At 37.2% G+C, this 255346-nt stretch overlaps 21 protein-coding genes across 35 annotated transcripts; 10 read left to right on the top strand and 11 right to left on the bottom strand.

Moving 5' to 3' along the window:
- Window positions 1-6414: 6414 nt before the first annotated feature.
- LOC106161041 (nitrilase and fragile histidine triad fusion protein NitFhit) lies at window positions 6415-12483 on the bottom strand. Of its 2 annotated transcripts, none has more exons than XM_087015358.1 (10): window positions 12130-12483; window positions 11277-11432; window positions 10835-11041; window positions 10369-10479; window positions 9760-9861; window positions 9121-9286; window positions 8591-8710; window positions 7910-8085; window positions 7518-7586; window positions 6415-7081 (listed from the first exon to the last, which is right to left on the bottom strand). In XM_087015358.1, exons 1-10 carry the CDS (start codon window positions 12133-12135, stop codon window positions 6968-6970), a joined length of 1227 nt encoding a protein of 408 aa, XP_086871484.1. In that variant the 5' UTR covers window positions 12136-12483; the 3' UTR covers window positions 6415-6967. The 2 variants fall into 2 exon arrangements, with proteins under 2 accessions (XP_086871484.1, XP_013393327.2); XM_013537873.2 differs by having other exon boundaries at window positions 12134-12483.
- A 2367-nt stretch (window positions 12484-14850) lies between these two features.
- On the top strand, window positions 14851-20393 carry LOC106161017 (transmembrane protein 26-like). The gene is made up of 3 exons (XM_013537844.2): window positions 14851-15504; window positions 17977-18118; window positions 19012-20393. Exons 1-3 carry the CDS (start codon window positions 15311-15313, stop codon window positions 19798-19800), a joined length of 1125 nt encoding a protein of 374 aa, XP_013393298.2. The 5' UTR covers window positions 14851-15310; the 3' UTR covers window positions 19801-20393.
- A 224-nt stretch (window positions 20394-20617) lies between these two features.
- On the bottom strand, window positions 20618-30062 carry LOC106161016 (uncharacterized). 3 transcript variants are annotated; one of them, XM_087014491.1, is made up of 9 exons: window positions 29657-30062; window positions 27286-27391; window positions 26856-26957; window positions 25730-25801; window positions 25236-25325; window positions 24297-24411; window positions 23044-24044; window positions 22548-22759; window positions 20618-22250 (listed from the first exon to the last, which is right to left on the bottom strand). In XM_087014491.1, the coding sequence occupies exons 3-9, from the start codon at window positions 26935-26937 to the stop codon at window positions 21141-21143; spliced, it is 2682 nt and encodes an 893-aa protein (XP_086870617.1). In that variant the 5' UTR covers window positions 26938-26957; window positions 27286-27391; window positions 29657-30062; the 3' UTR covers window positions 20618-21140. The 3 variants fall into 3 exon arrangements, with proteins under 3 accessions (XP_086870617.1, XP_086870619.1, XP_086870618.1); XM_087014493.1 differs by having other exon boundaries at window positions 27308-27391; window positions 29657-29675; XM_087014492.1 differs by lacking the exon at window positions 29657-30062 and having other exon boundaries at window positions 27286-27581.
- Window positions 30063-34805: 4743 nt separating this feature from the next.
- Window positions 34806-41511, top strand: LOC106161015 (uncharacterized). 2 transcript variants are annotated; one of them, XM_087014498.1, is made up of 8 exons: window positions 34806-34982; window positions 35770-35890; window positions 36114-36188; window positions 37130-37204; window positions 37367-37484; window positions 37760-38757; window positions 39180-39391; window positions 40054-41511. In XM_087014498.1, exons 2-8 carry the CDS (start codon window positions 35803-35805, stop codon window positions 41122-41124), a joined length of 2637 nt encoding a protein of 878 aa, XP_086870624.1. In that variant the 5' UTR covers window positions 34806-34982; window positions 35770-35802; the 3' UTR covers window positions 41125-41511. The 2 variants fall into 2 exon arrangements, with proteins under 2 accessions (XP_086870624.1, XP_086870623.1); XM_087014497.1 differs by having other exon boundaries at window positions 37127-37204.
- Window positions 41512-44079: 2568 nt separating this feature from the next.
- Window positions 44080-52792, top strand: LOC106169807 (uncharacterized). 3 transcript variants are annotated; one of them, XM_087014495.1, is made up of 8 exons: window positions 44080-44269; window positions 46070-46161; window positions 46464-46538; window positions 47493-47570; window positions 47822-47939; window positions 48128-49125; window positions 49850-50061; window positions 50184-52792. In XM_087014495.1, exons 2-8 carry the CDS (start codon window positions 46089-46091, stop codon window positions 51276-51278), a joined length of 2649 nt encoding a protein of 882 aa, XP_086870621.1. In that variant the 5' UTR covers window positions 44080-44269; window positions 46070-46088; the 3' UTR covers window positions 51279-52792. The 3 variants fall into 3 exon arrangements, with proteins under 3 accessions (XP_086870621.1, XP_086870620.1, XP_086870622.1); XM_087014494.1 differs by having other exon boundaries at window positions 47490-47570; XM_087014496.1 differs by lacking the exon at window positions 44080-44269 and having other exon boundaries at window positions 46070-46211; window positions 47490-47570.
- Window positions 52778-63054, bottom strand: LOC106169806 (cysteine-rich with EGF-like domain protein 2). Of its 4 annotated transcripts, XM_013549423.2 has the most exons (13): window positions 62890-63053; window positions 62182-62393; window positions 61625-61707; window positions 59515-59569; window positions 58955-59093; window positions 58405-58493; window positions 58090-58216; window positions 57563-57664; window positions 57235-57318; window positions 56737-56832; window positions 56289-56429; window positions 55895-55987; window positions 52778-53443 (listed from the first exon to the last, which is right to left on the bottom strand). In XM_013549423.2, exons 2-13 carry the CDS (start codon window positions 62311-62313, stop codon window positions 53337-53339), a joined length of 1248 nt encoding a protein of 415 aa, XP_013404877.2. In that variant the 5' UTR covers window positions 62314-62393; window positions 62890-63053; the 3' UTR covers window positions 52778-53336. The 4 variants fall into 4 exon arrangements, with proteins under 4 accessions (XP_013404877.2, XP_013404876.2, XP_086870625.1 ...); XM_013549422.2 differs by lacking the exon at window positions 52778-53443 and having other exon boundaries at window positions 53852-55987; window positions 62890-63054; XM_087014499.1 differs by lacking the exon at window positions 52778-53443 and having other exon boundaries at window positions 53852-55987; window positions 62936-62982.
- Window positions 63055-64493: 1439 nt separating this feature from the next.
- Window positions 64494-68542, top strand: LOC106169800 (uncharacterized). The gene is made up of 2 exons (XM_087015537.1): window positions 64494-65008; window positions 66998-68542. The coding sequence occupies exon 2, from the start codon at window positions 67016-67018 to the stop codon at window positions 67988-67990; it is 975 nt and encodes a 324-aa protein (XP_086871663.1). The 5' UTR covers window positions 64494-65008; window positions 66998-67015; the 3' UTR covers window positions 67991-68542.
- A 721-nt stretch (window positions 68543-69263) lies between these two features.
- Window positions 69264-80565, bottom strand: LOC106169816 (protein CFAP20DC). Its single transcript, XM_013549439.2, has 17 exons — window positions 80144-80565; window positions 79830-79916; window positions 79161-79599; window positions 78676-78767; window positions 78189-78282; window positions 77866-77981; window positions 77401-77596; window positions 76774-76983; window positions 76318-76480; window positions 74132-74289; window positions 73676-73841; window positions 73142-73274; window positions 72049-72774; window positions 71549-71800; window positions 71225-71316; window positions 70757-70902; window positions 69264-70547 (listed from the first exon to the last, which is right to left on the bottom strand). Exons 1-17 carry the CDS (start codon window positions 80162-80164, stop codon window positions 70411-70413), a joined length of 3228 nt encoding a protein of 1075 aa, XP_013404893.2. The 5' UTR covers window positions 80165-80565; the 3' UTR covers window positions 69264-70410.
- Window positions 80566-82998: 2433 nt separating this feature from the next.
- LOC106169794 (uncharacterized) lies at window positions 82999-85293 on the top strand. The gene is made up of 2 exons (XM_013549409.2): window positions 82999-83719; window positions 84119-85293. The coding sequence occupies exons 1-2, from the start codon at window positions 83252-83254 to the stop codon at window positions 85145-85147; spliced, it is 1497 nt and encodes a 498-aa protein (XP_013404863.2). The 5' UTR covers window positions 82999-83251; the 3' UTR covers window positions 85148-85293.
- Window positions 85294-85778: 485 nt separating this feature from the next.
- LOC106169781 (uncharacterized) lies at window positions 85779-93176 on the bottom strand. 2 transcript variants are annotated; one of them, XM_013549394.2, is made up of 11 exons: window positions 92813-93175; window positions 92094-92427; window positions 91707-91872; window positions 91253-91288; window positions 90552-90791; window positions 89996-90199; window positions 89475-89615; window positions 89161-89256; window positions 88830-88898; window positions 88303-88434; window positions 85779-87795 (listed from the first exon to the last, which is right to left on the bottom strand). In XM_013549394.2, exons 1-11 carry the CDS (start codon window positions 92818-92820, stop codon window positions 87185-87187), a joined length of 2037 nt encoding a protein of 678 aa, XP_013404848.2. In that variant the 5' UTR covers window positions 92821-93175; the 3' UTR covers window positions 85779-87184. The 2 variants fall into 2 exon arrangements, with proteins under 2 accessions (XP_013404848.2, XP_086871976.1); XM_087015850.1 differs by lacking the exon at window positions 88303-88434 and having other exon boundaries at window positions 92813-93176.
- Window positions 93177-93975: 799 nt separating this feature from the next.
- LOC106169799 (protein Star) lies at window positions 93976-96532 on the bottom strand. Its single transcript, XM_013549413.2, has 2 exons — window positions 95126-96532; window positions 93976-94826 (listed from the first exon to the last, which is right to left on the bottom strand). The coding sequence occupies exons 1-2, from the start codon at window positions 95632-95634 to the stop codon at window positions 94418-94420; spliced, it is 918 nt and encodes a 305-aa protein (XP_013404867.2). The 5' UTR covers window positions 95635-96532; the 3' UTR covers window positions 93976-94417.
- A 741-nt stretch (window positions 96533-97273) lies between these two features.
- On the bottom strand, window positions 97274-108348 carry LOC106169778 (centrosomal protein of 41 kDa-like). Of its 2 annotated transcripts, XM_013549389.2 has the most exons (11): window positions 108260-108348; window positions 108103-108166; window positions 107206-107253; window positions 103894-103955; window positions 101738-101789; window positions 101279-101435; window positions 100967-101115; window positions 100326-100393; window positions 99877-99991; window positions 99079-99258; window positions 97274-98828 (listed from the first exon to the last, which is right to left on the bottom strand). In XM_013549389.2, the coding sequence occupies exons 1-11, from the start codon at window positions 108290-108292 to the stop codon at window positions 98710-98712; spliced, it is 1047 nt and encodes a 348-aa protein (XP_013404843.2). In that variant the 5' UTR covers window positions 108293-108348; the 3' UTR covers window positions 97274-98709. The 2 variants fall into 2 exon arrangements, with proteins under 2 accessions (XP_013404843.2, XP_013404844.2); XM_013549390.2 differs by lacking the exons at window positions 107206-107253; window positions 108103-108166; window positions 108260-108348 and adding an exon at window positions 104245-105086.
- A 5317-nt stretch (window positions 108349-113665) lies between these two features.
- Window positions 113666-119733, bottom strand: LOC106169795 (uncharacterized). Its single transcript, XM_013549410.2, has 3 exons — window positions 119296-119733; window positions 114842-115696; window positions 113666-114588 (listed from the first exon to the last, which is right to left on the bottom strand). Exons 1-3 carry the CDS (start codon window positions 119603-119605, stop codon window positions 114401-114403), a joined length of 1353 nt encoding a protein of 450 aa, XP_013404864.2. The 5' UTR covers window positions 119606-119733; the 3' UTR covers window positions 113666-114400.
- A 4331-nt stretch (window positions 119734-124064) lies between these two features.
- LOC106169798 (uncharacterized) lies at window positions 124065-128131 on the bottom strand. Its single transcript, XM_013549412.2, has 3 exons — window positions 127394-128131; window positions 126236-126427; window positions 124065-124740 (listed from the first exon to the last, which is right to left on the bottom strand). The coding sequence occupies exons 1-3, from the start codon at window positions 127743-127745 to the stop codon at window positions 124526-124528; spliced, it is 759 nt and encodes a 252-aa protein (XP_013404866.2). The 5' UTR covers window positions 127746-128131; the 3' UTR covers window positions 124065-124525.
- Window positions 128132-128675: 544 nt separating this feature from the next.
- LOC106169793 (angiopoietin-2-like) lies at window positions 128676-135797 on the bottom strand. Of its 2 annotated transcripts, none has more exons than XM_013549408.2 (6): window positions 135774-135797; window positions 133683-133808; window positions 131602-131805; window positions 130814-131091; window positions 130452-130488; window positions 128676-130201 (listed from the first exon to the last, which is right to left on the bottom strand). In XM_013549408.2, exons 3-6 carry the CDS (start codon window positions 131633-131635, stop codon window positions 129603-129605), a joined length of 948 nt encoding a protein of 315 aa, XP_013404862.2. In that variant the 5' UTR covers window positions 131636-131805; window positions 133683-133808; window positions 135774-135797; the 3' UTR covers window positions 128676-129602. The 2 variants fall into 2 exon arrangements, with proteins under 2 accessions (XP_013404862.2, XP_086871475.1); XM_087015349.1 differs by having other exon boundaries at window positions 135714-135781.
- A 16-nt stretch (window positions 135798-135813) lies between these two features.
- On the top strand, window positions 135814-154566 carry LOC106169808 (creatine kinase, flagellar). The gene is made up of 13 exons (XM_087015108.1): window positions 135814-136021; window positions 136330-136377; window positions 137155-137170; window positions 139646-139672; window positions 141540-141560; window positions 146923-147110; window positions 147279-147413; window positions 147767-147925; window positions 151726-151991; window positions 152285-152427; window positions 152862-153262; window positions 153466-154304; window positions 154546-154566. Exons 1-13 carry the CDS (start codon window positions 135982-135984, stop codon window positions 154564-154566), a joined length of 2304 nt encoding a protein of 767 aa, XP_086871234.1. The 5' UTR covers window positions 135814-135981.
- Window positions 154567-154788: 222 nt separating this feature from the next.
- LOC147760992 (creatine kinase M-type-like) lies at window positions 154789-157910 on the top strand. The gene is made up of 3 exons (XM_087015347.1): window positions 154789-154979; window positions 155361-155746; window positions 156120-157910. Exons 1-3 carry the CDS (start codon window positions 154792-154794, stop codon window positions 156977-156979), a joined length of 1434 nt encoding a protein of 477 aa, XP_086871473.1. The 5' UTR covers window positions 154789-154791; the 3' UTR covers window positions 156980-157910.
- A 417-nt stretch (window positions 157911-158327) lies between these two features.
- On the bottom strand, window positions 158328-193553 carry LOC106169792 (actin nucleation-promoting factor WAS). The gene is made up of 12 exons (XM_087015346.1): window positions 193360-193553; window positions 187783-187923; window positions 172445-172531; window positions 171526-171625; window positions 167680-167748; window positions 167251-167380; window positions 166601-166643; window positions 166076-166250; window positions 165419-165939; window positions 165051-165165; window positions 164087-164652; window positions 158328-158487 (listed from the first exon to the last, which is right to left on the bottom strand). The coding sequence occupies exons 1-11, from the start codon at window positions 193462-193464 to the stop codon at window positions 164591-164593; spliced, it is 1548 nt and encodes a 515-aa protein (XP_086871472.1). The 5' UTR covers window positions 193465-193553; the 3' UTR covers window positions 158328-158487; window positions 164087-164590.
- Window positions 193554-193800: 247 nt separating this feature from the next.
- LOC106169791 (uncharacterized) lies at window positions 193801-236643 on the top strand. Its single transcript, XM_087015345.1, has 6 exons — window positions 193801-194329; window positions 201440-201560; window positions 230686-230903; window positions 231177-231296; window positions 232281-232413; window positions 232819-236643. The coding sequence occupies exons 1-6, from the start codon at window positions 194120-194122 to the stop codon at window positions 234093-234095; spliced, it is 2079 nt and encodes a 692-aa protein (XP_086871471.1). The 5' UTR covers window positions 193801-194119; the 3' UTR covers window positions 234096-236643.
- Window positions 236644-238123: 1480 nt separating this feature from the next.
- LOC106173395 (malignant fibrous histiocytoma-amplified sequence 1 homolog) lies at window positions 238124-244152 on the top strand. Of its 2 annotated transcripts, XM_087015344.1 has the most exons (4): window positions 238124-238226; window positions 238629-238708; window positions 238874-241989; window positions 242208-244152. In XM_087015344.1, the coding sequence occupies exons 3-4, from the start codon at window positions 239073-239075 to the stop codon at window positions 242453-242455; spliced, it is 3165 nt and encodes a 1054-aa protein (XP_086871470.1). In that variant the 5' UTR covers window positions 238124-238226; window positions 238629-238708; window positions 238874-239072; the 3' UTR covers window positions 242456-244152. The 2 variants fall into 2 exon arrangements, with proteins under 2 accessions (XP_086871470.1, XP_013409979.2); XM_013554525.2 differs by lacking the exon at window positions 238629-238708.
- Window positions 244153-244459: 307 nt separating this feature from the next.
- On the top strand, window positions 244460-253973 carry LOC106175127 (malignant fibrous histiocytoma-amplified sequence 1 homolog). Of its 2 annotated transcripts, none has more exons than XM_087014983.1 (5): window positions 244460-244698; window positions 245472-245598; window positions 246567-246698; window positions 247138-250112; window positions 250529-253973. In XM_087014983.1, the coding sequence occupies exons 4-5, from the start codon at window positions 247352-247354 to the stop codon at window positions 250774-250776; spliced, it is 3009 nt and encodes a 1002-aa protein (XP_086871109.1). In that variant the 5' UTR covers window positions 244460-244698; window positions 245472-245598; window positions 246567-246698; window positions 247138-247351; the 3' UTR covers window positions 250777-253973. The 2 variants fall into 2 exon arrangements, with proteins under 2 accessions (XP_086871109.1, XP_086871110.1); XM_087014984.1 differs by lacking the exon at window positions 244460-244698 and adding an exon at window positions 244701-244821.
- The last annotated feature ends 1373 nt before the right edge of the window (window positions 253974-255346 follow it).

The raw sequence follows: 255346 nt of genomic DNA, 5'->3' as shown, positions 1-255346 counted from the left end.
AATCACTTTCATATAGGCCTATAAAAGCCATTACCATCAGTGCCAAAATATGAATTCATCATTTAACACAATTCACTATTCACATTTCCCCTTTCATTGTAACCATTAAAAAGTCGACGTGACAGGAGTGGTAAGCTAGTAGGAAGCATTCAGTCCATTTCCTATTGCATTGTAATATGACATTCGCCTCTTGTTCTGATCCCCCAAAAAATGTACTTTCTGACACCCTACCCTGTATACATTATATGGGATCCAGGACACCCATTCCTAGGGCTACCCTTCCTGTCACACTAGTTCATAATCTTTTCACTTAAAATTTTTTCACATGTAGAAGTAGATGCTGTAATACTGTACTAACTCACACATTAAAGAATATACTATTACAATTTTCCCGCAAAACAAAAGTTGAAGAAAACTTGAAAAAAGGTCAAAGCACAATAAAACATTTAGCAAAATTCTGAAACACTGTCCTTCAACTGTTTACTTAAAAGAGATATATATGACTAATTGCCCTTCATTTGCTTGTAATGAAGCCCAGCCCTTAAATCATGTAACACACACACACAAAAAAAGCAAAATAAATAAGGTTTCTATTGGTATATCATGTACCCAAGGAATGAACAGTTTGAGCATCACAATGAATAAGTCTTTCGGTAAACTTAATTTAAATTATTTTCTTATTGTCATACAGATAGAATGTCTATTCTTTGGCTGTAGTCTGTGTGAAATTGCACTGGTATCAAAATAAATGAACGAAAAAAATAAAATAAACAGTTACAGGTTTACACAAACATTTAATGTAAGATACATTATCAAGTCTCTGGAGGAGGCAACAAAGAAAGTTTCTAAAAGAAAGGGTTGAAAAATGCACTCAGTATTTCTACTGAAAACAAAGCCTGCTTATCCAGGAGTGACATATTTACAGCTTAACTTCTATACAAAGAACAAAATAAATAAACAAATAAAATAAAAAATGCAACATCATTATGGGATAAAAATACAACACAGTAAAAACAAATAAAATGTGACCAACCTACTGTAGAAGTATATCCTATTAGGAAAACAGAAAAAAATATCAAAACTTGTCCAATGAAATCGATGTAGTGGGTTGTATTCACCCTATGTTACAAGACAGTGCACAAGTGCTTGATATTCAAAGAGATAAAATGCTGTTGAATAATTTTGTTGCCATGTTTCCAATGTTATATGGGGAGAAATTACATTTGCCAGATTGTGTCAGTATATGTTGGGCCTTTGTGGATGTACTCATGTTTTCCCCTAAAAGACGCTAATGGAAAACAGACTGGAATGTAATGCAGTGCACAAAATATTGAGATGCAAATTTTGGCATGTGTGAACATTCTCCAGATTCTGCTATCTTACATTTAACAAATTCCAAGTACCAAATACTAATCTCTTGATTAGGAAGCTAAACAATGGAGCAAATGCAACATCAACCAAGCTATCGCTGAGGAAACCCCCTAGCTTTAGCAGCAAAGTTCTCAGACAAGGGGAGAGGCTTGAGAGGCAAGGCAGAAGAGTTCACGATACAGGATGTGAGGTTGGTTGAAGATCTAATGGTGGACACCGAGTGGGACAGACCTTCCTTCCTCAGGGATCATTATGAAGATATGGGAGATGAGATATTGCAAGTGATAATGACCTTCACCCTTGAAGAGGGGTCCTGTCTAGGAACCCCTGACAGAACCAAGGTAAAGAGGGTAATGGGAGAGATTATAAAGTGAATATCTGGTGTAGGGAAATCTCTCAGAAAAAGCAAACACACCAAATAATCTAAACTGAAGAGCCTTGGAAGACTGATAGGTATTTTGAAACTCTGATGTGTCAGTCGGGGTTGGCCAGCTGTTCGTTGCGTCTAACTTCACGACAGGTAAGTTAAGTAAGAGAACTGGGCAAACTCCATTGTCCTCCAGTCCCATTTCTGGATCTAAAATGTCTAGGATTGGGTATTGGGGGGGGGTTAGGATGTTTAATCCCAGAGTGTGGAGAAATATTTCCCAACAAAAAAGCACACTACATGCAGGTTCATCTTCCCACTGATTTTTGACAAGTCTCTTGGTTCCAGACCTGAAGTCTTGGATTTGAGGATTAAGGGACTGGAAATGGTGGACATCTGGCAGTTTGGACAACCACATTCGTTGCAAACAATATGCGGGTATGTGGCTTATTAGAGGGGGAAAATTTACCTTAAATTCCATCAATTCCGTCAGTTGTTTGGTACACTGGAAGATTCTCATGCTTATCTGGAGTTCTCTCAAGAATTCACAGAAAAAGGTGTGGTTTGAAGTAAGAGAACTGGGCAAACTCCATTGTTCTCCATTCCCATTTCTGGATCTAAAATAAAATGTCTAGGATTTGGTATGGGGGGGGGTTAAGAAGTTTAACTCCAGAGTGTGGAGAAATTTTTACCAACAAAAAGGCACACTACATGCAGGTTCATCTTCCCACTGATTTTTGACAAGTCTCTTGGTTCCAGGCCAGAGGTCTTGGATTTGAGGGTTAAGGGACTGGAAATGGTGAACACCTGGCAGTTTGGACAACCACATTCGTTGCAAACATTATGCGAGTATGTGGCTTATCAGAGGGGGGAAATTTACCGTAAATTCCATCAATTCTGTCGGTTGTTTGGTACACTGGAAGATTCTCAAGCTCACCTCGTGTTCTCTCAAGGATTCTCAGAGAAGGCTGTGCCGGGAGTATCTAGGAAGGTGGTGAGGAGGAAGGTGGACGTGTTCTGGCCTTAGATAGTCATTATCATTTGGACAGGACACTGAAAGCTGCCAAATTTCCACTTACAGCAGGGTGCTTTGAGTCTCTGAAGCATGTTGTAACTGTGGCAAGTGGTAAGGAGGTGGAGTGGGGTGGTACAGCAGCTGTGTACTGTGACTGAGACATCCTACTAAGGGTACATTGTCTAAGATGGCCAGGGGCACATACATTGCTAGCGGTAAGCATCCAAAGAAGGTCAAACTGCCTCTTAAGCAGCAAATACATGGTCTACAGTTGCTCTGGGAATTGGTCTAGTTGCCTCTGGCACAAATCTTAGATTAGTTAAAACATGTAATGCCTACTGCAGATGAAATTTGTAACATTCCTCAAAAGCATATTTTACCATCAGATTTTGATTTGTGGGCCCTAAAAACTGAGCTTACAACTGTCGTTAGTCGCATAATGTCAGTGACACCAGCTTTTGACGACCTGAAAACTGTTTCCTCTATCCCACATGAATATTCAGCTCAGTCCCGGAAAAATAGTGAAATTGTAAGTTATCTGTCATCTACAAGAAATTTTCTCAGAAAAAAAATGTAAATCTAACTATATCAGTATCAACTGTTAATTAATAATAAGTTAATTTAGAACTAAACACATGATCACCAACAAGATCAATATGTTTACTTACCATTTACTTGATGCATTATAATTTATAAATAACATGACCTATTAGGCATACATTAAGAAAAACTCCCATAAATTATCATCACCATGGAAAGGGCCTGGGGTTATTCAGGAAGCTGTCAGCCCATCTGTACCAAGTCAAACTGAAGAAAGTGGTTTTGATTGTAATTCATGACAGGTTAATGCCTTGCAGAGAAGGGGAAAAATCCTGCATGGATTTCAGGATACTTAACGTCTTCTTCAATTAGTATTATGGGTGATATAAATGACACACGTAAGTATTGTGTACATAAACAGCCATATGGGGGTAGGTTTATGACCCAGTGTGACTATTGTGATGAGTGATATCATGGATCATGCGTCAACATTACACCTTCTGATGCTCTTGATATCACAAAATATAAATGTTCATCATGTATAGCTTCTGGTCAAAACTAAACTCCATTTTTTATATCCTTTCAGATATGGCAGCTGGCAGAACCATTGTAGATGAGCTGGAGTTTTTGCTCCCCTGGGAACAGGTTCCTTTCATTGAAGGGGGGGGGGGATGGTAGCCAAGTTGGTTACACCATACCCATCATCTGATCAGCAACAACAGCAACAAAAGAGACTGGGTAGTGAAGGCAGCGAAAGTCCAAATGTCTAAGCTGAAGAGAAAGGACAATGGGTACACTCTATACTGGCTGAAAGAAGTGGCTTGGGAAATGAAGGCCCTGAATTCAGCTTCCGTATCGTGGCTTAAACCGGCTGTGATTGGACCTCCACTAGAACCCGTGTCCAGACCTAAGGCAAGTTCTGGCAAGGACTCTATAGCTCTGGTAATGTACCTACTGGCCCATCAAAGGATATTATGTTGGGGGTCGATCCCACAGTGCAGATTCATTCTTACGAGGTGAAGGTTAGTAATGGCAACAGTGAGTGTGTAATAAAATATGCTCTTGCTGTTATCAAATCAGAGCCAATGGAGGTGGAGACTAGTGACGAGACCTTGGAAACTAGTAAATCTGTGATCGTTGATGATTTGCAGTATCTACTACCCATGAAGCAGTTCCCTTTTGTTAAGAGGGGGAGATGGGAGGCCGAGTTGGTTGCATCACTCCCAGATACTGCATCCACAGTTGAGAGACCTGCTGGCAAATACAGCGAAAGTCCAGAAGTAAAGCTGAAAGAGAAGGACCATGGATGTGGTCTTGGAAAATACATGGTCTAAAGTTGTTTCAGGAATTGGTCAAGTTGCCTACAGTCATTGCCCTAGGGACTTCATAGAGCTTTCCAAAAGATGACAGTATCAAGTGGAATGCTATACAACATTCTACCCTTTTTAGAAAGGAGAGAAGGTTTGATAATACGCTGCCAAGGAATGACAAATGGTGACTGTGTATGTGAGGAAGTCAATATTACACCATCTCCCTTTACATCATATACTGCAGAACTACCCCACTCATTTGCATTGTTTTTCCGGCAATAAAATGTTGATATAGATAAAGCCAAAACAAGAGCTAAACACCTTTTTCAGATTTACTAGGCTGGTTTCTACATTTTCACCAGCACAAAAAGAGGCACTTAAAGCTGTGGATGACTCTCTCCTTTTATTTGAATCAGACATAGTGGTGGATTCATATGCACCCCACTAAGTTATGGCAGCCTTGAAATACCAAGAAAGGCTTCGGAGACACCAAAAGAAAAGTTGGGTTCCATCGTAAGAATTATCATTTCAATTTGGCAGGAATACTGCCAGAGTAGGAATAGTATTTAAGGCAAGAGAGGAGGCAATCAGACTGTGCTCTCAAGGTAAAGAAGGACACTATTGGAGTTTTGAACCCTTTCAGCCCTTAGAATTAGTGTGCATGGATTAACTCCGGTTTGAGATGTAAAAGGTTGAGTAACAAAACATCTTATAACAGATCATTTCACTAAATGCCCCATTGCCATTCCTGAAAAGAATCAAACTGCGAAAACAATGGAAGAAGGTATACTGAATAGGTTTGTATACCACTATGGGTTCCCTCAAAAGAATTCACAGTGATCAGCTGGGAAACAACTTTGACAGCAGTCTCATAAAAGAAATGTGTAAATTGTGCAATAGTGAGAAGTCATGAACAGCAAGCTATCAACCTTTGGGAAATGGTGTAACAGAAAGACTTAATAGAATTCATTGCTATACTAGGCACAATGAAAAACAATGAAAAGAGTGATTGGAAATCTAGATTCAGGTGAAAATCTCATCTCATGAAACAAATATGTCTTTGTTTTAATACTCAAGAGTTCAAGGATTGTGGGACCAAGCGATGGACAATACAGACTAGACACATTAGACAGAAAATTTGGCCTGGTCAGGAAAACTCCAGGGAAGCAAGTAAAAAAAAAAAAATTCCCAATGCCGAACTGAAAAGAAAGAGAGGGGAAGATTCATATTATGTTGGAATACGACCGAAGGACCCTGAAAACCTGCAACCTTTAACCCATCATTCAACCCCTTTCCACTAGTCAATGACAGAAAGACTAAGACAGGAGACCAAAAGACTGGTTTTCAGTCAACAGCAAGAAAGTTTTTAAGTAGAATGCAGAATTAATGAGAAAGGATGTTGAATAAATAAGAGAGATTGAAGGGAGCTCCTTCTGATGAATTTAGAAATCTAACGTCATCTGTGGTCACCTAAAATTTAATGACAGGTCTGGAAAACATTAGGACATTTTATGTTTCTTAGTAAAAACATGATGATTGAAAGGAATTAGAGCAAGCAAATATTCTGTGTTTCACATAACCCATTTAGTTGAGGAACCCGCCATAGAATGTATTTCGTGAACAGTAACATGTAGGTTTGGGTTACATCCACAGCTGCACATGCTGGTCTACATGGAACTACGTAATAACGTAATAAAATAGAATTACCAAACACTTCATGCACAGTGTTAATAAATAGTACTGCAAGCAATACAAGAGGCTTTTGCACTTATTCTTTATAGAAATTCACCTCCCCATCCACCAATCCCCCCCCCCCCCCCCCCCCAAATAACTAAAAAATTCCAAAGTGAAATTTTGACATAATAATAATAATAATCATAAGAACAATAATATAAGCCTTTGGCACTCCACAAACTAAATTTCATACCTTCATCCCCACTAATGACTTCAGAAATGATTATTCTGGACAGCATTTTTTCATCACATTTTTCCAAAAGCATGTATGGTATGGAGCATTACTAACTCAAAACTAATTGTGAAACCTTATAGCTACATGGATAAACCACTATCACAGTGCTTAACAATATCATAATAACTTAAGTTTGATGCCAAACACTGATGCCTTCTAACACATTAGGTGCCTGGAGCATGTGGATAAATAATTGTCTGTTTAGCTGTAGACTAGAAGCCACATCTAAGGTTAACCTGTTTGTCTTTGGAAGTTGGTAATAGCACCATAGTAGTTCACAACAATAAGAGACAATTGGCTAATATATCTTCTAACTGACACTAATGCCAGCTCATAATGGCCTACATTTGTCTCCATCTATGATTTAATTTTCAGGATAGTAAATGTCACCTTCTTCATTTAAACAAGGTCCCGAGTCTGGAGGCTTCTGCGGCCATATCTTCTAATGTCCTCCATTTTCCTGGGTTTGTTTCTTCTGTGCCATCTAGATTTTTATCGTGTTTTTCAAGCTGTGGGAAAGTGTGAAAGTTTAAGCTTTTCATTTTCAAAATAATAAAATCAAATTAAACACCTGTACATGCTAACTCAAAGGATTTTATCAAAAACAAAAAATAAAGTGTGAAGGGACTTGGCTGTGGTCTTGGATGTTTTACAGTAGAATGCAAAGGAAGGCTTAGAGGAAGGCAGAAGATACAATCCTGTGCAGTTACTCTGTTTGCCTTTCTAAAAAATCAGCATACGCAAGATGGGTAAAATGTGGGGAAGAAGTCACCCTGTCAACCGTCATTGCTTTAATTTGGATGTGTCAAAGTATAATACAGTAACCTACATTTGTCTCCATCTATGATTTCTTCAAACCTTTTAATATAGAAGTCCTTAAAAATATAATTCACATTCATCTTTAAACTGTTTAAGAACACATTTATAATATATATTTGTTCCTACCTTTTGATATATGTCATCATTGTTGGCAAAATCACCTTTCTTTCTTGGCAGGATGTGAACATGCATATGCTGACAAAAATAAAACATTAAATTTAAAAAAAAACTCCCGACTTAACCTTTGACATACCTCTGAACCCAATTCATGAATATTTGATAATTTAAATGTGTAAAACAAAATTAAAGAGGTGCAATTTCACATTTTAATAATCAAATATATGTATCATAATCATGTATGTGTATAAAAATACTTGTCAAGCTACATGATAATTTTACCAATTCATGTCATAAGTCCAATATTAACTTTACGCCTTAACTTGTCTTGGCTGTGAATCTCTGTTATGTCACTAGTCATCATGTAATGTCACAGAATTTGCCCAGTTGACATGTCATACCTTCACCGTCTGTCCAGCATCTGGTCCGTCCTGGACAGCAATGGTCAGCGAGGTGCTGTTGTGTTCTCTGTCCACTACTTCAGACACCTGCTTGACCACCTGGAACATGTCGCACAGTTCTGCTGGGGTCATGTCATTAAATCTCTCCACTGGACGTAGTGGACAGACAAGGACATCTGGGGTAGGGTTAAGGATTATTGCATAAATTGTGACTGGAAAGTTAATTTCTAAACAAGAATTGCCTCAAATTGTGCTTAAAGCTAACACAAATATATGGCTCCATGGTTAATAATTCTAATTATGTTTAGTCAATTTAAGAAACAAGACATTAAAGACAACTGGTCCAATTATTATAAGCAAGTTAGTTATTGTCAGTCAGAAAAAGAACAAAATGCAAATGCTCAAGACCTGACAAGGAAGACTGGACAAAATGAAGAGCTTATTAATTATTAATCATTAATAAACATGAAAGTTTTTAGATTGCACAATAAAATTTTCATCTTTAAGTTGGTAATTTCCACTAAATATCCATCATCTTGTCTGGCCAAAACATATCTACTCTATTGATAAACCAGCAAACTCATGTCTCTGAAAACAAACACAGAATATGAAACTATGGTATTCCAATGCAGATGCTTCACACCTACAGGAATTCCAAACTGTTTATGCAGACAAGGATACGCCCTGGAAGGACTGGTTTCCTGTTCACAAATGCCAGGGTTAGTGCCGTCTTGTAAAACACTATGGAAGAGTCTATCGTGTGTTGTCCAAACTGGTAGCTTCGGGGCTCATCTAGAGAGGCTAAGATATATAAATGTGCAATAAGAAATAGTATGACATGTCTTTATATGATGCTTTGTAGTATTATTACACTAAATGTTCTGGTGACATACAAACCTAAAAGGGTATCATATTCCTAATGGTCAGTAATAAAACATATGGATCTAAAGATCTAATTTCCTTATATTATGATTCAGAAGACCCAGTGAAGTTATTAACCCATACATAGTATGAGGTACAAAAAATAGTATAAACAAATATACAATTAGCACATTGTGTTTTCTACCAATTCCTTTAAATGTCATGAATAATTTTACCGTTAATTATAATGATAAACATTACATTAGTGCATAGTATCTTAATGTTACAAGGCCTATGTAGCTCCTTGTGGCAATGCATGTAGCAACCTGCAATATTAAATTTATTCTTACCTAAAGACTTTACATTTGTCATGGTACCAAATATATCTCTCCTCCTGTGTTCCTGCACAGGCATCTGTTCTCTAACTTTCCTCATGTATTCCAGGTCTATCTCTGCCAGACACACATCTTCACCTTCATGACACTCAGCAACCACAGAGCCCCAGGGGTCAACAACCTACACGGTCAAGGTCAAGTCAAGGTCAGGTCAAAGTCAAATTAAGGTCATCCAACAAGACCATACATTTAAAACAATGCAGGGATGGTTCATTAATTAAAATTTTAAAAAAGTTGTTTTACTAATGGTTAATTTTTTTTTAATATCCTAGAGTGCTTATATTGGATAGCTGATTATGTAAAGACAGCTAAGAAATAACTGTATTGTACTAACAATGAAAAGCTCACTAGAAATGTAGCTGAATCAAATACCTACATCATGTATGGGCTACTGTCACTACCAATAGTAAAAATAACTGAAATGACACCAACAGTTTGATCCATGGACTAAACTCAAGCATTGATATGAGAATTTTCAGAATTTTTGTTATACAAAACTGGCTAAAATTCTTAACCTTATTTGCAAAGACTGATTTTAGACTAAAACCAGTTTGTGAAAAGGCCCCAGAATGGGTGAATGATTTCCACTCATACCATAGCATGTCCATAAGTGGTCCTCTTAGCATGGTGTCTGCCCGTCTGGGCTGCAGCTATCACATAGCACTGGTTCTCTATTGCACGACTACGAAGCAACACCTGGAAAACAAAGAAATAATAAGTACAAAATTTATATTTGTAATTTATTAATAGGAAATTAAACCATGTGCATTGGAGGATGGCTTGATTTCTCTTTCCCTATATTAACATTTTAAAAACCTGACACAGTTAATTAAATATCTTACAATGGACTTTTGCAGCTTCAAATAAAAAATTACAGTTCAAGAAATAAACAATGTCATGTGGAAAAAATCCTTGGATCTAAAGTAGTAAGTACTGTAATTTCTATGTGACACCAAACATCATGTGTCCTTAGTCACATGACAAAGTGTGGAAAATGTGGAAGCATTTGTATAAAGATAATATAGAAATCAATGTAAATCATTCCAAAAGAGACCAATGGAGCACTAATCAAGACCTTTAAGGAATGGTACATACTCCATGCTTCATAGATAAAAACAAGTAGTCTCCTCTGAAGCAATTCACTTTTTCACCATTATCAGTTTGTGACTCTAGGTCATAAAAGGACGGACCAGAGTACGTTACCTCCCAGTGGGCAAGTCCAGTGGTCTGGGTGAAGGCAGAAGGATACGTCAAGATTTCCGCACCCTGCTGGACTAAGTAAGAAGCCATCTCGGGAAATCTAAGATCATAGCACTACAGCAGTTAAGGAGAATTAGTATGAAAGGCTCAAACTGCACACACATGTATATGTATATCTGTATGACTGTGAGCATGAACGAATGACTTTAAATAATTCATCAATTTAATTTAATTTAAAAAGCAAATTACAAAGCTACACAAATTATATATTTGAGAGTAAGAACAAGATCAAAAAGCAAATTACAACTATTTTGTAATTCAATTCCCTCGAGGAAATATATTTTATCTAAGCAGTTCTTTATTTAACATCAAGGATATTAAAGATACATAACAAACAAGAGAACAGCTGTGTACATTCCCTGTAGCGCAAACAAAAAGCTACTACCAGTTCAATTTTTATTAAGGATACCACAGCCATGCCAACTTTGCCAATAGGGGTCTCCACTGGTGGCACAACATTATTTCCAGGGATAGTAAAATTAGACTCTTTTATTGTAACTTTCCCTTTTATGTCCAGATTAAAGAGATGCAATTTATCATACTGAGCCGCTATATGCCCTTGGCTGTCAATAATGATGTGTGTGTTCCAAAGTCTTTTTGGGTCGTCCGCTGGGCCCTGAGGAGAAAATTGAAGAATTCTAGTGAAAGGAGAAACAATACATTACAATACTGCCTACACTTATATACAGTTGCACATACACCAATAATTCAAGGAAAACAATTGTGGCACATGAAGTATATAAATGTGTGTGTGTGTGTGTGTGTGTGTGTGTGTGTGTAAAACAAGCATATGTGCATACATGTGTGCAACAAAAAAAAATAATAAAATAAATAAATAAATAAAAACTCACTTTCTGATGAAATCCACCAAGCGATAGCCAAAGCTGTAATGACTGTGCCAACTCTTTGTACTTTGCAATGACCTCTCCTTCCATGGTTTCTGCCACAGCCAAATATTGATCAGTACTTTCACACATGTAGGCGAAGCATTCTGGGAGAAATACCATCTGAAACATTTAAAAGTAAATGTACATACATGTAAAACCCTGTGTGGTTGTGTTAAGCTTTTACGGCAGTTTATTTCTTATTATTATAATAAGCACATATCAGAATAACATGGTTTAGGGTTGACCCCACATCGGCAGTGCCCTTGGCTGAAAACTGGATGCTTCAGCATAATTTCTTGCCTAGGTTGTGTAGTTCTCTGCATACCACTGGATGGCTGTAATATACAATTAACTGAAATGAAGTATACACATGTATGGCATCTCCTCTGTTACACCTACTGAAAAAAAGGCAGTGTAAAACACATTGGTTCAGTACCATGGGAAGGGATTTTAGGGAGAAAATAAGATGGATTGTCTTTAACTTTATGAAAGAGCTTACTTTCTCAGCAACACTCAAAATGCATGAATACATTGTTTAATCTATGTTAACAAGCAAAAAAGCACCTGAAAATATTGGAATCAACACAAGATAAATATGTATTTAAATATGCTTAATTGTTTAGAGTGGCAGTCCCCAATAAAGCAATAAAGGGAGAACCAGTTTTTTCAGCTTCATATCATAAATGGCTGACGCAATATTGAAAGGAAAATTTTGGTACCCCTCTTTCACTCCGCCATTTTCTACACTGCACGTGTCCAAAAGCATTCATTAGAAATTCTCTCTATTTTTAAACAAGAAGCGTACAACTAAACCTACTAACATTTGCCCCTCTCTTCTTCGCTCTTTCTATAAGAGCTCTGCATACATTGAAGTTCTTTTCCTTGTCCGAGGTCGAAGTTAACTGGCACACAGCAACTACGGGTCTGACATCGGAGAGGGAAAGAGCAGAGGGCGAGGCTGACGACAACGTGCTCGTCGAAGCTTTTTGTCCTGTGTCGGTCATCCTTCTCAAACACGTGACTCTCTTGAGTGCAAGGCGAAAGTTTTTTTGTAAGTTAATTAGGGCTTTCATATGCAGGTGGTTGTGAAACTCGCAACCGAGAAAAAGCACCCCTCAACTACAAATGCGACTTCTGCTAATGTAACAACTATTCACTTTTCAAATGTCCTTCACCCTTAAATGGGAAATTAATAGCTATCGCTAGTGCAGCACTAAACAAGAAAAGATGGTGTCATATTTGCCTAACTGATTGACAAATATAAATAAAAGATAAAATTATGTAAATCAAAAACAAGTCAATTTAAAAATGGGAATGTAGTATGGAAAATAAAACCAAGCACACGTGCACACGCAAAAACGACCAGGAACGCAGCAAGTCCGGCCCATAATAGGCTACAGATAGACCGAACATAAGCAATCAGTCAGATTTGTAAGATTTGTAAACTTGTTCCACTGTAAATTTTGATCAGAACCTGCTGCAGGGTCGGAAAGCACAATTCCACTATCCTCTTCGTTGTATTAATCATGAGAAACATATAATAATAATAATAATAATAATAATAATAATAATAATAATAAAGCATTGTTACACCTGTTTTTCCCCCGAGGTAGTAGGCCTAAATAGGAGAAAAGGTTTTTTTGTTTGTTGATTTTAATTTTGAAAAAAAAAAACATTTTATTTGTCTATATGCCAATGGTCTCGTGCCACCAAAATATATACATGTACATGTAGGCACCCAAAATAAGGTCCTCTGAATCTCGGATGTGTATTCTACTGTTGACTTTCAAATAAATGAAATTTAGTTCAACATTAATTTGAAAGGGGACACCAAAGTAATTATCTGAACTTCAAAGCAAAAAACGGAGAGATATGATGGCTTAGAAGTTAGAATGTACATAATTTCGATGTCATTGTGGTAGCGGCTTTTTGCACGGCTGCGTATTTGGCGAGCGTAACATTGAAATTATTCTCATGCCGGCACGGGTATTTTTAAATTCATTTACATTGTTTGGAAATAAAATTTTACTGAACAAACTCATAACTCTTTTCATTCTTGTTAATCACCAGACGTAGGCCCTATTCATTGTGAGAGACGCACATGTAGGCCTACCAGTACATGTACTTCTTTTGGCACGCTCCTGGCATGTCCAAAACTGCAGATCATATGACAAGAGACACCCTCATTAACTAGACTTCAATTTTCAAATATCGGGGCCTTACAATGCACATTTGTAGGCTGCCTTTATTGGTACACCTAAACTCAAAATCTGACACAGACTTGTTATGAACGTCGCCATTACGTGTACGTCTACTAGTACTTCAGACACTGCACAGTGACGTAGTTTAAAGTTATATTTGCATGGACGTGTTACATAACTCACCATACGTCAGATACACATTATATAACAACTTTTATTAAATATTCACGAAGAAGAATCCGTTATATGCAGTACATTTACCAGGACATGCATGTATGATACGATATGGTTCTAAATTCAAAACTATTTATTTTTTCGATATTAAAACCTTAATGAAAGGAATAAAAATAACTCATACGACATTCTCTATTCTTGATTTATGACTCTTTTCAAGGAACCTAATCAATACATCAATCTAAATGTAGGGTTAATTGTGCATAAAATTAATATTTGACGACGCAGGACTGGTCTTATACATCCGTTAAATCATCCAGTGAAGTCAAAGGTGAAGTAAAAGGCATACTGGTACTATGGAATATATAGGCTACGCGGTAGGAAAATCATATCTTTATCTAGCAAGCTTTTTATCTAAACCGATTTAATTCTAAAAAAAACTTCAAATAAAAGCACATGATGCTGATATTTCCTTCTGAAAAGTCAGGATGACATGGGGGCTGTTAAAGCGAATCTTGTTTTTTTTATAGCTACCCGGTAGGTAGCTGGATTGGAAATGGCACGAATAAACATAGAATCCCAATCAAGGACGAGTGGCTCAATGACTCGCAAGAAGGCGAAAAAAGTTATTTAAGGAACATTGAATACGGAGTGAATATCCGTTAAAATTTTATTCAAATTAATTCATTTTCAAAGTAATTTATCTTATTTTAATTAAAATGCATTGATATATGCAATTTTAAATTGTGTAACGTTAGGAAATGAAAGTTAACATAATAAATGGTGGGCTATTCGGAATTGAAGTGTTAAAGCTATCACTGAGGCTATTGTCAACAAACAGACATGCGTGCCCCGGTATTTACGCCATCCTTAGTTTAAAATGAATATGATCTAAATATGAAATAAAGATACGAGGTATTACTAAGAGAACAGTTTCGTTAGTGAAACAGGCTGACAAATGCACGATATTTGAGGCAATGCCGTACGATTTCTGACAGCTTTTGATAAGAATAAAACTTAACATCATCGAGTGCATATATAGACGTAAAATAAACCAAATTGAAAAAAATTACATAATGTGAGATACATTTTATTTAAAAAAAAACAAAGATAAATTATAAACAGTTTTATTTCATAAAAGGGTTTCCAGTAACTTTATTTCACAGTAAGTCCAAAATCAAGGCTAATAGATATAATTGCAAACAAATTACCTCACCACAAAGTAAACAAATAGACTGTTACCAAAACTTTCATCTATATAGAATAGCTCCATGTCAACATAGAGAGTCAAATTAGCGAACACTAGTTGCGACAGATAAGGTATGCTTTGCGTCATTCTAGGACATGGCATTCCAGTGCTACCCGCATGAAGAACCGATTGCGAGCAACATCCGAGCGCGTTACATATACTTAAGGCAGTTTCCGCCATCACACCCGCCTTGGAGACCGGCATTCTTCACAAGCGCTTTCACTGAGTATTAAATCATGAAACAGAGGCAGACAAAACACTGTATGTTTCCCAAAGAAAACATCAACTAAATCCAGAGATTGCAAAGACCGATATTACTTGCTGAGGGGAACCATTGGAGGCGTGGGCAACTCTCTGAAACAACCGGCTTTCAGATGGGGAACTTTGCAGCGTTCGTAGCCGTGGCTACAAGACTGATATTTGCTTGCCATTCCCTTGTTGCCATATGGAGAGTTACCCAAATCCGACCAGAAGGAGACTACTGGTGGCTTCTGGCAAGTTCTCTGGGTCTGCTTCTTTTAGAAACGCTCATCATTGTGGCCAAGAAGAAAGGGGAGGAATGGAAAGGGTAGGTAGCATGTCATACCGCGGTATATGTAGTTTGAGAATTTGTGAATTGAGTTGCAATACCAAGTGTCATATAATTCTATTTGTGGTAGGCCCGTTATGTTTAGAAACTTATTCGGAAGAGAGTCTGTAAATGCATGGTACGCTCGTTAAACTTATAATAATAATAATAACAATAATAATAATAATAATAATAATGAGAGAAAGAACAAAGAAGACCCAGGAGAACATCAAAGAACTGTAGAGATTCACATAATAATAATAATAATAATAATAATAATAATAATAATAATAGTTGTTGTTTAATTCAAATGGTTGGTAGGTCTTTCTATATCTAAATGTTGAAAAAACTCAGGTAAATTCTTTATTTTCTGCACGTATATTCAATCAAATAATCTTTATCTTCTACTCGTAATTCTGTTGACGCAAAAATGACAGGAATACCTGAACAATTCTAAAGATATGTACCGGTAATTCACATAGGTCAATTAAACCCTTATTATGTTTCCCCCTCAACCAGCATTATCGTCTTCCTTCATATTTAGGTATTTTCCTTTATGACACTAGTTGACAGAGTAATAGATATGTATGCTCTATGATAATAAAATACGGTCATTGTACTGTATATCATTATATTATTAATGGAAATTGCAGATTTCTCGACTGAATGCTCTCGCACAAAACGCAGTAATATCAACCTCGCGTGTAAAATAAAATAATCATATCTGCTTGAAAATTAGTTTGGTACATTTGCAGTAGAGACTTAATTTTCCCAAATGCAATTAAGTTAATAATAAATATTTAGGATAAGCAAATGAATAATTTAACAAAGTACGTGTGTCTGCGCGTCTATGTTTGCACCCGCACGCGAGTGTAAGAGAAAACCAAAGAAAGAGCATGTGTGTTCAGCACCCTCTTTATTAAAAGCAGTTTAGTTCGACGCCTCGGAATATTTCCTTTCTTTAGTTAGTACAGCGTAGAAGCAAACGTTATAAACCAAACTTATTAAAACACGGAACGAACCCTCAATACGACTCCTCAGATGATTGCGCGACTTTGAACTTCAGCGGGTCATATGCTTCTCTCGGTGCAGTGCTATCTAAGTGACAAAACAGATGTACAGTATCGTAAAGTGATAAGTAATCATTGATTTTTAAAATGCTGATTTCACACTGCGAAGCAGATGGAGCAAATGCCACGAACTCGGAGACAATTCACATAACCAATTATAGTGACACTTAATTTGTCAAAGCTGCATAGGGGATTGATTAAAGTCGTCTAACATGCAGGTTAGACGATGAAATAAATAGCACACCAGCCTGATACAGTAAAAATGACATCGGTATTCACAAATATAAAGTCGAATCTAGGGGAGGGTACATTAGTTTACGTGCCCCAGCCGCCAATTTTGGAAGAATCCCTTTCGCCTAACACTATGCATAATGAGACAAAGCCAAGCGTTTTTTTTCTTTCATCCTCGTGCAGTACATTTTATAGTAAAATTGCCCGCCGTCGAAGAAAAAAGAGATAGCATGATACGATTTACCGGCACTTCAAATATCTGTATAGAAACCCTGTAAATGGCATCAATTCTGTTTAGAGACAGATCTTATTTATACCATCCGCTGTAAATTGGTTACCTAACGGCAGAAGTGAACCCATTTAATAATAAATAAACAAAGGTGAGCATAACCTAAATACTGTTGGGCATAGATGGAAGTTTGTACTCGGTTTGGCGCAAACAATACTTGACAGGCGTTTATGATAAAATAGATATTCTCATATATCACACGAAACATTTGGATGAGAATCGTGTTTTGTCCGTTAATTTTCTTCCACCCAGTCACGTAAAAGCTTTTGTGCAGAATTTGACAGCAGTCATAAAAAAGATTACACGCATCCAGGAACTGATAGGTCGATATAAAAATGACTTGAAAATAATTCAAGAGAAAATCATGAGTGTTGCCATTTTCTAATAGCTGTTTCCGCTCCTAAATGCTTCAAAATTGATGTAATAACTGTAAGCTGTCATTGTGAAGTAAAGGACAAACACCATTGCTATATTACCTATATTACTGCCGGGCGCTCGTCATTGTAATTGTTTTCTGTGGATGGCGACGGCCGAGTGGAGTTTGCTTAATTATTTGCGCGCACTTCAGTTGACAAGGGAAGATTTGTAGCGTCAAGGTAGAGCCGCCTGAGAGTTCTGTGTTCATAGTTTAAAGGATTGGATTAGTTCTACAAATGGGTTTAATTGTCTCGCGGATATTATTGATTGTAACAATTTATCTCTGTTTTTGTTAAGGGTTCTATGGAGGTTTTAACCTAAAAAGATCACTACAGAATACCAGGATCACGTGGAATGACACTGGGCAGAAGAATCCTCATATCATTTGCCCGGCATGAATTTACCTTTATGATTATGTAAAAGGAAAAAATAACAACACAAACAAATTTTATTATGTTTTTTCAGGTATTGCCCTTCTTTTCTGTTCTATCTGATGAGCGTGGTACCCGCTATATGGTTTATAGAGCTGGACAAAATTGAGCGGATTCGGACTAATACAACTACCACCAATGAGTCCACGGAATGGTCCATGCAGTTTGGAATAGGGGTAAGAACACTTTGCACTGAAAGGCTTCAGAGGCAAATTATTGGGGCGAAATATTTGAAAAAATAATCCAAGAAGCGTCACCCCCTTAATCGCCACTGTCAACTTCACCCAATTTAATTTTTCAAAAGCAATTTTTGAATTACTGATGGGGCCACAGAAATCCAAAAATTGCTTTTGAAAAATTAAAACAGGTATAAAAAGGCTATATCGTCACTAGAAGATCTACATTAATAGCATATTATGTTGAAATGTTTAAACATTGCGTATTAAAAAGTTCATTTTGTCATTAATTACAAAACTCACTTTGCTTGGATAGAACAAAATCGCTGCGTATACCTTTAATCAAATATTGAGTTGTAGGCCTACTGGTACCACACATCTTCGTCGTGCTCTGTGACATGACAATTATGAATTTGTTATTAGCTGAAATGTAGCCTACATATACAAAGGATGTGGATGTATATAGCGCTTTCAATGGTGTCTTAAGAAAACAATGTGTAAATTGCACTTTGACGTTTTTGCCATGCCTGAATTCACTTCCGCTTCAAGAATGAAGGGGGGGGGGGGGGGGGGGGCGACGAAGCAAATTGGCGACTACATGGACGCCCACACGTTAGGACACGGTGCATAAGTATTTATGGATAATATAAATCAATAACTATTTTCTTCTTACAAAATACAAGTTTCTTTTTGGCAGCTTGTAATAAAAGGCACTTTTACACACCCTAAGGAAAGAAAAGTGCTCTCAAAAGTGTTTTGTTTGCAGTAGGCCTATATTTGCTGTAGGCCTATAAGAATTTTTTAAAAAATGCATCATCTGCCAATTTTTTTCTTAAATGTGGAATTGAGTATAATGCCGATTTAAAATATTTTTGTTCTTTTTTTTACTGAAGATTCCAGATGAAGTGACATTTTCCCTCAACTTCACCGCCGGAGAGTGGGCGCTGTACATTGAGCAGTCTCTGTTGGTCGTACTTATCCTTGGGCGGTGGCTGCTACCGAAGGGAGAGCTAACACGCGACGAACTTTCGCATCTCCTACTGGTCTACCTTGGTCTTGCGTCTGACATCATTGACTTTTTTGGCATAATTGGATTTTTCATCGACAAAAATAAGCTGCCAGACATGGAGTTTATTCTTAGCATATTGGCTGCCTGGTCTTGGAGCCTTCTTCAGTTCACGTTTGTGCTTACCGGCAGACGGAAACGAATGCCAAAAATGGCGACAGTGACGCCAGCGACATCTGCCAGTCACTGCAGCAGCAGCAAAACGGGACTGCCCAATGAAAACATACAAATGGATACGTTCATCGAGTCACTAGATGGCGATGGCATCTCCAATATATCAACAGGGACCGTTTCCAAGGAGGACGTCAGAACTGAGATTTCTGGGAGCCCATCTGCGGGGTCGTCTTCCAGGAATGGAACCGACGATATTACAGACGACAACAGCGGCGGCAATGAAGTGATTTGCCTCTACAGATGTTGCGAGTCCGAGATCACCGGCATCCTGGTGATAGTCTTCATGCAAGATCTTCCGTTTTTCGTGATTCGTGTTGTGGCTATTGCGTACTATGGACTCTCCAGCTACACCATGTTGTTTTTTGTTTGCAAAAACGCCATCGTGTTGTGCCTGCAGGTTTATCGCCTGATTGCCTTGAGAACGGAAAACGCTGCAGATTGAAGCCTTTAAAACTACAAAGCTTCGGTCAGACAGACTGAAACTGTTTTGAGTTCAAAAGCCACAATCAGAGGACAACCAGTTTAATTAAATGGGAAAAAATGAGAAAAAAGACTCATTGGGTAGATTTTAAAAAATTTTCCACCACTAAACAAAAACTTACCGCTTTTTACAATTTGGTGCATGGGCCTGGTTCCTTCGCGTGATTGCTTGCCCTGAATGCCGAATATGCATTTAAACACTGTGCACATGGCACGAAAATCTAGTTTAGTTGTTCCACCACAGATTCATGTGGCCTGTGGCCATTACCACTTTGTGTAATCAGTATGGCCTAAGCACCCAAAGTTTTTCAAGGCGTAGATTAGGCCTACGTAACTTCAAATCTGGCATCGAGACAAAATAAAAAGGTTGCAAATATTTCAGAAACCACCAGTTCATTATTTGCTTCCAAGCAGTAGCATGCTAGTAGGCCTATCGTACCAATGACTATAGTGCTCCCATACACGACTAGTAGCCTACCATTTTCATTACTAGGATAAACATCATGAAGAGAAAAATTATCTTACATGTAAACATAAATATATAGCTCAAGGCGGTAAATATGATTTATTTCGTTTTATAGAAGTTTTACAATATTTTCCTGTGCCTAAACTTCGGTTAAAAGCAGCACTATAATCAGATAATCAACTTTATTATAGGCCTACTGCAGCCACCCCCCCCCTTTTTTTTTTTTTTTTTTTTTTTTTTTTTGATCGGTCGCAAGATAGGGCCTACATGTGGAAGGCCTATATACGTGGCGTCAATAAATAAATATGAAGCATTGGGCATTCCATCCGTTTATTTCAGAATACAGAAATGTCTACTCAATTTATTCTGAATGTACTGATACGTATCCATTTTCTCGCACGAAAAAAAACAAACAAAAATGTTTAAGTTTTAAGACTAATATGTTTCATTTTATCAATTAAACAACCATACACTAACAAAAATAATGACGGGGTTAATATCCATCCGTACACACTGCCTTAGTTATGTACATCCGGTGAAAGTAAAAAAAGGTATACCAGTGTATAACCTAAAGTGTAAAACCTAAAGAATCAAATTATGGAACCCTTAATGCAAGTACATAAGTTTGAGAATGCATTGTAGCCTACGCTTGTCTGTCACAACATCACATATACGGATATGTTCAAGCTTAACATTGAAAAAATAATACTACTACTTAAAAACTCAAGCATAACAACAAAAGTGCCAATTATAGTCATGTGACTACATCAACAAAAATTTCATTCTTTCTTAGGTAATTATAAAGCATTTTTGTTGCGTTTATATTCTTTTAATAATTAGCGTCTTTTGCGACCCCATCGGTAGCGGAACCGCATTCTTTTCATGCTATTGCTAATGCTTTTGAAAATATTGGAGATCGCTGACTTTGATAACGACGGGATTTTGGTCGTAACTTTAGTTGTTGTTGTAGTTGGAGTTGGAGTAGTCGTTGAGTTCGGGCAGACGATCGTCCGCTGTCTGTAAGGAGCAAGGTCAACTCCGTCATACGTGGCCTGATTTGGAAGGGCATCATTGGCTATTACCGATATGACGTCATTTCGGGTGCAGGGCCCACCGCCACAGGCATTGGCCGGAAAGTCTCCGTTGTTGATTCGGGTGTTGATCAAAGAAAGGATGTTATTGATAGGACTTCCGAAGCTGGACCCAGTGTCAATGAATGAGGTCACTTTAGGATCAAGTGATTTCACCTGGTTACTGGCCATCCAGGCGTCTAATTCTTGTTGGCTTCCTATGCTCACCGAGCGGATGCATTTCAAAGGGTACCCGGTGTACTCCTCCGTTTCAGGGAAAGCTCTTGCGATGAGACGAAGCAGATCGTATATGCTTTCAAAGGGTCTTGCAAGGGCCGCTGCATTCTGCATCATTCTGGTGATGGACAGTTTGCTGGCCACCCAGGTCATAATTTGAGCCACCATCTCGGACTGGCGATACAGCTGGACAAGGGTGAATTTGGATTTGGTGAGAACGTTCAGGAAGGCCGCCTCGGCTTCCAAAATGGTTCTGTTGGTAATGGTGGCGTTTGGCCAAGCTGCTACGTAATTCTTGATAGCATTCAACCTGGCGGCTTCTCGTAGGAATACGCAGAGAGTATCCTTACAGTTGGGGTCGGCGGCAACACCGGTGGAGTCCTCGCTGGTATCGAACATGCTGACAACACCGTAGAAGTTGTTCTTGAGCCTGCCGAAGAATTCTCTTTCGTAGTTGGTAAGGTTTTTTAATTCTTCCAATTTCAAGTCGACGCCGGACTCCGCTTCCGTGAGACGATTGTTGATTTCTTTAATCTTGTCGTTGACGCTGATGGTACTGGACACGGCCATGTAAATGCACAGTCCAACATTTATCACAGATCCTATGGTACCAACGTTCAAGACAGAACCTACTTTAATCTGCAAATGAAAGCGCAAAATGGTTTATATTTAGAAACCAGTGCTACATGTGCAATACGTCAGATTCTTTTATGTCGCCTATACTACTTTTCAATAAAAGAGCGCCGTTAATATATACAGATGTTTAATTTTTTTCACACCAAATTCGCCAAGTTTAAGCAAACGCGATTAGACAGGCAATTTGTATGAAGTATAGTGGGCAAAAAAGGTAGATTCATACATTAGACGAAAGAGGTCATACAAAAGAATGAACGCAAAATACATTAATCCGTGCATTCGCCCTAACTGCAGACATACCTTTCTTCCCCTGAAATTGAACAAGTTCTTGTTGGAAAACGATCTCCATCCGCTCTTCATTTTCTGCCAACTTCCCCATTTCACCTTCTTGGCCGGTGCGTCGAAGTCGAAGTTCTTGAGGCCGTCAACGTTAGTGTTTGCGGATTTAACTTTTTTGACATAATCGTCAAAGTCAGCGTCAGGCAAGCCCTTTGATTTGTCGAGGAAGTTGCCTGAAGTGGAGAATTCAAATTAACCCCGGTTCGATACAGTACTATTCCATCTGCTTCATTGTACTAATTAACAATATGCAAATTCGATAACTACTTGCATATGTACATTTTGTACACATCCTGAATTAAAAAAGACAAATTAAGTGCAGATGGTGCACCTGTTTATATATGCGTTATTTATTTTCCTATGGGCACAAAAAGTTAAATAACAAGTCGGGATGATTTAAGAATAATATGTAGGGGTATAGATCAGACCATGCTGCAAGGTAAAAGGTTACACTCACCTATTTTCCCCGTTTTTTCAAGATCTGCAAGGAGCGCTGGGTTGGCGGCTTTAAGTTTGTTGTACGCGCTCACTGCTTTTACGTCACTTGGATCGAATGGAGAAACGACCTGTCGCATCCACTTCGGAAGGCTTGCGTCGGTGGCGGCGCTTGCTCCGTACAAAGCTTTTGGCTGCTTGGTTTTTGCGTTGTTGACGAATTCGGTGAATTTTGCAGAATCCAGTCCATCTGTAGATCTGAGAAATGCGGAAGTATAACCAGTTTTCTTCAAAGTCTTAAGATAGTCCGGATCAAGGGCCTGCAGCTTGACGACTCGCTGGGCTTGTTTGAAGTCTATAGAATTTAAGAAACTGTTGGTTGCTGCTCTTTGGCCCGATGGCATCATGAACTTCCAGAATTTTCCCACTTTTCCGTTACTGTCCAGTTTCGCATAGACTTTCAGCTTCCCAAGTTTTTGGGGGTTTTCCTGAACAATGAACATCTTCCCCTGCGGATTAGTCGCAAGCTGGTATGAGCCTTTTTTCCCGAAGAATTCAACAACCTGGTAGTTCTGCGATCGGGTCAACAGCGCCGTTCTTGCCGAGGTCGTGATCAATCCGGTGTGCATGGCCAACAATGGAATTGCAGTTGCCATGGCAAAATACATATAATCTTTCTTCTGCATCATATCGAGCTGTCCCCTCACGCCCTCCAACACCCCTTTCATTCCATTCAGGTACTGCGTCACATTCATGCGGAATCGGACTTGTTGCTCGATTAGATTGTTGTTGTCATCGGGCACATAGGCTTCAGACTGTTCCTGTACGACCTCTAGCGCTTTAAGATTCTCCATCAAACGAATATTTGAGCTGGCTACGAGTTCAAGTTCTTTCCCTATCATATACAGGCTTGTGATAGCTTTGTCATTGGTCCGGTTGAGGACGCTCCAGTGGGCCTCTTCGTCGAGGGTTTGGTTGACTTTTCTCTTAATCCGGTCTCTCTTTTTGTCGAGGTCTTTAATCCTGCATAGCAAAGAGGTTGTTTGAAGAGCATTAAAACAATCGCGCGCGCGCGCGCGCGTGTGTGTGTGTGTGTGTGAGAGAGAGAGAGTTACTTGCCCATGGATTTTAAAATGCAAATGAAACCACACGAACAAGGCTGACTACGTCGTAATTTACATAGACCTCTTTAATTTTCATGGCCCTACTTTCATAATATTTACTATAACAGCTAATTTGCTGATCTTACAATGCTCGGCTAAAATTTTTACTCACTTTTGGCATGTTCCTGGCGTCAAGCTTCCACAGTTGAACATGGTTGCCAAATTCAGCCCCAAACAGACCAAATCATCCCAGAAGTTGACAAGAATGAAAACCAACACTGGGAGAACTGAAATATTGGAAAGCACACAATTTATACTGAAATATTATACTTGTGACGGTGTATGGTATGAAGTCCCGTTTCATGTATTTTCACCTTATTCATTTATCTATTTCTTCTTTCTTTCTTTCTTCGTCTTTGACGTGCGTTGATTGGTTACTTCTCCCACGTGATGAGAATCGTCTTCACGTGATCATAGTCGCTTGCCGCGCCCTTTTTCACTCTCTCTTTTGTACCTGACCAGAGCGGTCATACATTTACTTCAATCTTTATTCTACAGGTGAGCTAAGTATTCTTTTAAATTCAATTACCATGATACATTTTTATTAAGTTATATTATTAAACGGGTCTAGTTATTTGTTTAGTTATTTTATATTATTAAACGGGTTTAGTTATTTGATTAGTTATTTTGTTTAAATTGTTTTATTCACTGTAACAAAGATTCACTCTCTCTTTTGTACCTGACCAGAGCGGTCATACATTTACTTCAATCTTTATTCTACAGGTCAAATAAATCCTTGAATCTATTACACAGAAGTTTGTTATTTAATCAATAAAAACAAACTGTGACTTACTCATTTGTCATGATTGGACTTTTTTTGAAAAATGTATTCCATCCATCACAGTTGAGCATTTTATCGCAAATTTTACATTATGTTCAATGAAATCATTTTACATGTAAGTATGTAAATGTGAAGATTAATGAAGTTTTTTTATGAATCAAATCTAGGTCCAATGTTGGATCCCAGTGTTAATTGAAGGTATTTAACTTTCCAAAAGCTCCTGAACTAAAGAAAGTAATAATTAAAAAATTCTGTTAAAAAAGGATTTACCTCTTTTTTGCCTGTGAAGAATTTTCGTATCAGAACGAAGGACAACTGCTGTGTCCGATTTTTCCAAGCGTTCGTCGGCAGATTCTGCCTCTGCAAATAATTAACCATTATTATTGTTACCAATAATTATTTAATGTTCCAGTTTATGCAATCAGAAAATAGCAATAACAACGAATTATCAGACATTACAAAGAAAATCACAAAGGTACGAAACAAGATGAGACAGATTTCAATGTGTTAAATCTATTGAGCACTCGGAGAGCGCAGACCTCCGCCAAGGAATTAGGCAAAAACTGTTTAACATATAAAGAGACCCAGATGCAGTTGAAATTATTATCGGAATAATGGGTTAACTCGAAAATTTTATCATCTCGAAGAGCATTTTGGGATATCGTGTCCACTAGCAAACAGACAAACCAACGCTGAAGAAACCATCCTTTTTGGTCGGGGAATGAAATAAAAACTGATTTAATGTTAAACGGCAATGACCTTACCCCTTTTGTCCTCAGAATGCACTGCCTTTTTCTCTATAGTTTTTCTCTCCAGCTGATTAGCATGGGAAATAACTGTAAATAACAACGCAATATTTATTTCAATAATATATTGTACAATTTTAATTAAAGAGGAACAGCGAACATTCTCTCTACCTCGGACATCTATTTGTAGGAAAAACCCGTAGTTCACATTCTGTATACAAAATGATACACATGATCATAATTTGTTGTTTGGTAAGAGCACACTTTATAGGAACTGCAAAAAATGCAACATAAGGAAAACGAGCGATTTAATCTGGGCCCCGTAACTCGAAAGCATCGCGCATTGCGACCGAACGCAAGCGTCTCGATTCCATAACTCGCCTATACTCGCCCCATGCAATATACTTTTAAGGTGGTTTTAATAATAAATAATAATACTGTAGTCTCTATGTGATATCGCTATTCGCGAAACGCGATGCTTTCGAGTTACGGAGCCCTGTCAAACTAATTACATTCAGCGAGAGATTTAGCGGAGTTGGATCGATCTACGTAGAATGATAGTTTCAGTGGGAATAAGCCAAAACAATAAAAAGGTAACTTTCTGCAAAATCGCTAAACCGTAATTGCCTGGACATGTACACTTACAGTTACGAAAAAAGGGGGCGTTTCTGCAAATGTAGGCTTGCGAAAATTCTTTGGTCAATATATTTAAGTCTGGAAGGTAGAATCATTTTGTCAGTCCCTACGGAAAATTACTGACTCGCGACCTGTTACTTTCTGTGCTCGTTGACATGGTAGGTAGTTTGCGTTTACGTACCGGAAAACTACTTCATAAAAAGACAACTTAAACATCAGTTACTGCATAAAATGCCTAGAGGACATGAAAACAAAAATGAAAATACTTCAACAGACGTGTAGAAGTGTAAGCTCAGTTGAAAGAGAAATGATGTGATCCTTTCTCCTGTAAAAGGCAGGGGTTTTGATTTATGAGAGCGCATGAACGCCATGTTTCGGTTTATCATCGCTGACCACTATGTTCACACCCAGTTCTACATATCAAGATTTACGATATAAATGTAATGTTTAAAACATGTAAATGTGTATCACTAGTCACGTGTGTAATGCTTAAACTCGTTTTTATTACCTGGGTAGAACTGCTGCGATGTTAAGCAGACGATCATCAACAGCCACCATCTTTTCTTGGCCTTATCGCCGAAGAGCGCCATTTTCGTGGAGTCCTGCGAATCTGAAATGATGTAAATAAAAAAGTTAATTAATTAATTAATTAATTAATAGACACATCGAAATTATTAAGCAAAATAGTAAAAAAATGCAGCAGAACTTACTTAGAATTACTTGAAAATTTAAACATTTCTTTTCGAACTCACTCCATGAAATTACTGAATTTCGTACAAAAGATATGAAAAGATTATCTTCCGATTATAAACTTGTAATCCTTTCTGTAAGATGGATATAAGCGATATAACATGTACGTTATTTTAATCAAATCGCAGCAAAATTTTAATCCATCCATATACAATAAATCTGTTAAATAGAAATAGTGATTGGCATACCCCACGTTTTCTAGATACCCACTCGTTTCTTCGTCCTCGCCCTCCCGTTACACTTTGCTGTCTGTTGTTTTTCCTGGTCGTAGGTCCGGCTAGTTGCCTCCCTGCGCTGTATTTAAAGAGAGACATTTAGAGAAGAAATAATGTCTTATTTTAAGAAACGGAAGTCACGCTGACGGGTATGTGGGCGAGGGAGGTCCCGCTCACACGATGCTCTAAACGGTCAGCCCCTGCACCGCATTTAGTACAATGTACGTGTGGCTCCTGAAACAGTCTTACTATTGTTGTAAATAAGATAAATAAAAATTGGTCAAATAACAGCCATTTCGGTTAGGTCAAAGATTGATTTAAACATGACCACCTGCTGCGGACACGTCATGGCGCATGTATTTTTCAACACACATGGTCGTAACTGCTACGGAGCAGGACCGATGCAAGTGAATGGTCTTTGGTGGAAGATAATGACCACTCCGACGTATTACACAGTGCCTGGTATTATAGGGGGTGGCAGTACCTTTATTACGAAAAGGAAGATTTTCTTTTAACCAACTGATCTATTATCCTTAAAAGCAAACCTGGGTGCCTCTATGTGTTATGTAATGTAAATTATGGACATACTTTCAGACTTTCAACTTCTTGCAAATAGTTTTTGAAAACTATCTGCTCATATTTTGTTACTTAAAAGACAATATATGTGATTAAACAGAAAACAGTATAAATAATTAGAACAGTATTTTTTTCTCATTCTTGATAATCGATATACATTGTACAAACTGAAATCTAGTGATTATACTCACATATTTGAACACTCCATCAGGGCCTTTATTTCTTAGCATATATGTCGCCTATTATTAACACTCCTTGCCCGGCACCCTGTTTGTTTCACAGCTATTAGTCTGACGTCACGAATGTTAGAACTGGTGTATAGGCAAAGTCTTTTTTTAAATAAGTTTTAGACGTTATGGCCATAAATAATACTGGATGTAAATATCAGAAAGTATTTGTTTTACTGGGTAAGTGTTAGGAATGTTTTCAATTGTGTCAATGCAGTATATAACAAACAAACAAATAAATAAATAAATAAATGCAATATTACAGGTATTTCTTGATCTTGGGGGATTCTACTGACCAATCATGATGACCAGTATCGTATACAGGAAGGGCCATAGTGAATCGCGCCATACTCAGGGTGCTACGGGATGTATAAGCTCCTGTTTACATCCAGAAAAATGCGGAGATGGCCCTCACAGGTATACAAATTATACAGTTGTATATGTGTCACACGCCTTGTTACTATTTATGTAATGTGGTGAAGGCTACGTTGACCATAAATACTACGATTTCTAAGGGTTCGTGTACCTTTTGTTGGCGTCACTCACCCGCGCTATAGAAAAAAAGAAAAATTGACTACGGATACACGCACTGCGTGTTGTTCAAATTTACAACCTGTAATTTATGCGAAACCTACACTCAATGACGTGAATGCTATAAATACCACTAACTATCCGCCAGGCGAGGAGTCACCAGGATTCCAGATTTTGTCCGTTAAATGGAAAGCCTCTGTTAGGCTGACATTGTTCAAGGAATTTAATTTACTTGAATATTTACGATTTATTTCATTTTGAATGTACATTCCACAGTTAATAATATCGTGTTTTAATATACATGTACATATTTATAAATGTGTGTTGAATTTAAAAAGTATCGAAAGTTCTCATGTGAGTAATTTTGCAGTTTGTGATAAGACTAATTTTTCTATCATCCACAAAAACTGATGAAACTTTTTAAACATGAAAAAAGTACCTAGTTATTCCAGACACCCAGTAAAGCAGTTTGATAGCGGCCACTGTATATTTAAAATTCTGTCATACACTGTAAGACAGTAGGTTTGCAAACAGCTTAGACAAGGCGACTAGCGACAACAAGACTTCTCAAGAAATAAATCGGATTTGACCATGTGCTTAGGAGAGGACAAGTGATATTACACTGCTGCTGTGCTGAGAACTTATTTCCAAGCTCGCAAAATGTGTTCACACACGAGGACCACGCCCTACATTTCCGCTACTAAAAGGGATAAGCAACCTCAATCTTGAATCTTTAATACAAAACGCTTTGTTTTAGAAATATTTAGTAAATGCAGTTGCCTCAAAATTCCACCTTCTTAATTCATCTTTTTTTTTTTTCATTTTATGATATTTTCCAGATATTGCTTTGTTTAAAATTTGTAACCTTTCAAAATTATTGAAATATGTTATCTCAATTTCTTTCCAAGCAGAAGCAATAGGGTCACTAAAAGTTGGTTTGCAGCAATCGAGACGAATAGCATTGCTTGCTATGAAAGGGAAAAGTAAAAAAAAAATATCTAAAAACCCACCGTGTGGTCTTCAGTGCACCTGACCCAAATGGACTCCTCGGGCGTGGTTCTGGTTATTTATACTATATTTCTGCCACCAGGGCGGCGTTGCAGTCGGTAGCAGTCGATACTCATGGCTGCTGTTATGTCATTACTGGTCAATTTCAAGATATGAACATAGTTCAGAATTTTGACATACTTATTCAAGCATCACAAAAACTTAATGCTCGTGCAGATCGATCTTCGAAGACGGGTATAATTTTATTAGTATACAATAAAATCACTATTTATATCCTTTTTTTAGTTTTGCTTTAAATTTGATTTTGGTCTGCCCTTCAGATTTAAATTGGTTTCCATTTTACTTTTAATCTTTAAATGTCCGCACCACGCACCTGGTAGTGTTAGACTGAATCCGGAAAAGTACCAGAAACTGGAAGTGAATCGGTAAATGTTTTCCCTATCTATATGAATATATATTCTTCAATGTTAACGGGGATAGGCAGATAAATATAAGATAAAACACTTCCCGAGAATACAGGTAGCACTCATCAACCCGCACCCCTCCATGATATGGCTGGTTTTAACGGAAACTTAATGTTAGCTTACGCCCATTTTAGTAATGGTTACTAATCTGGTTATGAAAACATAAATGAAATGCAGCATATAGTGCCTTAATCTCCTTTAGCTGCTTTAACCAAGAAGATACATTACATATTTTTCATAAATTGTCATATATTGCATGACTTAGATCATTATGGTCCAGCAAAGTGGAGTGCGTAGGTCAGTGACCTGACCGGAGTTTTTGACGTCACATGTATGAATAAAGAACTACCGGTGCGTTGACTTTTGGACGAGAATCCGTCCCAGGTTGACTACAGATAAATAGGGCCTACAATTACACTTTTGATTCCCTGTCTTTCCAAAGCACGGAATCATTTGGATCTACACAATAGCTCGATCCTTCTTTATTTATTTATTTTGTTTTGTTTTGTTTTGTTGCTTTTATAAACAGAAACAGAACGTTGCCTTGTTTCGAGGAAAATCAAAATTGGCGGGAACATCCCCAATAGGATAACTTAAAATTTACCGTGCTGTACAGTTTGAGGCCATAACTTGCTTGCACTGTAACTTTATCCAATTATCATATAACCAGCATATAGTCTTGACGTCAGTAATATGCTTGCCAAAATAAGCCGCAAAATATGACGTCGTCACTGGTCTTGCTGCTGTGCTTGCGACTCCTCATCTGTGGTCAAGATGGCGGCAGTCCGGACACGGATGACCCCTCTGGGATAAAGGGATTACAACATGACCATCAGAGATTAACTTTAAACACATACGCCATACTGTAAACAACCACAAATTGAAGCTGGAGGTTTGTATTTCAGGACGCTATTCAAGGCGTGCGAAGAAAAGCCATTTATGTCGACGCCATGATAGCAATGTAATTTCAGTACTGTAGGTATATATGCAAAGTTCTTGAAAACACGAAGGTACGGACATATTTGAAATCTAGATATGTTAATACAATCTTGAAAATATATAAATTTGGTAAGACTAATTTACTCAAAATTTACTTCTAAAAATAAATAAATAAATAAATAAATAAAAACATAAAGGCAACATTTAAGAGACAATTTAGCTGTGATTTCCCCACAAAAACTGGCATTTAATGATTCAAACATTATTATTTGACAGTGGCAGGAAAGGCCTGGTGATTCTCTTGACGTTGATTTATTCACAATCTCGTTTTGCTTTCTATCTTTTTTTTTTCTTTTTTGAAACCCTCTCTCATCACATTGACAAGGAGGTCTGGGCCCTTCAGCAATTATGTCAATTTTTTGAGTGACAAAACTACAAAAGCATCTAAATATTTTGAAAGAATTACTGTATCTTCTGAGGAATGCGATTAACTATAATTGACCACGGAGAAAGACTCGAAAATATGCAATCCTGGACATGTACAAATCTCAATGATTAAATAAATAAATAAATGAAAACTAAACTCACTATTTTGACTTTGATTTTTTCACAATATTCTTATTTATTTTTTTCTACCTATATCCCATCACTCATAACTTTGTCAAGGAGACATATATACCTTGAAGCAATAGTGTCTACTGTGACGCATTGGCATGATATCGTGTCTGGAAAAATACAAAAGAACGAACAAAAGGCGAAAAATGATAACTGTATCTTATCTGAAATAACTACTGTATAATTTTAGAGTTGTGAAACCACGAAACCATGACAAAATGAAAAAATAGAAAGATTAACAGACAATCTTGAACATCTACAACTATGGTGAAACTTCTTTGGAAACAAAAAGTTTATTTCTCAACACACACACAGACAAAAAAAGAAATAAAACATACAGGCGATAGTTAAGATTTCAACGACTAAAGATTGAAATTTTCACACATTTATAAGAAGGCGACGAGAATAGGACTATTAAACCTTTTTTAACGTTGACTTCTGCTCAAGACAATCTCTCTCTTTGTCTCTCTCTCTCTCTCTCTCTCTCTACAATTACAAAGCGGTGTGGGCCTCGCAGCAATGTCATTCATTTTTAAGCACCGTAATGCTTTTCGTGACTGAAATAAAAAAACACATACAAATGGTTAGAAAAAATATCTGAAATAACTATAATTGGAATCATGTGGGCAGTAGCCAAAAGCATGGAAGATTTTTACTGTCAAGTTAACAACATAATTGCCTCCTGTTGCAATTGCAAGGTGTTGAATAAATGCACCGAGCGGGAAGAGCCCTTTTAACACACAAAGCTCCCTAAAAAGATATGAAATGTTCGACCGTCTGTGCAAAAATGCAATTGTAACATGAATCAGCAAACTAAAATTATGATAATAGTTTTATCTTAATTCCTTTACAGTATATCATACGTAATAACCAAGACTATAATACGTGTAAATGTCGATTAAAAATTGAATTTGAATCGTTGCATAAACAGTAAAATTAAGATCCGGTTGACAAAAACTAGCGACCCTTTTGTTTAAACATGATCATTATAATTTCGTCCCTTTGTTTCATTCGATTTAACATCTATTTTATTGTTATAATTGCGACGCAAACTGAAAATGATATAGAGTCGGTGCAAAAACAATAAGATTGGGATTAGGGGATATAGAGACAAGCAAATGTTGACAATGAACGGACGACCGTCAAATTTGTTTAACAATCTTCGCCGCTTCTGTTGAAACCGACGCTTTTGGGTATTTTTTTTTAACTAAAATATTTTTAAAAAAGATACATTGTCATGAAGTCCATGAAAAGAGATGACGGTACCAGCTAGCCCCCGTCGACACATTCGACATTCTTCGTTTTAACGCCCGGTTATCGCGCCCTGCGATTGAATTGAATGAAAAAGCCGTCAATTTAAACATCTCGCGTTCCCCAAAACCAGTTTTTCTCTTTCACCACAAAGTTAATCTTGAGTACAACACTTGTGGTATCAGGTCACCGAGGTGAGAGACGAGGTTTCAAATTTAATCTGTGCACGAACGCGAATAGCGATTCGTGATGAAAAAATAAAGGGATGGATACGGACGGCTTATTTTAACCGCAAATGCTTACCTGATAATAAGGCAAGGGACTCGGTGTACGGGCCCCTGGTTCCCTTGGTTCATGTACATAAAACTTTAACAAAACAATCACCAAGCCTAAAGAGAAAATGTATCCAATAAACAGCTGCCATAGCTGATAAGACATTGAAGTGGATACAAAGACTAACGCAAAAACCTTCCTAGGACAAATAAATATGTTTTGCCGTTGGTGAAACCTTAAAAATAAAATAACAGCAAATTTCTGTATACTAGGGTGCGATCAGCCTTTTCGCTGACTGAAAACTCCCACGTGTCAGGAAAGGAGAGCTCGAGTAAATAGCAATTATCTTCAAATTATGGCCAAATTTCGACCTATTTTTTACAAGAACATTCTACGGCAAATCAGTCACCTAAATCAAAGTTGCGACATGCTTATTTTCGTACCTTATTAAAGAAAAATCGTGACGTGAAATATTGTAATGAGGCGACTGAGCCGTGATTCAGATATATCAAAGTATGGGGAATGTACCGAAAGTAATGCATTATTGATGACAGGTTAAATGGCTGTATAGTTCAACGTGGTGCACCGGTTTTAATGAGATATCAGTCAAATTAACTTTAAACGCATGCAAAGAAAAATATGATAAAACTGTACAAGTGAATTTGTACAAGTGAAATCGGGTCGGTTTCAAATCCTGACCTACAGGTACATGTAAATGTAGGATGAACACATGGTCAAGTATTTTACGAGGTGTGCCCTAAAAATAGCAGGATTGAATTTTCTTTCTGGCAAATCCCTTGTTTTAATCTTGGGACAATATCTAAACCAGTAATTTATTTCATGTGTGGTAATCTGTAGGACCTACAGACTAAAGCAGTAACTAGTGCACGTGTACACTCTACCCAGTAGGGACAGATACACGCACTTTGGGATTTTAATAACAACTTTCAGTTCTAAACATGTTCATTTAAAATTGTGCACAAATAAATAAATAAATAAATAAATAAATAAATACCACGATTAAATGAATTTAAATGTAGCAATATTTTGATATATTGAAGATGAAAGAAGTATTCTTTGGCATAAAAGAAAACGATTTTAATCAAAGATTTTATTGGAAAAGATAATTCGGAGGTATTAGCACTGGTTTAGTTTCTTCTTTCCTTATCTATTTTCCCAATAAAAATCCAAGCTGAAATCCGACATATATGTAATTTCATTCTAACATGTCTTGGACGAATTCGTAATGGCAGTGCTTAAAGCACCGAGTGCGAAGTGCTGACGTTTGTGTGTCTCAAAACAACTTTAAATAAAACGAAACGGGGCATTATAACACAGTGGGGACAATCTGAGTTTAAAAGTGGGCTCGGCTATGAAAAACAAGCCCCGTTACCAAAGACCACAACACACCTCGTGCGTAGACGAGTGCCTACAGTGACATCTACGTCATGCTAACCTAGATCCTGTTCAGGCGGTCATGTCACAATGGACTCCCAACGCAAATTTCCGGTTTTGAGCCAAAAATAGGAAATGTGGCGCGTCGAGTTAAAAACAACCTCATTATGATTTTTTATGTGTGTTTCTGTTTATTTTTCAGTATATGACAGTTAAAATTGATGGGTATGGCTCCCGTGTACGAGTACCCCGTTAGGTATAAATACAACCATCGCGGTCATGTAGCCATATGTAACGGCAGAACTCCGGCGGTGAGGAAGAAATAACTCTGCAGCAAGATAAAAAACTAAGAAGAGTTTAGATAGGATCAATATCGTAGAGTCAGAAAAAGGTATTATTACAGTACATTGTGTTGGCATTATTTTTATTGATTTTTATTTACATTTTTTTGTTTATTTGCCGCGTTTCTTTTCTATATCTTTATTTGTTAGTGTGTGTGTGTGTGTGAGTGTGTGTGTCTGAGAGGGAGAGGGGGAACGGGACGGCCGGAAAGAAGGAAAGAGAGAGAGAGCGAAAAAAAGAAAAGAATTAAAGGAAAAAACTCGTAAGGAGCTTTTTACAGCACAGCAATAATAAGTTTCTTACGTTTAATATAACCACATGTTGGCTTTCAAAAAATCGATGAAATTATGAACTCTTTAGTCCAAGTATCTCAATCAAAAATTAAAAATAAGTAAAACAGACCCCGAGATTTATATCGCTATTATTTACCCAACTATGACAAATAAGATGTAACTCTTTCAGATTCCTCCACAAAATGTGAGCATTTTATTTGGTGCGGTCCTTATGTATTCAAATGACATGCGAGGTTTTTCAAAAGACTTTTAAATCTTGAACGTTTAAAATTTTAGGTAACCCAAAAGAGAAAAACAAACATTTAAAAAATATCATAAAAGGCTTTCCACGTACACGTAACCTGTCAGAATTGACAGGTTTTGGAGCTGCTTTTTCCTTCACATAGACCCACTTTGTGTACTAGTAAACTTTCCAGTAGGTTAATGTACTTGTCCGTAATGGATAATCACACCAAGCTCATCAAAATATAATAAAGTGGGGTTTAAAAACCCCAATCTCCCTTAATATGGAGTCATGCATGAGTCAATATATTTGTATTTAAGATTTTTTGAAAAGAAGATCGCTGACGTTCTTTGATGAAAATGGCCGGGCGAGGCGACGCTTTGAAAAAGAAATGGTGGCTGTCTATGGTGATATGTTTGGTGACACAGCAATTTTATCCAGGTGAGGAACCCAAACTTTCTTTCCCTCTTGTCTTTTTTTATCATTTTTTATACAGTGCGTGAAAACTGACAGGAGAACCCGTCCTTAACAGAATATTTAAAGGAATGTTGAAATTAAATAAAGTCGAATAATTGTAACTAGCAACAACCTTGAAAAATGTTACAAATGGGGACAAGGAGTGACCTGGTAGATATAAAAGATCACATTAATGTTTTGGTTTCAGCCATTGCGCATTCCTTACCGGCAGAGAAGAAAGTTTTAACAGAGAAAGACGGCTATCATCGCATCATTAAAAGAGGTACAGTTTCTTTTCCATTTTCGCTGAAAAAGAATTTTTGGAATCCGTTTTGTTTGAGTCATTAATAAGGTCCTTTATTTATTTATTTATTTATTTATTTATATTTTTGAATACCTGTAAACGGCACAATAACGGGGGAAGGAAGGAAGGGGGGAGGAGAACAGTGGAATAAATGTACACGAAATTTTAACACATTATTGTCAATAATTTACCACTATCACACGTCACTGAGGACAATGCGCCAATAACGACCAAAAAGTGAACCATTCACGTACATACGGTGTTTTCTAATGGGGGTTCAACCCCGGCGTATATAAAGGCCAAGGGTTATTTTAGACCAACTGTTAAAAGTGAATAGACTGTCTGCACAATTAGACCCAGGCCAAATTATACGGCCGTCATAATGATGAATAGTGCTGGTCAATCTCTGCATGTTAGAAGGGGTACATGTAACTATCAATGTGTCAGAGTGCCATTCGAAGCAACCAACTGAAAAGTGACGATTTCTTTTTAAATTACTTTTTGGATAGTATTGTAATGTCACAGTAATTTTTATTTATGGTTATGTTCATCTTGTCGGCTATAACTGTCGCAAATTATATTTCTAAACCTGCCTGCCAAAAAAGTAATAGTAGTGGTCTACGCTAAAATAAGGCCCAAACTCATGATTCTTTATCGTTTCTGACTGTAATCTCATTATGAGGTGTGGAAATGTAAAATAATTCCCAATATTTCAATTACAACGTAATTATTTCTCAATGCAAGTCGTTGTGATCTACTAACAGGAACTGAGAGATAATAAACACAGACAAACAGAATACCAATCATGATACTAAAGAAAAAAAATTCCGTAACTTATATTTTGTCCAAAGAAAGGCATGTGTCTCTGCGTAAAGTTGTATATTCACGTGGGGTGATTTTTACTCTTCTTTTTTAAGCAGCTGCGCGTCATTTCCCAGAGATCAGCAGCTCAGAGAAGCATTCAGATACCCAAATTCACCACAGACAGAAAAGAGGTGAGTTAAAATACCACAATTTACTCTCTCTCTCTCTCTCTCTCTCTCATATAGAAATTAATTAATGTAAACTTTCGTGGATCTATTATAGATAGCACATAATATTCTTATGTCAAATTGCTATAGAGGTCATGTATAACTACATGTGTTACAACATTTCAGGAATTGGCGGAGTTTTTAAATTTGTGCTCTCCAATTTTTGGGACGATATCGCGTGTGCCGGTATGTTGTTGGCGCAGCAGCTGGACTGTGGAAGTCTCACCCCCGGGAACTGTAAAAAGTAAGTGAGTGTTTTCACGTTCTACCAGGACCCGCTGGCAGACCACGGGTTTATTAGCTTCTGAGCTACATGTAGCCAGCATTCATTTTTCATTCTCGTCCCTTTAATTAGACGGTACAGAAGTAGAGTGCAGGACCATGCATTGATTCGTGAAATGGTGAAAATATTTTTCTCTAGAAATAGCAATAGCGCGAACATCTCACGAACATTAACTTGCATTTAAAAATCTCCTGAATATTCGTTTTTTTTTCACAATTTACACTTATCTATCGTAGGCTAGATGAGCTAGATGCCAAGAGAGCTCAGATCACCGCCAAGGTCAACGCGACATTAGAGCGCGAGGTCTACTGGTCCGTGCTAAACTATACCAACGACGAAGCCATTGATTACATCAGCAAGATCAGCAAGGAGCTTGAAGTCATCGCAAGCTCGAACATTCGGCTCATGGAGATTCTGCGAACCATCAGCGTCGTCGAGGAGAATGAGACGGTATACGTTCCCGATAATAATGACGAAGTAGTTGAGCAGCAGATACGATTCAGGGCAAACCTCACAGAGTTCATAAACGGCATGAGGGCCACGACAGAGGAACTGGAATCGGAAATCGCCGATTATTATAAGAAAGATTTTGCTATGCTTGCAATGATGACCTTGATTCCCATCCTGGCTATGCACACAGGTTTGATCACGACTACGGCAAGAACATGGGCGCTTAGCCAGTCTCAGAATTACCAAGTCGTAGAATTAGTCGGGGCAAGAGGCTCGTATCAACTCGCGTATGATAAAAATGGGAAAATGTTCATCGTCCAACAGGAGCCAGGCAATCTAGGAAAACTGAAAGTCTACGCCAAGCTCAGCGAAACTGGTAAGGTTGGGTCATTTTGGAAGTTCATGATGCCAGCGGGCCAGAGTGCGGCTACGAAGTCCTTTTTGGAATCCGTTGACTACAATCGGGCTAAACAAGTAGCCAGTTTGATGAGGCTGGAACCTGACTACCTGCAGAAACTGAAGTCGACGGGCCATCTCCCGGCTTTTCTGCGATCAACCGACGGACTGACCACACAGCAGTTTGACGAGTTTGTCGAAACCGCTAAAACCAAAGACCCGAAGGTGATGTTTAGCGCCGAGTTTGCGGACACAACCATGCCAAAATGGATGAGTCAAACATTAAGCATTTTCGACCCAAGTGATATAGCGGCTGTGGACGCGTACAACAAGCTGAAAGCGGCTAGCCCAGACCTACTGGCAGATCTGGAGAAAAAAGGGAAACTTGGTGAGTTATGTTATCACATTCAAAAACAGATGGCATTTTTCTCTTTTTTCTTTGTTTATTTATTTGTATCCGTCTGAGACAGTTTTCATAATTTTTCTTTGAATTTGTTCTGAGAAGCAATCTCTGTCTATTGTAAATTTTTTGGTCTGAATCCCATTAATAAGGTTCTTTTGGTGCTTATTTTGCTCATAAATGGATCACATTTGGTCGTTCTGAAAAACTAATCCACAACGTCAAGATTTGAAGAAACGTGCCCTCTGCTTTAATTTTTAAAATCCCTTGGACGTTAACTGTTCACTTCTTTATGGGACAGCTCGCGAAAATATTTGACCGAAACATCATATTTTACATCGGGCCTAACAAAGTCAGTCTCTCTCTCTCTCTCTCTCTCATTGGCATTAACAGTTTGCTTTCTGATGCAGGCGCCTTTATCTCGCAGTCCAAAGGTCTGGTAGGTGACGATTTCAACGAATACATGAATAAAGTCAAGCAAGCAAACCTTGAAGTTGACGGCTTGAAGAATTTCGACTTCGATGCACCCGCCAAAAGTGTAAAATCGTTTAGCTGGGAGAAAATTAAGTCTGGCTGGGCGTCCATTGCGAACAAACAACTGTTTGATTTCCAAGGAAGGAAGGTAATTGCTCTCGCTAACCTTACTAGGAATGAGTGTATCGGCAGTTTAAAGATATACATCAGAGCTTCCTATTGCCCCAAAGGTTTTGAATAAGGAATCTTTCGTGTTCATGATCAATGACAGTGCAAGAAGTAGGCCCCTCCATTGCATAATAACAAAAAACTGCCTGACGTAGTCTACTTCCGTATCACACCTACGCGTATGAATACAATTTTAAATAATTACTTAATTCCCTGATCAGTGTGCCCCCCCCCCCCATCCACCCATCCACACCCACCCACGGAGTGAAAAGATAGAAAATGGCGACTCTCTTTGATACCATTTCGTGTTTAAATGCAGATGAGTGATACAAACTCAAGCTTTAAATCACGTGGTTAACAACCAATGGTTGCTCCCCCGTCGGTCTTTAGAATATAGTGGCATATATCATTATTGTAATTTCTTGGAAGGTCATATTATTATTATTAATTATCTAGAACCAGTAAATGTTATTATTGTTAATACGCACAGGTTTTTTAATCAAATATTTGACATACATTTTTTTCAGTTATGATATATATGCCAAAAATGTGGATACATTTTAATCAATTTTTCTATTTCAAAAGTTTAAAAAGTCAAAACTTTCTTTAAATCATACTAAAACGAGGATGTTTTTCTTTCAGATCAAAGTCAGTACCTTTGTTAATATGGCCAACATCGGTTCTTTGCTCAACGTCGGGCTGTGCATATACATTGCCGCAGAAAGCAGCATTACAGTGGACGAACAAGTCGAAGAAATCGAAAGGCGGGTCAACAAAGCCTCCGACGAGATCGATGAAAAGATGGCCGAATTGGAAGTCCTGATAACCGACGAAGAGAATTACTTTGATACAGTGAAAAATAACTTCTATGATATCGTCAGCATGTTTGATGTGAGCGAGGACTCCACCGGAATCGCCGCCGACCCGGACTGCCAAGATTCCCTCTGCATTTTCTTAAGAGACGCTGCCGAGTTGAACCCAATCAAGAACTACATCGCCGCTTGGCCGAACGCTTCCATCACCAACGAGACCATTTTGCACGCCCAGGCCTACTTCCTGAGTAACCTCACGGAATCCAAGTACCAAATGGTCCAGCTATACCGAGTGGCCGAGATGGTGGCACAAGTCATGATCTGGGTCCAAAGCGACGAATCCATTGACCAGATGATGGCAAACGCGGTCACGCTTTCCAAACCATTCGACTCCAAATACGACCTACTCCGCCTCATTGCCCTGGCGTTCCCCGATAGAGACGAGTACACTGGGTATCCACTGAAATGCATCCGCAGCGGAAGCATAACAAGCGAAGCGGAGCTAGATACGTGGATGACCAGTAACCAGGTTAAGACGATAGACCCCGACGTCACCGACTACATTTCATCTGGAGTTGATTTTGACCAATCTGTTAGCGCAATTGTTGGAAAGTTGGTCACTAAGTATCCAACGGGTTGTGGTGGCGGGGAATGCACCATTGAAGACGTCCTTAAGGAAATCGCCGTCAATGTCCTTCCCAATGCCGACACGTACGACGGCGTCGATCTTGCTCTTTACAGAGTCGTTACGATCACCTGCCCTGCGGAAACCACTACTACAACTACAACCACTACGCCACCAAGTCCAACAATATCCGAAGAGCTACTGCAGCGCATAAGAGATATGTTCAAAAATATAAGGCTTCCAACGTTCCCAAGTTTTTCTTGGGGTCGAAAATAATTTGATAGATGTCAAACATCTTTTAGAACTAGACCTACGTATTTGTTTACAAAGAGCTTACATATTACAAACACGTCAAGTTCATTATGCGGTGAGGTTTAGGCATTTGATACAGATTGTTCAAATTTGCTCGTTTTTGCTGCAAAGTACGTGTTGTACTAGGGCGCTACACTTAACGACACACAAAACTCATTCTGAATGATTTTGCAACTATTTAAAATACGTTGTTATTTATCAATGAAAATGTAAATTACATTCAAAAGATTATTGAACCATATTGCAGTTGGTTCTTTTTAAAATTTAAATCAGGTAAAAGTTGTTGTCACGATTAAAATATGTAGCTATAATGAGACCAAAGAATTTTCAAATAAACAGCCAAGAACCATCTTTTTTTTTTTTAATCCCAGTGTTTTAAATCTTAAAAAGATAATAACTCTTCGTTTTGGCCAAAAATGAATTTTCCCATACTTACCAATGGTTAATGAATCCATTTTTACATTCAAAGTTAGTCCCTTGTTTTTCTAAAAAGTTTGTTTATTTCTTAATACCTCTTAAGAGATTATAACAGAGTATAGCCATCAATGGTGGTCACGTGATCTAAAGACAAGCCCAGATATCAGAATAATAGCTATAACTGCTGTTTTGTGGTAAAACAGAACATATTATATTTCTATGAGTTGTTCGCAATGTTTTATTGTGAAATATAGACCCATACGAAGAGTAATTATCCCTTTTAACTGCCATGGCCTCCGAGTTGCTTTTATTTATTTATTTTATTTATGCATTCATTAAAAAATAGCATAATGGTTATCTGCCTTTTGTCTAGGAAGTTGAAAAAGACACGAATTTTTCCCAAACAATACCCCTGTGAACGCTTCAAGGTTTAGTTGAATCAAGAATTGCACGTGTGTCGCTCGCCGTCTACCTAAATGTATCAAAAGACCCTGATATATTCTTAATATAACCAGACGCTGATGCAGACGACGAGATACACAACCCATGCTCTGCAACGGGTAAGGGCTCTTTTTGGTGATAATTGAATGAATTTCGTTGATTGTGCCATGTTGTGTTGACGGAATTTGAGCATAGAATTGACGCCATCGCGGTCTCTGGAAAGTTAATGGGGTTGCGTGTTTTTTTTTTTTTTTTTTTTTTTTTTTTTGACACCTGTCGCCCTCTATCGAGCTGCTACCCATAAGTTATAACGAGGTCACTTTTTTGCTTAATGTTCCTAACACACAGACTTACTTGAATAATTGACTGATTTTATTAATCACTCGATCACCGCCTAAAATCTAATCGTTTGTTACTTAGTCCGCAACCAGACAATTTCTGAGCAACCCATCTAAATGTATCCGCACCTTTTTTTGGTAATGTTGTGAACAGACAGACAGACAGACAGACAAAAGATTTTAATTTGAAACGAATAAAAAGCAGGTTGAGATGGGGTATTACGGTATGCAAATTGCAGTGAGCTGGATAAATGAAATACGTCAAACAAAAAAGAGGAAGAAAATATACCTGATATATTATAGTCCTATAGGCCTACATGTACCGGTGTCACAATAATGTTTCGCCCCCTTCCATTTATTATATGTGCAATTCATTACTTTATACTCAATCCCCTTGGCTTTGACTTTTACCTTGTTTAATAAATCCTGTCACGAATGCTATGAGTAGCGCCCTAAAAATACCTTCCGGTGACGTCAACAGTAGGCCTAACGTCACTACTGCACCAGCCAGAAACTCATTTCACAACATAATAGGCCTATATCATCTTTGCACGCTGCACGAAAAAGGACAACATTTCGTCGGTGCATCTGGTCAGACTTTTTCGGAAATAGAAAAGCCTGTCCCGTAACGGTTGAGTCGACTTCTGTTTACTGTCCACATGTTAGAAGAAAAGACTCGGCCGTGCTACATTCGACCATAGATGTTTTCTCTACTTCTATGATTCGACATACAAGCACGTCATGTACGAGTGCGTTCCACGGTCTGTTGCACTACTAGTGTAGTAGCCAATCAGAGGCCGTGGTTTAAGCCAGATACAACACTCGTCGCCGAGCTGTACGTGAAAATTACTCGTGTATTGTCTCGCCGGCGGCTCGCCAATACACTCGTAATATTTCACGTAGGCCTACAGCTCGGCGACTCGTATTGTATCTATCACGTCAAAGTTATTCTTTTATTTTAAAACCATTGTTTGACCCATCAGACAATATCATCAGACCAACTTTGGGCAAATAATAAGTTATTAATATAGATTATTTCAAATAAACTTTCCGTTCTGACTTAATAAATAGGCCTAATACTTCGTTTAAACCAACATTTGACTTATTAATATTATTATTGATCGAGTTGTTTCGTGAATTTTGATCTGCATGAGCTTTTGACCTGGATTCAAACATCACATAAATAGCGTGACAACAGAAAGGACGGTCGCCTAACTTTTTTAATGTGCATAATGAGTAACTTCTAAGGATCAAGAGCACCGGTAGAAGCTTAATGGGCAGTGGTCGAATTTCGCAATTAAATTCATCATCGGTCAAGCTAAACGGAATTTAGAGCTCGGACGCAATGTTCAATGCGTCCAAGCTTAGAGCAAGAAACATATACATGGCTTTTACAGTATCTCATGATCAGACCATGGAAGTACATGTGTAGATATACTTCCATGCTCAGACCAATAATAACTGTACATGCATTTTATCTAAATGGACTGCTATGGGCGTACATGTATCTTGAGCCGGAAGAGAGCAAATCTCTGGTCGAATAGTTAAGACCAGTTTCTGGGCTAGAGTTCTGTAGCAAAAACAAGTTCTTCTTGTTCCGCTTCCTCTATTTCCGTATATATATTTAGCACTTGTTATTCTGCCGTTATCGAAGGCGTGCCACTAATGGTCAGAAAACCACACCATGCGCTTCGCACATCCGTTTATATTATTTACTGTTATTTGACGCTCATGCTAATAATTACCGCAACCAGGATATGAGTAAAATTCCAAATCCCATCGTATATAAATTTGTAATGCAATCAATCCAGATATTTGACTAGGAGCAGCATTCAACGTACAGTGGATCCGGCTCGACAGAATTCCAAAATTGAGCAGCGAGGAATCGGCGGGTCCTTGGGTAGAAATACAAGGTTTGTTACGAACAACCAATGGTTGTGTATGTTTCTGATTGTAAGTGTATTGGTTTGTTTGCTACATGCATATGAAAGTTCCCGTGAGTGTTCGCGTGTTTGCATATATTCGCATGCGTAATGTTCATTTGCCTGTTCGTTTGAGAGAGAGAGAGAGAGAGAGAGAGAGAGAACGCGTGAACAGAAAATTCTACTATGAAAACCAGACCCGTAGCCAGGGGGGGTTCGGGGGGGTTCGAAAGAACCGCCCCTTTTGCTGGGAAAAGGTCCACTCTGGGTAAAATTTGATCTAGGTACATGAAGTGTTTATGTTAAAAGGTCCACTTTTTCAGAAAAAGAACCCCCCTTTTGAAATTGCTGGCTACGGGCCTGAAAACCGATTTCTCATTTCACCGGACAGGCACGACCGAAATAATTTGATCTACATTATATTACTGTCTTAGATTAAATACCTTCAAATGACTTCAAATAGCATGAAAGGTATTTCAGATATTGTTACATGTAAATAGCTCAGAAGACCTGGGCCCAGTTTAATATCTTGACCTAGATAGTGAACAGTGGACAGCCCTCCCCTTCTGGATAACACTATCCATTGTATGGAATTTTTATCCTCTGGACAGTTATCCTGTGTGTAAAGTGATGTTTCCTAAACTCTAGATAATTATTATCGCCTCTGATATTACTCTCCAGTGGTTAAGAACGGCTGCTATCCCCAGGTGTACATGTATATTTTTGAAGACGGAAATCCGTGTTGAAGAGAAGTAGTGGGCGGACAGCGACTCTCCTGTATATCCCTCGATACAAGTACAGGCGCTGACTTAAAATATGAAAAGAAGTGTCACGCCATTTAGATGCGTTTACTGGTAAATTTAAATTGAGTCAAAGGGACCGTTCACAGGGAGTTAATTACGTCGATCTAACAAATGCTCACTAGCTCTACGGAAAGTCTCATTGGACGCAATCAGATTATTGCCAGATCCCCCAACTTTGACAGAAAATTTCTTCTTTTAAATCTAAAATGGTTATTGAGAATTAATATAGCAAGAAACAGTGACCAAAAAAAAAAAAAAAAAAAAAAAAAATATATATATATATATATATATATATAATACAATAAAATCCAGAGTCTCATTAAAACTTCTCCTTCATTTCTCTAAAATAAAAAATTAGATTTGTAACACTCGTCAAGATATCTGACCCCATTAATGTATGTTTTAAATGCACTTACCCATGAACTAAGCACATAATTTCATGTGTTTGAGTAAGTCGAGTACGTAAATTGGTTTTTAATCTTGATTTATTATCGTGACGATGTCGACTTAATGACTCGCCATGCAGACTTTGGATGCATTCACGACCAAAGTTGATCCGCGGACTAACAGATCCGAGGATCAAATATGGCCGATCCACTTGACTGCCTGCCGCGTAAACCCCCGCGGGGAACCTTTCCAGTGTCTGTTAGGGGATTATACGGCAAGCTTTCATGTGGTCGGCCATACCTGATACGCAGATCTGTTAGTCCGCTAATCATCTTGTTCGGAATGTACCCCGTAAAAAGCCACATGGCACTGATACCAATGCAACATCTATCTCTGACCTGATGGAAGCTAAGGAGAAACCTCGCTGTATATCTGTGAAAGTCAGTGACGAGCAGACGATGTCTCGCCCCAACCGCTGAATATTAATAAAAATATAACCATTTCCGCCTAAGATCGTCCTAAATCAAGCAATGAAATATAAAAAAAATGGCGATGTCTTTTTTTCTGTCTATGACACTCATAAGTCAAATTTTTGTTTCAGATTTCAAAAGAAGGTAAAAATGGCTGGCGCGGTGAAGACGAAGTGGTGGCTGTCCATGATTCTGTGTCTCCTGTCACAACAATTTCATCCAGGTGAGGAAAACAAGTCAATCCAAGAGACTAAACCGTAGTTCAACAAAACAGTAAGAAACAGTGGTTATTACCAAAAATAACAAACCAATCGGAAGGGGTATAAGAAAAATATATACAAAAAAAAAAAAAAAAAATTAAATTTAAAAATAAGTTATACCAACATTAATTTAAAAAGACACTGGTAGATGTGGTGAGTTAAATAGTTAATATTATGATACGATATCATTCTCCGATGAACAAATACGCTGCAAAGCAAAACGAACTTCTTACATATTTATAACATCATCTTTTACGTATTTCAGTTTTTCCACATGTTCATCGACCTGAGAGGAAAGTTCTTAATGAAGCAAACGACAATCGCCATAACAATAAAAGAGGTAAGTATCAAAATATAAAATGCTGTACATATTGAAATTTGTCAATCAGGTATTGTGACCATTGAAAAGAACACTTTTTTCTCCTCCTTCTTCTGCTTATTAATACTAAGGAACATATACTTGTCATGATGTATCCAAGGCAGGGTGGGGTGGGGGTGGGGGCAAGTGGACAAGCGGCAAATGCCTCCCTTTAATTCTAAGATATAACTTCTTCCTCTCCAAACATAGTACAATGAGCAAAACAACGCGCACAGATAAAGCAGAAATTCTATTATTGTGCCTGAAATATAATGGCAAGCAAACCTTATCACATTTATCCTTGTGAAGCCTTCCCCCGCCACCACCAACACTCGCCTGGGCAAAATACTGGATACTGGTTGACGCGCTGTTGTTGAAGGACCACATATCATATATAAGTGAATTTATATGCAACTTCATGCGCAGAGTTTAAATAGCTCATCCAACATATTGTCTGCGATTTTAATGGGCGCGCTAACTAAAATTTACGACACCCACAAACTGTAGTGGCACTCGGCATAGTTCATGTTCACTGTTATTACACAGGAAATGTAAGGTCCAATTTAAGGATGGAAGAGAAAATAAAATCATATATCCGGGAAATTACAATACATTGATGCCAAATTAAAATATATCAAGGACACTTTGGCTGTATTCACAACCCAAACTGATCCTCCGACAAACGAACCCGCGGATCAAATATGGTCGACCCACTTGAAAGCTGTCGCATTATCCCCGCGAAGAATCTACTCAGTGTCTATTAGCGGATTATGCAGCAAACTTTCAACTTTCCTTTTCGGCCAACATTTTGCACCTTCATCCATAAAATCACCTGAATGTTTATTCTGTATTAATCACAAAATTTATCTCTGCTCGCGATCATAAAAATTGATTTTAATCTGATGTGTTCTTTTTTGCTGTGTTCTTTTAAAGCAGTGGCAGTGGCCAAGCCAACGAAAACAGACAGCTTTGAACTGCAGGGTGAACCCAAAGTACATCACAGAGAGAGGAGAGGTAGGTAACAAGACATAGATACAATGTAGACAACATGGCTCCTTTCAAAAACCTTCATGTTGCAATAAATAAATAAATAAATAAATAAATAAATAAATATGTATATAACTTTCAAGAAATTTCATAGAGAAAATTACATCACCTTTATAATATGTGGCCTCATAGCTTGCGACAATGGCATTACCGGTGTTCGTCTATTGCAGCTGCAGTTAATTTAAGTCTTCTATTTAACCATATTTTTCTGATTTCAGCGCTTGGCGCGGTTTTCAAGTTTGTGCTTAGCAATTTTTGGGACGACATTGTTTGCCTCGGACTAAACTTAGCACAGACGTTTCAATGTGGAAGTTTGACACCTGGGACCTGCCAAAGGTATTATTATTATTATTATTGTTGTTGTTGCTGTTGTTGTTGTTATTAATTTTGTTAAAGTCTCGTTTTTCGTCTACTGTAAAAACCTTCATTTTCTCGAGTTAAGTTAGATTCCCCTACAAGGCGTTTCATCCCTCTAGATCTTTTCTTACAATCTATTATTATCTACAATCATCTGTTTATTTTAGGCTAGATAACATGGACAACAAAAGAAACGAGATCGCTTTGAAGGTCAACCAAACTCTCGATGAGGAGATCACTTGGAGCGTGCTTAATAGCACTAACGACAGGGCCTTGACCAACCTCTACTTGATCGGCAAGGAACTCGAAATAATTGCCAGCTCGAACATTAGGCTGATGGAAATTCTGAGAACCTTAGACGCCGTTGAGGAAAACAGTACAGTGTATGTTCCAGATGACCTTGACACCGTCACCGAGCAGAAGATCCGGTTCCGGGTCAACCTGGAAAAGTACTTGAATGGCATACAGGGCACCCTGGACGGCATACAAAATGAAATTGCCGTTCTAAAACGGAAAGATTTTGTGTATCTAGCAATGATGACCGCCATTCCTCTTGTGGCCATGCACACCGGATTGATCACGACCTCGGCAAGAACAGCGCTGCTGTCCCGATCGCAGAACTACCAGGTTGTTGAATTCTACGGGAAGCAAGGCTCATACCAGCTTGCAAGTAATCCGCAAGGGAAGATGTTCATCGTCCAGGAAAACCCGAAAAACCTTGGGAAGCTGAAAGTCTATGCGAAAATGGACAGTAACGGAAAGGTGGGGAAATTCTGGAAGTTCATGATGCCAGCGGGACAAAGAGCAGCAACTAATTCCTTTTTGGAATCCGTTGACTTCAAGCGCGCCAAACAAGTAGCCACCCTTCAGAGACTGGAACCAGATTACCTACAGAAGTTGAAGAAGACTGGCCACCTTCCAGCTTTTCTCAGATCCACGGACGGTTTGAGCCCCCAGAAATTCGATGAGTTTGTCAACACTGCCAAAACCAAAGACCCAAAAGTGATGTTCAAAGCCGACAATGTAGACGCCAGCATACCGAAATGGATGCGCCAAACCTTAAGCTCCTTCGATCCAAGCGACGTAGCATCTGTTCGGGCGTACAACAGACTGAAACAAACAAACCCAGACCTGTTGTCAGACCTGCAAAAGAAAGGGAAACTTGGTGAGTAGTTCAATTTGTACAGTGATGTAGAGGCCACTGATATTCGTACACATTCCCATCGCTTCTCCCGTCATCTCTGAAATATTATGTCGAAATGGACAGAATTCGTTTTTATGTAAAAGTTTCGAAAAATCGTCTCGAGTTTGGGGAAGTATCTCTTTTTTACCTATCCCTCTGCTTCTATAATTTATAAATTTCTTTGTTGATTTTGTTATTTTTGTTTATTGATTTATTTTGTCCGATCAGACATAGACATGCCCTTGCCATGTGGCTCGTAGTCCAGTGCACGCATGCCCAATGCTTTTATTCGTTCATAAACATTCAGTTTTGGATAAAAACTTTGAGCATCCTGTTGTTAATTATCAAAATAACAAGTCAACGTTTTGTAGTCTTGTGTGTTCGTATTGATGGCGTAATCCTTACTTAAGAGTTTTGGATAAAAACCTTGAGCATCCTGTTGTTACTTATCAAAATAGCAAGCTAGCGTAAAAATGCAACTGATTAAAAAGATCGTTTTGTTTTGTATCCAACTTTTAAGTGACTTGGACGTTAAACTTATCATCAAACGTATATGAATAATGTACCAGACTCATGCAGTAAACTCTTATAAGGCTTTATTACAAAGAATACCATAGAAAACGAGTGTGTTTATATGTCTCTGAATACACGAAAAAATATGGTCGCTCTGCCAGTCACTTATGCCATTTTATCCTTTCTAACGCAGGTGATTTTATCAAGCAGTCGAAGGGATTAAATAACGCAGACTTCGATGCTTATGTCAAAAAAGTTAGTAGTGCAAATGCCGATGTTGACGGCCTGAAGAATTTTGACTTCAAAGCTCCCGCCAAAAAGGTGAAGTGGTACAGCTGGCAGAAAATGAAAAGCGGCTGGAGAAGCTTTTCAAACAAAAACCTATTCACATTTAGAGGGAGAAAGGTAAACATTATCATTGTTTTTAAAGATATGAATAAACTGTAAATAAAACATTCCGAGTGTATTTGCTAGCGTAAAATGAAACTTCAAATGTATTTTTGAAATGTATTTTTTCCTTTTTTCAGGTCAAAGTCGGCAAGGTTTTAAACATGGGTAATGTTGGATCCGCACTTAATGTTGGTTTATGCATCTTTATGTCGGTGATGAGCACAATAAACGTCAATAAGCAAATCGACGAAATCGAAGAGCGCATCAATAACGCTTCAGCCGCGGTGGACTTGAAACTGGAAGAAATGAAAAATCTAACTGCCTTTGAAGTGGAATTCTTTGGTCTAGTGAAAAACAATTTCTACGGTATTGTCAGCATGTTCGATACCAGCGAAGACTCTACCGGGATTGCCGCCGACCCCAACTGTCAAGATACACTGTGCATATTCTTACGAGAAGCCGCCTCGCTTAACCCAATCAAGAACTACGTCTCGGCATGGCCGAACGCCTCCATCACCAACACGACCATTTTGGATGCGCAGATGTTCTTCTTGAATAACCTCACATCATCCAAGTACGTGATGGTCCAGCTGTATCGCCAGTCCGAGATGGTGGCTCAGGTCATGACCTGGGTGGGGAGCCAGCTGTCCATCACCAGGATGATGGAGATTGCCACCACGCTTTCCAGACCATTCGCCAACAAATACGACCTGCTTCGCCTCATCGCCAAGGCTTTCCCCGACATAGATGATTACACCGGTTATCCACTGAAGTGCATCCGTAGCGGGAGTATAGCAAGCGACCAAGCACTGGACGCGTGGATGACTAGCAACCAGGTGAAGTCCCTCGACCCAAGGGTCTCCAACTTTATAGATATCGCTGTAGAGTTTGGCAAAGGCGTCAATGACCTGCTTGAACTGATCAACCGCAAAATAGATGACGGTTCGTTCCCGGCAAACGGCTGCGGAGGCGGACATTGCACCCGAGAGGACATCCTGACGGAGATAGCCACTAAGGTGATTCCAGCCGAGGCCACGTACGATGGCGTCAACCTCGCTCCTTACAGGCAGAAAACAATCGTCTGCCCGAATACGGTCCCTGCAACAACTACACAGATTATTCCCACCAGAACGGTCCCCAGGCTGCCAGAAAAATTTTTGGACCGTCTTAGAGAAAGGTTGGCTCGGCTTGGGAGGATGAAGACGCGTTTCAACCCCTTTGGACGCAAATAAGTCCTCTTTTTTCCAGCTATCGAACCGATTCTAGACTGCCCTCATTATTACGTGTTGGATGGTGCGTGCTAGTGAGGCGGATATGCATTAGGGCAAAGTGCATCCAGATATTTACTACTGACGGATAATATGTATTACAAATCAAAAATTTGCCTTGCACTTGTAGTTGCTTTAAACATGCGCATTTCATGTGTAAAACAATTTTACCTTTTGGTTAATCATGCGAAATTTATAGCTTTCGTACTTGATAATCAAAATGTTTTTTATATTCGAAATTTTACAAGGAAAAACTGAATATCAATTTTCACCTTAATAATGTGTTATTGACACAAGTTTATATATAGAAAAGGAATCATAATTTCTATGAATCAAAAAGCTTTAAAGACAGTCTCAGCGCGTTAAACTCTTAAAATAGCACGAAAATGAATTTTCCTGGAAATCTCACCAATTTCCCCATAATGACCAAGGTATATCCTATCCAAAACCGTTGAGAAAATGAACCTACCTAATACCGTTTTTAAGTTCCATTAAATAATAAAAGACGACTCGTCTTAAATACTCAGCTACCACCTCACAGTACGGCTTCAGAACGCGCAATTTCTCGCTAAGTCTCGCGGTTTACTATGAATGAAGTACTACGGCTGAGACCCGGATGTTACTATTTGGCGCCAAAACAGCAAACATGGCTCAGACGCGCGTCAAGTCTGAAGAGGAGAGCGACAAAAGGGGACGAAAGAAAATAGCCACTCCAGTTCGAAAGATACGAAAGAAAATTAGAGACAGACGAAGAAGCACTCAGACTGTGTATGTTGGGAGGGAGGTGGGGCGGTGGAGGACACTTAAAGCTGAGTTAGGACTCACATACGAGGCAATGGTGAAACTACTCCTCGACACGTGAGTATGCGCTTCACAGGTCTCAAGTGTGTCTGATTATCATATTATCCTGTTCACAATAAATGACAATATTTGTGCTCATACAAAGTTGGTTACGTGTATAAGAGCGTTTTGGGCTTTACGTTGTCTATTTTTGATCGGTACATGTACCGAAAAGATGGACAGGCGGCACTTACATGTCTGACAAGTTTCGCTGTGTAGTCGTGACGTCTATCTCATTCTGACTGAAGCCTGCTGTGATTGGTCGTAAGCGTGGGAAAATCGAGGTCGTGACCTTGAGCCGGAAGTACTTCTGGCTGTGCTCCGAAATCATGATAAATAGTTTTCGTTTTCTAATTCTTTATTCTAGTTGTCTTAACAGGACTTTTGTGACCCAGACTTATTAATATAATAATAAACAATCTCACAAAACACAAATCTGATCAAAGCTTTACATAGAACCTGCTTCTATACATTAATCTAACCCACTGAGACTGTCTTTAATAAATTACTTTTAAATTAATATTTTCCCAATTATTTTAAGCTGTTTCGCCTATTCTGCCATATAATATAATCCGAGCTGCTAAACATTTATCTTTATTCAAAAGTCCAAATAAAGAACAATGTCAATTTTTTCATAATTTATTTTGTTTGTATCTTTTTCTGGTTGCACCGAAACTGTGCATTTCTATCAGCATACTCCAGTTGTTATCTGTCAGAGCACTGGTCAACTTAAATCTAATTCCCTATGTTCAAAGCATAATTAATTTAAATTAATTTATGTCAGTTACAGTTCAAAAGCGGATCGAATAAATAACTCACTCAAAAATAAATAGTTTTTTCGCACTCGACATGCCAACATTTGGCTATGGGCAGGAACTGTGCCATTTTGGTTTGCATTTCGACTTCCCACCGTCATGGTGATGTGGTCTCACTTCTTTATTTTCCAATCTACTTCCATTTTCTGAAACTCTTAACGACCAGAGCAAAAACAAATGACGACTGGGGTATGGTGATAGAAAGCCCAGCAGTTTGGATATTTGATTATTCTTGGCTATGAAAAATGACTGGAAAAAACACCAAAAATGAAACATCATATACATGACTGTCAGCGAACAGTGACACAAAGAGGTGTAGAAAGAATGATAATGAGCAACATGACCACAGCAAATAGCTCAAATGACGTCAAAGTTCATCTTTCAAGCCATCGCTCTCTTTGGAATCATCGTCACTTTCTTCATCTACGCTGGCGTTTTGGCTGTCGTCTGCGTCACTTCCGTCGTCTGCTAAATCTGAAAGAAATCATGAACTAGGTCATTGGAAGGAAATATAAATGCACGTTGTCAGCGTAGGATAAATTTTAGACGAGGAAGCCTACCATTACTTTCAAAATAATAATATTTTGTGAAAATATATAAAAAGAAAGATTTTTGGCTGAAAGTGGACAAAGATTGAGGTGTGACATATTTTCACATAGGCCTAATTTTCAGTAGTTTTGTAGCAAAGTTAACGTTTGACCTCAGAATCAAATGGCAACAATCTTGATGGTCCCGTGAAATTTTACAGGACAATCGTGAATAGAACGCGGATCTCCTGTTTAGTTCCAGTTAATTAAATATTGTATTACTACGTTATTTCCTTAAATTGGATATGCTATATCCTCTTTGTTGCCACAACGGAACAATTGTCCATATGATAACTGAACTTTTAACGTCTCTCCTGGCTTTAATTTTCTTCATTCATTCCAATCATTCCAATGCAAAAACCTTTCTTAGGCAATGGGTTATCTTATCTTTAGTCTCTGACAACAAATAAATGAACAAAATAAATAAATAAATAAACTTATAATAAAGCCATGGCTTTTTCTCATTTTTAAATAGGTCATGCAATAGTATTGACTGCCGCCCTGTCCTGTGGGCAAGTTAGAAAAGTTGCATGTCTGAATGAACCAGTATCAGTACCATGAGCTAGGACACCACTAACACCCAAAATGAAACACCCAAAATGTTTTTTCGTTCAACGACATCCAAACTGATGCAAAACCACTGTTAGTGCTAAAAAACATAACCCCTCGCTCGTGCATTTTGTTCCTTCACCCAATTCATCATTTCTTTCTCACTGAAAAACAACAGAGCCTACCTTATAACAATATATAACAATATTTTCTTCTACCATCTAATGTGGTTCTAGATTTAAATCTTAAATGTGATACAACATTATTGCTAACATCTTAATAATACCATTCTATGTTTAAATCTCTAACGTGAGACCACATTATTGCAAGTACTCAATCCATACACATAACCACAATAAAATGGAAAAGTGAACCTGTAGATCAAATATGTACATAGTAAAAGATCTGCATACAAAATTCTGGTGTGAAAATGTACCATCCAAAATTTTTATCTGGTTTTCAAAATTTCTTAGCACATATTGACCCATTTATCACTTTATCAAGCTCTATATACAAAAACAAACAACAAATGTGCAAATATACATTTTGATAATGTCTACCTTACAAAATTTTATTATTTGTAAAGGCTGTACTTAGCTTGCACAGCTTGAAAACAAAAAAAAAAAAATTCAGAAAACAAAAAAAATCTATAATATCATCTCATTAAATCCGTTTTACACTCAAGGATTTTAAAAAATTGCACTTGTTCTGTTCCCATGAACAGGTGAGACAAAATAATTAACTTAATATAATGCCTGTTTACATCTTGGCTAGGTGAATGAGTATCCCTGTACCTGTACAATTCAATACATTTCACCAGTGAAAAAAAAAAAAGAAAGATTAATATAATAATATATTATACAACCAGTGATCTCATAAGTTAAAACATAATACAGTAGAATCTACATTAGTGCTCTCTTAAAGAACTGATTTTTTTCTTTGGTTTAAGTTGAAATTTATTTGAACACTGCCTAATTCAAATTCTCCAGTCCCAAAACTTATTTCCAGACATGCAGCTTTAATGACCAGATAATTATATGATGTGATTTAAAAGATGTTACAATATGAAGGCTGTCTAAGTGCATTCTCCCCAACTTAAATCTGAAAATGTATGAATACTATGAAAATTACTAAATGTTATAGAGTTCAGAAATATGAAACATGACACTAGCATACAATTGTTATAGTGACACACATGAAAGGGACTTAGTTTGACATAGAATGGAATTTTGTACAGCGACCACAGATACCTTAAACTTGTGATGATAGAGAAGAGAGAAAAATACCCTCCCTCTTTTGCTTGTTGACAGCGTGATATGTAAAAAAGACTCTACCAAGGAAATTAATTGAAATATAACTCTAAACAACTTAGTGTTGTTCAATATCGTTCATCTCTGAAGGGACACCAGATGGCGCAAGGGGCTATCTATCCTTTATTCTGGATCAGCAGCTTCATTAACTTATTAAGGAAGAACCACAACCACACCCCACCAGCTCACACCTGTCAGTATCTCAGCAAGGACTTCAGCCAATAGAAATTTCCTATTATTTAAGTGCGGAATGACCGGTTTCTATGACTACCATCATGACCTAGCTTCATGAAGATTTGTTGCAAACCAGATAAGGTATCCAAGCAAAGCACCTCCCAACCCCAAAGTCACCAGTACATTCCCCTCTAGAATGTATCCAGCTATGGCAAACGAAATGATTGCCACTGTGTACATTAGCATGTCCTGAGCATCATGAGTTCGACTCTGTTTCTTAACTTGATTCTGTTGTTTTTGTTTACCTTTCTTCTGTTTTTTTGAAGTTGTTTTCTTCTTGGCCTTTTTTGCAGATTTTTCTTTCTCTGATTTGTCTTTCCTTGATTCAGGCGGGCCTTCTATAAAATGGATATAATATAACATAATATAATAAATCTGACAAAAAATACACCATTTTCATTTCCAAGTCCAATTAGCTGCACTGGATTTTATTTAATTATTTATTTAGTTACACAAAAAGAGAGTTAACCTAACACGGAAAAAAGGAATTGTATGATAAGATATGGTATTCCACACAATGCTAGTATGAAATTATGCAAAATGCACCTTTTAAAATTAAATATATTTTAGCATCTGTCTTACAAAAACCCCATAAACCAAAGTGAGCCCAACATGTGAATCAGCAGCTAGGTAACATACCCTGAGGTTTAGGTGTACATCTCCCATCCCCACTCTGTTCATACCCCTCCTCACAGTTACATGTATAACTGCCTGCCGTATTCGTACAGGAAACCTCGCGCTCTCCCTTGCACTTATCTTCAGCTGCACATTCATCTATATCTGGAAAACATGATAAGAAATGCATACAATTTCTGAAGAGACTTAACTTGCTTTGTTCTCCCTATGAGAATATGAAAAGCGTAATGCACTGAATATGGAAGCACATTCATGATATTATCAACATTATGTAGTATCATAAAATGCAACTTTCTCAATAGTAAAAGAAAATCTGATTTTTTTTTTATTTCAACCTCATTCAATGTTCAATGTAATTCAACTATCAATTTAATTAAAAGCTGCAATAATTATATCAAACTATACTTTAGTATATATACATTCTTTATTTCAGTGTGTATGTGTTTTGTACCTGTACATGTGTTATTCTCCATTGTATAGCCCTCACTGCACTTAACACACTGGTCTGATCCTGTTCCCAGGCATGTAGCACAGGCTGCATCACAAGCTGGAGAGAGAGGAGAGAAGATATCATAGAACTATGGGTACATGACATACTACACTGTACTATATCTATCTATCTATCTATTGGAAAGTGTGCATGTTTGTCTACACACACACACACACACACACACACACACACACCATTCAAGTTGGGTCATGTTTACGACATATTATTCAAAACAGTGCGAAAATTGGAAATAAATAAACAAATAAAATCAAAGGAAGAAGAGGAAATAATGGTACATTTTAAGACCACTTGCTCCAAAAACTATGATCATGTTTTTCTTTAGATCATCTTTTAACATTTTGTGTCAGATTTATAACTTACTTCAAGCAAAGATGAGTTTTTTTATAGACTTTTTATAGTCTTTAGAGCTTTTTCATCTACCAGTATAGACTTACTTACCAGTGCAACTATAGGATCCCTGGTTGTTAGCACAAAACTCATTGTCTTTGCACAATGTCTGGTCTTCCTGACACTCATCTATGTCTGTGAAATGGGGAAAAATTCCATTAAATGTAGAATAATGGTTAAAATATGTGATAAAAAAATTAATATTTTCATATAAATCAGCAAACCAATCTTAGAAATTCTTTTGCAATGATATTTCAAGTTGAATGATTTAAAGGAAATTTTATCATATATCCAAGCAGATAAATTTTTTCAACTTTGACATTCAGGTGCCATTCACACTGCATACCTTTAATAAATAGAAGTCAAATTTCTCTCTTACCTGTACAGCCTTCACTGTCATCCCACTTCCAGCCTTCCTTACAGTCATCACAGCCCTTGGGTCCACCCTCCCAGCAGGTGGACTGACAGGAGTCATGACATTCTGATAGGAAAGATCAATGACATGGTGAAATCCTCTCTCTCTCTCTCTCTCTCTCTCACACACACACACACACACACACACACACACACACACAAACACATTGCACAATTCATTATTCTTCACACAGCAAGTAGCCTAACAAGATGCAATCTGATAAGGAAGATATGGCAAATAAAATATAGCAAAATTCTCTATCACTCTCTTTTACACAGGAATTGTTAAAACATGCATTGCTTGAAGTTTATGGACACTATTTCCTGAGAGATATAAAATTTGTATTAATATATGTGCCAGAAACAAAGCACACCTTTATGTAAATCCAATCATTTATATCAAACAGAAATAAGAACATCTCATAATCTTCATTCACAACGACTAATTTTCTAGGCAGAATGACAAATATTTATATCTCCATGTGGTCTTACCCAAACACGTTATGTGTGTCTCATTTTTTTCAGCTTCGTAGTGGCCATCTTTGCACGCGTCACACAGGTCGCCTTGGTAACCGCCATGACACTTACACTTCCCTGTTCCGCTTCTTGTCCCCTCTCCCTGCAGTATATAACATCAAAATGGAGACAGCAAATGATAGGAGTCACTCACAGATGAAAAGTGGGGACATCTTAAGTAATCATCTTAGATTACTCCTTCAGTGTGGATTTAATTTTATTGTGGAGACATGAAACCTTTTAAAAAATTAAAAATTGGGTCTGACAACAATTTTTCATGTAAATACTCACATCACAGTCCCCATTCCCTGTACAAGGGGTTTCCGTTCCCCCAGTACACGCCTCACATTTTGGACCATAAGTATTCTTTGGACAACAAACTAAAAGAAATCAAAATATTCAAATCAATTGAATATACAGTTCCTGTCTTATAGTCTTTTTACTAGCATACACCTTGGTTTTATCTAAAAGTACTGATTGTTGTGCAATAAAATGTCCTCAAATACATTACAAAGCTCAAGCAGAAAATATCCCATATAGCAATTTCTGTTTTGGATGATAAAAAAAATTCCTTTAGGACAAATGAAAAAATAAACACAACTTTCTTTCAAAATTTGAGCTATATACGTAGCACCATTTTATTACCATGAAAACTTTCACCACTCTGACGATCACTGGACTTTTCTTCCATTTATTTGCTTTCACAATCTCAAAAATCAAAACTAATTATAATATAAATTATTTCAAACATTCTGAATTTTAAAACTTTTTATAAGGGTACTGTACATTTTCAACTCAAAACTAATGTGAAAAACTTAAAAAGTACAAAACATAATCTCACCTTTGATATTCTTTATACAGAACCATTCTAACAGATCAATCTCTTCAGGAGGTCTGCTTTTAAAATTTTTTGAAAAATCTTCAAACCACCAACTTTCCAATAACTCTTCGCCATGTTCTACCATGGAATGACATCGAGACTAAAATAATATACAAACAGATTAATAATTGATGCCATGCAACTTAAAACATACATAGTTAATAAAATAATTTTTAAATTATTAAACAAGAAAGTACAGGACTTTTCTATGGTATCAGAAGTAACTTTTCTTATTTTAAGAATGTAATAATAGGGATAAATTTTATAGGTAGTTTATTTCCAAAAATGCCAGTGATAAGTGTGAGTATATCACAATGCAACTGAGTCTTTCATGTGTTTCTCTAGTTTACAAATTAATCATTAATTTTTTACTCTCTCCAATAACTAATAGTTTCTCAGGTTTATGCTGGTAAATGCAGGGTGGGATAAAATGACACTTTAGACAAAAAAAAATGAAAAGCAGATAGATTTTACAGAATCCAGTCTTAAAGACTTTTTTCTGATCAAAGATAATATTTTACCTCTTTTGAAGAAGTCCTGCATAGCCCTTCTATGATCTCCAAAAACCTGGTTTCACTTGAAAAAAATAATACAATATCATCACCATACTAGTAAGCATCTCACTCAAATTCATTTGCCATGTAAATCTTTTTGTCATTCTTCTGATCAGTGATGTATACACAATACTAAGTGGTATGTAATATATGTATAAAAAGAGACCTTTTTTTGAGAACCTAGAAAATGCAAGCATCGAAGCCACTATGCTCCATATGGTGGTGGTGATGGTGGAAGCTGGTGGGCATAAATAAAACAGCCAAATATCCATGTCAATAAATCAAGAAGACTTTCATCTCTTTTAATATTAATACAGCTGCAGACAGAACTACAAGTGATGTTCCTTCAGACACTAGTATACCTGGTGACATAACTCCCCAGACTTTTCTCTATTAATATAAATACACCTGTAGACAGAACTTCAGGTGTGATATCTTCAGACACTAGTATACCTGGTGACATAACTCCCCAAACTTTTCTCTATTAATATAAATACACCTGTAGACAGAACTTCAGGTGTGATATCTTCAGACACTAGTATACCTGGTGGCATAACTCCCCAAACTTTTCTCTATTAATATAAATACACCTGTAGACAGAACTTCAGGTGTGATATCTTCAGACACTAGTATACCTGGTGACATAACTCCCCAAACTTTTCTCTATTAATATAAATACACCTGTAGACAGAACTTCAGGTGTGATATCTTCAGACACTAGTATACCTGGTGACATAACTCCCCAGACTTTTCTCTATTAATATAATACAACTGTAGACAGAACTTCAGGTGTGATATCTTCAGACACTAGTATACCTGGTGACATAACTCCCCAGACTTTTCTCTATTAATATAATACAACTGTAGACAGAACTTCAGGTGTGATATCTTCAGACACTAGTATACCTGGTGGCATAACTCCCCAGACTTTTCTCTATTAATATAATACAACTGTAGACAGAACTTCAGGTGTGATATCTTCAGACACTAGTATACCTGGTGACATAACTCCCCAGACTTTTCTCTATTAATATAATACAACTGTAGACAGAACTTCAGGTGTGATATCTTCAGACACTAGTATACCTGGTGGCATAACTCCCCAGACTTTTCTCTATTAATATAATACAACTGTAGACAGAACTTCAGGTGTGATATCTTCAGACACTAGTATACCTGGTGACATAACTCCCCAGACTTTTCTCTATTAATATAATACAACTGTAGACAGAACTTCAGGTGTGATATCTTCAGACACTAGTATACCTGGTGGCATAACTCCCCAGACTTTTCTCTATTAATATAATACAACTGTAGACAGAACTTCAGGTGTGATATCTTCAGACACTAGTATACCTGGTGACATAACTCCCCAGACTTTTCTCTATTAATATAATACAACTGTAGACAGAACTTCAGGTGTGATATCTTCAGACACTAGTATACCTGGTGACATAACTCCCCAGACTTTTCTCTATTAATATAATACAACTGTAGACAGAACTTCAGGTGTGATATCTTCAGACACTAGTATACCTGGTGACATAACTCCCCAGACTTTTCTCTATTAATATAATACAACTGTAGACAGAACTTCAGGTGTGATATCTTCAGACACTAGTATACCTGGTGACATAACTCCCCAGACTTTTCTCTATTAATATAATACAACTGTAGACAGAACTTCAGGTGTGATATCTTCAGACACTAGTATACCTGGTGACATAACTCCCCAGACTTTTCTCTATTAATATAATACAGCTGTAGACAGAACTACAGGTGTGATATCTTCAGACACTAGTATACCTGGTGACATAACTCCCCAGACTTTTCTCTATTAATATAATACAACTGTAGACAGAACTTCAGGTGTGATATCTTCAGACACTAGTATACCTGGTGACATAACTCCCCAGACTTTTCTCTATTAATATAATACAACTGTAGACAGAACTTCAGTTGTGATATCTTCAGACACTAGTATACCTGGTGGCATAACTCCCCAAACTTTTCTCTATTAATATAAATACACCTGTAGACAGAACTTCAGGTGTGATATCTTCAGACACTAGTATACCTGGTGACATAACTCCCCAGACTTTTCTCCTCCCAGTGTGTGTTTCCACCTCCAAAGCCTGACTTGGCAGTGTTTTTTAAACCCTGCAAAAGGAAAAAAATCTTACAAAAAATTCAAATGATTATTATATTAAAATACATTTATTGTCCTGTTCCACATAAAAAAATTCTTTTAAACTAAGATAATAGTATATGTTAAGAATAGATGACTGATCATTGCATATACCCAGTAAATTGTGATGCTGTCTGAAACTATATCGAGAATTTGTCACAAACTTGTATACTAAGCAGGCTCGTAGCCAGCAATTTCAAAAAGGGGGTTCTTTTTCTGAAAAAGTGAACCTTTTCCCATGAAAAACTTCATGTACCTAGATCAAATTTTACCCAGAGTGGACCTTTTCCCAGCAAAAGGGGCGGTTCTTTCGAACCCCCCGAACCCCCCTGGCTATGGGCCTGCTAAGTGTCTATAAGGATGAAACCTGCATAAAGTGTGGAGATAATAGAACCCCCTTCTTGATTTCTCTTCAAAGTAAATAAATACATATATCCATCCTGTACCTCTTTAAATGCATCAACAATTTCTTTACATGTTGTACACTTGGCCTCTATGTCATCACTGTCTGTGGGGGGTATGAGCAGGACGGTTGCTATGACAATGATTGAAATCCACAGCTCTTGCTTGCTCCTCATTTCACCTGTAGCAGTCTTGATGTAGTGTTACAATGCTCTCTCACATGAAGAAATTTTCTTAACTGTGAAGGGATTTTTGGCTAGAGCAAAAATGATTTAACATACAGTAATGCATTTAATAATTTTCATTTATAATGGATGTAGTTATGCGTGATGCATGGCATTCATTCTGTTTATTTCATTGATGTTTGCAGAGTAACAATCTGGGGTGTAAAACCAAAGAGAAAAAAAAAAAAAACAAAATGAAAGGCGCAGCTGAGATTCAGATCTCTCTCTTTCTCTCTCTCTCTCTCTCTCCACTTACACTATAATGCACTTCCTTTTAGTCAAAACTACAATAGTAAAAGTAAGTTAAGCTGAACTTGATCAAAGTCGAAGTAAAAAGTCAACCTAATCACTGCCTAGTGTCAGTGGCACTGTAAGTGTTGACATCACTGTGTGACTGTGCTAAGCTTTGTTTTACTTAAACTCAGTAAAATCCATGCATTTCTCTTCGTGTTCATATCTATTTTTTTAATTCCTGTCAAGCGAATTTGAACATTTCTATATAAGAACACGCTAAAGTTTTTCACTTACCTTTAAAACAAGAAAAAAATATTTGATAAATACGCCGGCTACCTACACGGGGGATTCCATGTTGTTCAATTTTAACCAATCAGTTTTCGCCACGATAGATATGCGGCACTATGTTGGTGGCGCAGTAAACTGTGTGCAAGACAGGCTACAAGGATAAATTAAAAATCGCAAATAAATGCAAAATCGACGGGTAAGTTTTTATAACTGTAATTTATGTTTTAACGTTGTATGTGTAAAAACTCACGACAAGATTTTAATGGCTTGTAAGCTGTAAGAGAGGATGCGGTGCATTCATTTCTATAAATAAATAATTATATATCGTAAGATAGAAAAAAAAACTAAGATATCATCTATTAACGTTTAAAATGGATCAGCTAACTATATCCTGCCAGCTTCTCCACATTTTAATAAGTAACATCTCTTAAATAAGGCAAAAGAAATCAATATAAAAAATAAATAAAAAAAACAAGGGCTCTTATAATTAACAAATAGTCACTACTGCCATTATGTACAATACCGGGGTACATATTTAAATACTAAAAAGGATTGGAAAAATTATTTAAAAATCGAAAAAAGATAAAAAAAAAAAAAGACATCACCAAAAATTCGCTTCCAACAAGGGATGTGACGACGAGAAAGACAAAATAAACTAAAATACGTTTCTATGTGATTTTTAATGAATGGCAATTTAGTTGTTTACCAGTAGGTATAGTTAGTTTTATTCTCACAAATAATACATTAACTAATATTTAACATGACAAATTTATGCATTCCCAAAAGTTGGTATTTGGGGGACTAGCGAAAGTGTTCTTCAAAGTTGTAAAGTCCTTATTCAGCGAAAGTGATTTCGGTATTCAGTCTTATACATGTACATGTACATGCAGTCACAGACAACATGTTCTTACGTTAATTTGAATTGCACCGCACGCACAGAATCTGTTTTCGCGTGGCTTAAGACTTCCACGTAGTTGATATGAAGCATAAAGGGAAAAGACAATAAAATAATGCCACTTTTTCATAAGTAGGTTTTTTTTTTTTTTTTTTTTTTTTTGGTATATTCGTCAATCCATTTTCGTTTTTCATCCATATATTTTTCTAATTAGCTTACGAAGGGGTGATAATATATAAACACTTAAGTACCTACTTTAATCAAATATGCGATCTTTTTTGGATAAAATCTGTCGGAAGGAATTAACACTGATTGTCAACAACACGATGACATTCAAACATACATTTTATACGTAGACCTGGAATCTAATTTAAAAAGGCGCTTGTCAAAACAATTAAGGATCTTTTACTCAATTAAATGTCACTTTCAGATGAAAAATCTAGCCCGCTGACATGAGTACTTTTTGATTAACCCACAGAAACAATAACTGATTTGTGTCAGGTATTTTCTCATTTTACTGACAGCAGCGTTTCAACATATGACTGTGTTGAAATCGGACTTTTTATCATGCTGCAGGGGTACCTTTTTCTAATTTAGAAAACTAATCATGTGCAGAAAAGGCCAGCGTGTTTTAGCATAAGTAACAAAAACTAGTTGTTAGGTGATTTAATAGATTTCTAGTCCAGAGCGGCCACGCAGTTCAATTTTATTTTCGCAGTTCATAATGCATTGTGTTGTTTAATTTTGTTAAGGGCGACGACTGAAAGGGTTTTATTTGGCATAAGCAGGAGCGTGAAAGGCAGCGAAGTCGGGCAAATGAACGCCTTTAGAACCTTTTATTTTGGAGCGTGCATGCTGTTTACAATTTCAGTATCCGCGCTACCCAGTGGCCAACTAAGAAGAGGGATTCTGCACAACATTACACACACTTGTAGCGAGACACTAGAAATATGTAGGACTACAGATGTCCGAGTACTGGAGCAACAATGTGACTTCGTTATGGAATAGAAAGGCATTTTTCGACTACTGGATACCATTGTGTATTATTTCAATAGTGAAGTTCATCATGGCTTTAACGGATGGGTAAAATATCAGTGTACCACGGTTCACAAAATTAAGGAGAAACAATGATGCATCATACTGGCATACACGGAAAAGTCTGCCGTTTCCAACCTTTGAAACGCATTGGATACCAGTGAACCGAATTTTAATCTAAACTATTTTTTAAAGGTGAGTATGGTCAAAGAATATACACCATTGGGACGGTGTTTTTCCGTGCTCCATCAGCCAGTAATACTTCATACCCTGACACATCGTCTACGGTCGCCATTGTGATGATCTTTGTTCTTTGTTTGTTTGCTTTACGAGCAGGAGACAATCGATTTACGGTTATGACCGCGCTTGTTTGCTTGTTTTTTTCATCGCAATTCTATAACTAGTGACATTGCTACCTGCAAGTGTCGATGAAGTCACCAAGGTAGGTCGCACCTGTGTGAAGCAGTCGGACAATTTAAATACTACAAACCTTGTATCATTATAGGCCCATAATTGTTTATAGAATTTATTAAAAACGCATCACCTCCCGCAAGGGTCTACCTTAATTAATAGTAACTTAGTTTAAATATATGGAACAATTGGTCATACATGTAAGCTGTACCTATCAAAGAAAACATCTGATACGTGGAAAGTTTTAAGAAGAATCATAACAGGTCTGTAGACCAATTGTAAGGTGTTTCGAAGATATGCTTCTAAAGAGAAAATACAGTAAATATGTTCATTTAGTTTTAATCTTTGCAGCAAGTTGAATACGCAATGATTTTAAAACTGGGATACCAAGCCAAGTGAAAAACTGTTGATAACAACGTAAGTGTAAAGGGTACTTTCTGAGTTAAAACTCGACATAGTAATGGTCTATAGATCATATAAGTACCCAGAAAACTGTCGACGAAACTATTGGAAAATTCGAAAATCATATATTTTGCGCAAAAACACGTCAAAGTCCACCATTTAATATCTCAGATATACTCGCGTGCAGTTTTCACCGAATAAAACAATACGTATTAATATTTGATAAACAATACAAAGTCTCATAAACTCCCTAGGACCTTCGAGATACTGGCGACAGTGCTAATATTTCTGTGACACTCATTCCGAAGCAGGTCGAACTCAGTAGGTCGATAATTCAACACGACAAAGGCACACGGAGCTAATTTCATTGTTATCTTATTTGTCTCAGAGCCCGTATGTCTATTTTTCTCCTCATTTCTTCAATTACTGTATGAAACTTCGTATCTGACATTTAAATGTGTGCGCGTAATGGAATGAGATTCTGTAAGACCGTTGTCGTTGGAGACACTCACATGAATTATTAAGCACATGGAAAATGTGTCCGGTAAATTGATAAAAAGCCTTTTATAGGGTATCTGTACTTCAGCTGTAAAGGGGAAGACACCAGCAGAGGAGGCGACATTGCTTATCTATTTTTTTTTTCATTTTGACATTAACGCGTTGATTCGAAAATCAGTATCATCCGCTGAATTTCAGCTATGATAATAAAACGTGTCAGCGATTTAGGATACAAAATGCAATTATAAATTAATTTTTATGATGTGAAATTTACATTTAACTCAAGAGAATCGGTGACACAGGTGCGAAAATAAACTTACAAGACGAATGAAAACAAGCGAGAAACCTCTGTAACAGTGAGATGGTTACATCCTATTACTACAGTATCGCCTGCTCACCGTTTTCACATCTTGGGGTTATTTACTATGGGACTGGAATGTGCAAACAGTATAAACTTCTTTGGTTGCTTGGATTGCTGTTTATTCAACTGATTTAACTTGATTTATTAATCTGCAGTAATCAGGTAAATTAAACGTGTTTTTACTCTTTTCACCATGTGTTTGCAGTGCACTCGTGTAAGTACATGTATGAAATAAAATAGGTTGTTCGAATAAAATTCAAGATATACCATTTACCTTAGTACTAATATAATAAAAAATGAATTATAATGCTTAGTTCAACACGAGTGGAGAGTAGGAGATGGAATACCCTACCCGAAGAAGTATTCCAGTATTTTCCGACCGATTTTAAGTAAGAAATCAGTTACCTTCTACTTAACTTCTCTGGGACATCTGAACAATACATTACATGTGTTAAATTTCGTTATCTGACAAATGATCGTTCCGCCTCAAAATATCCGTTATTTCATTTCAGACAACTGCACCTTGAAAGATGCCACACAAGGAACGTCCGACCGTCAGTTCCCGTAGAGTAATGCGTGCTTACCGCCTCAACACTTTCGAAGACCAGCGCCTTCAAAAGAGTCTGTCGCAGATAGACCGTCAGCAGACGTATCATGACCGCCTTAAAGTCTCGTCTGGCAAGGCAAACCACGCTGAGGAGTGTGGGATACGGGCGATGTCCGCCACTCCCAGGGACGGCTGGCTGGGCGTGAAAAGTAAGTTCAATCTGCACGACATGAATTTCCCTAAGCCGTGCACGCGCGAACTGAGACGCGCTCTTACTCACGGAAGGACAAGGTCTTTAGTCAACGAAATGAACAGTCTGGAACCCAAGGAGCAAATTGCTACCGACAAAACCGAAGACATGCGTGAACGAACGGCCGCGCCTCTTATCAAGGGGCAAATTAGTATGGGTATAACAAAAAACGAGGGTAATAAACTGGTTGAAAAGTCAGGAACCTTGATGAAAATAGCCTACGAAGAAAAAGTGCGGAGTACTATAGGGGAGGCGATTGAAAAGGGAGAGGCGCTTCCAGATTACATAATGGCTGAAAAACTGATGGCGGCTAAAGCGCAGCGAATTCAAATGACCAGCAGAAACGTGAAGTTTGATGACGTCACACATTATCACCTCGTGAACCCCGAAGTTGGGAAGCACCCTACTATAAATTCGCTGCGAAAAAATCGCAGTGCTCCGGATCTGCTCCAGTCGCCGCGCTCTCTAACGAGAGCTGCAAGTGCCATGAGCGTGCTTCGGCGAGAAACTAAGTCAAGCCGTGGGTCAAGACCCCAATCGTCTGCCGGGAACTTGAACTTAGATACCCACAAACTCCAACATATTAAGACGATAGTGGACTTGGATAAAAAGGTTGAAGCATTCGCGGAAAAACACCCTTTGAAGAGGAATAGCAATGTGTTGCCGAGGATTTCCAAATTATTGCCTTCTTTTGAATCTTCGGTGTGACGTATCTTTATTTATAAAAACGATGCGTTTTCAAACAGCATAATATAAAACGAAATGGTGGGATGAAAAACGTTTTCGTTTGTTCAGGCAAAACTTAGATTAATATCTGTAATGAAAAGAAATTACGCAATTCATAATGGCATATTATCTTCTTTGCTTATTAACATGAAACCTATTTTTCGTGTACATTTTCTCATTATTCATAAATTACAGCACTGTTTTAACATTGCTTTAAGCTTTAAAGCTTCATTCTAGTTAAGACACATTATATTTTACATATTGACTCATGTCCTCTCACATTAGAGTCGCCGCTATCCATTTATATATTGCGGGCATAATACTATGTACAGGAGATATGGTATGTTGACCTAGTATTCCTTTTTGCTGAAAATGCTCAAGAATAAAGGCATTTATCTTTTATAATATATAATAATATATTTTTAAAAGTCTAAAATCGTAAAATATGTTCTGTAGAATTTACAGATAAAATATAAAGATAAAAGGATTATTAAATATTAAAAAGTAATTGTAATAAAAGTGCAGAGAAAAATGTCTAATTTTGATGTTATTTATTAAAGTAAAGAGAAAAATGTCCAATTATAATGGTCTGTTAAAGGGATAATAACTCTTAGTTTCGGCCAAAAAATTAATTTTCCTGGAGTAAACAACAATTTTCCCATTTTTACATTCAAAGTTAGTCCCTGTTTTTTTTCTAAAAAGTTTGGTTTTTTGTTAAAATCTCTTAAGAGATTTTAACAGAGTATAGCCATCAATGGAGGTCACGTGGTCTAAAGACTAGCTCAGATATCAGAAAAAATAGCTATATCTGCCGTTTTTGTGGTAAAACAAAACATATTATATTTCTATGAGTTATTCACAATGTTTTTATTGTGAAATATAGATATCACACGAAGTGTTATTATCCCTTTGAGTATAAAAATGGTCAATCATAAAACGTTTTACAAAGATGAAGTTTTCAGAGCTTTTTCAAAATCAGCCGCCGAGTTTATATTCCTAAGTTTTGATGGCAACTGATTCCATTTATATGGGGCCGCATGTTCAAAAATTTTCTCCAATTGTTATTAGTCTCGGATATTATGAGGTTTTAATAATAATTGATCCTTAAATCTTAACGTGCAATTTGGTGTGTAATGAGTTCACAGAGATAAGCTGGTGAAAGTATATATGCCAGAACGTCGTTTATTTATAACTCTTGGTGGAGAAAGAAAATGTGACTGTGTAATTGAAAAATTTAGCAAAAAATTCAGTAAACTTTAATTTATTTCATTTTATTTATTTACTGCGACTGGAACTTACAAGCCGTTTATTGCTGCCGTTTGATAGGAATAACAAACTTGTTAGCGGTCGCTGACCAGACAAGGACTAATATTGGATTTTTACTAATAATACTGCATTAGTCACAACAAATTTTGCAAAATTTTCTTGCAAAGACTGATAATTTATCCAAAACACAACACAAATGCTGCAGCAATATGCTTGAGCGTTTTTTAAAACTATCTCATTATCTCATCACTAGAAAGGTCTTCAGAGTCACTGCTGTTAAGTCTCCATAACACTAACCTCGACAAGTGAGAATTTTCTCACATTTCTCTGGAATTGTTGTACAACTAATTTTTCCAATAACAATACTAATGATAAATAAATTAATAAAAAATGAATAATGATGACATCATCCAGCTGGCCAGTGGTATAGAGTACAATAACACTGAGGCTGAAAGAGACTTATAGCAAGTTTCTAACAGCAGATTGGGGTAGGTCCTATGAAGTAAGCAAGGCACTGCTTTAATAATAATAATAATAATAATAATAATAATAATAAATCATTGTTATTATAATTCACAGTATGAAAGTATAAGGTAGCAAGATATGGCTGAATAGAGTCCATCGCAAACTTTTATCACCAATCAATTCATATAACAATACATTACAGCTGCACAGTATCACAAACTGATCTTATCACACTCTGGGCTCCCGTTTCTGTCTAGTACATGTCCTTCCATAAACAGGAACTTTAGTAAGCAATTTATAAAAAATCCTTTTAAATATCTAAAATTTACTGATGTATGTAAACAACAGGCAACTGACCTTAACAAATTTGACCTTAACAAAAGCTCAATTTACCTAGAATTTTCATCACTTTTTTCTTCACGGCCACGGTATACCGTATCAATCACAATCAACTAAAAGGTAACAAATTTTGAGTATAAATATATAGCTATCAGCATTCTTCTACAGTTTCCAGTAAATTGCATGTTATCACAGAGGAGGAACTCAGAAACTCAGGATAAGCAAAGAACTATCTTGCACAAAAATCATGACTCTCACAGAGGGAGTCAAGGGACCATATCACAAACATTGCCAATTTCAACAGATAATAAATGATTTTAAGTTATTCAGCATCATACTAGCTCATAGTATTTGCAAGTTTTGGGGTCAAAATAACAGTTAAGGCAGGGGTCATAGAGCAGGTCCAGCTCATCTTCTTCATGGCCAATGTCTTCATCTGTCTTACTGGGTAGCCTGCCCCGCCTCCCATCTGAAAAATAAATAAATAAATAGAGAACATCAATTAAACATGTATGTTGCATGCTTTTGAAAAATTCGGAGCAAAGGAATTTTTTGCATTTAAGAAACTTTTATTTTCTAACGAGATCAGCTTCCTAAAAAAAAATTAGAGATGATTTTTCAAATGAAAAAGCTAATATACATTGGAGCTATAATCCAGAGGGATCATCTTTTTTCTACCTGGAGATCTTGAAGTGCTTTTCTTGTCCCCTTTCCTGGGGGATCCTCTGGGTTCTAGTTTCCCTGGGGACAGCTCACTGGGATCTGGGTCATGCTTCATCTCTGAGGGTAAAACTATAGGAGGGCTGAAAGCACCAGTCCAATCCCTGAAATTTTCAAATTAAATATGTAATTTTTTCATACAAAGGGGAGAAGTTTCCACATTCCCCACACTAAATATACAAGTACAAACATATATGACTGCCAGAATTACTTTCATAACCTTCCACCTCTTGACAAAATTGGATAAACATTTACTGCTCAGAAAGTTCCTTCTAAACTTCTCAGTTTTCAGGAAATCTTGTACATATTCTACAAGTTGGCAAATCTTGCCACAAGTAATTCAAAATACAAAACCAATCTCAATCAAGAACAGTATCTCAATACAACTTGACAGCAGCAACATACTTGATCAAACAAATATTTTACCTAGGATTAGACATGGCGAGGGGATCTTCACTCATCCGTGACGTTGGGAGATGCATCTCATCTTGGTAGTGATGAGATTGGAGAGCTGGAGCCTGGGAAAAACAAAACACTGTTTTAGGAATTCCAAATGGAAATTCATCTGAAAATGTGTAGTAGCCTAGGAATAGTATTGTTACAAACTTCAAGCTAAAACTGTCTCATTAACAATTTTTGAAGCCTATCTCAGAGTTTCCTAAGGTAAATCTTCCTCGTCCAAGACCTTTGTCAGTGTTCTACAAGGACTCATGGACTTTTATTGAACAGTTACAACAATTATTTACTTACCTGTCCTCTAAATGTACTAAAAGATGTATCATCACTTGAGCTGCTCAAGTCATCATCCCCATACAAATGTTTATCTATCCCCTGATTGGATGAATTTTTCTGCTGTTGGCTGTTCTGGCTACCTCCTTCATATTGTCCTCCCCCCTCCTCCATTTCCTCTTCTGCCTCTCGTTTGAGACTAGCCAGCATTCGGGCCTCAAATGACTCGGAGAGATCTGCCATCTGGTACTTGGTGAAGTCATACTGTTTGTTCTGAATAGAAAAGAAACACATTTTACATAAGTCTGAAGTACTTCAAGCAGGTATAGGCAATTACCCTGTGGAAGAAATAAACACCTTCAGCTGTGTTTTCACATTACTTGACAAAATCTATACTTTTTTCATCAAAAACCTGAACACTTTTACTTGAAACTTTCTCTTGTATTCTAATAAATAAATTACAAATACAACATCAATTATGTTAACTTCTTGAAATAATTTTTAAAAGCAATTTTACTGACCTGTGACAATCTTGCATCATCTTTGGAAATCTCCCGAAGCGACTTCTTACTAATACTGCATCTTGAATAACTCCCCCGTGGGCTAACAGATCCCCCGCTGGCACTGCTCCCGTTCGTCTTTAATAAATCCATATTATGTGATGCCTGGAGGGTTTGTCCACTGTCATTGGACGAATTTGACCCCTGTGACCTTTTGGAACTAGATGGGCGTGGCTCCTCATTGGAGATCCGCGGGCTGTGAATTCTCGGAGCTGTCATTCTTGGTGTCTTGCCAGCTCCAATGGGAGGCGGAACTGGTTTAGACTTTTGAGCAATTTTTTCGTTGATATTATTAGTGGTTGAAGTTCTGGTTTTGATTTGTGGTTTGTCATGTGAAAGTCTGTCCAAGTTCACAACCTCATTCTCTGAGCCCACAGTCCTCTGACCACCATCATCATATCCAGTTTCTTCTATTACATCCTCTTTAGCCTTGTATTTTGATGTTTTAAAATCCCTACTTTTACTACTCCTTAATTTAGTCCTATTCTCGTGACTAGTCTCTATTACCTCACTGTCTCTCAGTGAATCTAGCCTCGTTATGTCATGATCCTCATCCTTAATATCATTATCATCATCACTACTGCTGTCTAATATAAAGGCATCATCGGGGCCAGCTCCTTTCTTTGTGGGGTAATGTCCTTCAAGGCTCCTCTTGGCTGAGGATTTCCTGGTGTTATTTTTGTGAACCTTGAAAGAATGAATATTTAAATGAATGAAAAAACAATGTAAAGCAGATGAGACTGACAGACAGACAATGTATCTGACCCACATTATCTGGCAGACAGACACAAAAACAGCAGCTAAAGAATGAATGGATTAACAAAGAAAAAATGGATAAACAAGCAATTTGGTTAACAGGTCTTGAAACAGTTATTCCAACACACTGAAGTCAGAACTCAAACATATGATAATTTTAAAACATGAAAAGTTTATACTGGAGTGAAACAGACAAAACCTTGACTCTCTGTTAAAGCTTCCTATGTAAAACATTTTTATTTTTGCTGAAGTACATGAACACAGTTCCAGTTATATCTATACAATGCACACTGCTTACCCTGCTTTCATCTTCTAACGTTGGGGACCTGCTAGGAGCAGACTTTGGTGGGGAGGCAAACAGGTACACACCGTCTTCCTTCAAGGCACGAGAATGATGCGTCTTCACCTTCTGAGGGGGACCAACCGGTTCCCTGGAGATAAAGAAGGATTGTTGTATAAAGCATAGCACAAGGAAGAGCTCAGCCTTTATCACTGGCTCACTGCTGATTGGTTGCAAGAAAATGTGCGTGCAACATTACTCAGAAACATGTGATTTTTGTCTTTTTATGAGAGAGAAGCTGCAAAATACATAGACTGATGTGCTTAATGAGCTAAAAGCTGATTCATTTAAAACTGGCACATTTCCGAAACAATTCTGGCTCCATTTTATAATAAATTACATATTTTTCTGCTATAGTTGGAGTAATCCCTTAATGAAGACTAATTTCACAAGTATTACATTGTGCTTGTACTCTATTTCTTTGATCTTAGACAATACAATCATACCTCCCCCCATAATGTATTACTTCAGACTCTTATCAAGATTACTTACTCATCGGAGTCTTCATACTCTGCCACAATACCATCATCCTCATCGTTATCATTGTCAACATCATTGAAACGTGTACTCCTCAGTTCTGTTCCTCTCAATGCTGCAATAACATCAGTGAGGGACTCGTCTTGATCTTGTAACTCCCCCTGGTGTCTGGGTGACATATCTGGATTTAGGAAATTGGCATATTTTAAAACCACACTAGTCTAGCATACTTTTTGTTTAATGAAGTGGAGTTAGAATGATCTATTTTTACTTAAAGATGCAGAAAAATAATAAAATGAACATTATTGTGATTATATAATTCACTTGACACAATCAAGAGGTATACAATAATCACTCCATTAAGATATGATGTCAAAAAATTTGTAACCACATTTTGTGTAAGAGCATTTGATGATAGACTATCCCATGCAAATTACAGCACTCAACATTTATTAATAATTAAACAGATACCTTCATAATCATCCGACAGCCGGGGACCCACTCCTGTTTCCTTCTTGTTCTTATTTTTTTCTAGCTGGCGACTTTTCCTCATGTCACTCTGAGACTCGTGTAGCTTGATGTCCTCCTCTATCCACTCTCTGGGGGACTGCACTGCTGTCGACTTCAAGCTAAACATATAACATAAAAAGATGTCTTAAAATCCTTAAAATATATTAATACTTCTTATTTTCATAGTAATAATTGCAATGTAAATTTATTCAAATCTGCTTAATAAAAATAAATTATATAAATAAATTACATAAAATAAAAAGGTGCTATGAGATCAAATCTTTATCCAAAAAGACTCAATAACATATCTTTAGTTTTGATCCCAAACTCAATGAAGCATCCAGACTGCTCTTTGCAGAAGTATAAATATAAATGTAAAACAGTTAACATTTGTCAAATGTGAAAAATATCAGACAACTTCAAAGTCATTCATTATAAAGGAAAGGAAATTTATATCATCAACATTAATGTAGCATTCCAAATCAAGTTAATTTTTGCATTTTACTTAAGGTAGATCGGTCGTTACATGTTCCAACGTTCGAATTTTTTTAAAATTTTTTTTGTTTGAAGAGACACCCAAGTACATTAAAAATTTGCAAAAAAAATTGGGGGTCACCGACCAAATAAGAGAACTAGCCCCAAATATGATACACCCTGCATATCGCACTAGTCCCCATTCAAATCAATGGGAAAATGGGGGTTTTCTCACTAAAGCATTATTTTTTATGACTTTCTGACGTTCGAATTTTTTTAAAAATTTTTTTGTGTAAAGAGGCCTCCAAGTACATTTAAATTTTACCAAAAAAATTGGGGGTCACCGACCAAATAAGAGAACTACGCCAAGTTGAAGTGCGCTACACCCTGCGTGACGCACTAGTCCCCAATCAAATCAATGGGGAAATGGGTGTTTTTCACCAAAACGTTATTTTTTATGATTTTTCTAACGTTTGAATTTTTTAAAAAAACTTTTTTTTTTTTGTGTAAAGAGGCATCCAAGTAGATTTTAATTTTGCCAAAAAAGTTGGGGGTCACCGACCAAATAAGAGAACTACGCCAAGTTGAAGTGCGCTACACCCTGCGTGACGCACTAGTCCCCAATCAAATCAATGGGGAAATGGGTGTTTTTCACTAAATCGTTATTTTTTATGATTTTTGTGTGTGTGTGTGTGTGTGTGTGTGAAGAGACATCTAAGTACATTTAAAACTTTCATTATGTTTAACAGTTGAAGTGAGTAGGCCTATTCTCAGCTATTTTCAGATTTGTCAAACTGATGAGAAGGTGTAAGCCATTAACTTTACAACAAAATTATTGAAGAGAATAATAAGGGAAATTCTCATGCATATGAAAATAGTTTATTGCCGTTGTTATTTATTAATGAATATAACATGAACGTGACATCGTAAACACTGTGTTGTCAAGTAAAATGAAGCGTCTGATACAAAGTATCAAATGCGGCATTCGCGTGCTTGCTTGCGGTGCGTTCAGTACACTTTGTTTACACTGACAAGTCAAGGTCAGAAGTGCACAATTTTTCTGTATAATATAACGCAGTTTCAATTTTGATTAGTGAATTTTCTTCAAGCTGTAGACCCTATGGCCATTTTCTGAACATTTGTATAAGCTACGAAATATTTCTCAGTCTAAATTTCTCTAAGTCCAAATGAGTGGGGTTACGACGCACTTCCGGTTTTCGTCGAAATCTAAACTACAGCAGCACATTCAGGGCGTTCTACCTCAAAATATACGCAGCCGCTTTGATTGGAATTTAAAACACTTATTCTTTACATGACATAGCACCTACGTGCATAATTTGTGAGCTTTAGCTGTCATACATTTTCTAGTGCCAATTCAAATTGGAAAAGGAGCTATTCCAACGATTTCTTGAAGGGCAAGTCTATGAACGTGCTACAGTTGTCGTATTAACCTATATGGAATCATAGTCGACAAACGTTGTCGAAAATCTGTATCGATCATACAGAGTTACAGACAAGTTGATAATGTGTGTTTATCTTATAGATAATTGTTTTATTTCCTCAAATTGATAAAACAGACTGAAGTGTCGTTAGAGACGATTGACGATGCGCTGAAATTGCGCAAATCGTCAAATTACGTAACGACCGATCTACCTTAACCACAGATTTTTTACCTGGGACTTTTCTCTTTTTCAACCCCTCTGACTTCACGTGGTGAGAGGGAGGTGTAAATCTTTGGCGACTTTGGTTTGGCCTTGGGACCTTCTTGGGAGTTGATAGGAGACAGATTGCCCCCTGGTGGCACAGGTGATAATGTGTTTGACTGGTTGGTGTCACCTAGAAAATCATTAATTAAGGCAAAGTTACTGACAAGTAAACTCAAAATATATTTGGATGCATATCAAGTTAAAGAATAAACTTGTCTATGATGTCAACTGACACTTAATCGGGTAACACAAGCATATTTCTTGCAATAGTAATAATCATACTGTTTAACATCAACAAATAGAGTTTTTTCCTGTGAAAATAAATGTTTCAATGGACCATGCACATAACTAGACTGTAATTAGGCAAATTGCCTTTCTATCTTCATAAAAGTATACACATCTAAACATAATCTTTCTAATTACCTGAATGAGCAGTGGAGGTTCTTTCTTTGCCTCCACTCTTGATGCGGACCTTCCTCCTGACTCTCTCCGTTGATGGCTCTCTGGGAGGGTGGGGCTGAAACTTCATCTCCCCTGCTTGCTCCCTCCCTGGGGGATTGGCAGGCACTTTGAATGGTTGCTCGTCATTTTGATCTATTTTTCCTGCCCATGTGCTACTGCCGCCTAAATTACCTAAAATGGAACAAAAGGTGCACTGTGTTTGTCATAGGCAGATCTGCTAATTACAATTTCATAGCTTATTTGAAATTCAGAAATTAGTCACAGATTGGCCATGGTTGTTTATATTGCAAATTCCCTGCAGTCTACAATGACAGAACTTATTATTAAGTATAGGGGTTACAAAGAAACTTAAATTCTATGGGTTCATTCTCTGTAGATAGTTCACACTCCACAGGCCTTTTGCCAAATGCAATCAGATGGACAGTTTAACATGGCACGTCTCGTTTCCAACATCTTTGTATGATCACCAGCTTTTATACTTTTTACTCAACATCAAGAGTGGCTTGTTAATCTGATTGCATTCAGCAAGAGTCCCCCTGGCAATGGGTTGATCTACCTAGAACAATAGAACAATATCCACTAGCCTACCTTTATCCACAGAAGTATCCGGGTCCTGTATATGGGTGCCTGGGTCGGACGGATTACGGCTGTGATTAGACCCGCCAGCCTGTTGATGAATGACCAGTTTGTCCACCCTCTTTGTGGTCCCCTGGTCACCGGCCTCTCCGGTCTGCTGCTTGGACCGCGAGTGGGAGGACCGACTGGTTCTGCTGGTGGCACCACCCTGGAGGCAAATAACAACAAGCTTTAAAACCTGACCAAGTTGACACAGCATCAACGACTATAATCTACCAGTAGTATAGTTGTTGATAGGGGTATAACATATTAAGAGTCCTGGATTTTCTTGAAGTAACTCAATCCTTTTAAAAGGTATTTTTATTGAAAATATAAAAAGGGGTGACTTGACTTGATTTCTGAATTAACTTGATACACAAACACACTCATCCACATTCACACACATAAACACGTGCACACGAAAGCATGTACACACACCTCTTTTCCAGCTGTTCCTTTCCTCCCAGCAGAGCCTGGGGCAGGAGCTGTCACCTTGGAGCCAAAGGCAATGTGGAACGAGTCCCCAGCTGACTTCCTTCCACTGGCATTCAGATCTGTGGAAATAGTTATTGTTATCTTTAGATTTCATCTTGTCGTTTGTTATACAAAGAAAATCTAGTAGAAATGAATACTTCTACACTTTTGACACCTAACTCTCATTCATGACACAAAATTTAATTTGGCATCTCCGATAAAAAACATCTGACATGTGCATTCTGAGCCAGAACACAGTAAATAGAAAATACAAACAATACATTTACCAATGTCAGAGGTGGCGGATGTTGTCCGTGATCTAGGACCCTCGCCTCCTCTCATCACAAATTCTGCTTGGCGTATCTTTGTCAGGGAAAGCACCTTGAGACAAAAAGAAAAAAAAGATGAAATTTTCAATTAGTTCAATGTCTTTACTGTTAAATTTATTATACTCCATCTATATTTAAAGTAGTTATAAAATCTGGTATGTTTCATTCCGTATGTTACTTCAAGTAATCAAGTTTCAATCTGTACGCTTCATAATATATATATATATATATATATATATATATATATATATATATATATATATATAATTTTATTTATTTTATTTTATTTTTTTGGGGGGGGAGGGGATACTGTGTTTAACTAAAGTTATAGGCATTACCGTCAAGTTTTTCTGGTTACCAAGATACAGGATGAGAAAAATAGCAGCTGTCTATACCCTCTTTCACAAATAAAAAGGGCAAAATCTGCCAAAGGCGGCTTCCTAACCTGTGTGACATGACTGACATCAGATGCTAGCTGACACTGTTTTGGTATCACATCAATCTCACAGCTGTTAGTGCCAGAGAGACCATACAATTCTGAAGGTGACAAGAAGTTTTTCAAATTAAAGGAATGAGCCAAAGTTTACAAGCTATTTTACAAATTAAAGAAATGAACCAAATTTACCAAAAAACATAATAATACAATATTATTATTATTATTATTTAGATACAAATTCTAAATGAATGTTACAAAGGGGAATTATAAACAATTACACTCTTGTTTGTCTGAAAAAGTTGGAACAAATTTTTGAAGCACAATGAACTCATATAAATGAAAAACATTAATGGGGAAAAACCCATACAGAGTGTAGCAACACAACTCAAATAACTTAATTCCTTTATATGACTGAATGAAAAATTCATATGTTCATGTAAAAAAATAATGTAATGCTTCATATAACTTGACAGCTTTACAGGAAACCCCCCTACCTTCGTCATCAGTGTTGTCCGCAGGCTGCACTTTCATCGTGAATATCCTCCTCACACGACAGTTGGCACTCAGGGTAATACTCTCAATAGCCTTATAGGTCTGACCCCTCCACGTCTCCCCAACCAGAGACACCATATCCAGGCACAGATTGGTCCAAATCCCTCGTTTTATCACAGAAAGTGGTATCTTAGAGTGCAGAGGGTTAGGATTGGCTTCCTTGCTGCTGGTGGACAGATGGAGTCGCCTTTTACTGTTGCTTAAGTCAGTGATCCCCACCTCGATTGAGAAGTCGCCCCCCTTTGGTACCCAGACTTGGAAAACGAGAAATCTCTGGACTAAAGTGAGTGACTGTTTGGAGTCCTTGGGTATGTGCATCTTGGTGGTTGCCCCCGACCCCTCCAGTGAGTATATGTAGCTTTTGACTTCTTTATCATATACCTGACAAAATAAATATGAATATGTTCAGAAAGTTAAAATTAAAAACTAAACCAGTTTAATTAGAGCCTGTTTAATAAGGGACTTGCTGTAGAAATATTCTGAACAGAAGTTGGATGAATAACCATAAGCCAAGGAAAGAAATTTGTTCGCTTTTTTTAACCTTTATATCTATTCATCTTCACACACACACGCACACGCACACACACAAACACACACACGTTATTACAAACCTTACGTATCCCTGATCCACCTGACAACTTCCAGTTTGCCACTGGGTCCTTCCCTTGAGCTGAAAACACTTCAAAGAAAGGCCCACCCTAAAGAATAAACAACACATACTGAATAAAGATATCACACTAAAGCTGAATACACTTTATAGCCTTTTTTATGAGAAAATGTCTCATCAGTTCATTTTTAAATTTTCATTTTCCCTTTAAAATGTTTGTAATCTAATGCAGCAACAAAGATAACATATGCTTTACTTAAACGAACAACCTTTATCTTTGGAAATAACATCACTCCACAATAAAATAAAATAACTTGCCTGAAATTCGTTTTTGAACATCTTCAGCTGGTTCAACTTCGACACGTTTCAGTGGAAACTACATGGTTGTGCACGAAGCTTTCTCACAGCTCGGACCATCATTTACTGATGTTAACGTTTGTCCATCCAGCTCCAATTAATAACTATATCAGTTTTGGGACAAAATTAATTACACATTCCTGACAACTTGGACAGGAGACGAAATCACTGATCAACTGTAAAGTACATAAATAAGTCCAGGCGTTGATATGGTTCATGCAGAATTAGATACTTCACAGCGTCTTCGGCTGCACTTTTTCAGCTTCACCACATACATGAATACGTTAAACTTCTCTTGCAGAGTTGCTGTTTCCAAAAATGTATCATCGAAATTGTGTTTTTACTTTGCATGGACCGCCATATTTGTTGCCATAACTGAGCAAGTGCAAAAAGTTTTTGACCAATCAAAGCGCCGAAGAGGATTTTTTATTCCTTCCTCCACAATGGAAGAGTGACGGCTGGAGACGGGAGTAACTGGTTAAATAAATGACTTGCAAATATATAGTTTGCTGATGACGACTTAAACCTATCCATCAGTTATACAATTAAATCTGTAGGCCTGCAATCACTCCAGCCTGCCAATGGTCTGTACGTCTGCTTAATCAGCCTGACCAATAAACTCAAATACACAGTAGGCCACTTAAAATTCGTACAATTATTATTAGTCCATCTATCATAATGCAAAATCATCGGCCAAAGTCTATTTTAAGTATTTTTGAACAAATTTAATAAAATCGATGAAATTGGCTTTGATACCACTGTAAATTCTGCATTTTACTCCAGATCGATTTTATTGCGAAATGTTGTCCAATGTACAAACGAAGAACTGGCACGATTACCCTTGGGTGTTCCAAGGCAGATGAACTTGGCTCGAGGGTGATTTGATGTCCCCTTCTATTTAATTCTAATTTTTGTTTCCGAAGTTGTTATTACTATTTAATATAGAACTAGCTACTCTAAACGGAGATTTTATTAAATATGTTTAAAAAGGCTTTATCGATTTGGATCGCATTTTCTGTACAGTGGTAGACTACTGTAGTGTGAAATTGTTAAGTAGTTTACGCGGTTTCTGGTTCACTGACCAATCCAGCAGATCAAGGTGATATATAGCCGGGCGTGACCCCGAGCATTTCCTTATGAAAGTATGACATTTTGAATTTGTCCAAAGATAATTGATGTCGATGATAATTTCCCAGGGGTGCAGATAGTTACCTTCAATTAGTTGATTTATAATATACAGGGAAGGCACCACAATAGGCTTTTACAAATTGCAATATTATGTGGACACAGGCCTATATGATAAATCCTACAATGTACTAGAAGCAGTCCAAGTTATATCGATCACTTATTGTCCAACACCTATAATGTTGAACCAAAGCGTTATCTATGTTGTAGATGAAAAAAATCAACAGACTAGGAATAGGCCCATGCACGCAGTTCACTGGTAGGGCCTATTTGTTGGCAAGAAAAAGTGGATCAAAACATGTCTATCCATTTCTCACCATTCTACTACATAAGAAAAAAAAACGTTAAAGGAGCAGAACATCTGGAACGAATGCAAATATTAGGAATTCTGACACATGTCTGACAAGGTTGTCTACACTTACGGTTTTTATCGTTGTGGCAATCAGTGACAAAAATGGAAGTTTTGAACAGAACAAACTTATCAGACGACGCCAAAGATAAAGAAACACTTAACGGGGAATCGTTTACACCCTTATTCTGTTATTTCATTAAAAGTGAAGGATTCCGCATATTTGCCATAGTCGCTCCTGTCTGTGGAGTGATTGGAAACATGGTGTCGCTTCTGGCACTGTCTCGTATGCCGAAGCCGTGGAGAGCATTCCACATGATGCTTATAAATATTGCAGCTTCGGATTTTGTAACAATGGTGATCTATTTTCTATCGGGGATCGTGATGTTCGTCGAACGTCCGACCTGTTCTACAACAAACCCCATCTCCACCTGGTTTATTGTGAATAGCATTGCCTATGCGTCGTTGTTTTGCACGCTTCTGGCAACGTTGGGACTCGTCGTTTCCCAACATGTGTCCACAAAAGCACCGTTTTACTGCCTGAAATCAACCTCAAAGACACATGCTAAAATATATATTTTAACTGCCTGGATTGCTCTAATTATTTTCTGTAGCTTAGCGTCTGTAGGACCTCAAATATCTGGAAGTCGAGAATCGTTTGATTTGATGATTTATTTTGTGTTCCTGATGTTGTTTCTAATTACCGCGCTGGCTGTTGTGTGCATTCACTGGCAAATGTTAAAGCACGTGCGCCGTGCAAACGCATCTTATACCTCTGATGCCAACAATGAAAACTCTGGCCAACACCTAAATCGAAATGCCAAGAAAACTGTTATCATTTTAGCCGTAGTGATGCTGCTCTTTTGGGCACCAGGTATTACGCACATTTGCTTAGACATTTCAAACGTCAGCCGCCACTTGGTCACGGGTGACCATGGTACGTTCTGGGAGGAGGTATCTCTTTTAAATTTGGTTGGGAACGTTCTATTTGTACTCAACAGCGTCGTCAATCCGCTGATTTACGGCGTGAGACTGGACATTGTCAGACAAGGCTATGCCAGGTTGTTCGCGTGTGCACGTGGCAGATGCCAGAAACCTATTACAGTAGTTGTTTAACAAGAAGATAACGTATATACTAAAACATACTTGATAGTTATCTTATCACCTGATAAATCATCGTCATCAAGTTTTTTCGAATAAGTTTCCAGGTAAGTATATTTAGAGGAATTGATGGCTATAGACGGAGAGGGGGAGGGGGCAGCCGGATTGCGATGCGAATGTATTGAGTGATGATGAAGTTGGATGGAGGTTGCACGTGTGCTGCTCATGGGTAGCCAGGAGTCGGCGTCAAATTGGCGAGAGAAAATGTGCACAACAATTTAACGCACACGTCACAAATGATGTCGTGACGTTTATCTACAATAATACGTAACATGGCGGCATTATGACGTCACAGCCTTACCATGGCATTGGCGGGGCACGATCTTGACGGGATGCTGTAAAGGAAAGGACAGTGCGAAAGGTCTAAAATTGACATGCTTTCTCTACGTCACTGGAATAATCAAATCCAACAAGTAAGACCAGCAATCCCTCCACATTTCCCTGCTGCAAGAGGACGACGACGAGGAAACATCGGTTTCCAAACTCCATCCTGGTGGCAAACTCTCGTGTCCAGGGGAAGGACACGAGGACCAGAAACAATTTTGGATCCTCTAGAGGCTCATCCTGAAGACTTTTTTCACTTCAGACCTGTAGTAACTACACATCAGCGTCCAAGAGGAAGACATATACCCGCAACAGTAAAAATGCATGATGCTATTATAAGAAACGATCTCGATCTTCTCAAAGAGTTGATTGAAGAGAAAGATTTTGATCCCAACAAACTTACAAATTTCTCGCTGGATGAGTCGTCATTTCCATCATCACAGTCTCTTCCACTGCATGTCGCCTGCATTTACCGTCGACCTGACGTCATAAAAACCCTGCTAGAATGTGGAGCGAAGGTAAGGTGTCCACATATTTTTCTCAGAAGCATCATGGTTAGGCCCTATAGGTAATGTCAGTGACAACATTTTAAAATCCCAGTATACACGTATCTGAGTTATATTCATACTATACTAACAATAATTAAGGATAGTCGTGCAGTCTTAAAATAAATTACAATAGATGTCTCTAAAAAGTTTCATTCTGCTGTAAGTCACTATTCCACAACGTATAATTGACGGTGTATTTCATGTATCAAGGAAAGGCTGCAAATTTTGGTATATATATAATTCACCAACTCATTTTAAATTGACTAATTATTTTCATTGTGGAATATTAGAAGTGGGCGACTCGAACGTATTTCTAACAATCTGAAAGTAAGAAAAAATAATTAAACAAAGCCGTTTTTATCAATGAAGGTGGACGCGCCAGACTGGGCCGGTCGAACACCCCTGGAGATAGTTCTCTTCTACTGGCCACGCATCCCATGTACTGACGGGATTGACCCCAAGTCCAGCTACGGCAAGTACCAGTCGTATCTCCGTGATCAACACGCGCGAAGTTTAAGGTGCATGAGGCAACTGATAGAAAAAGGTGCCAATATCCAAGCCAAGGTGTCTCGGTCCATTCTGAACAGGCGTGGGCAGAGCTTTCTTCACTGTACGGCCCTGAACACCTTGCCGCTGGCTGCGGAATGGCTTCTCCGTTATGGAGCGGACATTGAGGCCAGGGACGACGAAGGTCGCACCCCCTTAATCACTGCCGCTATGCTCCCTTGTCTAAAAGTGGCAGAACTCCTGATGAGCCTGGGGGCGGATACCAACGCGCAAGACGTTCGTGGCAACGCCCCTTTGCATTATCTGGTCTATAGAGGTCGTGATTATCTGGTCCGGCTTGCTCTTGAGCTGGGCGCCAACTCGAATGCAGCTAATGACGAGCACTTGACTCCACTTCACGTGGCTGCAGAAATCGGGAATTCAAATGCGATAAGGCTCCTGTTATTGTACGGAGCGAATCCGAATTCGTTGGACAACAGAGGGCGCTCAGCGCTGTTCTGCGTTTTGGATGACACGGCGAACGCAGGGAACAGCTCGAGGTTAGGGATCAGTCTTTTACTGAGAGAAACGCTTTACACGAAAGTTACAGACAAAACTGGAAATTTGTGCAAACTTTTGAACCACGAACGCTTTGTTCATCTCCGTGATACTTTAATCCTGTATACGAGCGAGCCGCCAACGTTGCTGAAAATGTGCAAGGTGGCCATACGTAAGAGCATTGGTCTACGGAAGATGAGCGGGACCAATGTTGATAAACTGCCTTTGCCGACGGCTTTGAAAAGATATATTTTCTCTCCTTGGTGTTTCTACTGCCGAAGATGCGAGTGTTATCGTCAAAACCATCCCAAAACGATACCAAGCACAATACATTTAAAAATCCCATCTCCTTAAACAGAAATCAACCAATGAAATTTGCTTTTTTTAAAGTTCTTCAATACACTTTATTCGAAAATGGGCTCAACGTACCATAAAATGTATATTTACGGTTCATTGGGCATTCTTTGCGGAGAGGCGAATAAATTAAAACAATACATTGATATCTATCTCATTTGTCCTTTCTTTACCAATGACTTGCATTTCGCGTTATTGTCATACGAAAAGATACTGATAAAAGGGAAAGTATAAATTAAAAACATAAATAAACACCAAACAAAAAAAAAAATAAATAAATAAATAAATAAAAAGTAAACTTAAATTTAAGGCAAACAACAACACAAAACAGACATATTTCAGCGATACATCTTAATAAAGCAAAGATCCGAGTGAACACTGGAAACAGCAGAGGCATGTAGATAGCAAAGAGGCGATTTCCCAGTCTCCCCACCCCCACCCCTGAATCTCAGGTAGCTGTTGTCATGGCGACTCTCTAATGCTTGGCAGGTGTAAGCAAGCTCCCCTCGGATATTAGAAAACGTTAATGACATAGTCCGCGTTCTCGCTGCGACTTGCGAGAACTTTATGACATTTTGGGGCTTAAAAAATCTCATAGTGAAAACAACAACACATTTTGATAAGATAGAAATAGTACATTGTATATTTATTTTCGATGTTACACTACTGGTATACCATAAAAATGTTAAGTTTACTTGAACACTGAAGAATAATTTGAGCACCCCGACACAGAAAAAGACATCTTCTTTTACACCGGTCCCAATAGGACTCGTAACGCTTTCAAACTGTTCATACAAAATAAGGACCCTAAACACCAGAATCCGACGTGGCCTAACACCTACGTATGGTACCTAGCGGAGATATTATGCCAAAACTCTTAAACAACATAGCGGGCTTTTTTGTTTTTCTTTACTTATACATTTTTTAATTTGTTTTACTTATTAATTTTTCATCCCGACATAATCCGTCTCAAAATACTTTTGAGGAACAAGATCAAGGTGATGAAGATACATACCACTGGAGAATTTTAGCGGTAATAAAACACCGCAGGTAGTAATAAATACTTTCAAACCTCAATATTGCACTCTTTTGAATATGCACCCTTTAACATGTCTTTAAAAACATAGAAAATATATTAATAGTTATCAAACTTATCAACAGAGGTAGGAACAATTTCCCTTTTTAAAAATAAGAAAACACATTGAACTGAAACCCAATATTATACTATCACGATCTTTATAAAACTTATCCATACTTATACCTTTTATGCTTAAAAATAAAATAATAACGATATTACACTAATAATATTTTTGTAATAATTACAACAATAAGGACAGGTAAAAGTTAATTAAAAGATCCTTCATGATAATACCACAGACATGTAATAGAAAAAGTACCATAACATAATATCAAGATACAGAGGTAACATTCCTCTTTGGGTATGCACTCGGGTATACTGTACACTACGTATTTGTATATGGTATACTGTGCACCTGACAGAAATTTTTCCAAAACCATGACATCACTCAAACAGAATGAAGACTGCATAGAAATCTATGTCTTAGGCTGCATTCACAACCAAAGTTGGTCCGAGGACTTACATGTCCGTGGATCAAATATGGCCAACCCACTTAAAAGCCTGCCTTGCTATCCCCACATATTCATTGTCTTTTAGGAAATTATGCAGTATGTTTTCAAGTAGGTTGGCCATTTTTGATCAACAAATCTATTAGTCCACGGATTAACTTTTCTGAATGCACCCTTAAACAAAAATACCAACACGACAGTAATCAAAATACTTATATCCCTTGTATAACATCTTTTTAATTATAGAATAATGCATGTTAACAATGGAAGTGTCCTATACATAGAACACCTACATGCATAGTAGATTAAGCAATTCTTTAAATGAACAGTCAAAATAAAACAACATTTATGCATTTAATTCATAGCATATTAGCTATGTATATTGCGTTACATAACACTTGGCCACATTTTTGTAGTACAAGTCTACGACCACAATCATCAAAGTTACCACTACACAGTAGTCTCACAAACACTTTCACAATTCACTGAGGCATTTGGTCCAGCACGTGAGACATCATCATAAGATGGAGGTGGGGGGAGATGCTCCACTCCTGGGACAGCTGCAGAAGGTGGCTGCAAACCATCACCAGGTGGCAGTGTTGACAAAGACAAGCTAGAGTTGTAATCTGGTGGGGATGGGGACCTTCTTGTTTCTAGATTACTGGGTACTGGGGTATTTTCAGGAGGTTGAAGACTATTGTAAGAGGGAGGAGAGTAAGGATCTTCAGGCTCTGTGTTACTGAATTCATGAGGCCTTGGACTATGCCTAGGACTATGTCTTGGACTATGCCTGGGACTATGTCTTGGACTATGCCTTGGACTATGCCTTGGAGTATGTCTTGGACTATGCCTTGGGCTGTGTCTTGAAATGAAGTCAGGACTACCCCTAGGCGTAATGAAAGGACTCTGGCTAGGGCTGACTCTGTAGCCAGGACCATCAGTGGGGAAGTGATGCACAGTTTCCACCAGTCCAGGTGTGCCAGCAGTATACTGTGTGGCTGTGTGTGTGCTGGTATCTCTCACTGGTGACACTGTGTGAACATCTGCAGTACTTGTGCGTGCTGAAATGAAAATCAGATATTCAAGATCAATTCACAGATCTCAAAGTCGTTGAAGATTTTTCCAACTGCCGTGTGTGTGTGTGTGTGTGTGTGTGTGTGTGTGTATGTGTGTGTGTGCAAATTATTCTGAAATGTGTGCTTGCCATCTGAACATGTGACGTGTGTGTGTGTGTGTGTGTGTGTGTGTGCGTGCGTGCGTGCATGCACACGGCAGGATTTCACAGAGTTAAACATTTTGCAGAGTAGAAGAGGATGAATTTACTGTGATATGTAGGACATGTTAATGGAAAAATTGATTGCTTATATCATGTTCCTTTTTAGACAGAAGAGAGTACATTCAAATATCATTTAATAGCAAAGGTTAAAATGTAGACCACCGCCATACAAGCATATACAGAAAGGTATTGTGTATGCTATAATAATATTTTAGTAAAAACAACATATTTTAATATTACAACAATATTTCATAACATATAACATCACAACACCAAAGCTTGGCCAACTTACTGGCAGTGTTTGTGCCACACATTTTACGTTTGCAACCAAATATGATTGCTATCACTAAGATGAACACCCCAATACAAAATATTGCTGTTATCCATTTAATGGGCTCCTTAAATATCAATGTTTCTGGTGAGCCTGGCAACAGAAAAAAACACATATATAATATAACTGACAAACAACACAAGTCGGGTCTTTTACAAGTAAAATTGGAACAATTAAAAATCTATTGTAGCTAGTCTGCAGTTTAAATATAGTATAAACTTTTTATATTTTTTCATTGGTCATTTTTTTTAAAAATTGAATGAATGGGGGGGGGGGGGGGGGACTGTATGAAGTACATGTAACCCAGTAAGCTAGAGCACTGTCAATTACAAACAGAGCTAAAAAAGGAATCATGATGATTTCAAATTTTACAATAAATGTTGACTTTTTTGGTACCTAGTGTAATGAAAATGTAAAAAAAGTAATTTAATTTTGCATGGTTGGTGATAACTGGCACTTTATTTTTTTTTCAATGTTAAAATACTTACTCTTTATTGTGCAGTCACTAGAATAATATTCACATCTCCCGTCATCGCACTTCACTTGATTGGCTAGACCTGAAACAGATTTTTTGGGAAAATTTTATAGTATGTATTCAGTAAATCTCCAGTAGATATATCAATTTTACTCAACAAAAAGGCTTCAAAATATTTAAAATAAAAAGATAAATAAATGAATAGATAAAAAATATACAAAATCATCAACAGAGACACCAGTTAGGGACACACACACACAACAAGGGGTAGAGATCTGAAAATGAAAATGATAAAGCTGGCAAACATACATCAGAAGCACAGGGTAACAGGTCAGAATACTTACAGTCATCTACAGGACATGGATCAGAGTTCCACACACATTTCCCATCTGGACAGCGTTTTTTGTAAGAGGGACAGTAACTCTGAGTGGTAGTATGATCTAACAAAAAAAAAATCAAATTATAAGAGCAAACTATCTGTAATTATAACATTATTGACATTAAACATAATTATACTGTTAGGATGCAATTCAATTTTCTAAAGAGAATACGTATGTAGAGTAATAAATACCCAATGTGAACAATTGTGATTATTTTGATTTCAAAGCTAAAAAAAAAAGATTTGACTTGATATAAAACTTTTAACAAATCAGTTCACCTGAGCACCGATCAGAAGCCTCATCCTCTCCATCTCCACAATGATCATAGCCATCACATTGAAACTGCTCAGGAATGCAGCGCATCTGTCCCCGACAAACATAATATTTTCCCAGAAAATATATCTGGCAGAGTTTAGCACCTGAAATAGTATACATATATACATAACTCAACAGCATTTTTAATAAGTGTCATGATAAATTCAAAAAGTGATAAATATTCAAATGAAATATAGTAACTCAGTATGAGGATGGCTTTAGCTAAAACTTGAACTGATTTTCAATATGACTTGTACACTTTGAGTATGTTTTCAAAAGGGAAAATTGATCATAAAGTATCCCTTTATCTAAAATTCTAAATGAGTACTGTTCATACACTGATTAATAAATGGCAAAAAAATGGAGTTAACCTGGTTTTACATCAGATTTCAACTTTCCTATGTTTATCCAAATTGAAATTTACTCCGATTCTTTTGTCAACTTCCCCATATAATATTTATAAACAAAGAAGAAGAAAACTTACTCTCAAGGCTACTAACAAAATAGGTGTAGGCAAATTTGAGGCGTTGGTTTTGGCCACACCTCCATGTTTGTGATCCAGTAAGTCTGATAAACATGCTGCCACGTGATACCAGTCCAGTGCCTGGCTGATTTTTTATTACATCCATTATTGGCCCTGATATGAGCACCTCACCATCAGAATGCCATGACTTCCTCACCTCTACATCTGTTAAATATGGATTAACATCCAAAAGTCATGATCGTTTCTTTTTTAGTATTGTGAAACATTCGAAAATTATCGCCTTTTTAAGATTGGTTCCAAATATTGCATGGAAGTGCCACTACAGTTTATTCTAAAACTGTACAATAGGCTCTTATTGAATTAACTTTAATTATACATTGAGTTAACCTAATTATTTATTCGATTAGCCTTAAATTATAAGCAACTTACAGTTAACTTTTAGGTCAAAGATTAACACTGTTGACTAAAAATTCAATAAATCTGTCTGTGAATTGTAAAACTACAGTTCTAAAAATAAATAAATAAATAAATAAATAAATAAATAAACAAGACTCACTCAGATTCAGACATGAAGTCCCCTCAAAATCCAAGAACTTTGCATATATAAATCTTCGTTCAACTCGGGATGTGGAATACAGATGAGCTTGTTTGAAACTCCATATGCAGTCAAATCTTATGCTCTCTCCCCTCCACGCTGTATCAGGAGGAAACTCCATGTGTCCATAAGACCTAAAGGCCGTGGATGATCTGTCAGTGGCAGGGAGGTGGTTGACCACGTTTCCCAGGTATCCACATGCTGCCATAAAAAACAATGTGAGCTTTTGTTCATTTATTATTATATATATAAAGCATTTAGAATTAATCTGCATTGTTAGCACTGACATATTATTATTTTACAAAAGTTAAATATAAAGTCTTATGGTAGTGATGATTAAAAAGTACATTTATGCACAATTTATGACATAGTCCTGATTCACTGTACCCAGTATACTAGAACTGGTATATACACATATGAATACGTTAATACATAAATTCACTAAAAATCTTAATCTTCTATACTTTGAGAAAGCAATCAGGTTATTGCATTAAACAACTTCAGAATGCACACACACACACACACACACACACATGTGCATGCATGCATGCACACACACACACTCACACATACACATGCATGCACACACACGCATGCACACATGCTAATTATTAAGTGGTGTATCATAGCACAGAATGACATGAAAATACTAGAATATTTACCAGTTTTATTCATCCATATAGTTTCTGGCACAGATCCTTAAATGAAAATACGTATAAAAAATCGATTTGATTACAAGAAATTTTTTATATATACTAGTAATCACATTACTAGTATGTCAATTTATTTACATATGACAGTGAATTTACCATATTGTAATGTAATATTGATCATCCTCCACCTTCATCTGAATTATATCAGTATCTTTCATTGACTTCCAATTCTGTAATACCTGTATGTTATTTAAAAAATTTTGGTGAAGTAATTTTTCTAAATTGACTGAATGTTCTACTTATTAAGACATGACATTTTGCTCCTTTGATATTTAGTCTGATTTTTCTATCAACCTTACACAAGAGATACCTATTCCATTAAGTTTTGGAGTATTTTTTCCCAATGCTTAATGCTACAAGAATAAATAATAAGAAAAATTAACATGAAGCCTTGAATACTTACTGTAAATGAACTTGTACTGTAATTTGAAAACTCCATGGTTTTTCCAACCATCCACTACATAATGAGGGTTAAATATCACTACTAGATACCTGCCGGATGATACAAAATGCATTCTCTCCGTGATTCTGATCTCTTTATCTTTTCTTTCACAATCACAATCATAAATCTGAAATAAGAAATTTTCAATTTTCAACTGTACAGTTCCTTTTCCAATTGCTTCTCACTCATATTAAGGCTACCAAATTCATTAAAGCAGAGACAAGAAATATACTTCTAATGATATACATGTATAATCATCCACCAAAATCTAGAATGAAAACCTCTAATGCTTTGTGCAATAACAAAATAAAAGCTGCAGATAACTTTTTTTAATATACTAGTACTTACTGTCAGCATATATTTCCATGCAAAATTGTCATTGGGAAAAAATACCAAATCAATGGTCGTGATATCAATTATTCCATTTATATTTTTAGCAATTAGTCTGTATTTCTGAACAGATAACCCTGAGATGAGTGGATTGTTTGGAAAACCAGGAGATGTGATGTAGCCAGAGTCTCCTGGATTCCCTGTGATTCTAGTTTTGTTCAATTTTCTTCTACTTGTGCTTGTTATGCCTCCCTTCTCGCCAACTGTTTCTGTGCATTTGCACTGCCAGAATAACAGTGACTGCACAATAATCACAAAAATCCCAAGATTCAAGCATGACTCCAGTTTTAAGCTGAAATAAGAGCAATAACTTTTAACAGCATATCTCTTAGCAACAACTCTTGAACCTTTCACATGCTCTAAACAAGAAAACAAAACTGGCAAATATTCAGACAACATCATTAAATAAAGTACTACATTAAATTTCAAATATAGATAAAAGCTCTTGATTTATTTGCACACATCAGATTTTTTTTTATTTAGGTGAAGTATTGGTATCCAATAATAATAATAATAATAATAATAAAGTAGTTCCAGGAGAACCCCCCCCCCCCCCCCCAAAGCGCCCATTGTGGCTGTGCAATTTATCTGGCGCTAATAAATAAAAGAAACGAGATATCAATATCCCAGGGCTTAAATGATTGCTAACATCGGTGAAAAACAAAAACAACACTCACCTATACATGTTGTGATTCTGTTATGGATTATATATTATCCTGTGTGAAGACATTTCACTTGGGTTGGAGGTGGAAGCAATCAAAGCACCTTCTGAGGTTGAGGCAGCTCCAATAGTGTGTTTTTGGCATTTGCTAGCTGTGCAAACCTCTTGCACAACAGGAGAGCCAGGGTCTGGCATTATTGCACAACCTCATTTTTCATTTTGAAAACACCAGTGACACATATTGGCAGGTTAACTTACGCGCGGTGTATTGCAACATAATCTTGTTTGTCTGAAACGGCGAAAAAAATGAAGCAACAGCGTCTGACTCAGAACTTGGATTATGTTTTCATACCCGACGTTCAGGAGTGATGGACTAGTTGCCTACTTCCTTTTAACAAGAGGCGCTTTCATGTTGACTACCTTGGATTATCACCAGATTAAATAGATCCACATACATATGTATTTCTATATAAAGATTGCTATTGTTGATTTTTCATTAAGCACCGATCCATGCCATAAACATGCAGTTTTATAAATCGCTGAAGTGAAACTTTATAGCCTTTCTTGGTTAAAGTGCACAGGCCTGAAAAAGAGAGATGCCGTGTAAGGTCATTTCAACTCATGGCAAGAATAAGATGTCATCCCAGGCCAGGGATTACTTGTGCGTATGCCAGACCTTGATTAATATTTCCAACATATTTTTCTATTATTATTATTATTATTATTATTATTATTATTATTATTGCTTTTTTGAAAAATAAATTGAAATTTCTCGAAGTTTGCATCAGATCGATATGCTGAGGTTAGATCTACATTCAACTAAAAAAGTAAGACCAAACAGCACCCAATAATTAATATATTTTTTAATTATCTAAAAATGTTCGCCTCTTGGAGTTTCGGGTTCAGGCGTCACACCAGGTCCTAATAACCGTAATAACCGTTTTAAATGACATTTAGGTCGGTGATTTTCAGTAATCGTAGGGTGACAAAGTGGCATGTTTGTGTAATTCCCCTCAAAATTTCCAAACTGCTGGCTTAACGGGCTAAAATTATGGCTCGTATGTACGATAAAAGCATTTGTCCCTTAAATTTTTATTTATTTATTTATTTTTGATAAATTGTTCTCATCTCTTTTCTCAACTATCATCCATCAGAAATAATACTTAGAAAATGTGTATAGTGATAAAAACAACAATGCATATGGCACTGTTCCGATGGTAGACCTATTGACTTTTTTATGGATTGATACAAGAGACGGGAGTGGTTGTATAATGTGCGAAGCGAATGACTGATGTGTTTTCACAATGGGTGGTAAAAAATAGCAACACGCCATATACACACTCCCGGCGCTTTACTGTCTTAAATGCAAATTATAAGGCAACATTGCGTAGAGTTTGATATATTGGTTTAAATGGCACATCTTGCAAATTTATACAGTCTTCTATGAAAGCAGCAAAAGGCGCTGCTACATCTGGATGACACCTACCGTACGTATGGGTATCGTATGTGAATTCGATTAGACGCACAACTTTGGGCGTATTTGATTCATGCCCTTCTGTAACGGCAAGCCAAAATTCCGCCTACTCAAACGTCCATACATTAAAAATCATATAATGTACTGTTATAATAAAACATTTCTAACATACACAACATCGTGAGCCACCATTTTAACATTACTGTACAGTCCAACTTTATCAAATATTCCTGCAATCTCCGCCAGTTTTTCGTCCCGATTTTTTAAACCCTGGTTGACTTCGACCGACCATACATCCACCGTAATTTCCTCCCAAGGAAATGACCTCAGCACCGCCGGCTCTTCCCCTTCCACATCCAGGGAAAAATAGTCCACGTGCCTCACGCCAATGCTCGCCAGGAGGGTGTGGATGGGAAGACAGAGTATCTTCGTTTTCCCGACTGTTGGGATGTCGGGGAATAGTGGCTTCACCGCACCGCTGTCAGGGGCGGCGGAGAACGTGAAATCGATTCTTTGGGGGCTTGCAGTGAGACAGGTTTGGGCCGTGTACGCTTTTCTGAAAAAAAAAAGAGTAAACTTTTTTAATTGATGTTGATTTACAACCCGAAGAAAACATAATATTACTGACAATATAACCCAGTTGATTATTTTTATTACATGTAGATAACATGGTGAATGCAAACTAATTTACATTTTCAAGGACATAGTACTTGTAAATAAATTACTGGCAATATAACACAGTTGATAATATTCTTTATTGTATGTATAAAACATAGTAAATTTAAACTGATATACGTTTTTAAGGTCATCGTACTCGTAAACAAATCGGATCACGCACGGACAACGCACCCTCACCTATTTTTCCTTGAAAGTTTCTCAAAGTTCCACGGGTCTGGCTCTATCAGAATCCCCGTCCAGTTTCGAAAAATTTCAAAGAAGAGGGAGTTGCTGTCTGTCTCCCCGTCCCACGCGCCCGACTCCACGAAAAATCCACCAGTGCGATGCCCCAAAATCTCGTCAACAAGTGTCGATTGTCCGGCCTGGGAGTAGTCCACAGTGTTCCTCGACAAATTTCTAGGCCGCTCTGTGGGGGCGAATAGAAACTTTCTTCGGACATATTCCATTAACCCTGGATCATCCGCCTTTAGATGTCTAGCTTCAATATCTCGATAAACGTCGATGTCTAAAATATTCAAGCGATTCCCCGTACTGATCTGAACGATGCTTCTCCGCCCTTTGGAACTGGTGAGGATGGCACCGTATAGAAATATAATGGTAATGGTCAATGTGGTTGAAACAGCGGTCAGATAATTAGTCAAGATCCTATTCCTGCGGGAGTACATTGTGCCCGATTTCAGTGTCATTTATACATTTCTATATCCCTATTTCTTAGTTAATGTGAATCAAAGAAAATATCCAAGCAAATGTGAATAATTCTTGGGAAAAGCTGTGAAGCTCGTCGAATTACTTCTCCGGCTCCGCGGTAGTTATCAAAACTGATACGTGCTCTACAGAGGTATTTGTATGAAAGCGATTTTTGTAAACACAATTTTACGACCGTGTGTTCATTGAGTCGACAAGTATCATAAAACAATAACTGTAAAAAATATTTATGCGACTGTCTACCCTGTCTCCAAGCTTGTGAATTCTGGCTCGTGATTACAACTTAAATGTTATTTTTTTCTTCACCCTGACTTTCAACGTCTACTAGAACCTCCTCTCCATAATGAACGGGTGACAAAATAGTACAGAATTTTCACCATGACTGCCTCAGGGTCCTTAGCTCGTCCTGTTTACTCATCCCTTTGTATGGAAAATATCATGACTCCAAATTGATTTGACTTTAACGATTTGAAAATATCTGTTTATTGACAACGTGGGAGGAAAAACGGTGCTACTCTCTCATGCTCTTTTAACACCCTGAGTGTTAGCGTGTGAGAAGTGACGATATTATACACGTAAAATCCTCCTCGTCGTCCAGTGAACTGTCACTGGGTCATGATAGAAAGCTATAAGGGGTTGCGAGTGCTTTAGATTTGCCGAACTCTGCAGCAGACGATGCGCAGTCCATGCATTAAACAGGGATAGTGAAAAACTCGAGTGTAATTTACTGACTAATTCCAGCCTTTTTATGCCAAAAAATTTTACTTGTTAGGTATGTTCAGGTATATACGCGTAAACTATTCTTTTAGTGATAATCAAATGAGTTTTCGTTTGGTGTGCCAAAAAATATTGGCAGGATTCCAAACACCATTTCCCATAGGGTTGTATGGCCCAACGCCTTTTGGCTGTTTTTTTCCCAGCATGCTACCCCAGCATGCTACACCAGAAGTTTGCATTTCTTCCGTATCAGCTGAGACCCGTTTTGTGGGTCCAAGGCATCAGCAGCCTGTAGTGGTCACCCTGAGATTCAAATCACTGCCAGCCAGTAAACTGGTGGGATGCCCAGCCGTGCTGGAATTGCAAAGCCGAATCAACACCCAGACGCACAGGGTGTTGACATGACAATAACAGAATATTATAGTAAGTGCATCTTCTCCAATAGTCGATGTTGTTTTCATAATATTATTGGGAAAACCTGATAAGCTTTCAACGCCACGCAAAATAACTCAGTAAAATCACGATACCAGCATACAACCTTGCATATATACAGTAGTATGCTAGTAAACTAGAAACTGCCTTGGAATTTACGCAAAGCGAACATGTGCGTGCGTTCGATATTCTATTTTACAAATCCCCTACATGACTGTTATCTTTTACCCTCCACCGGGGTCACGGATTGATTTTTCATTAGGTGTTCACAGATATATCTTTAACTAATTCATGACAATTGTTTCTACTGTCAGAGAACATTTGTGTGTGGGATTAATCTCGTCACTCTAGCCCCTACTATAGAGTAGTTTATCCCTGAAGTAAGAGTTCATTACCCCATGATGGACAAACGCCTTTAATCGTACGTATTAACATGTTATTTCATAAAAGTACAGAGACGCAGTTGCAATATAAATTTACATTGGCCATACTTTATTCAAACGTACAAAAGAACGCATCACAGACATCAATAATTAGTCGTTTGAAATGTGGATACTTAGGTAATACTGCGTGCAAAATAATACTTTATTCGAAATGCTCGCACACATAGTAAAAGTTACATGTATCATGAAACGGTGATATTTCATAAAACTGTCAAAATATAAAGATATTTTAAGGACCTGACATAAATGGAATGCACAAAAATTGAACAAATTCTTGGGAAATTAAGGGCACTTCCTCCTTGGTCGACTTGAGGGCAAGATTTAAGGTACAAAAGGTAATGCGGACGGTATTTTCTTTAAGCAGGCACGCTATATAAATATGTAGTTTTTACAAATAAACCACCTGCAGCCTCTCATATACAGGTATTAAAAACACATCAAATCCTTAGAAATGACAGATATGAGCAATCTTCATGATGATAATGAGTATCGCATACTATCCAAAATTACTGCACACTATACATTACTGTACAATACAATACAAACAGTAGGGCATCATTCCATGCAGAAGTACTACTATGACTGTACACATTCAAATCATGATACACGATTCCTTGTGAGCAACAATGACAAGAGAGCAGGGATGCTTTTTCTCTCCAATGAAGAAAGGAAAATAATTATGATACTGGTCAACTTAACAATATGTTTTGAGTACTTCAAGGCATTCAATCATTACAAAAAACTTAACAAGTATGAATCTGTTAAGGTAACTTCATGCTACATTTGTCAAATAAAATGTACAGACTGATGCAGCTTGTGAAAAAAAAAATCAAGTCCTGTAGCTGTATCTCCACAATGAACTTAAGTCGGGCAGTTTGTAGTGTTTACATTGTAACATCTAATACTGTAACAGCCAATCCTGATAGAACTGTATCTTGACAGCGATGGTCCTGTGTTAAGAAGTTTAGATACATAGCTACACAGCACTGGGACGGACCCAAAATTGTAAAAAAAAAACTTTTCTTTCCTCCACAGCTTGCACCCATTGCACTTGCTGCAAGGCAAATCTTCAATCATGCAAATGGTTATTTTTTTCAGTGCCGAGCAACAAGTCCAAACTTTGGACAAAAGGTAGAGGGTAAAGGTGAAGGCTTAATCTGTCATTTTTGATTTGGCAAATGGGGAATTCCACCCCCAACCCCCCAAATCTGCCACTGCACATAGCCTACAGGTTCAATGGCATCTTCCCTAAATGTTTGAATCTTTACAAAGTCATGGTCACAGACCACTTCCCAGTCTTCAACTTCCAAATGTGTCAGCTGTTGTACCTGTTTCTACAGGGTTTTAAAACTTCCCATGTTAGTTAATTATGATTACTGCCGCAGGCTACGAGCAATAGTGCTGTTCATTTTGCTGTAGTTTTTGTACAGTCATTTTATACCTGTCAGCTGTCCCTAATTTAGCCTAAGGTTTAAACGGTTTACTGTGCCTAGCTGTGTCGATGCTGGATTTCAGAGAACGGTTTGTCATTTGTGACACGCTGCCCATCCTGCTAGATGCTGTACTTGCTTTTGTAAGACGACCTACATAAACATAAATTATTATTTTAAAAAAATATAATGAAAAAATATTTAAATATTTGAGAAAATATTTAATGGACACATGGTCTCTTTATGCCATTAAATGTTTTCTCGAATCACACTCAATGTTTGCAAACAAAACTGGGGTCACTCTTAATCAGATATTTTTTACAACAGGGTAGTCAAACCTTCAAAACTATATCACAAGTAAGTTTAAAAATATATTTTTTAGAAAAAAATAAAAGGAACTTACTTCCTGTACTCTTGTCCATGAGTGCGTTGTCCAGAGACTCCATGAGCATGTCTACATCAGCACGATGGAAGTACCTCTGTGAGGCCTTCTCTGTCTGTTTGGGCCTCTGTGGCTGCACCACTGGCGGGGGTGTCCCTGTGATTAGACCACGGGGGAAGTTAGCATACGCAAACTTCAGACCTGTAAAAAAAGAATTATAACAAATAAATAAATGAAATGTGAAATATTTTCACGAATAATTGAAAATTCATAAAAAATCCAAAATATGCTTTATGACATATTTTATTGTCAAGAAACTTCTACAAAAAATCCCCCCAAAATGTACTGTTATCAAAAGGATGATAATTATGGGATTGATAACGCTGAAGGTAAACCATCCCCATTTCTGAAATAAAATTATAGTGACAAATGATTCTGCACAAGATAGATAGACAAACATCAGTGTCTAAGCATAAAACTGAATTCATTATCTTGAGTATCATTTTAAATTGCAGCTGTTAACCTCTTGTTCAATCTTAGCATTCTGTTTTGAGAGATAGCTTGATAGTCTGGCTATTGTCTGTTAGCCAAGCTGTTATGCTCAAAATGGCCAATAAATTAAAAATAGTTTTCACTAACTGATGCTCAATGTACACCATATTTCTACAGTGTTCAAGAATGCATGCCCATGCAGGATGCAAATCTGTGAAAGCATCCTGAGTCCTCTGTGTCACAATTACATGAAAGGACCTTCAAAACAGAATAATAAGGATAAAACTCTAGAAAAAGAACTCTCAGTGTGAATAAGTGTTTACTGACCTCCAGACAACATGAAGAGATTTTCGTATCCCCTCTCTACCATCACCGTGGCAACATGGGGAGCTATCCTCTCGTCATCGTCATATATAACAATAATTTTACCGGGCTGGTTTCTCTGGGGTCTCAGTTAAGGAAGGGGCAGATAATCAAACAATACAAAACTATTTGTAAAAAATAGGAATCAAGACTGGGTCAACAGGACACATAAAAAGAAGGATCCCCCATTTCCCCAGCAGCATTTTTGAACATTTTAAATAAAAATCAGCAAACTTTCTGAACAGTCTTTTATGCAGCTGAATTCCAACTTGTAGCAATGGTCAAATTTAAGTCACAGATCTGAAATTTGAATTTTATCACCAACCAGTCTGCAATTTATTTATTTATTTGAGTTGGAGTGTTGAAGTTCTTAACAAAGCTATGCCAGCTCTGTTCAACTGAATAAAGGATACATAAGCTAAGAGCTCTTTGGACTCATAGTTACAAGATCTGGACAGCATGGCACTGGGGAAACTGAGTGCTGAAAAATGAAATAAATAGCTTATAAAATCACACGACAAATAGCAGTGTTCTCAGCAATTTATTTCACACAACAAAGCTGAATGAGAACACACCATTAAAAAAACATGGTAGTACACCTTTGACTTAAAACAATGACAAATTTGCAAAAAAACTAATGAAACATATGTATTCTATTGTGCCCTTAAGTCATTTGAAAGTAATTTCCCTGTGGCCAATGAGAGTTCTGACCCTCCTGACTCAAGGCTATAAAGCTTCCAACCAAAGTTCACTGACTTAACATAGTCATTGTGTACCTTCATAGTGTACCTTTATGGACCTTTATATTCAGCACTCTGTGTACACTGCTGAATACTGTTTATTATAAGCAATCTGACCAGTGTTCTCAGACATTATCCCCCTTCCCCTTGCTGCCACAATTTTATTACTGCTTATTCCTATTGTTTCAAGTTTTTTGCCTTTTAAATCTCCCCCTTATTTGTCAATTACTATAATCAATTTTTTTTTTTTGGATTTATAAAATTTTTTTCCTATGTTCTTTTTCAGAGCATTGAGAAGACGGACAGCGCCATACCTGAAATAATGTGACAGTCATTGTAAGCGTCCACATCTCGGACGTCCAGGACCAGGTAGGGGTTGAAGTCATCAGCATTGAGGTTACTGGCTGGCGCCGGGGCAGTGGCAGGGGCATTCAGGTCCACCTCTCCAACTCCCTTGATTACACTGGAGTTCACCAAAAATGTTTTATAAAATGAAACAAGACGCCTGTCCCACATGAAAACTTTTGTCAAATAAATAAATGATCATAAAATCAATAATAATAATTTAATAATTATGATTTTGAATGCACAAACAAGAGTAAATAAATAAATAAATAACCTCTTACCTCTGCAGTGTTGACCTTGCAGTATCAGGAGGGTCACCAGGACCAAAGTCCCCCTCCGTGATGGCCAGTGAGGGGGCGGGACTGGTCACCCCGCGCTGTATACGGGCTATTTCATTGTCCACTGTATCTCCTGAACCTGGCCGAGGTGACGCTAAATCTGGACAAGAGGATATGTGATTTACATGTGATATCACTGAGAAAAATCAAATAAGTTTTCCATGAGTAGAGATCCTAGTTATTTACTTACCTTATTAATAACACATTCAGAATCAATTTTAAAATTGTAGTCACAAAAAACAATGCCATACAACTACAGTTCATCATATTTTTTCAACTTATTTTATAATGCACTAAGCAGCACTTCAAATTAAAACCTTTTCATGAAAATTATTTTCTGACATATTTGCATTTTCTCAACATCAAAAGTCATCCATTATTTCAACCTCTGTAATAACTTACCTGGGAAATTTTCAGCTAATTCTTTCTGATGAACCTCTGCAACTTGTATGACCTAAAACAAAAATCAATGACTGTCATAATAATCACTTTGTGTGCTTTTTTTTCTACAACAAATTTAGTAACTGGACAAATGTCCACTTAGCAAAAGCTTCTGGGTATATGAATGGAAATCCAAACAAATACAAATTAAGTCAGCCCACGCTTCTATCACTAATACTGATACACTATTTTAAACCTCGTGACTTGTTGGAGAAAACTGTTCAATCACCAATGATTTTTCTGTAACAGTTCCATCTTACAAAGTGCCACTTAAAACTTTGACTTCCTTCCTCATGCATTACAACATCCTTTGACACACTTGACACGTATGGTAATTGCTCAATAATTTTAAACACCTTGCTCATTCCAGTAATTCACATTTTTTCAGATTTTTCTTGTTACTCACAAAAAATTTACATACTGACATGAAACCGACGTACTTTTCAGAACATTTGAAACAGCATTTTTATATTTGATTAACAATTCAATAAAAGTTTTTTTTTTTTTTTTGTCAACTAAAATAAGAGGATATTGTATAACATCCTCCTTACAATCAATTAAGTGCAGTGATGACAATCAATGTATCACAGTGTGGTGTTGTAATACTCAAATATTTGCTGTAACTTACACCAATGAGTTCAGGGGGAAATGTACACAGTCATGGGTAACTTACTAGTAAACTGATGCCAACTTTTTCCATTCTGACATTTGGATAGTAATACTAGTGCATAAATATATTAGAGAGAACTTGCCGTAGTCTGTAAAATGAGGACACCTGGTGCCAAGAAGACTGAATGATCTCATTATTTCTTACTTATTAACATGCATGAAGCTTAATATCAAAATATGAACTAAAGATTGAGGGTACGTATTCTGACATTTGCCAAGGCCTCTCTCTCTATTGATTTGAAATAATTAACAGGTAATGTTTTCTTACTCATCCAAAAAAAGGCCACAGGATTTGAATGTCAACACTCCTATTTAATTCAAAGGGTAACTGTGTGTGTTTTGTCTGAAACACCAATCTCTCTTTATGCTGTTACGTACACAACCTGGCTACATATTAGAGACAGAACAAACCTCTTCATTTTAAAACATTTATTATACAATGGCATAATTACTTGCTTGAAAATAACCTGTTTAGGAACGGTCATTGTTTATTAAAGATGTTTATAATAAAAAAATTCAAATAATCAGAAAACATTATTTCCAGTTAGCTAGAGCAAAGTAAAACATTAATAATTCTGATTCAATTTTAACATGTGATGAAAGGGATTGAAGACCGACAGTGACAGAAAATTGAGGACACCAGACAAAATTGCAAAAATATATAACACTGCAATTACAAATAGGTGAAAATCACAAGAAAAGAATCACTGATACTGTGCCACGCCCAAATGCAAGAGGGAGGAGGGTGAAAGAACGACTCTTTTGTCCTGAAAAAAGGCCCACTTGGCATCAAAATTTGACCCAAGTTCCATGCCATTATCATGCTAGAAAAGCAGGCCTGTGTGCCATTGATTTTCAGAACTTCCACGTCTCAACATTTGTGGTCCCATTAAAAAAAGTCAAAATGCCTTTGACAAAGGTAAAATCAATACCAATGGCATAACTAATTAATGCTTTTCTGAACAGCACAGCACTGTATCACATTTCAAAATCGTTTGAGAAGACTGGGTTGATCTGAAGGAAAATAGTCTCTGTTCATAGGTACATTGTGCCATTTAAACATCGCAATCCATGATATAATGGTCTATTTTTTCTGTATCATCTACAGAACTGATGCGCTCTAGCACACTATTTAAAAGGGAATTTAATTAAATTTAATCCAGTACCTTAGAATTTTTTTTTTTTTTGACACTGGATAAGGCATTGGAAAAGTCAGTAGACAAAGTATACTTCATAAAAAATAAATGATAAATAAATCAACTGATAAATAATATTTAAAAAATGGCTGTTTTAGACCGACAAACAGTCACTTTACTTAAATTCATAAACTTCCTTTTATCTTTTCCAGGATCAAAAAGTCTATTTTTAAAACATCATTTTGAGAAAGCAGTGGAGAATATTTAATAGTATGTCCATAAGGAGAGAGTGCAAATGTGTACTGAACTTACCAGTTGAACAAATGTTGTCACTTTCATACGCTTGAAAAGTTCATCTTTCTTGTATCTGTAGTCTGCAAGAAAAAAATTGATAAATAAATCAAAAATTTTTTTCAATACATTTTTTTATGTCTATCAATATTGACAGGCCAAAAACCGTTAAAAAGAATGTATACTATGAGGTCATTTTTGAAGCATCTTTCACTGCAGTAAAACTACAACAGCAAAACAATCATTGCATAAAAGTCACAGGTCTACCTGTGTCACTCCTGTACAAATAACAATGACACAACAATAAACAGCAACAGTGCAACAGCCAGGGCCTATACACATGGCAGTGTAACACCTGTTGACAACTGTTACCTTCTCTCGGGGACTTCACCAACTCATCAAGTTCCTCCTTTGTTTTCCGCGGCTCATCCTTTGGGTAATGGACTTTAATTTTTTTCCAAGAACTCTTCAACATGTTAAATTCAAATATGAAAATCCAAACTCCCTACTTCATTGGCCCGTAAATCCTGCATGCACATGTATGATGTAGCGCACACTCATATTACATCATAACATTATACCCAGAGAGCTTTGTTTTTTTAATAAATGATTCTGAATTGTCACAATAAAATCAGAGCTCTGTTACTCTTGAATGGTCTAGAACACTAATCTACATAAACATGTGAGGCACAGCACACACATACACACACAGGCAAGGGCCAGAAGGGGACCCGACTGTATCCAAGGAACCAGTTTGCTATCAGCAAATCACTGTTAACGGGGGAGGAGTCCCTATCAACCTACTCCCAGTGACAACTCTCACGCGTTTATTCAAAGTAATTCACAAATGATCGAGCCTCAGTTTTCGTAAGTTTCTCCTTTCCATCAGATATTGTTCCAAGTCCATTTGATTTGGTTATATCCGTCTGATTTTTCATAGGGTCTAACAAGGCCTCCGTCATCTCCCCATGGAAATAACGCACACCACAGCCAGGATATTGGCAAACGCCTCTACCAACACACTGTGGTAATCTTTTACATTGTTTACAATGTAATGAATGGTCGCTATATGTTCATTTCTCCCAGCCGACTACACACACATACACATAAAGGCAAACAGAAGGAGGCCTGACTGTTATCAATACCCTGTATTTACTGAGGACATTCAATTAAAAACCTGCAGTGAATAAGTTGCTAGAATAGATGGCTATTTAACACAGTGTGGATAAGGCCACACGGGGCGCATTCACACTGGGCTCAGATAGACCGATGCTGGCCCAGTCTAAAAACACAAAGATAAGGCTAACTGCAATCATTTCAGTGTGTCAAATGCCAAATGATAACGGACAAAGCTTTGTTTTTTTTCACACATAGCTGTAGGAGTAGGAGGGTACTAGTACCTGGCTTCATTCATATATAGGATAACTACAATTAAAAGGACAAAGTCCAAGTTCATGTCATTTGAACCAGCTGATATTCAACCTATTATGAGTCTGATGTGAACACCGTGTTTTGACAACAGTCGTGGGTGACATGCCCCCCTGTCAACTCCCCTGTTCCAGGTCTCTTAGTCAACACCATACAAATGTCATGGTAAACAGAGCCGGATTAAAAAGTTTATGGTTTGAATGCAGTAGGGCTTAAAGACATGTCATTCCAGAAGTTTTGTAAATATGCTTTTTGGGGGAGGTTGTCACTCTTCCAGTCAGTAAATGTTCTGTGTGTGCGTGTAGAAATAGAGTACGAGTAATTTAAAGACACAGATCACATGGAGCCATTTAAATCTGAGACCACAGAGTTTAAAATACATTTTTAATGCAACAGTGAATATGTTTTTTACTTGTTTGCTTATTGTTATCAAATTTTATGAAAAAACTGCTCAGTGAGTGTCAGGTTCTATCTGAGTTCACGGTCCTCAGGCTTTTACACTTTCTAAACATTTTGGTCTTCTATTTCATTTACAATCCAAAATGAATTTATAATAGTTAAATGCAAAATAAATTTAAAAATCCAAACACAACAGTGCCATCACTGCCATAGGGTTTTAATTCATGTTCCAACTAGTCAATTTAAATTCCAGAGTAGTTAATCCGTCTAAAATTTACTTAAGCTCTTGCTATTAAATTTTAATCCTGCATGAATTAACTGGATTTACTAAGCACACATTGGATTGATAAAGAATTGCTTCATTCCTTATCGCACGGGCAGATTAGGTTTAATTATTCTTCAAATATTGTTACACTTTTTCACTTACTAGTACTAAATTCAAAACAAAATTGTTTTTTAAAACACATTTTGCCAAATCAATTCTTTGTTTGTAACAGCTAAGTACATGATTTCAAGAACAGGATATCTATTTATTATATAGAATGATAAATCTTATTCGTAAATAATTGACTGAAACATTGTATGGCCTATTACCCTAACACAATCTGGCAGGTTGCAATATTCTAAGTACAAGCTAAATACATCTTTTAACTTTTCACCTAAAATAATTTTTTAAAAAATGCAAACCAACAATTAAAAACATACAGTTTGTTAAACAGCAAAAAGAAGTAATATACATTTATATAGCTTGCCAACTATAAATGCCATCTTATACCTATTACTGTTGTAGCCTAACGTTCTGAACTCATTGTGTTAGTTGAGAAAACAAAACAAGGTTTACTCCTCTTTATAGGAAATCTTTTCATTATGTGTCATTGTGATACCATGAATTAACAAAATGGGAACAAATATATACAGCAATGTTTAAAAAAACCTGTATATTTTTTAATAAGACAAATATAAGTTTTTTTTTTATCATAAATTCATAATCATTATAAAAGAAAAAAATATAAAAAGACAAATAAATATATTGAGGATCCGATTGTTCTGTACTAAAAACATTGGTGATGATTTTTCATTTTTCTTTTTAGAAATAAAAAACTAGTTTCAAGACTTATTTGCAATATTTGACTTACAGGTTACAACTCAAAGCACATTACTATTTGGATGACAGTCTCCAAAAGGACGGTATAAAATACACACAAGTTATATATAAGAAATGATGAATCATGCTCAGGCACATGCGCAAGTTTTTGTGAAAGTAAGAAGTCTGCTGAACTGAACTGAACTGAAAGTCAACAGCAAAGTCCATACAGCTGAATCCTTATCAGAAGTAATTTCTGCCTTTATTTATTTTGAAATGGGGGGGCGGAGTGTGACTCTGGCGCATTTTATTTCTTAATTAAAAGATGTAAAGTTGATGTGGATAATGCGGGCAGTGGTACCAAATGGGTACCGCAGGCGTTTTTATTTTGCGGAGGTTTATGTGGAGGATCGAATACTTACTTCTTCTAATTTCTTCAATCTTGGACATGTACTTGTTAAGACTAGCACCTGAAATGAAGAATATAAAGATAACCACAATTGGCACCAGTGATAGTATGTTTGAGGACACTTGGTTGGCTGAATATGATCAACAAAACATGTGGATTTCATTAGAGAAGCAGCAGTCTCCACAGGCCAACTATTTCTTATCACAAAAGGAGGGGGATGTGTGCAGCATGTCCTTCCAAAAGATATACAGTGAATGCTGTCAAATAAGGTATGTATCATGTGTGTTCTTAATATTCTGTACAATAAAATGAAAGTTTATTCAAAAGGGCAAATAAATAATTATTTCAAGTAATTTTTTCAGTTTGGGTCCCACTGTCCGACCTACCATGTAGTTGTTGGGCAAATCATTTCAATTATTCAGTTTTCTTATGTCATCCTTTCATCTTTAACTACTCCATAACAGTTTGAGTTATTCCTAAATTAATGTAATATTGTCTCACTGTGTTGAAAAATGAAACTTTGTTGAACAATTAAAAATTACTGCTTTATATTCTTGCCGTTGTTTTAAAATAAGCTGACATATCTTTTTTGACATGACACGTGTTCAAATCACATGTTTTAAGCTTTAAATCAGAGCTTGAACAGACTGACTACTGACAATGAAACTGTGTCTGTATATACACACACACACACACTGTCTGTAGTAACGTACAGTACATGTAATTCAAGTCATCGTCCACACGGTGGCAAGAGTTTATAAATTGAAACATACTGACCATTGTATCAAATTTAAATATTTTGAAAATAGCTACGTTTTCTCTGTCGATCGCCACAAAAATTTTCAATGACATCGTAAGAGATATGTGTAATGGCAACAAAAAACATTGCCATAGATTCATTCAAACTCACCGGTATCGACCGTCGCTTTAACATGTTGATATTTGGGGTTCTCTGGCACTTTCCGACTCAGCGGCTACAAAGATAAAACACAAATCAGTATGGATAATGTCATTCAATTTTTAGGGAGAATCATCAAGTCACAGTTATTTAAATAAATGCGTCTTACGTCTAATTTCTTCTGTCTCGAAACAGCTGACATGTTGTTGTCGTTACAGGTAAAAATTCCAAAGCGCGCATGCGTACTATACCTTGAGGTTCACTATAACGCGCGTAAAATAGCATAAGCAGCGCGACGTAAAGACGCTACTGCAGTGGTTTGTCGTTACTGCACTAGATTTAACATTAAAGTAAGATAAAGATGTAGTGTTGTAATCTTGTTTTAAAAATATATGTCTTTCATGTTTATTTTGTAACTCGTCTAGTCCTGACATTATATAGAAAATTGTTTTCTTCAACACTAACCGGGTTGATGAGCGAAAACTACAAACAAACAAACAAACAAACAAACAATAAATAAATAAATAAATAAATAAATAAATAAATAAATAAATAACAGTAAAATACATTTATATTCACATACCAGTAGATGTAAGGTTATTTTGGGTTATTTTGCCTCGTGATTTTAAGTAAACTCATTGCTACAGGTACACTGTTAATTAATGTGATTCGATCACTTTATCTTATTTTCAAATAGGTAGGCCTACGTCCATGCGAACATATAGGCTATAGGCCTAGCCTTTTTAATTAATCATCACTAAAGCTACAAATAAGCGACAACCAAAGAAAGAATAGGGCCTAGACACAAAAAAGTTAAAAAATAAATAAGATTAGGGTGATTAATTAAAGCACATTAAGTAGGCCTAATGAATTAGTCAATGAAACAAGTGAGAGAAAATATAAATAGCCTACTTAAAACAATCTATCTGCCGTTTTCACAAACGATTCTAACAGAAATGAAACAACGGGTACACTGTTCTGTGCCGTAATACAACAATATACAAGTTGAGATCAATATTTCTACAGCTTCATAAAGTCAGGCGTTACATGACTCCTGGGTTTACCATGATATGTCTACACACTCCTGATTACTGTTGTTCTGTGTCTTAATTTATTCATGATCTTAGTCTTTAGGGACCGTGCAAATGCGTGTTGAATTTACTTGACAACCGTCGCGTGATCCGGCTTGCTTGACCTATCCAAGAAGGTCTGATCCATCGTGTATAAAATTCAAGACACAATGGAAAAGGAGATTTGGTCCTAGAATAGGCCGAGCAAAACTAATATGTGTGCTTCGGGTCAACTTAGGATGCAATAAACAACACCTCGGACAACTAACCGACTTGAAAATAATCAGATAATAGAACAATTAATTGTCTGATAGGCCTATTTTTCTTTGCAAAAATATCTTTTCCCTTTCAGCCTGCACCCCCTCCCCCATCTCCTTCCTTCTAAATAACCTGTCAGTGTCAGTGTTTGGATCCCGACAAAACACAGATGTAGGCCCTACTGATACTGCAGTATCTGATCTTTTCTTAAGAGATGTAATCGACATGTTTTTAAATCTTTTAATTTTTTCTATTTGATTTTATCAATTTATTATTATTTTTTTCATTTTCTAAATTTTTTGGCATCTTCGTTACCCACCAGGACAAGTTGCACCATCCATTCTTAGGCTAGTAACCCATAGAATTTCCACACATAGGCACATATAGTTTACTTACTAGTATATACCTTAAGAAGCACTATAGTGACAAGCGCGTTATAAATTAAAACTTAGATCCAGTCTGAGTTAAAAATTTTGGGGTAGTCGGAAAATGTGAAAATGTACTTCAAATATTGCCAGCCTCGTTCAGAGCACCCCACTTACCCACATACCACTTTTTTCCATTTATTTATTTATTCATTCATTTATTTATTTATTTTTTATTTTATTTATTTATTATTTATTTATTTTTTTATTTTATTATTATTATTTTATTTTTTTTTTTTTTGCAACCAGAGGTTTGAATGTCTTGTGGGCGCGGTTTTTAATTTGTCCTTACTCAAAATTTGTATTAGTATGATCATGACATATTCCGGGTTGGCACCAACAAACATTCCCATTGAATAACAACCACTTACACCCCCACATGCACTGTGCTTGACGTGATTACTAGGTAACTCTGCTGGTTTAATCACTGGTTACGCGTTTAATCAATACCCTGATATGACCTGATATTGACTGCTACAATATAAAGCATAGACACCAAGAGTTTCTGAGTAACTGTGCGAAACATTAACTCATACTGCCCATGGTCTATCTATGTTTACTGGGTACCAGAAGCCAGCTAGTTAAACTCAAAAAGAAGAAAAATCATATCGCTTTAGGTATATTCTTCTGCATCATTATTTGCGAAGGATTGGACGCCTTGGAAAAGTTTGCAAAGCATCGTTTCACAGCTGCATGCTCTCTGAGAAAAGTACTACGTCACTTACGCACCTTTTTGAGATTTTACTTATTTTATTTTCACTATGCAAGCTTTTAACTTGTACAATGAAGCTTTCCATGAAAGATGAAATCGCTCTTAACTGAGCATGATGTTTTTTCTTCAGATAATTATTACATTTGGAGACATTGAAAAACTGAAGTCTTTTATAGCTATGTCTCTGCTTCAAAATCATCGTCTTCTGAAAATTATGTTGTGTAAAATGTATTGTTAAATCACTGATATCTGGTTCCAAATTTTCACGATTTCTTTTCGCCAGTTTCCTCCTCCTCCACCTCCTCGTCCTCGGAGGTTGGACACCGGAGACATTCACAGGAATTATTATAGACATCCAGTCTGTCCTTGTCCGGCGCCTTGACGCACTTCTCTGTGATCTTCCTGCAGAAGTGGCACTCGGTGTTTGGGTCCATGTTCCAGTAGCTGGTCATCATGTTCACCGTTCTCACGGGGAGGTTCATCCAAGTCTCCCCGTCCTCCCCCAGAGTGGGGTCGTACGTGTCCTCTTTGACCACCTTTTTGGCCCCACGGGAGGCTCTGATCCACTCCTCGATGTCCGTTTCGTTGGTCTGGATCCCTTTGGACATAGACTCCACGGACCTCATGGAGTGTCTGTACTTGCGATTGCGCAGGCTCCCGCGCATTTTGGAGTAGACCCCCATGATGCTCCCTCGTGGACTGGTGGGGTCAACCTTCACCCCAAAGCACGTGCAGGTCAAGGTGCCCTTGACGTCCTTCCGAAACTTTTCGCTGATGAGGCAATAAACGATGAGTTTCAAGGCGTTGCCGCTGTATCCACAAAGGAGGACGATGGAAGCGTTAGAGTCCAGAAATACAGTATCTTCAGGGTACGTCTCCGTGAGGATGAAGTATGTCACCCAAGGACCCTGCAGGAGGAAGGACAAGATGGCGATGATGATGGTCATTCTTGTGATCCGCTTCATGTAATTCTGGTGCTGCACAAGCTGCTGATAGTCCGTTGATGAAATGCTGCCACTGAAACTCCCGGGAAAACTGCTGCTTTGCAGGCTTCCCTTACGGGTGAGACTAAGGCGGGGTCGGACCTTCATTTGGTAGATCAAGGAACGAAGGATAAAATGAGTTAGAACTACTACTATGGAGAAAGGCATGATGAATTGTGTGAAGAGAAGACATATTGGTAGGGTAGACTTCCAAAAGTGTTCCGCCTCCACACTTGTGTATCCACAAAATGTCTCTTGGGCGGTTTCGGTGATAATTGGATCCGTTCCGTTTATGGGCAGTAAGTCATTTTGTTTATAAGGTGTACCCCTTGTCCAGAACGTGTGCATGCTTAGCAACCCGCTCACGACAAAAATTAAGAATATCAACCGTCCGGAACGACCAAAGTTACAGCACTCAGCAGCACGTGCTGGGAAGCAGACAACAGCAAAGCGATCAAAAATGGCAGCAACCAAAAGCCATGTTACTGCATTTTGACTGGTGAATAAAGAGAAGATTTGAAACTGGCAGAAAACGGCATCAAATGCTCTGATGTCTAAGAAGTGAAACACATACAAAACTATCCGGAAGACACTATACCACAGAACCATCACATCGAACAGTGCTATGGCGCCAAGGTAGGCTCCGATGGCGGTGCGATGAGCTGACCTGGTCGCTATGGTGACGAAAACTAGGATGTTGAACAGTGTTCCTAACGACAAAAGAATTGGACCACCAATCTTCCAAAAGAGGTTGATATCGAAATCAAGTCGATGGATATCCTTCAGTATTGTTTTACTTGCAGACATACTTAGAAACCTTAACAGTAGCAAAATGTAGTCGCAGTATGCGTTTAACTTTTCCTCTAGATGTTCAGGAACAACATCTGCTGCGCATGCTTTGCCTGGCAATAATTTTCAGTTGTTTGAGGGAAAAGTTTTCTTATATTCTCATCATATACGTCTTTAGTTCAAAATGAATCATTTAGAATAAGCAATATAGCCATGTGCATCGTAAAGGTAATTCATCATTCTCCGAGTCTCCTTTCTTGTTTTACAGTATTATTTCATATCGCCGATGTCCACAAAAACCAATCCTACTGTAATGAAATGTGCCACATTTGTCATATCATATAAGTCGTTTTCTCTGTTGCCATAACAAAGGTCTTCCCTCGCTCGTATCCCTGTCCTATGTAGTATACAATGTACCTGTAACCGGGGCGAAGTATAGGTTTTTACCTGTATAATCTAGACTTAATATTGGCGGCGAGAATTCCCTTGTCGATTCATTATTGGGATATTTCATGTCATCACGCAGTAGCTGGTGTAATTGCCAGCAAAATGCCTCGCTGAAGGTCAACGACATGTGGCACACGTGGGCATCTCTGACCTCCCTTCGGGAAAATTCTGTTTTGGTCGGTGGTCCCCGTCCGGTGCAGCCATTTACGCCCTTGTTTCGTTCATTAAATTCACATGATAAGTGTAAGGCCTTTATATAGCAAAATTGTATTTTTTGATGGAGTTTTCAACACATTTTCCTTAGTCGCCAAGGTAAACCATCCCCAAAACGCTTCTCAGAATAACTATCCATATACTTGTTTTAGTACCTTCGTTGGTTAATTTTACCAATGTCTACGACGTGAGTAACACAAAAAGGATTGAAAGATCATATTCTCAACGATTTTGGATAGGTTATACCTTAAATTATTTATTTTTATATATTTATTATTTTGTATAAAGGTCTATCGCATGATATAGCGACCCCTGTGAGAACTGAGCAGCATCACTAAAGACATGCAATGTCCATCAGTGCTTTCTTTAAATATCTCTCCAAGGGCTGTCGTAGAATACGTAATTTAACCTTTCATGCAGTGATTTGTTCATACAAGGAGAAAAGGGGCCTCTCTGCATCAATTCACGCCATTCGCAAATATTCAGATGGCGTGATTACAGAAATACATGCCTCCCATCACGTGGCACTGCCATGGAAACCCCAGTTTCAAACGAACTTATTTTTAACAAATTGCAAAGATTGATTACTTTGCAGGTTAGGGTTCACGTTCATTCGCTCCTGTTTACCCCGGAGGAAAGAAGTATACATGTGCAGTATAAGATCATTTAACTTCACACTCTGAATTTCGGTATTTATTTTTGCTGCTGCCTTACCAATAATATATGGTGTAAAAAAGCAGAGAAGGTTTAAAAAAATTATATGGTGTGTACAGAACAGAATATGTCCTAATAACAAAAAATCGTAAAAATCATAAGATGATAATGAAGTAACCAAACCTAACGATTTCTCTAATCGTAAAAAATAAGCTAATATAAAGATTAATCAAACCTAACGACTCCTCTCATCGTAGAAATCATCATAAGCAATGAACATATACATAACCAAAACTACCGACTTCTGTAATCGTAAAAATTATAAGCTATAGTATTAAGGTAAACCAAACCTATAACGATTTCTCTAACCGTATAAATCAAACTTAACGACTTCTTTAAAACGAAGCGTTATTTGACCTGGTCAAGGCAATCAGTTTGGTCATTCTGTGCCCTCGATCCAAAGTGCCGAAACCACTGTGACTATATACATCACGCTACTTCAACACTGACGTGATTTTACAATATAATTTCATAACTCCACGTTATGGACGGTTTCCATTAAAAAATTAGTAGGCCTACTGGGCTTCTACCGGGTACGTTATCGTTGCTTCTTTACTGTCAAAACCCCTTCCTTTGGGATTACCGTAGCTCAAACTAATCAGGCAATCAGGCACGGTTGATACAGCCTTATAGCAAAATCCCTGCAAACAAAAATTTTGACTTGGTCACAAACTACTCGCAGAAATACAGTCTGGACCTCTAATGATTTATAAAAGAATTGGAAAATAACAATCTGTTCATAAATAATCCCACCGCTGCCACCAGTCCTGTTCCATAAATGTAAAATATTGAACTTGTTAGCATGGTAGCGGACGAGACGGAGTATCTAAGACAGCTGTTTCGTCTTGGTTCTGGACATCGATATGTAGGATTGCGTTGGTTGACGTCTGAAACAGAAAATGGAAATGGGTACTTTGAAACAGCTAATATATTCCATTAAAGTAAACTGTGTAAATCGATAGCGGGACACTCAAAAAATAATTTGCTGAATCAATTTCTTATACAGTTCGAGTATTTAAAAAATTCATGTCGGAAGACGCATCTATTTTGGATTGGAGCAAATAAGTTATCTGAATTCAAATTTGCACCGGAGTAATAAAATCCACCAAAATCCGGGTCTTATTTCATCTTCACACTTACCACTGGGATAACTAAAGTCGAGGTCACAGAGTCGAGCAATTTCATTAAGTACTCCCGAACTATTCCTTGGATCAACTTCAAAGTGGTACAATGGCAGGTACACGGTTTCCAGTTCCTGCATTGTATTGGAGTATCGACCACCGTTATTATTCCTTCCTCGATCGCTGTAACGATCCCTGTACTGGTCCCTGCCTTGGTTGTCGTATGGGTCTTGATTTCTGTCTTGATTCCTGCCTGGATTCCAGCTCTGACTTCGGTCTTGGTTCCTGCTCTGATCCTGGTTCCTGTCTTGACCTTGACCTTGACCTTGACCGTGGTCTCTGCTTTGGTCCCGATCTGTGCTTGAGCCCATGCTCCACCTCTGATCACCTCCGTGGCCTCGATCCCTATCCCGGTCTTGATCCCTACCCTGACCTTGACCTCGATCTAGGTCATAGTCACGGGAACGATCCCTATCTTGGTCTCGGTCCGGTTCCCCTCCTTGGTCCCTGTACGGATACCTGTCTTGATCTCGACCGCCGCTATATCTGTAAGGTTGATCACGACTGCCATCACGTCCTCCACCCTGCCCGTAACCTTGACTTTGGTCTTGACCCTGACCTTGCCCTTGATTGTATCTTTGACCTTGATCTTGACCGTACCCCTGGCCTCGATTATATGTCTGATCGCGTTCGGATCCTCGTCCTTGATCCCTATGCGATGTCGATGCCGTTGTTCTCTCTGAATTCACTTGGGTCGCAGGAGGTCGTCTGGGGTCATGTGATGATCTGCTTTGGTTCTTGGTAATGAAGACGACGTACTCGTGACCTATGTCTAGCACGTGGTTCTCGCAATGTCTGCTAGTCTTAGGGAATCCTAGAATGAAAGTAAACATGTTTTAGGGCGTGGTAGTTACGGCAACGCATCTCTGTGTGTTTTACAAGTCGTATCTCATGGAAATATTCCATCAAATACTACAAGTAAATTAAAACTTCTGGTTGTGGTGAAATAAGAACAACCATTGCGTTTTATTCTTTTCGTTATTCCTTTTTCATCCAAAAAAGAAAATTGAAAGTTATATAAATTTTTCCTCTCTGGAGAAATTAAAATCCAGAGTATTGTATTTATTTATTTATTTTTTTTTTTTAGCTTTTCAACAAGTTTCAAGGCCAGTGGTTTGAAACATTTGCCCTAAGAAAACTATCAAATATACCGGTGCTTTAATTTAAACGGACTTCACAACACCAGTCATGGCCGTAAACAAAACTTTTCTTTCTGTGTTTGCTCTCTTAATATTGCTTAAATGACCCATCTGTGTTTAAGCGGACGCGCAGTCGAGCGATGCGAGCGAAAGCTTTTTTTGGGGGAAAAAAACGAGAACAAAATACCTTAACGCAAGGCCTTTGGGATTGATAGTTACTGATGCGAATGTTTTGCAAGCAATTTGTCAGCTCTATGGTTTGTCTCAAAACGATAGAGTATAAGTCAATGAAAGTGAACTAGCAATTATTTTCCATCATTAAATTTTTTTGTGAAATAGTAAGTATTTCTATGTCATTGGCACACCCATCGGCGATATGACAGCCCTATAATTTCGGAAATTAGGCCTCCGAAGCATCAAAATCACACTAAACATAAGGTAAAACTTAAGGAAGGCAAGAAAGAAAAGAAGCAAATGAAATTGGGTTACTGTTATATTAAAAGTCATTGGGGTTACGAAATATAAGACCCCATTACTTGACATCCTTGAATTTGCGAATGCTCGCTTATGGATTAAAAGTGCCAATGTTATTCAGCGTGACTGCTCTTGTCAGCCATTAAACTATTTTCCATTCTTTTGTCGCTATATAAAACCACGGACATTAAAATTTGTAATGCTGTCAGAAATTAGAAACCACGATATGTGAAATCTCCGATCTGCCCCGAGGTAACGGTAATATTAATCAGCCCTTTTGAAAAAAAAAAAAAAAAAAAAAAAAACCTGAACGTTAATTCCGTACATGTGGAGTTCGGAGGAGGTAAGCGTCGGATCAAAATACCAATCTCGTATCTTTGATACCCATGGCAGCTGAAGAACCCATCTCAGTGGCTTTAACGATGAGCGTCGCTTTCATTTGGGATAAGGGTCGGGGTGAAAAGTTCGTTTGGGTCATGAAAAAAGAAAAGCAAATTACGCTACTTGTAACTGGCAGTTTTTTTTACTGCAGTTTACTACCCAAAGGTGAATTAAGTAAAAGCGAATTGCAAATCGCCTTAATGGTAACTTTTTGTTTTCAATTTGCACTGCTTAACAATCTCAAAGAGTTTTCAGAGTTCTTCATATATATGCCCTGGAAATCCCCCGGAGCTTGAGCGTTTCAACTATTCCTTTCCACCTCCTCATCTCTTTCTCTCTCTCACTGTTGTCACTAAAGTCGTGCGTAATATTTCGCGCACTATAATCAAATCATTGTTTGCATACAGTTAGAACATTGTTAAAAACAGAGGGGTGTAAAATAGTTATTTTATCCTTTTAAATTAAATTTCTATTGTGACTAAATACCTATACGGTTAGAAGAAACACCTTACTAGCAAATGATTAACACGCCTAGTTTCGGGTGGAACCTTATTGCAGTGAACTTTTTTAAACTACTCAACTGCTACTCCACAACCGAAGAAACTTAACGTCAATTTTCTTTCTGTAACGCGCCACGGGTGATGCAAAAGACGACGTTATGACACATTTCGTCGGCAAATATCTACAGGCATTTCGAACACATTACAACACCGCACGTAACAACCCAGCACGAGAGCATTGCCCAAGCTTGCAAGGCTGAAAACGAGTTTTAATTAATGCCTCTCCCGCTGAATTATGTGTTTCTTCTTCGTTTTATGTTGGAACGCAGGAGCGTAATTGTCTGTCTGCATGCGGATTTGCTGGTCTCGTTGATGTTTTCCTTCTGTGTTGGAGCTCAATCCTGTTTGTGTGTGTGTGTGTGTGTGTGTGTGTGTGAGAGAGAGAGAGAGAGAGAGAGAGAGAGAGAGATAAAAATAAAGAAGAAGGGCGTTGAAACAGACATAATTAAGAAATCCCCTTTCCAGACAACGTGGCTATTCAGAAAAGAATGTTCCAGCGCGTTCAAAGTTATTCCATAATGAAAGAAACTTATACACTTGTTAACGATCATAACAGACTCAGCAAACTGCTGGCAACGTTAACCTCTTGACATAAAGAAGGAACTTCGATATAAAAATGAACGGCTCAGACGGGTCTCGACATAAAAACGGGCGCAATTTTTTATTGATTTCGTAAAGTTGGATTGTCAAGTCCCACTAAACGACATTTCACCAGGCTCTTCTGAAATAAAGACATTTGATTTAAAAGTATACCCAAGAGCCCAGACCGTTGTTTTCAGAGTATTGGTGCTTGCGATATCAGGCTTGAAGCAACATTCATTTCTTATTACAGTATCAAATATGCTTCAGCTGAAGGGGGTTGATGATATTTTAAACATATTAATCAAGCCTTTCGTTCGTTGAAAAAACTCATTTACATACCCTTCATACTAGTGTTAGTGTTGAGCTTTTTTTTTTATAAGTGTCCGCATGCATGTTTGCGTTGATGCATTGGAGCCGTTGGTAATATTAGCTATCGAAGGCACTTAATGAAACAGGTCGACCAGAAACTTATGAGGCCTTGTTTCTATAAGCTACCTTCTATTATAAGCCAGAACGGTATTCAGCTTCATGTGGCCACTGAACTTAATTCAATTATAAAACATTTGTACTGAGCAGTTCGGATTCATTTCCAGTTGACTAATGAAAATGCATTTCTAAAACTTTGCATGGGCATGTTAGTATAACTGCGCTGTTCATACGCGGAGAAAAAGATTACCCCCGTTTTTAGCTTTTTAGTGCAAGATTAGAAGACCCGCGTAAGAGTAGCTTAAAAGAACGGTTATTTACTGTCATATCAACAGCCTCTGTTGTTAACTGACATCTTAAGCAATCTCAAAACAATTGTTACCGCTGTTCAGACGCAGAAGCGTCAAGTCGAATTATACTATTTTTAAAAGTTTTTTTCCATAAACGTATCATTGTATCATTGCACAATTGCAGATTTGAAAGTTATGGAGATTTGAAATAAAGCATACGGTTTCTTTTTGTCTCATATTCCTGAAATTAATTATTTTTTTATTCATCATCATGAAAATTGTTGAAATTTATTTATTTTATGATTTCAGTAAAATACATATAATTTATTTTTATCATTAATGGAGAGAGAGAGAGAGAGAAAGAGACCCAGCAAACACAGAACGTTACTATAACGTTACCGTAACGTTTTTGGTTATATTAACGCTATGGTAACGTTATGACAACGTTCTGTGTTTGCTGGGGGAAAAAAGAGAGAGAAAAGAGATAGAGAGAGGTAAAGAGAGGGGGGGAGAAACATAACAGGAAGCTTAAGAAATTAAAGATAATCGGGTCCTACTCACTTGTATCAGATATGTTAATATAGCGTTTCACGGGCTCCCCGTAATAGATACACCTGACTTCCATATTAGCGACGTACGGGTTCTCAGGCACGTGGTCATGGTGGACAGGATAGTGCACCCGAACTCGACCGTAAACAACTGCGTACGGTTTGTGCAGCATCATGTACCGGTAAAACGTCTCTGACTGATACTGCTCCATTGGCGGGCAAGATTCCGTAGTGGTGAAACTCGGCGTTGGCGCTCTTTGGCCATAGTCGGCAATTGCTGAGGATGAAAGTAACAGGAGAGAAAAAGCGAACAACATCGTCATCGCAACTTTTTTCCCCGCGAAAAATGTTCTTCAGTGCAACAGGTAGGTGTGTTTGCGTACGTCGGACGTTTCTGTTGGTGTGTTTCCACCCTTTGCCGGAGAGGTAAAAGCATTCCAAATGTCAAAGTATCTGCTCCGTGAAACAAGATTTTTTTTATCACAAATTCAGATGGATCGTGTAATGACGTCAAAATGGCCACTCGTTGAAAAAAGTGGCTCGAAAGTCGTTTGGTAAAGTAGACGCGAAAAATAAAGCCAAGCATGATTAGGGGTAAAATTTGAAGATCGGTTTCGTGGCTGTATATGTGACCTTCTAAAGTCTCCTCCACCAACTCGAATGGTTATGCGTTCAATACATTAGACCTACATGTTAAAACAACAAACATTTTTGTCAGCCATAAGCTAAAATCGAACGCTCAGAAAGCTTAAATCATGCATGGAGAGCCCAACAAGTAACTTAGTATCAAAACTGATTTCCTAATTGTTTCCTTTTAAATATTGAATTTCCAAAACTTTGAAAACCATTTGAGTGCATGCCAAAACAATGGTTAACTTTTTGAGTTTAGTCACAGAAAATGAGAAAATATGTGGGCTGTGGCTGTGGTAAAATGCAAGGTGCTATGAATGCCATGGGGATTTGAAAGTATTTAGCAAAATTGAACGAGGAGGGGGGGGGGGGGGGCACATATGCTTATGCAACAGACAAACAGTTTCACAAAATGAGAATAATGGGAACAAAAGATTTTACCAGAAAAAAAAATGATACCGTTTTTGCTTTGCTTTCGTGGTTTTGGTCATTATAAGTCGATTTCATCATACTTTTAACTATAGCCATGATGCACTTTGACATAATACAACTGTAATCACAGAAATAATTTGATTAAGTGCACTCCCCGGCTGATCACATGTTGAAAAAACATAACAGCTATAGCCTGTGTGTCAGGGCACTGTAAAGCTAGCTTCCTCACTATACCTTTTCATGCGTTAGCTTTACGGTATATTGCTGATGTGGGTTTCATATGAAATCAACATCGAACTGGCAATACCGAAATCTAGAACCTAGGGTAAACAGCTAGGACTTTTGCCAAAAATTCAGTGGTTAAAATATGTTGATCGAGCTAAAGACATTATCCAATTAGGATTTGAAAAACAGCAAATACAAGCCAGAGGGACAATCGTACATGATTTGTCGGTCTTACGACCCTTGGACTTGAGCCTAAAATGACCGTTGTCTGACACGACTTCAGGTCAATTTCTTCCAAACTAATGCCTTTTTAATTTGAAACCATGAATGTTGTTGTGTTCCATTAAAAAGCATCAAAGAAAGAGGATTTGATACATAAATATCCCTTTCGGTACAAAAAAGTCCGATTAAGTCGAATTTAGTCCGAACGAAAAAATGATACATGTAGAAGCAGATTGCACACCAAGTGAGTTTGGTAGTTAATGTTTCAACCAAAAAGTTATCACTTTTCTGTCATAAACCAATTTCATCTTGACGAACATTTCCCGCCTTGAGAAAATGTTGCCATTTTGACTGACATAGTATGATTCCAAATAAAAAAAATTAAAAAGATTTTTTTATTATCTATTCACATTGCATTTTAAAGTCTACTGGACAAAATTTGATTTTAGACTCAAAATAATAATAATAATAATAATTATTATTATTGCAACTATCCCTCCCTCTCTCCCTAGTTACATGTGCGTGCACGCATGCACAGGTCGTCATCAGCTTTTTATTTTATTTTCATTATTTTGTTTAAAGATTTTTCTTTCTCTTTGCACCAATGAAAAAATCATGACTTTTTTTCTCCTTCTGCAAACCTTGCCAAGATTTGAGCTCAGTAATTTATTTCTAGTAGCGTGAGTTATATGATGTGTAACATCCATTGCCTAAACTCAAATCGGTAACCACAGTAAACCGCCTTTTGATCTCTCTTCGTTTGACCCGATGTCGCGATGGATAATTGAACTAAACAAAAAGAATTTCAAGCAAGACTCGCGTTTTCGCTTTACTAGTAAAACAAAAATTATTGGCACTGAAACTGTCTCATTCAATAAGACTGAAATAGAAACATGCCTCCGTTAATTTTTTCGCCGAGCTGTAAAACAGAACAAGACATTTTGCAAGTAGGCCTACCGGTATTAGTCTATCATAGTAATGACATGACTTATGTAGCTACAATACGAACTTTGACGTGTAACACAAAACTCCCCAGTTAAGAACAAGTCTTTAATGATTTGCTAAACCAAATTTCTTCAAGTTTCAGTCTTCAAGTTGTAAAGTTTAAAAATATACTTATTTCACTCTATGTCTACGTCCGTGATTAATAGCTAATAATTTTCCATCCAGTTTATGCCCCATATCTTTTGATTATTATACACCTGATTAAAGCTGGATTCACTATTCAGTCAAAACACACAAAAGTCCCCCCCCCCCCCCAAAAAAAAAAAAAAAAAAAAAAAAAACAAAAAAACTGCTTAATCTAATTACGTGTAGTAACTTAATAAAACCATAGGGGCAGAGTTTGTATTCAAGATAGAGTGAGTAGAAATTCTAGATAGAGACAGCTAAAAGTGAGAGAGGGAGAAAAATATCTACGCAGAGAAGAGGAGGGAAACGTATTAGATAGACAGGCCTACATAAATTCAGAAACCTGTCGTTATATTCCCTCTCCAGTACTAGTGCCGCAGTGAGAGGAAATTTCACCCAGAGCGTGGATACATACGTAACATCGATCGCTACACTACCCCGAGAACATGTGTGATCAAACCAGCAGGCGGGACGTCACACCGACGTAACCTTGGCAACGCGTCACATAACAAACACTGACTAAGGCCCTCTTTTTCATAAGTCTACTTTCAGATCGCCCCCCCCCCTTTCAGAAAGTGCAAGTTGAAAAGCTAATAATGATGACCTTTGAGTAATCGCCGCTCTGGTAGTAAAATGAATTTTTTTTATAATTCTATATGTTGTTTACTACCATGCATTTATTGTGGAATTTTTAATCTCACATGAAGAGTCGTTATCCCTTTAATTAATTTACTTCAGGGTATTATTATAATCATCCAGACACCGAAAATGAGATTTTCCTGCATCGAATTATTCAATAATGCGTCTATCTTTGTGCTGTTTTAAAACAATAAAAAATCCCCTCGAAAATATAAAATATCGGCGTTTATATTTCTCGTGGAAATGTATAATCATAGGCAACTCAAAGCTTAATTAGGCTATCGTCAATTTAACACCTTTCTATTTTGAGGTGAGATAGCAATCGGTATGGGGCGTATCGTCATCCCTGAATTTTTTTCAGAGGCCTATGTAGAAAACCCTACACTTTGAACGTGTGGAGCGGAGTGAAGCTGTACGCAGACCTGAAATTGCAGCAGATGCGCCGAAAGGCTCGACCTCTTCCTGTCCTTCAATTCTTCGTCATTCATTCGCTTTTTTTTCCTTTGGTCAGCGTGAAGTGTGAAGATTCTAGACTTATACAGTACGCTGTCAGTACTTGGAGATCATGTCCTGTTTTTATTTTAACCTGAGCCCTATAGAATAGGATCGGAAGATGTGTGCTCTCCGCAGTGGGATCTACCTTAGGCCTACCGTTGTGAACACAGGTCCAGTGATGTTCACGTTCAGGAGATTCAGAGGAACTATTCAGTCAAGGCAGCTCTTACGACGTTCTATCACACACAAAGGTAATATTGAGGTTAAATAATCTACGTCTATCTCTCACATTATTCTAATTTTATGATTTATCTTTCTGGAACAGCGGTATCACAGGCCTGTCAGGCTAACAAGTAGTGAATGTGTTAGGTGCGATGACTGCGGTAACCATTGTGTTTACTTAATGACCGGAAGTGTAGGTTATTTACCGTGTCTAGGTCTGATTCATCTAAAGTATCAGGGAAAAGATGAATGAAAATATATCATGCACATAAGTGACATAAGATATAAAGCATCTGAAACAATTTTGAAATGCCATGGTTTTTAAGTGTACTCGTTACCTCATCTTATGTTTTTGATGCTTAAAATCGACCTGAACTTTCGTAAGCATCGGTGGTTCAGTGGTAGAATGCTCGCCTGCCACGCGGGCGGCCCGGGTTCGATTCCCGGCCGATGCAATGTTTTTATTTTCCCCTACCGCAAGGCATTATCGTTCTTTGTACTTCAAAATTGGAAGTAAAGGAGTTTTAACTCTAACTCGTTTAATTCATCAAAACATTGATTAATCAATAAGGCATCTCGTTTAAAAATCCATCCGCGAAATTAGTACCACACGTGCCAGGAGACACGCCTGCTACAAGATCTACTCCACATGGTTTTTCTATTAACCTACATAACTGGCCTCTACAACTTTCCAAAATTATTCTGTCTGTTTGCACCATGCAGCTCAGTTAAGTCTCATTGACCTTTATCCTCATTGTCGTCACAGTACCGCGTGACCCAGATCTGTTGTTTCATTTATGCATTTATTGAGGTGAGGTTTACTAAAACGCTTTTTTACTACTAATAGATTGTTTTTATAATTTTTAAATGGCGGGGATCGATTAAAACATACCTCTGGTGTATAGATTGAGTGCTGAATCTTCAAAATTCGAGAAATGGATTTCTATATGACCATTGTCCTTTAATTTGTGCGTTCTTTCCTGTGAGCGCTGTCTGAGTAACATAACCTCAGCTTTTTTACGCCGTTTGTTGATTTCAAGGCTATTGCATTTGCGGGGTTAATTGAGCGTTATTCAACAGGCAATTCAAAGACACTTCGATCCAATGTTAAAAAGACTCCATCTGTAAAATTTATATGCAGGCGTACACAGAAAAAGAAGGACTCGGCTGCTGTCTGTACTCTCCTGCTTATTCAGATTGATAAATCTCGCTTAAAATAGTTCAAGTTAATTGTTACATCTCCATTGCTACAAGCATGCAATTAAAAAAGACAACATCGTAGCCGTTAGTTGGACGAGAACGGACGATCCCTGAAAGGGACGTCCGGCAGAATTGTCGCCCTGGTCACCGTGGTCGTGGGAGTGAGTGACCCAGTCCGGAGTGGGCGGGGCTGTGGGGGTGATGCACAGACCGCTGGCCGCCGCTGTTGGACACTGGTAGCTGGACGTGGATGAAGACAAACCTATAGGGATGGGAAAAAAGGAAAGAAATGCAATTAGTTTTGAAAAAAATCCAAATGTTATAGGAACAAAATAAATTACTGGATGGATCCTCCTGATTTTGCTGTAAGGTACCCAACTCGGACTGATTAAAAAAAGAAAAAATAATAAAGTAAATGAGCAAAAAGGACGTGAAATGCTACTTTAATTAACGTTATTTTTTGCCTCCATTGCCACCAAGACCACTGGATAATCCCAGTGTCACCACACCCGCCGTCACTTAACACACACCCGACTATGTACAGTAGGTGTCTTTCAAGTTTACACTGCGCTCTCCGCCTTTTCCATGTTTTACGCGCGGTATGTGAGTTTCTCGTTTAATGGCTCATTTCAAAACGCGGGATACCATTTCAATTAAAGAATATAGGTGGTTATTCTTGCCTGTAGTCATTTATATATATATACATACGTTCAAGGCCAGTCAGATTTAGTGAAGCGTAAAAATGAATTTAACAGTCCCCATATGTCTTCGAAACCACACGTTAGTTGGTCCGAATCAGGTGAGGGTGAGACTCTCTCCGCGCCTTGAATTCTCTTCCAATAACAAACAATTTCTAGCAGATGTGACATTTTAACCCGGTACTTCAGAAAATGTGGAGGGGGGGAGTCCACGGGTTGAGAAAGGGAGGGGGGTAGATTCTGAGGAAGGCATAATTCATAAGGTCACTTAAAGATTTCAATTGCATACTAGTACGTAATCAAAACTGACGTTAAAGCTAACGAAGACTGACGGTACTCTTAAGGGGATAATGAGAAAAAAAGTACACAGCAAACATATGTGTATATATTCAACGCTGTATATCACGACATCACAACAATTTCCTGTGTTTTGTCTCAAAGTATTCATTGGGATCATTTGATGTCGCTTAAACCGAGACTGTCGGCACTGCTTGACGTCATAGGCGACTATCTAGAAAACGTGCGAGAATCCTCGTTAACTTTCTAGCGATAAGGGTGGATCTCTGTGCACCGGTGTGAACGAAATGCAATGAACTGCACGTAAGAAGAAATAACCTGAACAATATCCGTGTATAAATTCTGTTTCCACACTCGCTAGTACGCCATTAATTATGCCCCCTCTTCTCCAAACCCCACGAAATCTCGCCTGAATTTACTCTTAAGTTATGAGACCTGGGGCTAACTGATGATTCGTGTTATTCCAGACGTTAATAGTTCAACAAGTGCTGTTTAAGGTTATGATCATGATATAGACAAGAAATCAACATTGCATTGCTAATGAATTCATGTATTCTTACAGGCAGAAGCCCAAGCATGAAAAAAAAAAGACTAGAAAAGCTATATCTACCAGTATTTCTTTGATAACCTAATTCTTTAATATTAATGAAATATATAAGAATGCATCGTTATTTGAAAACTTTTAATGCAACATTGCAATACCTTTTGAATAATTGTACAACTGTGACACAAAGTGTTGAGAATGAGTAAAAAAATACACACCTGTAGGATAATGAACATCCATTCCGCAGAACTTCAGCAGCTCAGTAATCTGGGACTTGTCTGACGTCACCTCCACGTGATATAGAGGCAGGATCACGTGGGTCGGGTGGTGCTGATGCTGAAGGAACAACATGTACTCTTTTTCTTTCTGCAAGTAGTGCATTTCACACGCTACACTGGTGTGGACAAAACCTGGTAAAAAGAATCCATCAGTTAATTAACAATTACAGTACAGTTTAACGAGTAAAGTGATCACTTGCGGACCACGAGAGAAGGACTGCGTTTGGTTATAAAGTATAACTTTTTATAACTTCTTGGTTTGGTTAAACAGGGCAATGTGCAGGAATGAATATGGGAAATGGGAGTAATAAAAGGACAACCTCTTTCTTCCTTTCTATGCATTTTGCTACCAACTGCAATGATCACTGCTGATGTCAGGAGATATGTATTTAATAAATCAACATTCCCTTTTATTTCGACGACAAAAAAAATTGTTTATATTAAAATAATGCAACGTAGAAAAATGGTTGTATAGAACCCGAAGAAAGGGGAATTCATTGTCTACTTTGGATATAAATCTTTGACGTGACTTTCAAAATAACGATATTTTTTTTACTTTTCTATTCAAAATTTTTATTTATTTATTCATTTTCGCATCAGTTGTACATAGTGCTATTATAATCTTCTTCCCAGTTACATTTTGCAATTTAATGTAAACGACATTTATCAAAATAGATTGTTTACATATCAAGGGCAATGCGTTTATAGTTTGACAGACACCCGTTAAGTAGGTAACCTCTTAATTTGTGCACTTTTTAACCACTGAGAAGTTGCCTTAAAGGGCATTCCTAAGACAAAATTAACTGTCTGGACCAGTGCGAGGACCCAGGAGGTCTTCAGTACATTTTGTAGACAACTCTGTCATTTTCGAACATTATATTATTTTTACTATGAAGTTCTAGGTTCGTAGTTGTCATGATTGGAATAAGTCTGTGAGCTTAAGATATAAAGACTCTAAAAAAGCGTGAACAGATATAGATAGCTAGGGCCCAACCCAAACTAAAAGGAATGCAAGGGTATGAAAATATAGATATGATCGAAAGGAAAGGGCTGTGTGAATATAGAATAATAATAAGAAGAAGAAGAAGAAGAACTGACCTGCTTTGGTAATATTAATCTCAGCTGCGCTAGCCTCCGTTTCTTCATCACCCCCGTGGTCCTTAAAATGGCAGAACACCGAAATGCTGGCCGTGTACGTCTCCTCGTGGTCACCTGCACCGTCTCCGGTGTGCACGTGTCCAGCGTCATCGTGCACTTGGTCAACGTGGTGGTAGTGGTTGTCCACGCGGCCATAAATGACCATGTTGACCAGGGGGTTCGCCAGCGCTTCTTCCATGGAATGGATGCCGTGTTCACGGGCCAGAGAGGGAGAGCAGTCGGTGTCCGCCAACGTGAGGTCCGCGCACGCGTGCGCGAATACGAGCAGCAGGAACATTGCACGTGTTCTCATTTTCGCCTCCTGCAACACAGTCCCAAGGAAATGTACTATCCCACTGACAAGCGCCCGCTTCAGATCTGTCTCGGCAAGGAAAACTATTAAAATGACAACCTCTTCTTGCGCTATTAATGTAAGAAAAGCGAGTGGCGCACTGGGAACGTTAAAACCCGCGCCTTTTGCGTGGTTGTAATCTAATTAAAGCGCGCACCGGGGACGAGAAAAGCTCAGCTAAAGAGTTAAAACACAACATGCATGTGTTTTATGAATAAAACGGCTAAGCGTAAACTGGGGGGTATGAACCTCGTGATCTAACTGCTGGCTACGTGACAGTGCCACCATATCGAGGTACACCAAAGGTGGAAACCGACAACTTACAAACATCTTTTTGGTCCTTTTAAACCTTTGCTCTTTTTTTCGATTCTTATGCCTGAATTATTTTGAGGTCTTTAATTTGTTGATTTTGACATGTGCTGAAGCATCGATGGTGGTACTGGAAAGAACATGTAATGTTGTTGTTTTTTTTTTTCAACAAAACTATGCGCTGTGATCTTTGGCTTTGGAAGGGGGGAAAAAACAAAAAGAGGGGTTCTATATTGTACGAGTACGTTAGATGTTCCCAGTTTTGCTTGGTACAATACGGAAAAACACTTATTAGTTCAGCGCGTGGAGTTATCGGTTGGGCCTGTGACAAAAATTAAATAAAAGGATAAAATGAAAAAATAAGAAAAAGGGTAGAAATTGGGGGTATTATACAAAACATAGATGATGTTTATAAAAAAACTCGTTGATTTAAAAAATAGAAAGCACTTTATAATATAACTCTTCATTTTGCTGGCGCAGATGTTAAGGTGATAGAGCTATCGTTAACTTGCCCTGATTTATACGTCACCAATCATTGAAGAAATATAGAAAGGCACCCGCACACAGCTTGAATTATTAATGTTCACTCTTCCTGTTTTCTTGGCCTTTCAGTCACAATAATGACAAATGGGCGAAAATTATCCCCATAATAACCCGTTTTTTTTGGCAGCGTGTATACACGTAATATAATGTATTGTTTAATTCTAGTGAATTTTAACAGTCCACTTTTCCAGAATTCATACCAGACCAAGTATGACGTCATGGTACCGACTGGCCAATACGCTGACAAGTCACGTGACGTGCGGATTGTCTATATATCCGATATATACGCCCATTTGATATTAAAATCGGTCACATTAGTGAAACAAGGCTAATTGTTTTCAATGGAGGGTTGAAGCCAAGCGTAGTAGCGTTTGGAGAAATAAACCGTGCAGAGAATGTTAAAACAGATGTTTTGGACGGAGGTTTTACATCACGCGTAAATCTGACAGAGTCCAACAATTTCTATGCTTATACAAACGACAACTTATGAGATAATCACAAACTGTTTAATGCCAGTTAATACTGATTTATGCTTTATTTAGTCTAAATTAACTCTCGGTGGCTTCCCACCAAGTACATGTGTATGCCCTCCAGTTCCAAAATTCCACATTTGGAGACCGCTACAGTAGGCCTACCTTATTTTTGTCATTTTCAAAAGTAACATAACATTTCTTTTAAATATACATTTCCCACAACAAATTTGATTGTTTTGTTATGATAATCTGCGTTATTAAATTATATTTAACTTAATATACAAGTGGTAAATCTTGGGAACAGTTTCCAAAGTTTCCCTAGTCAGCCGGTATTACATAAATGCAAGTCCTAGGAATGGAAGTCCGGGCTCCCATAAAATATGATTAGTACAGTTAGGGTTAGTTGGAGTATTGGGATTAGTATATGGGACGAATGTCACCTGCACAAAGTAATGGGAAGCGGACTGCGGTTCCTAGCGGACTTCCATTCCTGTTACACTGGTTTTATCATCATGACAGAGCCTCGTAACAAGCACCCGGTATCACAGTTATTATTAGTGATCCCAGAATACTTGAAACATTTCAGTGGGATGGATGCACAGTACGGGTCGTCCGGATATCGGGCTGTTAGCATGACATAACCACACCCAATGTACCACCACCCCCCTAGAGCTGTCCCCACACAACTATTCCCTGCGTTGTTCCTGTCCCACGTCGTGAACGGTTGCCTTACATTGGGTGCGAAACTATCGCCGATGCTCCCGACGAAAGTATTTGGATCCAAGTTCAGCGCGTAGTTTTGGTCTTCGCTTTCGAGATAAAAGTCGTCGTAGGTGATATAGTAGGTGTTGTTGTTGTATGAATCAAGGCGGACTTTCAGTCGGTAGGATTTGCCGTATGTGATCGCATGGACGAGTTCGTTGCCGGCCCAGTGGTCCCCTTGGTTAAAACCGAAGCCTGCGCGGTACTCGTCCCACGTGCGTTCAAAGTTCAGCTCGGGTCCTGTCCGCTTCTGGATGTAGGTCCATCCGAAAGAACACCATACAGTTACAGGGGCGCCGTTAAAACCAGGAGGTGAAATTTTCATTAAGCCTAAAATTGAAGGATTTAATTCTCAATAGTGAAATGTTTCATGGGTAATTCATTGGGTAAAAAATGAGGATGAAACTTTGAAACTTTGAAAAATGAGATTTTGTTCACTTCAGTTGTCCAAATTTTTTTTTTAATCTACGTACATGTTTTAATTGGTGAAAGAAACTGAAATGCATATTGAAAACCGTTCTTTATTCAGACAGTTGCGCCATTGCCCAGTAAGCAAAGCAATTCAATACTGAGGTCTTACCATTGTACCCCGGTTCATCGTTACAATCGGAAGCAACCTGCAAATTAAAAATGTATGTTTACTGAAATATAAATATACTGTATATATTTTTTCGTTACCTAGCGTAACCTTACCCTCAACGATTGTTGCCTGACTTTTTGTATTAATGTTTTTTTTTGCATTTTTATTTTCATTAAGTTTCTATTATACGCCTTATAAGATATATATTCAATTTGCAGTCAGACGCGTACAACAATGTCGCGTTTAAAAAAAGCGCCATGTACGGTTTGTAGTTCAGTTTAAATGTAGGTCCAATTCACGTTTAAACACTGTGCCGTTTTATTTATTTATTGTTTTTTATTTTTATTTTTTGGTTGACTTACCTTAGCAAAATACGTATTGTCCGTGTAAACAATCTGTCCTTCTATCTCTCTATACTTGCTATATAGGCTACATGAAACACCAAACTTTGTCACAGGCCCAACTTCAATAACCTTGCAGCTGGCGTCTTGGTGACACTGCAGTGCACATGCACCTTTGGTCTCCACCTCCAGGGTCACCAGTGGGCTCAAACGGGGCGTCTCGTCAGAATTTAATTTTGTAAATCGACTAAATTTGGAGTCTCCGAGCACGTTTCTAGTCATGATTAGTGTAAGCAAACCTGAAGTGATGAAATAGATTGTATTTCACTTTGGAAAAATGTGGAGTTCAGAAATTTAAAAAATCTAAAAATGCCTGACCCGATTGTTAGGCCCACAGAATTTTAACAAAATGTTGGGTGCTGTGCAAAATTCTTGACATCAAGTCTAGCGGATATTAAAATAATCCAGCGTATTATCCCGCCCAAAAGTTTCAAAAGTTACGACACGAGCGATACTTACTTTAATTTTAGTGTTTCTGCATTTCTGACAGCCCTCGTGTAGTATTTTTTTTATTAATGATATAAAGTCAATAATATATATATAGTATTGATACATATCCTGTTGGACACACTTGTTTCATTGTGGAGTTGAACCGCTGTACCGGATCCTTTTTTGACTGGCTTTGGTGGCCTAAATGGTGTTAGGAGTCAAACTTCACCCTCATTTACGAAATATATTTAATCATAAACTTTACCGACTTAAACGCCAAGACTTGATTCATATAAAAGTATGTACAACTATAAACTTACCGCATGTTATTGCAGCAAATCTACTATGCGCCATCGTATAATCGATCCAAGGTACTGCCTCCGTGGTCTGGCTGTGTTCCACTCAGAATGTTTGTTGTCCTCCAGTAGTATTCAGTAATCATTCAAGTATCCGTCCTAATAACTCCATTCAAGTGTCTGTCATAATGATGTCATTCAGGTGTCCGTCATAACGATGTCATAAGCCTGCGAAACAAGAGAAAATCGGAAAATGATCTTTGTGTCAACAAGAGTGAATTTTCAAGTAGGAACCGGAGCTTTGGGCGTTTCAGAGTGTTCGGATGGATAGGATTATTGTGTTGCCCTGATAATTGGTAATTAACGAATTGATTGTTGTGAGAGGACGCATGTGGCTGAACTTCTGACCTAATAATTAAGATCATTCAAGAACTGAGGCATGGGAGTCGAAATAAAAACGTAGTTTCTAAATTTCAGAACAAGGCGGTTGAACTCCCAAGACGAAAGCACGTTGAGTTCACTGATATCTTCTGCAAATTCAACCCCCTTGGCAGAAAGCATTCGTACATCAGAATTCTATAATCGCGGCAGAAGTAATTTCATATTTTCAGAACGTTAAAATTTACATCTTGGCAATTTAAAAGTTTTCAGTTTAGCAACGCCACCCGTTATTCGGTGAAAGTTATACTATTATTGTTCCCGTTTGAAAATGTTTCGTAAGTATGAAAAAGTAATTTCAAACCTTTAAATACAATTAACAGTATCCTGTTTCAATATTTCTTTATCAAATGTCAGGAGGGCTTTTGCGGTCTAAACCCATCAAAATCCGTTCCACTGATTTATTCAATTAAAGTGGTCCAAGTGCAAGGGGGGGGGGGGGGGGTCTAGCAAGAAATTCATGAACGAGAGAAAGTTGCCGTTTTTTTTTCTTTGTTCGAAGTAAACGATTTTAACATTGGCGCTAAAATGCCACATGATCCGCAATTAACATTAATCTAACTTTAATTCAAAATGATACTATTTTTTTTAGAATGAAGGCCTGTTGGCATCGAGCCAAATTGCTGACAAAATGATCGGTTACAATGCGTGCACAACTTATTTAGTTGAATAGATGAGCTCCCTATGCATTTTGTTGGTAGATGCCATCACATCCGGTAGCATTGTGGACGTTACAATCGCAAAACTAAAACAAAAATGCACTTGAAAGAGGAAAGTTTTGTCTTGGTTGGTAAAGCACTGGTACGGTTGAAATTCCACATTGAAACAACGCGTGCACCGAGGATTGTTGGAAGCACTACTCATTGCCTTGAAACAAATTACTGCCTTGCATATTAATTATGTAATTGCCAGAAATAAAATGTCTTGAATGATCTCCCCATGTCTGTACCATTAAGGGCATTTTACGGTTGTTATTAAGGGACAGAATGGGCAATGTCAACACTTTTAAGGTGCCCCATGCAAGACTGAACATGGTTATGCAACGTTTTGTTTGTGTCAATTAGTAAGTAAAACAATATTCCACTGTTTATTATTTGTCGACCTGCTTAAAATCATGGCAAAACTTAGTTACAAAATACATACATAATGTTTCAGTTTTCGGTGTTGATTAGACAGGTTTGCAATTATACGCATGGAAGGAAACGTTGAAATGACTTAAATGCGGATATACTCCTTACCTTGACAACGCAACCATTTTTCTTACAATAAACTTTAACAGAAAAAAAAAAACTTGATGGGGTTAGTTGTACTGAAGTATTCATCTACCCTTTTTACTTTTTGGAATTTTTTTGAACTGCAAGCCTGCATTTTATAATTACCTCTTATGCTGACAGGTTTCCTATTTGTACATGCAACACACCTTTAATAAACACTTAATTTGTCATTTGCTAATTCCCACGATAAAATAATTTTTGGTTATCTTAATCTTTCATCCTCTGTCCTTATGCTGCCCTGATGTTTTCAAAGAAATCAAATAAGGATGAAAACTATTAAGAAGCTGATTCTGGAATCTCGTGAAATATATTACCTTTTAAAGCAGAAGTCCGGAAAGTTTTTTTTCAGAAAAAAAAACTGTTATAGCATATCATTTGTGGTACATTACTCACCTGCTTTGACTGCTTTGCCCCGCAACACTAAGTGATGGGGTTGATTTATGTTGATGGTCAGTTCTTGCCAAATCAATGCCAATGCATTGGAGTATGGGAAAACAGGCAAGGAATCGACAAAACCATCTGAAAGATAAACAACAACTTTCCTGCAAACATTATTCAAAGTCATAATCGTGTGACAACTTTTGGGAGTCGATACCTCATTTTGCATTTGACAGAGCATGCTAATGGTTTGAATTAACCTTCAATTAAAGTCCGCTGGATCGATTAGCCTGAGATGATGACACACAAAAGCGTCTGGTTGAACGAACGACTTTGTTTTTATTATTAATCCACTACCATTTCAAAACTAAGGACGTAACACCACGACTTGTGAGTCTTAAGTCCCGTTCAGAATAGGGGACTAACTAGTCAGAGGGTCAAATATGGCGACCCACTACAAAGCTTGCCGTCTCATCCGCTAATAGACACTGAAAAGATATCCCGTGGAGAAGTATTCAATTGGGTCGGCCATATTTGACCCTTGGACTAGTTAGTCCTCTATTCTGAATGGGACCTTAATTAATGGTTGATTGATTCTGTCTCTATTACCCTGAATTTCAAAGGATAATGGAAACGACATAGGCATGTCAACAATATGGAGGCGAGTTCCTTACGTCAAGACACTTATAGTCCTACTCGGGGTGCACTATAGGCCTACTTAGTGGTACCTATTTTTCTCTTAGGCGGAAACTTTGTCTTCCTTGTCACTCTTCTAGAGTGTCTGTTTAGACCCTGTTTACGCCATACAGTGGGATGGGTTCGGGACTGCAGAATTTCTTACCTCATTACTAGACGTAAATCAAAACTAGTTCGGGAACTTTCTAAACGCCTTGCACCAGTTCCTTAGAGACAAGAGATATGTTTGTATTGAAAGCTTCGCGTCAGCAATCGCCGCATTTACCATCCTTGTGTAGAAGAACTGTCTCCTCGTAACTTGTTTAAATCACTCATTTGTTTTCTAAACGTTGCCTCTAATACGTTACGCACCAATTAGGATCAATTAGTTGATAAAACGGTCTTGTTGACTTCCCCTCATTACCCTTACAACTTCAGTGTAACGAGGCAACGAGCACCACTACGTATTTAAATATGTTAAAGGCTACGTATTCTGAATGTCTTCGAATATACACAGTGCTAATTCTCTGACTTGAAGAGGTACACGTCTGCATTTTTGTATGGGGTTGCGATAGTAGCACTTGTCCCAGGCAATAATTGTGATCTTGACCATCTTCTCTAACACAATGCTGATATCCCCCACCTAGCGCAATTACGTAACCAATCAAGTGGCCACTTGGACCTCAAGTGGCACGTGTCATTTGATCGTCCAATATTTACACACGTAGAGAGGCTCTCTAGGGTCGCAACATGTGGTAGGCTAAATGTTATCATATGCGAAAAACACAATTCAGTGAAATCGTGACAAATTAATGAACGCCTTACAAGTATTTCTGTGCAAGCCCAACCCATCTCGACTTATTGCCTGTTTTTCATCTGTTGTTGAATATTTGCTCCTTATAGGCGTTTTTCATTTATTTTATCATTTTGTTCAAATTTTCAAATACATGTCAGGTTCTTTATAGGGGAATAATTTCACGGTAATAAAGAAAAACAATTTTGTGGGGTGGGGGGGGGGACGATTTATAGGGGCCTAGGCCTACATCAATGAATTGTCAATATGGTTTTAAAAATCCAAAATAAACGAATAAATTCATTTCAATTTTATAATAAGGGTAATGATAATAATAATATTAATTTACTGAAAAGTCATTGTAGAATCGCAACGAAAATATACCAGCGCACATCTAGTATTGTATTTTTCAAAGATAGGCCTACTAGGCTTAAACGAACAGCCTAATATTCCCAATATCTGGCGGATCATATTAGGTAATTTTCGCTTATATCTTAAACAACCATATCGTTCTGTGTGTTTGTGCTTGTTATGGCAATACCTTGAGTATGGGTCAACACCTATTGATAAGAGCTCACCTACATTGTGCCTTTTGTAAGATTGTATTGACTGAAATGGAAAGGCCACAAAACGTTTACCTTCTGCTTAGCGACTTGCCACGTGACCGGTGAAAAAATTGATAGCGCGCATGCGCGGCTTGGAGTCACCTTGGAAACAGTTGAAAGGTAGTGCGCTGGGACCCAAATCACGTTGTTCGGCAAATTTAGTAGAAAGTCTGCAAGGTTATACCATAATTATACCTTTCAATCAGTCAAACACATATTAAGACGCAAACTAGGGCTCAAAATGGGATGTGGAGGCTCAAAAGCGGCGGAAACTTCGCCAAGTAAGTGCCACCATAATTGCACTGCTTCCTCAGCTTTGTACTTTGTCTGCAGCGAGTAAAGCTGGCAGGATTATCTGACGATGCAGCTTGCAGCAGGAATAGAGCTGCACTTCCTGTTTTCGTATTAGCGTTGTACTTTTAATACTAAATATTAGAAACCCCTAGACTTGATATTAATTATGGTGTGTATGCACGCAATTTTTAACTAGCTAGATCTTGCAGGCTATCAGTAATAGCTAGTCGGTAGTGCTCGCTTTACTGTAGTCTGTTGCTCATTAATTATACTAACTTGCATGCTTGTGCCCCAGATAATAACCAGCGGCCTGGTCAAAAACCTCAGGGAAAAGGTCATGCAAGTGAGTTTTATGAAGACATACCAGTGCATTTTATGGAGCCTTTTGTGTTTCGTTCTTGTTGCACTTTCTTCTATAAAAATGTGTGGACTCACCCTCTGAGACTACTGTACGGACGATGCAGCAGAGAGAGCAACCTCAAAATACAGGATTCTGATTTCTTCATTTAAACTTTGCCATTGCCTTTTTACAAGACAAATATGTGCCTTTTTTATCATTTGATTTTCTAGTGCATTCTAGAGTATATTAACTCTTTTTCCGAAACTCATCATTTTTAGCTTCAAAGAACTTTGGTGTTCTTTGTATTGTGCAGGAAAAAATACTTGCATAAGTGCCAGTTCACTTGATTGTTTTCTAGCTCTTTGTTTGTTAATTTTTTGTGCTTCTGAAAAGCTTGCAATGATTCCTTGGACATTGTGGGTTATGCTGTAATTAGACTTCTACATATTTCTCTTGGTATGCCATTATCTTAACATTTTTTTTTCACTCCAATTGAAAATAATTTCTAATAAGCTTGATAATTATCATTAGATCTAGTTTTTATGCTCATAATTTAGCTTGTATCATTTTAATTTGTAAAAAGCAGTGAGTTTAAATCATATAAGCACCTTATCTGGGAGCTAGGACTTATTGTGCATGCAGTATTATATGCCGGGAGAGTTTCCCCTCTGAATGACTGTACAGAAAAGTTTATTTCTTTTATATGACCAATACGATAGTTATTTAGTACTATTAAGTGGTATCAAGTTATTAATATATACACTTTAATTCTTTTTTCAGATCAGAGGAAGGGAGGGTAAGTACCTTTCAAAATTTTATCTACTTAGTTATTAATTTATTATTATTATTATTATTTTTTTTTTTTTTGTAGCATTTATAATGAATCATGTTTAAAGATACTTGATACATTATGGATATGAAATTGTGTGTTGGAAGGATTCAAATGGACCTGGTGAAATATATATGTAGGTTGCAATGAGAAAAAGATGGACCATTGGATCAATAGTCAATATCAGCATGTTTTGTTTTTTGATGAGGTGGTAGGTGATATGGTTTGTCAATTTACAAACATGCATATGAAGACCCACAAAAACACACACACACACACACACACACGCATGCACACATTCATGTGCGTGCGCACACACACACACACACACACACTGTGATTATCTAACCCAAGTTTAAGTGAAGTACCTGTTGATGTATTTGTGATGCATTTTACAGGAGACAAAAACTATCAATCAGATAAAGAACATATACTTCAGTACTTCTCATATGTATGTGTACAACAATTAAGTGTGTACTTAAACACTTGGTATGTTGCTTCCATGTCACTGTTAGGTGCTAGATTTACAGCGTCTGGATCAATTTTCACTTAGCTTTAAGCCAGATTAAGAATGGAAAGGATTAATCTAATAAGACCATCTGGTAAAGCAAGAAAAGAAGAGGACAAGATACAAAGGCTGTCCAAAATGCGGTCGATAATGCTGCCATTTACTTGTTTGTACTTGGTATCTATCTGATAATTGATTGATTTTTGAGGGAGGCATATACTGTTACACTATGTTCCCTGCAGCATGGAGAATAGTCAATAGAGATCTAGGAATTAGGACCTCAGAGCTTTTTTCTCCTTAATTTAGTATTGCTCACTGACCTGGTCTGAGTTTTGGGATATATTTTTAAAAAATTTAGTTTTAAAAATATTATCTCACAAAGTTAGTGATGTTTATATGAAAGGTGGCTTTATTTTTATACCAGGATTATTTTCTGAGCTAGTTTTTTTTTCAAAAATGTTCAATTTCTGTAATTTTGTGTCCACACACACACACACACACACACACACACACATGTAGACATACGCCTGCACACATCTACACCTTGTCTAAGTCTCATTTTCACAAAGAATTCTGATTTACTGTAATTGTAATCATATACTAAGAAATGTGCCCAAGAGTTGATGCTTGAGCACTCCTCAAATACCCTGCCTCTATGAATGGATGCAAATTTACAAAAGCAGCATTTAAATTTTACAAATGCAGCATAATTGTGTAGAATAACACAGCACTGGGTGAACAAAACGTGCCTCAACTACAGCACAATTGATATTACACCTAAAGCAAATATTTTATTGAAAGCCGTGTTGTAATCTACGATAAGGCTGTGACTCAGACTCAGACTTCCCAGGTACGTTTTAATTTATATGCATGTCACATTTGCAGTCTGTGACATTAACTTTTCGGCGTTCAGGCCATGTGGACCGGTCCTAACCAGTATTCACTGGTATGAATAAAAATGTCAATACGACTATTGCATTAATATTGGAAATAATAAGACCTTGATTTTGTCAAACATTGTTACATTTCAGAAAAAAGTCTTTTGAAAAATTTAGATCAAATAAAATTTAATGGCCATGTTCTACCACTTAATTCACTCATTTTGAAAAGTCTACAATGTTATGGTCGAAACAAAATTTTACTGTCTACAGGCAGAGGACCAGAGACTTGCGTTGAGACTGCGTTAGGAAAGGTTGTCATAGCTGGGCCAGTTTGCTTCAATTAAAAAAAAAGGGAAATTTATTAAATCAAATTATGGTGTAGAATTATTGATACATTAATTGTGATCAATGTATTTGACCTGTTTTATTGGCAACAGCAAAAACATTTGTCACTCCTTTCAGTATTAAATATTGTTTAATCATGCTTATCAATGATATTTTAACAATAATTAAGTTAACTTATTATTATTATTAATATTACAATAGATTTTCGACCCACCTCATCTTATTGTAATTATTTTTTATGCCATGGAGCCACTATTTGCTCTACCTAGTAAGTCTACTACACTTGTTTGTCACTTATATTTATACCTCAGGGATAGGAAACACGGAAAAACATGTGTAAATGAAGTCATAAAATTCACTTTTAGTGTTTCCACATTGTTATAGGGGATGATTAATTTGTCAGTTGTGACAAACATGCATGGACTTAAGGCAACTATGTTAAAATCACTTCATTTTTGGTTCAATTTCCATATGTTTTCCATCTATTAGGCTGTGAGTGGAAAAATGGGGTTTTGATAAGCATATACGGGTAGTTATGACAGGTGGTTACAAAAATTAACTTTATCCAATTAAAAAAAAGTGAATGGAACATACAAACACACAGAAATAATTGACACTTGTATAATTCTAAAGTGTTTTTTATTTTTGTCTTTTGTTTGTCTTTTTTTTTGTTTGTTTATTAATATTGTTTTGTTATGATCATTACAGTGACACCAAGCAGGGAGGAGCTAGAGCGTAGGTAGAGGTGGGGATGGACCCCCCACCAAGACATCATATTTCCCATTTAGAAAATAACCTAGATTACATAATCCCAGTACATTTACCCTAGACACAGAATAACATAATTTACATTTCTTTTTTTCTGTAGCTCAGAGAATTAACCCCTGTAGATATTGTATCTACTTCTTGTGGTTATTATATTAGCTGGTAACTTATAACCTTGTAGATGAATGCCATTATTAGATATAGGATAAACCCTTTTCTGAAGACGAGTGGACTTTTGGGATGACAACATTATATTGTGTTTAGAATTGAAAAGAAATAATAATATTATATCATAAAAATAACCTCCTCTCCTCATACCTCTTAGTTAAGAGGTATTAACATTCTACATTATAGCTATAATCTGCATTAACTCTCTTTATGATTTGTGAGCTCTCGTTTATTTACTTAATTTACTTTTTGCCCATAACCCCTCTGACAGTCTGATATTGAAATGGGTGTGTCTGGCGATTAATGTTTCACTGCCGTATAATACAATAGAGCTTTGTCACTTTAAGTTGGTAGAATTGTTCTAATATTTACCCTAGTGTGCTATAACCCCCAAGTTCCATTAACAGAGGTCATGCTAGCATTTTTTTTGTACTGGCTGTATGGCTATTGTTTTAATCACCATATCAACGGGAAATAGGTTTATTACTTTTTAAAAATATATTTTTATGCTCTTCTGGAACCCATAGTATAATGTTATTGAAGACCAATGAGGCAAAGGTATGAGTTTTTTTTTCTTTTTTTTTTTTTTTTTTGGGGGGGGGGGGAGGAATGGTGGCCATTCTCAACATTGAAAATATCTCTTTAATATTTAGTAAAAGAAGCATTGTAGTATCATATTCTGAAATTTAGTGGTAAAACGGTTTAAATTTTTGAAAAAAAATTCAAAGCCGTCCTCAAATATTCCTCAGCATTCAGTAGAAGAATGATGCTTGACTAATATCTTAGCTAGCATGAGTCTTGGCGTGGGTGCATATATGCGTGCGGCTTGAGTATGTTTCACAGCTTGTGATGGACGTTAGACACACTTGAACATCGCACTTGGCTTCATGTCTGAGACACAAGGGAGACTACTAATGTAATATTTATTGATTGCTGCCTTGCCTAATGTGCTTTTCATTCTGTCCAAATTTGGCAATTTGTTATCTGTGATGGCGTAGTGTGGTTGTAGTATGGATCACAAGGAATTCTAATAGACACCCCAAGCTGTGGATGGAATCTAAATTTTATCCTTCCGTGCCTTTTACAGAAATATATTTATTCTTTCTTTCTTTTGAAAAGGTGATTAATCTTTTTGGGGACTTCTTTCTTTTAATATATTTATTGTTCCCTCCTTTTTAAAAGTTGATTTAATAATAATAATAGTCTTTTTAGAGCTTGCTGTTTAAAAGTCATTGTGGCACCAAGATATTCCATTTGACAATAGATCACTTATTAGCCGTATTGGTTTTGCACATTTTTTTCATAATTATTAAAAAAATTACTTTAAATGATTATTTTATTCATTGACAAATATTGTTTAATACACAACTTGCTTAGCATTTGTTTTTGCGTATCATTTTTCATTTCAGATTATTCATATGCATTTGTCAATTTGCTTTCACTGCTTATTGAGTAATTTTACCAAAGCTTATTTGAGTACTTATCAGTATGTTCATTTATAATTCTTAAACTTTATTTTAATTCATTCAAAGTTTCAGTTGCATTAATTATTAACTGCTACAGAAGTTGAGTTTGAATTTCCAATTTCATGGCAGTCCTGTTAGATTTTAAGACTTACAAAAATCAGACCCACATTTAAAACGATATCCTTTTGGTTGCTTTTTTCCAGTGGGCCAGCTGCCAATAAGGAGTATGTATAAACCCTGTGTAATTTAATCCCTTAAGAGATTAGATTAGAACAGACATTCTGATATAGTTGTTCACAAGTTCTGGTTTTCTATCTACACCCTCTTTAGTTTGATAGAAAAAAAAACAGTTTTCCCTCCTTGCACTACACCTAGATGACATTTCAACCTGATGTAAAGGAAAGCAATGATATCCCACTAATTTGTCAAGGAACTTTAAGAGCAGTGGTAGATTAAAAAAATACCGTAGTGGTAATGTAATAGAGATAAGATAATATTAGATAGTCTGGTAGTTAGATAGTGGTTAGAAAAAACTTAGTTATCAGGTATCTAAAGTTATTAACTGTGACATTCGTCAGGTATTTGATAGCACCTCCATTTGAAGCAGATGCACTTACATAATGTATGGATAGTCTTAGATAATTGTATGTAGCTAGAATTGCTGCACCATTGATTATTTATTCAAGATTTGATACAACAACAGCAGAAGAAAATATTCAAATTTAATAGTATATTAAGAAAAGAAATTGATCAAATATTAATATCTGAAAATCCTTATGTACCAAAAGTGAATTTTTTAGAATTATTTGAGTTAATCAGTAATGTGCTATCAAATGCTATCACTTCCAACAACTGTTGTTTTTTTCCGTCACATCTTGACAAACCAGACAATCTTAGTTTGCAAAGAGATAAAAATAATGCCACATCCCTCATTTAGATACTTCTAGGTTATTTCTGCCCAGTGAGATTCCCATATTGAATCAATAGATTTCACAGCTAGTCTGCATTGTATCCCTGTGTAAATTGATCAGCCTAACATCCCTATCTATTTTCCACTAGTACACTCCATAATTTACTTTTAAGATCCCAGGGTAGCACAATCATAAAACACTGAACAGAATATATAGATATAGCTATAGAAGCTCACAACTGATCTCTTGATAGCATATGTAAGTGTGTGGTTATTTTCGAAACGGCAGCGTATATTAAGGCAAACTTTTGTAGTCCAGATGACAAACAGGAACTTTATCATTAAAAACCTGTTTATTGGGGTGTCATCAGAACTATTACCTCATTTTTATCATCTTTTTAAGTCTTCTAGAACTGTCATAATGGTGCTGTAGGAATTTTTTCATCTTTGTTTTAGAGTTCTATTACTGTTTTTGAATGTGAGGCAATGCACAGCTTAATAGGTTTACCCACTCCCCTGTAGTTGTGTAGCTTTTGGTAGATGTGTAAGAGCAATTTTATTATAACTGACTCTGGTAAATAGCTATACATGTATGAATTTTTAGACATAATTTGTATAAACTTTGAAGTAAACTTATAGGTAATGAAAATAGAATTATACAAATGGATAAGTTGAAAAATTAAATACCCAGTGTAGCTGTGTAGCTGTTTTATTTATTTATTTTTATTTTTCATTTCATTATTATTTTATTTTGTTGTTTATATTTTTTTACAAGTGATAAAGCATGCCCAGATAATGAACCAGTCAGGTAATGAATATGAGGAAACTCTAGTTAGAGCTAACTGAGGCAGGAGAGTATTTAGAAAGGTCACACCCTGTACTTGAAGCTGTATATATAGCAGTTTCTTTTGCTGTGGATTCAGTCTAAGTCTTCTCAGATCCTGGATTGTTTTGTTCCCCAAATTCTTGGGATTTGTACCTCATTCTGTCATTTCCCATTTAGTAAGGTCATATCCCACTTTTTGTCCTTCATTTATTTTCTGCTATATCTCAGTCATCATTGTCCCACTTAAATCTGTTTAGTCCCACAATTTTCAGTCATTTTTTACAACGCTCCACCATATCCCATTTGTATTTGCTGTGTACTATAAAATTTTTTTGCCCCATCCCACTTTAATATGTTATGTCTCACTTTATTCTGCCATTTCTCACTTTGTGTCGTCATATCCCACTTAAATCTGTTGTCCCACCCATCTCCCACTTTAATCTGTTGTCCCACTCATCTCCCACTTTGATCTGCTGTATCCCACTTTGATATGATAGTAAATATCCCATTTTTATTGATTTTTGACATTTCAGACATCTTCCCATTTCATATTTCTATTCTTCACTGCAAATTCATATTTTCATTAACTTAAATAACAATATGTACAATGAAGAAAAGATAGCTTATTATCTTTTTTTTTTCGAAAAGATTAACAAAATACCATGTGACAGTGACATACAAGTACACTGGCAGTTCAAGCAACTTTTCACCACAGAAGTTAACATGAGAACAGAATTTATATATAATTTTTTTAGACTGCCTCGATAAGAAATCCACATAGCAGTGTTCCATAGCAAAATCCTCCCAGCTAATATTGATCAATGCCAACAATGCGAAAAGCTTGCCGTATGAAATGACGATGCATTTCCTTGGTTGATTTGTAAGCTGTGGTGAGATCAATGCAGAGTCAATACTTATTAAAATGGTCCCCAAATGTCACTGCAAGATGTTCTCTGTTCTTCCACAAAGCAGCACATAGACGCCTTTGTCTCAGTCTGTCGAGACAGGACGAGATATACAGGAAATGTAAAAGAGCGTGGTGTTTTATTTTTAACACCATTTATTGAATTTTGAATGCTATTAGAGAATAAGAGGCCTAGTAGGTTTTATGTCAGATATTTAATTGATGAGAAGTGGGCTTCCTCCACTGGAATGTTGGATTGGAGAGAGGAAAATGAGGGTTTTAAGTTGTAATATTGAATTTTCTGTCTTCCAAATTACCGTAAATAATAACATGCAGAAATAAGGTTCACTAGAGGGTTTCTTTTTCTTTCTTGATTTGATGAGGTTATTTATTCAGATAAGACTTTAAAGGCCAAATCAACAGAAATTTAGCTGAAGAGAAATTGGAATTTAAGACATGCCATTTTCTTTGGTATAGATAGCATGGTTGTTGCTCACTGGAGCTCATTTGGTGATAATCTGAGCACAGAGTCCCTGAATTAGGTTTGACGAGGATATATTTTTTTAAAAAGAATTCCTATGATTTCTGAAGATCAGAAGATTACAGAAGGGTGTGTGTGTGTGTGTGTGTGTGGGGGGGGGGGGGGGGGGGGGTAACTAGTAGGTTCAAATTTGTCAGTCTTCAAACTTCGATGAAGTGGAATTGTATATTAAAAAAATAGTTGAAGCATTTATTGTTTTTTATAATGGAGGTTAGTTATAGCCATTTTAGTATGAGCTTGGAGCTTGGTGTTACAAGGGGTCATGTCAGGATACATGTTAGGAGAGTTAGATAATATTTCAGTATCATAATATATATAAGCCCTTGTTTTGGCATTGTTTTCTGAATTTTTGGTGTTCAGTAAAACTATGGAAACTACTATTCTTCCTAATAATAATAATAATAATCAGTTTTTAGTGGTTAATTTTTTATCTAAATTGTTATTATGAATCAAATTTACTATAAAATCAACTGGTAGTTTTTTTACCCTTCATGTAAAAATAAATCTTTTTTATTTTTTCCCCCATCAAAAGGCAAATCGATATGCATGAGGTATCAAAGGTTCCGAAGCAAGTACGAAGTACAAAACATTTTTTTTCTAAAAATTTACCCAGCAACTTTTAACAAGCTGAATTAAATATTTACTCCAGTTGTATCAAACATAGGTAATTATGTGGAGCAACCTTGCATAGGTCCATAGCGTTGTTTGTAAACATTGACTTAACAACAAAGACAGCGTATTGATTTATCATTTTTCATGGGGCTGATTACAGTTTGAGTTTGTCCCGTTGGTATGGCGCTGAATGCGGTGACGGGCAATGTTGTATGTTATCTCATTGGTTGACTATGAGATAAGCTTACGTACAGGTGGAGTAGGGAAGTAAACCAAAACGCACCTGTCAAATTTTGTCACACGCAGACTGTGATGTATCCCTACAGACATGGTGTCAAATTAAAAGCCATCGTGATTAAACAAAGTAGCACTGGTATGAGTTACTGTTAATATGCTCCCCAGAGAGTTTTGAATAAAGAAGATAATGAATGGTTTACAAAGCTAACTTCCATTAAAAAACTCATGCGTAACAATTAATACCACACTAGACAAAAAGTTGTATAAGGTAAGGTGAATAGTTTTTAAAGAGACTAATCATGTTTTTACCAGGGAGTCATGGCATTTTGATCCAAGAACCATCAAAGATAGTAGTAGTGAATTAATTTCAAGTAGAAGTATGTAAGTTTAAATAAAAGGTCTGCTAGCTAGTGAATGCACAGAAACCTCTGACAACTTAAAGAATGATATGAATAAAGTCAAAGTTTGACAACCCCTCTAACATTTTGACATGATATACCGTATTTGGGAATGCGTAAAATTTTGTTAAATTTGGTTTATTGTTTTACTGAATTTAGAGCTGAGGGTGGGAAAATGTCATTTGTGCTTCATAAGTAAATGTCACTTTAGCTTGGCAAGGCGAAAAGGTATGATTCATCAAATTGTTTATTTTTTATGTGTAAGTTTACAACCAAACTGCAAATGAGTTATGAAGTAGTGAAATGGAGTGAGTAAATGTTAAACATTTTACACTTTAAAGTAATTATTATTAAAATAATAGGACATACATAAATATAAAAGGGACCTGATGGATTATGACTTTGTAAAATAAGTACTAGTATTATTATTTCTTTTATATTTTTGTTATGTTGAAATATGCAAGCTAATTTTAAAATGTGGCAAACATTTTATAAGCTAACATGATAAGCCTGAAATGTGGTGGGCATTTATTTATTTGTTTTTATTTTTATTTATTTATTTACGGATCTCACGAATATTTTGTAACATTATACTGATGTGACCATGTAAATTAGGTCAGTTGTGAAAGCTACGGATATGTTAGTTGAGAGAGCCATTGAAAGTCTGGGTTGTGACATTGTCTTCATATTCTCTTGTTGTGCAATGTTAGGTACTTAAGGAAATGCAGTTGTATTAGATTAACATTTCATGATTTGTGGTCCTGTTACTATCCTTACTTCTTACTCCTTTTTGTATAGTCTCCCACCAGTGTGTTTATAAGAACCATTATCTTTTTAAATATATTTTTATGAACACAGGCATGTTTAAATTTCTAATTCTGGAAAGATTCAGATTACTTACCTGTCAAAATGTCAAGTTATACCTGAAATGATGATTCTAAAATTGATTCTAAGATAACCTCACTCCTCTTTTTTCAGGAGATTTGACTCCCAGATAAAACAATATTTAATTATTTGTAGAGGTGATCATATACTGCAAACATTAAGATTTTTTTTTTACTTTTTTTATTTATATATTTATTTATTTGTAAAACAGGACCTATATTTGGATGACACATTTAAAACTTTAAAACATAAACCAATTCTTTTGAATTCTAGAAAAGTGGACCCCAGCACCTTGCCTAACTACCCAGAACTCAGCAAGCATAACAATTGGATGGCAAAATGCCTCACACCAGAGACCTTTGCCGCTCTTCAGGACCTCAAAACACCTGCTGGTTACACCCTGGACGAGGTCATCCAGACTGGAGTGGACAACCCTGGACATCCTTTTATCTATACAGTGGGTCAGTGAAGCTCTCTCTCTCTCTCTCTCTCTCTCTCTCTCTCTCTCTCTCTCTCTCTCTCTCTCTCTCTCTCTCTCAGCATCATTTATTTACATTTATACTAGTTTTATAGATAATAAATGTGGGTTTTTATATATTTTATATGACTTATATGTAATATAACTACAGGTTGTGTGGCTGGTGATGAGGAGTCTTATGACACCTTCGCAGAACTATTTGACCCAGTTATTGAAGGGCGTCATGGCGGCTACAAGAAGAGCGCCAAGCACAAGACTGACTTAGATGCATCCAAAATCATTGGAGGTGAGTGTAAGATTAGTAGTGTACCTCTTTGTTTTGGTCAAAAGAGATTTATTTTTAACACAGTTTTAAAAAATGGCATGTTGAAAATTTGTTCTATAGTATCAGTGTTTTTTTATCATATTAAACTTTTTTGATATTTGAGTATTCAACTAAAATTCTGATTTTATGTTGCTGTATTCCTAAGTTAGATTTGTAAATCATATGCCAAACATAGTAGCAAATTTGCAAAGAAAGATTTCATAGAATTTTGTGTAAGTGTATCAGCTGAGAATTTCAATTTATATTTATTTTTACATTTTATAAAACATAAAGTCAAGGCCAACTTTAAATACCCATCTGTTTTTCTAACCTAGGAGAAAACTTGGACCCAGCCTACGTGTTCTCTGTGCGCGTGCGTACTGGACGCAGTGTGCGTGGCTACTCCTTGCCTCCGTTCTGTACACGTGCAGAGAGACGCGACGTGGAGAAGATTCTGTGTGATGCCTTAGACACACTAGAGGGCCCTCTCAAAGGTACATGTCTTTTTTTTTTCAAAATTTATTTTTCTTATCTCTGATACCATTGTATCCTATTTTTGACCTGGAAATATATACTATTGACTATCAGAGTTATCTTTGGTATTAAATGATTAAACTTTACATAAACCTTGTTAATAGATATCATTGATGTGTAAGTTTTATCACTGAATTTGTTTATTTATTTATTTATTCAACCATCACTATTATCCAATTATATAATTCACTATTTCGATAAGGCATCTTATAAATCATTTACAACAGGAACAAAGAATTATGACATTTTTATGTACAGACACAGATGTGTCTGTACATATAGCCATCATCTGCGTCTGTCGTCGCCGTCGTCGCCGTCGTCGCCGTCGGCGCCGTCGTGCACTTTTACCGATAACACGATAAGTGGAACACCGTTTTTGCTTTTGGCTTGAAACTTACAGAACTGGTGAATATTCATAATACGCAGGTCAAGTTCGAAAATCAGCATGATCGGGTCACTTTTAGGGGATTTATGCTGTTTTTTCACTTTTTTCAGCATATATGCAGCACCGATAACACTATAAGTGGAAAACCATTTTACCTTTTGACTTGAAACTTACAGAACTGATGAATATTCATAATACGCAGGTCAAGTTCGAAAATCAGCATGATCGGGTCACTTATAGGTAATTTATGCTGTTTTTTCACTTTTTTCAGCATATATGCAGCACCGATAACACGATAAGTGGAAAACCGTTTTACTTTTTGACTTGAAACTTACAGAACTGATGAATATTCATAATACGCAGGTCAAGTTCGAAAATCAGCATGATTGGGCTATTTTGAGGGAATTTATGCTGTTTTTTCACTATTTTCAATATAAATGCAACACTGATAACACAATATAAGAAAAACGGATTGGCCAATTGTAATTATACTCACAGGAGTGGTCAATCTTACTAAAACGCAGGTTGAGTTCGAAAATCAGCATAATCGGGCCATTATTTTAGAAGTTATACTGTTTTTTTCACATTTCCTCAGATTCAATTCTTAAGCATGTTAACAGTCTCATTATTGAACTAATAAGATACGTAAAAGTGTTTGTTTGACATTTCCTGCATCTTTACAACATTGTTAGTTGATTTTGTAAAAATGATGGTAAACTTGTTATCATGTATTGTGTAATAAAGTGTCAAAAATGGAAATAAACTCATATCATTGCAGTTTTTCAGATGCATTCATCCACTATGTTCAGAATCTCAGAATGGAGGAAGTTGGACATTTAACACTGTTCTATTGATACTTTTCCCATCTCATCAATTTTCTTCATTGGTCATATAAAAATGGCAGTAAACTGTTTATTTTGTTTTATGTTAAAAAAGTGTTAAAAATGGAAATAAACCCATTTCAGAACAGTGCTGTCTTGTTTACATTTTGGCATTTTCAATATGTGACTTTGAAGTTCCATGGGCCTGAAGACTTTTGCTAGTTACATTTTCTGAATAACCATGATACTAATATTTTATAATTAAAAATTGATGGTCATTATGCTGTAAAACATTATGTAATATTGCATCAAAATTTGAAGAAACCCCTATTTTGGGCAGTGCTCCCATGATGACCATTTAAGGAAAATCATGTCACTTACTGTTCTCAAACTTACAGGAAAGAAACATGGGACTAAAATACAGCTTCAGTAGGCAATGCAGTCTGTTTGGTAAATTTTTCTGGCAATTAAACAGTTTTTTGTGAAAATTTAATTTTTCACATATTGGCATTTCCAAGGTGTGACTTAGAACCTCCATGGGCTTGAAGACCCATGCTAGTCACATTTTGTGAAAATCCATGACACTTATATTTAATTATTAAAAATCGATGGTCAGTATGCTGTTAAGCATTATGTAATGTTGCATCAAAATAGAAGAAAACACAATTTTTGGTGCTGCTGCCTTGATGACCATTATGGGAAAACCGTGTTACTTATGACTGTCAAACTTTCAAAAAAGAAACACAGGACTTAAATGCAGCCTGAGTTAGAAAAGCAGTCTAATTGGCTTCTTTTTCTGGAAGTTATACATTTTAGTGTAATATTCATTATCTTTTTGGCATATTCATTGTGGGACTCGGAGCTCCCATGGACATGAAGCCAAATGGTAATCATATTTTCTACATGTCCATCCTATTTATAGTCAATAAACAAAAATTGGTGATAATAATTCTCTAATTTATTATGTAATGTTACATCAAAATTGACAACAATCTTTTTGCACTGCTACTGCAAACATTATGAAAAGAAAACTGTGCTACTTATTATAATTTTAAACTTACAAGTACGATTTTTAGGATTGGCCTTCAGCTCATGAGAAAACCAGCTCTATTGGATTATCATGTTTATTGTATTTATGCATTTTTTGTGAAATTTTCATTTTTCTCATTCTGGCACTTTCTAAGTATAAACTTGAACTCTGATGGGCCTGGAGCCTTATGCTTTTACTTTCGTCTGTGTTACCTGTTGTGCATAAGTTGATGTTGACTGTGCAGTTAAACATAATGTATTATTGCATCAGGATTGGTAGTCTCCTATTTTGGGCATTATGGTTTTGTGCTTTTCTTAAGGTGTGACTTATGGGCCTGAAGACCTTTGAGTGGGTCAGTCTGTAAATTACCCTTGGGTATCACTAGATTAATTTCAGAGTTATAAAGTCATTTGCTTTAATAGGCCATTAAATGAGATTACGTAAAGCACACTTGTTGATATTTCCCTGTAAACTCCCAAAGGTAAAGCTCTCTGCTAGATTAATAATAAGGAAGCAGTGATAATTATGCAGGTAAATTTTGTTTAATATTGCAAATAAGTTAGTTATATATATATATATATATATATATATATATATATATATATATATATATATATATATATATATATATATATCAAACTGGAAGATTAAATGTTTGAATAGCATCTTCATTGGAATTATATTTACCTCAAGCTCTGCCAAGGGGGTTATATTTTCACCCCTGTTTGTCTGTCATCCACATAACACAAAAAGTTATGGACCAATTTTGCAGAAATTTTCAGGAACTGTCGGAAGTGGGCCAAAGAGGACAATGATTAATTTTTGGTGGTGGTCCGGATCAATAATCAATCAATTATCAATAATAATCAACAATTGCTGCCTTGGCAGAGGTCTGCACTCTCAAAGTGCTTTTCTAGTTTTGTTGTTTTCCTTTATAATTTTTTCTCAAACACTTGCATTTGTGACTTTTAACTCTCATCTGCCTGGGGCTCTGCACATTTTCTGTATTTCTACATAAGCAGTTGTATTGTTTTTTATGTCTTTAAACATTATGTAATATTATTTTATGCACTGTCATCATTTTTCAAATATTGAGACTTTCATAATGTGAATTTGAACTCTCATGGTCCTGAAACTGTAATCTTATTGAAGGGGTGGATTGAGACCATCTTCTGGGTCTTCCGGAAGACAGTCAGGTTATTAACTTTATATTGACTGGTATCTATTTTTTTCTGTTGGAAGACCATCAAAATGGAGGATGGATCAACATAGATACTTTGTAATACTGTCAGAAAATACCTCTGGGTCTGCTCCTGTTATTGACCATGTTACCCGTTGTGCAAGATTAAAATTCAGTGTTGACTGACAGTGCTATTATAAGCATTATTTATTATTGCATCAAAATTGACAAAATGACCTTTTTTGCATCTTTATTTTCTGTTTTTTGTCTGTACATTTGACAGCTTTGCTGCCTTGTTTAGAAATTTAATGCTTGATAAAACTTAACTTTTTTCCTTTCCCCAGGGACATACTACCCCTTGACTGGCATGTCAGAGGAAACCCAAGAACAGTTGATCAACGACCACTTCCTGTTCGACAAGCCAGTATCACCTCTCCTTCTGTCCTCTGGAATGGGACGTGATTGGCCCGACGCTCGCGGCATCTGGCATAACGAGGCCAAGAACTTCTTGGTCTGGGTGAATGAGGAGGACCACTGCCGTGTGATCTCCATGGAGAAGGGAGGCAACATGAAGGCTGTGTTTGAACGCTTCTGTGATGGACTGAAGAAGGTATTTTTTTCTTCAAATACTTTACTTCAAATACTATGTTCCATAGCATTTTCTATACTTCATACCTCCCTATGAGCTTAAACAATTATATATGTAATTTAAGCCTTCTTATAATCAAACTGAAGGTTAAAAGTACCATGGACAAGAAAAACCTTTAAATCTTTTGAAATTTCCATTATTCAATTCTGTAATGTTTGTTATAGATTGGTTAATTTAAAGGAAAATATCAAAATTACTAGTGGTTGCATATCAAAGTCTGAATTTAACCAATCATTCACATCATCTCTCCACAGGTTGAAAGTGCCATGGAGAAGCAAAACTACCAGTTTATGTGGAATGAACACCTTGGCTTTGTGCTCACCTGCCCCTCCAACCTGGGCACGGGACTGCGTGCAGGTGTGCATGCAAAACTGGAGTTACTCAGCAAGGACGCAAGGTATGTGAGTGTGTGCTACAACATGGGATTATTTATATAATATAAAACTTTGTACGTTGTTTTTTACGTTTAAAAGTTTGTCAATATTTAAATGATATGACTGTGTCCACTTCATATAATTGAAGCATTTGCTTATTAAGTTTGTTATTGTTTCCTTTTTAAAGATTTAACAAGAGAAATGTGCTCATCGTTGTTGAGGCATGAGTCTAATTGTTTTAGATTAAGCATAGATAATAGCATAACAATAGATAGTGGTCATCTTTTCAAAATTGTCCTCTTGAAACTGTAATTTTTGTTATTAAATAATTCCGAACATTTGTTGTTAAAGAATGCCATTTAGAAGTGTCATTGATTTAAATATCTGTTCCTTAGGGAAACATGAAACAATATCTCCTCATAAATGAATTAAAAGTTGTATTGTCATTGACCATCAGGTTTGATGACATCTTGAAAACCCTGCGCCTCCAGAAACGCGGGACCGGTGGTGTGGACACAGCAGCTCAGGGAGGCGTCTTTGACATCTCCAACCTCGATCGTCTGGGCAAGTCCGAAGTAGAGCTTGTCCAGATGGTCATCAATGGTGTTGACCTCCTGGTCCAAATGGAGAAGGCTCTTCAAGCAGGCAACAGCATCGACGAGCTGATTCCTCTTGGTTGCTACAGACCCGAAGGAAACTTCCCCGATTTGTCTTGTCATAACAACTGGATGGCGCGCTGTCTCACCCCCGCCATCTTTGAAAGTTTGAAGGACAAGAAGACGGCCACTGGTTTCACTCTTGACCAGGCCATCCAGACTGGAGTGGACAACCCTGGACATCCTTTCATATATACAGTGGGTAAGTAATGCTGTTTGGTTTATAAGCTATGGGATCTTAATATTAAAAGGGTGTCTTCCGTCATATAGTAATTGTGGCACTAGTTATATATTTTTAATGAAATTATTATTGAATTGATTTAATTAATTTTAATTATCATCAATATTTTATATGTCCTTTGCATTATTGAAAATGTTAACAGCAATACGTTCACTTTGTTTCAGGTTGTGTGGCTGGTGATGAGGAGACGTACGAAACCTTCGCTGAACTCTTCGACCCTGTCATTGAAAAGCGTCACAACGGCTACACCAAGGACATGAAGCACAAGACCGATCTCAACCCCTTCAACTTGGAGGGCGGACATGACCTGGATGAAAAATACGTCCTGTCTTGTCGCGTACGCACTGGCCGTTCCATCAAGGGCTACTGCCTCCCTCCTCACTGTTGTAGATCTGAGCGCCGTGCTGTCGAGAAGTTGTTAAAGGATGCTTTGGATTCAATGGAAGGCGAGTTTAAGGGCCAGTACTACCCCCTGAATAACATGACAGAGGCACAACAACAGCAGCTGATTGATGACCACTTCCTGTTCGACAAACCTGTCTCTCCTCTCCTTCTGTCCTCCGGAATGGGCCGTGACTGGCCCGACGGTCGTGGCATCTGGCACAACGAGCTGAAGAACTTCTTGGTCTGGGTGAACGAGGAAGACCACATGCGCATTATCTCGATGGAGAAGGGAGGCAACATGAAGAGGGTCTTCACCAGGTTCTGCGAGGGTCTGAATAAGACGGAGGAGCTGATCAAGGGGAAGGATAAGGGATTCATGTGGAATGAGCACCTGGGCTACATCCTCACCTGCCCAAGCAATCTGGGCACTGGGCTCCGCGCTGGTGTACACATACGCTTGACCAAGCTGTCCACCCACGAGAGGTTCCCACACATCCTGGAGGCCCTGCGTCTGCAGAAGCGTGGTACAGGAGGCGTGGACACAGCAGCCACTGGAGGTATCTTTGATGTCTCTAACCTGGACAGGCTCGGCTTCTCTGAGGTGGAACTGGTACAGAAGGTGAGCTCAACTCTGCTCTTTGTGATTTATTTATTATTTATTAATTAATTTATTATTATTGTTATTTTTTAATTTTTTATTTTATTATTTTGTTTTGGTGAATGGTATGATAGAATTGCCGATATGGTAATTTGTCAACAGTACACATCCCCATAGGCAATGAAGGAGGGGGGGGGTATTTTGCCTAAAAGAGGTCCATTGTGAATTAAATTTTGATCCAAGATCTATGCCATATCTCAAGTTAGGTCAACAAAAGGGTTAAAAAGGTACCTTTTTCTGAAAAAGGAAGTGGATGTATGGCTACAGGCCTGGTACAGGTGCATATGTGCACAGAAATCACATTTTAACACCAACCTTTTACCAAAACTGCATTGCATTACAATTCACCTACAGTTCAGCAAGATGAAACTTTCTCTCAGTGTTCATCTGTTAAACCATCAATCTCTCCTCTCTCCAGGTGGTGAGCGGTGTTCAGCTGCTGATTGAGATGGAGAAGAAGCTGGAGAAGGGCCAGGCCATTGACGACCTGTTCCCAGCAGGCATGCCAGAGGTGAAGAAAGAGGAGGCCAAGTCCCAGAAACCCTACAGAGCCACAGTGTTCTCTTCCAACTTCCCAGACCTGTCCAAGCACAACAACTGGATGGCTAAGTGTATCCACAAGGAGATGTATGACAGGTGAGTTACATGCTTGTGTGTTTGCGTGCATGCTTATGTGTGTGCTTGAGTGCATTCTAAGTGTATCCACAAGGAGATGTATGATAGGTGAGTTACATGCTTGGGTGTGTGCTTGCATGCTAAGCGTATGAACGTGCAGGAGAAGATGTATAAAAGGTTTGTTCTGGGGGAGTGCATGACAATTTGCGGTTAACATTAATGAAAAATAAATAAATGAAAATAATTGTCATACAATATGCATAAATGCTGTAAATTAAAAGAAAAGTCTTGGACATTTCTTAAGTTTTTTTTTTTTAATAGTGACATGAGTCTAAGGCGTTCTATTATTATTTGGTAGTTAATGGACGTGAAAATAAAGGCCTCTTTCAAATCGTGTTTCAGACTGAGCAAGTTGAAGACCAAGATGGGGGTCACTCTGGACAAGAACATCCAGACAGGAGTGGACAACCCTGGTCACCCCTTTATCTACACAGTGGGGGCAGTCGCCGGAGACGAGGAAAGCTACCAGCTTTTCGCCGAGTTGTTTGATCCAATTATTGAGAACAGACACAACGGTTATACAAAGGCGATGAAACACAAGACTGATCTCGACTCTTCTAAACTTACTGGAGGTGACTTCGATCCTGAGTACGTGCTCTCTTCCCGTGTGCGCACTGGGCGTAGTATCCGTGGGTTCCGCCTGCCACCATGCACAAACCGTGCTGAGCGCCGTGCAGTGGAGAAGATTGTTACCACTGCTCTGGGCACCTTTGATGGGCCGTATCAGGGTACGTTGTGACGTGTATAATGTGAAGTGTGTGAGATTTGAATGTGCTAAATAAATTCAATTTCAAGTTGTATACATTTTCCAAAATTTTCAAAGAAAGGGATGAAAAAAAAACTGGTTAAAAAAGGTAGATCCTTTCTAAAAAGACCTGTTTTCAAGAGAAAAGTATGAAGCATTGCCTTTTTGTGAAAAAAAGTTACTTTAAGTCATTTTATTAAAATGGGTTCTATCCTTTATTTTAATCATAAAAAATCTGTTTAGTCTATTTTTTATTTTTTTAAAAAAATCACATGTACTCTCTTAAGATTTACTGCTGGTTTAATGATCATTTTCTCTCTCTTCTGAAGTATAACTTGCCACTTGTTTCCTTACAGGCAAATATTACCCCCTGGCTGGCATGACTGAAGAGGAACAGGAGCAACTCATCAATGATCACTTCCTCTTCGACAAACCAGTCTCTCCTCTCCTCCTGTCTTCAGGAATGGCACGCGACTGGCCAGATGCTCGTGGCATTTGGCACAATGATGCCAAGAACTTCTTGGTCTGGGTGAATGAAGAAGACCACATGCGCATTATCTCAATGGAGAAGGGAGGCAACATCAAGGCTGTATTTGACCGTTTCTGTGAGGGTCTGCAGAAGTTCGAGGCCGCCATGAAGAAGCAGAAGCACAGTTTCATGTGGAACGAGCACCTCGGGTTCGTGCTCACCTGCCCCAGCAATCTCGGCACAGGTATTCGTGCGGGCGTGCACGTCAAGCTCCCCAAGATGGCTGAAGAGCCTCGTTTTGGCGACATCCTCAAGGCACTCAGGTTACAGAAACGTGGCACCGGTGGTGTTGACACCGCTGCCGTGGGCGGAATCTTCGACATCTCCAATCTCGACCGATTGGGATTCTCTGAAGTTGAACTGGTGCAGCAAGTATGTGATGGCGTGAACTGCCTGGTTGAGATGGAAAAGAGGCTGGAGAAAGGGGAACCCATCGATGACATCTTACCAAAATCTATGAGACCAGAGGCACCTGCCCAAACACCAGCAGCTGAGACAGCTGAACAAACTCCCGCCGCAGAAGAACAGGCACCAGCCACCGAACAAGCACCAGCCGAGGAACAGGCACCAGCAGAGGATGGCGCCGCTGCTGAAGCCGAGAATAAAGATGAAGGAGCAGCGCCAGCAGAGCAAAAACCAGCTGAAGAAGACAAGAAAGAGGGAGAAAGTGCACCAGCAGAATCCTAAAATATCGCATTCTCAGCTTGAAGACTTTATGATTGCCCAAAAATATTGCCTTTGATTGGTTTTTGTATCTTAGATATTCCACAAACAATTCAGATTTGGATTTGTCACTTGGGAAAATTCATCTAAAGACTAACACCCTACAAATTTACTGTGTGCTATTTTCAGCTATTTATAAACATGGCATTCTAGTGGAATAAAAGATACTGATCTAGCAGGACCAATACCATTTGAATGTAGAACCTTCACAAAAAGACATCTGATAGAAATAAGCCAGCAAGCGATAGCTGTACCCTTACTACCGTCTATTATAGTAGAAAGGGATCAGTTCATCATAATATTGTTCAGCACAAATACAGCCCTTAATGAAATATATCTTGTTGCAGATTCCCATTTAATTTTCTTTTCCCATATTTATTATTTATCGCTTAAAGCTGGGATGTCTCTTAGCTTCAGAACTTCAAGTGAGGATGGTAACCATTGCTTGCCACTGAAAAAGGCATATTTTTTTTTGCTTAACCGTCACTAGTTTTTACTTGCCTGTTATTAACAAGTTTTCCATCTATGCATATTTTGTACATAAAATACACGTCATGTTTGTGTTTGTTTTTTGATGGGGTAAATTATTTGATCATATTTAATATGTCGAGTTGAGGTACAAGTTTTAAATGAGTAGTGAATAGAGAGGCCAAATCAATGTAAATGACTTGATATTTATAAAGAAAGTGTCTTATGCATATAATGATACTAAATCAATTTTTTTGACTTTGCTGTCTCATCACAATTGATAATTTTGCTTTATCCAAGCACTTAAATGTTTATTATGAAGCGTTGGTTAACTTTGTAAGGTAAACATTCCTTATGTTGTCAAGACAAACATTCTTGTACAGTGAACTGGGCTTTTTTGTGAATAAAGAGTGAAGTTTTTTGTGAATGTTGTGTTTTTTGTTGTTTTTTTTTTTACCAATTATCAATGAGGGTGAAAAAGGTTTATAAGTTAACAATCATTTTACAAAGTAGGCAAAAGGGTAAAATATCTGTATAATCATTAAATCTACCATGTGAGAGGAGAGAGGAAAAGGTATCTTTGCCAAAATAATCAAGCAAATAATTTTTTTTGTAAAAAATACTCCAATCATGTCAATTTTTGAAAATAAAAGTAAAAACAATCCCATCAAACTGATTTTCAAAAGCATTTTAACCAAACAATTCACTCAGTAAATTTTAAGTAAAACAAAAAATATGTCCTGACATTTAAAGAGACTGGTACCAGACAGTGATGACACAGACACTCCAAAATCATATATACAGATATATAAAGTACTCACATAAAATACCAAAACATAGGAACTGCAATATTACAATTTTATTGACCCTTGTTTCATAACATTTATGCTCATCATGATCAACACATCGCTCTACTTCAATCACTTGACTGATTTAGAGAAAAGACGGTTTATTCTTGCTTTTCAGCCTGGCCTTTTTTATCATACTTTTTTCAATGGATTCTACTGTTATAGGTGAGCGGCAGAAGGCCAAAATTTTCAGATTTAGTGTCCCCTTTATACACAGACCTGAATTATATATCATTTGAAAGCTCAGAGTCTGCTGGTCAAAGTTAGCCATGATGTGGAAATGGCAATTGCCTGCGTAACCATGGAAACGGACAATTTCCAAGATGGCCGCCTGTTTTTTTGCATTTTTTCTAAAAATACAAATCATTGATAAACATACCTAAAACATTGTCTATCATCTAACCTTTACATGTTTTGTGATGAAGGAGGTTATGGGCTAAAAAAAACACCATACCAGAATTTCAAGATGGCCGCCGTTTTCAAGATGGCCGCCATTGTTTGTGAAATATTGGTCAAATTTTCTCATTTTATTCCAAATCTTTACATATAGAATCAAAACTGTGGTGTCCACAAAATAGTTATTGCATGAATTATACAAAGTAGGTATATTTTCATTTAGTTATAGCATTTGGTTAAATTTGGGGGATGGTAAAGCAGTCAATTTTCAAATATTCAACATGGCCACCATGAAATGCCTATTTCCATGAGGTAGGCTTTTGTGCACTTAAATAATCAAAAAAATTATTTTTATTACCAAGCTCAAAACATATTTTTGCTAGATGCTAGATTTTACATGATGCTTCATACAACTTCTTCAAAATGGCCACCATTTTCAAGATGGCCACCGTTTTCAAAATGGCTACCATCATTTGTGAAAAGTGTTCGAATTTGCTCATTTTATTCCAAATCTTTACATATAAAATCAAAACCATAATGTCCATATGACTATTATGGAAAGAATTATACAAAGCAGTCATTAATTTATTACATTATGGTATTTGGTTTCACTTCAGTGATATTTTAGCAGTCATTTCTTAAATATTCAAAATGACTCACTGCCATGAAATGCAAATTTCCGTAACTTGGGATTTGATTCAGCTAAATCATCAAATAAATAATTTTTGTGTCCAAGCTCTCATACATATTTGTGCTAGATGCTACTTGATGCTTAATACATCTTCATGATGGCCACCATTTTCAAGATGGCCGCCAAATGGAGTTTTTTTCTCAAAATTGTATTACGCACATCTAAAGGATGAAATTATTCGCAAAGCATTACTACATATATGGTTGTAAAAGAAAAAATAATTGTAGGATATGTGCTATTACTGCAACTTTTCACTTATAATAAACAATTTTTGGATTTTCCAATATTTATATGTACTAACACATGTTAAGTCAAGTCAAAGTTAATACTGTGTTTCTTGTTGTGAACCTTTGTGCACGATTGTCACAGTAAAAAGAAATCCCATAGTTTGGAAGTATGTAGACAATTAAAAAAAAATTTTTTTTTTGATCTATCAAATTTAATGTATTTACCAATACCAAAATGTCTGTCATATTAAAACAGGAACAGGAATCTTTATTTGAAGTGCATCAGTCCATATAACCCACTGCAAATCTATGATGCATTTCTGCGGTCTACATTTATCAAGTTGACTTCTCAGTAAAGAAAGGAGCACATAAATACACTATTTTGCCGCTTCAATTATCTTCAAAATTTTATCTCAGTACATTTCTAAGTACCCATACTCTCATATATACCTTAAAATGCTTGTGCCTGCATGCGTTATCTACTCACACACACCCACGAACACATATACATGCTAAACCCTTAACGTGTTCTTTGTATCTACATTAGTGACCTGTCACTCATCTCTTTCATCAAAATCATAATCAATTTCAATACATGTCCCCAGAGAATATGGATTCTGACATATCTAGTAGGTACACTGGGTCCTTTGAGCATAGTTTGTCACAAACAATTTGGGCAACATTGCCCTTACTGACACAAGCTGCATCTCCCGGTAACCAGTGCACCCTGTTCTAACAAAGTTTAAAAGAAGAGCTTAAAAGAGAGGCAGTCCCAAAACTGAAATGTAGGAAATTCCCCTCATCCCCAGGCCTGGGAATCTGAGAAATTTGGCAGCAGATCTTCAGACATACTCTCAGATACATGTTGGTCACCCATAAAACCCACAGCACAAGACTTGTAAAACTCCTACACATTTGACACCTCATACCACATCAACTGTGAAACTTCGCTATTCTTTCTTTAGTACCAAAATAAAAAGCTGACAATCTGAGAGATATCAAAGCTTTAAATGCCAAAGTAAGCCCTCTTATTGCCATGTTGAATTGTTTTCCACACAACCCTCTGCACTGAAGTGGATGCTGCATAAACATCACACTCTACAATGCCTACCAATGGCCAACAAATCTGCAACGGCCCAAATTTTCCAAATAGAAGCAATGAAGCATGACAGTGTATGGGAACCACCCATACAAATGACATGGCAACCAAACTCTTCAGGAAAAGACCAGTTTATTTGTTGGGCTATGGCATATAGCTGTTGGTCGTCCGTTTGTACAACAAATTGCTGTGCAAGTGAAGCACTCGTACCCCAACACTTCAACATTGTGGTGTAAAATGTGTACATGTCATTAGGTTTAACATCAAGAAGTGGCATATATGCAACTGCAGTAGAGGTCGTTTTCTTCACAGACAGCTGATTGAATCCTGTCCAAAAAGAAATGACCTGCAGGTGCCAAAGCTAAACTTTATTGTTTACAGGTAGGAGATTCCGATGGGACATTCATAAAAGACTCCATGCAATAACATTAACTTGCATTACATTCTCTTTGTAATCATTGAGCTGTTCTAAAACCTCTCTTCTTGGTGGCTCAGCAAGTGTCTTAGGTTTCTAAAAAGGTGTGCATTCCATTGGTGGATTGAATTTATCAGAGAGAGCAAGTGACTTGGACTTCCCAACTTCTAATGGGATTCTTTTACGTACTCACAGGGAGGTGTAGAACTTGCTTTTGAAAAACTACTGGCTCACCATAGCATGGAAGGTGTTTTCCCATCCGTAGTTTCTGCACTAATGTCAATGTTGTTGTCACCCTCATGGATAATATGACCACCATCACAGCGTGACACAATGTCATGTGGAATGTAGACACCATCTTGCTGCCTTTCTACTTCTAACTCAGCAATGTATGTCATTAATCCTTCTTATATCACCATAGGAGATGCAAAAACCGTGGCTGTGAAAGGTATCTATCAAACTACAAGACCCAAAATCATTGTGCAGCAAGTCCTACTTGTAGAGGTGGAAGAACTTTGCAACAGCTGAACATATGCATTCAGCAATAGCCAGGCATCTTCTGTGTACACCATCAGATGATGGAAACTCACTGCTCGCTGCATTAAATGCATCTAAGTTGGTTAATCCAAAAAACAAACTTTAAAGCAAATCTGGGACAAATAGGTTTAATTTCTGAGACTAATGTCACTTGGTAAGGGGTAGTATTCTGAAAGACCTTTTTTTCTGTGTTTTCAAGATAGAAACTGCTTTGTATACATTGATTAATTGGAAGACAAGTGATCAGCATCTTCTGTCACTGTATCTTATGGATCTAGTGAGATTGATGAGCTCAGGTCTTGTATGATTCTTTGGGCAGCTTTGATAGTGTCACCTAAAGAAATCTTACTACAACACATAACAGCTAGTGGACTTCCCTTGTCCGTATTATACAAGAAATGAAACAGCATCACCATAATGCTTTGTAGTCTCATTTTGAGCTTTTCACCTCGATAGTTGGACGCCACACTAGAAAGGAGCAGAAATCTCTACCTGTCAAGAAGGCTAGATACTAGTAGTGTAAAAGCTTTATTGTTTGCCATCAGGTCATAATCTATTTCTGCTATCAGTTGATAGACTGCAACATCATATAGATTACCAGATTTAATTGAGGGGTGATAAGTCAGATTGGTTTTACTAGTACTTATATACCCTGTAAGAGGAAAGACAGGATGCATGATATACAGCATCCCTTGCAATCAAATCATCTTTATCTAAGAACCTAATAAAGTTGTCACCTCATGTTACCTGCCATAGCATTTTGGAGAATCCAAATTGTTATTAACATTCTAAATGTATGGAAAACAATCCAAGAAGCTGTGTCAGCATTTGATATACTGAAAAGAATAGATCAAATGTACGTGGATGATTTGGCATTATAATGATAATGATAAACAATATGCATAGGAGGGTTCCTATATCCCTTTTTCAGTGTATCCATTACTAATTATGCCTAATTATTGTTTTAGTAATCAAAGCTAGTATTTGTGTTCTATTTTTTTTAAATTTGACATTAAAAAATTAACACATAACCCCGACAATTTCATATCTTGCTGACAAAAGCTTTTTTTTATGGAATCTGACCTGCATAAGGGGATTATGGAAAAAAAAAACACAACTACAAGTGAAAACAATATAGATATGATAGAGGTGTCATTGTCATTTTTCTGCTATATTTGGTACCTTATATTTATTTCCTCTTAAATATTACCATAATAAAATCTCTTTATTAAATAGAAAGTATCAAAATATTTAAAATAGTAATTTTAACATTGATAATCCACAAAGGTGCAATACAAAAAATAAGAATGATAATTTAACATGGGCGGCCATATTGAATTTGGCTGTCATTTTGAAGTTAACTGGTAGTTTTTTTTAATTTGGGAAACACACAGCATTCTTCAAAGCAATGTTAGAAGAGTGATATAATTTGTTGCATGCTGTTTACTTTCATGTGAGAATTTGACAGGAAGTCACCAGCATAAAATGTGTAAATAATGTCATTTCGTTTAAATGACATTTAAATTTGCATTTATCATATTAAAAAAACAATTAAAATCTTATAAAACAACATCAATTCAAAGCCAAAAACTTATTTTAAATTTTTGAGGTTTTTTGTTTTTATATTTTGTATGATTTTTTTTATTGTATAAATTTTGCCTTTGGAAAATGCTATTTTAGTGAATTTTAACAGGAAAATGGACGCCATCTTGAAAATGGTGGCCATTTTGAAAAGGTTGTATGAAGCATCATGTAGCATCAAGCATCTAGCACTAATATATGTGTGAGTTTGGCATTTAAAAATATTTTGTGATGATTTAGCTGAACTAAAGTCCACATCATGGAAATTTGCATTTCATGGCAGCCATTTTGAATATTTGAAAATTGACTGCTTAAACCTCTCCCAAATTTAACCAAATGCCACAATGTAATGTAATAATAACTACTTTATGTAATCCAGGCAATAAAGGTTATATGAACATTGTGGTTTTGATTTTATATGTAAAGTTTTGGAATAAAATGAGAAAATTTGACCAATATTTCACAAACAATGGCGGCCATCTTGAAAACGGCGGCCATCTTGAAATTCTGGTATGGTGTTTTTTTTAGCCCATAACCTCCTTCATCACAAAACATGTAAAGGTTAGATGATAGACAATGTTTTAGGTATGTTTATCAATGATTTGTATTTTTAGAAAAAATGCAAAAAAACAGGCGGCCATCTTGGAAATTGTCCGTTTCCATGGTTACGCAGGCAATTGCCATTTCCACATCATGGCTAACTTTGACCAGCAGACTCTGAGCTTTCAAATGATATATAATTCAGGTCTGTGTATAAAGGGGACACTAAACTCCTTAAATAAAGCACTTTTTGGGGTTTTGCCGCTCACCTATTAAGCATAAACATTTCCTGTATAAGAAGTTTCACAACCACTCTCTGGGTAATAACAGTAACCATGGCATATATCTAGGTCAAGGTCATTTACTTGGGACCATTTACAAATGACCTTCATCTCAATATAAGTCATTAGTTATAAGCAAAGCCTGTAGAAGCATACTCATTCACATTAACATGAATAGTGCTTTTCATATCATATTCAGTTTATCACAACTGAAAGATGAAGAAACAAATTGATGAAAATTAACAAGGCAAATTTTACTTCACGACCTTACCCCAGATTGAAAAATAACTGATGAGCACTGTGTATCGTTATAATTCTTTATAGTTTCATAAGATAAGTTAATATTACACAAAGTTCAAAAATCAATCAATAAATAAACAAGATGAAATGTCCATTTTATCATAAGAATCTTGATCCTTCATCACAATTCCTCACAAACTTAGTCTGAATCAAAAACATCTCTCATTGAGTAACAAGTCTCTTTACAGTAACTTAGTCATCATCCCAGTCTTCATCATCATCTTCTTCATCTTCTTCCTCATCTTCCTCATCATCTGAAAATATAAAATTACATGTAACTACTTTTGCATACACTAATTTGGCTGTAGAAAATGTAAAATATTTTACCATTTATGTGTGCTAACTGTAGTACATTAAACTCCAGTGCAATTTTTAGTGAGGCTAAAAGAAATGTTCACTATTCATTTACCGTACTACTTTTTTGGCTCTTAAATTTGGTGAAAATATAGGTAAAATATCTTTTAAATAATTTCATAAAATTTACCAATGATTTTATCCAACAATTTTAATTTATTTAAATAATCTTTAATCTTTATATATATATATATATATTTTTTATTATTATTATTATTTTGTTTTTTTTGGGGGGGGGGGGGAGGGGGAGGGGGAGGGAGGAGGGGGGTGAACCCTAAACCCCTTTTGACAAACATACCTGATCCCTGTATAATATTTTTCCTACTGGCCAGAGCTTTGGCCAAGGCAGCCGCTATTCCCCCTCCATCCTCTGGGGTGGCTGATTTGGGACGCTCATTGGGATTATCCTCAACCTGATAAATAAATAAATCAATAAATGAAAACTTTCTGCTGACTTTAATGAAGATCATCTATTTACTCAATTGATGTTCTGATAATTGCAACCTAAAACTGAGAATAAAACTACCTTTCACCATGATCACATGATACATTTCCACATTCTGATGAATTTTCAACTTTGTGAAACAAAATCCAGATATAGTTTCCCAAAAACCATCAACTTTTCATCATAATGATTTTATTTCATTTGAATCTCGCAGTACTCACAGATTTCAGCCCTCCCTTCTGGAAGCCTCGTATGGAGTCCAGCAGGTTTCCCCTGGAGTCTACAGGTCCTGCTGGTTTGGGGGCATTGGGGTCCACGTGCTTTAGAGTGGTACCTGTCTGTATCTGGCTCAGCAGTCCCCCTCTACCCCCTCCACCTGGGGGACCCATGGGGGGTGGGGGGGCACCAGGGGGAGGGGGTGGTGGTGGTGGTGGACCCCCACCTGGAGGAGGGGGTGGAGGAGGAGGGGGAGGACCACCCATGGCAGGCGGGGGTGGTGGGGGTGGGACCCCCATTGATGGGGGTGGAGGAGGGGGCATGGCTCCTCGTGATGGGGGTGGGGGAGGTGGGGCTCCCATTCGCCCACCTGGGGGAGGCGGGGGTCTGCCATCCCTTGAGGGTGGGGGCGGAGGTGGCATGCCTGCCCTGGAGGGAGGGGGTGGGGGTGCTCCCATGTTTCTGGAGGGAGGGGGAGGGGGTGGCATCCCAGCTCTGGAAGGTAGCGGTGGTGGTGGACCAGCCCCTGAAAATAGAAAATACTGTGTCAAAGTATATATTGTTGTGAGTGTCTGAAAATCACAAATCCTGAAAATAAGTAAATTATAGAGGCATTTAAAAATGACAAATGATTACTGTATAACATTTGGACTGGCACTAACCTGGCGGGGGTGCGGGTGGTCTACCCCCTTTCATCTCCTGCTTTAAGGCATCAAAGCCGCCATGTTGCTCAACAAAGTCGTAGATGAACTTGGCTGTGTCTTTGTCTTTGAGGTCAGTATCTTGGACGCCAATTGAACTGAATAATTCTTTCATGTCCGGATCCAGCTTCTCCGTCTGTAAGAGCATTATACACAGATATAAATGATGTTCTCAAACTGTAGAAATTTCTTTTAAAATGTCGTATTATAGTTTATTTATCAGCAAATGAATGGTTTTTTTTCTCTAGTTTGCAAAATTCCAAATTAAAATAAAGCTGATGTTAGAATTTTAGGAAAATCAATCTCACCAAGAAATACAGGTTTTTACTTCATACACAACCACAGATTTCAGCTTTTATTATTTTATCACTTTTTTTTGGTTGGGCATTAAAACGGAAGCATTTCTGCATCCAACTTTACTGAAATCAATCAATCATATTACCTTGTGCACCTTTCAAAATACCAGAAAGAATCATTCCTACTTACGTCAAATCCACTGTTAGGATCCCATCCAATATGGCTGACATGCCTGCAAACAAAGCAAGGAAGGAGTTATATTGAATGAAGAATCTACAGACCTGCTGCCAGCAATCTCAAAGAAAGGGGTTTCCTTTTCTGAACATTTGGACCATATTTACCAAGGAACCTGTTCTCTCAAAACCTGAGACAATTTTTCAATTCAGTATGGACCTCTTCTGAGCCAAAAGAACACCTCTTTTGGACCCATCTTACCTAAGGGCCAATATGATATGATGTCTATGCTACCTGGTCAGCAAAACTCTGAACAAGTCAACACATGAACAAATACACAAAATATATCTGTATCTCTGGCTACTGAGACTTTTTATAATGTTTTATTTGCAAACCAATGCATATAACTAATCCATCAAATCCAGACATGTTATCTTTGAGGAAGTGAAGGCAGAGATGTACTCCAAGCAAACACTCAATAAGAATCTTATTTTGCCTCAAATTTCTGCATGCACAATAGTATATATCATCTAATTAGTAAGAAGTCTACTAAGGAATCCAATTTTTCAGTTATAACATAAGATTTAGAAATGTCTTCTACATTATGCTTAGCAAATTTTCAAACTGCAATTACATCTTTTTAATGATGGTGGTGTCAAATTTACCTGAAATCAGATGGCAAACCAATATCTTCCTTGGTAAACTTTGCCTTTTTCCCTCCTTTTTTGTCCTTGTCTTTCTTCTTCTTCAGTGTCTTGGTATCATCCAGGCTGGTGGTGCTCACAGACAGGGAGGCTGGAATGGAGAGGTCGAAATTGTCATAATAAAAAAAAAAAAGTTCTAGATGTAAGTTGTAATATTGGACAAGATGATAAACTTGATTCAATATCTACCCCTCCACGAAAAAAGGCCCCTCAGTGATTCAATGTTCTCAACATTTAAAAATGATAAGGTTTTTTTAATTTTTTTTTTTCAAAAACAACACTTTTCATTGTTAAAAAAAACATTGGCCTGGTAAGACAGTATTATTTTAAAATAACTGTTATTATTTGAACGCATATCATAACTATTGTAAGAGTATATAGACTATGTACGTGTGGTGCTTGGAGGAGGGACAGCTGGGGTGCCCTGGTTACGTGGGGGCTGAACTGTCTTCCTACGCTCTGAAAGATAAGAAAGACGAGAACTGCTGTTAAAGTAAATCAATTTTGAAGAGACAGACCAATGATGCTTTTTCTTTAACTATCAGATTTGTTTTGAATCTCCCTCAAAGTCGTCCTCATCACTACACAAAGGGAAAATGAAAAACCCTTTTTACTGAAGAATTACAGTTTTCTACAATATGAAATGTTGTCAAGATTGTCTGGATTTTTATTGCTCTACTTTTTTTTTTATTAAATAAGTAAATAAAAGCACACATTTAAAGCAGTGAAAAAACATCTAAAATATACCACACCAATGTAACAACTCATGAAGAAAGTAAAGTAACAAACTCCAGGGATCGTCCTGGGTCAAAATCTGGTTGGGCCATTTTGGCCCACTTGGTCAAAAAAAGTGGGCCATTTTAAAAAATTGTGTGCCATAGTATTAAGTTATTACATTTCAATGCTTTTATATGATTTAAAAAAAAACACAAAAAAGGCTTGATGCTACCAAATCTTTTATTAAAGAAGAAATTTCCCAGGCATATTAACAAGGTTGGTTATTACAGTTTTTAAACATCCATTAGGTCTACATTGATGCCATCCTTAGAAATATAGAAAAAAGGTATCACCAAATTAATTTTATTGTTCATTAATATAATAACAATAATCAAGAATCTTCTTTGGTTATTATGTAGTTGCTTAATTTTTGTAATTAACATTTACAGAATCCACAAATGGTTAAATACAAAATATTTACATAAATTCTAAATATACCAAGTAGATGATTATAATATGAGGTTATCCACACTTTCACAGATTTCCGGATGTAGATTTTATGACCTCTTTGTCAGTGCTTGCACTTAGACTCATCACATTTCTCACAGCTGAAGAGGTGTCTGACTGGGGCAATGACAGCCTAGAGTATCTATTGGAATATTTTGGCAAGGACAAAAGTCATGTCTTTAAAGACGAAGATAATGTATCTGTCACGACCACATCTTCAGCCATTATGGATGCAGATGGTGCCAGAGAGGAATGGGCTAAGTTAAAGCAGCTTGTTATCCAACAGAAGTATCCAAGACACTCCTTGGGTCTCTCTTTGGAACATTCTGATGCAGTATCACAGCCAGGGCTTCCCTAATCTTGTTAAGATTGCAACCCATGCTCTCTCCCATCCAGTTCATACAGCTGACTGCGGAAGAGCATTAAGCTCTCAAAACCGTGTGACAACACCTCTTAGAAACAGATTATCAAGTGAAAATTGTGACATGTTGATGAGGGTCATGATAGAAGGGGGCGGATTAATTCACTTTGATTTTAACAGTGCCATTGTTGAATGGTGAAAAATGAAAGACAGGGTATTGTTTACTTAACATTAGGAGTCCTTTTTTTTTTTGTAGAGAAAAAGATCATTGTCGTCCCCATAGTGGCTGTTCACTCTTATTGATAACGTGCTCACTGGACAACCATTGCTGGGGTAACCATTTGTGGATTCTGTAAATGTTCATTACAAAAGTTAAGCAACTACATAATTACCAAAGTACATTCTTGATTATTGTTATTATATTAATGAACAATAAAATTAATCTGGTGATACCTTTTTTCTATATTTCTAAGGATGGTATCAACATAGGCTGTAAAAGCACCAGAGAACTGTGTCTTTGAATTCATTTTGGACACTTTGTGATCTTTGTAAAAAAAAGCTGCCCCCCTTCTTCTTTGAGCTCGTCTTGTGCCAGTTTTAAGTGAGTTGGCCTTTCCAGGGGATTTTCACCTCTCTTTAACTCTCTTAACCTCCCAACACAGGCATCAATTTCAAACTGAAAATTGAAAATAATAAGTGGCATTGGATGAACAAAGCATAGCTTAGGGAAATATGGAAAAGAACCATGGACATAGTCATGTTTATTATTATTAAATGCAAATATATCCAAATAAAAAAAAAAAAAGAGTTATACCAACTTACCATTTGCAAAGAAATAAATAAAATTTAAAAAAATCGTAATATATTACAAACTTAGGCTGACTGCATTGACAAGATTGAATAATTTCCTATAATTAATCACCTTTACAACTCCAATGTCCAGATCCTTGCGTTGAGTAATTTGGCTAAGTGTAATGACAGGACGCAGAACATCTAGCATCCCATGAGTCACCATAATGAACATCTCATTGGCCACCTTCTTTTTCATACCAGAAGATTTGGGATCTTTTGCAGATGTAGTGATATTAAAGTATGTGATGAGTGATCCCAGAGTGCACACTATGGCATCTACAGCTTCCATGAAAGAGAGCCACCTGATCTGATGCACCTCCCTGTTTAGTTATAAAAAAAAATTAAAAAAAAAAATACATCATGACCAGACATGACTATTCACCAAAAAAATAATGACACTTATTGATATTAAACTGGAATTAATTGCACTTCTTTTTTCAGGTTTGAGTAAATAGCTTTTTTTTTTCAAACAACTTACAATCACTTATCAAAAAAACAAATATGCTATTTTTACTTTAAGACATGATTTAGGTAATTATAATTTAATATATCAATCATGATAAAAAAAGTGAAATCATAATAAATTTATCATATTGTTCCAAAAATCCTGTTCCTACAAAATTTACCTGCACTTCAAAAGTGGTTCATCCAACACCTTTTGTATTTCTGTAAAAATGGACACGTTCTGGGGGCTTTTCTTGAAATGGTTATATATTTCCTCGGTCTTCTTGGCAAAGTCCTTTACTGCTGGCATTTTAGTAGCAGCATTTCCTTCGATACTGCAGCTGTCACACCACATTATATCTTTTTCTTTTTGGTCATACCTAAGCCACGTGTATAATTTCAGCCATCTTTGTTGAAGTGATCTAGGCTTTACCCCAGCGATAGTTTCATGTTGTGCCTCGATGGTAGCGCTAGTCTGACTCTCAGCTTCACAATGTTCATCTAGAGTTTCAGCATTGTCGATGTCAGTATCAGTTTTTTTCCGAAAATTCAGCGTTGTCCGAGTTGGTTTTTTATTAGAAGCCATCACGTGCTGAAGAACGTATTTCGCACTCTCTCACTAAGGGGCACCAAAAAGGCCGCTTACCTCATTTTATCTGTCAAAGATTTTAAATGACTAAATTCAAAAACTCAACTAAACCCTGATATTTAAAAGCACAGATCAAATAAACAAGACCCTAAAATAAGACATACCTTTTCCAAGATATTCAGATTTAATGTAATTGAAGATACTTACTGAATCTTATTTAAAAAATAAAACTCGACATCGGTTCGCTGATTCACACGTTTTGACAGCTCATGACAGCCTTTCAAGAAGTGCAGATATTTTGCTGCCATTATGTTGAATTGAATTGTATCCGTAATCTCTAGGATTACCCCTGCCGTAATCGAAGTAAAACTAGGGTTAAGGGGAAAAACTTCATATTTTTTCTTTTTTTTATTTATTGTTGTTCAACGATTATTCACAGTCAAAATACGCGATAAATGGTACTGTCTTGAAAAGTTGTCCACCTATTTATGAAGTTTCCCTAGCGCAAGAGCTAGGACTGTTTCAATTTCGATACTTTTTGTGAAACGGGTCATGTGTCAGCCCTAACAGCATCGCTACGCGTACTTCGAGCGACACCATGATGTACGTAGATCTTTACTAAGAAAATAAAAGCGCATGCTTTTTGTACGCGCCCGTATGGCGCAGGTTAAAATTTTACTTGCGCCTTTCAGAAAAGGGTCGCGCATTTGGCGCAATCGCGCGGCCCAGGATTATCCCTGAAACTCAATGAATATTCCTATCGTACCAGTCCTCCTCCTGGCCTTCTCCTGCAGCTTCACCTCCACGGCCTTCTGGAAACGCTCGGCCTCATTCTCATTGGCAAAGTTCAGTCCAGCGGGGCAGTCCTGGAAGAACAAATGATGTGGAGGTCACAAAATTTGTTCGCTCTTTATCTCCTTTTTCCATTTAATCGTATCAAATTATTCTTACCTAAATGACGTACATCTTTTTATTTGGCAAAATCTAGACAAGTAAAAACTTGTGTAAAAACATTTTACTCTTTCAATAGAAAAAATATATTTATATACTATTATGTCAATTATGTCTGAACAACATGAGTTTTTGGTAATATTTAGAATAGCTCATTCAAATCTGTTTCAAGTGATCTGACTTTGAAAGTAAATTGTTGTGAGAGTCTGACAAAGCAATAAATCTAGAAAAGTTAAAATATCAGAAAAAAGTTTTTGAAAATCTAAAGCACCTACCACAATCTAAGAGAAAATTGGAGTAGAATGTGGTAGGTGTGATGTGAAGAATGTGTTTTACATTGCATTAGACTGAAAACCAGGGACCTGTTTCACAAAAACTGGTCTAAACTGTCAGACCAAGGGTTTAGCCTACTTGACCTAATCATTTGATGAAATTGATAAATTATCTATAAAATATATATATAAAAAAAATTACATGGTTATTAACATGGACTGCCATGGCTTTATCATGTACAGAAAAAGAATGCAGACCAATTTTTGGGGCTTAATTTTTTGGGGGGGCTAAATTTGTTTTTGTAAGATAAACCAGAGGGCTGGAGGAAAAAACCTTTGTAAACATATACTAAGTGAGACAAACAGTTTTCATCCCTGATCCCCCCCCCCCTCTCTCTCTCTCTCTCTCTCTCTCTCTCTCTCTCTCTCTCTCTCTCTCTCTGCTTGGTGGAGTATACTTACATCAGTATCAAAGGTATGGAAGTAAGGCCGGGGAGTCTTGTACTTGAACCCATTGTACAGCTCCTGTTCCCACAACAGTCCCTGGGTCTGGAAACAAATAAGGGATATTAATTTTTCTATTAACTTAAATTATTGTTTTATACTATGATATTATATTTAGGTTTCTGGATGAAAAATCATATAAAACATCGATAAAGTTAATGGAAACCTATATCATATCACATTATGTAATCAATGAAAAAAAAATCCAACATTTTTCTCCAAAAATTAGAATATGATCAGTATATGGCTAAAATTTCCCAGCCCAGTTTAAAAACTGGATCAAATTTCAAACACAAGTGTCTACAGTTGTTTTGTTTTTTTTCTTTTAACTAAGCCACGCATATTCTGACTGGGTGGCCATCACTCACAGTAACATAACTGAGCACAGAAATAGATGCAAAAGCCACAAAACAGGAAAACAAAAGCAATTGAAACCCCTAGGACCACCTGAAAATTAGATGAAGTTACTCAACACTTAATTCAGCGTCAAAGACATTTTAAAAATGTCAGACACAAGACCACAATTCTACTTAGTTCAAATAAAGAATGGTTCCAGATCAGTCATGCAGCAAGCTTTGCATGACTTTTAAAAATTTAACATGTCTCAGGTTGCCTTACAACAATTTAACTTCTAAATTTCAATGGTGAGGCATATAAATTTCAAGTTACTTGGAAAAATATATAAATACCCAAAAAAAACCCCACTTACAGCCACAAAAATTGCATTTTTTAAATATGTTAAAAGTACTTCATAACAGCCTTCACTCTGCTAAAGAAATCATCAAATGTAACTATACTCTATTGGACTTAACAAAGGTCCAGTCCCACCACATGTGAATTCATCCCTACCCAGCATAAACTCATCCCTATCCCAAGTGAACTCATCTCTCTCTCATGTAACTCTCCTGTCTATCCCACGTGAAATCATCCATATCCCAAGTGAACTCATCCCTATCTTATGTGAAGTTGTGAACTCATCCCAAGTGGATAAGGGGATAATATGAACACTTTCAATTTTCTGTTTTTTTTTCAGTTGGGTAAACTAACAATTTTATCAAATATACAATTTCATATTTCAAACATATCATTGTGAAGGGTTTTTTTTTTTTTTTTTTTAGGGGAGGGGGAATACACTTCCAATTATTTTTCTTTGTAACTACTTTAGGACATTAGTGCACGAGTACTCATTCTCAGTGAGGTAATTTTACAGCCCAAGATCAACAGTATTACATTAGCCCAGTACACTGTGGGTGGGAGACCCAGAGCTCAAGACACATTAACACCACTGCAATATTTCACACACAAATTTCTCCAACAATCTTGAAAGATTTTGGGAGGCAACAGTGCATAAGCACCAGTAACGTAGCAGTAAAAGTTAGCTGTAACTGTTTTACTGCCTCCCAACCCCAACCCCAAGTAATATACAGACACTAAAACTGTTCTTTATCCAGACTTTGATCCCATAGTTTTTAATTTTCTTGAAATAGAGCCATGGTTGCAGCTGATCTAGCATTATTTTAACTTCTTGCAAAACTCAATATTCCAGACTTATTGTCAGAAGAAAATGACTTAATTCTAATCACTCAGTGCATAATGTTTAAGTTAATGTGGTTAGCATGGTGGTTAGCATGGTGATTAATTGGAAGAGTTGATTAAGGGAACAAATGGACTGCCAGCAAGGGTCAGGAATATAATCGCACTTAGGACGCATTCCCATAGATTTTAGATCAATCTATTCCCGTAAGGAGTCTCACTAGATTACTGTCAGATAATCCGGCTTAAATGTCTGTCCCCCCTACTACAAGCTGTAAGGGGGCAATTAACTTTCGTGCCCGCTTGGCTGACAGCTATTTAACGTGAACCCCCAAGGAGTTAGGTTGATCTAGTTGGATCGAACTAATCTCTGGGAATAGGGTCGTACACTTACACATATTTATACCATACACATTGTGAAAAAAAAAAAAAAAAAACATTGAAACAGAACTAAAAGTACCCTTTTTACATTTTTGGGGGATATTTGGGATCTGTAAAAAAAAACTGAAGTGCAAGTGTACTAATGAAACCAGAGTTTTATAACTCTGTTTGTTTTCTGTAGCAATAAATCAAGCTTTAAACACAGTAAACGAAAGTTTTATAGCCGTGTTTATTTTCTCTCCTCCAGACAGTATTTAATCAAGCTCCTATCGGTTGCTATTAGTTCAGTCTATTTTGGAGTGTTATGGAACTCAAACCACCCTTCAGTTATCAGGCTTCAACGCAGGGTTCCCCTGTTTTCAACTTACTTGCAAGTGTTTTGCAAGCGTTTTAAGTATTAACAGCACATTCTCAGGTTAGAGGTGGAACCAGACTCAGATTCTGACTCAGATTCCTCAACACGGCAGAGAAAATTCTTCCCTCCCGGGCCAGACAGTGGAGTGTTCCTCATTCTCTATCATAATTTCATCTTATAATAGAATAGAGGTGAAGTTAATATAAGATTTCATTTCACACAGGGAGCAATTACTTCTAAATGGCACGGATTCTCTGTTAAATATCATGACTGGTGGTGGTGGACCACAGAGTGGTGGGGGTGGTCATATTCAATAACATAGGACAGATGGGCCCCCCTTCCTTTACTATTAACAAAGTGATCCTATTTCTCTGTCATCAACACATTTATTGTTAGATGGTGAAATTCCTGAGGTAAGCTTTCATTAACAGGTGGCAAATAATGCAGTTTATGCCACTTACTGTAACCCTGGCAATGTGCAGTGTAGGGGGTAAAGAATTTCAGGTTAAGACATGTCAATTAATGTAACCCTGTGGAGGTGAGGTGGGGGGGGGGGGGGGGGGGGTAAGGAATTTCAGGTAAGGCATGACAGTCTAAGTAGATATGACAGTAGACGTGGACAGTGTCCAGGGGTACAAAGAGTGGGAAAAACTGTGACATAAATAAATAAATAAATAAATAAATAAATAAAATATCACGTATTCCTACCTACTAGTATACCAGTATAAAAGAAGACTAATATTAAGACAGCCCCTGAATGAACTCCACTAATGCTGCATTCTTCTTTTTTTCTTAAAATATTTCACGGGGAAATATACGGATCTCAGGACTTCAAAACATTTCGGATAAATTTCTCAACTGAATGCTTCAAGATTTTACAGTCTGATAAAAGAATCAGACAGACAATGAACCTCTCTATGGCCCCCCTCTCTCTCTATCTCATAAAAAAAAAAAAAAAAAAAAAAAAAAAAAAAAAAAAAAAAAACGTCTGGTGAGTAATTTACAACTCGGACCTTGTGTAAGAGGTCAGGTGAACTTTAGACTTTTCAACTTGAAAATAAGTGGCAACGTTTTGGTTGCTATTATTGAAAATGGATGAAATGTTTATCCTGTCCAATCTGGGTCTGTCATAGGTCAGATAAAGTTATTTCACCAGATATCAGTGTTATAAATTGTCTGTTTTGACCAGGGTCGAGTCTGACCTTGAAATACTTTGACCTTCTTGCTGAAATAATAACAAGTATAGCTGAACACTGAAGACTTTTGATATATTTCAATTCTTTATACAACTATTAGCAAAACAGTGACTTAAAATGACCGACTGACACCAAGCACTTGCAAGCTACAAATTATAAACAATCTTAAATTTATATCTTAAAACGAACAAAAACACAATTAAATAGAATTAGGAAGTTTGAATGATTTATTATTTTTGTAACCCACGTTTTTCACAGTTTAACCTTACAGACCTTCTTCATTCATAAAAGGAAGTCCATTTTTAAAAATGGAGTGTGTATAACAGTCAGGTGGTCAAGTATGGTACTGTTAGAATTCTTCACAGGAAAAAAAATGAAAAGCAAAAAATCTCCCTGAAATTGGATCCCCCGGAAAACACTTCATACACCCCATAAACACAAGCAGTAGTGGCCATAAACATCCTGGCCAGTAAAAATACCATTAGTGCTATTAGTAATCAACAAACTCTCATGGGATCATATCGGATTGTAACATAGGGGTGTATGGTGAATTCTGAGTCCAAATGTGAGAATTTTTAAATAAACTCTAGTTAATGCAATGTCTCAGCAAACAATGTGATCTCTCTCTCCCTCTCTTATCCATTCATTTATCCATCCATCCATCCTTTTCTATCATGTGAGTTTCATTATCTTAACCTGATTATAGACATCATTCAATTGTTTTAATTTCTATTACGGTGAACAATTTTTAAAGATAATTTTTTTTTTCGGAGGGGGCAGGGGGGATAATCATTATCATTTGCTAGCAATTTTATAATGCATGTTTCAGACAAACTGCTTGATTTCAACTCTACATGCTCCCTCCCTAATCCAGTTCTTTTTCTTAAAAACACCATAATTTGAAAGTCTAACATTCCACAACCGGCCAACCCCTGTAATTTTCTTCCTTACCTACTTCTGGTAAAGTGCATTTTGAAATTATCAATCTCAAAACATGGGAGACAATTTTACAGGTAGGATAAAACGTAAAGTGGAAAATAATCCCATCACTTTTTTTTTAATAACGAAAGAGGTTGAGAATTCTTCTTTCCTTTTTTTTTCTTTTCTTCTTTACCCCAAGTTCCCAAAGCCACATTCTTACACGTTGTATGATCTATTATTTTCACGCCAAATTGTCTATAAAAGGCATTCATCCCTGTACTAAACTAGCAGAGTCATTGGTCCCTCTGAAGAGCCCCGTTGTTTTGTGGCGATACTCGAAGCATAGCTGGAGAGCAAAAGAAAACTGCATGAAACATTCCCTGACAAAAATCGGTGCCAATCTAACAAAGAAGACTTTCTTCTTATTTCCCTGTTCAAATTGTGTGTTGTACATTGTAGTTTTTACATGCTAATGACAAATTTAGTATCAATATATAACCAAGTGAAAAAAAAAGGATACCATTAACTAATTTTTTTAACTTAGAAATTAAGACCGTCATTGTTTATCTATTATTTAATTTTTCTGTACAGTGCTGTAATCTTCTCAAGGAAGGGTTACTGTTAAAAAACAACAAGGCAGCAAAGCTGTCAAATGTACAGACAAAAAGCAGACAATAACAATGCACAAAACAGGCTACTGTCAATTCTGATGCAAAAGTACATTATGCTTAACTGCAAATTCAACATCAAATTTTAATTATGCTCAACAGGTAATACCAATGTAAGTGAAATGTGTAACAAGCGTGAGGCTTCAGGCCCATGGGAGTTTAAGTTCACACTTTGAAAATGCCAGAATGAGAGAAATGAAAATTTCACATAAAACTGCTTAAATTCAATAATAAATGATAACCCATTTGAGCTGGCTTTCTTATTTGAACTGCATGCCAATCCTAAGAATCATACTTGTAAGTTGAAAATAATAATAAGTAACACAGTTTTCTTTTCATAATGTTTGTAGTAGCAGTGCAAAAAGATTTTTGTCAATTTTGATGTAACATTACATAATAAATTATAGAATAATTATCACCAATTTTTGATTATTGACTATAAATAGCATGGACATGTAAAAAATTTGATTACCATTTGGCTTCATGTCCATGGGAGCTTCAAGTCCCACAGTGAATATGCCAACATGATAAAAATGAATATTTCACTAAAATGTATAACTTCAGAAAAAGAAGCCAATTAGACTGCTTTTCCAACTCAGGCTGCATTTTATTCCTTTGTTTCTTTTTTGAAAGTTTGACAATCATAAGTAACATGGTTTTTCCATAATGGTCATCATGGCAGCAGCACCCAAAATTGTGTTTTCTTCTATTTTAATGCAATATTACGTAATGCTTAACAGCATAATGACCATCAGTTTTTAATAATAAAAGATCCATATCATGGATTTTCAGAAAATGTGATTAGCATGGGTCTTCAAGCTCGTGGAGGTTCTTAAGTCACACCTTGAAAATGCCAATATGTGAAAAATTAAATTTTCACAAAAAACTGATTAACTGCCAAAAAAATTTACCAAATAGACTGCATTGCCCACTGAAGCTTTATTTAAGTCCCATGTTTCTTCCTGTAAGTTTGAGAACAGTAAGTGACATGGTTTTCCTTAAATGGTCATCATGGGAGCAGTGTCCAAAATAGGGGTTTCTTCAAATTTTGATGCAATATTACATAATGTTTAACAGGATAATTACCATCAATTTTTAATAATAAAATATTAGTATCATGGATATTCAGAAAATGTTCCTAGCAAAGGTCTTCAGGCCCAAGGAACTTCAAAGTCACACCTTGAAAATGCCAAAATGTAGACAAGACAGCACTGTCCTGAAATGTGTTTTTTTCCATTTTTAACAATTTTTCAACATATAACAAAATTAACAATTTACTGCCATTTATACATGATCAACTAAGAAAATTGATGAGATGGGAAAAATATCAATAGAACAGTGTTTAATGTCCAATTTCCTCCATTCTGAGTTTCTGAACATAGTGAATGAATGAATCTGACAAACTGCAATGATATGAGTTTATTTCCATTTTTGAAACTCTATTATACAATACATGATAACAAGTTTACCATCATTTTTATATAATCAACTAACAATGTTGTAAAGATGCAGGAAATGTCAAACAAACACTTTTACGAATCTTATTAGTTAAATAATGAGACTGTTAACATGCCTAAGAATTGAATCTGAGGAAATGTGAAAAAACAGCATAACGTATAAAATAATTGCCTGATTATGCTGATTTTCGAACTTGACCTGCGTTTTAGTAAGATTAATTACTCCTGTGAGTTTCATGACAACAGGTCTATCGGTTTTCCTTGAAATGTGTTAACAGTGTTGCACATATGCTGAAAAGTGAAAAAAAAACAGCATAACTACTAAAATAGTGGCCAGATCATGCCGATTTTCGAACTTGACCTGCATTTTAGTAAGATTGATTACTCCTGTGAGTTTCATGACAACAGGCCTATCGGTTTTCCTTGAAATGTGTTAACAGTGTTGCACATATGCTAAAAAGTGCAAAAACAGCATAAATTCTACAATAATGGCCCGATCATGCTGATTTTCGAACTTGCCCTGCGTTTTATGAATATTAGTCAGCTCTGTAAATATAAAGCCAAAAAGTAAAACTGTCTTCCACTTATGGTGTTAACGCTGAAAGTGCACGGCGACGGCGACATGATCGGCGACGGCGACGGCGACGACAGACGCAGGTGATGGCAATATGTACAGACACATCTGTGTCTGTACATAAAAACAGAGAGCAGTGATGTATAAGACATATCAAAGCGATTTCTCCAATCCATCAAAATCCCCCACAAACTTTCTTAAGGCAGATATCATGATTCACAATTTTTTATCAAAGACTGTTACTGTTAAAAAAACCTCAAAGCAGTGTTGTCTAGACATATCAGAGTAATTTCTCCAATCCATGAAAAAAAGTCAAGTTCCATTGCTCTGCCAAAATGTATGATGTACAGGATAACAGTGATATATACAACTCTCTTTCCACCAAGGATGTACAGAAAACACATGGCTAAATAAGAAATATGATTTTCTCTAACAACAAACGTTTTCTCAACCAACCACAACAGAATCATTTAGAAGCCTGGGATTGACCCTCACTCCTCTCATATCTTCCTATTAATAGGGACAAACCCTTTAAAAACATGATCTGGTTAACAACCAAACCTTGTTTCCCAAACCTTAATGTCGGTTAGAAATTCAATTCTTGTACTGCTACAAAATTAATGAACTGCTGAGAAAATAAATTCTTATTTGCATCTGACAATCCTGTGAACTGAGACACAAAATGAGATACAAGTGTCAGTTAGCTAAATCATGAAATTTATGGAGCACAGAGATAATTACAGGAAGGGTTTACTCGGGGACACTGGGAGAGAAAAGGACTTTATTTAATAACAAGAGAAATGTCACTCTAATATATATAATCTGTGTCAATACACACACGGCCACATGCAAGTGCCCACACGCACATGCACTTTCTAACTACAAGTAAGTCATTACACTAAAAAGCACATTTTTGCCAAGAAAAGGCGTAGTAGGGGGGGGGGGGGGGAACCCCCATCCTTTCACTGTCACATATTACTAGATTTTGACTTCAGTTGTTTATTTAAAACAGGTTTCTCTACCAACTGTCACATTTTTGGCATGAAGTTTATCTCCGATTACCACATTGTCACATCTTCCAACAGACCACACTGGCATCTGACATGGAGAGATTATTGAATATCATTGACATCTGGCATCTTTTTATACACCATAATACTATGCTGCAATATTTCTCAACCACCTGCCACAAAATTTAAGATTATATGCCCCTTTTTTGCCACAAATACACAGGCATACACACATTAATCGAAAAGACCAAATTAGATAATTATAATAGGGAAATACTGGCAGCACCCGGTAGTTAACTTCTTCTACACAACATATAGTCTGCATTATTCTGGTCTTTAGTCTGCATTCTTTTGGCCTGCACTTAGACCTGCCCATTCTAAAGATATGGAAGTCATCCCATTCTGGCACAGTTACCACCAAGGAATTCCAATCAACCGTTTGACTTTTTACCGTTACCACAGACATGCCGAAGTCAAAACTCCATAGATTTATAAAGAAGGGCAATATATTTTTTTATATATTTTTTTAAATTTTCAACAGCCAACATCCATCAGTCTGTACATGTATGAAGATGACAATGATGAAAGATGCTGACATTTTGAAAATATTTTAACAAAGCAGCAATGACTTTGCACAATAAAGTAATCAAGTCATGCATCAAAAATCCCCCCTCCAAAAAAAAAAAAAAAAGTTGATGAGCTGTATGGTGCAATTTGCAGTTTCAGTTCAGTGTATGATACATTTTCTTGAATAAAAATTACCCTTTTTCTCCAAATGATGAGTAATATACCATCACATATGAAAACATACTGGAAATTTAATTCGGGAAGATAAGTCATTGTCTCACAGGACAAGAATGGAGAAGTGAGCCTTGTCTGTGGTTAGGAATTGTCTGACCACAAATACAGTATAGACTTGTATGAGTAATACAATAACATTTTAAGGGGGGGGGGGGCTGTATTCTCTCTCTCTCTCTTACTTTCATCTCTTTCTCGTGGTCCCTGTTCAACATTGGCTGATGAGTAATAACATACAAGTATGTTCTGTGAGTGATGGGGAGAAATAAGAGCTTTCTGTCTGCTCTTTTTTGAAAATATAATATGTCCCATGACTTTTCATTTTCACTTTTTCATTTACATTCATTTGTTAAAATCATCATTCTTCTTCATCAACCTAACAACTTATTTATTTATAGTTCTTGATAAATTACCACGAAACACTTCCTCCATGATTAAAAAACAAAAAAAAAAAAAAAAAAAAAAAAAACAACAGATGAAATATATATGCACTGCCATGCAATGAGCAAATATAAAAGATATCATAAATAATCAAACTCTGACAAACTCCTCAGGGCCCTAACTCCAGACAACCGCAGGTGAGGGAAATGGGAGGCGGAGGAGGAAGTCCCTGAACTTCTTATCTCATGAAACTGTCAAAAACATGACATAAGACAAAGTTGTTGGCCAACAGGATTATTTTGCAAATTCTCTCCCTTTTTTGTGCCTAAGTGTGTGTGTGTGTGTGTGTGTGTGTGTGTGTGTGTGTGTGTATGTGTGTGTGTGTGTGTAGCCGACAAATAACACATATACAGGAATAGTAAAATAATATAACATTTGTGTATGCCTTTAATTAATCAATTAACTCATTAATTCATCGATCCATTTATTAACTTCTTCATTATTTACTCATTCTTGGTACTTTTATTCATCTATTCACTGTTTTTCTTTCATTTATTAATAAATATATATTCTTTTTTTGGGGGGGGGGGGGGGAGGAGAGAGAGAGAGAGAGGAGAAGATGTGAGAAGCATGTCTGAGGTGATGAGTAATACCAGACCAGAGTGAAATATGTTGTGGTAACTGCAGGAAGTGATCAGAAGACATACAAAGTAGAGAAGACCACCAATGGTACTGATAGCACACCAGTGATGTGGTCAGCACAGGAAATTTCCTTGACCATTACAGTGATAGAGAGATGGACATTTAGTTCACAGGAAGGGCCAGATCTCCTGCTGTTATGGAAGGTGGGATTTTTCATAACAGGTGCTTGAACATCTGTTACTGGGGAAGAAGCAGATGCTTTGGTATAAGATATTAAGGAATGAATGAAGGATTTCAGAATAAATGAATAAATAAGATAAATAAATAAAGAAGCAAATAATGGAGCAAACGATCACACAAATAAGTTCTTTTAAAGAAACAAACAACTTTTAACACAGGCAAAAAAAAAGGCAGACTGAGATAAAAATCCATGCATTGCTAAAGATGTCCTTGCACTGACCGCTATGTCCAAAGCAGTGACCACGTCCAAGCGCTGCCCTGTCACCTGTCTCTCCAAATGTCCACAACTGGTCATTTACATTCCACACAGGGATACACCTTTTATTGTACAGGTGTTTCTGCTCATTTTGCATGCAAAAAGCTGATTATGTGCACAAATGAACATGTCCCAGTACCTGTTTCTTTTTTATCTACATATAACTGTAATCATAGCAGAATGGCACGGGTTGTTTGTGTGAACTTTATAATATACAGTTTATAGTGTCTTCGTTCCTTCTGACTCCCCTATAATTGCTGGTAAACATATACCAACTCTCTACACCCTAAAATCATCCCCCTGCTTGGCTTACCAGACAGCAATGATGTTCATCTAATCTGCAAAAAGTTGACTTAAAATCTACTTTAAATCTTTTGTATTCTTTATAAATGACAATTACACAAATCAACTTTTATGTATTTGGTTATTTACATTTCTTTTACAGCATGAGATAAATTTAAGATTTTGTTCCTGCACATGTAAGATGGTCAATCTGCATCTACTTCTACCATTGATTCGATCTGTTCACAGATGTCTTATCATTAGTTCTGCACAATTAAAGTGGATCTAATTATGGATGCAGAGTTTGTGTTGTACAGTATCAAATATTAATTTTTTTACAGATGGTCAAGATGTGAATACATTTTTTAAAGGTTAAAATCTCTTTCAAAATGGGTGCAGGGCATTGACTTTTCAAAGCTGAAATGTACAAAAAAAAAAAAAAAAAAAAAAAAAAAATCAATTACCAACTGCCACCTTTATCTGACCTCTGGACTAAGTGACCAAAAATATAATTTTTGTCATCTACCCTGCATTCCACCGGTGTCAAGTGACCATTAAACATAATCCTAAAACTCCTGCCACGATAATTGCCAAAACGTGAATTTTTTTACATTGCTTCTCTTTCTTTCTTTTCTTTTTTTTTTTTTTTGGTCTGAGGATTTGACTATCTTGTGTGGAATTCATAACTATAGCCACAAGAATGGGAGAGGCTGAAATGACACAGGATGATAATTGCTTGAAATTTTCAAAAAACTCACTCACTGCAGTCATTTTACTATTTTTACTAGATTAATTAATCAATTTGATATACAAAGAGAAAAACTCTGTATTTTCTGACTTGAAGTAATGTCACTTTTCAGCAATATTCCATTAATACTTGAAAAAAATTTTATTCACAGAAAATTGCACCGAAGAACATAATTCTTTGTTCAATCTCAATGAATAATTGCCATAAATGCCAAGTTTTTTGGTGTCTTAACTAGGGTCAAAAAGCTGTGCTCTCTGGATATTTTTCACGACCAAAAATATGTGGCCACAAGACTTTCCCCCTTGAAGTTGTAATGTCTGTTTTCTGATATATGTGTCTGTATGAAGTGTCTTTAGACTGGACACTATTCATATTTTTATCACTTACTGAGACATTTTATTAACAAATAGAAATATACTGAAAATCCTCAATTTTTTATTTTTGCGCTTGAGCTTTGTATTCATATTGATATATATTGAAATATTCAGTGTAGGATGGGGCGCCTTAAAAAACTGCATAGCATCTGATATCTACTAGTATGTATATTGAGGTTTGGTAATGTTTAATTCTATTTACCTTAATTCAAAATTTAGCAAATTATTAGCCAAACTGGTTTAGAAAAAAATGTTATTCTCCATTATCAATATAAAAGTCACACTGACTCACTGAATAGTGATAACAGCTTGTTGTTTGTGAGTTTGCATGTAAATTTACACATACAGCAAGTGTGTTTGTGTACCAGAAAGCTCATGTATATATGTGTGTGCATATATGCACATGCCCATGTGTGTGTGTGTATGAGAGAGAGAGAGAGAGAGAGAGGGAGGAGGAGGAGGAGTGGGGAGGGAGGGGAGGACCCAGCACAAGATAGGAGAGGATCACAGGATAAATCAAGAGACTACAAATAGGCCAATATCAGCACATCATGGTGGGTCAGACACAATCAGCTGCTATCTCTCACAAACAAGTTTACATCACAAACATGATAAAATGTGAACCATGCATTACATTCATATTTTTATCTGAAATTCTTGGAACAACACGAGTGATTGAGTAAACATTTCATCAACAAAGTTTTCCGAGTTTAGGAAGGTTTCCGGATATTTGTTCAGATTTGATGACAAAAACCACACCCTGAATGCTCAGCGTGACTCTAGGGGATAAGAGCATCATCAAATTCCAACTGAATAATTTTTCCAATTTATTTTTAATAAAATACATATTATAGTATCTTTTTACTACATTTTCCGTATATAACAATCTTTCTGTTCTCAAAACTACGTTATCAAATTACAAATAAATATGCTCACCAACATGTATCTATTTTTTGTTACGGTGCAATTAATCTATCTTTGGGGGGCCATTGCAATTCAGAACTTTAACAGGTCATCATCCTTTCATATATCTTATTAGTTAAACAATAAAGGTCTATGTATTGTAGCTATTTTTGTCAACTTGCATAACAGATCACAGTTCACAAACCGTTACCCCCAACTCCACATCATGTGACACATTATAAACAAGACAGTCATCCTACTCCCAAACCGATGATAATAGTCAAGGTCACCCGTTATTTTTGTAGGAGGGGGCAAACATTACATCTTAAGTAAAATGTCATAAAAAATTAGACTGCAAAAAAATTTCTAGACCAAGAAAAAGTTTGGGTGCTACCTACAGTATTTCCTTCTAAGATTACTATTTTTCTCAGTCACTGCAGTTCTATCATTAAAATTCCTGACCAATAAAAAGTTTGTGCAATATGAACAAGAAACCAGTATTCTTTATTTTCAATTTGAGATTCTGTTCATCAAATTGTTTGTTAGGCAGTGGAATTTCATAAATTGACAGCCAATACATGTTACAAAATCACCAAAGTTGCAATATGACATAATAAACATGAATAACAGATTAAAAGTTATAACACTCTGACATGACAAACTGAAGTATCATCCCAATACATGAAGCAACAATATCAAGGCACTGACAGTTATAACATACAGGATGGTCAATGAAGAGTGAGCTGGTGCTATACAATGACATCATCAAAAATGACATCATTAACAATTACATCATCAACAATGGCATCGTACGTCAATGTGATCCAGGCCCTGGGTAACTTCTGAAAGCTCTTTGGCACTGTTAATATAATTACAATGACATTGTTTTTTCTTTTTTTTTTTTTAACCAACCTTCTGTTACAGCACTATGAAAGTGATAGCTTCATTTCCAAATGTTCCAAATCAATTATGTGATACTTCAAACTTTCCATTGAAAACGTCATGTATCAATTCTGGGATAAAATTTCTTTGAATTTCAAGAACTGGATCATTTTAGTTAGGCACTTAAAATTTATAAACCAATCCTGAGATATATATGGCTACAAATAGGACATGAATTTTGCTAGCAAAGTCAAGATATAAGCATTTGCTAAATGTGGCCACGTTGAACACTGTAAGGCACAAGTGGAAAAAATAGTAAAAAAAAGAGGTGGCAATATTTTTTCTTTCTTTTTTTTAAACAAATTAACCCCCCTCCTTAATGCATAAACCTTTACCCCGTCAACTGACTTCATTAACATTCATGTGACATGTTTACCGTATTTCATTTCACATTATACATATCTACAAATAACAGATTATATTAATATATTAATATGCCAAACCCGAGACCTTGTTAACTGATTAGTTGCAATCAACAATCAGCATGTGATCAGACGTGGTTTAATAACTAACAGCAATTCCATTGAAACGTGCATTTTGAAATGCAACTTGCTGCTGTTTATGTCACACCCAGTATATGTATACATTTCTAAATTATCCAAATATCCCAATTGATTTTGTGATTTTGTTTCAAGTAAACAATGGTGACACTCAAAGATTTAACTAACAACTTAATGTACTGAGAGCTATGAGGAGGATATCCACTTATTTGCCACAGGTATTGAAGGGGGCATACAATCACCAAATGGGGTAGCGCTAGCAATTTTTTTCGCTTAGACAAATCACCACATTTTTGTCAATTTGTTATCAAAATGGTTATAATTTGGCTAAAACATGTCAAATCAGGCCCTTTTTCTTTAGCCAATTTAAGTCAGTTTTAGCATTTGGCTAAATTGGCGAATGTTAGCGCTACCCCAGACAAACTTAGACCCTACTGTACAGCTCACTGTGATTCCCTACTATCAAGCACCTGCGTACATGTCTGTGCATGTCATCAATTGGTCAGCATGGTAATCATATGTTGTTAAACAGGGGAAGAAAGTAGAAATTATGATAAAATAATTGCTGAGGGGAGAAAAAACATTGCATGTGTGTGCATATCAGGATTTCTGCACTCCAGTATTGTTGTTTACAAGGAAACCATTCACACTTGGTTGAACAGGCTCATCAGCACCTGTGGATTTGTTTTAAAATGGTGTGTTAATGGAGGATTTCATCTATCCCTGCTCTTCTCTAATGGAAGTTTGCCCTTCAGCAGCAAATAATAAACAAAGAAATTCATAATTATTCCGGAATGTAAATTACACATTTAAAGTAATAAAAATGTATTAGACAAAATCTCGTGTCAACCCTGAAAAAGACCCATAAAATGCTGAAAATTTTCCCTCCATTTGTGTTCATGATGACAGAAAGACATAAATGTAGACAGTATTCATAAATATCTCACATCATGAATATCAATGGTGGGAAAACATTTATCAATTCACAAACACAAAAAAAGACAGGCATATGAACAACAATGCACATTTCTTAATCATACACAGTATATTCTACAGTTAATTTACTCATATGGAGCAGAAATTATGCAAGTGCACATGCACACGCTCACACATCCCCATATTTCACACTACCTACCAGTCCATACACCCTGATGAAATAGGAGCGTTTCTCGTTGTCCTTGATGAACATGGCTACCCCAGTGCAGCGTTTGCTCCATCTGTTGAGGGCGGGGGGATTGCTGGCCAGAAACACCTGTACCACAGCGGTCGCAACAGTCTGTAATATGGACAAGAAATATGGAAATATACTAGTACCTGTATACATGTGCATTAAGATCAGGAGCTATTATGTATGGCATACACATTAAAAATTTAAGTTAAGAGCTATTTGTTTGATCAAGTTCAAAAAATGATTATTTCTTTTTAAACAACAAGGATGAGCAGTATATTTGAAACATATACGGGTACATTGATGAATATATGTTTAGGGCATTGAAAAACATTCTTATTTCTCAAAAATCAGCATTTTTTCTTTCTTTTTTTTTTTTGCATTTTTTTCTTTTTTAATCTAAAGTAAGTGAAGAGAAAAAGCAACCCTCAAGTTGCAAAGCTGGCTTAGCATCCCATGCTGAAAGTGAAAGTGCACAGTCCCTCTTCAAAAGTTGTTCAATGTCAAAGCCCTGGTTTAACCTCCCCTTTACCAAAGATGCTCCCTAATTACCAAGCTTGTTAAAATCCCTGTCTAAAAGTTCAAGCACCACAGAAGTAGTGACCCAGAAAAATAGAATTTTGTCAATAGAGGGCCAAACAGGTTTCACACAATCCCTCTCAATGCGGATCCACAAAATAACTGCTTATTATCCACATCATGAGATATCTACGTCAGCAGTTATATAAAATGAAGAAAAAACCTATTCATGCAATTTATCGCTGCGTGCACCTTAAAGAGGACGCTTAAATGTGGCGAAAATTCTTCTATCTGATCAGACCTTAATCGACGGCCCCTGGATATACCCATGTAATGCCACTCCTTGCAGGAAAAATACTTCAATAACAATTTTTGAATTGAAATAGTGACAATCCTTTTGCATCCCGTCAAATCAGTGATTTAGGAATGCAGTAAGCTGCAAATTGAATCGGTGTTTATTCTCTTGTATAAGCTATCAACCAACAGTTACTATTGATGATTCAGAATATTCTTCCTATCATAATGCTTATTCTGGTTCTTTTTTTTTTTTTTTTTTTGAGAAGTTCATTCCCCAGAATTCTCTCGTAAAATCAATTTTACTAGTAATTTTGCCTGTTCTTTTTCTTTTTACTACCAGTAGTGCATACTAGTAATCAATTTGTCAATATGTCTCCTTTATGTAGTTTAGGAGAGAGGGGTAGGTACATAGACAGGCCAGCATCCCTCTTCCCCCCCACTCCCCTTCCTCCTCCTCCTCCTCCCTCCCAATGTAGGACTACCAATATCAACTAACTATGATTCACAATCATAAAGTCACTCTTCAAACAATCTAACCAGGCTACAGTACATTTCCGGCCATCTTAAGTTATCAGTGGTTTCAAAATTATCTAATGATCCTTATGATGTTGACATTCCGTCCTTATCACTTACATTGAAGTTATGAATACAAGAGACTCGTGGTTTTCAAAGAAGTCTATCTAATATCTTCATCCACTACAAAGAGCACTCAGTCCTGGGTGGACCCCACCCACTTCTAGTCAAAGCTTACAACTAGGCAAGATAAGGACCAATATGATACACAAAGAATGGCAGAAACATTTGTGATACCTTCTGGTTACCTACCATCACCAAAGTCACTTTTCTTCTCCATCAAGCCCGTCTGTTTACATTATGATTTATAAGTTTATTAAAGCACAAAATGTGTCTCAATTACATTAACATGTCATATTCTCTATTTTGAATTCATTTCCAAATCCGTAATTTATCAGTAACAAATAGATGGTAGAAAATTAAATATATGCCAGAATGGTAATGCAATTCAATTGTAAAGTGCATATGAAAATCCTTAGGTTAAAAATCTTGTTTTTCATAGTTTCCTTCTTGAATACTCAACCCATTGCACCAACTTTATATATATGTACAGTAGAACTAGTAATGAACTCAATCTCATTTATTCCCTTAACCTCTAGCCAATTTTCTTCCACAGTGGAAATGAGATATGCTTCACTTCTAAATACATTAATATTAAGAATTTTCAAATGAATGAGATGTCTTAATCCTTTGTGTATGGTTTCTGCGAGAAACAATAATTCCATCAATGAGTTTGGAACTTAATTTCAGTAACCATAACTCTTCTGGGAACTGCTTTCAGTTTCAATTTTCATCTGGCACACTCTGGCATTTTAATGAACCAATTAACTGAAGCCCATTAATTAAGTTAGCAGCTAACGATGAATCCATCTGTTTATAAACTGCTGTTTCTGTTTCGTGCCAACAATAATTAACTCGGTGTCATCAGTCAAACCCAATAAGAGCACAGCAGTTACAAATGACAAATTAATTCATAATTATAAAGGACTTTTGTAATGAACAATGAGCAATATTTTATACAAATTGCAAAAACATTTGACAAGATAGAGCTGAACTTTTCTTTTGTGTTATAAGTAACGACTCAATTTCAGCAATGTACTAATGAGGATAAATTCTTTGAACTGTTCACTTCCTAAAGTACCACTATTATAATCAATTTATAGAGGTTTCTACAGAGTAAGCTGAAGGGGATTCAGAACCTGTGGTGATAATGTGTAAATATGTACCAACTAAAGCCAGGGTTAAACCTTAATACCAATTTGAAGATGTAAAAACATCATTTCTGCTCTGGAAACAACCTCAAATACATTGACACAAATTTATACAGATCAGATAATTATATTATGAACATATACAATTCTTATATATACATGATAATCTTAATTGATCCACATTAATCTTATAATTAGTAATCTGCACACTGTCTTTTTCACTATAAACAATAGTAACTGAAGTAATTGAACTTCATATCTTTTGGAAGAAAAACAGAAAAACTCTTTTCTAGTACATCAAATAACTGACAGACAGTGATGGTTAGGGTATGTGATAATTAACCCTAGGGGAACAGGGGCAGTCCTGCCTTAATTAATACCATTAATTAGCCAGTTATCAGTAAGAGCACCTGCCATGAAATTTGACCTGATACAGTACATGAGTTTTACTCTGAAACCAGAAGAGATCAAATGAGAATGAGTCTTTCACGTGAACTGGAGTTGGAATGAAAAGCTTACAGTACACATAGCCACCTTTTCCCATCATTCAAACTTCTGAGTCTTCTAGGGTACTTCCGGGGGTGGGGGGGAGGATGTCTCCAATTGCATTGGTTTGATATCTGTTAGCAGACAAGACGTTTATAAAATTATGAAGAAATTTTTAAGAAAGACAGCATTTCAGGAGAAAAAGAAGTGATTACTAGCGGAATTATTAATTAATTCTTGGTTTCCAAATATTTTTAAAATAATTTTTGTATTTTTCCTTGACTGATGTCTGCACTCTTTAGTATTCTGAAGCATAGATTTTAAAAGCCTTCCTTTATGTCTTGACAATAGGCATGAAGCCATAGAAACTAGCCAATATCAACTGGATTTTACTTGTCAATAAGATGCCAGCTAATAGAAACTACTTTATCTGCAAGGAAACAATTCTCATTCTATAAATAACCTTGTTTTTGGTTATGAATACTGGCAAAATAGGATGACATTCTACCAGGTAAACAGCTCTTTCAAGAAACAAACAGCACATGTGCATTTCAAAAGATATAGATCGACTATCTTCCAAACTCTGTGAAGCCCACTGCCTTGCAAAATACTTTAGTGGCATCAACTTGGCCTCAGGTAAGAAAGCTGTGTAGCCTCATTGTTTACCATTTCCTGACTTATTTTTGTCTTCATTATGATGAGGAAACTGCTGTTTATAACAACCACTGCATTCAAAACAACACAAACTCATAAACATCCTGAGCTGTGGTGGTTCTAGATAACAATCTACCTCTGTACCTTTGATCAGCAGCTTGTCCACACCAACTAGATTCAGAACAATAAAAAGGGAACAGCTAAACACAGTTTTAAGATTTAGAGCTGACGTCTCAAATCTTCTGATGTACAGATACCTATAATTTACAGCCCTTGCATCTCTTTAACAAGGTAGCCCTTAGCAGCAATAATTGCTTGGGTTTACCTCTATGGGTTTTTACCTATCCAAAATAAGGTAGTAATTAATAGCTTTCTTACTTGTTATCAGATTGCATACATACATCATTCAACTATAGCTTCTTTCACATTCTCGTTTCATCTTGTTGGATAGCTATTTGCCTTTCAGTGGGTTATTTTATTCCATAACGTAGAAACCATTAAGAGGAAATTGTTGTTCAGCTTTGCAAACTAGGTTATAGAAATTAATTTTAGGAAAAAAATAATACAGGCCCCCTCATGTACAGTTTGCTTGGCATTTGATTCTCATACATCAAAAATGATATTCTTGCCTGCACGCTCGGCTGTCACCTTGATTGGATAGTAAACGGTTGTCGTAAAATCGCTAAAAGATATTAAAACCCGGTGCATAAACTTGAAAACCACCTAGGACAACCTCAGACTGCCACATTAATCCAATACAATGCAAAAATAAACTATAACAAGTGGTTAAAGCCTTCAAACCGAATGTCGTAAAGTCCCCATATACCTCCATAGAGACAATAAAATAGAATAAGCTTCTGAAACAAGAAAAATCCAGTTCCAACATAATAATCGAAATAAAATACTGCCGGGCATCGGAGCGGCCTAAAACTTGGCATGCTTACCGCAAATACTGCAGGCTACATCATCCCGTCGCTCGTTTGTAAATTCCGTGCATGGCATACGCACAATCAAACCGTATATCCAAATTGCACCTCTGATGTTTGAATTGGTCCTCTCTAACCTACCATTACGAAAAAGAAGCCATGCCATTGGACAATGCGACCTCTGCGGTTACGTCATTTCCTGAATTGGATTGTAGAGAGGACCAATTCAAACATCAGAGGTGCAATTTGGATATACGGTTTGATTGTGCGTATGCCATGCACGGAATTTACAAACGAGCGACGGGATGATGTAGCCTGCAGTATTTGCGGTAAGCATGCCAAGTTTTAGGCCGCTCCGATGCCCGGCAGTATTTTATTTCGATTATTATGTTGGAACTGGATTTTTCTTGTTTCAGAAGCTTATTCTATTTTATTGTCTCTATGGAGGTATATGTGGACTTTACGACATTCGGTTTGAAGGCTTTAACCACTTGTTATAGTTTATTTTTGCATTGTATTGGATTAATGTGGCAGTCTGAGGTTGTCCTAGGTGGTTTTCAAGTTTATGCACCGGGTTTTAATATCTTTTAGCGATTTTACGACAACCGTTTTCTATCCAATCAAGGTGACAGCCGAGCGTGCTTGCCTGTAAATAAATTATGGAGTGAAGAAAGTATTACAAAATAATGCAATGATAAAGGTCCTTGTCACCAATTCTAAAAGGACCATTGTCACGAACTCATACCAAACCTGAGGCACCTTGATAGCAATTTAATTTATAAATTTATAAAATTTATACATTTAAAAATATTTAGAGGATGATGTCAACTTTTTAATTAAGGGCAGGGCATCATCAACACAACTGCGTTAAAACCTACCACACAGCGATTTCCAATTAAGTTAAACAGGATTTCGTTCTCGTTGGGTGCCAGAATGAGAGACGGGCTATTCTGAGGTCTTGGTTTTTTAGGCTGGTTAGACATAGCGGCGATATTATTGTAAAAATCTTCAAATGTTCACTCTATCTCTACTTCCTACTCCATAAGCAACATCACGCATGCGCTACAGATGATCTAAGTTCCGGCAAAGTATAAAGCAAAGTAGCGCGTGCTTTAAAAAGGTAAAGCCGTTTTCTTTGTTTTAAATGCTGAAACTTACAATGATTTATTGCTAATTATTCTTTATCTTTTAATTTAAGCTATGACGTAATCATTTGTTTCCTTACAATGAAAGTGGCAATTTTATGTAATATGGCGTATGAATATCTGCGGGGGGCAGGTCAGAGGTCACGGCACCTGACAGGTCAACTTTGACGAGGTTGAAATCCACAACACAATGAAAGGTGGCGGTGTTTACTTAGTAGGTCGCTCCGCCTCCTGCCGGCTGATCGTTATGCTAACACGTCGATAGCCACGAGACTTCACCGATATCTGACATGCAAAACAGGCAGTGAGGAAGTGAGTGTAGCCAGTTGGTATTATGTGTGTGAGCCGGTAGCATACAGATTTCGCTCACTCTGCGGATAACTTTAATTTATGATTTATTACACAGGGAAAAACACTCGGAGTGTTGGGACTGCATCGGGGGTATTAAGGCCCGATAATTTTACACGGAGTTACTGAAGATTTTGTTAATGAGATGAAATTTGAAGAACATATCGGGACTAATATTGATATGACAGGAGGAAGAGAAGGAGGCCTTCTACCAGTTAGCATGTCAACACCACAGCAAATTGTGAGGCATGTCCACAAACACAACCTTAGACAGCGGTTTGAGCTGGTCAAAACCCTTGGACAGGGGACGTATGGGAAAGTGAAACTTGCCATTGATAGAGCGACGGGACAACAGGTAAGACAGCTGTCCTTGATGTACAAGACGGACACACACACGCTTACAAGAACACACACACACACACTCCGCTCTCACACACACACACAGAGAGATTTATGAGGAAATGAATGTGTTATAACTGCAATGAAAATCGTGATAATTTTAATTTTTAGTTTTTTATCAAGATGAGGTAATTTCAAAATATTTTGGGGTGATTGCATTTTTCAAAGTTAAGATTTGATATTACAATTATATGCAATTTTCTTGTATATAAATTCACCGTTGGCAATAAGTTTGACACATAAATCATATGTAATAAAGTAATAGCCCATAGGCAAATGTTTAACCATATTGAACAAATGCAGTTTATGGACCACCAATGAAATAAAAAATCAAAGCATACATTATGTTAATTAGAATATGGCAATAAATCACAAAATTATGAAAATATAATTATTTCAAAGAAAAAAAATACAATACTTTGCTGTATGCGAAAGTTGGAAATTTTTTTTCCTAAATCTGTTTCCTTTGTTTTCCTTGACACCCATCATAAATAATCTCCCTCTTTATATCCTGGTGCAATGCTGATCCTGTAGATGTATTTATGATAAGGGCCCCATAACCCAGCTATATATCATGGAAAGTGCAAGATAGTTATGCCAGATAGCAGAATATCTCAGTAAGCTAGACAAATCTTCATTGTTCTCTTAAGTGCTGTCTTCAACCCCGAGACTGAGTTTTCACCCAAGTACACAAGGGTTGTGGAAGATCTTAAATGGATGAGTTTGTGTACATACTATTTCAACATTACAAAGACACTGTCATTATTAGATGTGTTAACTTATATATCTAAATCTGTAACAGACATACACATGGCTAAGGCAAGGCTGGTGGCAGCCAACCCGACAGCCGGTCTGACAAGAAAATGTTGCCACTTAGTGAGGTGATATTAGCACATGCAGCTTAGCTAGAGTCCTAATGGCACTTAATATCCCCAGCTGTGCTGAGAACTGGTTATAGGACCATTAGCATAACTATATCCCACTGTGGTTTACTATACTTGAGTTTTTTGTCCTTATTTGAGATGTAAAAAAATGAACGAGTTTATCTCCATGGCAGGGATAATATAATATAATATGTGGTTTAATTGTTGTTTTGAAATCTTTAACTTATAACAGTCACATTTTTTACCACATAGACATATATATATTTTTTTCTGAGACAGAGGAGGGGGGGTATTGTATTGAAATTGGGAAATGATGAATGAAGCCCATGACATCAAGATAATTAGTATATCACTTGGGACAAACTTGATTTAAAGGAAATAATAAGCATAAAAATTTTAAAAAATCAAAAATGACAAGTGGAATATCTTGAAGCAAGTTGCTACTTTCTAAAAGGTTCTCTGTCCATAACCATCTCCATTATGAAGTCACTGGAGACCCTGGGGATGGTTATACCATCCAGTATAACAAGTGTCCATGTACCCCAGGTATTCCCCAGGTCCCCCTGTCTCCCCTGTCTGCACTGGTCTTTGCACAAACACCTGTACATTATGGTGCCAGTGTTATCAGACTGCCGTAACGCCTGAAAGTGAAAGCCGGCCATTGTGGAGATCTGATGAGTGTGCAAACACACCATCTGGATGATTGAGCGCGAATGGGTTTGCGTACGTGGCAGCTTTTATTCTCATAGGGCCCTGGAAGCTTCGGTATTTCACCGTTGAAAAGCCGTCGAGGTTGGCGAAACTTCGAGGGGGTAGCCTTGTACTGGTTTAAGCCCTTTGTTTAGCTAATTGTTGATCTTGACATAATAAAACCAGGTTAAAATAGGTGGACCAACGTAGGGGACATTTTACATAATGGCCAGTTTAGGCCAAGCACCCCATTGGTCAGTCTCTTGACCGGAGTATTTACTGGTTGAGAGAGTTAAGCACATTTACCAACGGACAGCTCCTTATGCAACATTGTCAAAGCGTGAAATGTTATGGGATAATATAAACATTACGTCAGCTTGCAAACAGCACAGTACTTGGCATGTATTGATTTTTCTCGACTGTATGGCTGTAAAAATGTCTGTCACAAGGCTGATACAAGGCAAAGATGAAATGCATGTGTAATATTTTAGGTCATATACCAGTAGAGTATGTGTCTAATAAAAAAAGGTCTGAAAATTTTCTGACCTCAGAATTTTTTATGAGATAAAGGTAGTAAATATGTTACACTTGGGTCAGGAGCAAGAAACAAAACTGGTCAAAAATTGGATGACTACAAAAAAAAATTTTAAAAATTGAAAATTTTATCCTTTATCTTTTTATGCAAGCCTAGGCAGATATACCTGTCACTGCTCACTCAACCATGATTTTTTAACTTCATGGGTTCCTCCGTCTGTGAAAATGACACAACACGGCAAATCCTCACTTAGGGAGATAAGGGGCCACCATTTAGCCATAAAACAAGGAAGAAGACACCAAAACCCTATTTGAATCTCATTATCATTGGTTAAGAGGTGAAACCTCATAGGAAATCCCTGTCTTAAGGTTTAGGTCAGCACTCTAATTTTAGACCCTTTTCCTGTAATTAAATAGCCGTTTTGAGGTTTTGAACTTGCAGTGGCCACAATGGTTAACAAAAAACAGATTGGTTTGATTGTTGTTGAACATCTTTAAAGGACCTGGCGATAAGGTTAAACATTTTAACTGTCCAGCATTAAAAGTGTGTATGGGGGGGGGGGGGGAGTTAGAAAATGGAGTACAAGAGAGGCTATTGTAAAGAAGGGCCTGCATGCCAATCTTAACCTCTGATTATTGCCAGACAATGCAAGCAGTGAACAGCGTATACTTCAGACATGCAAAACAGAAACATTTAAGTGGTTATAGCATGTTACGAGTGGGTTTTAAAGTAATTCATTCTCCAAAAAAGTGGAAAAACAAGTTATGTTATCGCGTTACTGCCCTGGACATTTCCACGAAATGTTTGCCATAAGATTGTCACAGTGGAAAAGAAAGATAAATTGTCCCCCTTAAATAGAAAAAAATGTCTGCCAACATCTGTCACATATATTTGACATATCCAAATCAACTTTTCTGTGGTAGACATTGCAGCTGGTAGATAAAGAAAACTGAAATGAAAGACGTCAAGTTGAAGTAGGAAAAATATGTCCGTGGGCTTATCACACCTGAGTGGCAGAGTGGAGTGAATGGAAAGCCCCCCTCTGATTTCATTGATAACACAGAGAATTCTAAGTGTGTCAGAAGTGTAATAAATGGAAATGTTGATGCTAGGATTATTACACGAACATGGCACGAGGAGGGGGTTGTTTTTGCTACCTACCTTGTTTGGCTTTAATTTCTGAAGATTAAGTATAATATTGTTATACTTCGGATGTAATTATTCTAAGAGGAGAGTGACTTTACATTGGGGCTGAAATCATATAGTTATATTTATAAACCTTCATTGAATTGGATAATTTTAGAGTCAATTATAGAACTACTTTTAAAATATTTTTGGTACCCCCACAACGTGGTCTCAGCTCCTGTAGATGTATAGAACGTGCGCGGGTGATATTTTAACTCTAAGAAAATAATAAACTTGCCGTCTATGGGAAATATGAATACCAAGTCCCAATATTATTATTGAAATTATTAATGGCATGAATGCAGTAGAATGGAATCTCACCTTTTTACCCCCAATGAAACACAAAGGGCTAAAATGAAGCGTAAAATTGAACCATGCAGTCGAATTCTCCGTGTATTCATACCTATGAAGAGACGGCCTTTTTTCTATTGATTTCTGCTATAACTTAGGTAAACAACAGTCGGACGAAGCATATTTGCTCAAGTATACCGGTCTTGCTGGACTGGGTGTCTTTGTTTGGATTTTTTTCTTTTTAATTAATATTTTCAATAGGGTTGACATTCTTCACTGGTGACAGCATGGATGTTGTCAAGCAACAGCGTTACTGTCGGGACAACTGGACAAATAAATGGAGATCAATGCGGATCTGTTTTCCTTCAAATATGAAAACTGACATTTACCCAGTGGTAATATTACCAATCCAATTTCCCTCTACCTGGCAACATTGTGCTCAGTGTCGTAGATCCAACGACTGATGTATATTTGATGATGAATTACATTAGATTCCAAAATGGCAGAGTTCAGCCCTCATATTCAATATTTGTATTGGCGGCAAAAAAAAAAAAAAAAGGAATGTTTGCCAAGTGTTCTGAATAGAGGCTGTTGTTATGCATTCTATGGTGTGTACCAACTCACAAAACTCACAAGAGACCCTCATATGGTGATAGACGGGGGAGGGTGTAATTCAGTAACACTATATTTTGACCTGCTGTGAACTGTACCATTTGTGAATTTTACATCATAAGCACTCTCCAGAGGGAGTTGCCATTCACTTCAGGAGCATCTCCACAGATGGCCTTTATTTTGAACTTGGTTTTCAAATTCTTTAAATTCCCGGCCTAATTCAGCGCAGGTTTTTATTTATTTGGATTCGTGTCTGTGAAAAAAAATACAGGGAGGAAAGTTTAGCGGGAGGATGGAAAGGAGTGTACTGAAATTTGTGCCCACACAGTCGACATATGTTGGGTTTAGATTTTGGCAATTGGAACCATGGTGACTATATGTTTTCTGTAAAGAACATTCTTCCTTGTAAACAACACCTGAAAATAAAGCACTGGATTCCTGCTAACAGTCAATAGAATGGTTAATGGACACCTTTTTTTGTATTTCTGGAAAAAAATGGATATTTTCCATGTTAGAGTATAATTTAGTTAGCAAAAACTTGACATTGGCATAAGAAAAGATAACAGAGTCAGTTGATGAATTTTGATGACTTCAAGGAAATTAATTTGATAAACAAGTGGCATGAAAAGGTGTGAAGGAAGGTGATATTCCTGTATACAGTATTATAAAAGCTGGCAATATTAAATACAGATTAATTCAAAACTGACATTGAATCTCATGATGGTTTTTATTTTTTGAAAATCATATGTGCTCTTTTGAAGGAGGTGGAAACTAGCTCACATACTCCAGTGCTTCGTTGAAAGGCATGTGCCAGAATCAAGAGAAAACATGATTTAATATTCAAACATGACATTTATGAGTGGGGATATACTGTACACCACCAACGCCTTAAAGCAGGTAATCATCATCACGAGCTGCTCATAGAGCATGTCTTTATCTTCTACAGTTACAATAACCTTCGCACAAAGTGGGGCACTTCAAACGTGCAGTAATGCCGTCATTTTGTGGAGGTTGGATACCAAATACCCTTATCTGTATTGTAGGCATTGTACTAGAGTATCGCTAACAAGGCATTGTTAGTTTCTCACACAACGCCCCTTTAAGTGTCTTCTCCCACTTCAGAATTAATTTCACCACAAAATGACATCACCTGTGCTGAAAAAAAAAAAAAAAAAGACCGCCGCCCTTTGCTACGACTTTTTAACATCCCACCAGTCAATGAACAAATGGAATGTTCTGCTTTCCTTGTTCCTATTGTTTGGGTTGTTCTCACTTCCATAGTTCTGATGTTATTTTTCCCCGTTATGTCTAAATTTGTCTATGTACTTGTCAGAGAGGCGGTGAGACGCCCACCTTACTTTGTCGTGAATAATGTATGTCATCGAGCCACAAATATTCTTTAATCGGTCTCAAGTGACGGTTGAATTGTTGACTTTTGTTGTGTTTTTAGTTACAGAGCTCAAAATAATGGTGATTTAAATATTTTTTGGGTGACATGTCATTATGGAGTAGAAATAAGCAGAGTGTGAAAGATTTATTTTGATGGTAATTCCATACTTCTCTGAAAAGTGATTTGAATTGCTTAAATTGCCTTTTTTTTGACAAAAAAAGTGTGATTGAGACTTGGAAAAAATCTCATCTGATGGTAGTTGTTGATATCTCTTAAAAATGATAAGATGAGTGAAATTTTCTTTTTCTTCTACTTTATCGAAGTGAAATAGTACAAAGAATATCTTATCAACTAAGTCAACATTACATCATTCTTCATTCCTCCCAGCATATCTTACTCAACATGAAATGATGAAAGATGAAAGCTGGAATTTATCTTTCATCTCTAAAAAATGCGCTGTAATGCCCCGAGTTCACACTTAGGTACATAGAGCCCACTTAGCAAGTGAGATTTTTTGATTTGCAGCGGAAATGGCTGACCTGCGGAAATACATGTGACGGCTACATGCGATGCTTTGCCAGACTAATTTCAGACACAAAGTGATAGTATCTCTGCTTTTCATTTATACACTTTCACTCTTTAATAAAGAGTGTTCCAGGTCAAGACACCTGATCCCGTTAAAAAGGAAATAACTGAGAATCATTTTTTACGTGTATTAAAAAAAGTCGAGGAATGTGGACTGCACTGAAATCTCTGTGATGAAACCTGAGATTAAATACCTTTTGCATTGTTTTATGCAGTATCAGCTTATCTTTATGGACGTTGGTGTCAAAATGTCACCGTTTGAAAAGTTTTACTGTTCTTTTAATGAGCGTAAGAGAGTGAGAATGTAATGTGAGGTATGATGATAAGTCTTAAACAGTTGCAAGGGAAGAAATAGGCCCTTTTAAAGGGGACAGTCATTACACAAGCTAATTGCATTTAAGAGTGGTAATTCTGCTGGTTACTTGTGATGGTATTTAAGATAAATTGTATATTACTTATATCACTTGTCTAATCGCCACATTAATATTAAATATTATCCTCAAAATAACTTTAATGAGACATAATCTGAGTGTCATCTTATTAAGAAAGCAGGGCTTAAGCTCATGGTTAACACAGAGTGTAATTTATTATGATCATAGAAACACATACAAATGTTCATTATGATAATTATGAATGTCCGATGCTCCTGATGGTGTTTCAATTAAATAATTCACAGCACTTTATATACTTAATCTTTCAAGGCCATGTCATTAAGACTTGTATTAAGTATTCAGCCATGCATGTTGAATGAAAAATGTGCTCAAGGTTTACTTAGACACGTTAAATTTTGATCCTGTTTCAAACATTTATTCACTTTTTACCTGGATCATAATAATCTCAATGAATTTTTTTTTAAATTTTGTTGTGAATTTTTTAATGTTCATATATTTGCAGGTGGCAATCAAATATATACGCAAGACCAAGATTGACAGTGAGCTTGATTTGCGGAGGATCCGCCGTGAAATTGACATCATGTCTTCCCTGCACCATCCCCACATCATCAGCATATATGAAGGTAATTTTTTTTTCTAAATTGTTAAATTTCAAGAAAAACAATAAACAAAACCCTGTAATTAATATGATATTTATGTACAAGCAAATGTGCTTGTACATTTAGCCATCACTGAGTCTGTTTACTTTTTATCTGTCATCACAAGTAAATATTTTTCATTAAAAAAAAACAAACTTTTAGCCTTCACTTGGCAGAAACTTTTCATTCATTTTTACCTGTCTTGAGGACCTTGTATGCTGGCACGTAATAATTTTCATCAAATGCAAATTGCTGTGCTTTTAGAAATAAAAGATGATGATATTTTGATATTTTTTAATTGAAATCACACACAACACACAAAGTTTGATTTGGCTAAAACAGATGTTGCATTGGGGGAGGAGGGGTCCTTGAAGTCCCACGCATGATGCAGCGTGAGACTTCCAATTCATGCCTGCAATTACTGTTAGGTCAGCTACTGTGTCCCCTATTACAGGCAAGGAATGCATTACAGGCCACTAGTAGCAGTTGGACAGCGTGTGACAGACGGGCAATGACATTTTTTGGTGCTCAGGATTAAGTTTTGTCATGAAACATACAAAGACCTCCTCTGTGTTTTTCCGAGGGGGGTTAAGTATGATTGTGTGATGTGATGGCGCATTAAGCAGTTCTAAGTTGGGAGAGACTTGAATTTCTGTCTTTGTAGGCAGGGTGGAGGAGGAGGGGGTGGGGGGCATTAAATGCACTTTTAATTAAATTATTAAAATGCAGCAGTTTACGTCTTTTTCAAAATAAATGTGCACTTTGAATTGCGTAAGAGAAGGGAGGAGTGAGAGTACGTATGAGGCGGCATATCAGAACACATGACAAAGGTTGCATGACAGTACTTTTGTTAGCTGTGATGTTATCTGTGAAACAAAATACCACAGATGGAAGGATAAGATGGTCAAGATGAACCTAGGCCAGTCTGGTCTCTTTTTTTGTACTCTGGTCACCTGAGAAATTATATGTATTGGTATGTATGTCTGAGAAGGGTGTTAACAAGAGGCACGTGAGCGGAAACAGGTTGCGATGATTTGTAATGAGGATAATTTCAATGTGTTAGCATGTTGGATGCACGCAACATTTTTTGTGCTAGTGTGTGAAAGTAATTATCTAAAAGAAAATTACACTAGAAATCCTAGACATGTTGGCAAAGTAATACAACATTATGAATTAAACTGAAAGCCATTATTAAAAAAATACATTTTGTCGCCAGTAGTAGACAGCTTAGCAATAGAAATGAATTATGAGAGCATAGTACAAGGAAGAGATGTTTTACCTCATTGTAGCTCAAAGAGCTTTTTATTGCCTTAAAGCTCTGCTATTCTCAAGTGATGCTTTTTTCTTGTAAGAAGAAATTTCTCTTGTTTTTCACTTTGGCATATTCTTCAAATCCCCCAAAAAACTTGTAACAGTAAAATGAAGTTATTGGGATGAGCTATTTCCCTATATTCCCATGGCACATACAGAGCAATTCCTCTCTTTTTTCTCACAGTTTTGCACCTATGGTGGTCTGATAATACCTATAAGCTGACATGTTATGCTCTTTTATTGATTTTGTGATAAAACAAGTGGTCTAGAAAAGCAAGGAGATCAGCCATGGGAATGGATTATTTTCAATTTTGTTTGACATTGTAATAGATTGAGTATCTAAATCCAGATGTACTGTTAAACTGTGTGGCTTTATTTCCCCCAGGTGCTTTGATGAAATTAGCAAGTATATAATTCTTATCACAAATTGCATTAAATGTAAAAACTCCCACAGTGCTATGTGTTCCTCCTGTAATTTTCCCATAAACTTAATAAGAATTCATCTGCAGATTGAGATAAATCGCCGATTAATCATGCTCCTCATGCAAAATTCAGATAGGATGTTACAAACAGTTTGGCAAGGCGGCATGAGCCTGCATTCCAATCGTGATCGATCTGTCTCAAGGTAAATAGACAGTCTGCGAGGTCTGAATAACAAGTTCTCATTTTGCACAATATGGCACGTTGACATGAGCTAGAGACAGGCTGCGGGCTTTTTTTAATCGAAGTCAAAAAAGCATGTGATATGTTCTTACATCGAAGTGTTGGTGCAGACAGGATGGAGTCAGGCAAAGTCCATTAGTAGATTGACTCTACAATACCTGAATCACCTATTGCTCAAAAAAACCTATCACCAATGTAAAAAGCCTCTCGACAATAGTCTCACCAAAACAACAACAAAATCACCCTGGTCTGTTGAAAAATTAATTACTGTCTTAAAAAGGCACCAGACAAGTGAATTATCTTTTTGATTTCCCAGGATAAATAAATCTGTTAAGTCCTTTGGGGCATTACCAGAACAATGAGCAAATCACATTTGTTTGCTCTCAAAAAGAACCTGTTATCAAAAGAATCTATCAACCTAGAGGCTTGTCTTTTAATTCCCCAGGTAAATATTCAGATGCCCTGGTCCCTCCTTCACCCCTTGGACCAAGGTGTCACTGATAAGGAGCCCCTACACCCCTGGATTCTTCTGTTTTCCAGGCTATTGCTTCTACACACAGTAATATTGCCAAATATCCACAGGTCCCCATTGAACTAGAAATAGATACAATGGGACCTCAATCCCCCGCAACAGGGCGAAAACCGCAAGCCAAGTCTGCGGTTTTTGGCTGGTCTGGGATGTGTTGATTTAGCTACAAAGCAGAGAATATTACTAATAACCAGAAAGAAAGGGGTGTATTTATTTCCACCGAGCAACTGGAGTCAGAAAACATTAAAAGTCCCAGGGACGTCAAGCAGGCCATTATTTAGGGGGGTAGATGTCACAACAGATCTGGTGTTGTCAACTATCAAGGTGACGTTCTAATCAACTGAAAATAAAATGTGATAATAAGGGATCTGATCTTTGGTGTCTCTAAGTGCACCTTTAAAAAAAAGTCTCTTATCATGTGTCACTGAGTTAGGTAAGTTTAAGAAACGGTACTGATACTTTTAACAGTTCTTTTATTCTGATGAATGAGGGGCTGGCATTGTTGCCTTGTGTAACTTAAAACTGGTGACAGTAATACATGGAACTTTAGATCTTGTGCTATTTTGATGTTTTTGGTATTGTATGACCTGTTTGTTGTATAAACACTGAAACACCATGGAAAATACTATTTCATAAGTTTCTTAACTCATATATTCTTACACTTTAAAATTTCTTTCTCCTTTGGTGTTTCCCAACAGCAATGTGGGATTCTTAAAAGAGAAGATAATTACAGTGCCAAGCATTCTTGCAAATTTTTGGGCAGAGCCCACCTGTAGGTCGCACCCTGTAATTATGCTACATTGCTATGTAGCTGATTGTGAGGTACCCCCCACTAAATTAAAACCCCATAATCAGGGTGTGCATCTCGATCCAGGTAACATGGGCCATGAATGAAAAAGGTATTTCCTCTTACTACAGAAATTTCCCCTAATTACTTTTCAAGTTTCGTGATGATACTTTTGCTACCTAAGGCGATGACTCAGGGCGGGAAGACATAAAGATAAGACCTAGGTGTGAGTCATGCCTTGGAGACTTTACCTCGACCAGACAGGAGGAAGAAATAAATAACACCTTTCGTTAAAAGTCCTTTGTATTGTCAAGTGTGGAAATAGTAATGTTTTCATTCATGAATTTGTTACAGTCAAATTTGACTTTTTAAAACAAAAATGTAGATTTGAAAGAACAAAGAAAAATGTGCATTTATTATTCTGGCAGAAGTAGTTTTGAGGTTTTATGGCCCATAGACATGCAACTACAGTGCAGAATCTGAGGGGTTAGATGGTGGTGGGGGGCGTCCTAATAGTTTTTCCAATAAAATGCTACCAGTGAGTGTATACCCTCCTCTAAGTCTACGCAATAACTTACACCTTTTTGATCCTCTGTATCAGATTGACTCCGCATTATGAACCTGAACGCATATTGTGCTGCGTCACCCTGCATCGAAAATCAATCGTATACTTTCTCCTCTGTGAGCATCCATGATTTCCAATGTGTTGCAGATTAATTAAACAGTAATGATCCGAAAAATGAACAAAACCAATTGATGATGACTTGTTGCAAGAATGTGGTGCCTTTGACAGTGGGCACAATTAGTGCATTGTGGACTTGTTTTCGTTTTGAATATCTAACAGGGGTTCCGTTATGAAAGACAGGAAGTTCATTTGGTCAATTTATGTACAGTAGCCAAGGTACTGGTAATTTGATTTCTTTTTTGTTACCTCAGACCCTAATACAAGCTTGCAATTACATTCAGCTATTTATTGAATAAATTTGCACAAAATTAATCCCTACTGTCCATTAGAGTTGACCCAGCTAATTAAGCAAGTCCACTTTCAAAAGATTTGTCAGCGACTCCAAAGTTATAATCGTCTGTTTATAGATTCAACATAATGAATGTAAGGAACAGTTAGGAATGGCAGAAACTATTTCAAAATCAATGGCTATCTTAACTTGACGTTGAGACGATAAATACTCGAGTCAGTTGGACAACAAATGGTGTCAAGCGGTACCCCGCATAAGGTGGTTTTGACAGGGGACCCTGTAGCTGTTTGTTTTTCTATCAGGTACCATGGGTATTGTCCAGCAATGAACAAGACATTAGGCAGTTCTGTACTTGTTACTTTTACAAATATGTCTGCTAAGAAGGTCAATACCTGACAAGGGATCTTTAGTCAGTAGAGGCCAGAAACTTCAGAATGACATAATGAAAAGTCTTACAGACAGGTACAATACAAGAAAAACAACTTCTGCTAAAAATAACTGATTGTTTCCAGTTTTGAATCCCTTTTTAACTCTGGCAATGTGTTTTTGCTGAACTTGGCGGCATTTCTGCCAACTGGTGAAAGGGGAATCAAAGCCCTGGTTTGTTTATGCAATGAAACCAGCAAGGATAAGTTGGAATTTAAAAGAACAACAAAAGAAAAAATGCAATGTCCAACATTGACTGTTGTGTGTACATTTTGCACTCTGCACAGGAGCGGAAAGAAAAGAGCAATTTCATGTCACCGGGGTTCCAAACACAAATTTTGAAGAAACTGTTTGCAAAAAAGCTTTACAAAGTTGACAACAGTGGCTGTGGCTGACAGGTCCAATATTTGATTTGTAAACAGGTGACAAAGTTAAAAGCTTCCACAGAACATATTTACAAACTTTTTTGCCATTTTTTTTCAATAGTCATTAAAACAAACTTGAACCTCTTAAATATCCACATATATTTGTTTTTTTCTTCAAAGATCTTTCAGAACAAACTCGGCTTTTCTTTAAACACCAACAAAAATCATAAGAGCAGACTATTACAGAATTCTGTCTGTTATTTCTTTTGAATTTATTACCTAGTCAGACGCCCATACAGCCATTAGACACATGTAACTTTGCCCTTATCTTAATCTGTGGTTTGTTTAGATTGCTTTTTATGAGGCACTTAGTGAAAGGAAGTGTTGATATATGCTAGCATTCTTAGATAACTAAAAAGGAATGTCAAAACCAGCACTTTCTTTTCTGATTTGTCGAAAAGAAGAAACACATTCCCATGTTCTTAGTTTGAAGCTTCAGTCAGCTAGCGTTGTTATGGGTCTTTTTATATTCAATTCAATTCAATTTATTTCTGTACTGGTACATAGATTGTCATGACCTTGTACAATATGATATACAAATGATGATACAATACAGTTAGTGTATTACCATCTTTATATAATGAAGATAAGTACTAGTAAAATTACTCATAACATATTCTATCTAAGCATTGAGATAAACCTTGGTGTGATTATAAATTTACCATAAACATACTATAAACATGTTACACAAAAAGAATATGTTTTTAAAGAACTTAAAACCACCGTTACATAGCTGTTTGCATGGCTGTTTGATGACATTGATAATTACGATTAATGACAATTACATAAGACATATAAGTAAATAAGTTACACAGATATAAATATTGTGCCATGTTCAGTCCCACTGCCGAGTCACTTCTCACAACAGTGGGACCATACACTGACATTTTAAGGGATATGCTAAGAGTTACCAAGCAGAGCAACCACTTCACTTCTTTTCTTAAATGATTTGATTATAAAGTTGGAGAGGGACACTAAAGTATCTTTGTTGGCACTGTTAAATACATGGCATAATTGACTGTCTGGTGGCCTTGAATCAGCTTTTAGGAATGAGGTTTTACTGAAAAAGGTGACTCGGTCTGTTTTGTACATTGGGCATTGGAATATAAAATGGTATTCATCCTCAATTACCCCTTGTGTGCACAGGCGACAGATTCTGTCGCACCTTTCAGTTTTTGGCCTGGTGTGCCGCCCAGTTTCGATGTGGAGTTTATGGTCACTAAGACGTAGTTTAGCAAGGGTTGATAAGGTGTCGTAATTTGTTATTTTATCAACATAAGTTGCCCTTTCACACTTTTGGTTAAGTATACGGAAAAGAGATAATTTACTGTTGGCTTGAAGTTTGCTATTGCATATTTGGGTAAAGTGGTCAGTTTGTCTTTGTTTGAAAATTGTGGTGAAGTTTTTTGGAGGTGACTGGCTAAGCCACACATCACCAAGGCCAAATGTGAAAAGGATTTTTCGGATACCCTCAGACCATGACATACAAGCTGGTCTGAGTGTGTGGACTGCGGGTGGGACATAGGGTGTCAGCAACTTGTAACTATTTATCTCTTGTATGTATGCTTGTTTCATTAGTGTAGCATCAGACATTTGAATAATTTTACACCATAGTTTGACAGATGCAAACTGTATTTTGGTATAGAGGGGAAGGCGGCCAAGTTCAGTGTATACACCATAGTTTGATACGTTTTGATGGAGGCCAAGGATTTGTTTGCAAAATTTTAAGTGCAACTTTTCTGTAGGGCAGTTATCCGTTGACACCGAGGAGCCCCATATCTCTGAGCAATATGTAAGGATTGGGGAAATGAGGGTATCAAATAATTTCTCTTTTAAGGATGTGTTTACATTACTCTGAAGTGGAAGAGACTTGGACAGACTGAAGAATGCCTTTGTAGCACGTTGTAGGAGATTATTTTTGGTTTCTGTAAAGCTTCCTGATCGATTTAGAAGGAGACCTAGATACATGTATTTGTTGACCTCTTGGATTGGTTTTCCATACAGGAAAAATTTTTCACTGTGAGCTTTTGATTTTGAGTTGAAAATAACTACTTTAGTTTTGGTGACATTTACAGTCAGTCTCCACTTGTTACAGAAATTTTCTACTATTTCCAAACTTTGCCTTAGCCCATTGGGGGTCTTGGACATAAAGATGAGGTCATCAGCATAGAGTAAACCTTGTATTGGTATTCCATTTATATCTGGACTTGCAGCACTTTCGCTATCAATTGATCTAAGAAGGTCGTCAATAAAAATATTAAAAAGAAATGGGCTCAATGTGTCACCTTGTTTTACACCTAGTGTTGTATTAAAGGCCGGGGATATACCACTACTTGTCTTAACACATGCTTGGGAGTTTTCATACATGCTTTTAATGTTTTTGTACATAAGTCCTCTTATTCCTAGAGTACTTAGCTTGAACAGTAGTCCGTTCCTCCAAACACTATCGAATGCTTTTGAAAAGTCAATGAAACATGTGTATAATTTTTTCTTTCCTTTCATAAATTTTGTAATAATGGACTTAAATATAAAGATATTATCTGAAGTACCATGACCATGTTTAAACCCAGTTTGATGAGGTAGGGGTACCCCTTGTTGGGATGCGTGTGCTTGAATTCTGTTTAACAGGACCGAGTTGTACAGCTTTCCGAGGCAGCTTGTAATAGATATTCCCCTGTAGTTGTTAACATTTGATTCATCACCAGATTTGTGGATAGGGACTATATATGCCTTGTTCCATATTGATGGGTACTTAGCACTTTTGTATATGATATTGAACAATTTTACAATTACATCTATAAGATAATCCTTCCCTGATTTTATCATTTCGTTGGTTACCTTGTCTTCCCCTGTTGATTTGCCATTTTTCAATTTTTTTATATTGCTCATGATCTCATCAGCACTAATGTCATGGTCAAGTGCAGTTCTGTCTGGAGAATTCATTTCACTTTGCCTTAGTTTATTTTCTATTTTAAGCTTGAAGTCTTTATCAAAGTTATGTTTACTTGATTCAGTTTCCTCACAAAGACTTTTAAAATACTCATAAAATTCACTTGGTTCAATAAATTCAGTTTGTGTAGACTCCATATTTAAATCTTTAACCGCTTTCCAGAAACATTTGGGATTTGCATTTTCCATGGATTGCAACTTTTGAAGTAGGCCTTTTTTATATTCTTTTTTTGCTTTCTTACATCCTCTCTTATAACGATTGAATGTTTGGTAGTATGATGCATTGACTGAATTGTCAAAGGGTTTCTTGCTCCTAAGTTTTGCTAAGTTTTTTAAGTGGGACCTCAGAGATTTTAAGTCATTGCTGTACCATGTTGCCCTTTTCTTGTTTTTTCGAGGGTGGACTGAGGTGTATTTTCTTGATTTAAGAGCCCTTTCAGCTGCAGTTGTGAATATTTCATTTACTAAGGGTAATGCCTCTTCAGGAGAGAGAGCTTGTGACATAAAGTAATCAACCTTTTGTTTTGATTCCATGTTACCCAGGGCCTCAACAAATTTAATATGAGAATTATTTTCCCAAATGAATTTAGTTGGCTTTGGTATCAGCTGAATTGATTTTGTATGTTTGTTGTAAGTAGTTTTGCAGTACAGTTTAAGTTCAAGTAGGGCGTGGTCAGAAAATATTGACAGATCATTGACGTGAAAGTATGGGATGGTGCTGTACAAAGTGGCACTACAGATGACATAATCAACAACGCTGTTACCAGCTGGTTGATAACAAGTATATTTGCCAAGTAGATCACCTAGTTTACGGCCATTTAAGATTCTTAAATTGCAATCTTTGCATAACTCTAGCAGCTTTCCACCAAATGCATTGGATTTTTGGGAGTCCATTGAGTTTCTAGGAGGGGGTGGGTTGTATGCATCACTGAGATAATGGGCCCCAGAAATTAAGGTTAAGTCTGTGCTGTCATCTGTGATAAAGTCTGAGTTAACTTTCGTTCTGGCATTGAAATCCCCTTGGATAATTATATCACAGTTAGCTGACACTGTTGTAAGTTCAGCTTTAAGTTTATCATATGGGTCTGCATTTGCATTGATCACAGAGTTGGGGGGACTTATGTAGACTGTGACAAGGATGACATCACGCCTAAACCCAAAGTAGAATTTGCTCAATTTTAGAATCAGAATATCTTCACACTTGCTTTCTAACTTGGTAACTCCAGCAGTCACTGATTTTCTAACAAATGCTACAATCCCACCTGAGTTTCTCTTGGCTCTCTTTGATTTTTTCCTACAACTACTGTATGATACAAAGCCTGGAATTTCTATCTTGCTATCATTATCAGACCAGGTCTCCACTAAAGCTAATATATCAAAACTAGAAATTTTCCTCACTAGTTCAGCATCTTCCAGCTTACAGCCTACTCCATGGATGTTCCATGAGCCAACTTTGATGCTATCCGAATGTACTTTTTTCATTATATAAAAACTGATATTAATGAACAAGGCAGTGGATCCTTGCTGACATCACTTAATTTGGAATTAAACTAAATATTTTTTAACACTGATAGTAATGGTGCACATATGCATGAATGTAAAGATTACCTACAACAACTTAAACAATTTCAGTTTTGAACAACTTATGTTTTTACAGTAATAATTGGTTAAAACATTTTGTACTTACTGAGTTGGTTGGACTTGATAAGAATATGGCGTGGACATTTGGAATACTTATTATACACATTACTTATCCTTAATACTTTTCCAGTTCTTTGTTTCTCAACCATGTTTACATATACTCATTTAATCCCAGGAGCGAGTGTCAAAATGAGTGCCTGAGAAGATTTGCTGTCTGCTATATGGCCAATGTCTCTCATCCCTGTCATGTCGTGGCTGCCTGCCATGGATGTATAGCTGTGGTTCTCTTCTGCGTATGTATCCCCATGAAACATTGGTTTTCCCCCAATTCCTATGTTGATGATGTGACTTTGGGGAGAGTAAGTGTCCAGAGTCTCCATATGTCTGACGGCGGTAAGTGTCTTGGGTATGATTAACAGGTTTGACATCTCTGCGGGTCTGTATGATGATGGGGATGTTCTGCCCATTTGCTGTGTTGCAGTCATTGTCTTCATGGAAAGGAGGAATTCCAGATCTGTGCACACCTAGTGAGTGTTTGGTATGAAGTAGTAGACGAGGGAGTCCATGTCTATCATTTAGGTGTACATTGTCGTGAAACATCCTTTTGTTCACTTTTCCAGAGTTATAACAGACAACTGGGTCATTATTTTGAAATTTCAGTTTTTGTTTCTCACACACTTTCTCAATTGACCTGTTGACATTGTTTATTTCATAGTAACTCTTGTCTTGCCGTGGAAGAATACTTGACATGATGATTGAAGCCTTTGTAAACTTCTTCTTAGCTGTAGATGCTAGTTTATCATATGCTATCCCTGGTGTCATTGTGCCATCTGCAAAGTATTTCAGATCATTAGTCCCTGTATGTAGCACAACACTGTCAAAGTCTGTTTTATCACATTCTTGGATAGCTTTTATCATTGCTTCTACCCCACCACGTACATACTGCTGCTCTACAAGCATACTTTTTGTGCGGGTCTCGTGCATCCTACTAAATATTGAGTCTGACAGTATCAGGGAATGTTTTTGGGAAGTAACTTTTCCAGTAGATTTCCACATACTAGTACTTGTCCCCTGTAGGGCTTGGCTTTCAGTGTTGGTAGTCTTCACCATATCTGCATAAGTCTTGTTTTTGGGAAAGTCATCTGTAATCATACTGTTTGTATGATTTTGTGAGAGTTGGTGTGAGTTTGAGTGTGTTTCATCAAGTTCTTTCTTTTCAATTCTTTCTGCATTCTCTTTTACAATTTTCTTCATTTCATTCAGCTCTGTTTGCAGCAGGTTACTCTGAAGGGTGAGATTGTTTATCTTCTCTGTTTGTTGCTTGACAGTATCTCTCAGATTGTTTATCTTTTCTGCCTGTAGCTTGATAGTATCTCTCATTTCTTTGTTCTCAGTACTATGTCTCTCATTGTTTGTCTGTAAGACTTTAATGAGTTCTGTCTGGCTGGCCTCCAAATTGACAAGGGCATTGTTTATTGAAGTAAAGTTCTCAGTCCAATTATCTGACCATCTCTGCTTGACTGATTCAGCCTTAAGCAAGAATGTCTGCTTTGGTGTAGTTGTTGCCGCAGGTGTGCTTTTACTTGGTAGTTTGATGGGGGTACTCAAGGCCCTTTCTGTCTCTTCATGTTCATGCCTGGGTTTAGTACTTTTCTCTTCATAGAGCTCTTTCACACTTGTTTCACCTTGTGTTTTTGCACGTGTTTCCTCATCCTCTTGGGCTTCTCCATTTTCTCCACTTGTGTCAAGAGTGCTCTTTGTTTTTTCCTCCATTAGAAGTTTCTCATAAATTTCGTTATCGTACTCCTTTCCATTTTCGAATACTTTGAATGAATGAATCCCAGCCTTTGTCATGAACTTTTTGGCACCTGAGTAGTAGATGTATCCCTGATGCAGATTTTCAGAGTAGCCTAGAACTTGCTTTTCAGTCTCTTCCCAGGTCCTGTAGACACCAACTTGGTAGCCTCTTGCCACAGCATAGTAGCCTTTTTTCTTTGAAGAATTCCTTTTCTTGGTCATTTCAGATGCTAGTAGAGATATTTTGTATCAACCACGTAGTTTCAGAACAGATAGGAGATATACAAGTCAAGTTCTTGCAGCATTTCAACTTTCAAGTGATGTCAGCTTTCCACCTCCTTGACCTACTTTCAGGTCTCCATTGTTCTTTGTCCTTAGTGTCCAAAAGTTTGAACTTCAAAAATCAGACTTCCAAGAAGTGCTGCTGTTAATTTTTTGCCACAGAAAGGTTCTATTTATACTCACAATAGTTCTCCATACTTCAAATCATACATTTGAAGACTTTGCCAAACAAAAATTAAGAAACAAACACAAGAGAGGAGTCAGTGTTGTTTCAACTCACTTGACCTTGACGGGGAGATATGGATTGATAAATTGTGTTTTCGAATCAAAATGTAAATATGGAAAAGAATGACCTTGTTGCAACTGTGATTTAAAATTAAGCTCCAAAACAAAAACAGAACCAGATCAAAAAATTCTTCCACCACCCCCTTCGAAAAAAAAAAAAAAGGAAAAGTTCCATTACTTTTTTTCACAACCCCACATGATATAAGTGCAGTCAAACATCGAGGCCACCAGTATATACAATATATTCATGGGCACATGAACCAAAAGCCCTCGAGGTGAAATGATTTTTTGCAACCAATAATTGCATTACAAGTTCGGGTTTGTTATTCTCCCTTTTGACTCCGCATGGCAGGTATATTGACTTGTAACCATCAGTGAAGTGACACCTCAATGGACCGTAGGGGTTATAATAGCAGCGCTGGATAAACATTATTGCTTGTAGAAGGAAAATACAGCGATGTTATTATTATTGGTGGGTGAATGTTCTTGCAGTAGCAATAAATGGTGATCTGTCTCAGCATGGGCTGCAAATGAAACAATTTTTTTTCGCGTCTTTTTTGCTGTCTGGAAAACATAATTGATATGCCTTTTTTTTTTTAAAGTATACTGACTTGTTGCTAGACATGGAAGCATTGTATAATTTATAATGTGTATTTTGAACCTCAATCAACGATTCATTCAAATCTCTTCAGTTCAGACATTTCACAAGGAGCTATTTGGCTACTGTTTGCTGTCCTTTTGCTTGTCATTCTGTCTAAATCCTAAAGCTGGCTTATTCAGCATTGATCTCATCTAGGTAATATTTGCTAACTCTTCACCATGTTTAATTCCATTTTGAGTCAGTTTTACACATTCCAAACCCCTTTCTACAGGGGTTCAATTTAGAAAGCATCCTAATTGTGTTAATGTTTGACTAGGTCTAATCCTAATCCATTCAAAATGTTTCTGTCTAACGCACTCTTAAAGCCGAGATCCAATTTCATGGGAGCATCTTCATTAAGGTAATGTTTGTCAACTTTTTGACTTCTCATTCATTAAGGACACACTCAATGTCCTGAATGGATTTTTTTCCGGACGACTTAAGGATAGAAATTCCTAGCTGTTGTGTCGACACGAATTGTGAGATAGACAGGGTCACAAAGTCCTTGTGGTCTGTTTTCCTGTCCCTCTTCAGTGGAGATTTTACACCTGACAATCTTCTCCTGAGCACAAAGATGAGCAAATAGTGTCATATGATCTGTACAGACTGTGGGGGGCTTAACAGTTGGCCTTAGTTAAGGCCAGATTGTAGGTCTCTGGGGAGGGGGGGGGGGGGAGAAATTTGAGAAGTGGTGGTAGTGAGGGGGATGAAGGACCAGTAAACTTAATTGAGGATAAGTGCCAGATATGCTGTGAGTGGATAAGGATTTGTTGAAGGGGGGGGGGGCTTGGGTCCCTGTCCCTAGATAAAGGTCAATAGCAACTTCAGCCTAGCTCTGGATTATATTTTTGACACGTTACCTCAGCAGATGATCTGCTGGTTAAAGCCGTCATTCTTGGCGACATGGGCAGGATTGATTTAGCACGCTGAATTACGGATAATTGCTGGAGACATGCAACTGTTGGATGACATCTGTGTTAGAGGAAAGGTATTTAAGAGGTCAAAACATGAAAGGAGCAGGGTTATGGAGACTCTGATGTGAAATGAAGGGGAATGATAAGGCCCCTGCGTGAACTGAACGTGCTCCATTGTCATAGATTTGTCCCTTAACATTTTATCTCAGCGTTGTCCTTGAAATGGAATTTTAAGACACATCCACACCTGACACAAATGAAAAATAACAATTGATAAAGAAAATGCTTTACATACACCATCACCTTACATTTGTTTTGCTTTCAATCCATTGTTCTTCACACAAATGAAAAATAACTTTGGATAAGAAAATATTTTTCTCATAAATCATACCCTGATTTGACTTGATCTGATTCCTTTGTCTTTTAGCTGAACATATGGATCATACTTTGTCATCAGGCATAACACTAAGCGGGTTTGGGCTTTGTTGTAATGAGTTTTACCGAAACTGATCCTAATACCTTGCTTGATAAGACCATACTCTTTGTTGTGGTGCCTCTCCCCAGGTGAAGGCAACTATTAATGGGCTTTGTTCTTTATCAGCTAAAATCTGCGGCTGCCACTGCTGTAATGAGCTCACCTGATTCCAAGCAGAGCTTAGGTTACTGTTAATCTTGAAAATTTGGGAGACTTGAGAAGTCTGGGTTGGTTTATTTCGCAGGGTTTCTTTTTACTCCGTGTCAGGAGGGGCGGGATATTGTGAAGTTAGTGAGAAAATGTGCAAGAGATGACAGCATGGTTTTTGCATTAAGTTATGATTTTATCGCACTGGCGACAGACGGGAGATTATTGTTTCCATTTGCTTGGCTTTTTTTTTTTTTTTTTTTTTTTGTGATAGGAGCAAGTGAATGTTGATGTACATTAGTGCAATCTTAAACCTTTTACTTTCTCTCTCTCTCTCACTCTCACACACACACACACACACACACACACACACACACACATTAACTATGGTTTATGAGCCCTGATGAAGAGCTGCTGTAAATGAATCATTGAAATTCTTGAAATTATCACAGCCTTGTGGACATAGTATCACAGCACTTGAGCTCTTCAAGAATGTATGGAGATAACTCAGGTATTTCTATATCGCAAACTTTGTATCTGTCCACACATGTGACAATAGTCATGTGTGTCATGAGTAGATTAATAACTTGAAGAGTTTGCTATGTCTGAGGAGCACACATACATCATTCGAAAAATACATATTTTGTTTTTCGAGATAAGTCTCTTGTGTGGAAGCATTTCTGTTGCGATTTATTAGTGAACATGTAGATCTGATTTTGTTGGGTATCTAATACAAGCACATGTATACAAACACACAGACAAAGACATTAGCTACTTTTATTGTTGTCTTTATTATCAAGTCAGTAACATGCCCCCAGCACTGTCACAATTATTCACCGCAAGATGCCCCGTGAAAAAAAAAACTTATATTTAAAAAGAACAAAGAATGTAACTCGTGCCTCTTCAATTTTACCTGTCACAAAACCGTTGACAGCGGATCTGAGTTTACTGTTAACATCAAAGACAAAGTGACAAATGAATCACTAAAATTAGCCTCTTGTGCTGACATCTGGACTGACCCTTGCAACCCTATCTGACCACTTAAAGAGGACAACCATCCTGCTGAGGTCAATCGTTTCATAATTGTCCTTTAAAGGCCTTCTAGGTGGTCAGCAAACCCATCTCGTCAGGTAAAAAAAGGTGACCCGAGCCCTTTAAACACTCTGAGAAGAGTACTAATTGCTGTTTAATTCCCGTAGGTGGGTCAGTAGTCAGAATGCTTAATGCTACGGGGTTAAAAACACAAGCTGCGGTGAGGTGATTATTAAAGACATTCAGTTGGTCATTGATGGTTGTGGAAGCCGAGGCCAAGTGGGGTTAAATTGTTCCCAGAGGTTAATGTGATATGTTCCTCGGGGTTCAATTACAATACAAACCCTGTTTTTTCCCCTTTGTTAAGTGTTGTGATATATGTCTGGTAGTGCCATCTAGAGTTTGGCTTCCTTTGCTTCACCTCAATGAACTAGTTTGTGACACAGTTTAGCATGTATTTTTCACATCTTCTTCATTAATCTTTCAGTTATAGGTGAAGGTCTCTGTAACCTTTCATTATTCTCTTACTACGATCTTGTACCCAACATCGGGCAGCCATTGCATCCAAGGAGAAAAGAGTGTACTTAAGTAATTTGCGATGAAAACAACATACAATATGTAAATCTTTTTCTTTCTGGTGCTTTTGTTCAAATAAAATTATAACAGTGAATAAGTACATGTTTGTGTGCCATGAATGATTATGATTGATTGAACCTGCCCGTATTGTATTGGGCGTGCTCCAGTATTGTGCGCAGATGATGTATGTGTCCCACATGTTCAGGTGGAGAAGTGCGCACATGTTGTTTACTCACTACGTCAGTGGGTGTGTGCGTGTTTGCATTTGCATGCTGAAGTACCCTTATATGGGTGTGCCGAGTATTGTCGTCTTGCGTCGTAACAAAACATTATGATCAGAGTAATGATTCCGCGCATCTGTTGCAAATGTATTGCATGAAGTGTGTAATGCCTACTTGTAACATGCAACTGCTTGTTTGTTTTTTAAGTCTAAGGATAAATGACTGAAAGATAGAGAACTTGATTTTTTATGTTAACATGTGTGTATGCAATGCTACTCAAAAAACTGTATTTACAACAATGTGATAAGGTATTTGTTATCCATTTTTTGAGACAACTTACAAACCGCAATCTTGTGAATTGATAATGTTACTTCAAAACTTAGTAATTACCAAAATAACAATGATGATAAATTGAAAAGAGAAGTATACTTGTATTTTTTTGCTGTAATTTTTACCAGATGTTTGTTCAGACAGTTAATTTGTCTGTCTAGATAATCACCGTTAATCAGGACATTTCAGGCAATCCCTGTGTAGCTTAATTGAACTAAGTCAGACAAAAAGGTCCCCATGCCACTATAAGTTGTCTGTCTACCATCAGCAAAACTTGGTTGTCACTCAACCCAATGAATCATGGAAGCCATTTAGATAATAACCATCTGTCATCATTGCCGTTGTGTTATAAAGGGATTGTCGCCAAATGATGGTATCTCGTGTGGTAACGCAACATTGCTATTGCAGGAATTTACACCATTAACTGTTGTTAATGTATTGAGACATGCAGCGCTACAGTTTAAGTTTCATGAGAGGAATGTTGCTGAATTAACTCTGTACTTGGTGTCAGAGTTGGGGGGGTCTTTAAGTTCCCACACTGGGGTCTATAACGGCTAAAGGGTGATATGCCAAAAGTGCACCTGTTGGTTTGACATCAGGTGTTGTGGGCAAGCTTTAACTGTATTTCCCCTCACTGTATTAACGGAACTCCGATGAACTTTGGGAAAACTAAGTTGCTTTACGGGTTCACCCTAGCATAGTTTTGGCTTTAGTTAGATTGTTTAAATTTTTCTGTCAAGTACACTTTTTATGATGAGACAGGTGAATTATTTGTTGACAAATTGTAGTAGTGGTTAGTAATTTAAATAAATTAGCCAATATTAAAGAAATTTTCCTCTTGGTATGAGCTTTTGGCTCTCTCTCCACTTGCCCTCACCTTTCAGGTTACTGATTAATGTCATTAACGATGGACTTAAAACGGAAAGAATTTACATTAACCTGCCTGTGAGTGGCAGCCAACAGACATTGGCAGCCATGAGGGGAATAATTACTACATTTTAATAACCACAGAGGGCGTCTTTGGCTTACCCTAACTTGGAACCATTCCTTGCCCTCCCTTGTGCAAAAATGCACCTCAGGTAGATTAACAATTTGTATATATAGGTTGTTACTCCGGTAAATGAAATGCAGTTCTCTGGTGTCTACTACATCTAGTAATTGTCTTTTTCATATAATTGATATGTTAGGCTGGATAAAAAGGAAATTTAAGAAAAAAAAAGTCTACCAGGCACGCATTGGATGCGTGAAAGCACCTTGTTCTACCTGTTGCTACAGGCTTGCACCTGCCTAATAGTAGTAAACACACTCCTAGACCCAGACTTGGGAAATTAAACTACAATTAATATACAATGAATGGTAATCATTCATGGTAACTACTAATATGGTTATTCAGTACATCACACTCCCGCAAAGGTGAGAATATTTAAAAATTGACAGGGTGTTAAAAGAAATATGTGGCGTTTTGACATTAATAGGTAGTCTAGCATAAGAATGGAATGCACATGTGGCCAATTACAGGACTTAAGGAGCTTATATTTTTTACTAAAGATTGAAGAGACGAGTGCTTGGTTTCTTATTCTACTTTGAAGTGTGCCCATTAAAATTTGAGACATTAATGCTAGGTGTAAGTGGGGTCATTTAGAAGTAAACTGGTATTGTTTTTAAGAGGGTGTTGCTTTCTTTTTCTTTCCTTTACTTCAGTTAATTCCTAGTTATTCCATTACTATAATAAATGTAAAATTTGGTTAAATGTATAATTAAAATGTGAAATTGATTATTTTCTTTTCATATTTGGAAGGGGTTAAATATTTGAAAGCAGCTTTACACATTCTGACATCAGTTCAATAATTTAAACCTTGCTTTTCACACTTGAAAAAAAAAATGGAACCCCATGCAAAGTTTCATTTCAACATCAAATTCTTTGATATGTCCTTGTCATATACTAGTGACAATAGCCAGGTAAATTTAATTAGGCTGATCTGTTTGCACCATTGAGAATGTGATATCAAGATGTCAAGATGCTGTAAGATGCCTTGTGGCCCGTGCTTCAATCTCACACGAACACTCTATTCAATCTGAACAATTCTACCCAAAAATGTGTATTCAGTCTTGTCTAGGGAGGTGAATTGTGAAGCACTGGTGACACAAAGTTTGAATTCTTCGTATGAAAGGGAAATTGGGCGTCAGGTTTATTGCCCTCACCCCCTGACTTTTTAATAAGTAGATTAAGTGTTTGAACATATTTGTCAGATTTTTTTTCTCTTTTATTGTGAAAACTCACTTAGTTCATTATAAGAGCTCTCGTTTTCAGGATTGACAAAAATGTCCTAGCGAAGAAGTAGTCCCTCTTTTGTAGGGAGTTAATTAAGTGTCGCAGTTCCTTAAACAGACCCTGTGTTCTCCATTGAAGTACTTAATAAAGCCCCCACCCCTGGGTCTCCTTAAATAAACATGTCACCCCTCTCAGGGGGGACGTCTTGGTGCAGACACGAGACATCGTACTCTGTCACATGATCTGACAGTCTGAGGTAAAAAGTAAAAGCCAGGGTGGACTTGGGTTCCCCCAAAGTTAATTGATTTTGGAGTCTGTTTACTCTGGCAAAGAATGTGTCATTTGAGAGCAATACTTTAGGAGCAATTTCACTTTTTTCTTTTGGTCCATCATTATCATACCAACTTGGGATATTTTTCTTTGTAGAACTTATGAAATACACAATTGATACAAAAGTGCTCCATTTTGTATGGAGTTTAAGTAATATACCCTGGATTTCCTAAATACCAATATTTGAAATGTAGCGCTGTCCAGTTCTGGAATTTTCTTAAAAATGCAACTGCCACGAGCAATGTTTTTGTACGGAACATGAAATACCAACATATATCATGAAGTTAAATAGAACCAGTGCATACTTTCGCCTGCCATGTCCAGCCCTGGTATTCTCTATGATACAAAGTATATTATTTACTCAACCCCTGTAAGTAAAGTCAACTTACATTACCCATAGAACAACAATGGGGAAATCATGCTTTTACTGCCCAATAACTTTATACTTTACAGGCCTAATAGAAACATGATGATGGTTTTTACAACAAAATCACTTGATCAGCCAGAGGATAGTGGGCTGGAATGTGGCCAGGTACATCATAACTAGACAAATGATCACTTCTTATTAAAACCTGTCTGCATAGTGTAAAGGTCTTCGCTTTTCTGCCACCAGTGTACGGTTCTCTTACTTCGCTGCCACCAACAAAACAAGGTCTCTGTTTTGTAAACTTTATTTCTACGAATAACTCTCAACACAAATGTACATGTTTCTGTATCTTTTACTAAACACTGTCTCTATTCTTGCTGTACTGCTGTACTTCTAATTTAAACAACTGCAACTCAGCTACAATAAACTAACTGGAACTATATTGTGAAACTGACTCAAACTAAGTTGTGAAACTAAGTCTGACACTATACTCTCACTGAGTACTGCCACTATACTCTACAGTAACTCTAACTGAACTCTAACTGAACAACACTGCGAAGAGCAGCTGTATTTATACATTTCAAAAGTGGACGGCCTTGAATGGTTCACTGCTACTTTGACTGGCAGCCAGAGTAAAAGTGGACGGCCTTGAATGGTTGACCGCCAACCCCTCTACTAGACACCACAATCCCCTCTTTCGTAAACTGATACCACTTACAAGCCATTCCAACTTAAGGTTCAAAGTTCAACACACACAAGAATGTAAACAAAAGGCTAAAGCTTACTGCGGCAATTTTACCATGAATTTTAAGGCTATGTAAAATCGTTACACTCTTCCCCCCTAGGTCTGATCCCACCGGGGATCTGCCCTATTAAACTACTAAAATCAGTTAAAACTAAAAATATTCTGAATCATTTAAGCAGTTAAAAATTCAGTCAGTTCATAAAGTTCATTCAATAGTTCAGTGTCACTTGGATTAATAAAATTACTCTAAAGTTCCACATTGATAATCATTAAAGTCATTTAAATTCTCAGTCTGATTCATAATAATGTTCACTTTAAAGTTCATTGTCTGATTAATAATAATGGTCACTTTAAAAGGTCATTGTCACAGTCAATCAGCAAATCTCTTGGGAGGTCTTCTTTTCCTTTGTGGTCTTCCCTCATTTCTCAAATTACTGTCAGGTTGGTTCTTGGGTACTTGCACTTGTTTAGATTGGCCACTCTGCTTCATTCTGTGTTTGATGGCACTTCCTTCACGTTTCAGTGGACTGCCTTCTACATAATTACCTTTATGTAAACATTTCTGCAAACTGGACACCCAATCTGGAACTTGGTCACTTAAAAATGGCTTAAGACGGTCATGGTGCACGATCTTCATTTTACACTTAGGCTTGCCTTTCACTGCAAACAACAAATCACTGTGCTTTTTGACAACAACAAAAGGTCCTTGCCATTTATCACGTTTCAGCTTTGGGCTCAGTCCCACTGTTCTAGTGCTATCTAGTAAGTACACCAAGTCACCAACTTTATAGTTATTTTGCGAAATACGGGTGTCATGGTCTCTTTTCTGCCTTTGAAAGTCCTTTTTCAAATGCAATCTCACTATTTCATGAATTCTAGTCATTTTCTCTTGCAACATTTTGACATACTCTGAAGGAGACGTCACAGATCGGTCTTCTGGTGGTTTTCCAAAGATCAGTTCTGTAGCTGTGTGAACTTCTCTGCCTAACATAAGCAAATTAGGGGAATAACCAGTGCTTTCATGTTTACAGCACCTGTATGCTGCAGTCAATAAAGGCAAATGAATGTCCCAATCCCGTTGGTCTTCTGACACGTAAGCTGATATCATGTCACATAACACAATATTGAATCTCTCCACCATTCCATTTCCTGAGGGATGATAGCTGGATGTTCGGGTTTTATTTATTTCTAATACTTGACATACTTGTTTGAATAACTGTGACTCATAGTTGCTACCTTGGTCTGAATGGAGATCAAGGGGTAGGCCAAATCTAGAGAAAAACTCTGTCACTAGCTTGTGTGCTACAGTTTTAGCCGATATGTCAGGGATGGCATAGCACTCCACCCATTTGGAAAACTGGTCCATTGCTAAAAGAATATATTTATTGCCTCTTTCACTGACTGGAAAAGGTCCTAAGATGTCTGTTGCCACTCTGTCCATGGGAGCGCCTACAGCATATCTTATCAAAGGAGCCTTAGGTCTTGACCGTGGTCTTTTTCTCCCACCACAAATAGCACATCTTCTTATGTAATCTCGCACACTTTCTTTCATCTTGTACCAGTAGAAGTGTCTTTTCAACTTGCTCACTGTTTTCTTGACACCGAGGTGACCCGACGTGACTTTGTCATGTACGCCCTTCATCACCTCATTCCTCATCTCTTTCGGAACCAATATCTGTAAAAAGGAACCTGTCTTATCTAACGTTTCCCATCTCGTATATAAAATGCCCTCCTGCAGCACAAGTTGGTCCCAAAGCAACCATAACTGTCGTACTGCAGGACTTTCTGCGGCCACTTTATCTCTCTCTGGTCTCTGTGATGACTGTTCCTTCCAGTCCAACACAGTCTTCAACTCGGGGTCTTTACGCTGCAAATTAAACAATTCATTCACAGTGTAACTGCCCAGCCACTCGGCTGGAAGTCTATCTCTGTCACTCTCAGATTCACTGAGATCTGTATCTTCATCACCATGAGAAAAATCTTGATCCTTGAATGTCAAGTTTTCTCTAGGCAGCACTTCCTTTTTCTTGGAAACTCTCATCCTTCGAAGAGAAAGTGCTCTAACTTCCTTAAAGATACACTTGAATTTCATGGTCACCCAGCTCAGGATTGCAAAGAACAATGTCAGTAGGGTGTAAAGGCCTGTCAATAAAACTGAACAAGCTGCTGTATACACACGTTTTACTGGACATTTTCCTTGGTTTCCCGATACTTGACCACTGCCACAGACTCCATTGTCTGATTTTGGTTCTTTCTTTCGGTTTTCTGTCATTCTTCTGGTTACTAAAGGGACGACTTCTTCTTCCAGATATCTGGACCATTGTTCATGTTTCTTCTTACACTGTACGCAACCCTCGCATGGCAATTTTCTTAAAATGGACTCCCCATCATAGCATGTACACTCATCTGGGTCGCATGGAAATCTCGATATTGCATCTGCGTTACCGTGTCTGGCCCCTGCTCGGTGTTCTATTTTAAAATCATACTGTGATAGCACTTCCAGCCATCTGGCCATCTGATCATTGGGCTCCTTAAAGGACATAACCCATCGGAGGGCACTGTGATCGCTTCGTACCAAAAACTGTCTACCCAATAAATGGTGTCTGAATTGTTGAACAAAGGTAACAACGGCAAGCAGTTCTTTTCTAGTCACGCAGTAACGGCGTTGAGTTTTCGTCAATGACTTACTTGCATACGCGACTGGTTTCTCTATTTCTTTCTGGGTCTTCTCACACCACTGTAACTGAGATAAAACGGCACCAATGCCCGTGGCTGAAGCATCAGTGTCGAGAATATACAGTCCTTCGTCTCTCGGATACGCCATTACCTCATTACCTGTAAGGGCACTTTTGAGGTCCTCAAATGCTGTCTGACAAGAGTCCGTCCAAGTAAACGCCTGGCCGGCCTGGAGCAGGTAATTAATTGGAGCAGCTCTTGTTGAAAATCCTTTTATAAATCTACGATAATATGAGCACAGTCCTAGAAAACTACGTACGTCAGTCAGGTTCCTGGGAATTGGCCATTTCTTTATACAGTCTACCTTCTCAGGATCTGGTTTAACGCCATCTTGAGTCACTACATGTCCCAAAAACTGAACTTCAGTTTGAAACAACCTGCATTTGCTTGGCTTCAGTTTTAGCCCTGCTTTTCCAAGACGATTAAAAACCTCGTCAAGTCTCTTATAGTGTTCTTCAAACGATTTACCAAACACAATAATGTCATCAAGGTAAATCAACACTGTCTGCCACTGCAAACCACGTAAAATCAGTTCCATACACCGTTCGAAAGTTGAAGGAGAGTTGGAAAGACCAAAAGGCATAACATTGTATTCGTATAAACCATTTCTGGTCACAAATGCAGTCTTTGGCTTATCTTCTTCTGCTACCTCGATTTGATAATACCCGCTCTGGCAATCAGCTATTGAGAAGAAAATTGAACCACCAAGAGAGTCTAAACAGTCATTTATTCGAGGAAGAGGGTAAGCATCTTTCACTGTTACATCATTTAAGCGTCTATAGTCAACACAGGGTCTTGTTGTTCCATCCTTTTTCTTGACATAAACTAGTGGAGATGACCAAGGTGAGGTGGACTCTCTAATAACACCATTTTGGAGCTGTTCCTGAATAATTTTCTCTTCTTCCCCAGCAAACGCTCTAGGGGGTCTTCTGGGCTGCTGTTTTATGGGTCTTGCATCACCAGTGACGATCTTATGCTTCACGACAGATGTGTGACCCATGTCACTGGAAGATTTGGCAAAAACATCACTGTGCTTCTGCAGGAGTTTCTTTAATTCACATCTTTCAAAGTCAATCAAATTCTCACCTGACCGTTTATAGAGGTCAGCCAGGTACTCGGGCAATTCTGGGCTATGAAGGGTTAAGTCTGACTTTTGTTTACCAGGGGTTAAGTCTGCTCGTAAGGTGGGCACAGAAAGGCTATCTTCAAGTTTATCACCAATCACATGGTCTACTTCATGTAAATGAGCAACGCAGGTGTCTTTCAAAAGTGAAATGTTTTCATTAGAAGGGTTAAGGAGTCTCACAGGTATTTTATTGTCTCTTCTGAAAGGATCAACTAGCACATGTCCGATCAGAAAATCACTTGACTTCTCTGGAATTGCCTCTACCAGTCCCAATCCTGATTTTATTTTGCTAGAATCAACTGTCCCTTCTATGATCAACTCACTGTTTGCAGGAATAATAACGTCATTAGTCACTGTCACTCTAAAGGCATGCTTTGGTTCCCTCTCAACCAAACAGGGCACTCTCTTCCCATTAAGTTTCAGTCCGTTCACACCCAGTGAAAAATCATGATGGCACAGGAAGTCCATTCCTAACAAACCATCGTCCTTTATTTTTGCTACAAGCATGTCCCAAATAAACACTTCTTCACCAGACTGAAATTTTATTTCTACATGGCCTTCAATTTCAATGTTTCTACTGTCTGCAACCTGCAACTGCAATTTTCTATGAGTCTTTTTCAGTTCAGGTCTAAAATCATGGGGAATTCGTTCATAAATGTGGGTAGCTATAATTGTTTTTGACGCACCAGTGTCTACAATAAAGTTCACTTCTTGGCCCTGAATCTTCACTGGCCAAGAAACACTAGCATTTCTACAACTAACGGTTTCAATGTCACTGTCAACAGGTGTTTTTAGGGGTTCATTCTGGCCGGCTGGAATGCCCCTTCTCAGTTTCCCTGGTTGTTTACATGCGGAGCCTCTTTCACAGGTGCCTTGCATTCTCTTGCCAGATGCCCATATCTATGGCACTTGAAACACTCTATGTTGTTTTTCCAATTTTCTGACTTGGGTGGTGGAGGACTTTTCGTGTCTTTTGCTTTCTCTTTCATTATCAAGTCTTTAATTTCATCTAACTTCTTGTCAAACTTCTTTTCAAGCTGGTGTAGCTGACTTTCTGTTACAACAGCCTCAGGATTTGCTGCCCTAACACTTGGTCTTTTCACTGCCTCTTCTCTTAGACTGTTATACATTTCAAGGGCCTCCCTTGCTTCGTCTAGATTTTTGGGCGTTTTCATGCCCACTGCCACGGCGGCTTGATGGTCTGGCAACCCTTTTATGAAATGGCGTAGTGCGATGGTCTCACGGGTGGTGCAGTCAGCCGTCGGGTAACCTTTTAACACCAACTTTCTAATATCTGAGATGTACTCTGGCAATTTCTCTCTTGAACTAAGCTTTCTATTCTCTAGCTCTGATAGATAGGAGTTTGTAGTACGCTTTTCTTGAAATCGGTTTTGCAATGCCCTCTGTAGCAGAGGGTAGGAATTTACCACTTCTGCTGACAACTGCACAAAGGCGAAATCAGCAGCCTCACCACGCAGACTGTTACATAATCTAAACAGTTTCTCAGACTCACTCCATTCACAAGTCTGGCTTAGTGCTTTGAATGGCTCAATGAAACCCTCCCAGGATTCTTTCCCACTAAAGAGAGTCTGTCTGGGCAAAGGTATTTCAAAGTTACTACGGCCGTTAATTCTGTGAAATGGGGTAAGTGTAGGGGTTATTGTTTCTGATATGCGTTCATTCTGGGCTCTGTGTTCTATTTCTGTCTCTTTCTGTCGCTCTAGGGCTCTGACTCTCTGTTCTGCAGCCTCAGCACGTGCCTCTAAGATGTCCGCATTTTCTTTTGCTTTTCTAATTAATCTTTCTTTCTCTGCCTCTGCTTCTTCTACAGCAACTTGTATTCTGTGAGTAGAATTTTCTTTTTCAGCTTCAAGAGCTCTGCAGGCTTCTTCTAACTGTTCCTCCAGGTTTCTCACTTCCTCCTGGTCAGATCTGTTGTCCTTTTTAGGAGGCATTTTGAATTTCTTGATTTCTTGAGCTTTTCTCTTGGCGTGTTAAAGTCTGTATCCCAGCGCTTGCCACCAGTGTAAAGGTCTTCGCTTTTCTGCCACCAGTGTACGGTTCTCTTACTTCGCTGCCACCAACAAAACAAGGTCTCTGTTTTGTAAACTTTATTTCTACGAATAACTCTCAACACAAATGTACATGTTTCTGTATCTTTTACTAAACACTGTCTCTATTCTTGCTGTACTGCTGTACTTCTAATTTAAACAACTGCAACTCAGCTACAATAAACTAACTGGAACTATATTGTGAAACTGACTCAAACTAAGTTGTGAAACTAAGTCTGACACTATACTCTCACTGAGTACTGCCACTATACTCTACAGTAACTCTAACTGAACTCTAACTGAACAACACTGCGAAGAGCAGCTGTATTTATACATTTCAAAAGTGGACGGCCTTGAATGGTTCACTGCTACTTTGACTGGCAGCCAGAGTAAAAGTGGACGGCCTTGAATGGTTGACCGCCAACCCCTCTACTAGACACCACAATCCCCTCTTTCGTAAACTGATACCACTTACAAGCCATTCCAACTTAAGGTTCAAAGTTCAACACACACAAGAATGTAAACAAAAGGCTAAAGCTTACTGCGGCAATTTTACCATGAATTTTAAGGCTATGTAAAATCGTTACAATAGTTCTGTTTATAAAGAAATGGTAATGGTGTAAACAGGATAAGGGATGGGAGAAAGAATTGTGAAAAGGAGTACTCTTACATATGTTATATATAAATATATATAAATGAGGGGGCGTATGATATAATAAGACCCAGGAATGAAGGTATTGATAAATAAAAACAGGAAGGACGAGTGAAGAGCACACTTGATGTAGTTATTCCTAGCCATGTTTAAATTGAGGGAGTGTAAAGCACAATAAGTGAGAGTAAAATGTCAAAGATGGAGGTACGAGAAGAAAATATTTTGCACAACGCAGGATGTATTGTCCGTATTTACGGTCTGGAGATTCCGTGACGTCATAAATGGGAGAGAAAGCGCTTAAGTATGTACAGACAAGTCCATAGATTGTGTAATGACCTGGAGTGTACTCACCAGTGAATTGAAAAGAAATGTACGCAATGTGAAATGAACAAGAAAAATTTGTGATGTGAAATCTACGCGATGTGAAAGGACCACAAAAAGATCCTAGTTAGTGTGTCTGTAAATGACAACAGAAATTGATACATGCTTCCCATGATGTCCATTTTCTATCCGTTTATTATATAACTAAACTACCTGACCGTTGTCCGAAAAGTCTGGATGATTAACATCAGCATTTTTATCAGCTGGCCACATTCTGTCACACAGTTCACTGTTTAGATATATAGCTCATTGTTTGGAGAGGGCTAATTGTTTGCTAACAACTGGTTGACATGTTATTATATCACCTTCTTAGTAACCCGACAGCTGCAGACTGACAGGCAAATACAGGTGTAGCAAACCCCATTAGGTACAACATGCTTCTTTATTTGTTTGTGCCCTGTCACTGAGTGAAAATATTGCCCCTTTTCTAAGATTCTGGACTTAATTTGTTTGTGTCCCATCACTGAGTGAAAATATTGTCCCTTTTCGTAGATTGTGGACTTCATTTGTTTGTGTCCCGTCACTGAGTGAAAAATATTGTCCCTTTTCTAAGATTCTGGACTTAATTTGTTTGTGTCCCGTCACTGAGTGAAAATATTGTCCCTTTTCGTAGATTCTGGACTTGATGAATGGTGCAGCAAGTGCAGAATCAGTTTGCAAATAACTTCTTGTTCTGAATCTGAACATTTTTTTTCTGTGTATCTGCAACATTGTACAGGAATATGTCTGGTCTTTAAGTTGCTTAGAGGTAGGAGGGAAGTGATTAAAACAGTCTATTTAACTGTCACATCAAGGGAGAACCAAAAAGAAAGATGTATTTGGAATAAATATATAAAAGTGGCAGATGTTGGAAGTTTCACGTCAGCTGACTGTTATATTGTGTGTTATTATGCAGTAGTTTTTCTCTAAGCTATAAACCGTATGACGGTGATTTCTTAGAACCTGTCGTAAGATAAACTAGTCTTTTGTGTAGGTAATGGACTTCCCTTAAAGGGCATGATTACGATGTCGTGCAAGGAAAGACGAGATGAGAGGGGATTTCATTCATTATCAAACAAGTCCATCGTTATTTTTGTTAAGATTCTTGTAAAAAAAAAAACAGACATGGCATGCATCTTTTATGTACTGTAGATTTTTCTTTTTCTTCTTCTGTTTTTAAGACCAATTTTGACATTACCATGGCATGTATTTGCTCTTTTAGCAGATTAACTGCAAGAGAGGGCAAATCGACTTACTACACAAAGTATGGCATTTCCTAATCTTTAATTTTTCTCCCTGGGCAAGTTTTGAATATTTTTTCTCTTGGCAGTTCCAGATTTAAGGATATGTCAGTACGTTTAAACCCTTTGAGACCGTTTACCTTAGCAGTGCACTCAAAAAATGTCAAGAAGCTTTGGAAAAATATTGACATAGGCAGTAAACAGTTGCTCATATTTCTGTCAAAGTAGAATTTGAGATTGAATTATTACAGGAATGGGCTATAATATCTTAACTTCTTAGAAAGATCTCAGTCGATATGGAGAATATAGCAGGCAGCATAGAGTAAATCTTTGGTCTATCCCTTAAGACTGGCTTAAAAAGAATCACGTTGAGTAACATGTATTGTTAAAGGTAGTTCTGCAAGAGTTGTCTGCATTGAATCATACTCTTCATATGCAGCAGATGGATGCCCCTGGCATACTAAATGAGGGCCCCACTTATTTGCTGTCACATTGTATTGTCTGACACTTGGCCAAAAAACTCCTGTAGAATATTAATGAAGTTTGGTCGCCTGATGGAGGCACTAAGTTTAGATTGTCTATTGCAGCATAATTTTTTAGCTATTTAGAATGAAACTATTTAAAAGAAAATAAATTATGCTTTTAAGCTGTATGAAAACAATCTGAGAGCTTTTTTTAACACAAGCCTAATTGATTGAAATTATATTTTGTTGGGGAAAAAATGTAAATAATTCAATTTGTTATTTCTTTATGTCATAAAAATGTATGCAATTTGATCACAGAGATTTTGCAGATATTTAATGGGAAATTATTGTTCCTTTTGCAGTATTTGAGAACAAGGAGAAGATAATTCTGGTCATGGAGTATGCAAATGGCGGAGAGCTCTACGACTACATCAACGAGCGCAAACAGCTGACTGAAGATGAGGCCAGAAAGTTTTTCCGACAGATTGTCTCGGCCATCAGTAACTGTCACAAGAGGGGTATTGTCCATAGGGATCTCAAGTTAGAAAATATTCTCCTGGACAGCAACTTCAATGTTAAGGTAGGGGTATTGATATATATACTGACTGTCTGTGGATACGTAGAAATAATTTGTAAATAGGAACTATTTTGCTAGCAAAGAGAAAAGAAATGCCTTGATTTATGTGATTTAACCCCAAAAGTGTGAAATCAAGATGCCAAGCAGGAAATATGTTTCTTAATATTATATATAATCTTGTTTGCTACGGTGGTCATATTATCACATAATGATGGTTGAATACTTAGATTCACAAGATTGGCACAAATTGATGTTGTTTTTCTTTTTTGTTTTTAGATTGCTGATTTTGGACTCTCCAACCACTATAATAATACAGATTTACTGCGAACCTTCTGTGGAAGCCCTCTTTATGCATCTCCAGAGATTGTGAATGGTCTTCCATACAGCGGACCAGAGGTAAGCACAGATATTATCAAGAATGACAAAAATCTTATAACTTATTAATGACATTATTTTAAGTGACATTACTAGTAGTAAAAATAGAATATATATATGTGTGCATCAGGCATTTAGAAAAAAATGAAAGAAATAAGTCTGACATACTCTACATAAAGGACAATGGGATTACATTTATTGACCAAGTTGCCATAGGTATCAAAGAAAGCATTAGATATTCATCAAAAATCAAACATTAAAATAAGACGTGTTTTACATCAGAGAGATATCAAATGTCATTCCAAGAAAGTACTGCGCCCCTGTAATATCATTATGCATTTTATCAGGAACAAAAACATTTTAAATGAGACTTATAAAGTTAGTTATAACATTTAGTTATACAATGGAAGCTTTCATCATGTGAAAAATGTTTTCTGTTCACAACAGCGTGATGACGTCATAGGTTTTGGAGCCATCATAATTTAGTAACGTTACACCCATATGCCGTTGGTTAAACACCAGGTGCTGGGTTATTTCTTATTTGCTCGTAGGATTAATTACCCTTGTTAACCTGGCCAGAAATAAAAATAAAAATTATAACAAGAATGATTCACCACAAAAGTAAAACACTTTTGGTGTTTTGAAACTGATATCTGTGTTGCTAGTTGTATTTTTTGCCCAAGGTTTAAAGAAATTTAAAGCTTCATATCCTGTTTTGAGTTGAAGATGAAAAGTTTACCTACCTTGAACCACTTATGGCCCATCAGCTTTTCTCTCTGAAATTTTTTTGTTTTCCTTAAACCACTGAGGGTCATGTTTCTCTTCTTCATATGTTACTTCAGCAAAGTTAATAAATGGAAAGATGTAAACTGTTCTTAGAATATGCCACTTTATTCTGTTTGTTGGGCTAGTTTCGATTTTTCAGGAAAAAGAAGTGGGGGGAAAAACATTGATGGTGTTAACTGTTTACAATTGTTTTTATTTTAATATTTGTTTTACTTCCAGGTGGATTGTTGGAGCTTAGGAGTGTTGCTCTATACTCTGGTATATGGTGCTATGCCCTTTGATGGCAGTGACTTCAAGCGTCTGCGTAAACAGATCTCGGAGGGGGACTACTACGAACCTTCACAGCCCTCAGGTTGGTGCATTAACTACTTCTGTCAAAAAATTTTTTCCTTGATAAATTGTCATTTAATTTGGTGATATTTGAGTTAAACATCATTATAGGTGAACTGTAGGTGGGTTAAATTGGTTTTTTAAAAAAATGTTTAAAAAAAAAATTCATTTCATTAAAAAAAGACCATTCAGAAGCCAAATTACTTGTTAATGGATGGAAAAGCCATGGGATCTTTTAATGGATAAGTTGACTGATGTTTATTTGGAAAATGGAGACTTAATTTGGTGACTTAACAATAGCATAATAGCAGGGATAGTGTTCAGGAGCTGTGCAGGTATGATCATTTACTAGTGTATTATGTTAAATAATGCCTCATTCATCTTATGCTGCCTCATCCATTTAATGACACTCATGTTTGTACTTCAGATGCGTCGGGTCTGATTGCACGTCTGCTCACAGTGGATCCTGTCAAACGTGCCAAGATGGCGGACATCTGCGAGCATTGGTGGGTCAACCTGAATCTTCCCTTCACTCCAGTAGACCACGAATTCCTGGAAGAGGAGGTCAAAGTTCCAAGAAAATACCGTGGTAGAACTCTCAGTTTGTCATCATCGGATAGTGATGGCGACTATAAATGCCCCCACTCTTCCCATCACAGGAAGGTTGTAGCTAGAAGAAGGCACGGACACAGTAAAGCTGCCAATAACAGATGGAGTTCAGAATTCGAGGATGAGGCTGTTTTTATGGCTGATGACTTGGACACAATGTCCACCCTCGTGCCTTCACAAATACCATCTGTAAGTGCCAATGACGAGGAAATAGAAGAGGCTAGTTTAAACCAATCAGACTGCTTGAAAACTCTCAAGGCTTCCAATTCTGCATCAAACAGTGACTCAAATGAAGGTGAGATCTCCTCGTGTACGGAGACCACACCTAGCAGAACGGATGTGTTTGACTCTAGGAAGAAACCCAAGAGGGGGATTTTGAAAAACAAGGGTAAATACACTGGTCATGACAGTGGCTGTGTCCTGGATGACCACCGGGCAGCCGTCGATGAGCATAGGTCAGCTGACAGGAAGGAGTCGGCGGAGAGCGCCTATGGCAGCACTACCAGTTATGAACTGGCAGACATTGAAAGTGTTCTCAATGCATTAGATGACACTGACAGTCATGAAAGGCCTCGCTGTCGTGACGAGGAGGATGTTACTCCCCGCACGGCAACTATCACCAGGCATCCTTCTGCTGGGAAGTACGACTACCAGCAAGCAGACTTTGACTCAAGCTCAGAACACATGGGCGTCGTGCGTAGGCGGCCCAAGAGCATTCTGAAAAAGCACAGTAAATATGGTTCTGAAAGTGACCAGCTCAAACGCTACAGTATAGGCAGCCAGAGTTCCAACTCCTCCGCTGATTTGTTAGACTTTTCATATGACAGCGGAGAAGGTGAGAACTACATGACACAATACTACACCCATGTCAATGAACTTACCTGTGGTCAGTATATCACAGGAGAGGAGGAATCTACACCTAAAAATGGCGGATTCCTCATGCCAGATGAAGAGACACTGAGAAAAATTGCACTGATGGACGCCATAAGTAGAGACACTATCAGACACGAGTGCGAGGCAGAGGAACCGTTTGGTCTGGCGGAGGTACAGAACCTCTACCAGCAGGCGTATGCAACATGCAATGCTCTGCAGTGACTCAAACACTGGCTGAACACGAGAGTATGACTCCTTAAGGCCACACTGCGTGACAAAGCAGCCTTATAAACACTCGCGCTCACACCAGAGCATTCGCATTACATGTTCTTTGTTCTATGTCATACATGGACTGGACTCCTGTGTATAGTTACATGTGATCTCAATTTGCTTAATATACAAAACTCGTTCATACATGTTGCCTTAACTTGTGTGTTAAAGCATGACATTGTAGTCTTATGTCAAACCTAGCTGGTGGTGAAATACCTTGTAATACCCAGGGCAGTAAAAACATCTCTTGCTTAACTGTGCATGGAGACACTTTCAAGTGGATATCTATTAGCTGTGGTCTTATTAAGGGCCCTTACTCTGCATAATGTGTCTTAAGCCATAGTTTAAATGTTCGTAGGGACAAACCCTGTGTGTCTTAACTTATAATGCATTTGTCCTACTGTAACTAGATATAGTAACAGTTGGGTTTTATCTAAGTTGTGAAACACAGGGTCAGGCTTATAGGAGCACCAAAAAAAATGGGTGTTTAAAAATACAAACTATCTTATACAGAAGATAATTTCATCTAAGAGAAGGCACAAGTTAAAACTACAGGTCTAGCATTTAACAACAACACAAGTTCAGCAACATGAGCTTGGTTACGTATTAAACAGTGCCTAAGAGGTTGGGACATAGCCATTACTGTGAGGCTCTAGTTAACTTCAAAGCTCCATTGTAAGCCTGTGGCTAGTTTTTCTGTAATGCAATTTTCCACTTGATCTCAGTGCTGTGTTTTAAGTCGTAGAATCTGTAAAAAACGGAAGTGTAAAATTCAAGTCAGACTTGTTCTTAGTCAAACCGGATATGGCTGATAAAGTTAAAAAGGAAGGGTTCTTCTGTTGTTGTACTGTATATAGATTAAGGTGTTAACACAACAGAAATGGAGAGGGACTTGGAGAGTTTGTAAAGTGAAAGGGGGGGGGGGATCTTCGCTCTCAGCTGTCATCTCTTCTTAGTTTGTAAATTGTTACTGAGCAAGTCTAGATGATGAGTCTAGTCTCCAGTATGTTAATGTTTGAAGAGGAAATTAAAGCTCTAGTCTGCCAAAGTAGTTTTCGAAGTACAAAAAGCAATCCATGGATGAGATTCGTAGATTGTAATATTGTTTTAAGGTAGAATTACAAACCCATGCAAGGTGCTAAGTACTACCCTTCTCATCAATCTGCACAATGAAATGCAGATTAAGCCCATGTGAAACTTACAATAAAAGGTATACAAATAACCATGGTAGTGACCTCTCTCTTGTCAGTGTTAAAAGGAAGATGTACCAGTTTCTTAGTTTTTCGTATCAAACACCTGCAGGTTGTTGACCACGTGGCTCCACCTGGTGTGTGTTTATTTCGTCTGGGGAACTTCCTGGCTGACGAGAGAGGGGGAGGTTGTATGGCTAGAGATTCTGATTTCCCACAGCAAGATATGTTAAATGATGGCTTGCCTTGTGACATCATGGCAAGTTAGAGGGGTTTTGTTACCAAGGAAACGGAAAGGATTTTAGAATTGAAGAGTGGGAAGGTCAGGACGTGGGGTACAAAATATGGATATTCTGGTCATACACCTAGTAGTCCTGGTAAATAGTGAAAAAAACATAATCTTAAAGTTTTGCAAAATGAGGAAGTTAGTTTATGGAAAAAAATTAAAGATTAAATCTTTATGGTTTGGTATTCAGTGCTACCATTTTCAAATTGCATTGGATTTAGTTTGCCTAAAAGGCCTTTATAGTTATATTATATTAATTTTGCATCCCTTGGTGCAGATTTGTGACCAAAGACTCACAACTAGTGGCAGTTAAAACCCACATTAGTTCCTCACACAAAATGTTGAAACAAAATTTAAATTGGTACAAAATTTGTGTCACCTATACATATTTTTTCCTTACTGAACTTTAATGCCAAGTTGTGAGTTCTTTTTGTGAAGATCAGCAATTTTACTCTTCCATGGAATATGTTGCTCTGTTGGTTTGAAGTAAAGCCAAGAAGCTATTTTTTTAATGCTCAATCAGCATTTGAAATATTTGATTTTCTTTTGACTTGCAAACTCTTCATCATTATGTTTGCTGAATTTAGGGTTTTAGTTTTAAAATTCTGATTGGTATAGCTGTAAAACTTGGGCACAAGTTCGTTTTTTTTTTAATTTTTTTTTTTTTGTAATTTATTTAAATGTCAATGTTTCTGAATATTACAGTGTACACATATTCAAGAGGTATCATACATTACAACCTATGTAACATAAACATTGGGTTGCCTTAGCTTTATTATGAAAGAGACCCATGTGAGATCTCTACATGTTGCTTGATAAGCGGAGCTAGACGTGTGTTTGTCTCCATTTTCAAGCAGATTCTCAACTACAATTCTGTGTTTTGTTCAAAATGTACAATTTAAAAGCTTCCCAGTTCTTCCTATGAGGATCAGATGTATTGATATTCTGATTTGGTGTATGGTCTTTTTGCCTTGTATGAATTTTGTTGAAAGATCAATAAAAAATGGAAAACTAACGAAAAGCATCATATTGGTTGTTCTCTCTCTCTCTCTCTCTGGATTTACAAGAACTTTCCATTAGTAAATTGTACTACATTTTTATTGATTGGTATTATAAAACAGTATAATAAGGAGGGTCCCACTGGGTAGTTTAGTTACCCAGGAAAGTCATTTTTATTTCCCGAGATGAGTGAAACCTTCATATTATTCAGTGAGATCTGTGAGGAACCCATTTCTCTTGACTCGTGAATGCGGCACTTTTATTCTTTGAAATTTGTGAAACAAAGTCATTTATACAAGGCGATACGTGATTTTCAACTGCATTTTCTATGAGATATGAATATTTTTAATTATATACTGTGATTTGTGAATTAATTTTATTGCATATGTGATCACTCCCCCCCCCTCCCCATGGGGCCCTCTAAAAAAGAAGCATTATTGAGCTTTAGGACTGATGTTAATTAGCAATTAAGCATCTGCACATACTATATTTTAGGTCATACTAGAGATTAGGGAACATTTACTCTTTAAAAATTCCACTTCATACGTTGTTTTATTTAGTGTTTCCACATGCTCCATGTTTAAAGCAACACATACACGCACTGCACGCATTGCCGCCAATCAAACAGGCTATAGAAAAGATATTGTGTTAGAGGAGAAAGGCACGTGCAGTAGCATTTTCTCCCAAGAAACGGCATTTGGTTTTCCTTCACGTGTTTAGCGTTTTTAGCCACAGGTTATTTTGATTATAATTTTGTTTGTGGAAGACATTTTTCAACTTGTGAAGAACACGGCGGATTTTAAGGAGAGTCACATCATGGAAAAATAACTTCCATAAAAGTTACACTTCCATAATATAACATTGTGTGACAGTTCTCTGGTTTTACTATAATTAAATTTCGTTGAAAATTGGCTGCAATCTAGGTAACAGAGGAAAGGTGCCGCCGAACTTCTTGTATTTGTATGATTAAATTTACGACTATTATTTTCTGTCTCTCAAACTTGTAGAAACAAAGAAATTTTGCCGACCGAAAGTGATATCGGTTTTTCACTCCTCACCCTCTTCACAACTCATATGTACGCGACGAGCAGTCCTACAAATACAAGTGGGAGGCCTACACGCTCTCTTCTTTGAAATCACTCCACTGGTAATTAAAATGTACTATTTTGGAGAAATATTTCGGACAATATACCAAGAAATGACCACCTTGCCTTATTCAACCAACGTTGAGGACATATTACTTTTGGCTGACAGCAGCATTCGTTTTATTAGAAGCCGTAAGATGGCGCAAGTGATAACGTTACCTTTTCGCATCGCTTGATATGAAAATAACGTAAGTTATTTAATTTTATTGCATTTTATCTCAAGATATCGATAATCTTGCACATACCTTCGTTTTTCTAAATAAAATCCACTTAAATTGTCACCCTGGTAACCGTTTATGTTTATCAGCAAAAAGTTACCGATTTTGTCTTATCTTGAATTTGATAACACCTATCAGTTGAACAAGTGTGAGGAAGGAAAGGTAAAAAATACTTTCACAATACGATGACCTGAGCGCTCGCACGTCAATTAGGACACTGTCGATGCTATGACTGATTACACACTGTAAGTAGACATTTCGGCAAACATTTTAAATGAATTTTGGTGATTATATCTGCACTGGCTTTGGACTTATCCATCTATTAATGGGGTGTGGTCAGTGTTAACTCGCCGTCAAGGAAAATAAGTTGCTGAACTTAATAAAAAAATGCTGGGCCATATATACGGCAGGTGGGCACAGCCATGGGTTGGCATAGGGAGGGACACCCCCTTCCTCTATGGGTGGGGGTCCCCCTCCTCAAAATAATAATAATAATAATGTGAAAAATTGTTGCGGCATTTTATTACATAAAAATTAAAAGTTCTATTAAGCTCTATTATTCAGCCTCACCTGATTTTTTTTCGTAAGGTTATTTTTTTCAAATTTTACATGTTCAACAAATGGAAGTTTCCCTGTCTTTTTTTCAGTGAAGTTTTCAGTCTGCAGTTCTTATACTAGTACATCTGTCAGTTCACGTTAAATTACTTGATTAACAGAAGAATTAAGGGTAAGCCAAAAAGCTCCTTATTTACCACCTTCTTAGATAATATATAAACTTTTGTGTTCACTGACGTAATTCCTTAGCATTTACACAAACACAATACTAATTGTTAATTAAGTAATTGAAATTTGATTATTTATTTATTTATTATTATTATTTGTTTTGTTTTAGGTGAACATTGTAAGGCATCATCATAAGAAAGAGAGAGGAGGGAACAGGGAAAGAAAATCCTTTTGTTCGCTACCATTGGTTGCTTTGGGAAACAACTCAACTATGAAAATAAAGTCCAGGAAATCTCCCTTCCCTGCAGTGTAATGGTAACAAAGACCAGAAGAAACTTTCAAATACTGGTGAGATAAACTCCTCAGACATGGCTGGCAGAAAAGTAGCATGTAAGGAGAGTCTTGATTTTTTAAGTAGACTTGAGTTGTCTCCACAGTCTGAGACACCAGACATTGTGCTGAAATGGACTGACCTTCATTTTAGCCATGCTGACATAGACAACCTTCCTGAGTCCATTGACAGGTGTGCCAATGTTAGTGTAATATATGCACAAAATAACAGGCTATCTTCTTTACCACAGTCCATATCCAGCCTGTCTTTCCTCACCATGTTGGACCTTTATGCCAATGCTTTCACTACATTCCCCAAAGTACTGTGTGGCATGACTAAGCTAGAAATCCTGAACTTGCATGACAATCAGTTGTCTGACTTACCAGTGGAGATCAGCGGTATGACTGGGCTCAAAATATTCGATCTCAGTGGGAATCCCTTCACCACATTCCCAGCAGCGTTGCTGAACATGGCTAACCTAGAGCATCTGGAATTAACGGACAGTAAGCTATCTGACATACCAGTTGAAATTAATAGAATGACTGGTCTCAGACTGTTCTGGCTTCATTGTAATCGTTTCACTGCATTCCCCACAGCAGTGTGTGGCATGGCAAACCTAGAGCAGCTGTACCTTAATACCAACCAGATACCTGACATACCAGCGGAGATCAGTGGTATGACAGGGCTTAAAAGATTTAGTATCATTGCCAATTGCATCGCTACAATCCCCGTGGCATTGTGTAGCTTGGCCAACCTGGCAGAGCTGTACCTGGATCGCAACCAGCTATGTGACATACCAGTAGAGGTCAGTGGTATGACGGGGCTTAGAATATTGGATCTCAGTTGGAATTGTTTTACTACATTCCCCAAAGCACTTTGTAGCTTGACTAACCTAAAGGAGCTGGACTTGAGTAACAACCAGATATCTGATTTACCAGCAGATATCATTTCAATGACTGGGCTGGAATCACTGGATCTGGAGTCCAATAATATTACTCACCTGCCACCTCAGATAGGGAATATGAAAAGCTTGGTGGAATTAAATGTGAGGGGGAACCCCCTGGTACAACCACCAGAGCATATTGCTGTCAGAGGCCTTGATGCAATCAAAAGGTATTTTGAAGCATTAACTACCACCGAGGCAATCCTGTCAAACAGAATACAGGTCAACTTGCTTGGAGAAACAGAAGTAGGAAAAACCAGTCTCTCTCGCACATTGCAGAGAGGAAAGTCAACACTCACAACATTAGCAGACAGGACAAGAGTGGTAGAACAAGGGACATGGGAGACTGACCAAAACATTGCTTTCAATATCAATGACTTTGGCGGACATGATGTCTACAAAATTGGCCATCCCATTTTCATTTCCAAACACGGCTTGGTCCTAATCACATTTGACCTATCAGAGTATGATCCAGAAAATAAAGCACATTATCAGCTCTACATTGGAAACTGGATTGACAAGGTACAAGAAAAATTGCCAGGTATAAAGATGGCAGTAGTGGGAACTCATATTGATCAAGATGAAGCCTACAGTGCAAAGTGTTCTATAATTAAAAAACAGTTTGAAAACCACAGGCAGAGAAAACAAAAATGGTATGAGTCTCAAATAAAGAGCATTGAGAAGAAAATTCTGAACACAGATGAAACCCAAACATCTATCCTTCAAGCCTATCAAGATAAGAAGTGGAAACTGATGTCGTCACAAGGCCAAGTAATAGACATCCATGAAGACATTTTTGGGGTGAGTTCCAAGACCATGGAGGGAATTGAAGGTTTACAAAGTTTTCTTACTACTGTTGCAAAAGAGCGTGCTGTAATTTTACCAGAAATGTGGGTTGATGCTGCCACCATGGTTTGCACCAAGAAATATGAAGGCTCTGAAAATACACTTGGCTGGGACAAGTTACAAGACCTTATTCTGCAGTCTGCTCCAACACCCTGGAAAAAGAGAAATTATTCCAATGAAGGTCTTGATTTGGCAACATGCGACATTTTAAGTTTTCTTGCTGACCGTGGTGACATCATTTGGTTTGATTCAAGCCCTACTCTGAAGAAAGTTGTGTTTCACAGGCAAGAGGTTCTTGCAAATGTTCTCAAAGCAGTGCTGAATCACGATAGTGATGCTGTCCGGGCCAAACTACAACAGTCCATGAGTATTTCAGAACCTAAAGCAAAGAAAATCCATGATGATATCTTCAGCAGAGGCATCATTTCCAGAGAAGCAATGGACTGCTTATGTGAGCCTTTCAGATTATCAACCACTGAAGCTGATGTCATGGTAGAACTGATGCAGAAAATGGAGTTGTGCTATCAAGTTCAGGAGGATCCATTGGTTCCATCCAGCATCTCATTCCACTTTCCATGGCTTCTTACGCTGGAGAGACAGCCTGAGTTGGATGAAAAATGGCCCAGAAAAGTTCCCACAGGCACCACACAACTGACTTTGCAGAACTATTTTCCATACAGATGTCCAGAAGGCATATACGAAAAATTGTCTGTTCGTCAGCACAAGTACCTTGGACTTTTGAAGACCAAACGTATTGATTGGAAGGATGGGGTGTATGCAGAACTTCAAGAATGTCAAACTCATTTCTCCCGACAGGAAAGACATCACCATCCTGCTAGCAGCACCTTGGACTGGATCATCACTATAGCTATACGTGGAGCAGACCTCTCAAAGATGTGGTCCGTTTTTGCTTGTGCTTATGCTGACCTCATGGACATCATCAAAGAAGAGTGCCCTGGGGTGTACTTTGACAAATACTTGGTGTGCCCCCACTGTACAAGTGAAAACTGTGAGGATCCCACACTCTTCCCTGGAGAGATACTGGACCAGACCTATCTGCTTGGTGGCGTCTCCAAACCAAAACAGGTGCCATGTGTCAATACTGGTGTCTACATTCCTACAGACCTGGTCTACCCACCACACCTGACAATGAGCTGGCAGGAAGGTATGAGCTTTAGTAAATTTTATTTCAAGGTATTTTCTATTTGTTTCTTAATTAAAAAGGGTAAAATAACGATATGTTGCACGCTTATTTGCCAAGTCTGATATTTTAACCAAACTAGGTTGAGCATCATACAGTGATTGCAGTTGAATGTGCAAGTAGGACCTCCAGCAACAATATTGTAACATTGTATTTTCTTGTATCAAACCTGGGCATTTCAGTTGTCAAGAAGAACAAAAATAAGCTGAAACAAAACATCACAGAACCTTGTCTCTTTGAGTTGATTGATGTTTTTATCCAAGAAAGCATCCTGACAGACCGTGAATCTGAGTGGATTAAGACATCTCCTGATAAAACTGCTGTCTTCTTAGACTTCCTGACCATGAAATCTGACAAGGCATTTGATATTCTCTGTCAGTTTTTTGTTGAGCATGAGCGGTATGATCTTCTCAAGTTGATCAAGTACTAAGGAATACCTAAGGACACTGTGCTATGTGATAAACTTGAAAAAAGAAAAATGAAGAACACAGTTCCCAATGCCTAAATGACTTCTCAGACATGATGTGGAAAATGTTAACTTACGAGAGCTGTGCACATTGTCAAGAATAAAGACACTGCAATGGTCAGTCAGAGGCAAATGTTCAGATATGAAGAATTGATGACAATTTCAAGATTATACTCATTGCCCAAATTTTATATTACTCAGTTTCAGCTAAAACATTCTATTCCACTGATGACATTGTTATCTACTGAAAAGAGGATAAGAAATATTGGCAAGTTGTGGACAAATTAGCACACAGACACAACTAAATTATGTTTTAAAATGAAAGCACAAATAACAATCTGGATATTTAATGTGCTATTAGACATGATGCAGAAATCTGTGATACATTTTATTATATTGTACATGTATATAGGGATGTTCTAAGTGTCTGATTTATACGTTTTATGATTTTGAAGTGTTTTCATAGCATTTTATTTGTAGTTTAAGTAGGGAATTTTTTTCCTTTATGGAAGTTTTGACTCTTTTTTTTTTTATAAGACATGTTTAATGAAGAGAGCACAAGTATCAGATGATTATTACATATCTCATAGATAAAGAAACTCGCTATAAATATTAATATTTTAATTTGTGTTATTGTGCCATATAAATGGGAACTTTCAGAAAAGGACAAAACCCGCTTAATCTCCATTTTCAGTGGGTGCCATATAAACTTCACTGTCACCAGGGTTGATAGAACTTTCCATGGTATTTGTGTACATTAATCTGCTGATATGGTAATTTCCAAAGAAATCGGGTCTTTTTTAAAATATGTACAATAAGTAAAGGAGGTTCTCCTGCACCCTAGGTTTTATAGTTTACTGTAAGCTACCCTCTGTCATCCAGCAGTCACTGGAAATGGCTGATAATATATAGAGGTTAGTTTTCTGGAAACTTTGAAACTCTGGGTGGTCTGATTTTTGTACATACACCTTGCCAAATCAGAGACATTGTTATTTTGAATAATTATTAAGAAACTGTATGAGTTAAGGTAAATATTTTAACCAAATATTGATGGATAATGCACCCACATTACTTTTTACATACACTGAAGATTTTCCCATTAGATTACAGTTTTTTTAAATTATTGAAAAATAATTTAATGTTTCAGAACTTTTTTGGTCAATTGTATATAGAATAGATATAAAACAAAGTATTAAATGAATATTATCTCCAGTGTAGCTTGGGTGTGATAATTACCAGCTAACAAACAGATGTGTACAAACTGTACCATTCTGTACTTCTCCATGATGTTGTATAGATCACAGACAGGAAGGACAGGATTATGTGATAATATCCACTTATTTTGATATTATACTCATAATTGTATAGAATATAGTTATAGATGAGTGGTACTCTTCTCAACTTCCCCAAATAGGATTACTTTGTGTTGGGATTTGGTGTGTGTGTGGGTGCATGCACCTTTTGAATTGTTTTAAAATATCAATAACGATGGCAGTAAAAAGCATGTTTCTTCTTTAAAAAGATGTAACTTGATTTGTTCTTGTCCCCTTCTTCTCCTTCTACTATTCCATTAAATAATCTATTTCATTTTTCCTTTTTTTTTAAATTGTAAGCCTTATAGTAAATATGTTGTATGAAATATTTTATATAAATAAAGAAAATAAAATTAAATGCTTATAAAATGTGTTATTCATAAAGAAAGACCATAACAAAAGAAGGACTTCTATAAATTTGAATTTTTTCCGTTTCTTCAAAAAACTTTAAGTGATATTTCAAATCATTTACATCCTTCCCTCAATAAACATTCTTCTCATGGATGCTACTGCACTTCAGCAATGAAATTGTGGTAGAGAAGAAAATTACAATGGCATCTTTTCTTACAAAAGGAAAACATTAATTCTTCAATGATGTGGACTTAAATATAAAAATGGGAACATTTGTTCAGAAGAGTTGCCAAAGTCATGCTTTAATTTGTTTTTTCAACATCAGATTAAAACACTTGTGGATTTTTAATGACAAATGGAGGAAACAAAGCTTTTGAATGTACTGATTCAGTCACATGATTTTGACCTTGGGTGTGCCTGTGGAAGCCATTTTTTCCTACCTGCAAAGAATGTACCAGTGCCTAGCAACAGTCACAACAAACTTTATGCTGTGGGGATAAACACCTCAACTTACGTTACTTCTTGGAAAATTAACCAGCCCAGGTAAGTTAAAAAGCAGAAGCATACGTACCTGTATAATATAGTTTTGAAGGAACATTTTTTTATATAAGAATTGTGATTTGTGAAAAAAAATTCAACAATTTAGGACTTACATACTAATGCAAGGTAAACAGGAAGGTCAAACAGTTTTTTTTTGACATTTTTTTACCTGAACTGCTGCTTTAATAAGTATCTATAATTTTATAAGTGTTTTTATGAAGCTTCTTTAAATAACAGGGAAGGTTTTGAGGTTTCTTGTTGTTACACAAATGTGCCGAAATATCACATTAAGAAAAAAAAAAACAAGGCCTAAAGGGTTCCTACTACCCCTGCCAACTTATATTTAAATAGAAATACTAAATGCACATTGATAATAGGTAACTTTGTTATTATTTTTTTGTCTCTTTTACCAACTATGTACACTGTCTGAGTATATTGTTTGAAATATGACAGTGAGACGGGAATGGTAGTCTTAGGGATGGAAGACCAGGCACCAAATGATGCCTGATACAGACTAATGGTGTAGGGTTATAGCCCAGTGTAATGAGGTCTGAGTACTGGTAAATGCACTATATTTTCTAGCTAGCAGACTACCATTCCTGCTACACTTGTAAGCAGTGACTTTAGTCAGTTTATTGAATATGTAAACAAGTTCATCCCCCTCAACACCTGGACAGGAGAAAAAAAAAGTTAACATGACTGTCATAAATCTCATATTGTTTTCCTCGTGAATAGCTACATGGTGTACTTTCACTGCCACTCGACATCTTTTCCAGAAAAATTAAGCCTACCAGTTAGTTTTCAAATCCAAATCAAGTTCCAGTGAAGAAACATTAGGGGAGGAGAAATCAGAGTCCACATTACCTGAAGTTTTATCACTGTTCACAGCAAAAAGAGTTTCTGGTAAGTTTATCAGTGACTTTCATACTTTAATTTACACAAACAGCTGCATGGATTAGACAGGAGCCTTTTTCACCATATCTACAGGTAGCAAGGCCAAGAATTTTTTAAAAGAAGTACATGTAACTGTTAAGGATTTGATCAATAACTCTCCTCCAGGAATGGAGTTTTGGATCAATGATTTGTAAAAAAGGTAAAAAAGGAAAATAACACTATAGTACATAGTAGATATGGCGTGATAGAGCTCAAATACGGTATATAATCAGTGATATTCAGTTTTAAAATGGTGATATTTACTTGTGTGCCACAAAATGCAGCACTGAAGGCTCTGATATATATATATATATATTATCACAAATTATAGGGAGGGCAGTTTATCTGTATGAGTATGTGCACTGTACCAGTACATATATTGTATGTTTGGAAAAAGACAGTGTGACAGGAATGAGGTCCAAGTACGGCTATATATATCCTGTTTTCTAGCTTGCAGACCACCATTCCTACTATACTTGTAATTAATGACTGTAATCAGTTAAAATATAAACAATTTCATCGAAGTTGTAAGGAGTAAGATTCATCACTCCTGTGATCTTTTCGATGGGGAAAAAAATAATTGTCCTCAGGAAAAATCCAATTTCATCAATTACAAACAGGTAGGTCAAATAGTTGTTTCTGCCAATTTTTTTACCTGAACTGTTGTTTTATCATGTTATGCTATCTATAATTATTTAGTTCTTCTATGAGGTCATTTTATATAACAGGGTATAGATAGGTAATTTGGGCTTTCTCTACGTTACTAGACTTTTAGATGCCCAAATAGTTGGTCTCTCATTTTTTGTATGACACTTTTGTTATTGCACAGTACTTAGTCATGCATGGAATGCAATTTTAAAGAACTTTCATTATTATTTTTTTTTACTTTTATTATTATTACGACTGAAACTTACTCACATGATACTTGTTTACCACAGGTGTTTTTGTGAAAGTGGACACCATTTTCCCACCTGCGAAAAAGACAATAGAGGGGATCTAGTGACATACACATCCAACAACATGTAGCAGGGCTTTACACACTAAATTTTGCCATGTTCAACAAAGTCTAGGTAATGTACAATTTAAAATAATGCTATGAATTTTTGTATTCACTTTGCAAGGATATTTTAAAGAGTTAATTAAGTGGTCATATAAAATTGAAAAGCATATATATGTTTAAGAATTTTGAGTAGCAGTTCATTTTCTATTTTACTGCAAGGTACTAGTAAATTATGTGCCTTTTTTCTTTCTTTCTTTCCTTTTTTTTTTTTTTTTTTTTTTTGATGGAAAACTGAAGAAGACCATTTTAAAATTATTTACTTCTGCAGAAATTTAGAAACTTGAACAGATGTTTTCTTTTTCCTTACATTTTTGGTATTTACTAGTTGTAATTTACTTCAAACCAACTTGACCAGTGAACAAGATACTTTTCATACTAGTAGTATTTATACAAACTGTTAATTATGAAATAAAAAATTACTCTTAATTTATGTTATTTTTTCATTATAGGTGAATAATTTGAGACGTCATCATAGAAAAGAAAGGACAGAAAAGAGCATTTTGTTAACTACTACTATCTTTGGAAGAGAGGTCATGAAAGTAGAAAAGAAAATAAATTTCATATAATTATATAACTATGGTAAGAAATTGAAACATGCAACTAAAGTCACTGAAATCTCCCCTGGCAATCTAATGGTAACATAGACATCAACCCTCCTCAGACATGACTGGCAGAGTAGTAGCAGGAAGGGGGGGTTTTGATCTCTTACGTAGACTTGAGTTGTCTCCACAGTCCGACACACCAGACATTGTGAAAGAATGGACTGACCTTCTTCTTGATATGGCTGTTATGCCTGGAGACAACCTACCCGAGTCTATTGGCAGGTGTGCTAATGTTCGTTTTCTATTTGCTCCTCATAACAAGTTATCTTCTTTACCTCAGTCCATATCCAACCTGTCACTCCTCACTTACTTGGACCTATCAAACAATGCTTTTACTACATTTCCCATAGCATTGTATGGCTTGGCTAAGCTACAAGACCTAAACCTGAGCAGCAACCATCTATCTGACTTACCATTGAAGATCAGTGGTATGACGGGCCTTCAAAGATTTGATATTAGTTTTAATAAATTCAATACATTTCCCACAGCACTGTTTAACATGACTAACCTGGGGACACTGTTATCAAAAGGCAACAAGCTGTCTAACATACCAGTTGAAATCAAACATATGACAGGGCTTAGATGGTTCTGGCTTGATAGCAATTGCTTTACTGCATTCCCAACAGTACTGTGTGACATGGCTAAACTTAAGTTGCTGGACCTAAGGAAGAACCAGATATCTGACGTACCAGTGGACATCAGTGAGTTTACAGAGCTTGAAGAATTGTTTCTCCATCAGAATGCTTTCATTACATTCCCCACAGCACTGTGTAGCATGACTAAGCTAAAGAAGCTGGGACTGCATGACAACCAGATATCTGATATACCAGCAGATATCATTTCAATGATTGGACTGGAATCACTGGATCTGAGGTCCAATAACATCACCCACCTGCCACCTCCGATAGGGAATATGAAAAATTTGGTGGAATTGACGTTGAGGGGGAATCCACTGTTACAACCACCAGAGCGCATTGCTGACAGAGGGCTTGATGCAATCAAAAGGTATTTTGAAGCATTAACCACCACCAAGGCAATCCGGTCAAGTAGAATACAGATCAACTTGCTTGGAGAAACAGAAGCAGGGAAAACTAGTCTCTCTCACACATTGCAGAGAGGAAAGTCAACACTCACAGAGTCAGCAGACAGGACAAGAGTGGTAGAACAAGGGACATGGGAGACTGACCAAGACATTGGTTTCAATATCAATGACTTTGGTGGACATGATGTCTACAAAATTGGTCATCCCATTTTCATTTCCAAACGCAGCTTGGTCCTCATCACATTTGACCTATCAGAATATGATCCAGAAAATAAAGCACATTATCAGCTCTACATTGGAAACTGGATTGACAAGGTGCAAGCACAAATGCCAGGTATAAAGATGGCAGTAGTGGGAACTCACATTGATCAAGTCGAAGCCTACAGTGCAAAATGTTCTATTGTAAAAAGCAAACTGGAAGAACACAGGCAGAAGAAACAGAAATGGTACGGGTCTCAAATAAAGAGCATTGAGAAAAAAATTCTGGACACAGATGGAACCCAAACATCTATCCTTCAAGCCTATGAAGACAAGAAGAGTAAACTGAAGTCCTTACAACACCAAGTCATGGACATCCATGATGACATTTTCAGAGTAAGTTCCAAGACCATGGAGGGAATTGAAGAACTACAAAACTACCTTACTACTGTTGCAAGAAAGCGTGTTGTTGTTTTACCAGAAATGTGGGTTGATGCTGCCAAGAATCTTCGCATCAAGAAATATGAAGGCTTTGACAATACACTAGACTGGGACAAGACACAAGACATCATTCTACAGTCTGCCCCAGCATCCTGGAAAGAGAATAACACTTCCAAAGAAGACATTGATTTGGCAACACGCGATATTTTAAGTTTTCTTGCTGACCGTGGAGACATCATTTGGTTTGATTCAAGCCCTACTCTGAAGAAAGTTGTGTTTCACAAGCAAGAAGTTCTTGCCAATGTCCTCAAAGCAGTCCTCAATCATGATAGTGATGCTGTTTGGTCCAAACTCCAACAGTCCATGAGTATATCAGAACCTAAAGCAAAAATAATCCAAGATGACATCTTCAACAGAGGCATCATTTCCAGAGAAGCAATGGACTGCTTCTGTGAGCCTTTCAGATTATCAACCACTGAAACTGATGTCATGGTAGAACTGATGCAAAAACTGGAGCTATGCTACAAAGTCAAGGATCCATTGGTTCCATCCAGCATCTTATTTCACTTTCCATGGCTTCTCACTCAGGAGAGACAGCTTGAGGTGGATGAGAAATGGCCCAGCAAGGTTTCTTCAGACACCACACAACTAGCTCTGGAGGTCCATTTTCCATTCCAATGTCCAGAAGGCATATATGAAAAACTATCTGTTCGTCAACACAAGTACCTTGCACGTACGAAGACCAAGCATATAGATTGGAAGGATGGAGTGTATGCACAGCTTCAAAGTTGCAAAATGCAGCTGTCTCGAGAGGAGAGACGTCAACAGCTTGAAATGGCCAACAGTACCACAGATTGGGTCATCACTATAGCCATCCGAGGATCAGATCTTTTAGAGATGTGGCCAGTTCTCTCTCGTGCCCATGATGACCTCATGGCGATTATCAAAGAGGACTGGCCTGGGGTGTCTTATGACAAATATCTTGTGTGTCCACACTGTACAAGTATAAACCATGAGGTGCCAACTCGCTTTGAGATTGAAATACTTGGTGTTGACAGGCCAAAGAAAGTGCAATGCAACAGCACTGAACCTGGTGAATACATTTCTGCAGACCTGGTCTACCCACCACACTGGAAGCAAGGTATGAAAAACAAATTAAAAAAGATAAATTCTTCTATCACTTACTAATTTATGGATAAACAGTTGTGAAATATTTTCAGTAATTCGGTTACTGTTTGTTTCTGTATTGCAATGTATAATGAGGTATTATTCATTAGTTTGCAAAATCTTTGACAAACTAGTTGATTGTGCATTGTCACATAGTTGTTGCTGTTGGGAATGTCATTAAAAAACTTCAACAGTAATGCTGTAGTATGTAACACTGTATGAAATCCTTAGGCGCTGTCTTATTAACACACGTTCCTACATGTGAGAGGTCCAACACAGTACCATGTTGTTGTGATGTAGTGGGTTTTAACTGGGACTTGAGCCAACCATCCCCACACATAAAGTTTGTAGTAAAATTATTAGTTTATTTCATTGTATTTACTCTTTCAGTAGTCAACAAGAACAAAGATACGCTGAAGCAAAACATCACAGACCAGGATCTCTATGACATGATCGATCTCCTTTTCCAGGAGGGCATCTTTTCAGACCGTGAATCTGAGTGGATAAAGGCATCTCCTGATAAAACTGCAGTGTGCTTGGACTTCCTGACTAAGAAACCTGACAAGACATTTGGAATTCTATGTCAGTTTTTTGTGGAGCATGAGCGGTATGATCTTCTTGAGCTAATCAAATACTAAGGAATATCTAAAAAGAAAAGTGAACAACACAGTTCCAAATGCCTAAATGGCTTTTCAGACAGAATGTGGAATATATTAACTTAGAAGAGGTGTGGTCATGAATAGAGACACTGCAGTAGTCAAGCGTAGACAAACATTGAGATTTGAAGAAGTGATGACAAGTGATGTGTATTCTCTTTCTCAACATATTACTCATTGACAACCTCATCCAGAACACTAGCAGTTACAGCAAAGACTGAACAAAGGTTAAGAAATATGGGCAAAAGCATGGACAAATAAGCAGACAGACCAAACTAACTGAAATTGACACTCATGTCCCAAATTCAAAATGTAGGCATAGATTATATGGAACTGACCAATTTTATGTATTGTCTGACATGTTGAAGAAAGATGTGATACACTGTACATACTGGTAGGGAGGTATTATAGTCTCTACAATATATATACTGACAATCAATGAAAACGCATCAGAAAACTTGCTTGTATTTTTTTTTACCCAGAACCGATTCCAACCATTTAAACAAGTACAAATGCACGTGTTTGGTCATAAGAGAGTGGGCTGACCACTCGGATGTTAAAAAAATTTCCGCTTCAGTGATTTGGTGACCAGCTATTACAAAATCATGTGTTTTTCCTGTCTCGTGATTGGTGTGAATTAATCAGGTTCAATATATGGTGATTAATTAAACCTATTTAAGGTAGTCACCAAATCCAGTATGACACATGACAAAAAAGTTCAGTAATGCCACGTCTGACACTGGAAGAGGGACTGGGGGCCCTGGGGATGCTGGAGGATGCGCGGAACCAAAGAGATTTGATCATATGACCTTGCATTTTAATGATCTTTTCTGACCTTTACTTCACCTTGTGTAACTGAATTATTGGCCATATGTTTGTGTACAATCGTCTGTTGTCATCATATCTGCTCAAAAACAGACCAACACATGGAAAGGATGGGAAGTTAAAAATGTGAAAATATGTGTAAATATGCACGGCTAGTAATGGACCGTTCCATATGTAAATACATGTAAATATGTATAGCTAGCAATGGACTGTTCCACAGATAATGAAATGCATGTGCCAACTGTGTTATATGCGTACTGCATTCTAGTCTAGACTAGATATAACTGCACTGCCATTTCCAGTCAGTAAATGCATACGTATGTGCAGCTTCCAGAAATAGGTTAACCGCTCATGCATGTTATTATCTGTGGAAAGGTCCATGGAGTTTGTTCTGCATGCATTAAAAATTATAGAGTTTACTAGATTAAGCTGACCTCTTCAACCACTAATTTTGTAATATGATAATTGTAAATAATTTTATCGAGGCACATATATGTAAATTCTAACAAGTTCTTGAATATTAATTGTTACCCAATTTAGACTGGGTTCCCATACCTAGATCGATCTAACAGGATTGGTCCATCTCCAATTAAGGGGTTTGAGCTTATAAGCAGTTTAGATGTATGGCATGTTTACTAAAGCTGCTAAAGGATAGTTAATTACCCCTATCAGCTTCAGCAGGCATGACAGACATCTAAGATGCTTAAGTTGATTGCAATTTAGGGAGATACCGGTAGTTTGATCCAAAGTTAGTACGTATACAATATGATCTGGAAATGCTCCCTTATTGAGTGAAATGTATTATAACAAGTCGATAATTAGCTTATTTGCTAAATGATTTCATGTTAATACATGCCATCTAATTGATAATATGTGGCAATAGCCAATAATTTTGCAAATATGATAATTGAAATTAATTTTATAAGGGTGACTTACTTCTTACACGGTGAGCCTTGTTACACAATTCATTGTTAATTAATAATGCATTCTACCACTTGAGTCAACAAGTTTATGTTTCTTGACTAAATGATTCCATGTTTCACTAATACATTAAGAAAGATATGTAACCGTTTGACCTACTCAGAATTTAAAGATTATTCCAGGTTAGAGAAGAAATTCTGAATCTAAGGCTGCGTTCACATGAAAAAATTTAAATTCTAAAAATATAAAAATCTATTGGCGGTATCTAGTGATCACGGTCTGTGCCCTGAATACCCTGAGTGTAATTACTAGTAGCGCGAGCGAGTTACTTCCAAAGCTGTTATTAATTCTTGGCTGTGCTCAGAGGAGATTCTGAAACCTGGATGCATGCACAGTAGGAAGGAGAGAAAGTAAATGGCAGCTGCGGGTTGCTTTGAAAAATGTCTTTGTGGATTTTGTGCAACAACAAGACGAAGAAGATGAGGTCCATTTACACACAACAGATATAAGTGCAAACTGATGAACTCCACAGTTTAGAAATACTAATGCGCCTCTGTCCAGGCATCAGAATTAGAATTTAGATTTTTCATGTGAACGCAGCCTAATGCCCCCTTTACATTGGACGGCGTCCTTTCTGCGACCATGAAATTTGGCATCGCTGTGGTCTTAATAAGGAGGGACGAGCATTAATTTTTTATCAGAATGAATGCTCAATGATCGGCCAGTTGTCGGCACGTAAAGCATTATAATTTTTTAACTCTCTGCTGGACGCAGAAAGGACGCCGGAAAGGAAAGGGGCTTAAGTAAAGTGATGGGTTAAGCAAATATTCCTGAGTGAGAGAAATGAGTTTTTCTTGGAGAAAAATTTGCTTGGGCATAAAAGTCCTAGATATGTAACCTTTCAGAAAGATATGGTTCTGTATAGCTTGGTCTGTTCAGCATTTTTGTGTTACTAGGTATGTGAGAACTATTATTAAAATACAAAAAAAGCTGAGTTTTATCAATGTTATTTATTAAAAAATTGTAACATATTTGTGAGGTACCTTAAGTAAGTACGTAAATATATATTTGAAAACAGTTCTCTTCATAATTCACTTATTTTTCTCCTAGTCAAAATTATTAATAGGTGAAAACTGTTTATTGGATAGCAAAGGAAGGTTACTTTTAATCACTTAATATGTTTTTTTTAAAGAATTTATTATTTAGTACTTACGTAACATTCTGACACTCCATATATTCTGACATTTTAGATTCACTGTTTTTTTTTTTATTTTTTTCTTCAAAACTGATTAAATACTTGATTTTAGCAATGTTACTTTTTGTGTGCTGCAATCAATAAATATTCAAAATATAAATCGAAACAATGATCATCACAGCTTTTTCATTATTCTCCTGACAAAAATGAAATAATATAGAAAACTTGATCTCGTGAAATGAACTATTCCTGTATTTTTTAAATTTCCCCATCTCCTTCTACTGGTTCTGACACAGGTAATAAAGATAGTTCATAAATACAGTAGTTTAACCGTAGTTTTTCTGACATCCACTGGTCAAATCAGTAGCAAATTTAATTGAAATATTTCAATATTTTAAAGCTTTAAAATGTCAATTTGTTTTTGTGCTTGATTCAAATTAAAGTATATTAAAAATTATAGAGCGTATTCAGAACAGCAGACTTAGGGTGCTTTCCCAGAGATTTAGATCGATCTAAAGATTAAGTTTTAGATCGACCTAACTCCCTGGGGGTTCACGCTAAATTGCAGTCAACCGAGCGGGCACCATAGTTAATTACCCCCTTACAGCTTTTAGTAGGCGGGACAGAAGCTTAAGCCGGCTAAGCTGACAGTAATCTAGTGAGACTCCCCACAGGGATAGATCTATCTAAAAATCTATGGAAATGGAGTGTTATAGATCTATAAAACAAATATGGCGACCCCCTAAAAAACTTGTGGCTTAATTCCCAATTAGATACTGGACAGATTCCCTGCAGGGATTATGCAGCAAGTATTCAAGTGGGTAGGCCATATTTGATCCGCAAATCTGTTAGTCTGCTGTTCTGAATGTGCTCATAGAACAAAGTTCAAACTATTTAACGAAGTATATATATGCAAATATACTTAACAAACTAACTTCTTTTTAACCCAACTGAGGTACTGTACAGTACGTAGTTGTCAGCAGTACACGTGCGTTTTACTTGGAAATTTGGTATGCTGCACCCCAAATGTAAGTATTTGCCAGTGCTGCTGGAGCAGTATGTCGACAGCCTATCATTTTTAAAGGCATGTATAATCAGCAAGACAAGTTCCATTTCAATTAAATATTATAATAGGTCCAACGGGTTGAAATACAGTAAGGCTGTCAGAGACTATAAGACTTTCTCAGAATCCCATTGCAATCAACTATAAACACAAGTTACATGATGTCTATACTCTGGTTTCGGTGGAGGTCAGCTACAAAGAGCAAAGGGACAAGTTGCCACTGTTTATTAGTCATAGAGATTTCAAGTGTTATACACCTATATTGCAGGGACTTGAATGGATGACAGTTCTCAGATTAGACTGGACAGAATTATTTTCCTAGTATCAAGTAGTGAAAGCTGTGAACATGAATCCAGTACGTGTCAGAATTAAAAGAGAACTTGTAACAGTGATATTTTCCAAACTGGATTAGGATGTGCACACACTACATATGTTAAGGAGGACGCAATTCCCATTTTTCATACAGCGCATGACCAGTTCCCTATGCATTAAGAAATGCAGCTGAAAAGGAACTTAACAGAATGCAGGAAGAGGGAATCATTTATCCA

This window comes from Lingula anatina, chromosome 6 (genome assembly GCF_051362555.1).
Source record: "Lingula anatina isolate TDL-2025a chromosome 6, LinAna3.0, whole genome shotgun sequence".
Taxonomy (NCBI): Eukaryota; Metazoa; Brachiopoda; class Lingulata; order Lingulida; family Lingulidae; genus Lingula; species Lingula anatina.
The sequence above is the reverse complement of the archived record's forward strand: the minus strand, read 5'-3'. Positions and strand labels throughout refer to the sequence as shown.

What these genes read in the sequence shown, in the direction of transcription:
- LOC106161041 (XM_013537873.2), bottom strand. Translation starts at nt 12,385, where the DNA reads ATGAAAGCCCTAATTAACTTACAAAAAAACTTTCGCCTTGCACTCAAG. An exon ending in CGAAGAAGAGAGGGGCAAAT is followed by an intron (nt 11,433 to 12,133) that starts GTTAGTAGGTTT and finishes TAAATGTTTCAG; the next exon opens with ATGGTATTTCTCCCAGAATG. An exon ending in GAAACCAGTCCTTCCAGGGC is followed by an intron (nt 8,086 to 8,590) that starts GTATCCTTGTCT and finishes ACCCTACCCCAG; the next exon opens with ATGTCCTTGTCTGTCCACTA.
- LOC106161017 (XM_013537844.2), top strand. Translation starts at nt 15,311, where the DNA reads ATGGGGAACTTTGCAGCGTTCGTAGCCGTGGCTACAAGACTGATATTT. An exon ending in AAAGGGGAGGAATGGAAAGG is followed by an intron (nt 15,505 to 17,976) that starts GTAGGTAGCATG and finishes ATGTTTTTTCAG; the next exon opens with GTATTGCCCTTCTTTTCTGT. An exon ending in CCATGCAGTTTGGAATAGGG is followed by an intron (nt 18,119 to 19,011) that starts GTAAGAACACTT and finishes TTTTTACTGAAG; the next exon opens with ATTCCAGATGAAGTGACATT.
- LOC106161016 (XM_087014491.1), bottom strand. Translation starts at nt 26,937, where the DNA reads ATGGCGCTCTTCGGCGATAAGGCCAAGAAAAGATGGTGGCTGTTGATG. An exon ending in TCTTCACAGGCAAAAAAGAG is followed by an intron (nt 24,412 to 25,235) that starts GTAAATCCTTTT and finishes CCAATATTTCAG; the next exon opens with TTCTCCCAGTGTTGGTTTTC. An exon ending in TCAATTTCAGGGGAAGAAAG is followed by an intron (nt 22,251 to 22,547) that starts GTATGTCTGCAG and finishes TTTCATTTGCAG; the next exon opens with ATTAAAGTAGGTTCTGTCTT.
- LOC106161015 (XM_087014497.1), top strand. Translation starts at nt 35,803, where the DNA reads ATGAAAATGGCCGGGCGAGGCGACGCTTTGAAAAAGAAATGGTGGCTG. An exon ending in GACACAGCAATTTTATCCAG is followed by an intron (nt 35,891 to 36,113) that starts GTGAGGAACCCA and finishes TTTTGGTTTCAG; the next exon opens with CCATTGCGCATTCCTTACCG. An exon ending in GGAGAAAAAAGGGAAACTTG is followed by an intron (nt 38,758 to 39,179) that starts GTGAGTTATGTT and finishes TTTCTGATGCAG; the next exon opens with GCGCCTTTATCTCGCAGTCC.
- LOC106169807 (XM_087014494.1), top strand. Translation starts at nt 46,089, where the DNA reads ATGGCTGGCGCGGTGAAGACGAAGTGGTGGCTGTCCATGATTCTGTGT. An exon ending in TCGCCATAACAATAAAAGAG is followed by an intron (nt 46,539 to 47,489) that starts GTAAGTATCAAA and finishes GTTCTTTTAAAG; the next exon opens with CAGTGGCAGTGGCCAAGCCA. An exon ending in ACATCACAGAGAGAGGAGAG is followed by an intron (nt 47,571 to 47,821) that starts GTAGGTAACAAG and finishes TTCTGATTTCAG; the next exon opens with CGCTTGGCGCGGTTTTCAAG.
- LOC106169806 (XM_013549422.2), bottom strand. Translation starts at nt 62,313, where the DNA reads ATGAGGAGCAAGCAAGAGCTGTGGATTTCAATCATTGTCATAGCAACC. An exon ending in TTGTTGATGCATTTAAAGAG is followed by an intron (nt 61,708 to 62,181) that starts GTACAGGATGGA and finishes TTCCTTTTGCAG; the next exon opens with GGTTTAAAAAACACTGCCAA. An exon ending in GGAGAATAACACATGTACAG is followed by an intron (nt 56,430 to 56,736) that starts GTACAAAACACA and finishes CATGTTTTCCAG; the next exon opens with ATATAGATGAATGTGCAGCT.
- LOC106169800 (XM_087015537.1), top strand. Translation starts at nt 67,016, where the DNA reads ATGCCACACAAGGAACGTCCGACCGTCAGTTCCCGTAGAGTAATGCGT.
- LOC106169816 (XM_013549439.2), bottom strand. Translation starts at nt 80,164, where the DNA reads ATGTTCAAAAACGAATTTCAG. An exon ending in ATCCGCCACCTCTGACATTG is followed by an intron (nt 77,982 to 78,188) that starts GTAAATGTATTG and finishes CTATTTCCACAG; the next exon opens with ATCTGAATGCCAGTGGAAGG. An exon ending in TTAGTACATTTAGAGGACAG is followed by an intron (nt 71,317 to 71,548) that starts GTAAGTAAATAA and finishes TGTTTTTCCCAG; the next exon opens with GCTCCAGCTCTCCAATCTCA.
- LOC106169794 (XM_013549409.2), top strand. Translation starts at nt 83,252, where the DNA reads ATGCTTTCTCTACGTCACTGGAATAATCAAATCCAACAAGTAAGACCA. An exon ending in TGCTAGAATGTGGAGCGAAG is followed by an intron (nt 83,720 to 84,118) that starts GTAAGGTGTCCA and finishes TTATCAATGAAG; the next exon opens with GTGGACGCGCCAGACTGGGC.
- LOC106169781 (XM_013549394.2), bottom strand. An exon ending in CATGGAAATATATGCTGACA is followed by an intron (nt 91,873 to 92,093) that starts GTAAGTACTAGT and finishes TTCTTATTTCAG; the next exon opens with ATTTATGATTGTGATTGTGA. An exon ending in GTGTGGCACAAACACTGCCA is followed by an intron (nt 87,796 to 88,302) that starts GTAAGTTGGCCA and finishes TTTTCATTTCAG; the next exon opens with CACGCACAAGTACTGCAGAT.
- LOC106169799 (XM_013549413.2), bottom strand. Translation starts at nt 95,634, where the DNA reads ATGACACTGAAATCGGGCACAATGTACTCCCGCAGGAATAGGATCTTG. An exon ending in AAACTTTCAAGGAAAAATAG is followed by an intron (nt 94,827 to 95,125) that starts GTGAGGGTGCGT and finishes TTTTTTTTTCAG; the next exon opens with AAAAGCGTACACGGCCCAAA.
- LOC106169778 (XM_013549389.2), bottom strand. Translation starts at nt 108,292, where the DNA reads ATGTCAGCTGTTTCGAGACAGAAGAAATTAGAC. An exon ending in TGACTGTCACATTATTTCAG is followed by an intron (nt 100,394 to 100,966) that starts GTATGGCGCTGT and finishes TTCATTTTTCAG; the next exon opens with CACTCAGTTTCCCCAGTGCC. An exon ending in TCTCTTCATGTTGTCTGGAG is followed by an intron (nt 99,259 to 99,876) that starts GTCAGTAAACAC and finishes CTTTTTTTACAG; the next exon opens with GTCTGAAGTTTGCGTATGCT.
- LOC106169795 (XM_013549410.2), bottom strand. Translation starts at nt 119,605, where the DNA reads ATGACGATGTTGTTCGCTTTTTCTCTCCTGTTACTTTCATCCTCAGCA. An exon ending in TATTAACATATCTGATACAA is followed by an intron (nt 115,697 to 119,295) that starts GTGAGTAGGACC and finishes CTTTCATTCTAG; the next exon opens with GATTCCCTAAGACTAGCAGA. An exon ending in CGACTTTAGTTATCCCAGTG is followed by an intron (nt 114,589 to 114,841) that starts GTAAGTGTGAAG and finishes TTTCTGTTTCAG; the next exon opens with ACGTCAACCAACGCAATCCT.
- LOC106169798 (XM_013549412.2), bottom strand. Translation starts at nt 127,745, where the DNA reads ATGAGAACACGTGCAATGTTCCTGCTGCTCGTATTCGCGCACGCGTGC. An exon ending in GATTAATATTACCAAAGCAG is followed by an intron (nt 126,428 to 127,393) that starts GTCAGTTCTTCT and finishes TCTTTTTACCAG; the next exon opens with GTTTTGTCCACACCAGTGTA. An exon ending in GGATGTTCATTATCCTACAG is followed by an intron (nt 124,741 to 126,235) that starts GTGTGTATTTTT and finishes CCATCCCTATAG; the next exon opens with GTTTGTCTTCATCCACGTCC.
- LOC106169793 (XM_013549408.2), bottom strand. Translation starts at nt 131,635, where the DNA reads ATGGCGCATAGTAGATTTGCTGCAATAACATGCG. An exon ending in ATTTGCTGCAATAACATGCG is followed by an intron (nt 131,092 to 131,601) that starts GTAAGTTTATAG and finishes TCATCACTTCAG; the next exon opens with GTTTGCTTACACTAATCATG. An exon ending in ACAATACGTATTTTGCTAAG is followed by an intron (nt 130,489 to 130,813) that starts GTAAGTCAACCA and finishes TTTAATTTGCAG; the next exon opens with GTTGCTTCCGATTGTAACGA.
- LOC106169808 (XM_087015108.1), top strand. Translation starts at nt 135,982, where the DNA reads ATGGGATGTGGAGGCTCAAAAGCGGCGGAAACTTCGCCAA. An exon ending in ACTAGAGGGCCCTCTCAAAG is followed by an intron (nt 147,926 to 151,725) that starts GTACATGTCTTT and finishes TCCTTTCCCCAG; the next exon opens with GGACATACTACCCCTTGACT. An exon ending in TCTGTGATGGACTGAAGAAG is followed by an intron (nt 151,992 to 152,284) that starts GTATTTTTTTCT and finishes ATCTCTCCACAG; the next exon opens with GTTGAAAGTGCCATGGAGAA.
- LOC147760992 (XM_087015347.1), top strand. Translation starts at nt 154,792, where the DNA reads ATGGAGAAGAAGCTGGAGAAGGGCCAGGCCATTGACGACCTGTTCCCA. An exon ending in CACAAGGAGATGTATGACAG is followed by an intron (nt 154,980 to 155,360) that starts GTGAGTTACATG and finishes ATCGTGTTTCAG; the next exon opens with ACTGAGCAAGTTGAAGACCA. An exon ending in CTTTGATGGGCCGTATCAGG is followed by an intron (nt 155,747 to 156,119) that starts GTACGTTGTGAC and finishes GTTTCCTTACAG; the next exon opens with GCAAATATTACCCCCTGGCT.
- LOC106169792 (XM_087015346.1), bottom strand. Translation starts at nt 193,464, where the DNA reads ATGTCTAACCAGCCTAAAAAACCAAGACCTCAGAATAGCCCGTCTCTC. An exon ending in ATCCTAACAGTGGATTTGAC is followed by an intron (nt 166,251 to 166,600) that starts GTAAGTAGGAAT and finishes ATGCTCTTACAG; the next exon opens with ACGGAGAAGCTGGATCCGGA. An exon ending in AAATATTATACAGGGATCAG is followed by an intron (nt 164,653 to 165,050) that starts GTATGTTTGTCA and finishes TTATATTTTCAG; the next exon opens with ATGATGAGGAAGATGAGGAA.
- LOC106169791 (XM_087015345.1), top strand. Translation starts at nt 194,120, where the DNA reads ATGAAATTTGAAGAACATATCGGGACTAATATTGATATGACAGGAGGA. An exon ending in ACAGCAACTTCAATGTTAAG is followed by an intron (nt 230,904 to 231,176) that starts GTAGGGGTATTG and finishes TTTTGTTTTTAG; the next exon opens with ATTGCTGATTTTGGACTCTC. An exon ending in TTCCATACAGCGGACCAGAG is followed by an intron (nt 231,297 to 232,280) that starts GTAAGCACAGAT and finishes TTTTACTTCCAG; the next exon opens with GTGGATTGTTGGAGCTTAGG.
- LOC106173395 (XM_013554525.2), top strand. Translation starts at nt 239,073, where the DNA reads ATGGCTGGCAGAAAAGTAGCATGTAAGGAGAGTCTTGATTTTTTAAGT. An exon ending in GACAATGAGCTGGCAGGAAG is followed by an intron (nt 241,990 to 242,207) that starts GTATGAGCTTTA and finishes TGGGCATTTCAG; the next exon opens with TTGTCAAGAAGAACAAAAAT.
- LOC106175127 (XM_087014983.1), top strand. Translation starts at nt 247,352, where the DNA reads ATGACTGGCAGAGTAGTAGCAGGAAGGGGGGGTTTTGATCTCTTACGT. An exon ending in CCCACCACACTGGAAGCAAG is followed by an intron (nt 250,113 to 250,528) that starts GTATGAAAAACA and finishes TTACTCTTTCAG; the next exon opens with TAGTCAACAAGAACAAAGAT.